This window comes from Cottoperca gobio, chromosome 19, assembly GCF_900634415.1.
Source record: "Cottoperca gobio chromosome 19, fCotGob3.1, whole genome shotgun sequence".
NCBI classification, from domain to species: Eukaryota; Metazoa; Chordata; class Actinopteri; order Perciformes; family Bovichtidae; genus Cottoperca; species Cottoperca gobio.
In genome coordinates, this window is record NC_041373.1 from 14,856,354 (window position 1) to 15,106,129 (window position 249,776).

General features: G+C 41.0%; 21 protein-coding genes and 1 long non-coding RNA gene across 47 annotated transcripts in view; 9 read left to right on the top strand and 13 right to left on the bottom strand.

The window, feature by feature from the left end:
* Positions 1-2,499, top strand: part of LOC115024518 (carnitine O-palmitoyltransferase 1, liver isoform) — an 11,925-nt gene extending 9,426 nt beyond the window's left edge. For both annotated transcript variants that reach the window (XM_029456174.1, XM_029456175.1), the window contains exons 14-19: positions 92-256; positions 367-495; positions 665-820; positions 943-1,053; positions 1,304-1,396; positions 1,706-2,499. In XM_029456174.1, coding sequence (XP_029312034.1) covers positions 92-256; positions 367-495; positions 665-820; positions 943-1,053; positions 1,304-1,396; positions 1,706-1,831 — 780 coding nt within the window. In that variant the 3' untranslated portion in view covers positions 1,832-2,499. The remainder of the gene's footprint in view (positions 1-91; positions 257-366; positions 496-664; positions 821-942; positions 1,054-1,303; positions 1,397-1,705) is intronic.
* A 1,732-nt stretch (positions 2,500-4,231) lies between these two features.
* On the top strand, positions 4,232-10,477 carry LOC115024520 (troponin T, slow skeletal muscle-like). 6 transcript variants are annotated; one of them, XM_029456178.1, is made up of 13 exons: positions 4,232-4,291; positions 7,792-7,821; positions 7,916-7,929; positions 8,017-8,043; positions 8,420-8,438; positions 8,567-8,639; positions 8,732-8,848; positions 8,963-9,040; positions 9,139-9,252; positions 9,337-9,446; positions 9,643-9,733; positions 9,826-9,866; positions 10,120-10,477. In XM_029456178.1, exons 1-13 carry the CDS (start codon positions 4,284-4,286, stop codon positions 10,163-10,165), a joined length of 768 nt encoding a protein of 255 aa, XP_029312038.1. In that variant the 5' UTR covers positions 4,232-4,283; the 3' UTR covers positions 10,166-10,477. The 6 variants fall into 6 exon arrangements, with proteins under 6 accessions (XP_029312038.1, XP_029312039.1, XP_029312040.1 ...); XM_029456179.1 differs by having other exon boundaries at positions 8,423-8,438; XM_029456180.1 differs by having other exon boundaries at positions 4,233-4,291; positions 8,567-8,624.
* A 3-nt stretch (positions 10,478-10,480) lies between these two features.
* Positions 10,481-14,255, bottom strand: dnaaf3l (dynein axonemal assembly factor 3 like). Its single transcript, XM_029456185.1, is given in 11 exon segments — positions 10,481-10,655; positions 10,907-10,981; positions 11,174-11,288; positions 11,610-11,748; positions 11,872-11,994; positions 12,119-12,241; positions 12,384-12,602; positions 12,734-12,888; positions 12,994-13,087; positions 13,187-13,293; positions 14,174-14,255. Coding segments are annotated over 11 exon segments (1,374 nt in total). The 3' UTR covers positions 10,481-10,513.
* A 1,090-nt stretch (positions 14,256-15,345) lies between these two features.
* On the bottom strand, positions 15,346-20,197 carry syt5b (synaptotagmin Vb). 2 transcript variants are annotated; one of them, XM_029456176.1, is made up of 9 exons: positions 19,994-20,197; positions 18,814-19,150; positions 17,600-17,775; positions 17,408-17,506; positions 17,120-17,287; positions 16,595-16,762; positions 16,329-16,446; positions 16,065-16,198; positions 15,346-15,972 (listed from the first exon to the last, which is right to left on the bottom strand). In XM_029456176.1, exons 2-9 carry the CDS (start codon positions 19,082-19,084, stop codon positions 15,763-15,765), a joined length of 1,344 nt encoding a protein of 447 aa, XP_029312036.1. In that variant the 5' UTR covers positions 19,085-19,150; positions 19,994-20,197; the 3' UTR covers positions 15,346-15,762. The 2 variants fall into 2 exon arrangements, with proteins under 2 accessions (XP_029312036.1, XP_029312037.1); XM_029456177.1 differs by lacking the exon at positions 19,994-20,197 and having other exon boundaries at positions 16,595-16,693; positions 18,814-19,209.
* A 1,251-nt stretch (positions 20,198-21,448) lies between these two features.
* LOC115024427 (ferritin, middle subunit) lies at positions 21,449-25,355 on the bottom strand. Of its 3 annotated transcripts, none has more exons than XM_029455953.1 (5): positions 25,327-25,355; positions 22,800-22,903; positions 22,486-22,632; positions 22,273-22,398; positions 21,449-22,044 (listed from the first exon to the last, which is right to left on the bottom strand). In XM_029455953.1, exons 2-5 carry the CDS (start codon positions 22,899-22,901, stop codon positions 21,895-21,897), a joined length of 525 nt encoding a protein of 174 aa, XP_029311813.1. In that variant the 5' UTR covers positions 22,902-22,903; positions 25,327-25,355; the 3' UTR covers positions 21,449-21,894. The 3 variants fall into 3 exon arrangements, with proteins under 3 accessions (XP_029311813.1, XP_029311811.1, XP_029311812.1); XM_029455951.1 differs by lacking the exon at positions 25,327-25,355 and adding an exon at positions 23,544-23,698; XM_029455952.1 differs by lacking the exon at positions 25,327-25,355 and adding an exon at positions 23,038-23,510.
* Positions 25,356-25,415: 60 nt separating this feature from the next.
* On the top strand, positions 25,416-37,449 carry LOC115024425 (receptor-type tyrosine-protein phosphatase H-like). Of its 4 annotated transcripts, none has more exons than XM_029455947.1 (23): positions 25,416-25,757; positions 27,413-27,503; positions 27,625-27,882; positions 28,550-28,807; positions 29,275-29,532; positions 29,995-30,252; positions 30,508-30,765; positions 31,022-31,279; positions 31,527-31,784; positions 32,041-32,298; positions 32,546-32,803; positions 33,045-33,302; positions 33,632-33,892; positions 34,105-34,198; positions 34,285-34,332; positions 34,528-34,609; positions 34,756-34,846; positions 34,958-35,034; positions 35,264-35,398; positions 35,626-35,748; positions 35,918-36,078; positions 36,403-36,538; positions 37,007-37,449. In XM_029455947.1, exons 1-23 carry the CDS (start codon positions 25,689-25,691, stop codon positions 37,145-37,147), a joined length of 4,089 nt encoding a protein of 1,362 aa, XP_029311807.1. In that variant the 5' UTR covers positions 25,416-25,688; the 3' UTR covers positions 37,148-37,449. The 4 variants fall into 4 exon arrangements, with proteins under 4 accessions (XP_029311807.1, XP_029311806.1, XP_029311808.1 ...); XM_029455946.1 differs by having other exon boundaries at positions 25,417-25,757; positions 34,282-34,332; XM_029455948.1 differs by lacking the exon at positions 30,508-30,765 and having other exon boundaries at positions 25,417-25,757; positions 34,282-34,332.
* Positions 37,397-39,777, bottom strand: LOC115024426 (putative nuclease HARBI1). The gene is made up of 2 exons (XM_029455950.1): positions 38,963-39,777; positions 37,397-37,942 (listed from the first exon to the last, which is right to left on the bottom strand). The coding sequence occupies exons 1-2, from the start codon at positions 39,645-39,647 to the stop codon at positions 37,509-37,511; spliced, it is 1,119 nt and encodes a 372-aa protein (XP_029311810.1). The 5' UTR covers positions 39,648-39,777; the 3' UTR covers positions 37,397-37,508.
* Positions 39,778-40,067: 290 nt separating this feature from the next.
* pigp (phosphatidylinositol glycan anchor biosynthesis, class P) lies at positions 40,068-44,073 on the bottom strand. Of its 3 annotated transcripts, none has more exons than XM_029456529.1 (5): positions 43,950-44,073; positions 43,364-43,448; positions 42,756-42,828; positions 41,077-41,195; positions 40,068-40,808 (listed from the first exon to the last, which is right to left on the bottom strand). In XM_029456529.1, exons 2-5 carry the CDS (start codon positions 43,443-43,445, stop codon positions 40,693-40,695), a joined length of 390 nt encoding a protein of 129 aa, XP_029312389.1. In that variant the 5' UTR covers positions 43,446-43,448; positions 43,950-44,073; the 3' UTR covers positions 40,068-40,692. The 3 variants fall into 3 exon arrangements, with proteins under 3 accessions (XP_029312389.1, XP_029312388.1, XP_029312387.1); XM_029456528.1 differs by lacking the exon at positions 43,950-44,073 and adding an exon at positions 43,547-43,874; XM_029456527.1 differs by lacking the exon at positions 43,950-44,073 and adding an exon at positions 43,638-43,869.
* Positions 44,074-44,242: 169 nt separating this feature from the next.
* rexo4 (REX4 homolog, 3'-5' exonuclease) lies at positions 44,243-50,214 on the top strand. 2 transcript variants are annotated; one of them, XM_029456526.1, is made up of 9 exons: positions 44,243-44,532; positions 44,654-45,015; positions 45,103-45,249; positions 45,402-45,595; positions 45,722-45,810; positions 45,897-45,971; positions 46,090-46,164; positions 46,292-46,425; positions 49,531-50,214. In XM_029456526.1, the coding sequence occupies exons 1-9, from the start codon at positions 44,278-44,280 to the stop codon at positions 49,553-49,555; spliced, it is 1,356 nt and encodes a 451-aa protein (XP_029312386.1). In that variant the 5' UTR covers positions 44,243-44,277; the 3' UTR covers positions 49,556-50,214. The 2 variants fall into 2 exon arrangements, with proteins under 2 accessions (XP_029312386.1, XP_029312385.1); XM_029456525.1 differs by lacking the exon at positions 49,531-50,214 and having other exon boundaries at positions 46,292-46,962.
* A 5,140-nt stretch (positions 50,215-55,354) lies between these two features.
* Positions 55,355-108,559, top strand: LOC115024650 (potassium voltage-gated channel subfamily C member 1-like). Of its 2 annotated transcripts, none has more exons than XM_029456419.1 (5): positions 55,355-55,958; positions 63,415-64,103; positions 87,958-88,939; positions 90,027-90,221; positions 98,269-108,559. In XM_029456419.1, the coding sequence occupies exons 2-5, from the start codon at positions 63,483-63,485 to the stop codon at positions 98,421-98,423; spliced, it is 1,953 nt and encodes a 650-aa protein (XP_029312279.1). In that variant the 5' UTR covers positions 55,355-55,958; positions 63,415-63,482; the 3' UTR covers positions 98,424-108,559. The 2 variants fall into 2 exon arrangements, with proteins under 2 accessions (XP_029312279.1, XP_029312278.1); XM_029456418.1 differs by having other exon boundaries at positions 55,357-55,958; positions 103,620-108,559.
* A 3,154-nt stretch (positions 108,560-111,713) lies between these two features.
* On the top strand, positions 111,714-116,562 carry kcna7 (potassium voltage-gated channel, shaker-related subfamily, member 7). Its single transcript, XM_029457098.1, has 3 exons — positions 111,714-112,031; positions 112,311-113,073; positions 114,955-116,562. The coding sequence occupies exons 2-3, from the start codon at positions 112,387-112,389 to the stop codon at positions 115,858-115,860; spliced, it is 1,593 nt and encodes a 530-aa protein (XP_029312958.1). The 5' UTR covers positions 111,714-112,031; positions 112,311-112,386; the 3' UTR covers positions 115,861-116,562.
* Positions 116,563-117,455: 893 nt separating this feature from the next.
* fgf21 (fibroblast growth factor 21) lies at positions 117,456-119,177 on the bottom strand. 2 transcript variants are annotated; one of them, XM_029457099.1, is made up of 4 exons: positions 118,461-119,177; positions 118,264-118,341; positions 118,058-118,161; positions 117,456-117,962 (listed from the first exon to the last, which is right to left on the bottom strand). In XM_029457099.1, exons 1-4 carry the CDS (start codon positions 118,606-118,608, stop codon positions 117,672-117,674), a joined length of 621 nt encoding a protein of 206 aa, XP_029312959.1. In that variant the 5' UTR covers positions 118,609-119,177; the 3' UTR covers positions 117,456-117,671. The 2 variants fall into 2 exon arrangements, with proteins under 2 accessions (XP_029312959.1, XP_029312960.1); XM_029457100.1 differs by having other exon boundaries at positions 118,264-118,603.
* Positions 119,178-120,995: 1,818 nt separating this feature from the next.
* LOC115025059 (liprin-alpha-3-like) lies at positions 120,996-131,402 on the bottom strand. 2 transcript variants are annotated; one of them, XM_029457096.1, is made up of 24 exons: positions 131,354-131,402; positions 130,420-130,513; positions 130,155-130,289; positions 129,961-130,044; positions 129,745-129,876; positions 129,580-129,642; positions 129,289-129,365; positions 128,722-128,899; positions 128,445-128,635; positions 128,088-128,331; positions 127,853-127,992; positions 127,607-127,755; positions 127,383-127,479; positions 126,780-126,861; positions 126,408-126,608; positions 126,228-126,290; positions 125,655-125,681; positions 124,727-124,902; positions 123,645-123,742; positions 123,382-123,557; positions 123,177-123,245; positions 122,642-122,804; positions 122,188-122,247; positions 120,996-122,061 (listed from the first exon to the last, which is right to left on the bottom strand). In XM_029457096.1, the coding sequence occupies exons 1-23, from the start codon at positions 131,383-131,385 to the stop codon at positions 122,204-122,206; spliced, it is 2,715 nt and encodes a 904-aa protein (XP_029312956.1). In that variant the 5' UTR covers positions 131,386-131,402; the 3' UTR covers positions 120,996-122,061; positions 122,188-122,203. The 2 variants fall into 2 exon arrangements, with proteins under 2 accessions (XP_029312956.1, XP_029312955.1); XM_029457095.1 differs by having other exon boundaries at positions 122,188-122,250.
* Positions 131,403-140,189: 8,787 nt separating this feature from the next.
* plekha4 (pleckstrin homology domain containing A4) lies at positions 140,190-153,180 on the bottom strand. Of its 4 annotated transcripts, none has more exons than XM_029457093.1 (24): positions 152,954-153,180; positions 149,292-149,358; positions 149,103-149,201; positions 148,947-149,019; positions 148,736-148,836; positions 147,882-148,000; positions 146,458-146,670; positions 146,069-146,369; positions 145,565-145,624; positions 145,289-145,441; positions 144,777-144,836; positions 144,583-144,663; positions 144,328-144,480; positions 144,113-144,211; positions 143,623-143,728; positions 143,306-143,379; positions 143,021-143,125; positions 142,860-142,941; positions 142,585-142,634; positions 141,981-142,100; positions 141,507-141,893; positions 140,642-140,763; positions 140,439-140,539; positions 140,190-140,330 (listed from the first exon to the last, which is right to left on the bottom strand). In XM_029457093.1, exons 2-24 carry the CDS (start codon positions 149,355-149,357, stop codon positions 140,296-140,298), a joined length of 2,760 nt encoding a protein of 919 aa, XP_029312953.1. In that variant the 5' UTR covers position 149,358; positions 152,954-153,180; the 3' UTR covers positions 140,190-140,295. The 4 variants fall into 4 exon arrangements, with proteins under 4 accessions (XP_029312953.1, XP_029312954.1, XP_029312951.1 ...); XM_029457094.1 differs by lacking the exon at positions 152,954-153,180 and adding an exon at positions 151,579-151,755 and having other exon boundaries at positions 140,439-140,534; XM_029457091.1 differs by lacking the exon at positions 152,954-153,180 and adding an exon at positions 151,579-151,755.
* Positions 153,181-156,959: 3,779 nt separating this feature from the next.
* Positions 156,960-159,016, bottom strand: LOC115024774 (tripartite motif-containing protein 16-like protein). Of its 2 annotated transcripts, none has more exons than XM_029456610.1 (5): positions 158,863-159,016; positions 158,143-158,250; positions 157,999-158,061; positions 157,769-157,908; positions 156,960-157,677 (listed from the first exon to the last, which is right to left on the bottom strand). In XM_029456610.1, the coding sequence occupies exons 2-5, from the start codon at positions 158,174-158,176 to the stop codon at positions 157,267-157,269; spliced, it is 648 nt and encodes a 215-aa protein (XP_029312470.1). In that variant the 5' UTR covers positions 158,177-158,250; positions 158,863-159,016; the 3' UTR covers positions 156,960-157,266. The 2 variants fall into 2 exon arrangements, with proteins under 2 accessions (XP_029312470.1, XP_029312471.1); XM_029456611.1 differs by having other exon boundaries at positions 158,143-158,184; positions 158,863-158,958.
* Positions 159,017-159,533: 517 nt separating this feature from the next.
* LOC115024667 (stonustoxin subunit beta-like) lies at positions 159,534-164,032 on the bottom strand. Its single transcript, XM_029456449.1, has 5 exons — positions 163,796-164,032; positions 161,091-161,117; positions 160,911-160,973; positions 160,696-160,838; positions 159,534-160,388 (listed from the first exon to the last, which is right to left on the bottom strand). Exons 1-5 carry the CDS (start codon positions 163,842-163,844, stop codon positions 159,960-159,962), a joined length of 711 nt encoding a protein of 236 aa, XP_029312309.1. The 5' UTR covers positions 163,845-164,032; the 3' UTR covers positions 159,534-159,959.
* Positions 164,033-166,610: 2,578 nt separating this feature from the next.
* On the top strand, positions 166,611-168,628 carry LOC115024825 (stonustoxin subunit beta-like). The gene is made up of 4 exons (XM_029456683.1): positions 166,611-167,086; positions 167,519-167,584; positions 167,681-167,823; positions 167,915-168,628. The coding sequence occupies exons 1-4, from the start codon at positions 167,035-167,037 to the stop codon at positions 168,329-168,331; spliced, it is 678 nt and encodes a 225-aa protein (XP_029312543.1). The 5' UTR covers positions 166,611-167,034; the 3' UTR covers positions 168,332-168,628.
* Positions 168,629-178,447: 9,819 nt separating this feature from the next.
* LOC115024491 (myosin-binding protein C, fast-type-like) lies at positions 178,448-199,759 on the top strand. 3 transcript variants are annotated; one of them, XM_029456101.1, is made up of 29 exons: positions 178,468-178,585; positions 182,521-182,538; positions 184,003-184,023; positions 189,518-189,586; positions 189,688-189,836; positions 189,928-190,045; positions 190,157-190,205; positions 190,440-190,496; positions 190,601-190,770; positions 190,974-191,106; positions 191,699-191,823; positions 191,919-192,024; positions 192,519-192,688; positions 193,023-193,188; positions 193,309-193,415; positions 193,514-193,543; positions 193,658-193,800; positions 194,801-194,960; positions 195,095-195,199; positions 195,331-195,519; positions 195,632-195,766; positions 196,003-196,170; positions 196,347-196,435; positions 197,046-197,241; positions 197,375-197,514; positions 198,540-198,699; positions 198,837-198,973; positions 199,153-199,339; positions 199,592-199,759. In XM_029456101.1, exons 1-29 carry the CDS (start codon positions 178,564-178,566, stop codon positions 199,621-199,623), a joined length of 3,351 nt encoding a protein of 1,116 aa, XP_029311961.1. In that variant the 5' UTR covers positions 178,468-178,563; the 3' UTR covers positions 199,624-199,759. The 3 variants fall into 3 exon arrangements, with proteins under 3 accessions (XP_029311962.1, XP_029311961.1, XP_029311960.1); XM_029456102.1 differs by lacking the exon at positions 184,003-184,023 and having other exon boundaries at positions 178,448-178,585; XM_029456100.1 differs by lacking the exons at positions 178,468-178,585; positions 182,521-182,538 and adding an exon at positions 183,822-183,879.
* A 167-nt stretch (positions 199,760-199,926) lies between these two features.
* LOC115024492 (testicular acid phosphatase homolog) lies at positions 199,927-208,083 on the bottom strand. 2 transcript variants are annotated; one of them, XM_029456103.1, is made up of 11 exons: positions 207,667-208,083; positions 206,530-206,625; positions 205,730-205,816; positions 204,539-204,694; positions 204,169-204,267; positions 202,561-202,656; positions 201,984-202,116; positions 201,609-201,691; positions 201,383-201,489; positions 200,281-200,462; positions 199,927-200,059 (listed from the first exon to the last, which is right to left on the bottom strand). In XM_029456103.1, exons 1-11 carry the CDS (start codon positions 207,754-207,756, stop codon positions 199,950-199,952), a joined length of 1,239 nt encoding a protein of 412 aa, XP_029311963.1. In that variant the 5' UTR covers positions 207,757-208,083; the 3' UTR covers positions 199,927-199,949. The 2 variants fall into 2 exon arrangements, with proteins under 2 accessions (XP_029311963.1, XP_029311964.1); XM_029456104.1 differs by lacking the exons at positions 205,730-205,816; positions 206,530-206,625; positions 207,667-208,083 and adding an exon at positions 204,981-205,097.
* Positions 208,084-217,580: 9,497 nt separating this feature from the next.
* lrrc4bb (leucine rich repeat containing 4Bb) lies at positions 217,581-227,776 on the bottom strand. The gene is made up of 3 exons (XM_029456383.1): positions 227,558-227,776; positions 222,932-223,543; positions 217,581-222,816 (listed from the first exon to the last, which is right to left on the bottom strand). Exons 2-3 carry the CDS (start codon positions 223,172-223,174, stop codon positions 220,825-220,827), a joined length of 2,235 nt encoding a protein of 744 aa, XP_029312243.1. The 5' UTR covers positions 223,175-223,543; positions 227,558-227,776; the 3' UTR covers positions 217,581-220,824.
* Positions 227,777-232,886: 5,110 nt separating this feature from the next.
* Positions 232,887-235,006, bottom strand: LOC115024760 (uncharacterized). Its single transcript, XR_003834153.1, has 4 exons — positions 234,887-235,006; positions 233,991-234,182; positions 233,711-233,899; positions 232,887-233,466 (listed from the first exon to the last, which is right to left on the bottom strand). It is a non-coding gene; the product is annotated as an uncharacterized LOC115024760 (long non-coding RNA).
* Positions 235,007-238,195: 3,189 nt separating this feature from the next.
* Positions 238,196-241,717, top strand: LOC115024689 (heparan sulfate glucosamine 3-O-sulfotransferase 2-like). The gene is made up of 2 exons (XM_029456475.1): positions 238,196-238,689; positions 241,099-241,717. Exons 1-2 carry the CDS (start codon positions 238,196-238,198, stop codon positions 241,715-241,717), a joined length of 1,113 nt encoding a protein of 370 aa, XP_029312335.1.
* Positions 241,718-249,776: the final 8,059 nt, after the last annotated feature.

Genomic DNA, 249,776 nt, shown 5'->3' on the forward strand with positions numbered 1-249,776 from the left:
ATTTAATGTTTTGTTATTAACTTATATTGTTAGGCCTGCTGATATATGTTATGTGTTGATGATGCTAACTGTTGGGATGTGTCTGTCTCAGTGTGAGGAGCAGATCTCCCAGTCTCTGGCAGTGGCCCAGGCCCTGGCTGACGATGTGGACTTGCACGTTTTTTCCTTCCAAGACTTCGGCAAAGGAAAGGTCAAGAAGTGTCGAGTCAGTCCAGATGCTTTCATCCAGATAGCTCTTCAGTTGGCCTACTACAGGGTAAGCCTGCCTCTGAAGCAGCGTGGGGGTCAGACTACATTGAAGTTGGACATTCAATTTGGCACCGTCAATATTATCCGTTGCATGTGAATTTTGTTATGGCTTTCCAGGACCACGGGAGATTCTGTTTGACGTACGAAGCCTCCATGACCCGTCTGTTCAAGGAGGGCAGGACCGAGACGGTTCGCTCCTGCACAAACGAGAGCAGTGCCTTTGTCCGAGCTCTTGAGGGAGGAGAGGTGAGTCTCTCTAGTGTCATCGTCTTTATGCAGTGGGGTCTCTGCTGAAAATAAATCTGCATTGCAAATTATTAGGTCATTTGCTATTTTCCACACGCCAATCATACAGCGTCTATTTTTAATGTGTGCGATACCAAGCAGTCATGCTGCTCATGCCTTTCTCCACCAGGTTGCACATGTGTGCAGGCGTTTGTTCCACGATGCGTCAGAAAAGCACCAGCATCTATACCGCATGGCTATGACTGGAGCTGGCGTCGACAGACATCTCTTTTGCCTCTACGTGATGTCCAAATACCTCGGAGTGGAGTCTCCTTTCTTGAAAGAGGTTTATTTCTTCCCTTTGTCATTTTTATTTTTTGCTTCATTATGAGTATTAATCTCTTCAATAGAGCCAATTCAGCCGAGACTTCAGCAAACTGATGCGATGGCTTCTTGTGGGTATTTCAGGTGCTGTCTGAGCCCTGGCGACTGTCCACCAGTCAGTCTCCAATGCACGTGGAGATGTTTGACATCGTCAACCACCCAGAGTACGTCTCCTGTGGAGGGGGCTTTGGACCGGTCAGTGCTTCATTCACAAAGTCCTTAAACTGTTTATGTCATGGTTACACTGGAAAGCAGAAGTAAATTAGGCTGTACCAAATAGTTTGAGGCTTCATTCATAACGTTTGAATACTGCACAGCCTATAGTCCATTGTCCATGTGTACCATTTAATGTTTAGCTTTTTTGAAAGTGGCTTTGTATTCTGATATTCATTAAGCAGCCACGAGTATAAACCTCTGGTACGAATATTGTCTCTATCTCTCTCAGGTGGCTGATGACGGTTATGGGGTGTCCTACTCCTTCATGGGGGAGAACATTTTAAACCTCCACATCACGTGCAAGCACTCATGTCCTGACACCGTGAGTTCAATGAAAGTAGTTATATTATCAGAAAAAAGTGCAAAAGAAATAAACTCCTCAACTTGGGATCGAAACTGCTGTGCCAGGATGGAATTGTTATTGTTATGCTGAGCGTTACATCTGTTTATTTAGAAACATTAGACAAGATATGTGGAGGTAGAACAGGATTTCAGTTCTTCAGGGTTCCCTTTGTTTCCCCTGAGGTTGGGAAGTTATTCCAATGTAAAGTTTATCTAAAGTGTTGCGATGTACATTGAAGCAGATGATTTTTGTTTTCATCTCCTCATTTGTTCCATGTCTCCCCTCCAGAATGCCCGTAAGTTCGGCGCTCAGATCAAAAAAGCCCTGCACGACCTGCTACACCTGCTGAGCCCCAACCAAACAGAGTTTAACAGGATGGAGGAGAAGCGGCCAGAGGTCAAGAAAAACCTGTAGGTGGATACTCAGGGGAAAGGAATGCTGAAGGAAAGGTGTGCAAGCATAACATTGTGAAGGGAGCAAAGACAGGGTTTGTTTTTCCTCGTGCATTGGGGGGGGGGAATTGTATAGACAGCCAGATGATATTAAAGGGACACTTCCACTGGGAAACTAATAAAATGGAAGTGATGTTTTTACTGATATGTGTGTATATGTGTGTATATTAGGTGGTTTGTGAGAAGCAAAAGGGTCCATAGAATAACCAGTGAAGAAGTGTGAGTCAAGTACAGTACGGTTTACTTTTAACAGTCAAACCGTTGGAAAACGTTATTAATGTGACATGTTTGGATTATTAGAAAAAAAGGCCATTATGAAAAGTTAGGGTAGAAATTCCTTAACACTTCACCTTATTGCAGGGAGTAATTGAATATCAATTGAAGTGCAGTATGTTTCGTGCCATACTTCTTGTGCCACAAGTTTCTCTGTCGTTCATTTGTTTGTGAGATGCATCTCGAGTCTCGGCGCATTGGCACAGAGAGAAAACATGCAGGACTGTTGAGGTGATTTCAGTTTTTTGCCATATGAATGCAACATCGCTGTAACAGTGACCCCCCCCCACACGTTTTGAAATCTTGGAAGTCCGTGACTTCTCAGTGTTTACTCGTTATGTATAAATCTGCTTTCTACAAAAAACACATGATTGTAATGCTGTGCTGAGAATGCCACGCTGTTTATTCATGTAGTGAAATGACATGGCTCTCGTAAATTCATAGGTTGGCATTACTGACTGGTATTATATTCACTACCAGCTCACCCAGGAAGTAACTCTCATTTTATGTTTTCAAACATATTCAAACTGTACATACAGATAATATAGCTCAGTTTTTCTTTCAGTAGTCAGTAGGTTAAAGACTGTACTCTAATGAACTCCAGTTATTTCACTGCCATCCATAGATTAGTTTTGTATTTATTTTTAACACTGTATTATTAAAGGAGCACCGTAACGATACAAGCTATATTTATGAACATCATATGCAGGTATTTAGTCTTAAGCAGTGCTGCAGGTCAGATGTGGATTACATGTGGAGGGAAGCGTCTGATTCCTCATTCTTCATTGATTACTGCCTTCTTTTTCTGTTTCAGTTGAGAACATAAAGTCATTCTTAAAGAGAAAAAAGCCACAAGTGTTTCTTTTTGTTGCCTTTTTAAAGAGCATTGCACTACTATGACATTGTGGGACTCATGACGGAGTTTATTTCATTCTTCTTCCCCGTCAAAATCTGGTGCCTGCATTACCCAGAATGCACCTCTTCAGTGGACACTCACTTTGAATTGATCCGAATCTGCGCAGCTCCCTCTAGAGCCACTAAAAGATGCTCACAGGCTTGGATTTATCAGAAAGGAAACAGTTTATTCATCTATTTTATGTAATTCTTCTGCAAAAGAACACGGCACACCTACCGTTGATTAATAACTAGAAATAAGAATGAACACTGAACACAGCATGAACAAAAATGACTAATATCTGTGTCAGATGAATACATATACTGACTGCAGGGTATAAAAACTGTCAGAGTAATTGTCTTTATTATAATTCTTATTTGCCAAATGCATCAGAAAGCACTTTCAAACAGGGATGTTCATTTTTCATATTCACTCGCCCAGCTGATGATATTACTGGCTGTACATGTTTATGTTCACAGCTAAGGTGTTCAGGAGTAATTGTAATTTCTCGTTCGGCACTGGATGATTTCATAGTGGCAACTTCACTTTGTTCTAAAAGGCTTAATTGCTTTTCTTTCTTTTTTAATGGAAAATCTTCCCATCAGGCTGGACTATCCACTGGAGCTGGACCCCCCCAAACTTTAGTTGAAGCTATGGAAGCAAGAAAAAAAACACACACTTTTATTCAAATAAGCTCGTTCTTATGTGACTACGATATAACCGCCTGCCATCAGCAGTGCCTACAATAATACATACAATATACGTTAAATCAATCATGTTGAGGATGTTAAAAGCAGACACTGCACTTGATCGAGTCAGACTGTCACAGATATTAAATGCTCACCAGTAGAGCAGTAGAAAGGAAGAGAGGCAGTACAACGTCTGTCGAACTACTTCTTAGCAGAGACCCGATACAATGCACAGTGCTGAGCTTCTTCCCAGTATCTGAAGAAACTATCACTCTGGTCCGACCATTTCCACTCATCTCTGAACAAAGCGATCCAGACCAAAGACGACGATGGCACAATTTCATTAATTATTTGCTGTATTGCATGAGTTTCAGTCTGGCTTCCCACGCTGGCCAGGTCCTTATAGCTCAGTCGACAGTACTCTTGGGCGTCCCTCCATGTCTTCCCTTGAAGAACGACATGCACCCCATCGGACCTCTCACCTGTGAATATTGCAAAGACACTTACTTGAAGCAAGGAGCAAAATCACCAGCTGGAGCATTTTCTGTCCCTAGGATATGAAAAGGTAAACGTTATGCAAGTTGTTATACAATTCAAACGAAGGTTTGTTCTTGTTAGCCAATTATGTAGAAAGTGTGTCTCTACCAGAGAGTGGATACTCATCTCAGGGGAGGCTTCTTTAGAGAACCATGTTAAGAAAGATCATTTAGTTCAATAAATACTTAACTATTAAAAATACATTTTTATTTTTGCAATTAACACATACAATGACATGGTAGTGCAACGTTTAAACCATACTTTGGTGTTTAAATGTTACCTCTTTACTTAAGATTTCATTAAACTTTTTTCTTGACATTTTATAGATTAATAGATTAACTGATGGTCTGATAATGAGTTGCAGCCCTAATGTATAAACCCATGCTATCCACAATAATAAAACAAAGACACTGATAATGTTATCCAATTTAAATATATGGTCGAATGATTCAGATACAGATATCTGTTTTTCTTTTTTAATTGCCCCAAAACACTCACATTTTAAGATATTTAGTCTAAAAAAGATCCAAATATCCAAATAATTCTTCTCACCTGATGCACAGATGTTTCCTCGTGAGAGAGAGTTGTTGCTCTCTCTCTCTCTCTCTCTCTCTCTCTCTCTCTCTCTCTCTCTCTCTCTCTCTCTCTCTATATATATATATATAAGAAGCAAGTGTAGTTAACGACGGACATGTGTGTGTATGTCCTTGTAATCTATTATGTCTATTTATAGTTTATTGAAAGATAAATATCTATTACTCGGGCGAGAGTGTAAAGTGTTCCTGTTAAAAACCACACGGTCCGTCATTGTTGAAAAAGAGGAACTACTTCCATCGCATCACCTTTCACAGGATGTCTTTGTGGCAGAGTTGGTTTTGTCTCTTTCTTCTTTCTCTTGCGTCTCTATTTCTCTTCTGCCACCTGTCTCTGTCTCTTGTTTCAGCTGTGAGCTCAGCAACAAGCCCTCCGCTCATCATCCTGCCTGCCAGACTTTAGCTTATGCTCCCAAAAGCCACCATCAATCCGCATACAGTCCCCATGTCCTTCTTTTCTAAGTCTTGCCTCACACACACACACACACACACATTGTATGCCAAGTCAGCCCAGAGGACCCCGTATATAAAGCTCTGTCCCCCCTCGAGGTGTTACTCTCCTGGTTTTCATCATCAGTGAAACATCCCTCTCTTTTGCTGTTCAGGTTTGTGCTTTGACTTTTCCTGTATACTGTTCATTTTAAACCAAAGGGGTTTCTTCTTCTATGGTGCTGTGGTATTTAAGATGTGTGACCATCTAGAAGCATTGAATATCTGCAGTCAATCAGAAAGTTAAATCCATCAAAGCACCTTTTCTTTTCTTCTCATTCATATCTTGCAAAGATCTTTAATTGACACAGACGTACTGTGTGGACGTGCTTTGATGACATTGTATTGCTCATGGACTGTGAACATTTGAAATGACATTGTTGCTGGCTGTACAACACAAATGAGTTTGTTTAAAGCTGCTATAAACAATATCTTTTTTTCACTGCTCTCACGCTAAAACCTGCCCAGTACTAATTAATAGACAGACATAAAGTTAGCAACTAATGTTATCTGGTGAATGTAGTAAAGCACTGAGCAGCTAAAGAGACAGATATTCCCCGTAGATAGAGACCAAAATCAGAGCGAAAAGAAGAGTGAATATTGGATTTACATTCCCCAGGTGGCCGGAAACACACGACCGAATGACTGCTAATGTTGCTCCGTGTCTGCTGGACGTGTAAATAGCGGCTGTTTGCTCACAAGTTCTCCACATTAACTTAAAAAGTGCTATTATGTCAGTGTTTACAGCCTACAAGTGTAAAAAAGACAAAACAATAGCGAATAACTAATGATTAAATCAAAGATGCTTTAAAAAGTTTGAAACTGACTTGATGAATGTCTGATTATAAACATTGTCATCCTCAGATTTGTTTGTACAATGTCACATCTTTAGGATTTCCACTAAATAACATTCAGGCGTTGATAACGACGTATTACACCTCTAAGATGAGGTAATGCTCCCTCGTGTTATTCTTTGGCCTCTCTGTCCGTCTGTGTCGGTCAGTTTGATCAGAAACATTCGACAGTGAAGCGATGTGATGAATTCCTGTCCCGATCCCTCATCTGCCCGTGTTTATTCAGATTCACATGCTCTTGGCTAAAAACGAACTATGAAGGGATCTGTGAGACTTGTGCGGCCTCAGTGTTTGATCTACTGTGTTAATACACTCAAAGACCGACAGGCAGGGAGCGCGCTCAGTTTGCATTCAAAATAATGTTTTGAATACTGTGTCCAGACAGTTTCGACTTTGTACTCCTGCAAGAAGTTCCACTGAAATACATTTATAAGCTGCTGAAGTAATGGCTATGAAATGCTAAAATATCTTTGCGGCGCCACGCACGTCTAAATGTCCCTTCAGTTCAGCTGGACTGCGAGGAGATGAAATGATAATAGAGGACTTGGCTGGTGTTAATAGCAGCCAGCCGACCAGCTTAATCTCTCCATCCCACATTGTCTCTTGTAAATCAAATTAAAGTAGAAGGATTGGCCAGCTGATAGCTCATTCTTATCCTGGGTAACAGGACACTGCTCCGGCGTGTGGTCACTCCGACCTCTTCTATTCCTAGATCACCAGCTACAAAAGGCCTTCCCTTTTATCTTATACTCTGAACAAAAGCCCCGACCTGTGTGGAGCGTGGAACGCATCTCCAGCGGCCGAAATGTGTTCGCTATGTTATTGTTTGACATCAGGAGACTGGAGCTTTTATGACTGTGAAAGCTCCGGCCATCTGGAGCAAACATACTGATTATCTTCTGTGTTTAATTGAAATACTGTTTCGACGATGTAACTTTTGCTGAACAGTGAGTGTGGCCACAAGTGGAAATGACAGAAGAATAGCACAATGAGTAAGTTTCATCATTAGGCGACATGACTGGGATACAATGCTGTGTCACAAATAGAGATTCCTCCGCTCTGTCTCTGACTGTAGGTGTGTGTGTGTGTGTACCTGCACCTGTGTGTAGGTGTGCCCTTCGCGAAACACAGTGGAGGAGGGAATGTGAATGTGAATGCGCAAAGCAACATTTAAAGATTAAAGATTTTTGCGCGGGCCCTTGTTGATCTACAGCTTCTAAAGTTAGCTAACGTTAGCCACAATAAGCTTCTGGTCACACCAGATAAGGCTGGAGCAGCAGTACTCCTCAGTTTGTTGCTTATGAATTGATTATGTGTTGTTTGTCTTTTAAACGTCACAGAGTTCAGCTTTAACGTTTCTTAAAAACGACTTTTTCAGAGAGTTGAGGGTTCACTTGGTCTGTTTTTGGCAAATTAGGAGCCAATTTGTTGATCATTTAAGACGCATTGTACAAATGTAGGCAGTTGTTACCCTTTAAGCACAACTACATTTTGGAGAACCATGAAAAAACTCATATGACATCTTATATTGGACTAATGCTGTTGCATATTTAAAATAGTATTGCTTTTTATATGTTGTTTTTCCTCTCCAGTGTCACCATGTCTGATTTTGAAGATCACGGGTGAGTCAATCGAGTCCTAACTTGTTATTTCTCATATATAAGCTTCTGTTTTACGACAAGTCTGATGTATTCTTTCAATTCTTCTTTCATTTAGAGCCCATCAGGAGGGTAAGGACACGCACTCGTTCGTTTAACAAAGCTGCAGTTTGATCGTTTCTCTGAACTCAAACGTTGTGTCGCTCTTCCTTTCTCCAGAAGAAGATGAGGAGCAGGGAGACGGAGGTGAGGCTGTGATGTCAGACTGTGTTGATTTAATAGACTATTTCCTCAGAAATGACACGTTCACATAAAGGCTATAACATCAAGCTGTCAGCGGAAGCACAGGAGAACCTTCAAAATGTAAATATTGATTTACATACTGGCATCCATCCATGGTTTACATATTTCTCCAGGAACTTCATCCCCCTGCAAAGTGTCGTTTGTAGGGCAGTACACAAGTCATGAACTGTGGGTTGTTTTAAGCATTAAAACATTTGTTTCTTTGCCTATGAGTTAAATTTAGATTCATTTCCTCTGTTGTGTTTTGACATCTAACTTGTGTTTGTTAAAAAATGAACTGATTCACTTTTCGGTTGCTGTTGTGGCTGTCATGTTGAAGAAGAACGCCCCAAATACAAGTAAGACTAAACACTTACTAAACTAAACATCGTAAAGAAATATCGTCAGATTTGACCCCTAAATGCATCGCAAAGAAGTAAAAGTAATGTTGTCGTGCATGTTGATATTCCTTCGTGTTATTTTACAGGCCAGTCACGCAGCTCGCTGCCCCTAAAATCCCTGAGGGGGAGAGGGTTGACTTTGATGTATGTTCCTTCAAGGTTGTTGTTAATGGAACATTTACACGATTACAGCACCAAAAACCAGTCCTTAAATCGTCTTGATCTGTGACGTATCCACTGGTCCCTTTTAGGATATCCATCGGAAAAGGATGGAGAAAGATCTTCTGGAGCTGCAGACTCTGATTGACGTTCACTTTGAGCAGAGGAAGAAAGAGGAACAGGAGCTGATTGGACTCAAAGACAGGATTGTAATGAGTTTCTCAGGCCGTTTGTCCATTAACTTCCTGTGTATTTGTCTGACAGAGAGATACACTGAAGAGCCATGTGTAAAGGTCCAGCTGACATGATGTTTTCTGTTATAGGAGAGCCGCCGGGCAGAAAGAGCTGAGCAGCAGCGCGTGAGGGCTGAAAAAGAGCGGGACAGACAGACGCGGATTGCGGTAATTAACGTTGTATTACATATGATGTTTATAATCCGCTCAGATTACAGTATTTTGACTTCACGCACTATAAAATAAACTGGACATGACTTCCTCAGGAGGAGAGGCAGAGGAAAGAGGATGAAGAGGCGAAGAAGAGAGCAGAGGATGAGGCAAAGAAGAAGAAAGTGCTCTCCAACATGGGGGCTCACTTTGGAGGGTTCCTGGCCAAGGTCAGAATAATACATTTAGAGGCAGGTGTGTCACTGTACACGGTCTGATCCTCCTAGAAAGTGAGCTGTGTTTGTTTCCTACAGGCCGAGCAGAGAAGAGGCAAAAGGCAAACTGCGCGGGAAATCAAGAAGAAGACTCTGGCAGAGAGACGCAAGCCACTGGCTGTTGAGACCCTGAGAGAGGACGGCCTGAGGCATTTAGATTTTTCTTTCTTGGTTGCTAGTAGATTTGGGTTCATTTTAAACACAGCTCCATGTTGTAGGAATGCCGTCTGGCACATCATATTTAAAGCTGCTGCTGCAAAAAAAAAGTAAAAATTGAGCTTTTATTAAGACTTTAAAAGGTGCATATTTCTGCCATCTCAAGTTGTTAATGCTCCTGTGTTTTAGAGAGAGAGCCAAGGAGATGTGGGAATGTATTTACCAGCTGGAGTCAGAGAAGTTTGACCTGACTGAGAAGACGAAGAGGCAGAAGTATGAGGTGAGCCATGTAGCTGAAAATATACAAAACTGCTATTTTAAAAATAACCGATTTTGGACTGTCAGAATCTGTGTTTTTTCGTTCTCCTTCAGATCAACGTTCTCCTCAACAGAATCCAACATGCTCAGAAATTGTGAGTCATTCTGCTCGTCACAACATTCACGCACCAAAGTAGAGCTTGTAAAGAGCTACTTTGCAACGATGCAAACAAACCACAGATGAGAGAGTCGCAAAAACAAAGACATTTGCCACTTTATGCAAAGAACGCACACATTTAAGACGACAACATAAATTGTTCCCCAATCAGTTACACTAGCCGGTCTTTTTCTTTGCGGAATACGACTGTTCATAATCTACTTTATATTGTTTTTCTTTCTTCAATGCAGCAAAAAGGTCCATGGTAAGGGGATGGTCGGAGGACGCTGGAAGTGAACTCACACAGGAGGCACAGAGAAACAAAAAGACGGTTCACTAGTTTCAGGACAAGATTACAGAAATGTTGCAGAGATTGTTGTGTGGCATTTATTGAAAAACATCCACTTGCAATTGCATCTGTAATAATTAAAATGCACGTATACTTAAAATGGACATTTTCTAGCAGTGTCGTTCAAATTGGAAATGAAATTCTCTCATTGGCTGGTCAACTCCCTTATGAAGGAAAAATAAATGATGTCTGTATGAGATCTTGAAAATGGCCAATGATGGTGCAATATCACCGTGACTGTTGCGTATTGTGAAGATAAAGCTGCTGAAAATGGGAGCAGAGTAAACGAACCACCTTTACTTCTTCTGTGGTATGAAAACAGCAAGGACGTCATCACTCCTCCCCTCAGGCCACGGCTCAAATTCAGCCTCCAGAGCGACGCTCACCACTTTTTTTGCAAAGCCTGCTTCTTGCTCTTTGTTCACATCCAAAATGTACCTGTGACACACACACACACACACACACACACACACACACGCACACACACACACACACACACACACACACACACAATTTCACTTAAATGCAACAGCCACATTACAGTTAATATTCACTTTTTATCAGGGATTTTGCAGATGCATATGTAGCACACACGTAGAAATCAGACACACAACGTAGCATAGTGACTGTACTCTTGGTGACTGTAGTGTCACCATGGTAACAAGCCCTGTTACTATAAAAACCCTCACTTGGCCAACTCCACGACAAGGACAGCGTCTGGTGCTGCAATCTGTCTCACTGTCGGGCCCAACTGGTGTACGCAGCTTTACAGCAATGACAGTGAGGGAAACAGAAACACAGAAATGAAACGTGGTCAGCATGGTCATCTCAGGAGTCTGCAGTCGAGTGGCCTGCATCGCACTGTAGGTCACGTTACTATATTTGTATTTAAGAGAATATGGAATATTTATTCAGTGAAATTATATGTGTAGTAATTAGAGAATAAAAGCTCTCACCTGGCAGAGAAGTAGATGGTGTCAAAGAAGTGGGAGTATTTCTGTTTTTCTGGCAGTTTGTTAAGTGAGTCCATCGGCAGGAAGGTCACAGAGATCCCACTCAGACGCATCAAGTCTGAAGAGGAATTGAGAACATTTCATACACAGTTACTGTTTTCTGTGTGCTAAACATCTAAACAGGCTTCAGAAGGATGGGAAGTGATCTACCGTACACTGACAAGCTTAAATACTCCGTTCCTGTTTACACTTCTTTAATGCATTCAAACACATGCACACTGAAACAAGACAGTGTGCAACATAATCATATTCAATCTTTCACCTCAGTCTGAACACTTCCACTGTGAGTTGAACAGCTTGTTTAAACAGCAGTTCTTACCTGCACTGCACTGACAATCATCTAAAGCCACGACCGCTGCTAGTGTTAACAGCCATTTACCGTTAATGGTGACAGATTTTCTCTCAGCCTCTGGGAACGACTCGTCTGCGTCTGAATGAGAAGTGGTGGGGCAGCCCCGTCTACTGGACAGCAACTGGAATAATTCCTGTACATTCGCAAAGGAGATATCTTGGGCTGTCTGTGGATGTGAGGAAAGCAAAGGTGCCTCAGTATATGCACAATTTACTCAAACTGTACGATAAAAGGACGTAGAGACAATAACTATAATCTAACATGTAATCCGTGCCATTGCATATTTTACCTTGATGTGTTGCCCATTCTGTGTCTTCAGCAGGCTGGTGTCATTAGTTTCAATGCCAAAGGAGAGGTAAGGACTGGAAACAATGTCTCCCCAGTAGCCCCTGACAGCCACTTTGTTCCCTTTCTGTCCACACACACACACACACACACACACACACACACACACACACACACACACACAAAGTTCCTTCGTGTCATCTTATTGCTTGCATTGTGGAGAAATATTGTGCAGAAAAGCAGAAACTTACCTGACTGAACACTCTGGAAGAGAGCAGACTTGGATTGGTTATTTGGTAGACACCTTCCCTCATTTCAAACGCCAAACCCCGCTCCCTCCATTGCGCATATTGTTGTTTGTTGATGACACCACACTGCAGATACAGAAAGAGTGTCCATCCTTTAGTGCAACATATAAGCCTCCACATTTCTGTCCTTCTAAGAAACATTGCAACCAGTGCATTAAAAAGATGTTTTTGCCTCTAGTGTCTCACCTCAATAAACAAAGGAAAGCACATAAAATATTCAAATACCCCTTTCTCAGTGCAGTTTCATTGTAAGGTCCCAGTCAAAGCAGCTCTTCTTGGAGTCGTAGCGTGTTCCAAGGTGCTGCCTGACCCGATAATCCCAGGCTTTGGACATTAAGATAGGGGCAGCACGCTCAGATGAGGATGATGAAGGCCGAGGCTGGATCCACAACTTGAAGATCCTGGCCAGCTCATCTCGCTCCTTGAACTGTAGAAATATTCAAAGAGTATGAAAGTCTAGTTTCTGAGCAAGCATCAAAGTCTGATTTCAAACAAAGAGCAATCATAAGGTCTTGAAGAAACACAAGAGGATAGGCTTGTTTTTACAAATGATTGTACCTTGAGAAGAGTTGTGTTCAGACAGGAGTGTGTGGCTGTCTCCAGTGTTTCAGTCACACACAGAGAGAGCTGCGATGCTGCACGTCTCAGTGTCTCTTCTGTCTGACTGCGGATCTCACCGTTCCCAAACACCTCCAGGAAAACCTCTGTCTTCTCTAAAAACAAAAATCAATACAAAATAACTTAAATGTTAAGGACACATTTGTCTTTATTAATATTTCTCATCATTTATAAAGTTTATCATTTAAAATCCCACCCACCGTTATTTCCCATGCTTTCCTTTGGCATCAGTGCCACGTAGAGGAGCAGCAGCTGTCTAGCCACCACCTCCATGCTGTTTTCTATCACCCACACCTGCAGCAGAGCAGAGACATGAAGTTTGCAGCTCACAGATAAGTATATCAATTTGTTCTCAGCGGGTCACATGACAGTTTAAGAGACCGTGAGGCTCACATGAAGGCTCTTATCCTTCGGCAAACCAGCAATGGTCTTCAAAATATGTCGTGGATCTCCGCTGCCAACTAGTAAAACATTGACGTCCCCTTCGAGTCTCACAGGGCCTGGGAACAGAGGGAGAGACAGCATTCAGTAGTTCCAATACACCATACTAGGGCTGGGTACTGAACCTGAACACAAACTGTTTTAGTACCAAACGAAACGTGTCTGTAGCACTGAGTATCTAAAGTTGGCATTTGTAGTATTGTTAAGTTATTATTTATTATATTATGAATTAAATAATGAAAAGATTTTGTATCATTACTAAATATAATTAATTATAATTTTGCCAATTTTAGACTGTATTATTTAGCTTTTTCTGTTTTGTTTTTTTTAAATAAGCCATTTTTTTTGTTTTACCTTATATGCATTGAAAGAAATAAGGTAAATGGAAAGGACAAAATAATAGAAACACAGACTTAAGTGTTGTTATTTTAAGTATGAGGCTGTAGTCGTATTTTAGGTCATAATTTGGTTAATAAATATGTAATTATAGCCAAAATAAATCTTCTTTATTCAAGCCTGTTAATGCAGTCGTATATCTTACATACTGTATAAAGTTTGTTTCAGTGTCCATGGCTGATTCTTTCTGGTTTTGTATACAACGCTGAATTTATTAAAACTAACATTGTTTTCTGATTCTGTTGTAATGGATTATCTACCAGTATGACATAAAATCAGTAGCAATACCACACTTTAAATACAATACGTCATTAAAAGTAAAGGTCCTGCATTCAAAATGTACTTATGTAAGCTACAAATACAATACAAAAGTATATAATGCTCATTATGACATACTGTTAGTGTTTAATTACTATATTATTGGATTATTATTATCAACATTTTTAACATGTAAGCAGTACATGAATGTTGTAGGCCTAATTAATTTTGATCTGATGCATGTGTGTAGAGGACCACGCATCCACGCGCACATGAGGCTCTCACCTGTACTAAGCAGGTCACGCGCAGGACTGAAGCCCCACCAAGTGATGCAGCCCGCTCCCTCAGATGCCCGTCCAGCACTCATTCTGTAATGTGACCGAAAAAGAAGCAGAAACCTGACTGTAAGTTGTTCACATCAAGACTCAACCGGTAGGATAATGTTAATGATAATGTTGAAACAATGTTTACGTGGTAGCTTAGCTTAGCTTAGCTTAGCTTAGCACAAACGTTAACGAAGGCTACCTAACGGTACTTGGTCAGAAGAATATAAAGCTGTTAGCTAATCAGTGAAGCTGCTCAAAGGGCGCTAACCCGTCTATTAGGTAAATATTGTGATAAATGGTCATAAACTGCTACTATTTACTATAAACTGAAACAAAAGTAAATAGAAAAACTCACCTCAAAAACGGACAACTGAGTAAAGTTGGCAGCTAACCGCCTGAGCAGAAAGTTTGGGTTCTGTTGCTAGGCAACAGTTTCTAACTCGGTAGGACAGACGCCATCTCCCGGTGATATGGCTGAATCATTTTAATCATTTTAGGACCATTAGATAACTATAGTGAAATATTGTTGGATAATTGTATTGACCATAAGGCTCTGCTATATCTAATAGTGTTTTGGAGTAACTCCTATAGCTTTTATTTCATTACTTTTCACAGTAATTAGTGTAACTGCTCAGTCTGACCCCAATTATTTCAGGCAGTTTACAGAAAACATGGTGACCTTTAGGCATTTTTAAAGAGTAGCAGTCAGGTTCTGTAACTGAGAGCATTAAATTATACTAATTTAGAATATTTAACAAATACAAATCTATGTGTAGAAAGACTAAAATAGTTCCCTATTTGTCTTATCAGTGTAACATCTAGTATCCAGCATCCTCCTGATACCAATTGTGAAAGCTAAACGTACTGAAACGTAGTATGTAGCCTACGTAGTGATAAATAAGGCGCCATGGAACTGCACATCAACTAATACTTCATTTAGTTAAAGGTAAGAGAAACATTGATGTGAAACTGTCCATTGTGGGTTTATTTTCAGTTAAAGGTAAGAGAGTAAGAGAAACATTGATGTGAAACTGTCCATTGTGGGTTTATTTTCAGTTAAAGGTAAGAGAGTAAGAGAAACATTGATGTGAAACTGTCCATTGTGGGTTTATTTTCATTTGAAAAGATCCAGAGCATTACAACAAGCTTTTTTCAAGACTCGCACCACATCACTACAAAAAGAGCACGAATGCCCATTGTACGTGCCATACGATGTAGAAGCTCGACCATGTCGCCAGAGTCACTTTTCAGAACACAGAGTAACTCTGAAATCCTACCTGTTATGCATCCTAATTTTACTAGACCAATACATAAGCGTACAGTGTTTTCCAAGTCATATTGGTTTACAGTATAAGGTAAATAGGGGATGCCGAGTAACAACCAAATATCAAAAATTGTCTGTTCAACGCACGTACGCACGCTTGTACGCACACATTAAAGTATCTTAAAAGAAACAAAATGGAAAAAGGAACATTCAAATTGAGAAAACATCAGGATTAACAATAAGTAACATATCGGCAGTATTTCAGACTAAAACAAGGTGAAACTCTAACGAGGCTTTGCTTTGACTGCCGCATCGACTTCTTCTTCTGGCAGGAGAGTGTGCCACTGGGCTACTGGACGTCTGGGATTGGCAATCATTTCTGACCAGTGGCGCAGGCCAACTCCTGTAGCTCCATAACCCATGAAGGTCTTTCCAATGGGGTCATTGCTCCCAAGTTTATCATAGTCAAACACTGTAATGACGACCTGCACTTTCTGTAAGACAAAAAGAAAGATGTGTTATCAAATCATTCCCCATATCAACACTTAGTGTCTATACATTTCAAATTGATAAATTGATAGCCTACCTGTATTTGCTCAAATGGGACATCAAAACTGAAACTCTCATTAAAGTAAGGATTGAGAGTGTTTTTCTTGACTGTCGTCTTTTTCTTCTTAATCCGTTTCCCATTTTGCTGCAGAACAATCTTCACATACGGATCTTATGGAAGAAGAAAAGAGGGTGATATAATTGTGTTTCTCATGAGACTGAGGTTCGTTGAAGTAGCCCAGTTTTACGAAGAGTTAAGCAAATATCTGACATAATAATAAGTGGCAGGAGGCTTAATTACCTGATAAACCACCAACATCCATTTTCTTCAGATTCTTTGCCTCCATGATGTTCACGGTCAGTTTTCCAGCAGTGGGTACATAGCGTAAAGATATGCAAATATCGCCCAGTCTTTCTTGCTGAAAGGAAAATATTATGGATTACCAGCATGTCCCACAAATAATGAATACATCTTTTATAAAAGAGCTGCTGATAATCATAATTTCTTTGTTTTCTTTTAGTATATTATTTATTAAATATATACAATATAACAACAATATATCATACCTCCTCCTTCTCACCACTCTCCACGTCTCTCCACTGTTGCATCGGCTGGCCCAAATCAACGCTGTTCATGGGAATCTTTATCTCGCCGATTATATCATGCTTAGAAAAACGGTCAAAGTCAAAGACTTGCAGTATCAAAGTCTTTCCGCCCAACTCTGCATACGGGATCTACAAAGAGGTTATTACAGCATTAGGATGTACAATAGGTGAAGGTAGACAAAATATACAAATCCAGACAATAACAAAGAACATATTGTGACAGGGGACAATTAAAGACATACTGCTTTGATATCTTTTCGGGAGGGATACCTTGACAGACACCATTCAGGGAATGAAAGACTAAGACAAGGGGAAATAGAGATATAGGCCAAACTTCTGCCTCACAAGTGGTGTAAAAAGTGACATGTCATCAACAACCTGGAACACCAACACAAGCTGCTACATAGACATAAAGATAAGAGAAAGAACAAACAAAAGGCAGACAAACATCAAGTCGACAAAGGCACAATGTCAGTCACGTGATACCTTAAAGATGAAAGTCTCGTTGAAAACTGGGCATAGGTTCTTGCGTTGAACTTTGGTCTCGTACTTCTTCTTTTTGTCTGGCAACAAAAAGACTTTGACATAGGGGTCTGAGGTCCCCCCCATGTCCATAGCAGCAAGGTCTTGAGCCTGAATGATACCCACTATAAGCTTCAGAGGAAAGACAACAAGTGTCAGAATGATCACGAATACAGCGTATACATTCTTTCATGATAATATGTTGAGTATGAATGTATTCTGATAATGATTTTGTTTTCACACAGGTCCTACCTGGGTATCTGTGAAGTTGTAGTCCAGCGAGAACTCCAGCCTACCCAACTTTTCCTGTTCTTTCTCCTCTTCCTCTCCTTCCTTCTTCACCTCCCCCTCCTTCCGGATAAAAACACAAGTGCATTGGATATTCGTCATGAAGATCTAGATCAGGTAAGATTATACAATAATGCGTTGCTGGAAATGACATACCTTCTCTCCAGCCTCTCCTTCGCCTTCCTTTTCCTTTTTGCGGCGACCTGTCTTCCTCTCCCTCACTTTCTTTGGCTTTTTCTTTTTCGCAAAGCATTTCTTGAAAAGACAGAAGATGAAGCATGCCACCAAAACCAGGACCACCACAACAATGGCTGCTACTGCCCACACGGGAACTGTAAAATAAAAATAGAATAAATTCACTCATCAGTATTCACTACATGTGAAATGGGAGTATGCTTATTATGGCAGAAAGGAATGGATGTCTGATTCCCTGGTGTCCGTAACCTTCCCAATAGTAACAACAACAACAACAAAAATAACATATATTTGAATCTGATCTTAAGTAGACTTCTTAACCTTTAAGCACTACCCTCTCTATCAAAGGCTTTGTAAAAAGTCTTACACGTCAGGATTTCAAGAGATCTTTCACATTTAGAGATTTCATCAAAGACGAATGCATTGTGAAGTCTGTTTACTCCTATAATCTAAATCAGTCAAACTATACTGTTGAACAGCAACTGCTTTCCCAAAGCTTGGAAACAGAACAGAGGGCGTAATGCGCTATATCATTGAAATCCACTATGGTGCTTCTTACAACTGTGTTTCGGAGGGTTCTTTTGAGAATTTCTTGACCTTACATTTTTTAAGCACTTGTTTATCTAGGAACTGTTTGCTGAGCATGCATGTGTGTTGTCAGCAACACCCTTCTCCACAACCAGATAATAACACACTCCCAAGCTGGGAGTGGTACAACCACAGTCCCCAGTAGAGCAGCTCATCATTAAGTGCCTTACTCAAAGCACTTCAGCACTGGTTGTTAATTGAAGGGAAAAACAATTCACGTGCTCTTCTTCCACTTCGATTTTCAGTGGTATGAATGTCAAAAATAGTTGGTATAATGACCAACAAAACAACAACATTTCTATAAAATCTTTCTTTATACTTTGTCAAATATATCAAAACTCTTTGGATTAGTGTAGGAATTTACAATACGACAAAAATAACCTTGAACCTTTTAAGAAAGACTGTTCTCGAAAAAAGCTATACAAAACCGGTCATTTCAAATATGTTATATTTATATATCATAATGTCAATTCTATATAAAGGCGTAGTTTTCCTCTTCAAAATAATAACCAAAGATGTACAGTTTATTTCAACAAGTAAATGAACTTCTATTGATGATTTTCTTGCATACTCTAGAAGTAACTTACTCGGCAGATGACCAAGTTCGGTCATGAACTTATCCTTCATGTGGTTGTAGTCGTGGCCGGGGTGATGTTCTGTATGTGAGTGCTCTTGGTGTTCTGTATGTGAGTGCTCTTGGTGTTCTGTATGCGAGTGCTCTTGGTGTTCTGTATGCGAGTGCTCTTGGTGTTCTGTATGGGGGTGCTCATGATGAACTGGTTCTGTTGCTTCCTCTGACTCTGGTTCAGACGGCTCTGCAGCCCTCCGGGCCCGGACATCGACACTGGCCAACCTCATGTCAGCTGTCAAAACAGCAGAATCAGTGCAGTTATTGTTGGTTCATGTTCTCTGTGGTGTTGGCTCCTACAGTGAGAGATAACACAACTTCATATGTGCGCAGTGTAATCCCTATGTCCATGCGCTGCAGTACAGTTCGAGAGCATAGGACATCGCTAAGCCAGATGCTCAACATGGCTGACCCTAATCCCTCTGTTACTCTCATCTCTCTATCAACTCCCCCGCCCCTTAACCCATGCTTTCACTCCCCCCTTTTTCCCATCCCCATTTTTCTCTTGTCATCGTCTCTGCACGTAACTAGATTAAACTGGCGCTACAATATTAATCCCAAACCCCAGATTCCCAAAGCTTAAATAAATAGGAGTTGGTCTCCTCCCTCAATTTTCTACCTTTGGAGACTTTTCTGGAATGACGACGATGTTTATTAAGGCATTTCAAACACAACACAGTGGACTAGGGGAAAAAGAAACCCTAATCTTTTTATTTCTAGTTTTCATTAATATTTATCTCCGTACTTTTTCTTAAATAAGAAAAAAATACACATAACATTTAGAATATGTTGTACCCGAAAAGTAACTTTTTGTTGGAATCATAGAACTTTATCAAAAGCAATTTCACATTTGTCTAGTTGGAGCTCCATTTGAATAGATGCTGACTGAAATTAAATTAAACATTGGGGTGATGATTTTGTTCAGATTCATAGAAACTTTAGGCAAATCATTTATATCAAAAGAACCTGTCAAGAGGTTAGCCAGTCCTTTAAGTGGGTATGTTCAAAAGCAAATACATCATTTTAAAAAAGCAACTAAAAACTTCATTAAAGATTCTAGCTTTTACGCACAGGTTAACATTTGCAATGCAGTGCTCTTAATCATAACACGTTTAAAATATTACGTATATTTATCTTACCTGTTGATATATCCCTTTAATTCCCTCTATGCCAACAGAGCTTTTGGAGCAACTTTTAGTTCAAAGTGTATTTCTTGTTGATTCCCTTTTGGCTCGTTGTAGCCGTCACACACCCATCGTTCTTTCGCTATGATGCTGACTCTTACTGGCAGGCTCCCTGCAAGCCTTTCCATCAAAGCTAAAGCGCTGGCAAATCACTAGAGCAGCGTTGTGATTTAATCCCCCCCACCCCTCCTCCCGATATTAGAATGCTGACAACACATCTGTTGCTGTATATCTGAACGAAGATGCATAAAGAGAGCAACTATCACCTTTTCTTATATTAAGACTCCACTGTTAATGTCACACATGTAGAACAATTTAAGGCTTCTCCTTGTTGAGTAGGAAAAGTGACTGTTCCATTAAACTGATGAAACATGGTGGTTGTGTTTATCCATTAGATTGAAGAGATTGTAGTGCATTAGGCCTTACACTAATCCCCTCAGCATAGCTGTCCTCGCAGTCAATCGTCAACCTACCAACAACTTTCACTAAGAGTGGATATTCCATCCTGGCCATCCATTGGTTTACCGTTTTACTGTACAAAACACATACCCGTATTTAGAGCACTGTGAACAGTAATCCTAGGCATGCTGCCACATGTTTGCACTGCTACATCTGGAGATCTCAGTGGCTCCAATCCAACATGCAACAGCTTCCTCTAATAGATAACTAACTAAACTGCATAGGGAAACAAAATGGAAAAATAACACTTACACAGGAAGAAACATTTAATATCTTTATTGCAGGGATGTGGTTGCATTATATTCACCCTGTAGTGTGTAAGAAGAGTCTTGTCAACGCCTGGCTTTTGTTTTCAGAGAGTTCAGCTAATTAACATGACTTTTTTTTTCCCTATGAGGGCACTCCCTTAGATTTAAAGTATACACAATAGCACAGACCATTTAAATTATTCCCTAATGACGTTTTGTAAACACGGTTGCTCTGTCATATTTTCTCTTGGTCAAATAACTGATTTGTTCTAAATCAACGAAGTAATTGAGAATTAATCCAAAACATTTTTTCACAACTATACAACGATCGTATAATTTATCTTGGTTCTCTCTAGAAAAAAAGATAACTAACTGAAACACTAACAGAGAAGTACGCCTGGCTGTGATCAACTCTGCTGACATACTTCTTTATCTGAATCTTATCTTTGCTGAAACATGTCATTTACTAAGAAGCAGCATAGTCATTTTTAACCACATGCTGTCTGGTAGCCTAATGTTAAACATTAAGCTCCCACCCAACAGTGACTCAGCAAAGTCGCACTGTTATCTTTACTGTGTTCTATAGCGGCAGACATGACATTAGGAAAAGTAGAGTGCGTTTAGACTGCATGACGGATCAGATGATCTGTGAACAATTGGATTTACAGTTGTTAAAGAAATTGCAAAAAAGACTGAACAGAAATTATATGTCATCATAATCTGGCTTTATTCAATGGTTCAATGATATTCCAAACTCTTTAAAATTATTAAATTAATTAAAAATGGTATGCATTTTACAAAATATTTGTGAACGTAAAAACCTCTGACACACTGGAATACATGACGCCTCATACAAATGAATCGAAATGAACAAATCACTCATTGTAACAGCTGGAAAGTGTAGTTTTTAAGCACCATAATAATGAGAACATTATTTTTCAAGTGTGGTTTTTAAGAAAAAACGAGGTATTTTTTGTTATTTTGCTTTGAACTCCTTGTGCAAGAATGAAGTTTGTGGTAATCTGTAAAAATATTGTATACCGGTAGTTTTCTTAACGGAGAAGAATGCACAGAGTTAGGGATTTTTGCCCTCTTGACTCTATGCATCTTTTAATATGTGGAGCTTATTTCACTGTACCATTGTGACCTTTACAGAGTGTGTTTATCAAAGAGGTATTCTCCCATAGGACCATGTGTCTCGGACGCCGTGATGCGGGTCAGACTGCCAATGTAATCGCCCAGCTTCTTGATGGTGTCATGGCTGTCTGTGAAGAAGTGCTGCTCGAGGAAGTCACACAGCTACAAAAGAAGTAGGACAGAAAATAGTGAGTAAGATGTACAACAATGCTCGAAAAAGGCAGTCAAATAGCTGATAATTAGGAGAAAGTTAATATTTAATAGAATAAACACCCCTCAAATCCTACCGACTGTCATTTGGCCCAATATTGAACTTTTTTCATATCTCTAAGCCTAATAATAGCCAGAGAACAAGTAGCAGCTATATCTTTATAACAGTGCCAGACTTACATGAGGGTCAGTATGGTTGCCAGCTCTGCGGTGCACCTCAAGGATACATGTGTTTAAGGACTTCTGGTAGTCCAAGGAAAAGGTAATTGCATCCAGACCACAGCTCCAATCATCTCTACTTGGTTTCTAGAACAGAAAGTTGCATTTGATAGGTACATGTAACAACGTTAACAATAATGGCTTGAAAATGCCACCCAAAAAACAATAATTTACAGCAATAGTCTGAAGCAAAATTCGACCGCCTCTCATGTTCTGATATTCCAGGAGCTTCTCAGCCTGTGCCCTCTCTTTCACCGAGCGCTCCAGGAAAAAAGTGGAGAAGTTTGGCAGGGCAACGTCATCCCTGTCAAAATACATCCCCTAGAAGAGATGAGAGAAACAAAGTATTTAGGGATTACAGGGCACACAATAATTCTAGCAAAAAGGGAAATATCTATTGTTTTGTTTCTGTTCAAAAAAGAGGATTTAAATACATTGCATAACAAATTCCACTAGTCATACTAACGTTACTGCTACAGAAATCATACCAGAGAAAGGTAGGTGTAGGATGCAGTGAGCTTCAGGTTGAGGAGTTTGTTGACGTCTCCTTCGGTCTCCGAATGGAGGTTTTGTTTCACCACAGACTGCATTTCTAAAAGACAAAACAAATAATGCAATATACGACCGGTATATAGGTGAACAAACCCCAGTTCAGATAAAGCCCTATCTTAAATTCTGACATTACTGTTAAAACTACTGTCCAGAGGACAAAGAAATACGTCTTACCTTTCCTTTCTCAGCCAACTAACTTCGCTACCAAATGCTTTTCACTCGCCCTGTGAAGTGAGCTAATCAAAGTGTTGCACGTCTTTGCTGACCAGCTTTTATGCAACCGGTGTTTAACGGACTCAGTAAAACATCAACCAGACTGTCGTCATGTGTTATGACCTGAATTGAGTTCAGACGGGCTGTGTCTCTGGTCAGGTGTTGAGAAGGTTAAGCTAACGTTAGCACATGTTGTTAGCTGTTGGAGTGAAATGAAGATCAACTCTGTTTGACACCGTTAGATCAAGTACAGACGTTTACCTCAAAGGATCCTAATTTAATAAACAAGAAATGGCTCACAATTAGCGCTAACAGCTAGCTGAAGTTGCAAGCTGTTAGCATTAACTAGCATAAACATTAACCTAAGAGACAGCTATGATAGCTAGCTAAACCTGACTGCGGCTAAAGTTAAGTTTGCAAAGTCTGTTCGGTACATTGCGATGTCACATTTGCTTTTTATCACTCACCAGTCAGTGAAAGTAACGCCACTCCACTTCGCTAGTACTGTAGCTGGCTTTATCTTGTTTACATAAAAACGAAACAGCGACCCTCCCCCAGCTAACGTTAGCTCGCTTGTGTGCATCTCTACTGCCCCCTCTTGTGTTTGGGATGAATGACACATTTCATTGAGAGAGTGCAGATCTATAGTTTGGATGTTTTATCAAACCTAAACAAACAACCCAATGTTGTAACGGCTACTTGTTCTACACATTTTTAATAAAAGGGACTGCTGAGCCATAATACTGACACATTTCTTTGATCACTATCCTTGTTCAGGTAACGTTAGTCAAGACAACAATGAAGATATGAGAGTGGAGATGGTAACACACCAACATCCACACATTATGACTCTTATCAGATCCAGTGTACGTATGTAGGCAGGCAGGGTTTAAAGTAAGTGCTGCGTTCGGTAATGTGGTTGCAGGAGTGAGTTGATACGCGGAGACAAACGGTAGTAGAACTAAAACAGTAATCAAAGTCATGGATGAGCTTCTCAAAATCAATCCAAGAGAAAGCACTGATTTTAAAGGGCAATAGATTTAGTGTTGTGCTCATATAAATGATAAGCAGAATGAATGTTCAAGACTTTATCTAGTCTTATCGACACATGGTACACTAGGACCTCATATAATGTCAGCCTGAGTCGGAGCAAATTTTTAACAGACTCTAGAACCAATGTTTACTTCAAATGACCATTGAATTGTATTATTTTGTATTTTGTATAGCATTAATGTTTTAGGCCTTTCTCCCTTCAATAATGGCCAGAACCACAACATCATTTTATATAGAAAGGTTTCAGTGACACCAAAGTAATTATACAACTTAAGCAATTCACCAATGTTTTATGCAATTGCAGAATTGACATAGTCAGGTTGGAGTTACAGGTTTTAAACAACACAATTGTAATTCTGCATTTAGCCAACAAACATTTGTAACAGACATTTGTGAGAACTTGATGAATTCTAATGTTTGTATGGATTGAGACTCAAAAAACAGTCACCACATGTTAAATATAAGTTAAGCCTAATAATAACTTTATGATAACAAATGGTCTTGCAGATAAAATACAGTAAGTTTGCATAATTGTTCAATAAAAATGCTTTTTAATACAAGCACTAGTTATGCTCAATATATAGTACGGGAAGCTCATGACAGTTATTGCGCATGAGTGAGATTATATAATACCAAATTATGAGGACAGTTATGATCATTTCTAAAGGTTACTTCCTCCTCATGTTTCCTCAATGGACAACTTTAGTCAATGCTTTCGTTTATATACTAGCACTTTTATTGAGCTCTGCACCATAATGTGAGCGCATAAACACTAGCATGACTTCATGTTCCGTTAAATGTGTGTTGGTGAGGCTTTCTGTTCAGTTCCTTATAGATCTTAACCACAAGGAAGTTATAAATATGCCTTCAGAGACAGAAACCAAAAGAAAATCTGTTGTACTGTGAAATCAGACCAACTGAAAAGACTACACAGTTTAACTATTTTAATAGAAATCATTAAAATAATCATTTAAAAATAGTTAGAAAACAAAACAAATATAATTTATCTTGTGCAGCCCTTGAAAGCTTTGCCTGGGTTCATAAAAAACATGTCATATTTTATTTACACATCATAAAGAAGTCACAAACATGAAACTGGTAACGACAAACAGCAGATGCTATTACCACTGATAAAAATGTACTGTAAAACAGACACAATTACTTATTACTTATTTACTTATAATTACATTGACTTACCTTTGACAAGTAACACACTATGACCGTTAATAAGGAAGTAACAGGCGGGGCAAAGGTCTCTGTGGTTGAAAAAGGCCAAAAAGGAGAAGCAGCTATTTACTTAGTCACTTGCCAATATGAGAAGGGACCAGAGGTTACAGAAGGAGGACATGGTTAAGAATTAAAAGTCAACACCACTGGAATAAAGTTAATATTGGACCGCGTCAGCCGAGGAGCGAAGAAATTCTTTGCTAACCTCAAGTGTTGTTTTTTTCAACACACCCGTGGCAGCACTGAAAATAGAAACGTGAAGTTCATCCTGGGACAACAAAGGAATTTTACAGGTTCATAGTATGTGTGTAGCCTAATAAACCGTGATAACGATGAAGCTTTTATCCTTCAAAATCACCTCAGACCACTTTCTGCTGTGTGTCTTCCTGAGTCTACTTTGGGTAAGTGTTTTATTTCCTTTCCGTTCTGATAGTGATCGGGTCCACCTAGTCAAAAGAATAGTTACCCTCAACAAAAGAAAAGTGTCAAAACCACAGCGACAGTTCAATGTATGATGTAGAAAGTCAAATGACATTGTCTGAAACATCAGTGTGTACAGAAAACAAAAAGACTTGCACAACATAAGAATGATGGACTTTTTCAGATGGTGAAATATGAATTATATCTTGGCCGCAGTAATCTCTTCTTACTGACTTCCTTAGTGAAACAAAAGCGTGAATGAGGAAATAACAATAATTTAAAACTTAAAGGTGCTGTACCTTTTTAAACATTTGGTATCATATTTAATATACTGTATATATTAGACATGGTGATATAGCTGGATAATGTATTGTATTATTGTCTGTATTTATTAGAATATATGAATGTTATATCATGGAGAATATGGAAGATATTTTCAGTACTGTGCACAAATATATATATTTAATGAAGAGGATTTGCTTTTTAAAATGATTTTTTTAACAAGCAGTGGTTATATAGTTGATCAACTCTTTTAGTAGCATATCTTTGGTGTTGTTGCACATGTTGAGATTTAGGGGTAGAAGTTCAAAATGCAACAACAATTTCTGGGAAATAGTTTGCATTTGAAAATCTCAGATGTTTCCTCAAACAACATATATCTGTCTCATGTTGTATGTAAGTGATTTGTAACCTATAGGGAGAGATTGTTGACAAAAAAAGAAGACTAGAATGCCTGTAAACAGTAATGTTGTCTCTTTTTTTTTACCTTGTCACACTGCTGTTCACAGTTCATGATGGAAACAATATAATATATATTATAATAGCAGAAATATCGTCGCTCAGGATACTCCGAGTTTGCATCAGAGTTCAGCTTTGAGTTCACCGTCAATTAAACACTTGGGGCAATTTTGTACAGTTTTAATTTTTTGGGGTTAGAGCAGTGTTTCTCAAACTTTTTCAGACCAAGGACCACTTAACCAATAAAAAAACACTCACGAACCACCTAACTCTCCAAATATCCAAAAACAATAGGCCTGCTTACCACTTACCAATTCTGACAGCTTTATGTGAACTTCTCTATATACAATATATATATATATCTATATATATATATATATATATATATATATATATATACAAATACAACTACGGATTCTACAAGCATTATGCGATTTAAACGGTAAATGCTGATAGATTTTACACATCATATGAAATGTAGACTACATTTATTGCTGGGTTTATGTCCGAGCGAACAGAGCCACAACTTATCCACAGCAAGATCGTTACTGAGAGATAAGTAAAATGCAAAGAAATCTTTAGTACGTCACAAAATTCTACAGTGGATTTTCTCACGCTCAAATTGACCACGCAGATCATTTATGACGTAAGATCGTAAAACAAACCTACGTAGCTACACTACATATATGCTACACTCTATACTAGTAATTTTTAAACCGTTTGAGAATCACTTTAAACTTATAATATATTAATTTCAAATGTGACATTTTATCAATATACTCACAGACCACTAGGGGTTGCTCACGGACCACCAGTGGTCCGTGGAGCACTCTTTGAGAAAGACTGGATTAGATTATTCTCACTGTATTCTCTCCAACAATTCCTATTTTGTTTTTAGGGTGTCACATACTCCACCACAACAGCACCAACAGCATCAACATCATCAACAGGATCAACAGGATCAACAGCATCAACAGCATCAACAGCAGGTTGGTGACATGTGTGTATTTGCTTGTATTATAGTGCAGACTTGTATGAAGACCAATTATGATTTATAATGTGTCTCACACTCAACTCTTATATGGAACTATCAACTCTTTGTGTTTTTAGCTCCTGAAAATGTTGAGAATGTGACTGTGTTGGGACAAAATGAGACCAGCATAACTGTTCAGTGGAAGACAGTAGACGGCATCCTCAACTACACACTTGTGTACAATGACAAGGACACAAACATCACGGCATCAGAGGGACAACATAATGTGACACTTACAATCTCAGGACTCACAAGTGCAAATAAATACGACTTCATTCTCTACAGTCTGTCTGAAAATGTCAGAAGCAGTGGAGTAAACTTCTCTGCAGTCACAGGTAAGATGTTTTTCTCCTGATATAGGCCAAACACTAGAGCCAGCACCTTGCTCTGTAGTAATACATTATATTACATTTAGCTGACGCTTCTGTCCAAAGCGTCTTACAAGAAGTGCAAACAATCACGAGTATACAACTCTGAACAGCAAGAATCCTGCAAGTACATTAGCTTCAAATAGATGAAATCATTTTAAGTGCAGAAAAATGTCTTAAAATAAGCCGAACTATTGTAAGTGCAACATACAGAAAAAAGAAGAATTACAAATAAAAAAATAAAGAAAGTTTATTATTGGCCAAGGTGCTGTCAGTGGGATTTCAGTCTGCGACGGAAGGTGTGAAGACTTTCTGCTGACCTGACATCAATGTGGAGCTCAGTCCAACATTTAGGAGCCAGGATAGCAAACAAGCACGTTTTATTTGAGGAGTATCTGGATCTCACTCTGTGAGGGAATGGCGAGCCGATTGGTGATGAATATCTCATTTAAAGTTTCTTATTAGTAGAAGGGATGTTGCTCACTTAACCTTTTTAGAGTGTTGCTGATAAAATAATGGAGTTGAATCAATCTATGTGTTTGCTAAAAAGACTACACAGAACCCTTTATTGTGGGGAAAGTCTTGCACTCAACTCTTTTTATCTAATAACATTTTCAACTCTTTGTGTTTTTAGCTCCTCCAGATGTTGAGAATGTGACTGTGTTGGGACAAAATGAGACCAGCATAACTGTTCAGTGGAAGACAGTAGTCAAAATCCTCGACTACACACTTGTGTACAATGACAAGGACACAAACATCACGGCATCAAAGGCACAAGACAATGTGATACTTACAATCTCAGGACTCACAAGTGCGACTAAATACGACTTCATTCTCTACAGTCTGTTTGAAAATGTCAGAAGCAGTGGAGTAAACTTCTCTGCAGTCACAGGTAAGATGTTTTTCTCCTGATATACGCCAACAACAAGAGCCAGCACCTTGCTCTGTAGTAATACATTATATTACATTTAGCTGACGCTTCTGTCCAAAGCGTCTTACAAGAAGTGCAAACAATCACGAGGATACAACTTTGAACAGCAAGAATCCTGCAAGTACATTAGCTTCAAATAGATGAAATCATTTGAAGTGCAGAAAAATGTCTTAAAATAAGCAAAACTAATGTAAGTGCAACATACAGAAAAAAGAAGATACCTTTTTTATGTTTTATTAAATGTATCAAGTTTCTTATTAGTAGAAGGGATGTTCCTCACTTAACATGTTTGACTGTTGCTGATAAAATAATGGAGTTGAATCAATCTATGTGTTTGCTAAAAAGACTACACAGAACCCTTTATTGTGGGGAAAGTCTTGCACTCGACTCTTTTTATCTAATAACATTTTCAACTCTTGTGTTTTTAGCTCCTCCAGATGTTGAGAATGTGACTGTGTTGGGACAAAATGAGACCAGCATAACTGTTCAGTGGAAGACAGTAGGCAAAATCCTCGACTACACACTTGTGTACAATGACAAGGACATAAACATCACGGCATCAAAGGCACAAGACAATGTGACACTTACAATCTCAGGACTCACAAGTGCGACTAAATACGACTTCATTCTCTACAGTCTGTTTGAAAATGTCAGAAGCAGTGGAGTAAACTTCTCTGCAGTCACAGGTAAGATGTTTATCTCCTGATATACGCCAACAACAAGAGCCAGCACCTTGCTCTGTAGTAATACATTATATTACATTTAGCTGACGCTTCTGTCCAAAGCGTCTTACAAGAAGTGCAAACAATCACGAGGATACAACTCTGAACAGCAAGAATCCTGCAAGTACATTAGCTTCAAATAAATGAAATCATTTGAAGTGCAGAAAAATGTCTTAAAATAAGCAAAACTAATGTAAGTGCAACATACAGAAAAAAGAAGATACCTTTTGTATGTTTTATTAAATGTATCAAGTTTCTTATTAGTAGAAGGGATGTTCCTCACTTAACATGTTTGACTGTTGCTGATAAAATAATGGAGTTGAATCAATCTATGTGTTTGCTAAAAAGACTACACAGAACCCTTTATTGTGGGGAAAGTCTTGCACTCAACTCTTATATGGAACTATCAACTCTTTGTGTTTTTAGCTCCTGAAGATGTTGAGAATGTGACTGTGTTGACACAAAATGAGACCAGCATAACTGTTCAGTGGAAGACAGTAGGCAACATCCTCAACTACACACTTGTGTACAATGACAAGGACATAAACATCACGGCATCAGAGGGACAACATAATGTGACACTTACAATCTCAGGACTCACAAGTGCAAATAAATACGACTTCATTCTCTACAGTCTGTTTGAAAATGTCAGAAGCAGTGGAGTAAACTTCTCTGCAGTCACAGGTAAGATGTTTATCTCCTTATATAGGCCAAACACTAGAGCCAGCACAGAGCTCTGTAACAATATCTCATTTAAAGTTTCTTATTACTAGAAGGGATGTTGCTCACTTAAAAATGTTTAATGTTTCTGATAAAATAATGGAGTTGAATCAATCTACGTGTTTGCTAAAAAGACTACACAGAACCCTTTATTGTGGGGAAAGTCTTGCACTCAACTCTTTTTTATCTAATAACATTTTCAACTCTTTGTGTTTTTAGCTCCTGAAGATGTTGAGAATGTGACTGTGTTGGGACAAAATGAGACCAGCATAACTGTTCAGTGGAAGACAGTAGGCAACATCCTCGACTACACACTTGTGTACAATGACAAGGACATAAACATCACGGCATCAGAGGGACAACATAATGTGACACTTACAATCTCAGGACTCACAAGTGCGACTAAATACGACTTCATTCTCTTCAGTCTGTTTGTAAAGGTCAGAAGCAGTGGAGTAAACTTCTCTGCAGTCACAGGTAAGATGTTTATCTCCTGATATACGCCAACAACAAGAGCCAGCACCTTGCTCTGTAACAATATCTCATTTAAAGTTTCTTATTAGTAGAAGGGATGTTGCTCACTTAAAAATGTTTAATGTTGCCGATAAAATAATGGAGTTGAATCAATCTATGTGTTTGCTAAAAAAGACTACACAGAACCCTTTATTGTGGGGAAAGTCTTGCACTCAACTCTTTTTTATCTAATAACATTTTCAACTCTTTGTGTTTTTAGCTCCTGAAAATGTTGAGAATGTGACTGTGTTGGGACAAAATGAGACCAGCATAACTGTTCAGTGGAAGACAGTAGACGGCATCCTCGACTACACACTTGTGTACAATGACAAGGACATAAACATCACGGCATCAGAGGGACAACATAATGTGACACTTACAATCTCAGGACTCACAAGTGCGACTAAATACGACTTCATTCTCTTCAGTCTGTTTGTAAAGGTCAGAAGCAGTGGAGTAAACTTCTCTGCAGTCACAGGTAAGATGTTTATCTCCTGATATACGCCAACAACAAGAGCCAGCACCTTGCTCTGTAGTAATACATTATATTACATTTAGCTGACGCTTCTGTCCAAAACGACTTACAAGAAGTGCAAACAATCACGAGGATACAACTCCGAACAGCAATACTTGCTAAAAAGACTACACAGAACCCTTTATTGTGGGGAAAGTCTTGCACTCGACTCTTTTTATCTAATAACATTTTCAACTCTTTGTGTTTTTAGCCCCTGAAGATGTTGAGAATGTGACTGTGTTGGGACAAAATGAGACCAGCATAACTGTTCAGTGGAAGACAGTAGGCAACATCCTCGACTACACACTTGTGTACAATGACAAGGACATAAACATCACGGCATCAAAGGGACAACATAATGTGACACTTACAATCTCAGGACTCACAAGTGCGAATAAATACGACTTCATTCTCTTCAGTCTGTTTGTAAAGGTCAGAAGCAGTGGAGTAAACTTCTCTGCAGTCACAGGTAAGATGTTTATCTCCTGATATAGGCCAAACACTAGAGCCAGCACAGAGTTCTGTAACAATATCTCATTTAAAGTTTCTTATTAGTAGAAGGGATGTTGCTCACTTAAAAATGTTTAATGTTGCCGATAAAATAATGGAGTTGAATCAATCTATGTGTTTGCTAAAAAAGACTACACAGAACCCTTTATTGTGGGGAAAGTCTTGCACTCAACTCTTTTTTATCTAATAACATTTTCAACTCTTTGTGTTTTTAGCTCCTGAAGATGTTGAGAATGTGACTGTGTTGGGACAAAATGAGACCAGCATAACTGTTCAGTGGAAGACAGTAGGCAAGATCCTCGACTACACACTTGTGTACAATGACAAGGACATAAACATCACGGTATCAGAGGGACAAGACAATGTGATACTTACAATCTCAGGACTCACAAGTGCGACTAAATACGACTTCATTCTCTTCAGTCTGTTTGTAAAGGTCAGAAGCAGTGGAGTAAACTTCTCTGCAGTCACAGGTAAGATGTTTATCTCCTGATATACGCCAACAACAAGAGCCAGCACCTTGCTCTGTAACAATATCTCATTTAAAGTTTCTTATTAGTAGAAGGGATGTTGCTCACTTAAAAATGTTTAATGTTGCCGATGGAGTTGAATCAATCTATGTGTTTGCTAAAAAAGATTACACAGAACCCTTTATTGTGGGGAAAGTCTTGCATTTGTTTCTTTTTCTCTAATAAAACAGTCAACTCTTTGTGTTTTTAGCTCCTGAAGATGTTGAGAATGTGACTGTGTTGGGACAAAATGAGACCAGCATAACTGTTCAGTGGAAGACAGTAGTCAACATCCTCGACTACACACTTGTGTACAATGACAAGGACATAAACTTCACGGCATCAAAGGGACAAGACAATGTGATACTTACAATCTCAGGACTCACAAGTGCGAATATACACGACTTCATTCTCTACAGTCTGTTTGAAAAGGTCAGAAGCAGTGGAGTAAACGTCCGTGCAGTCACAGGTAAGATGTTTATCTCCTGATATAGGCAAAGCTCTCTAATAATGTCATTTAAAGTTTCTCAGTATTTGGTCGTTGTTCCTTGTTTCATATAATTGACTGTTGCTTATAAAATACAGGAATAGAATATAATATAAAAAATATAAAAAATACACAAAATCTAACATTTTATCAGTGAAATTCTTAAATTTTTTCAATATTGTTTTTTTTGACAAATCCTTCATCGTGTTTCTTTAAATCCTAGCTCCTCGTAACACAGAAGAGTTTGAATTAGTTAGACGAAATGAGACCAGCATAACTGTTCAGTGGAAGAAAGTAGTCAACATCCTCAACTACACACTTGTGTACAATGAAATTAATTTATACATCACGGCATCAGAGGGACGAGACAAAGTGACATACACAATCTCAGGACTCACAAGTGGGACTAAATACGACTTCATTCTCTACAGTCTGTTTGAAAATGTCAGAAGCAGTGGAGTAAACTTCTCTGCAGTCACAGGTAAGATGTTTTTCTCCTGATACAGGCCAAACACTAGAGCCAGCACAGAGCTCTGTAGTAATATCTCACTAATATGACTCACTCTGGTAAAGCTGGAATGATTGTCATTTTTTGTGATTTAAGCGACTATTGAATTATCGTTATAATTATTAAAGATCATTTTCTGTGGATTGACTAATCGTGTGTTATGTTGGACTATTATATTTCTATGGGAATAAAATCCGAATGCACGAATGAAAAGCATGAATTTGTGTATTTTGGCAATAGTTGAACTGATTGCATTTTAAATGATTGTATTTTAAATGCATATTTTCACTTGTTCTACTCAGTTCCTCCGTATTTAAGTGCTCACTGTGAGTACTCGGCAGCTGGCTATTCCGTCTTTATTGTCTGGAATAAACCGGATGGTGTGTGGACTTCAGTGGAGGTAAACGTGACTGGGAAAACTACCCCAGTGCCTGGAAATGAACAACACTCTATCAAAATATCCGGATTCCAACCTGCCAAAACATATGAGGTGTCTTTATCTTCAGTGTCTGGAACCGTAAGGAGTAGACCGTTTGTTTTTTCATGTCACACTGATCCAAGGGGTGAGTCAAAGTGACTGTATTACTTTATACAAATACAAGTTCAGTGTGTTTCCTGTAACAGTTTATCAATATATTATCACTTTTTCCTTTTTTTGTTGTTGTGCTGTTTGCCATCAGTTGTATGACTTGCTGGTGGTTTGGTTGTGGTGTCTGCTGTGCTGAGTATCTACTGTATGTTATACAGCATTTAATCCAGATTCTACTTCCCGCAGGAGTAATTGCAGGGTCAGTACTTGCCATTCTGCTTCTTGGTGTCCTAGTCGGTGTGGCTGTCTTAATTTATTTTAAAAGACCAGACATTATCAGGTTTGTGCCGCGTCAGCGACCACAGTTAGATTATTTCCCTGAAATGTACTCAATCAGTGACCCTCTGTACTTATTTATCACAGCAGAAATAAGCAATTCATTGGTGGTTCCAGACGATCCAATAAAAAGTTCAAGTAAGTATACGTTTTATCATCTCTTCATAATGTTAACGTTATGTTAATGTTAGATCTTGTATAATTAGAGAGAATTAGTAGGTTAACCACATATGAAAATGTACTATATTTACTTTTATTTTGAACAATGTATGTACGTCCATTGTCTTACATATTATTACGTGAATTCAAATGTTGTTATGTTTTATTTTTCAGAGCTATTTCTGTGGCAAATTTTCCAGACCATTTCTCCCAATTAGATGTGGATGAGAAGAGAGGTTTCAGCCAGGAATATGAGGTGCAATCGTATTTTGTTCTTCCCGTTCTGTCTTCCTATTTTTGTATATGAGATTATATATGAAACTGTACATGTATAGTTGTGGTACTGTTTTATTTGCTTTCCGTTGACCTTCGTTCTAATCTCACGCCGTATCTTCCATGCAGAGCCTCATGCCTGTTGGCACGGACCAAACACGAATGGACGCTATTCTACCTGAGAACAAAGCAAAGAATCGTTTCAACAATGTCCTGCCATGTAAGCCTGTCCTTTGACTGCTGGACCAGATACACTGACCCATTCTAAGCAATGTCTACTTTGTTGTGGTGCATTGTTGCGGTTAAACCATTTTCTGTTTGCTCATCCTAGATGACTGGTGTCGGGTGAAGCTAACTACATCCAACCCCAATGGAACCTCCGACTACATTAATGCCAGTTACATGCCGGTAGGTATTACTTTATAACGGTCAAAGGGCAGATTTGATAAGCTCTGACCATTCATTAACTGGAGCGATCTGTGCATGATCATTCATTTTAAGTTTAGCTATTAATGCTGACTTTGTGTGAGTTCATGAGCACAAATGGTGTTTTATTTCAAACAGTTTACAGTGTGTACAGTTTACTGTAGGACGTATACACTAGTGTTCATGTTGACTTTTGACAATTGCTTTTCAGGGTTACAACAGCAACAGAGAGTACATTGCCACTCAGGGTCCTCTGCCGACCACAGCCAATGATTTCTGGAGGATGATCTGGGAAGAAAGAGTGAAAGGCATCGTCATGGTAACAAACTGCACCGAGGGAGGACGAGTAAGTCACCAGGAAGATATAAAATGTTTTATTGGCAGATTTTAAGGGAAATAGAAACTTTAATAAGTGAGTCATTGCTCTTAAAGCTAATGTGTTGTCAAAGGATTCATTTTACAGTCCTCATAAAGAACTGATACAGATCTAGGAATGATGTTCATTGATACTTATTGCTACAACTACATTATAACAACTTCATTAACCTATTTATTCACGTTTCTTTTTCCTAGACTAAGTGCGATCGATACTGGCCTGCAGACAGCAGACCTGTCCGTTACGGAGATCTGTCGGTCACCATCAGGTCTGAGCAGCAGGAGCCCGACTGGACATTGAGGGAATTTAGTGTGAAACATGTAAGAGACATCTCTAAAATGTTAATTGTGTAACTAAATAGGTTGGGTTATAATATATTTCCAAGTCATAAAGTCATGTGTCATAAGAGCAGCTTGTTTGAACGTGTGCACGATTGCTTTTAATGCTCGACAACTTCAATGTCAACTATATTGCGGATCATCTTCACAGACGAACAACTCAGCGGAGCGCAAAGTGAAACATTTTCACTTCACTGCCTGGCCCGACCATGGAGTCCCACAGGGCACAGAACTCCTGATCCAGTTCAGAGGACTGGTGAGACAGCACATAGAGAGAGAAGGGGCTGGAGCACCAACTGTGGTTCACTGCAGGTACATATGAGTGCTTGAGTCTGGAGAGTATCCCATGCCATTCGTTAGGCAAAGGTCAAAGACGGTTCAGTAGTTAACTGACTTACTGCTTTTATATCTGATAGTATGTATGTGCACATGACTTTAAAATGAAATATCAGCTTTTATAACTTTTACTGGCTTAGTTTTTTTTTAAAGTTACTTGTAAGTAAGAAGGTGTTCAGGAGGGAGAAAATGTCTCCCTCTACATAAAGTTAAAAATCTACTTTGAAACCATCAGGACTAGCTGATGATGAGCATCATACCTGGACACTGCTTACCTTTACCTGTATGTCTCTCTCTTAGTGCTGGAGTGGGGAGGACAGGCACTATCATGGCCCTGGATGTGCTGCTTCAGCAGCTGGAGAAGGAAAGAGCAGTGGGCATCAATGGCTTTGTGCACAAGATGAGACTGAGTCGGCCACACATGGTGCAAACAGAGGTACAACAGCTATCACATCTTTAGTTAGATATCTGTTTAGGTCTTTAGATTGTTAGACACAGGTGGTGACACAGTACAAGCACTGATACTGTAGCATATGGAAGCTTAGATTTACATGTATTTTCATCCTCTATAAAGGATCTGAAATTGCCTTTTCTACTGCCCCATTTAACCTTTTCATGTCACTCTTTTACAAAATATTAATTAACATTAATGTAGGCCTCACTGCAGTGAGTGTATGTTTATATGCATTTACATTCTGTGTGATGCTGAATTATAATTACAAATGTAAAAACGTACAAAAGTGAAAACACACAAAGCTTGCCCACTTCCCTACATCAATAGGAAGCTTGAGGCTTGTCAGCAACTACAAGGAAGTGTCAGCCACAAAACAGTGTGTCCATAAACACTTAACATCCAAAGTTCTGCTTTTCACATGACTGGCACGTTTGGTTTTTCTATTTTCAGTCCCAGTATGTCTTCCTGCACCAATGCATCATGGACTGTCTGCAGGCAAATGAGAAGACTGAAGAGAACATATATGAGAATGTAGACATGATATACGCCAATGCAACTGCACTCAAACAGTTTAGTAACACAAATACCTAATCTAAGCAAGTCGTCAGCACTTATATGCACTTAAAGAAGAACTAATTCTACAAACTATATTTTGATAAACTGTAAATATGTAAAACATTTCAAACTTATATATTAATTTAAATGCATAGCACTGTTTGGATTCTATTTAACTTGTAAATGTGTGTTCCTCTCATCAGCTAAATGTGTATTATTCTTTTCTTTAAATTATATTTCTTCAATTTTATTTGTATCATGTGAGGAAACAACAGGATGACCGAAGAATGTTTAAAAATGACATTTATTAAGAATAATAAACGTTGGTAGAAAAGAAAGACTTTCTATTTGTACACGGGAAAAATCTTTTTAATAACAAAAATACCTGAATGTGTTTTTACAAAGTCTGAAAACAAGATGAAAAAGCCAACACGTGGTCCTGGCTCATGGAGACCGTAGAGAAGTTACCATCGATGATTTCCTGTCTGCACTTTAGGGCCTCGGGGTTGATCTCGCTTGGCACCGAATGCTTCTTGCCTGGATGCAGGGGCTCAATTTTACCAGCTACAGGCGGGGGAGGGACGGAGAACTTCTTAGCAATGTTGTGCAGGACACTGCACGCTTTGATAATGTTGGACTTTTTGTCCAAAGAGCCTTCTTGTGCAAAACCAAGTTGCATCAGACACCTGAAACGCCTCTTCATGGAGCCGAGCGTCGTCCGCATGACGTTGTGGATCTTCGTGTGGGCCTCGTTGAAGCGGGTCTCTCTGTCATTTGCAGGTTCTGACACAGGAGTCAACACATGTTTGCTTAAGGTGTAGCCTTTCCCACCTTTAAAAGACAGGAGAGAATGCAATTAATACAAAAGTAAACATGGATTGCTGGCCTTGCTGTGTACAGGCTGCCCAGAATTCATTACAGAAAGAAGCTGTACACCTACAAATGACCATATAGAGAACATATAGTATCGACTAGGTCCTCTTTCTAGCCTTTGTACTCTAGAGATTTGGTCTCTGCTGAGGAAGACTGTGACATACAGTTGAAAGCTCTTGAAGAAACTAGTACATGGACCTTGAGTCTTTATAAAGAGGCGGAGGCATACAACCGTGAGGCTGTAATCTAGTTTTTTATTTGTCAAAATTGAGTATTATTCTTTGAAACAAATACACTGTTGTTGGTGGCATATAGTATGTAGTGGATTTATCTAATGTGTTCACTGAGAAGCAGGTATTGGAGTATGTGCGAGTGGGTTAAATGTACACTTTGCCCAGAGTGAGGAACATGAATTAGGTTATAACATCCAAGCAGAGGGTCTGTATGATGTTATATTCTTATACTTTTGATCAGAATGATATGCATGTCCATGATTGAAAAGAGTACTCACACAGGGTGCAGGGAGCTAGCTTTGTTTAGACTATAACCAGATAAAGTGTGCGTAAGAAAAGATGCCCATCCCGCTATCATAGCAGGTGTTGTGATGAAGATGAGGAGACCTTGAAGATGTTATGGTAAAACTTTAGCACCCTGTGTCAGGCTCAGGTACGAATCAGAGATTTGTAGTGAGATTTAATGTAGTGTAAGTTCCCAATAAATGTAAACAGGTACCAAATCAGGACACCAAAGATGAAACTGTGGCATGATCACACCTACCGCACCAACAGGCCTACAACAACCAATACAAAGAAGGGATACTCATATTTTGCTAGTGTGTATTTACTGTATGTGAATGCTCACAGCTAACTGCATGTCTGTGGTCTGTGGAGCAGTGAAGCCGATCGGCCCTCATGAGTATAATTTGATGTTGTGTAACCCAAAGATTCACCAGTCTTATTTTTTTATTTGATATCTTACCAATAACCCAAAATGGTCCGTGCAGTTCCTCCTCCATCTCCTTTCCTTTGAACGATGAGTCCCACATTTCCTGCTCAAACGTGCTGCCCACACAACACTTTTCAACACTCAGTATGTTGCCGTCGCAGTCACATATGAGCTGGCTCACCACCGATGTGTACCCCAAGGTGTTGACAAAAGACCTGAAAGTCTCCTTCTCATACGGAGAAGCTCTGATCTTGAAGTGAGCTGGAGCCAGGACGCCCAGCACGTTGGGGATCCGGCATAATTTTTCAGTTCTGGAGGCGACATTTACTCTGGCATTGCGGAGAAGTGGGAACGAGATGAAGAGGTCGGACATCCCGGCGAAGACTCTGGAGACTGTGCAGATGATCGCGAGGCAGTCCGACTGGCTCTGTGCGACTCTCTGCAGGACATCAACGGAGGACACTCCGTGTGCGTAGTAGTTCAGCGCCACCATGACCGTGGCGTCCACGGACATTGCCGGTTTCTTCATAGGGACGTTTTTCATCCGGATGCGGACAGCGTCTGTGATGAACGCGATGCAGGGTCTGGTGAGGTGGAACACCTGGAACAAAGCTTCGTCGTCGAACTCGTCGAAACAGCTGGGGGTCGCACAGTCCGCATCGCCTTGCGCGAGGAGCTCTTCCTGGACCGCGAGCCACACCGGCAGAGCGAAGGCCATTTGTTTACTCCTGTAGTGTAGCAGATACACGGGTTACTCCGGCACAAAGAATATATGACAGATAATAAACAGTAGCAAGTGTCATGGAAGCATGATCTTCTTCTGTAACGTTTAGGCAGACCCCAAAGCGGCCCTTTATCGCCCCCCTGTGGACAGGCATGCTGAAGTTATTTCAGTGGAAAGTATTTAGGGAAACTATTCTATGACTTTCCAGTAAAGGAAGTGTTGGAAATATGTAAACTAAATATTGACTATACATGTGCTTTTTGTACTTCAGATAGAGGAACAGTATTTAATTAGTTCTTTCACTGTGAACGTTCAAGTTTATGTTTGGACAGATATTCTGGGTAAATTCAACATCCATAAATCGAAATGGTCCGACTCCAAACTCGTACAAAACAAAAAAGCTGACTCAAAATATTAAAGTAAATACATTTTATTTGAACTCACAAAGGGCTTAAAATGCAAATACAGGTAACAGACTATAATACAAATAATACACGGTCACTGAATGGTAGATCTGTGTTGCAGATGGGTGTATCTTGTCCAGTTGCGCTTTAAAGTCAAAATCAGGGCATTTCAAACACAAACCCTAAACAGCTCCAGCACCTGTAATGCAACCTCACCCCTACATGTCTAGCAGTGGACACTAATATTATATTATGTATATAAGATATCATCGCTTCTTAGTCATATAATGATGTACTCAAAAGCATAGTATTGCACAAAACAAATGTGTATAAAATGTGATTTATTAAATATAATCATATGCTACCTTTTTCATACAATGTACGAGTTGCTCTGACAAGCAGGTTAATTGTTACATCACATTCAGCATATCACTGTTTTAACACCACACAATCATTTTGTCCAATATAGATCCATAAACAATCAGAAAATTCTTTCATAACACATTTTCCCCATGTCGCGTTGTTCCCGAATAAATAATTAAATCCTTATTATTACTTATCCTTATTTTACAAACAAAGAGTAAACAGTGACAGCCTCATTTCTACTCTGCCTCCAGCTTAAATCAGTTTGTTTGTTATAGCTTGGGTGATAAATAGAACATTTTGTTGACTTCACTAATGTCAACATCTTTTAGTCTTGGTATTCCCCCCTTGTGGTAGTCTGTAGTCCTCTGGCCTTGAGCGTACACATCTGTGACAAAAAGGAAACATAGAAGGGCGTTAGGGTCAGGAAGTTCAGACTGTTAGATTAACTATTAAATATATATTTATATAAGATTATAATATACAGGTCATGGTATCTTTTTAAAATGATTTTCCTAGAGTCATTTAGAAATCATACGCATAGCAGAAGACATACTGTAGAACTAAGACTGTACATGTGGGGGCTGGTAATGTTGCCACACAGGTGCATTGTCACCTAACCAGTAGGTCGCAGTTAGCCTATGGCTAGTCCTCACCTGTGAAGTTGTCCACAGAGTCGAGTGGAGCCGTGTTGTTCATGTTCACCCCGAACAACAACACCACGGAGATCATTAATGCAACCAGCAGATAGATGGGTGCAGCAAGGGCCCAATATCTGCACGAGAAAGAGAAATGTTCACGTTAACGGATCATAAAACTTCTAATGTGGCGTGTGTATTGTTGTGGAAGTTTTCCTGCTTTACTCTGGAGAGATGTATATAAAATCAAATAAATGGTGATAGAGACAGAGTAGTCTTTGTGCATTTATTTGAGATCGCAAAGGCACCAGTCCTACAGAGCACTGGCGTAGTCTGTAGGAGGGCGCAGGTTGGCGGAGAACACACAGGCATTTTATACAATTTGGTTTGGAGACGAGGTGATGAAAAACCACAGGGGACCGGGCCAAACTGCCCTTTGATGCTTGTAAGGTAATAGTTATGTCTCAGTGAGTTAATCAGTTTGATCAGGATGCGTCTGTCTTGAATTAACATGAAATGGTAGTTGGCCCTGGTTTGATCCAACCGACACTCCTATGTTAGCATCACATGGCAGTTGGCTTGTTTAACATAGGAAACTTGTACATAATTAAACAGTAGACATTTAAATTGCTATTACAGTATTTCCAGAGGCACACCGTTTCATTAAAACTCAAGAGAGGGGACTTGTTATAGATCGTGTGCATGTGACGTCACGCTTACGTCCCAACCCGTAAGTCAGCCATGTTGGATGATATACACAACCAAGATGGCGCCCGTTCACGTGTGAGTTGCTGCAACGCTTCGTAATTTTCTTTGTATTTAAACGTCTAAGATTGAAAGAAAATGCCGATCGTGTGCGCAGTGTATAATTGTGGTCATAACGCTACACGTGACCCAGAGAAACGGTTCTTTAGATTTCCTAAAATCATCACAAACAACGATCCACAAAAGAGGGATGAATTGCTGTCTACCGAACGCCGTCAGCTGGTTTAGCAAAACATAACTCGTGAGGATTTAACAGAAGAACCCGTGTGTGTGGCGTCCACTTTATATCTGGTAAGAGCTCATGCTAAAGCTGTTTTCAATGTTTACGTTAAACATTTGTGCTTATGATATACCCGAACACTGTAAGACCTTACTTCTCCACATCGCTGACTGGTAAATAAGGCACTTTCTTTACATGTGATGGCAGCCATTTGCTCTTTTCTTCTGTGCATGTTTTTGTTTGTCATATTCTTGAGACTACTTGGACATGACTTGGCATGGACGAGCACCCTGTCATCTTTCAGTGGATTGGTAAGAAGACTACCAACCCAGCCAGAAACAAAGACATTATAAGCATCATTTGTGTGTTGGTTGCCCACGACGTTTGTAGCACAAGGTAGTTCACAATATCCGGATATTCAATCGGCGGTAATGAATCTAAATCCTCAATATAATCCAACGGCTTTAGCGTGTACGGGTCACGGCCGCAAATTTGGACTTTTTCCTCTGAATCTTGCCTTTGCAGAGGACTCCAGAGAGTCACAATACTTTGAAGAAGTCGGAGTTGTATTGCTGTTCTTGTTCGCTTTAGACGCCATTTTTGATTTGTATATCATCCAACATGGCGTCGCACGCATACGTCACACAGTTTTGTCACGTGTTTGCACACTATCTATTGGATAACTGCTATCCGATCAGGATTTTCGACTTACTTTTGAGGCCAGTAAGTGAGCCCTATTGAATGAAGCCACTCCTCTGGTATAAATGCCCACAGGCAATACATAACTGTGGAGAGAAGAAAGGAAAGTTAATGTTTTATTGCAGACATGGTTGACAGGTTTTTATTTTGTTTGGATACGTATTCAACCGTTTGACATTGGGGAATAAATGATAAGGCTTTCCTTGAAGGTATTACACACACACACACACACACACACACACACACACACACACACACACACACACACAGTACATGTGTTGAATGACTACATCTGACTCATTTTCTTTTTTATATTTAAGGTACATTGTTCTGTACAATATTTAATCAATACATTAAATTGATATACACTGTATTTTATAGTATGTTACAGAAATACAGTAGATTCATTTTGTTTCAACAGCAAAACATTTGACACAAAATATATAAACGTTTTTTAAAGTCAGATCTGATTGCAATTGTTTTAACCCCACTGGAATGAACTGTATATTAAACATACCTGTGTATTAAAGATGCTATTGAATTTACTGCAGTGTCTCTATTTGAATGATAAATGTTTATCATTTTAATATTGGAAGAGTGAAATTGAAATATATGACTTACAGAAGCCAAACTTTGAGCCAAGGAACAGGACAAACCCATAAATGGCTCTCTCGGGCATAGGAGAGGGAGAGTTTACCACCATGATCTGAAACCATATCAAAACCACAGAAAGGTACGATGAAGAAGTGTCAATTCAAGGAATGTATGAAGCTCCAGACTGCAATATAAGCTCCACTCACATACCTATAAGTATATTTTTGGATCATATAAGTGCTAGTACAAACACTCAGATGTGTGCCTCTCGAAGAACGCTACCAGATATGTTCCTACTAACCTGAACTCGGCTTTTGCTATTGATTAAGATGTCCTTGGTATATGCGACACGACGTATTTATACAAAATGTAAATAAAAAACGTTAAAAACTAAACTTCTGCTTCTTTTCAAAGCTGTCAACAGCTTCCCTACGTTTGGTCCCATGCGATTATCGGTCCGATATGAAACGTTTGCAACAAAACGAGTTTCTACATTTGGAATAAGAAATCTAAATAAGCAGCAAGAAAAATATATTTTTAACGTATTAACATATAATATAATTCGGAGTGAATATTAGTTGAAAAACGGCACAGTAGTCGTTAGATTGTTTACCTTAATAACTAACTACACACATGCATCTTACGAGTTCGTGTTTTAGACGGACACATTTGGCTGGTGCACCTCTCGGAAATATACATTTCAGCATGGCTTTGGTGCAGCTGAAGTTTACTGAGCAATTTTGTCAGCAGATAAGTAAAACATCCGAACAATTCCTCTGCGTCGGTGCGGCTACACGGTAAACTTCCTCCGGGGAAACATTAGTTGGTGAGACGGTGTTGACCGTTAGTCGTTTAACGTTAAACCGTAACCGAGTGACGCAGCTCTGACGGTGCAGCGTGGCTGAGGACGGGTAACAGACTTCACATACTTTAACCAAAGAATGCAAAATATTTTACCGAAAGTGGCCATAATGCCAGATGTGAAGGAAAAGACAAAAGTGTCGCCTGCTAAAAAACAAGGACCCACATCTACAGAGAAAACCTACACAGTGAAAAAGAAAAGGAAACAGTGGATGAAAGAGAAGTTTAAGAACATAAAGCCACAACCCAAGAAACAAGAGAAAGCTAAAGTTCAGCAGGCAGTACCTCCAAAAGACGGCCTGCAGTTCTCTGCTAACTGGAAGACATTACAAGAGGTTAGTCATTTAGAGAGTTTGTCTCTTGTTAACATGTTGACGTGTCCTATCTGTTCATTAGATTGTGTCCCTTCCAGTAGTTTCCTTAAGATTGTTCACAACTTTGCCAAACTTTCCACAGATGTTAAAGGCAAGTCAACCAGAGAAGAAGCAGCCTATTGCACCAAAACCTCTGAATGGTGCTCTGCAAGAAAAGGAGGCTAAAGAAAAAAAATCTAAAAATATGTCCAAGAACAATGTCTGTCCAGGGCAGACGGACACCGGGAAAAAGGTGAAGCACAAAACTTCTCCTAAAAGTGTTGTCCCCAAGGACGCTCCGGTGAACTCAAAGGTTCCCGCTGTCTCGGAGACAAAACCGTCTGCGGCTCTAAAAAGGAAAAAGGACAGTGGAAAATCAAACGACGAGCAGGCAGCCAAGAAGAAGAAGAAGAAGGAGGAGAAGAAGAAGGAGAAGCCTGTGGATGAAGAGAAGAAACCTACAGAGTAAGTGTTCTGCACTAACTTCTGCTAATATTCAGGTGTTTAGAGCAAGTGTGGCTGCTAACTTCATCTTGTTCTTTGTGTTTGCAGAAAGGACCTCTGGTTTGACGATGTAGACCCTGATGACATTGAGGCTACAGTGGGAGCTGAGGCTGCAGAGATCATGAGGAAGAAGCAGGGCATTCACAAGAACAAGGACACGGAGAGCTCACTGGTCAAGGAGAAAGCTTTTGAGGGGTGAGTGACGACAAAGTCTGTGTCCTTGTATGTGTACATACTTGGCCAATAAAGCTGAATGTGATTAACAATATATGCAACAACAGATCTTACTCAGGCAGGTTGATGTAGTAGTGAAGACTGTCCTCTTATCACCCTGTACCAACCGTTAGCCTCACCAGAGCCGTGGCCATTGATTGCGAGATGGTGGGAGTCGGTCCTGATGGAGAGGACAGCATCTTGGCTCGTGTGTCCCTCGTGAACCAGTTTGGGAAATGCATATATGACAAATATGTGAAACCCACAGAGAAGGTGACCGACTACAGGACAGCTGTCAGTGGCATCCGACCAGAGGACATCATAGAGGGTGAATCACGAAAGTAGTTGTAGTGAACAATAAACAAGTTATAGTTTATTGCTTTTAAAATAGTCTGCATGCACCATAAACTGTCAGGCTATAATTCTATCTGTTGATCTGTTTGCCTCGCTGCAGGAGAGGATGTGCAGACTGTGCAGAGGGAGGTTGCTGAGATCCTGCAAGGCAGAATAGTGGTTGGACACGCCATACACAACGACTTAAAGGTAGCACGGATATAATATCTGAGAAGCAACAACAATCATTTTCAAAATAAATGAAAGCACATGTAAATCTTAAACTCCGGTTTCAGATTTTACTCCTGGATCATCCAAAAAAGAAAATCCGGGACACGCAGAAGTACAAACCTTTTAAGAAGTCTGTAAAGGTACTTACACTTGTTGACTGTGTGCACATGGACCCCACTTCACCAAAGGATCAGAATAAGTGTGTTTTAAAAAAATATATATTATGCGACTGATCTTTTTATTATCTTTTTTTTAAAGAGCGGTCGACCCTCGCTGAAACTCCTCTGCAGAGAAATACTCAACGTTAAGGTCCAACAGGGTGAACATTCATCCGTAAGTCATCGAACACAAAGCACACTTAAAAAAATAAACATAAATGACAGTTTATTTAGAAAACCCAAAATTACAAATAACATCATCTTGAACGGATTTCCTCTTCTCCTCTTCCACCGTCTCCCAGGTCCAAGACGCACAGGCCACCATGAGGCTCTACACAATGGTGAAGAAGCAGTGGGAAGCAGAGATTAAAGCCAGTCATAACAACAGAGACTCAGCGCAGAAGAGGGAGAGAAAGCCAAAGTCTTCCAAGAACAGGGGCAAGAACCTCAGGGGATTATGAATTCATAATCAATCTGCAAGAGGACACCTCTGCACCAGAGCAGACTTGACTAAAAAGAACAGAGATTTCGAAACATGACCATAAAAATCTGATTTTTAACAGGTGGCCCCTCAGACAGGACATTTCAGGGTGTGAAGGACTTGATTGTTTTTGCCAAGACTTGCACTAAAGCGGGAGTGTTCTGCCCGAGCTTCCCAGGCTGTAACTCACACAGGGATTTAAACAGCTGAGAGTTCATGGTGCGTTTAGTTACACTGATCTTTTCAGACCATCATTTCCCAACATGTTTCCCCCCCCCCCAGCCTTCGGAGACAGATATTGATATCATCCTCTTCCTTCTCCGGAGTGCTCATGAGAACTGAAAAGCACACGATCTGTTATTTTTGCATAATGGTTCCAGTGTTGTATGAATTGTGTGTTTTTAGATCTGTGTCTCATGACTTGTTTTGTAGTTTATGTGGTTCCTGGCTGCCTTAAATGTTTAAAAAGTATGAATAAAACATTACAATTTCTATGTAGCTATACTGACATTTGTAAAATGCCGTGAAATAAGTGTTTTTGTCAATGACAGAATTGAAAACATCCAAGTTCAGTCTTACCTTAAACGGATCTCTAAGAAGCAGAAGGTTAAATATCCAACATCTGCTTGTTTTTAGATTTGTAAACTCGCGTTTTCTTTTATCTGCTGCTCTCTTAATAACCTTATGACCCCCCCACAAGATGTCTGGTAGCGTGGTGACTGCTGTGTCTTGTAGTAGGGCTGCCCAACTTAACATCTCAGCAACATCCCAATGTGCGCATGCGCAATAGTCACATCGCAGTACGTGGATCAAGTAAGGTAAATTCACATGTCACGCTACAACTGCTGCTCGATTCAAAAGGTAAACTTGCACTGTTCTCTTTTCCATGCCTAATCGACAGACTGATAGAATATTATTTACTCTGATTTAAGTGTTGTTGGATACACAGAAGTGTTGCATGCACAGCAAACCACCCCTCGCAATCATTCCTGATCAATCTATCAAACAACCAAAGCAGGGCCTACTTGTTGACCACAACCTACAAATGGCTTACAAACCGTAATGTCAGAGGTCTCGCCTGCTGAAACACAAGGACCCCCGTCTACAGAGAAAAGGAAACAGTGGGTGAAAGAGAAGTTTAAGAACATAAAGCCACAACCTAAGAAACAAGAGAAAGCTAAAGTTCAGCAAGCAGTACCTCCAAAAGACGGCCTGCAGTTCTCTGCGAGCTGGAAGACATTACAAGAGGTTAGTCATTTAGAGAGTTTGTCTCTTGTTGACGTGTTTACGTGTCCTATCTGTTCATTAGATTGTGTCCCATCCAGTAGTTTCAGTTGACTGTATGAAAGCTACAAAATGATCATTATGTTTTTCATAATGTTTTACTTTGCAGTTGTTTGTCTTTCCCTTTCTGGAAAGTATTCAGACCCCTTCACGTTTTCCACATGTTGTTATGTTACAGCCTTATTCCAACATGGATGAAATGAATTGTTTTCTCTCAACACTCTACACACAACATCGCGTAATGACAAAGTGAAAAAGGTTTTTTAGAATGTTTTGCAAATGTATTAAAAATTAAAAAATGAAATATCACATGTACTTAAGTATTCACACACTTTGCTGTGACACTTGAAATGAAGCTCAGGAGCATCCCATCTCTATTGATCATGGTTGAGATGTTCCTACACCTTGTTTGGAGTCCACCTGTGGTACATTAAATTGATTGGACATGATTTGTAAAGACACACACCTTTCTTTGTAAGCTCCACAGTTCACAATGTAGTTCTGTGCAAAAACCAAACCAGGAGGTCAAAGGAAGCCTGTGGAGCTCAGACAGGGTTGTGTCGAGGCACAGAGCTGGGGAGGGGTATAAAACAATTTCTGCTGCATTAAAGGTTCCCAAGAACACCGTGGTCTCCATCCTTCTGACATGGAAGAAGGTTGGAACAACTAAGACTCTTCCTAGAACTGACTTCCCGTCCAAACTGAGCAATCGGGGAGAAGGGCCTCGGTAAGCGAGGTGACCAAGAACCCGATGGTCACTCTGACCGAGCTCCAGAGATCCTCTGTGGAGATGGGAGAACCTTCCAGAAGGACAACCATCACTACAGCACTCCATGGATCTGAGCTGTATGTGACTCAGACTGTGAGAAACAAGATTCTCTGGTCTGATGAAACTAAGATTCAACTGTTTGGCCTCAATTCTAAACGTCACGTCTGGAGGAAACCATGCACTGTTCATCACCTGTGCAATACCAAAGATGAAGCATGGTGGTGCTGTCATCATGCTGTGTTTTGTTTTTTTCAGTGGCAGGGACTGGGAGACTAGTCGGGGTCGACGGAAAGCTGAATGGAGCAAAGTACAGAGAGATCCTGAATGAAAACCTGCTCCAGAGCGCTCTGGACCTCAGACTGGGCCGACGTTTCACCTTCCAACAGGACAACGATCCAAAGCACACGGCCAAAATAACGCAGGAGTGGCTTAGGGAGAACTTTGTGAATGTCCTTGAGCGGCCCAGCCAGAGCCCGGACTTGAACTCAACTGAACATCTCTGGAGAGACCTGAAAATGGTCGTCCATCGGCGGTGCCCATCCAACCTGACAGAGTTTGAGACGATCTGCAAAGAAGAAAGGGAGAAACTGCCCCAAAATAGGCGCCGAGCTTGTAGCATCACACTCAAGAAGACTTGAGGCTGTAATTGCTGCCAAAGGTGCTTCGACACAGTATTGAGTAAAGGCTGTGATTACTTATGTACATGGGATATTTTAGTGTTTTATTTTTAATACATTTGCAAACAATTCTAAAACTCTTTTCACTTTGTCATAATGTGGTATTGTGTGTGTTGAGAACAGTGGTCGACCCTCGCTGAAACCCCAATATTACAAATAACACTTATGACAACTCATCTTGAACTGATTTCCTCTTCTCCTCTTCCACCGTCTCCCAGGTCCAAGACGCACAGGCCACCATGAGGCTCTACACAATGGTGAAGAAGCAGTGGGAAGCAGAGATTAAAGCCAGTCATAACAACAGAGAAAACCAAAGTCTTCCAAGAACAGGGGCAAGAACCTCAGGGGATTATGAATTCATAATCAATCTGCAAGAGGACACCTCTGCACCAGAGCAGACTTGACTAAAAAGAACAGAGATTTCGAAACATGACCATAAAAATCTGATTTTTAACAGGTGGCCCCTCAGACAGGACATTTCAGGGTGTGAAGGACTTGATTGTTTTTGCCAAGACTTGCACTAAAGCGGGAGTGTTCTGCCCGAGCTTCCCAGGCTGTAACTCACACAGGGATTTAAACAGCTGAGAGTTCACGGTGCGTTTAGTTACACTGATCTTTTCACATTCAAATATTCCCATCATTTCCCGGCATTCGGAGAAAGATGTTGAAATCATCCACTTTCATCTCCGGAGTTCTCATGAGAATCAACATCATTTAGCCCACCAGCAGACCACCTGTTGTTTTTGTAAATGGCCAAAAGGAACATTTTGTTTCAAAACGAAGCGCATCACTTGTATGGAAATGACAGGTTTTTCCAATATGGCGCAACACTAGCTTGTTGACATGATGGAGATGCTGGTTTACAGCAGTAATGTTTGCTGTACTTATTGACTCCCTCATTGAAAGTCCAAAGTTGAGACCCGTATCGTCATCTTTTCTGTTTTTCCTCCAGATGAGTTCTCAGATACATTTGTATTTTGGTTTTGATCTCCAGATAAACATGTTTATCGCTTCGCAATGCGTAAAACTTGAGTTTCATGACACTGTACTTACCTTTTTGGACTGATGCTTCTCACAGCTGCGCAGTTTTCTGTAAATGTGAGTTATGCTTCGCTCTGTGAAAGTGGGATTTAAGCTCCTCGTGTGCCCACAGTACGTCAGTGTGATTTGCTGTGGATGTTTGATGAAGAACTTGCCCTTAATAGTGCAAATGAAACTTTGGCGCAGGTTCCAGGCTTTATGGAGCCCAATAAATCTGGGATTATTGTATCTTCCTCTAACAAACACTTAAGGAAATGGAGCGGTAGCCTTCAGCTTCAGTGCAGTACATGGTTGCCTTTGGTCTCAGAAGCAAATTAACCCGCCCTGGTTATACATATGTTTCATATAATATTTAAGCATCTTAACAAAGACTCTTATCAAACAATCAATATTGAGTTTTAACTTACACAACATTATCTTTTAAGATTGTGCAGCAGAGTTGTGATTGTGGCTCCACAGAGAAGCACAGATGACTCCTCACTGGATTTCCCCTCCGTGCTGCCAAGAACTTTAAAGCTTGTCATGTCTCCCCCTAGTGGTTAAACGTTTAAAGACAAGAGGAAAAGTCAAGAGATACAGAGAAGATTTATTGAATGACATATTGCTGAAGTTGATAAAAGTTTTAAAACATGTTTTATTGAAGGTATCTGAGCGTTACACTGGAAATAGGAATCTAATGATGGAAATACAAGTTTCCGGCTACTGTCACGGTTACAAAGGCGCATATGTTTTGCTATTTTTCAATTTGTAAGTTCACCAACGTCCACACCGCAAACTACAGCCTCCAAAAACATTCTTAAAGTTGAATTTAAAATCTCTCCAAAAGACTTTCAAGAGAAACAAAATATATCTTTCATGAGGTTAAGATTTATTGCAGGACGTTTGTATTAGACTGCATTAGTTTCTGCTCGATACATAATAAACTGGATAACCGAGTGTATTATGAGACGCTGTTCTCTAGAGATTAATCACATTTATGTTTGTTCACAATGTGGTGACAGAGACTAATGAGGGATTATGAACCGGATGCTGTTATTCAAAGTTTTGACACAGCACACTTGTACTGAAAGAGAAGCGAAGACTTGATTTCTAAGACAGTGTTGCATCCTTCACGCTCCATCCTCCCTCTTTCTGCCTGTGTGGCTCCACATGCTGACGGCTCACAGGCGAGCAGAACAGAACACGTCTATTAAATTAGATATTGATGACAAATTTTATTTTATCTTAAATGCGCTCAAAGCATAATTCCATCTCATCTGGCAATACCCTTCCTTTAGTGCCTTTCAGAATGATTTTCAGATCTGTGTGTTGTAATTATGTGAGATAGCAGCCGCAGTTTGGACGCACATTATGTACGTTTGTCCAGTAAATAATCACAGTGGGATGTACTGTCCTTCTAGAACTATGATGTCAGTAAGGTATGGTTACATTTCCATAATAATACAGTATTTATGTCTTTTAATTTGTATATTAATTTGGTAATTAGTTCTGCTCAATAGTGCATAACACGATGAAGCTGTAACACACAGCTCTGGAGGACTGAAGAGTCTCTTTGAATTGTCCTAATAACTGCAGTGCTGGAAATAACTTGGTAATAGGAATGCATTTAACAAATCTCGTGATGGGCTTGGAGGCATTACTGCTGTTGCTAACATGGCACTTTGTTCATAATTAAATAAGACGAAGCTCACGGTCTTCCATTCTACTGCACATTGTCTCAAAAGGGATTAGAATCAATATTAACATTTGTTGTGCGGTGGGTTTTATTCACGCAGCGTATAATCTGCAGCTCTGCAAAGTTTGATTTGTGCGTATTGTTTAGTTCTCGTACCAAAAATGTATTTTAATTCCCCTGTCCATCGAGCTACAGACCAGAAGACCATGTGACGTGGATAGTGGACACTGTTTAGTGATGCACAATATCAATGGAGATCATTGGACAAGTAGTCTTTGCATCCTCGAGGCCGGCAATCGTTTCTGTTTTCTCTACAGTAAAGTGAGAATACACACGGTAGACATATTTCAAATACATTACATAGTAGAAGCTGCTTCTATCGTTTGTATTATATACACATTGTCTTACCCGTACAATATCGATAACATTTACTGGAAGTATTGGTGAACCGACGAGGCCGAGGACACCATCACAGATCTGCTTTTCTTCTCCGTCAGTGCTTGAGAATCTTCTCTTGACCACACAATGTCTCCTCGCGTCTGCCGCTCACTACTTCCTTATGCATGAGCGGCACCATGCAGCCGCCGAGAGACCGGCTGTTGATGTGTCTGTGTTGGCTAATGCTCACTCTCAGGACGACCAAACTTGTGCATTACACTATTTATGCAGGTTGATGAAGAAACACTGTCAGCTACTTTCGGTGGATTACTTCCTGCCGCATCTGTTCTGGTCTGGTGGGCGCTGAGGGGGAACTCACTTTGGTTTTAACAAGCAAATATTTTAATCTCATTCTTGCTAGATGGAATCGCTAGCGTGTATCATTCTTAGCTGATACATGCGGGCGGTGCAGGCTCTGTGGTCGGCAGGTCGGCAATGCTGCTCTGTTGGTCGGCCGTCCCACCACTTAGCTCCAGGCTAAAATATCTCCACAACAATGGGACTAATTGCCGGGACATTTTGTCCCAGACATTGATGTTCCCCAGAGGATGAACCCAAATGACATTAGTGATCTCCTGACCTTTTGGTTCAGAGTTATAATTCTTTGGTTCTAATGACTTTGGTGCTGTCTCATCTGGCACCATTATTAAGTGGACATTTCAAGTTTATGACCAATACCTGCAAAACTCACATTCCCATCAGCCTCGGCTTTACTTTAGTGATAACTTGCAAATATCAGCATGCTAACATGCTAAACTGAGCTGGTTAACCTGGTAAATATTACCTGCTAAACACAGCATTGTCACAGTGAGCATGTTAGCATGCTGATATTAACATTTACAGTAGCCCTTAGCAAGGATGTGCGTAAGTTCAGCCTTATAGAGCCGCTACAAGGCTGTTGACTTAGTCTTGTTATTGCATTACCTTTTAACAAACTTTATACTAAATACTGTATAACAACTCCTACAGCCCTGGGCTCTGGCTGCTGGTTTAACATCTTGAAGTATGTTAAGAAACAACACCTGTATAAATCATAAATCATGTGTTTGACCAATCCTAGGAGACGCTGCAGGGGTTTGAAGTTTGAGTGACACAGTGCAGAATAGAGTTATGCATTGTCTCCTGAGGGTGCAAAACAAAGCTCTAAACCTCACACTTAGTTGAAGAAGAAGACATACTTTATTGATGAAATACACCCCCCCCCCCCCCTCCACTTATTTTACACATTACACACAGGCCTGAAATACACACACATGCACAGACAGGAGCTTTACACCTGCATTGATGGAGAGATGTCAGAGCGAGGAGGCTGCCAACGGATGAATGGAGCTCATGTACAGAGTGAACAACAATAAACAGAAGTCAGAAGGAGGGGAGCCATCACATGCAGAACAGTCAGATTTAATGAAGAGCATAAAAAAGGTGTAGATCTATAATCCATAAAAGCTGTTGACTTGTTTTGTGTCCTCTATGCTATGAAGAGCCTGAGTTTGTGCACAAACAGCTTCTTTTTTTTTACTTTGTATGATCTACCAACACTCTCTCCCAGCTGACACAATTTCCAACTTTTATGTGTCGGAGTTATTGAAAGATATGGCTCACTAAAGAAATGTAGTGTTTTGTGAGTTATAAAGGCAGTGGCTCTGCGTTCAGCCGTGAGAAGCCTGAACTTTCTCCTGGTGGAGTTTTGCATACGTTTCATTTTGGAAAAGGATAAGACCTGTTTTTCCTTTTTTCCTTTTCAAATGATTAATTCAACAGTAACTCTATGTACTAATTCTAAATGCACTTTAAAAACGTGCATTTCTCCTTTACTCATCCTTTTTCTTTCCGCACTTTCCTCCTACAAGAACATTTTGTGGTCAAAGGAAACTGCTACAGGCACCTAACCCATAGCCCTTTGCCCTTTTACTACTCGTGTAATTTTTATGAGGCGGCGTTGCACTCGACCTTGAGTTCCTTGTCGATAAGTGCATCAGCAGCAATGCTCACCACTGTACTTCCACTGGAGTACAGCTCAGACCTAATAGGTCTCCTGCTAAAACAATGTGTTTTTACATTTCTTGAAGAGGAACACCACCTACATTAAGAATTCAAACATCGGCCTCGGACAGCTTAGTCATTATTTTATCCAACCTGTGAGTAATATAGATTCTGGAGATGCTCCATAGACAATGAATGGAAGACTTTTGTGGACACACAGAATGTGTTTTTTGCTATTTTCATACCCAAATGTTCTTTATTGTTGTAGAGTTATCACCTCTGAAACAGAAAATACATACATACATGTATTCAGAACATTCCCATGGGTGCTGTTAGTATCATCTCTAACATCTTTCCTCATTCATTGTCTCTGAGCCAGACTTTATACTTGATGACATCACATATTTGAGAGAGTTGCTCATGTGTACTAATATTATTACACCATATGAATAAAATGTATGAATTTTGAAATAATCTTGCAGTTGAAATAGTGACATTTAAAAAGGAATAAATCCCTTAAGTGTTGTTGAGAACAGAGAGCCTTCATCAGAACAGTGTCAGTTCCTCTTCTTCTTCTTCTTCTTCTTCTTCTTCTTCTTCTTCTTCTTCTTCTTCTTCTTCTTCTTCTTCTTGTTATTATTATTATTGAACATATTACTCCACACTCACTGTCATATAACCCACCTGCTCCTTTGCTACCACATGACTGCTGATGTCAGACAGAGTCAATGCTGGGAACCTGTAGACAAAATGGTGCGTCCGTCCAGCAGAGCGAGCATGTGTGGGCTATGTAGCCTAAGTGGGGAAGGAAGAAGGGGGGGACGACAACAACAACCAATTAAACAAATGATAAAACAAAAAACAGTATTTCCTCTTATAGCCCGGGTGTTTATTTTTACAGCATATGTATTTATGAAGTTCAGCAGCCATATGATAAATTAGCCTCTGTATTCACTGGGGTCCTCCCACCCCTCTGTCTTGTTCTCTAATCCGCCCACATGGATCGTCTGAGGGAAAATAAATAGTGCAGAAGGTGACGCTCCTCCAAAGGAACAGAGACAAGCACAGAGAGGGAAAGGCAAAGAGAGAGGTGTCTACAGGCTGCATCTCCATTGAAACATTTGCAAGGGGGAGACAGAGGAAGAGCTGAATGGTAGCTTCACCCGGCGCCTGGAAGCGTAGAGACACTGTAACAAAGGCTGGCAATTATTTTTTTTTGCAATAACAAAGAGGTGGGGAGAGAGGGGGCTCTGAAATCGAGGGAAATAGCAAAAAAAAAAAAAAGAAAGAATAAGAAGCCAGTTTTTAGGGGGGACCTCTGCTTCATTTCACCCGAGAGACTCATCCCTTCTGCCATCATCAGCATGACCATAAGCTATAAGTAACATTCGGCAATAACGTTGTCAAAACGAGATTTTCAGCAACAGACGCGCGCAATCCTATTTTTATTTACTCTAATCGTAGGAGAAACCCCCCCCCCCCCCCCCAGATCAACGAAAGACTGGATATTCTGTGAAATAAGAAAAGAGCGATCTAACAAAGAAAACTACATTTTGATTGATCTTTAAGCTTGATGTGCGCGTTTCTGCACGCACTCGAAACGAACCTGAACCAAAAGCAAGTGAGTATTAACCGTGTCTGTGTATATGTCTGTATTTTGGTGGCTTTATTATGCGTTCATCCGTATAATACCAGAGCATTTATTGGCCAGCTCCAAAAGAAGAAGAAAAAAAAAGCGTCTAGCCTTCATTCAACAAGTATCGTTATATCCACAATAACAGCGTTTGTGTTTGGATCTGGAGGAATCAGAATTAAAAATGTTCAAATCATATTGATAAAGCTCTTCACTGTTTGTATTATTATTTCTAGCGGCTTTAATACAAAGAGTACTGCACTTTTACACTGTCAGATTTGATTTATCCACTGATTTGACGCCTAAAAATGTCATTTTAAAACATTCCTCATTGCACAAATTGTGGGTGTTTCCCCATCTACACCACTAGATCAGAGCAGTTTCATGCCTCTGAGGGTTATGTGTGTGTGTGTGTGTGTGTGTGTGTGTGTGTGTGTGTGTGCGCGTGCATTCCTCCTGGCATAATTGTCTGCGTGAAACACTATTTCCATGTGTGTATTGCTTTGTGTGCATGCATTTGTTTTACTTGCATGTGCCTTCAGTGTGTGTGTGTGTTTGTCTGTGTTTGTGTTTGTTCGGCGTGGCAGCACTGTGGTAAGTGTCAAGGCCTGAAATGGAGGGTGAGAGGGACTGACACACACACACACACACACACACACACACACACACACACACACTCTTACACATGCACGAGAGAGGAGCATTAGAGCAGAACCACAGGAAGGACACAGCATCACTGAGATCCAGGAAGGCTATGGGGGCAGCTAAATGTCTAGACGGGGTCTTCTTCCTCTTACGACCCCTCGCCACCCCATCACCATTCCCCTGCATCACACACAAAGTCTGTAGTTTCATAACGTCTCTTCTTCCTTCACTTTTCCAGCACATGCCTCGCTTTATTTCTGCCAACTGGCTCCAGCACGCTCTTCCCCTAATGGGAACTCTCTTCCTCCATTTGCTCTCTCCCTGCTTTCCATCTCCTCAATCCTGCATTGTGAATCTACAGCTGGAGCTATTTTTAGATCGAGGGTAACCCAGAAAACACCCCTTCGATTTTAGCAACAAAAAAAAGCCCTACCCACCAGAGACGGTGGCAGGCTGTCAGAGGATGTCATTGGTAGAGTAGTGATGGGGCTCGAAAGGAGGGCGCTGCTGTTTAAGCAACGGGGGGAATAAATCTATTTTGAGGCTGTGATTGAATTACGCATCCGTCGTGTCCTGGGTTTGTGTGTGTTCCTGCCTCTGACCCTTCCTCTCTCCTTGGCCATGCTGGTTTCTGTCTCATCTCACGTCTTGGTGCCAGCTACAGAGAACTTTTCTGTCCTTCAACTAATTCATTACCTGAACGAGCTGATTCTGTGCGTTTTAAAATCTTTGACCTTGAGACTCACCTCAAGCTCACCTTTCATCATCTCTCGTCTTTGTTCTCCTGTCCTCTCGTTTTTATTTCTTCACGTTCAAACCCTGCTTCTCTCCCTCTCTCCTAATCTGTGACTTCCCATACCCGTCCTCTATGTCTAATCGCTGGCTAGTTCACAGGTCAGGAGTCAGTGCAGTAATACTTCATCCCATTTGTCTGTCCGTGAACCAAATAATTGCACTGCGGGATCATAACGGTCCTAATTATGCAGCGAGGGCGGCGTCATTAATTAGGAGCAGACAGGTTTAAATGACATAAGAGAGTCGGGAGGTGCGCAGGTTAAAGCTATTTGCCAGATTTTAAATACTGAGGGATATTAGCTGGGATTTATCCAGATCCAAAAATAGCATTCCTTCCCGACATGACACAATATCCCCATTGTGCTTTTTCTTTTTTGCCTGCACTCAATGCTGTTTCAGGATTTCTCTGACCTCTCCTAAACCAATCACTGGTCCCAGAAGGGAGTTTTAGTACCTCTTGTTCCCTCCACCCTGCCTCCTTCTGTCACGAGAAAAGTCTCACCCAGTGAGCATGTCTATCCAAACAACCTCAACATTTATCCTCTTGTTGGCAGGAAGGATTTTAGTCATGGACACTGGCTGAGCTTTCAGCTCCATCACAGGCTTCTGCTGGCCTATTCCTGAAAATGGCCTTATGTATTAATCATCCCCAGACAGCTAAAAGAGGCAACCAGGAGCACATCTTTCTTTCCTCTGATAAAAAAAAGAAAAGAAAGGTGGCTGGAGGGGATCATAGCAAGAGCTTCTGTAAAGGTGTTGGTGATTGACCAATATGCAAAAGACCCCAAGGGGGGGGGGTTGGTGCTGAAGTATGTGTGGATTGGTCAGCCCCTGGAGATCTCCACGCTGGTGTTGCTGAGTAGAGGAGCTGCCATTTCCTTTCTGCTTGCTTAATTGATTAGCTACTTAATTCATGTTCTGGGAATTGGTCACTTGTGAGCTGTATTGTGATGAGAAATGTTTTTCTCCTGTGTGTGCATCAGCTCTTACAGCTACTGGGTCATTGTGTGCTCTCACTCTCTGGTTTCCTCTGCATACGCACCCTGTTTTTTCTTAGCTCCATCCATTCATGATATTCCTCTCAATTTCATTGTTAATCATTCAGTTCATACGCCGCCTACCTCTCACCACTATTTCACATGTGCACACACCTGATCTGGCTTCTTCTCTCCTGCACCGTGAGGTGCAATGACAATTTGAGGGGGGAGAGGACACTGTGTGGTGTGACGCCGCACTAAAAGGGGAGGTGACCGCAGTGCTTTCACCGCGCTGCAGTGCCTCGCTTTCTCCTGTTGGGGTCTCCTCGACACTGGGGAGTGCGAGAGAGAGGAGAGGAGAGGGAAGATCAGGTAGAGATGAGGGGGAGAGGAATGAGGAAAGGAGGGAGGGAGGTGATATGGGTGGAACAGCGTGAAGCCTTGTGGTTACATCCTTTGATGTGGTAGCGGGTGGGAAAAAAATGGCTGCGTACCAGAAACACAGACGTAATTCTTGCTATCTCTCTCTCTCTTTCACACACACACACACACACACACACACACACACACACACACACACACACACACACACACACACACACACACACACACACACACACACACATTAAACACTTGCCTGCAAAGCCCTCCTTTTCCCCAGTGATTGCCACTAAGCTCGGCTGTATGTCCGTTGTACATCCTTACACTTGTTTTCCTTCCTCTCTCTTTATCAATCCACTGTTTCCTTTCCTCTTATTAGTATTGCAGACCATCCCCAACCCCTCCTCCTCCTCCTCCTCCTCCTCCTCCTCTGACACCTTGACAGCCATTCAGGTGCTTTCCAGAGCCACTGCAAGGTCTTTTTTTGTCTTCTCTGTCTCCTCCCCCCCACCTTTTTTTTCTCCCCTCTTTCATTTTCCCCCAGATTGCTCATGCACCTCTCTCCTCTACCTTTCCCCCACCTACTCTCTCCATCCTTGTCTCTCCCTCTCTTTCTATCACCCCTCCTTCTCAATCTCATCTCCCTCTCCCTATCTCCCCCTCCCTATCTCCCCCTCCCTATCTCCCCCTCCCTATCTCCCCCTCTGTGATTGGTAAAGGTTTTTTTCTTTTTCCGCCAACTGCTGGGTCTGTTCCGCATAGTCAGCACTCCTCCAAATTCCTCCCTTGCCTTCTCTATCTGTCTCTCCCTCTAGTGTGCGCACTCCTCCCCTCCCCCCGGTTACTGCTGCTGGTACCTCACAGTCAATGCATCCCATAATCCCGTGCTCCCTCCCCCTCTTGCTGCAGTGTTTCTGCTAATATATATTAGCGTCAGTGCAGCCTTCGTGCACGAGCCGCACGCACGCACGCACACTCTTTCTTTCTCTCTCTACCCCATTCTCTCCATCTATCTGTCCACTGCAGAAATGATCTCGAGGTTCGTCATGAATAAGCCTAATTTAGCCTGTTTGTGTGCAGCCAGGTGAGTGTGTGTATGTATCCTTCCCCTCCTTCGCACCCTCTTTCCCCTTGTGTGTGTGTGTGTGTGTGTGTGTGTGTGTGTGTGTGTGTGTGTGTGCAGCGGTGAGGCAGTTGCAAGGTGGCGCAGGACATGGTGGCCACGGCAGGAAATGCTGCAGGAGAGAGAGACAGGTGGAGGTGGAGATTGTCCCTCCTCTCTGCACCCCCCTCTTCCCGCTTCTCCCTCAGTTTTTAGCCTCGTCCTCATGCTTCCTATTTTCCTTTTTTTTCTCACCTCTGTGCTTTTTTCATCTGCACTGGATCTTTACTTCCTTCCTCCATTCTCCCCCCCCCCCCCCCCTGCACTCTGGTGTCTCTCTTGTTTCAACCAACTGCACTCCTGACAGTGATTCAAGTGCTGAGGCTGGCTCTTAAAGAGATGTGCTTACTTCCACAGTTTTAAGCTGAAACCCTCAAACTGTGGACATTCTCCTGAAACGCTCCCATCAAGATCAGTAATCTGGTCTTGTTCTACTCAAACTCAAAAATCAGTGTGAGTAGTTCTGAGGAAAGGTGAGAGCAACCTAACGGCACCATTTCCAAATGACCCTCCAAATGAGTTTTTAAAGATATTACTTAAATACATTTAAAAATCAATAAGATCACCACACGAGACTCAGAGGGAACACAAAGACATTTAACCGCAGTTACAGACTTGTGGTTGTCCGTGTATAAAATATTCAGCAGTTCACCAATAAGCTACAGCTGCGTATGAAGTAGAAGTAAGGGGCATGAGGGAGTTATGAAGTGAAGCCTAAAAATAGTCATCCAAGGTATAAAAGTTCCACAGTTGAGATCGTAGAAGCAGTTTGTGGAAAGTTTAGTATCCCGTTAGAGGGGAGCTCGTCCCAGAGAGAGAGAGAGAGTGCCGCTGTCCATGGTGCTGAAATAAAATCTATCCCACAACACAAGCGGTCCCGGCTGGAAACCCCCACAGGACAGAGATGCTTTACACTCTGCCTGCCTGACCTCACTTCCAAATAGTTTTAGATCTTATTGCAAGTGATTACTCCCTAAATCAAACTAAATGACTCCTGTTTTCACACGTTTCACACGTTTTTAGTTGAAAAGAACGAGACCAAACCTCTTCAGCAGAATGATGCAGTACGACTGAAACTCATGAGTGCAGTATTTTTTTTTGTGTCAAGCAAGCAGATTTGATGCTCCTGCAGAAATCACTGCAACTACTTGGACAAAAATGTAGAAATGTAAGGTTTCATTTTCTGATCCGTGCACATACAATACATCCATTTTCGTTTTTGCACACTGTACCAAATATTTGCGCTTTAATGTTTCCAAACTCTGACGGCATACCCATACAATAGCCTTGTTCTTAGTAGATCTTACCTGAGTGTTGTTAAGTCCGGGATCTTCAAAAGAGGACGAAAATAGATAATCTTCAGCCAAAAAAAAAGAAATACAGAAACAACAAAAAAGATCAATCTGGAAAAAAAAAAACCCCAAAAGAAAAGAGACAGAAAACTTTTCCATGAACCAAAAGTTGTTTCTTAGGATAGAAAGTGCAGAGAAATGACAAAAATAACAGAATAAACACTAATAAGAAGAAAGAAAGAAATACTGCAGTGTCCTACATGCCAGGAAGCAAAGGTCTGAGGGGGTAGCGCAGGAGAGAGTTGACCCAAAGTGAAGGAAGCTTACTTTGGGATGAGGAAAGAATGGGACAGGAAAATGAGTAAAGCAAAAGAGGGGAGAAATAGAAGAAAGATGTATAAGAGTAAAATGCAGTGAAGGGAAAGAGAAAATGGGGGAGAGAAAGAGCAGAAGAATGAGAGAGGGGCACTGGATGGAAATAAGACCGTGTTGTGAGATGAGGAAGAAATGAAGCCTTGATTCTGCTCCTTCAAAGAAATGTGATTCCTTTATGCGGAATATGAGAGCAAGTGAGGGAGAGAGAGAGAGAGAGAGAGAGAGAGAGAGAGAGAGAGAGAGAGAGAGAGAGAGAGAGAGAGTAGTGGGAGGGAGAGGGGGAGGGCCAGTGAGAGCTCACAGGATAGGAGGGGGGAGGAGGAGAGTGGTGCATTTCTTTGAATAGAGAAAAAGGTTAACAATACACATGTATGGGATTTTTGCTGTAAACGCGTGCCTGTTCTGAAGCACCGTGAGCCCCCCCGGATAGCAACGCAGCTCGCGGGCGGATAATTTGACCTCGCCGGGAGAAAGAGAGAGAGAGAGAGAGAGAGAGAGAGAGAGAGAGAGAGAGAGAGAGAGAGAGAGAGAGCAAATAACTCTGGCTTTTTACTGCAGCAGAATTCATTCACTTTTATAGTGCACTCTCCTTTTCGATGCTCTTCCTCCCCCCCCCCCCCCCCCCCCCCTCTACACTCTCTCTTCAACCCCCTTCCTCCATTAATAGGGGAGAGACACTAGCTGCTCACTGTATAGTGAGTGTGCTGCATTCACTTTCTTTCCCTCCACATCGCTTTCTCTTCCTCCCCATCTTCAGGTCTTTGTCTGAGCCTGCCTTGTTTTCCTGATTGTCCTGTCCTTTTCGATCCTTCCATTAAAAATCCGATTTATGGCCTCCCCCCCCTCCCCTCCAACCTCCTTCTCTCGTTCTCACCCTCTACCTCCCTCTCTTCCTCTTCTCTATCTCCACCTGTCTTTACACACACACGCACAGGCAGTGCATAGGAGAAGTGGCAGAGAGAGCATTGCCATAATTGTGCATCGCATGAATCTCAGTGCGGTCGGAGGGGGCTGCAGCAGTGTGTGTAGCACGCACATAGGCTGATTGAGGAGATCTAACATTAGTACGGACACCACACTCTCGGGAGGCAATTAACACACACACACACACACACACACACACACACACACATGTTCAAACACACATATACACACATGGTGCTGCGCCACCTTACGTCAGAGAGGCATTCTTGAAGAAGGGGGGACAACAAGTAGGGAGAGGGACCCCCCGGTTTTCTCGCATCTCCCATCTTCCATCTGTCACTTCCCTCCCTCAAACACTCTTGGATGCCCAGGCAAAGTAGGGATTGTTGCAGGTGGGGAGGGGTTGGGGGATTTGGAGGCAGGGGGGCTCAAGTCTCAAAGTGGCCTAATTAGGGGGAGGATTTGAATGAACATTGACATGAGCATCGACCAGATCAATTTAGACATAGTTTAAGGAGAACACGCAGTGAAGGAATAAAGGAGTCACATCACAACACATCTTCTCATTACTGTGCTGTAGCTGTGAGGGTGCAGACTCACGAAGGTGCTCCCCTGCTTCCATATGTTGCACTAATAAGTTGAAGGCATCTTTCTGCTCCAGGATATTGTGTTATAAACAACTTTGCCATCCCTAATTTTACCAGACCCCCCCCCCCCCTCTCACTGCACCTGCACAAGGTCGTGTAGTGCCCTTCCATCAGCTGATTATCAAGTTACTAATTGCACATACAGCTGATATTGGTGCGTGATTGTTCATTTGTATTGCAATGTTGATAATCCACTATCTATTTCTCCCTTCTGCTAAAATTTCTGCCCTTTTTCTCTCCCCGCAGACTCCTCAGACTCCTCCCTCCTCCTCCCTTCGGTTTCTCTCATCCTCTCCCTCCCCCCCCGGTCCTCTATGCTCAGTTCGGTGTGTGTATCCTCTTTCAAAGGGCGCAAGGGTGGGAACAAGTCGTCCAACAAAGCATGTTACAGCGCAGACATGACTTGTCCGTCGGAAAGCGAGAAAATCGTGATAAACTGCGGGGGGGTGCGGCATGAGACTTACCGGAGCACCCTAAAAACGTTGCCTGGCACCCGCTTATCGTGGCTCACCGAGCCGGACGCGTTCAGCAACTTCGACTACGACCCCAAATTAGACGAGTTCTTCTTCGACCGCCACCCGTCAGTGTTTTCCTTCATCCTCAACTATTACCGCACTGGGAAGTTGCACTGTCCCAACGATGTGTGCGGTCCCCTATTCGAAGAGGAGCTGGCTTTCTGGGGCATCGATGAGACGGATGTGGAGGCGTGTTGCTGGATGAATTACCGACAGCACCGAGATGCGGAGGAGGCGCTGGACAGCTTCGAGAATCCAGAACCTGACGCGCCGGACGACGAACCCGCGCTCTGCGGTCCGGATGGGGACTTGAAAAGACTGTGCATGCAGGAGGACGCGAGGAAAGCGGGCTGGTGGAAAACCTGGCAGCCCCGAATATGGGCTCTGTTTGAAGACCCGTATTCCTCCAAATATGCCAGGGTGAGTTCCCCATGTCTCTCCTGGAGGGACCAACTTGTTTCTATACTGTTGCATATTCTGCCTCATGATGCTTGAGCCACAAGTTTCTAAAACTTTGTTGTTTTAATGTTCACATCCACATTATCATTGAAACCAGAGCTTCATAAGTAAGTGCAGGCTGACTGTTGGCACGTGTGTAACCCCAGACAGGATAGCTTGCATTAAATGTCAGGATATAGACTTACTAATATTGAATAATTAATGCTGATAGCATAGGGAAATTGGAAATTGACATGGCAGCTATATATATTGGTAGATGGGTAATGGTTGATATAACAACTAAGGTTTTTGTTAAACACATCACCTCCATGTCTTATACTTGATATATAACATGTTTCAGACGAGCTGGATTCACAGTTAGTATTGCTATCATAATTCCTATCCTGCTACTTGAGCAGGTTTAATACATTTCTGCCTCTAAAACGCGGCTTCCGCTGCGCCTCCTGCATCCAAACGCCTTCATTAGGTCATATTTGTCCGTTTACGATGCACATCAATGCGCCGTATTTCATGGTAGTCTTATTTATTGTAGCACCGCACTGAGGACGCTCATACGATGCCGATTCGTCAGTGTTGAAGTGCGTGTCTTCCCCACATATGCCCTTGGTACTGCTACAGTCTGCTGGGTTGTTTTTTGTGCCTTTCTCCCTGTCCCAGTTTAATGCTAAATGGCTTTTACGCACGGGCTTTATTGCTGTTAAGCGCAACTTCCTCTTTTTTTTGGAACCCTTTGTGGTTTTCATGCAAATAGTTAATAATTCAGCTCTTAAAAGCAAACGTCTCATGGCATTTCATCATACAGGTGTACGAGTAACAAGTACTCCTCACTGTGTTTTTGATCCGTGGCACATGAAAACAGTTACAGTGGGCTTCTGGTTCTTTTTTGTCAGACCCTCCAGTTACAGACTAATCCAGCTGCTTGATCACAGCTGCTTTGATTTGTGTTTTAGTCATATAATTTGATCATCCCTGTCTTGCCCCCTGTTGTACTTTTGTCGGTACTGTTTTGCTGTTATAGGAGGGTGTGTGAGGACCCATAGATTCTGTGAATGCAAAACCAGACAGCCAGCAGACACCTGCAGTGGCCAATTTATGTCATCATGCTGAAAATAGCTGTGAAAAAAAAAAGAAATTTAAAACATAAACCACTCAGCAATCCATACTGTAACTACAATCACACACACACACACACACACACACACACACACACACACACACACACACACACACACACACACACACACACACACACACCTCTTCTGGCACCAGGTATAGATCTGCATAGGTGGATTCAGTTCCCTCCAAAGGAAAGGGAAAGTGTTGTGCTGTGACAGACAGACAGACTGGTTCAGGGCACCTGATCCGCCTCTCTGGACTTGGAATCAGGCAGGTAGTGTTCTCCGAGTGTCCCTCTCCTCCCAATCAAATTGATTTCTCCCCATCCCACCCCTCTCTACACCTACTCCATGCAACAAAGCAGTGTGCAGAATGTCCAAATTTTGCATGAGAGGGAGACGCCTTCAGGGCTTTGGATTTTCAAATCCCGTCGTAGATATGACAAGCAAAGCGAAGAAACATACTTGATATGTAAACAGGAGTGGATTTGGTGCTGAATTCTAAATTACCATACAGCAGGAGGAGGCGTTGCCGTACCTCAGATTCAAGCTACTGCACCTGCTGCCGAGCTGCTACAATGCTGTGCATTATGTAATGATCGTTTTTTGATCGTGGCCAACATCTCATGAATCATACAAAAACATTCATTAGGTGTAATGGTTGCAGATAGTGGTGTTTGTGACGGCACGTTGGGTTATGCAGAGTACAGAGCAGGTAGTATGTGGGATTCATTTCAATGGCTGCACAACACCAGCTCTATTTGTGGGTGCACACAGCCCCGTTTCTCTCTGTAGGTCTAATATGCCAGTGCTATACGTCAAACAGCGTTGTGACCCAGATCACTCATTTCTTTCCTCCACCCTCGCTCTTTCTAAAAGTATCTTGTCTAACGTGGCAGAACCTTTTGGTCTTTTCGGTCCTGAGAGATGCAAATTATATGTGGAGAAAAAAAGAGACGGAGAGAGGCGAGGACAGGGGAAAAAAAACCGAGATGCTGATGTGGAAATGCAATGAGACAGATGAGAGAGAGACAGAGGGAGGAATCAGGAGACGAGAGGAAATAAAGGGAGACGGGAGGAGAGACGTTACTCTAATGATTTTAGGTTTTTTTTGTTTGCATCGCTGTGATGTAACACATCAGCAATCAATGTTTTGATCACTGCGTTCGACACGCGAGCAGGAGCTTTTCTTTCCTTCCCCACCTCCTTCTCCGCTCATGATCGTGTGAAGCTCCGTCGTGGATCTACCGTAGCAGCACACACATGTGCAAACACACACACATGCTGGTGTCTGTGCTGGCTTTTCTGCTGCAGTAGACACGGGAGAGAGGAGGGGGAGCGCTGGAGGAAGAGAAAAGAGGTGGAGTGGGGTGGGAGTGTTGAGAGGGATAGACGGAGCCAGGGATATGGAGAAGGGGTGAGATAGTGGAGGGAAATAGAGGGAAACGGAACTGGAGGGGAGCATGAGAGAGACACGGAGGGAGAAGGAGGAAGACGAAGAGGAGGAAGAGGGGTATTGAGATAAACAGGGAGGAGGTGACAACCACAGGGAGAAAGACGTTGCGTGATGGGGGTGGGGACCCTTTTCTTAGCATCTTCGATTATTTGTGAAGGCTTGAGGCGTCCAATCTCCTCCTTCTCCCCCGGACCCCCTGCCTGCCTGCCTGCCTGCCTATTGATTGATAATCAATTAATTATCTTCTATTTTGTCTGTTTTTAAAGACGCTCTCTCTAAATCACCTCTTAAAGTCTGACAACGCTCACAAGGGAAAATGCTTATTCTACTCAGTTGGATGGTAACACCACCGTCCACCCTTTGATACTCGTATGGATGTATATGTTTCTGTTTGATGAAGTGTTATACAATACCATTTCTTTATCGACCCGTGCCCGGTTGATCCTGCAGTGCAGCTCAGACGGCGTGGAGCTGTTCTATCATGTTTGACTTATTATTCACTTATTATTTTAAAGTCTAATTTGCCTGAATGACAATTATCCTAATTGGATATCCAAGGATCAAGTATCGATGAACAATTGTTGTTTTGTATGTTGTTCTTATCGGACCTGAGGTAATCGAATTTGATTTAATTACTTGACACTCAGCAGCTTGAATATATATAGTGGTGCCAGATGGGATGAAGGATCGCACCACATAGTCCAACATATATATGAGATGGTTTTTCTTTACATTGATCGATGTCGATAATTATCATGATATATATATTTCATAATATCAAAATAATAATGCTCAATATACAGTTTTAAGACGATTATTTGATAATCGATTAATCGTCATTTCTCATTCTAAAATGTCAGAAAATGCTGTTCTTACCCTCTCAAATATGTCTTATATCATATTAAACTGAATATGTTTGAGTTTTGTACTGAGCATCATTAAAGACATCACCTTGGACTTTGAGTCCTTTGAGACTTTGGACATTTTTCACAATGTTCTGTCATTTTATAGACCGAACGATAAAGAGAGAGAAAGTAGTTGCAGCCCTAAAAGGAATATTGAAATGTGGTTGAAATATGTTGCGCTTACATAAAAAAAAAAACAGCTTTAAGTGAGTGTTAAGCAATAATATTTGGACATCAGAGTTCTGGATAAAGGAGGTTAAGTTGAGTGAATGTGTTAAACCCACTGCGGACTTGTCTGTATGGTGTCCTGTAATGTTTCCCACGGTCCCACAGGTTCAGCTGTGTTTTGGTCACTTCCAGTTTCGCACCAAAGCTCCATTTGTAGCTCAGCATGTAAAATCCGTCCAAATCGGACTTTATGCTCCTTTATTTGGTTTGTTTTTTGGGGGAGCACCACCGTGTCCAGAGTCCCCCCTCTCCCTGAAGGTCATGTCTTGTGGTCCATTGTTTGCTGTCCTCTATCACAGTATTCTGCGCTGGAGCGCACGATGTTGTCACAAACACAGATGTGACCTGCCGACCTGTCTGGCACGGGGAGAAAGTCACTGTGGTGGACAGAAAGTAGAAAAGCGGATGTATTGACAGGCGTCAGTGTATATATCGATATTGCGTTACATCCTTTAGGGGAGAAGACCTTGTGACGGAGAAGATGAGTTCTGTGTGGGTTTGGAAAGACAAAAGTAAAGTTTTTACTTCACCAACTCGCCACTTTATTTATTTATTTCATCTTTCGTTGAGATTAAAACCCCATCAGATAATAAAGCTTTAAAATCTCCCAGTAGAATGCAGGATTCCAGTTTGAGGGCACTAAATACACCTGCGTCGTTTTCAAAAAAGCATGCTGTCCTCTGGAAGTTAACCAGCATCAGACTCTCATTCTTAATATATACTAGGTCAGATTGTTTTGCACTAGTTTTGTTTGCCCCAGGGCCACGTAGTTCCCGTACCTCCCGATTCTGGTCGGAGCTTAATGGGAACTGTGTTGAAGGTGACCCCAGCAATCCCTGGACTCTACCTTGCCTTCTTCTGTTACTGTGTTTACCCATGATGCTCCATCACAGCTGCAACTACCATTACCTGTATCTTGGAAAAGCTCCACCTGACTCTAAAACTGCATCAATGACGCCCTTAGTGTCCTGCTACTAGTGGGGCTATACCTAATGTCCTTTTATCTTTTTACATTCAAAGCTTCTATTGACGTTTTTGATGAAACTTTGTACATTTATCTAGAAAATTATGACTTTTGGACTTTACAACGACTTATTGGAAGTGTTCTGGTCACACGGGTGGAAAACAATCCTACGCACACACAATTTCTTCAATTAGCATAAATTAGATATAAAATAATAATACAAATATTAAAAAATGATATATATATATATATATATATATATATATATATATATATATATAAAGAGAAATACCTGGTGTAAACGGAATGAATAGATGTTTGAGCTAATGTGAAATCGAGATGAAAATGCTCTTTTGTGATCTTAAAGGTCTTAAGTGCATTGCATTAAACGTTTACTTTCAGCAGTGGGGTTTGGTATTCATGCTTCCAAGTTGTTTCCATTCAAACCCGGAGTCCGCTGAAAGGCCTATTTCCCACTTCCATTCTTGTGCCTCTCCCTGCGGGCTGCATCTGAAAACAGCAAAGAGAGGGAAAGGAGGCCTTAATTTCATTCGCTGGTGGCAAATCTATTCCTCCATTACTGGTGAGAGGATGAGACTGTGTGCTTGTGTGACCATTCAGCGCACAAGCAATACTTTAGAGAACACAAGTCTGAAAATAGCTGAAGCACCAAACCCCTCTTGGCAGAGAACAAAAGGATGGAGGGAGATATTCTTAAGTGCTCACCAAGTTTATTAAGGTAAACGGTTTTCCTCGAGCGGTAGCTGCTGGCAGGGGCGTGATAATTAGTCGCCCTGCCTCTCCTGCACCTGCAATTGGTAAATGTACCGTGTTCTGTTTCAATTTTCCCTGACAATGTTTTGTCCCGCAGGCCTTCTCATGTTGTGTTTGCATCCTCTGAAGTGACTTCAGAGGATGCAAACACAACTGTTTGCTGCCTTGTAACTTGAGCACTGTCTGTTGGCGAAACTTTCCTGGGTAGATGCCAGAGCCGAGACGTGATCTCTGCGTTAATGAACGAGAAGCACTTAAAGGGGTCTTACTACAATACTACATTATTAGTTGAAGTCTGCTGGGTGGTATGGCTTGGTGTCGTGGTTCAGAGTGTACAACTTTAGAGTCACAAAAGTGAAGATGTATCCAGATCCAGCTGTTTCTACAGATGAGGTAAACAAGATTTAAAGTGTTAATTAGTGAGCTTTAAAGCTCCTGGTAGACGGATTTTGTTTCCTTTGAACAGCTAAGCAGCTGACGGCTCCAGCTACGTATTAACCGTACAGACACCAGAGTGGTATTGATCGTCTTCATCCAACTCTTGGCAAGAAAGCATATTTTCCAAAATGCCAACCTTTAAGTATCACATTAGATTTCAGACAGAAGCATTTAACATGTTTTGTGATTATGTTGCAAAAAAAATCCCATCACTCCAAATACCTTTCTTCTTCTCTCCTTCTCAGACTTCTTCCTCGTCTGCGTCGGTCCATTTGTCCATGCTGGTTAAGTGCTGAATCAGCACTTAACCAGCATGTACTGACAGTCAATTAGTAGGACATGGTGGTAAACTCTGGACGTTTTGCTCTGATGCTCTAGACTCGGCACGGTGGAGCGTTCACACGGTGGCCGATTGCAGCGGTGTGAGTCTGAATCTTCTCTAAATGGGGAAAATCTTGTCACTCTTGACAGTTCAGTGTATTGTAGTATTATAGTCGCACAGACCGCCACACGCACAATATGTAAACAAACAAGTCCACAGTGTGCTCATACTCGCGGAGAGGAAATTGTCTAAATTGCGTGCTGAATCCAAATTCCTTCTGCTGCATCAAGAGTCAATAATTCATAAGCAATATTCAGCACATACTGTAACTAAAGAGAGACTTAACGTGCTATAGAAACACATTTACTCACTTCCATTACAACGTGCATCTTACATTTGACCCCCTCAAACACCTGGCTGAACATAAATCACTTTCAGTACGCTCACTTTTACCCACTGGCCCGTACTCTGTAAGTGTAGCTGCCCATAAACCATTCAGCTGAGCGTTCACACTTACAGCACACAGATAAATCACTTCATGTGACACGCCTCCGCATGTAACCCCGCAGACCACTCTCTCACACGCCACTGTCCCAAACACACGCCTTTTAACGAAGACGTACACCAACAAACTGAACGTTCATTTAGATATTAAAAACAACATTTATCAATCATCCTATCGATATTACATTTGATATTTAGAACCAATAAATGATTTGTGCTTTTGAGAAGGGCTGCTACTAAGTTATTTTCATTATTGATTAATCTGCTGATTATTTTCTTGATTAATCGTTAATATGATTTCAAACAGAGAAAAGCAGAAAGTCTTCAATAAATAGCATTTTTTGCCATTTTTGCATTTAAAACTACATTATAATTAATCAATTATTAAAATAGCTATTATTTATTTTTCCAATTGGCACAGGCTATACCTTTGTGTTAAATTATTAATTATCTATCAAATTATTATTTTTATTTCCTATTGATCGATCAATCAAACGATTATTTCTCATAACAATTAGTCGGATTATTTTCTCAATTAACACATAAATACTAGAAAAATGTGAAAAAGGTCAAAGGTGATGCCGTCAAATTGCTCATTTTTTCCAACAAACAGAAATATGTTTAAAAAAGCACTACTTTATCTTGAGATGACATTTATCTTGTTTAAGCGTTTAGTGTATAGTCGGCCACGTGCCGTTACCCTGTGGCACTTAAACAGTCAAACTGCATCCCTGCTCATTCCCTTGGAAAATGACATTGGAGGGCGTCACTGGGACAATTCCTGTGTGACCATCTGCTTCCTCGTGATTATCCCTCCTGTCCAAGTGGCAGTGGAGTGGAGGCAGAGCGAATGACTACTTTAAATAGAAACGTGATCGAGAGAAGTGTGCAACGGTCGGAGAGGGTTTGGATGGAAATGTATCAGAATGCCATGTGCTGGTTTGGAGAGATGATTCTCTAAAATGCCTTTCGCAACTTTCTATTTCATAGTTTAACTAAATGAGCAGCTCGACACAGAGAGACAGTTTAATACGTGTAGTGCTCTTGTTTACCAAAAAACAAAAAATCCTTTGTGATTGTCACATTTAATTTTCCGTTTTACGGGGGAGCTATGAGCTAGATTACGAATCACAGAGGGACAAAGAGAGGAAGAAAGAGAGGAGGGGGTTTAGAAAAAGAGGGTGCATGAAGGCAGTCAGTCAAAATAGCTATTAGAACAGGGACAGCTTTGACAAACTTGCTTTATGTGTCTCGAACAATACAAGGACTGTGAAAGGGGTGAGGAAGGGAGGAGAAAGGGAGGATCGGCTAAGAAAGGAGTAAGGGGAGTGGGGGCTGCGTCGCAAGGACAAATGCACATAGCATGCTGCAGTAATCCGCACCGAATACAAAGCAGATGAGAGGGAACGGACACGTGTACAGTTCACTCACCTCCACACAGTATTTGTTTGTCTTCAGGAAGGTTTGACAGGACTGCAGTGGGAATTAAATGGAGGGAACCTGAACGCCGCAGAGCAGATATGACACTGTGACAACGAGAGAGCAGTGTGTGTGTGTGTGTGTGTGTGTGTGTGTGTGTGTGTGTGTGTGTGGGAGAGCAACTGTAGCATGTCAAGGAGTTGAGTCATTCAGGGAATGTCTGAAACAGAAGTATGTGTGATGATTGAAATTTTACCAGGATCACTTGCAAGAGCACCGACCTCAGAGTCGGTGTTTCCAACATTTAGAAAATAAAGTATTACCCTGCGCGGAGGCTAATTATATATCTGAGTTCAGCGCCATCAACCTCTGTTGCTCCTCCTCCTCCTCCATCTCCTGCATTCAGGTGTTTGATGAGCCTGACGCACATGTGCAATCACGCAATACATGCAACCATCCCGATATGTCCCTCCTTCTACCAGTCCAACCCTTTTCCACGCTTCACCTCTCTTGCCCTTCATTATCCCGCAGTGTCCCGTGTTGGGTGCTGTGTGACCCCTAGCAGGGGCTCACATTCTTCTGCTTTAACTGCCTGTCCCGGCTCAGACACCGTCGTCCTCCTCCACCAATGTCGATTGCTTTTCCCTTGAGGCGAGACACGGCTGCACTTCCTCCAGGACAGGAAGAGGGGAGGAGGCTCACAAGAATTCGATATCTCCTCTGATATTGCTTTCTGTCTATTGTCGGTCTGTTTTTATCAGCGGCCATAGATCCCCTCTGAAAGCGGCACTGCATTAGTGCACCTTGAAATCTTGACTATTGTGCAATGGTAGAACCACCAGGTGTTTGTGTCCACCTGATGAATGTAAGTCCAATATTAAGTCTCCTATAAGCTCTATTGTTGGTATCCACCAATTACAATCTTTGCTGCTTATGTTAATCAGAGCTACTGCAGAAAAATGATGCCGTTAATACCGCAGTGCTATTTATTCCAATTAAAGATTCTGTTCAAGGTTTTATTTATTTCTAGGGTAAATAAAATAAATTCCAAGCTTCATTCGAAAACCTCATAATGTAAATGTATTTAGTCGACTTGACGTCTGAATACTGTAACTGTGGTTATCATTCGTGGACACAGCTCATGGACCCTGCCAGGATAACTTAAACTCACATGAGGAAGCCTTGAGGTCGGGGGGGGGGGGGGGGGGTCATAAACGGCTAAAAGCCACTAAAGTAATTCATAATTCAACACGTAGCAAAAAATGTAACACTGAAAAAAAAATGAAAGACATCTTTTCTGTCTCTCTCGCTCTCTGCCTTTCCACTCAGCTTGTCCGTTTCACACGCCATGTCCCTGAAGCAAACTCTCTTTTGACATTTTAGTTATTCTCTTTGTCTTATTCAAGAGTGTTTGACTGTTAGGCGTAGTTTTTCTTTCGTAATCTAAAGTAGCAAAACCTTCAATTCCTCTGCCGTGTGTCTCAGAACATATCGGCGATGATGACAACAGTGATGATGATGGTGAAAGTGAAGGCTATTCCTGTAACCCACCCAAGGTTATACCCACACTGCACGCTAAGTGGCTACTTTGGTAGTCTCTGAGTGATGGCCGCAGCCATTCACCTAAGATAATAGATTAATCACACGATCCAAGTCCAACCCAGTGCACCGGGTCGCCCTTCAGGAGAGCGTTCTCGATTTCACATCGTTTAGACGTTCATCTTTCATGCCTCATTCATGTGCAGATTTCACACCATCCTTCAATGTCTTCTTATCATTGCTGAGTCTGCAGTAGTGGTCGCCCATTTGCTTTGCCCTCAGGGAAAGACTCCACATGGCGCTGTTATACCAATGCTGATCAGACATCACCATCAGTGACCGCGGAACAAGAGCCCCTTTATTTGTCTTTATATCTCTGTCAAGGTCACTCACCCCTGACCTCACACATCTTCCATCGGACAATCAGCAGCCGCACTGAATGATCGCAGCTCGGCTCCTTCTCCTCTCCATTCAGCCCTCTACACCAGCTGTAGGAGCAGTATTTGGCTTAGTCCTGTCCTTGGTGCCCGAAAGCAGAGGCTAACGCAGTGGTTGTCATGGTGACAGAGAGCCAGGCAGGGCTGTGGTAATACTGTAATGATAAAGCTCTTCTAGATGGTGCCGCAGTAAACACAGCGCCACTAGGGTCCCGTTAAGGAAGAGCGCAGCGCACCGCCGTGCATGCAAAAACGCCTGTAGGGCTAATATCAGCTACGGCAATCTCTCTGTGGTTATAACACTTACATTCATGCTCTCCCAACACCTCCTCCTTTCTTCTTCTCTATCTCTTTATTGCACTCTCACTCTCTCCGATGCCCCTGCTCTCCCCCCTTGATTGGTGAGATCCACGTCATTGTCTTCTCTCGTCCGCGCGTCTTTTCATCTCCTCTCCCTTCATTCCTTCACTCTCTCTTCTTCATTCATCCATCGAAACACAATCAAAACGCTCTCTCTCTCTCTCTCTCTCTCTCTCTCTCTCTCTCTCTCTCTCTCTCTCTCTCTCTGTCTCTGTCTCTCTCTCTGTCTCTCTCTCTCTCTCTCTCTCTCTCTCTCTCTGTCTCTGTCTGTCTCTCTGTCTCCCTCCCTCTCTCTCTTTCAAAGGCTCTTCTCATTTGCTTCTCTCTCTCTCTCTCTCCTCTCTCTCTCTCTCTCTCTCTCTCTCTCTCTCTCTTTCAAAGGCTCTTTCTCATTTGCTTCTCTCTCTCTCTCTCTCTCTCTCTCTCTCCTCTCTCTCTCTCTCTCTCTCTCTCTCTCTGTCTCTGTCTGTCTCTCTGTCTCCCTCCCTCTCTCTCTCTCTCTCTCTGTCTCTGTCTCTGCTCTCTCTCCTCTCTCTCTCTCTCTCTCTCTCTCTCTCTCTCTCTGTCTCTGTCTGTCTCTCTGTCTCCCTCCCTCTCTCTCTTTCAAGGCTCTGTCTCATGTCTGTCTCTCTGTCTCCTCCTCTCTCTCTTCAAAGGCTCTTCTCATTGCTTCTCTCTCTCTCTCTCTCTCTCTCTCTCTCTCTCTCTCTCTCTCTCTCTCTCTCTCTCTCTCTCTCTCTCTCTCTCTTTCAAAGGCTCTTTCTCATTTGGGTTTTGAAGGTCATTGGAGGTCACGTTTCCTGTAGGAGATTCAACGCATTAAGCGCCACACAAATATTACATTGTGCCTCTGAATCATATATTCATACGGCCGTCCGCATGCAAACCTTCATGTTGCAGCGAGGAGACGGATGGAGGGAGAGAACAGACACAAAGTGCCCGAGGAGATAAATAAGTGTGAAGTGACATATTGCTACTCCTCCTTTTATCGTCTTCCTCCACCTCTTTCTTTCACTGTGTCTCTCCGCTCATCCCTCTCCATCACCTAAATGCAGTGCTCATGTAGTTACCACTCACTCTCTGCGAGCCGAAAGCGTGCGCACACACCTCCTGTGCCCATAGGCTGTTTGTCTCTCTCACATTGTGAGTCACGTCCACACACACACACACACACACACACACACACACACACACACACACACACACACACACGCACACACACACACACCTGATGTGTAGCTTTAAGTACATTTTAAGCAGTGGGGGGTGCTTCTCTATCACACAGCAGATCTCTGCTTGACATGCTGCTGCATATTTAAAACGGACTGGCTGCTGTGATGGATTGATCAATATTGATTTGATGTGTAATCCACTGTGCACGGCCATCTTGAACTACTGTATAATTTAATTACTGAAACCATGAAAGACCATTGTTTCATTACCAGTAATATTGCATTGTGGCTTTTAACTACAGCACGGTGAATGTAATTACAGTACAGTGCTGTAGGTTAAAACTGGTAATGTTAAGTGTTAATTTGTGCACTTCTCACACCTGCATGTTCTTTGGATTTTCATTCATATGTTCAGCTATGATTTTTGAGTCAAGTTTACTATTTCAGTGTGAGGTTGTGAGATTGAAACACAGTTGTGCTATTCCCCGTGTGTAAAGGATTTCCCTCCAGAGTTCCCACCCAGGACTAAAGTTTAATTTAGAGAAAGAGGGTGAAGCTGCAAATCAGGAGAGGCTTTGCAGTTGCGTCACAAATCTCCGGTGTCCTCGCTATATTCACACTTTACCAGCTAGACAAGGAAAGACAGAATGCTGAGGAAACATTGCTTCAGTGTGGGAGTATGTTAATGTGTGTCTGAGTAAAAAATAATAGTTCAGAGATAGTTGTTTGGAAATGTATCCGTGTCTACATGAAATCTGATCAACCCAATAGTGGAAGCTTATATTTTGGATATGTTTGTGTTTTCTCTTCAGCTGTCTCTGTAACCCCACACAGGAAACAAAACACCTTTTGGATACGTGCATGGCATATAGTTTAAACGGACCTGCTGCGTATTTTTAAAGCCTTGTGAATACTATGCTGATTTATCTCATTTAAAGTGACACATTTAGCAGGTTATGTATATCAGGTTATGTTGACCATTTTAAAAGGTCGCCTTCCACTGTGGCGGCTGTAGCGTTCATTACATCACCTGCAACCTCTTCTGTGTTGGAACCTGACCTCACAAAGAGTTGATGGTGGTGAATATCCTCACATGAGTGACGTGCAGAAGCTGTCAACTCGCTAACATCGTATAGCATTTTATAAAAGAACATACTAACACAATGTTTGCTATTATTAGTTTTTTATTTATCCTTTATTTATGCACGGGACCTCATGATTTATTAACTTCTTTTTAAGATTGATTGTTTGCTTTTCCACTAAACTAAAGTAATTCTGGTATGTTTTAGTGCCATTTCAGGAGTTGTATATTATGATGATTATCGGGATAATATTATTAATTATATTAATATTCTTTTGGCAAAGATAATCCTGACAGGAAATGTTCTTATCATCCCATGCCCGCTGTAATTAGATGGGTGTGTTTGACGTAATGTCTTGCTTTATGCAGCTGTGTTTAGTGTGATGTACTGTCCTCTTTGCATGGCAGTCACATCACTGTAAGACCATCACTGTGAGCCACCTCAGTAAAACTTAGCTCAGGATTCTTCCCTCTGTCAGTGTTTGCTCAATATTTTGGCATTCGGTCCTCACCTTCTCCCACTTTTATCACGCTCAGTCCACTCTGGTGGATTGCTTCAACTGTTTCCTTTGTGCTTCTCTACGCATGGATCCGTCTGGTCTCCCTCCCACCTGTCCACCCCCTCCTGTGTCTCCACCTGTGTAGCCTACATAGAAGAAATGTCTTCTGTCTTGCCACGTGTGTGTGTGTGTGTGTGTTTATGTGTAATGACAGCATTTCTCAGGTTTAAAAGGCACTGTAGCACGAAGATCTCACACTTCCAATCATCCTAAACATTTCCTTACTTCCTACGAGTGCTGCTCATCTTCTCAGTTTAACCGTTATTATATATCGTTAATGTCATCGTGAGGAATAATGGCAACAGTAACAACAAAAACAAACAGTGCGTAACACTTCAGGGCAAAACTCTCGTCGTTGACCTGATTTGTACACATGAAGGTTGTCTATGTTTAGCCAGTGAGGGGGCATCCTGTGCAGGTCCCACTGGTACTGGTGCTAGCCTGCTTCCCCAGGACAGGGGGGGGGGGGGGGCTGGTACAGGGGGAGAGGTAGGAGGGTGATTGAGAACCTTAGCGTGTGTGTTTTCATGATACAGAGGGGAAGAGCACTGCAGCAATCTGAGAAAGTAGGTCAGACACCGACTGGTGAGAAGCATAGCGGAGGAGAAACGAGGTAGGGAGAAGAGATGAAGAGGAGAAAAGGCGGGAGAGATCGGGAGTGTGGGGGTAGAGAGTTGTGAGGATATAGATAACCAGACAACCCTGGAACAAACCTGATAATCTAAGGTTTTAAACCATTTGGGACGTAATGATAATCCTTAAAAACATATCATTGCATTGTCTTGATTTAACCAAGCTACAGATCGGACTTTGACTTCCTCTACATTGCCGACTTTCCTGAAAGGTCACTTCTTTGGCTAAATGCTCGTCAGCTAATCTCCTCGATAAATACAGCGGTGCAGAGTCTTAAGTCTTCTGCTCGGTTCTGTTTCAATCATGACGGCACTTAGAGAGAATATGTGTAGGCTCTCATCCAATTTCCAAATCAAAGGAAAGCTGGGAGAGAGAGAAACGAGAACCTTTTTCAAGAAAAATATCCGAAACTGGTTCCAACCATTTGCTTAGTTTTAAGGTTTCCTCTCATAAGTGTGTTGCTCTTGATATTACATAAGTGTCGAAAATACACAGTGACACGCGCGAATACACTGAAGGCACTCAGGCTTCTAATATATGGGCTCTTCAGGCCATGTCTGTTGTATTATTTATTTGATAAAGCACAAAGTATACTGCCTCTATAAATACACTGTAGGGCTTGTAGGAATAGACCGCGATGGGGAAAGAGTGTGCAGTACTGCTGGTATCATGCTCCTGTCATTGATTCAGGCACAATTGAATGAGCTACGGTAGAATGATACGCTTTGTTGTGGAAGTTTTCCTGCTTTACTCTGGAGAGATGTATATAAAGTCAAATAAATGGTGATAGAGACAGAGGTGTCTTTGTGCATTTATTTGAGATCTCAAAGACACCAGTTCTACAGAATACAACATAGTCTGTAGGAGGGCACAGTTTGAATGAGGATACATAGACAATTTATACACTCTTGTTCCTTGACTTTTTAGTGACTGAGTCATAAACACAGCAGGGGACACACTGCTGACGACCTATAGAACAATAAAACATCAGTCAATAGGTGATTGATCAGCACATCTGTTATTTACTGTAAACAAGCAATAAACCAAAGATGATCTCTGTTAGATTAGTTCCTTCTGATGTTTGTAAGGTCATCTCCTCCAATCTGATGAACTCAGTCCTGGGAAACTCAAACCTTTTAGCTTTGGGTATATAAACATAAACATTTGTTTCTTGGAGCAACATAGTATCCTGACCGTCTCCTTGATAACAGTTATGTAAACACTAAAACAAATGTCACACCCAAGATTCTTTCTCAGAGAGTTAATCAGTATGTAAATCTAAAGAGATGATCGTCTGTGTCCTGTTTTACAATGCCTCCCCCATTAAGACAAGAAAAGGCAGTTGACCCTGGCTTGCTAAGGGAATTTGTAAAGTTGTGCAAATGCATAGAAAGAGAAATAGGGAAATAGAAAGAGAAGGGAAAGAGAAATAGGCGGATCATCACTTGTAACATTATTAGAACATTATTTAAACAGTAGACATTTAAATTGCTATTACATTCCTCTCTTTTGATCATACTTGATCATCAACAATATTAATAATAATAATAAAATGATAGATAGGCAAACATAGGTCATCAATACATACTGGCACCTTGCAGTCTTTAAGTAAGTACATCATAACAATGTCATGGAAATCTAGCTGGGTTTTATGTTTACAGAAAATTATAAACAGTAGAAGTAACATTATTTTTACGCAGCATAGGCCCAATAGTTGTATCCCTAACACTTAGGTGTATGTGGTGTGTGTGTGTGGTAGTTTGGCACACTACTTGTCGTCGTCTGTTTCTTTGTTCTCCTCCCGATGAGTTGTTACGGCTTTGCAGTGGCTTGCGTGGACCCAAGTAGCTCTTTCTGCAACCTTTATTGCTGTCTGGGTGACGAGGAGGATGAGGTATGGACCCTGCCAACGATTGGTTTTCCAGCTCTTTCTGCGGAAATCCTTGATCAGCACCGTGTCTCCGGGCTGAAGGTTGTGCAGGGGTCCGTCTGCAGGTGTTGGTAGGGCTGCTACAACCTGGCGGCGGATATCTGCTAAACTGGATGAGAGGTTAATACAATAGCTCAACATAGCATCCTGCCCACAGAGTCGTGGAGGGGAGAGGCATCCCTGGCGCCGTCAATCCAATCTGAGGAGGAGCACCAAACAATATCTCAAATGGGCTCAGCTGACTTCTGGTTCTTTTCCTCATTCTCATGTACATCAGTACTATTGGCAGAGCTCGTGTCCAGGACATCTTTCTGTCAGCGCAACATTTGGCTAGTTTATTTTTGATTGTGCCATTTTCTCTTTCAACAGCACCTCCACTTTGAGGGTGATATGAGCAATGTTTCCTAATGTCCCCTAATGTCCATGCCAAGGTATTCACCGATTTGGGCTATTGCTTCGTTTGCAAAGTGTAAGCCGTTATCGCTTGATACTTTCTTTGGCAGACCCCATCTTGGGATAATCTCTTTACAGGAAATGCTTCAACCCATTTTGACCACATATCTACTACAACTAGGCAGTGTTTCTTTCCTTCTGATGGAGAGCGTTCTATAAAATCAAGCATGATATGCTCAAATGGCCCACCGGGGAGTGGGTGTGCACCTGTCCCTTGAACTTTTACAGGTTTACCAGAATTTTGGGTTATGCAAATTAAATATGCTTCACAATGTTTTTGAGCCACAACCGTGAAACCCCTTGTGTACCAGTGTGTATTAATAGCACTTACCATCACCCCTTTTGACACATGGTCTAACCCATGTGTCAATTTAGCAAAGTGGGGAAAGAAATGGCGAGGTAAACAGGGATTGGAGTTAGGACCAATCCATATTTTAACAGAGGGGTCAAAATGAGCTCCAGTCGAGATCCAGGAGGAGCGTTCAGTTTGTGGGGCCAGCGTTTGCATAGCCGTGAGGGAGGACATGTTATCAATGTAGGAGGGGACTGGAATGGAGGGACATGTGTAAGTGGTCTTAGCAGGGGAGCGTGCTGCAGTCTTTGCTACAGAGTCAGCAAATGCATTCCCCCGAGACACCAAGTCAAACCTTCATCGGTGGAGATGAGGTTGAGACCAAACTGTAATATCAAATCTCTTCCCATCAAATTTATGGGACAGACTGATGATAATAGAAACTGTGTTTAACAGATGAGGGAAAGGGGTGGCTGTTATCACCTATATCTGTGCATTTTACTGGCATGGAGAATCTTTCTTTAACAGTAACACCCGCAGCTCCAATAGAATGGATGTATCTACCACTCAACTTGGCAGATCACTAATTTTAACAACAGAGTGAGTGGCTCCTGAATCAACCAAAAATACAATCTTTTTACCTAGGATGTCCAAAGAGTGGGGAACGTTTCATACGTATTCTTAGCATTGTATTTTACATATGTGCCCACTGGTTTCATAACGTCTCCCTGCAGCTGTTCAATAACGTTGAGAATTTGTGTGTATGTGTGTGTTTCACTTCCCTGTTCTGTAGCTTTGGGCGGCGCGTGTTCTTCTCCTGTCAGGCTGTGTTCACCGACCTCTCCAATGTCTGTTTGACGTCAGTTTCCAGCTGTGTAGTCACGACTGAATTCCTGTTGTGTTTTAAATGGGTTATGTGTATTGGGACTAAGAGGGACATATGGTGGTGGAAGCGCAGGGGTAAACATCCGACCAGGTCAGTGTTGCTGGTGTGAGCTGTGCATTTACAAACAGAGATCTGAGAGGGGAGTAGAAAGGCTTCTAACAGATTAGAAACTAACACGTGGTTGAGGACATGTTTACCGTCAGATTTGAGAAAAGATCTACACTTCCAAATAGCTCCAAAATCATGGACAACCCCAAAAGCATACCTAGAATCTGTGTAAATATTTACGGATTTCCCTTTGGCTAGAGAGCATGCTTCAGTTAGGGCCACAAGCTCAGCTGCCTGTGCTGAGAGGTGACATGGGAGAGGGCCAGAACAGAGTACAGCCCAGTCTGAAACAACAGAGAAACCAACACGATTAGAACCATCTGGGTCACAAGATGCGGACCCATCAACATACAGAACAAAATCAGGATTAGTCAAAGGTATGTCTTTAAGGTCAGGTCGTGGTGTGCACACAATGAGCAATTCGGCAACACAGTCGTGTTCGTCACCGTCATCAGGTAGGGGCATAAGAGATGCAGGATTGAGAGTAGTACAACATTTGACTACAACATTTGGCATGTCCAAAAGACATGTGTGATATCTTAAATAGCGAGCAGCAGGTGTGAAGTTCTCTGTTCACACAGGATGAGAGACACAGCATGAGGCATCAAAAGAGTCAATGGAGCATAGCCGTCAATGGAGCATAGCCAACAATGTCACTTGAGGAAGTGAGTGCTTTCTCAGCAGCAGCTACAGCACGAAGACATTTAGGGAGACCTGCAGCCACAGCGTCTAATTTGGAGGAGAAATAGGCAACAGGCCTCTGTTTTCCCCCATGATCCTGCAACAACACAGAAGTCATACAGCCATCACGTTCATCAACCGCTTGGGTGCAAGGTTTAGTAGGATCAGGCAGCTCCAGCGTAGGAGGGGATTGAAGGGCTAGCTTCATGTTTAAAAATGCAGCATCAGCCTCAGGTGTCCATTGTAACCGATCGGCAGGTTTTAACCCAGACACGTGAGTGATCTGTCTGAGTGGTTGTTCAGGGGGAGAATAGTTAGGGATGAATGATCTGCAGTATGAACACATACCCAAAAATGACATCATCTGTCTCTTAGTGACAGGTTTTGGTAATGCAGCTAATGATGCAATACGCTTGTCAGAGAGAGCTTTACCATCCCCTGAAATGATGCGTCCCAGAAAGGTGACGGACTTCTGTACATACTGAAGTTTAGACAGGCTAGCTTTAGGACCCTCAGCAGCCAAATGTTTTAGCAGGGCAATAGTATCAGTATGACATTGGGCTTCGGTTGGTGAGCAGATCATAATGTCATCAACATATTGAATAAGGGCCGTTCCCTTAGACATCTGTAAAGAAGACAAACTGGAACATAATGCCATATTATAGACTGTGGGGGATTCACAATACCCTTGACACAGACGTGTGAATGTGTAGGGCTTTCCATCAAACTCAAATGCAAACCAAAATTGGCTGTCCTTATGAACAGGGACACTGAAAAAAGCATTAGAGAGGTCAACAACAGTGAAGTAGATTGCGGAAGCGGGAACCTGAGAAAGAATGATGTACGGGTTGGGCACGAGCGGAGCGCGTGCATGTACGGCCTCATTTACAGCACGTAAATCCTGTACAAATCTACATTCATCAGGTGGCTTGTCTCGAATCTTTTTCACAAGAAGCACAGGTGTTCGCACTGGAGAGTCTTTGCATGGAATAAAAATGCCTTGCTGTAACAGAGAAGTGAATACAGGTCTAATGCCGTCAATAGCTTCGCATTTAAGTGGATACTGAGGTCGATTTGGGCGATACGATGATTTGGGAGTAATAATCACAGGATCAGCGGAGCGAATTAAACCTACATCATATTTGTGAGCTGCCCATAATGTTCTTGGAACATCTGACAAATCCAGTGAGAGATCAGAAATATGTGCAAAGTATGTACCTTGTGTAGGTACCTGGAGTGTCTTCAGAGTCGATGCATATTACAGAGCGGAGTGTGCGTGCTGTACAGTTGATGTCATTTTTATAGACGTCTTTAGAGGGAGAGTACATAATAAATTATGTGTGTGTGTGTTGCCAGTCATCAGCTGACTCCCAATCTTTAACGAGAGGGCCCAAATCTTGCCATTTGTCTGCCGGAGCTTTTGCTAGAGAGACATGTGGCACCTTGATACAGTGCTGATTGTATTGCTCGGTGTAAGAGTAACAGAAATAGCGCTGCGCAGCGAGCTCCAATATATAGTCTTCAACATTATCTCATCATTAATGTCATCATAAGAAAATCCTGCTGAAAATATTGAGATGCACCTCCTTCAGCCACATGAACAGTACAATGCAAATGATCATTAGGCATGAATACAGCATGGGAAAGAACCCGCTGATGGGTCAAATGTATCAGTTTTTCTGATACAGGAAAATTTAGGAGCCAAAGATACACACATAATGTATCCGGTTGCCATAATGCAGTGTTGAGCATTATGGGAGATGAACGTCTGACTTCTAAACCTTCATCGGTGGAGATGAGGTTGAGACCAAACTGTAATATCAAATCTCTTCCCATCAAATTTATGAGACAGACTGATGATAATAGAAAACTGTGTTTAACAGATGAGGGAAAGGGGTGGCTGTTATCACCTATATCTGTGCATTTTACTGGCATGGAGAATCTTTCTTTAACAGTAACACCCGCAGCTCCAATAGAATGGATGTATCTGCCACTCAACTTGCAGTCAGGCAGATCACTAATTTTAACAACAGAGTGAGTGGCACCTGAATCAACCAAAAATACAATCTTTTTACCTAGGATGTCCAAAGAGTGGGGAACTTTTCATATTTGTGTGTATGTGTGTGTTTCACTTCCCTGTTCTGTAGCTTTGGGCGGCTTCTGTCAGGCTGTGTTCACCGACCTCTCCAATGTCTGTTTCAGTTTCCAGCTGTGTAGTCACGACTGAATTCCTGTTGTTCGCGTCCCTGTTGTCGGTTGTTTCTTTCTGGACAGTCTCTGACCCAGTGACCTTGCTTGTTGCAGATGAAACAGGCACCGTTATTCTGTAAGGGCCCTTTTCTTCATTACTGTTCTCTGGCGGCGGCGGGATACGATGTCCTCCTTCCGCTTCTTGTGGTGTAGCCTTGCTGTAGCGGCAGCCTGTGGTCCTGGTAGAGGATCTGTTTGTGCAGGAGGTGCAGCAGGCAGAGGTTGTGCAGGAGGTGCAGCAGGCAGAGGTGGGAACGGACAGCCATCCAAGAGGGAATCACGCCGGCCTTTGACAGAGGGATACAAAGAAACAGTGACAATGTGTGTGTTAAATGGGTTATGTGGATTGGGACTAAGAGGGACATATGGTGGTGGAAGCGCAGGGGTAAACATCCGACTTTTTACGTCTTTCTTATCTTTCTCAATACCAAAAAACAATTTTTCACAATCATTCACATCCAAACATCCTTCTAATTTATACGTTTTTGCAGTGAAGCTCTTTTGGCTGCAATTCGTAAATCTCTTCACACCTCTTCTAGGGAGGGGGAGAAATGCATGCAGCAGCTGCAGCATTTCCAGCTGTGCCCTGTGGCCTCTGCACTTTTGTGAAACTTAAACGTAAACATTAAACTCTTTCTCTTATAAGTCCTTTATTTTTAATTTGCTTAAAGAACCACCTTTCGGAAAACCGAACATTTCTGTCCAAATTGATAAATTTGACAAACTGTCTTCACCATATTTCTTCCTCATGACATTTACGATCGGACCCTCAGGAGCTTCTAACTCCCTACACTGTTTAGCACCAATACTAAACTCTCAGGAGACTCTAACTCCCTACTTCTCAGGAGACTCTAACTCCCTACTTCTCAGGAGATTCTAACTCCCTACTATTCGTCCGTCGACGATTATGATATTTGTTTTCCCTTAGTACAAATCACACAAAAACTTTCCCGTGTCCAACACGTCGAATAATGCTATTATTCTCTTTATAGTCTTTCACAACATGTCATGAGGTTTGCTTACTTTAGTTTTAAAAATAGAATATATTAAAAATGGAAATATAACATCTCACCGAGTTTTATGGAGGAGTTTGAGTTTGTTGGATCATGCGTAGTTAGGTCAGTTCCAGTCAGGTGCTGATCCTCTCTTCCCTTAATTTTGATGTTGACGTAGAGGAGAATTTCAAGAATTCCGGCGGCCAACCACCAGCGTCCTGCTGTTCCAGACGAAACTTGCGATGATCCCACTTCTGACACCAAGTTGTTGTGGAAGTTTTCCTGCTTTACTCTGGAGAGATGTATATAAAGTCAAATAAATGGTGATAGAGACAGAGTTGTCTTTGTACATTTATTTGAGATCTCAAAGGCACCAGTTCTACAGAATACAACGTAGTCTGTAGGAGGGCACAGTTTGAATGAGGATACATAGACAATTTATACACTCTTGTTCCTTGACTTTTTAGTGACTGAGTCATAAACACAGCAGGGGACACACTGCTGACGACCTATAGAACAATAAAACATCAGTCAATAGGTGATTGATCAGCACATCTGTTATTTACTGTAAACAAGCAATAAACCAAAGATGATCTCTGTTAGATTAGTTCCTTCTGATGTTTGTAAGGTCATCTCCTCCAACCTGATGAACTCAGTCCTGGGAAACTCAAACCTTTTAGCTTTGGGTATATAAACATAAACATTTGTTTCTTGGAGCAACATAGTATCCTGACCGTCTCCTTGATAACAGTTATGTAAACACTAAAACAAATGTCACACCCAAGATTCTTTCTCAGAGAGTTAAACAGTATGTAAATCTAAAGAGATGATCGTCTGTGTCCTGTTTTACAATGCCTCCCCCATTAAGACAAGAAAAGGCAGTTGACCCTGGCTTGCTAAGGGAATTTGTAAAGTTGTGCAAATGCATAGAAAGAGAAATAGGGAAATAGAAAGAGAAGGGAAAGAGAAATAGGCAGATCATCACTTGTAACATTATTAGAACATTATTTAAACAGTAGACATTTAAATTGCTATTACAGCTTTGGTACATATAGAAAGTGGCAGATCACACAGATGGTCAGTGCTAAGAAAATTGCCTTTGAGCGGTGAAAAGGCAAGCAAAGCTGAAAGATACACTCGTTGAGAATACAACAGCTTAGTTTTTGCTTTCTTGTCCAGGAGATTTACCCCCGAGGACAACGCTTTGGAAGTAAACATGCACACATGGAGCTGTAAGACATTGTAGTGTTGAGAGGATGCCACATGTAGAGAGGACACTAATACAATACTCCCAAGATGAGGAGGCAGATTGCAATTATAATGTATTAATTTAAAACACGTTTCCAGCGCTGTGCACATTGTAGATTTGAGAAGAATACTTCTTGTTTGCAGGGTCTGTGAACACATGTATGTCGTATGTATGTCTGTGACTAAACTCTGTGGGACTTATTTCTTCACTTTGACACATTATTGGTCATTTATTGATCTTATTCTAACAGCTGTTTTCCCCTCCTTGTCATCCCTCCATCTTCTCCTGTGTTCTCTCTAGCAGAGTACCAGGATTACATTAATGCATTGTGATGTTCTCTCCTTTTCTTACGCACTTTTCTTCCTATGTCGTGTTTTAAGAGGTCTTACCAGAACTCAAAAATCTGATTTGAATGAAACCAAAAGTTTGTGACCTGTTTATACATTTTTGTTTAAATGAATGTGTTTTAAATCACATCATAAGTTATCATAAATGTAAAACTGATATTTTGTTTAGAACTAATATATAGGGTAAATAAGCTGAGCTTTTATATAGTAAACTCATAGTACTGATAATCATTTGATTAACTTATACTCATTGTAAATCATCATTTCCTGATGCCACATGATATGACATGATACTGACAGCACATCTATTTTTATAGCTTCATCCTTCATCGCAATCATTTATGACTGTCAGATGTAATTTGATCAGGCTTAATGAGTCTGATTATCTTTGGACTTTGATCACAATGGGTCAAATTGTGCCAAGGTCCTTTTCAGGGAAAGTCTGCTTACGTTACAAAACAGGTCTTTGTTTATGTAATGAACTTTTATACATCAGATTTGGGTGAAGTGAGTAGTTTCTGTACATAGCATAGCATTTACCACGAGTGTATGTAGGCGGGTCGCACATACACCAGTTGTTTTCCTCTGCTGTCACCTTTAGGTAGTTTTTCGTTATGCTTCTCTGTGTTCTCTTTGCCTTGCTGAATTCTATTGATTTGCAACTGACTTTCTCTTTCCCTTGGTTTCCTTGGTTGCTGGTTTCTTTCTTTCTTCCAGTATGTGGCATTTGGCTCCCTGTTCTTCATCCTCATCTCCATCTCCACTTTCTGCATGGAGACACACGAGGCCTTCAACACCATCCTCAACAAGACAGAGAACGTCACGGTGGGCAACACGACCCGTGAGGAGATTGTATACGAGGTGGTGACTGACAGCTGGTTGACATACGTGGAGGGCGTGTGTGTCATTTGGTTCACCATTGAGGTCCTGCTGCGAGTCACCTTCTGCCCAGACAAGCTTGAGTTCTTCAAAAGCAGCCTCAACATCATCGACTTCGTCGCCATCCTGCCCTTCTATCTGGAGGTGGGCCTGAGTGGTCTGTCCTCCAAAGCTGCCAAGGATGTCCTGGGGTTCCTCCGTGTTGTCCGGTTCGTCCGTATCCTCCGAATCTTCAAGCTGACCCGCCACTTTGTGGGTCTCCGTGTCCTGGGCCACACCCTGCGTGCCAGCACCAATGAATTCCTCCTGCTGATCATCTTCTTAGCCCTTGGTGTCCTCATCTTTGCCACGATGATCTACTATGCTGAACGAATTGGCGCAGACCCAGATGACCCAACTGCCAGTGCCCACACCAACTTCAAGAACATTCCCATTGGATTTTGGTGGGCTGTTGTGACCATGACCACACTGGGTTATGGAGATATGTACCCCGAGACGTGGTCAGGGATGCTGGTGGGCGCTCTGTGTGCCTTGGCTGGTGTGCTGACCATCGCCATGCCTGTACCTGTAATTGTCAACAACTTCGGCATGTACTACTCCCTGGCGATGGCCAAACAAAAGCTGCCCAAAAAGAAGAACAAACATATCCCCCGAGCACCACAACCAGGGTCCCCCAACTACTGCAAGCCAGATGCCCTGGCTATGGCTACCGCATCACCGCAAAGGCTCTTGGGAAATGTCCTAGGTGGAGTGGCGGGATCTGGAGGCATGGGGGGCGACTGTCCTCTCGCCCAAGAAGAAATTATAGAGATCAACAGAGGTGAGAGATTTCTTTTTCCATGTCCTTTTTATTTTGGGAACACATATTAGCTTTTACAATCTAAACTGACTAGCCTCCGGGGAAATAGGACACTTTACTAATGACAGTTTTAGGCGTGCACCGCTATGATTTCAGAGGTTCTGTGGAGGATGAGAGTACCAGAGAAAGAAGTGGGAGTACTATCCACAAGTGATGCATAGTAGATTCTAGATCCACTCCGGAGAAATCACCGGCCCATCAGAACTCATGTGTAATTCATGGTCAACTTGTAGATCCACAGTTGCCTTAAGACACCCATCTGTCAGTGAAAAACAAACACTATGGTAGGAAAATGAACTCGTTCACCCATTAAAAAGCTTAATGCATCTCAATTTGGGCTGACTGCACACTCTTTGTTTGCTCTTTACATGCTGCAGCATCAGGCGTCAGTCGCGTGCAACAATAATGCACCTTTAATGCATTACTTTACTGCCTTAGTCATCAGTGAGCCAGAAGATATTGGTTTCATCAGTGCTTTTACTACAGCTCGTCTGCTTGGCTTCCCTCCAGACTAAAAAGGTTTCCTGTAGGTTGTGTCAGTAGATTTTCTTTTTAGCAGGAAGTTATATTAGTCAAAAATTTGACAACTGGCTCCGAGACTGCTCGGCAGTATCATCACCACATGATGGTAACATATTGTTCATAATGCCTCAGTGAACATGTGGGTGACACTACAGCTGTCATTCCCATCATTAATGAACGTTATTAACCACATGTTTGACTTCTTACCGATGTGCAGGCCGACTGTTTATATATTCATGCAGTAATTACTTTATTGTTTTGTCTCTAAAATGTTAACATTAACAGCAAAATACATTTAAATATTCAATTTGCAGTGATGTGAAATAAAAACAAGCACGCAAACGTTGCTTTTAGGATGCGGTAATCAACAAATATTTGGTAGTTGGTGGTTGTCCTTGATGCCAATTATTTCTTTGCTCTTGAACAACAATATTAGCATATTTGATAAATAGGACACACAAGATGCTCTTCTCTATGGGTTTCTCATAATACTCCTTTATTTGGTTTTCTTCCACGCTGCCTCTAGATTCCAAGCAGAACGGCGACGCAGCCTCGGCCGCCCTGGCTAACGAAGACTGTCCCACCATCGACCAGGTGCTGAGCCCAGACGAGAGGAGCCCTATGGGGCGAGGGCCTACCCGGGAACGCTACCAGCAGGACCGCGCCTGCTTCCTGCTCAACACCAGGGAATTCCGTGCCACAGATGGGAATGTGCGGAAAGGTACGTTTCACACCAGGACACGGGATACAAAAACATGCACATCTTACGTAAACAGATCCACACAGCAAGACGCCAGGCGCAACATACTGTAAACATGTTTGTTATATACGTCCAGTGTGCAGCCGATGCAGATGAGTACACAGGATACTGTATGTAAGATGGAAACATTTAGGAAAGATGGGTTTGATGAAAGAGCACACAGCCTCAACTACAGATAAAGGATCCAATCACAGCTAGCAGCATACTCACGCATACACAGTCATGCATTTACAACACATTGACATACACTCCTGCTCTGCTGTTTCCACCTCTTCTCATTCATGTTGTCTTTCCATCACCGCTTGGTCTCATGTTTTGTTTCTTCTGTCAAACAAGGTTTTCTGTCCTTCTACTTCTCTCCTTTGTCTTTCTCTTCTCCTCAGTCATGTCTTCCATCTTTCTGTGGTGAATTTTGTCCGATAATGTCACATACATTCATGCTCATGAACGATCTCAGTCTTTCTCTGTCTTCTGGACTCAGTAAGTTAACCATGCATTAATTTTCTTCTCGTCAATTCTGTTTCTCCCCCTCTGTTTTTCTCTCTCTCTCCTGCCTCGCATTGATCCTTTTCATTTTTTCCTGCCCTCCCCACCTTCCCTCCTGTGATGACTTTCCCTCCCTAACCTGCAACACATTTTCCCTCCTCACTCCTTTTCTCCTCTGCCCCTTCTTTAATCCCGTGCCCTCACCTTCCCTTTTTTCCCTTTGTGCTACACCGTAACCCCCCCCCCCCCCCCCCCCTTTTTTTTAAATCCCATGTGCATTACTTCGTGCTCATAAAAACCTGACACCTTTATTCATTTACTACTGCAATCCAACCACCACCACTGCCGCCAACCTGCACTAAAACACTCCCTCACACTCCCTCCAAACTTTCAACACCCCCTGTTGACAACAAACTAGAGGCAGCAGCCCTGGCACCCAGCCCAGACTCCCCTCTGACTGAGGATTGGTATAAGATGGAAGGGTCTCTGTTACAGCAGGACCTCAATGCAAACTCCACCTCCTCCTGGATCAATCCATAAGCCAGAGGTAACGCTGAAAAAAAGTAAAAAAGTAAATAAAAGGAGCCCGTAGCCTAGTCACCTTTTGACTGAAAACATACAGACATTTTGATCTGGCTCTCCATCACATAGCATGTTTTACAGTTGCACAAACTCCACCAGTACCGCACACCTACTTTAACACAGACGTAGCTTCACACACGAAGCATGACTTTAGATCACAGGTACACCACCATATCCACAGTGTTGTGTCCACATGTTCAGTGGAGTTTGAAGTGTCACCCGTGAAAAGTCTGAAAAGTGATTGAAAGTGTGCCGTCAGCACTACATTAGGAGATTGATGCAAAACAGTTGAGCTAAGGTTAGGAAGTGCTTAAATCTGAATGTTGAGGTTTGGGTGGCATTTTAGGGCTCGTCGTCTGACTTGTGAGGTATTTTATCCTCATCTCAATATACTACCTGCATACTACTCAGGGACAATCTTAATAAACGATGTCCAAGATGTTAAAAAAGAAAAGAAAATGGGATTGCTCTGTGATATACACGCACAATGAGTAGTGTGCACAAACAAGTGCATACTTATATGTGTCTGTGTGAGAGCTTACAACTTGCACACAGCCATGAGTGCGAGAGCGGTGTCCATGTGGGACGAGCACATGTGCAAATACATCCAGCAGCTCCAAGTGAAAATAACCCAGTTGTCGTGTCCTGTGTCAATAAGTAATAATAAAACATAACACTGTAGAAGATTGAACGGGAACAGCGGGTCACATTGTTGTCTGATGTGCCTCTGTGTTGTTGTTGTCGTCTCTCTCTTCAGGTTGTGTCATATCACGCGTGTGTATGTGGGCTTTTTCATTCTTACGTGTTATACACTGTGTCTCTGTCCTCTCAATGCCGTCTGAGTTTTGTGTTTGTGTTGTCGTGTGTGGCTTAATTTTGTTCCCCCCCCCCCCTCTACTGTGTTTACTTGTGTTACTCCCTAACCCCACGGACCTCCACCTTGGCAAACAAAAGCACTCACTGCAATTCAATTTTGCCTTAGAAAATACACTTTGTTTTTACAGTTTTATATCTACATATGTACACGTACTCGTGCACAGATTACTCTTCAGGTAATGGCACTTATTCCTTCTATGCTAGAATACAATTTAGGCTCAAAGATGCACATATGCCGTATTTTATGTAAAAAAAGAGTGCCGTGTTGTACGACAATCATCTTTCCAAGGCCAAAGGTCGCTGGGGTCAACGGAGTCATATAGGTCGAGGGATAGTACCTCTTGAAACATGCCACGCTAAAAAAACAGCAAACATTTAAAATTGTTATCACCAGAGCCAGTTATCATATTACTTTGTTACAAAAAGACAGTTTTGAGCGTGTCATGGATCTGACATACTATCCCCTCGACCATGTATCTGTGCTTTCAGTGCCTAGTGTAGTCCAAAGTTCAGGACCTTCTTGTATTTGTACTGTGGAGACCTGGATAAAAATCAAAAGGATTACGAGCTGCACTCGGTGACTGAAACACTTACTGACCAGACAAACAGACAAAATGCTATGATTTGATTGAAAAGTGGCTACATGCTGTCTAAGGTAAGCAAGCCTCGAGCTGTCCAAGCCCTGCACTTACAGCTCCCTGACATCGCTTCAGTTTAAATGGTTCTTATGTATAAACTGCAATTTAAGTGCTACAGAAATCCCTCTTTAAAGCAAATCAGGAGTCCATTGAAGAAAATAAGCGCTGAAATCATTAGGACGAAGCTTCGGGGTTTGGGCTTCTTCCAGGAAAGTTGTACACTGTGATCCATACAGCGATCTATAGTGGATCTGTAATATATACTGTTTAGTATGTTGAGCCTTGTGCACTGGAGAAATACATAGTTCTTGGTGCTTACAGTAAATACCAAAGACACTTGATCTGTTTTCCATCTCTGAAACCTGATTCTCTAGTATTTAATATCAAAGCCATGTGTACAGAGCCCTGTATGTCATATATATATATATATATATATATATATATATATATATATATATATATATATATATATATATATATATACACATATATATATATATATATGACATATAACCCACCTTTCGCCCAGTGCATGTGCAAGTAAATCTTTGGCTACATTTAGAAAGTTGTATATGTGGCTGTTCAAACTCACATGATGAACAATCAGATTTAAGGGAACAGTACTAAATATATATTTCTTTATATGAACGTTCTCCTGCGTGTTTTTAAAGAGGGATTCTCACGCTGTGTAAAAGTCATTCTCGTGTGCTTCAGTTGTGATTTATTTTGTAGATACACGCTATAAGATGTCTTTGCCAACTTATTTTTTATTAGCTTTTCAGTTTCTTCTCTTTGATCGTTGGCCATTTAATTTCCTTCGCTAAGACAATATGCATGTGTCACTGAGGTCAAGCGGTCAATCGCCCCTTTGATTGCCCCTCAGAATCAGACCTCAAGACCTTCAAGGATCTCGTTTGTTTCCGTCTCTTCCTCTCCTCTCCGCTCTCCTTTTAGCTCTTCTATGTGTTCGAGTTGTTGTTTTTCTTTTATTTCTTGGGCTTTTGTGCTTATCCTGTGTTTCTAACATGTGTCTTTCATTTAGTATTTTTGTGGAGTAATATGTGGTGCTTTGTGTTGCAGTGGTGTCGTGTGTGTATATTTTTAACGTGAGTAGGATTAAGTTGTACTTCTTTTTGAATTAATATATTTTGCTGTTATGGGTTTTTTTTCTCCTCTTAATGTCTTTGAGTTTTGTACAACTGTGTTTAGATGTTTTGACTTCCCCTCTGTTCTTCCTGTATTGTCCGTTGAGTTTTACCTTCACCTACTATCTGTCTTCTAGGACGTGGACTGACAAAACAGTGAAATTAATGAACAAATCTCACTGATTCAGGACATTTCCGAGGATTTTTAAGATAAAAAAAGCTCATTAGTCAATAACAAAGTCAACCGAACCCATAATACGATTAAAACGAATTATTATGGACCCAAGAATATATATTTTATCCTCCCACCACTCGTAAATCGACAGACATTCTGCAAAGTTTAACAAAAACTAAATCTAAATAATAGATCTAGTTATAAAAACGCTGTTATATTTAGTTTAGCTAAGTGGCTCTGTACTAAAGGCTACAACTAAATAAATAATGCTAACTCTAAATTTAACTCCCTAATTCCTTTTGTGTGAAAACGAGCCAGTGTCCCGCTCCACGTCGCTGTGCTCGGTGTGTGTGTGTGTGTAACAGCACCACTGTGTGTCTTATCATTCCTTTCCTCATCACAACAATCTGCAAATATTATTTTGTCTGAGCCGGATTTTTCCTTTACCAAAGTAAAACATGCATGATATGTATATATGTAGAGTGTATACATAAATATTTATGCATATGCATGATGAGTATATATATATATATGTGTATAAAATATTAAATGGATTTGAGCTTTAATAATAACACAGATAGGTATGTGTGACCTACATAGAGCTAACAGGATCATGCAGGATTCAGCAGCATGTCGTAGTATTCCTAAAAGACACCACAGGTGTGGACACATTGTGGCTCCATGAAGAGACCAGCACATATAATAATGGATAACAGGAAATCACACCATAACAGGCAATTAATCCCAATAATGATACAGTATGGGGCCATGCCCAAAAATAGCATCTGAACAGTCGGCAAATCCTGTTTCCTCCACAGCAAGCACACACATGGAGTCATAGGACATATGTTAATAACATAACAGAGGAGGCCGACGATCTCTCTGCCTTAAACATGCATACGAGAATGATTACGATTATTATTTTGGTCCAATAAGTTTAATTTTGCACGATCGTTTCCTTGGTCTGCTCAGAATATTTGCAGTTGTTTCCTTCTCTCTGTTCCTCTGTGTCTCCATTTACCTTCTCCTTCTGTGATTAACACTCATTCTCCATCCCATCCCCAGGCCGCCACTGCACTGCAAGTGTAACTAAAGTGTGACTGTAGGTACGTACTGACTCCGTAGTGTAAATGAAGTGTGACTTTGGGCAGGAATTATGTCATCACTGAAAACAGTGACAGCCACACTCACTATTTCCCCTGGTAGACGATCCCAGAGCACAAAACCCCTGTTGATGTTGTAAATACAGTACTTAGCACAGGGAGGAGGACGCCAGCAGACCGTGACAGACTGCAGTGGCTGAGACATGATTAACTTTATCAGCATTTTTATTGTCCTTTTAAATGAAAAGTATCCTCGTCTTGAATTTTACCAAGCAACAACAAACTAACGTATCAATTAGCGAGCCAAACCGGTCACTTGCATATATCTGAACGTCATCAGAACCACGTTATTCATTGTTCTTCATCGGTTTTCACCTTCATCTAATCAAAAGATCGCAACTCTTCTATTATTCATATTTTACTCATATCACACTTGACAAGTCTTTTAATTCCTCGGATTTCAGACTAAGAAGAGCCGGATAAAGGACATGAAAGATAGAATGAAATACTGCAAACAATAAATGTTTAGTATTTTAGTCTTCGTTTGGCTGAAGATCTTAAAACATAGTGTTTTTTTTATCGCAGGAGCAGTGTGCGTGCTTCCCGTCATTCTTTCTCTTTACGCTCTGCGGGATGATTTTAGCACCAAGAATAGATCCAAAGGAATTTCTCAGTAGAATCAAAACCTTTTAACTTTTGTAAATTCCCATAATGCACATTTTAAATCTGTATGGCACTCGTCATCAAAGGAAGCATCCAAGCAGAGCATTAAATGTATTTATTATTAATATTTAATATCAGCTGAATAAAGAAAAATTAGTAAATACTACAAATGTCTATTTTTTAAATATATATATATATATCCTATATTTCTCTTTGAAAAACAACTTTTTAACGGCAGAAACGTGCAACAAGACTTAGCAGCAGTCGCTTTGCATTAGCCGAAACCTAAAGCAGCTCTGACACGGTGTCAGAGAGCGAGCTGTAAACGCCGAGGCTGATATAAATAAAATACAATTAAGATGGATTACATGCAGACATCGTTTTGTGTGCGTGTGAAGGGAATGTGAATCCAGCGAAGGAATGGCGGAGTACACCACTGACAATTAAAACTACTGTGTAGAAAGCTATTTACTGAATTCATGCAATACATTGAATGACTATTGAAGAAAAAAAAATGCAGCCCATAAATCATGTTATCTTAAGGATTATAATGCAGTTAGGTCATGTTAAGGTTCATCAGATAATGTTAATTTAAGATTTACAACAGCCTGTCTGCATTCACTGCAAGCATTGTTGCAGCTCTGCTATAAAAGCAGGTTTCTGTCCCTCCTGTTGTTGCCTCTCAACTCAAAAAATGGCTGCCATTTGATGCAACCTGACAATTTGTCTCAATACATTTGTGTGTTTTGAGCAAAAAACACTTTTGGAATGAAACTTGAGGTTGAAGCCGCACCGCAGATTGACCAGACAGCGTCTCAGACATCTCTGTGGGACATGCAGCCTAAGAAACCCAGTGAAACAGCATCATCAATATTTCACTGAGTTGCCATCCGACTAATGTGCCTGAGCTAGTCAGAATAAAAAAAGGACTTTTATTAATGTTTGACTCAAATGATGCATAATCTAGAGTGGTGGAGCGGTAACCACGGTGCGCAATGTATTATATAAGTACAGCAGGAAGGCACAAAGGGCGTCACACTGTACCAATGGGTGTTCTTTGTTGTCTGTGGCCTTGTGATGGTTGGAGTTTGACAGAAATATACATTAACTTGGTCATTCTGTCACAACCTCTGGTAGAATTACAGTTTTATTGCATTACATTAAAGGAGGAGTCGGCGATTCTAATCCAATACCTTTGTCAAATTCAAGGAAGATCCGCTAGCTGTCTGTGTGTTCATACACACGTAGGATGTATAACGAGAAAGGCAGAGAGGGAGTGAGAGGGAAGGACAATCGCTGACTCCACCTTTTAAAGTTAAAATTCATCTTATGTAACACATTCCTAATAAAACTGTAAAACTCCATCCATCACGGGTCAGTCAGCCATTGTTAGGGTGGAGTGGCTGCTACCTACCAATGGTGTTGTTTCACTTCACCTGATGCAGCACAGCACTACCTTCTCTGTGGCTGCCTCCTTCAGAGGGGATCTAATGTCTGCATGCCGTGTAACACACCAGAAATACAGCGGGAAAGGACACAAAGGCCGATGTGTTATTTCTTAGATGAGTTGAATTTGTAGACGCACGTTCGGCCGTGCAAGTTCCATGAATTACACGTGAACACGTGGACCGTGTGTCGTTTCCCACTGTAGACAAAAAGTCGACTGAACTCCGCTACAGGAGGTTTTTTACCGGGGGACAGGAAGTGATGTCACATGTTGCAGAGAGGACATTTTTGTGTTGGCCATTTGAAGTTTACACTAACCCAAAGCACATACTAATCCGGCTGCTTATGCTGCTAAAGCAAGCTAATTATTTATTTTACATAACTTCATTAGCGCTATATCTCCTAAAACTTCATGTGGTCAACTCCTCCGATCAGGGATCTCTGAGCATTCTTAGTGTTATACTTGTGTTTGTGTTAAACTGTTTAACTGTGGCCACATCGTTGTCTAAATCACCTGAACGTTGCACATTACGCTTCACATGGTGCTTTATTCAACGGGCCTATTGTTGGTGTTGAATCTCTTAATATCAAGTAATCTTTTACCTTTCTGTTTTGAAAAAAAATGACATATCATAACTCGCATTTTCTTGTTTTGTCTTGTCTTGTCTGTGTGTGTGTGTCCTCGTCTGTCCTTTATATGTTTTTATGCTTTCATAACATTTCTTATCCTTAATTATTTTCTCTCCACTTATCTGCTTCTTTTCAATTAATATAACATCTTGAACCTCATGTTCATGTAAACTTCCTTATGTTTTATGTGCACATGATATCAAAACAATAACGCCTCATTTAAAATAATGATTTGATCCATTGGTTAAAATTATTTTCTTAAAGCAACGGGCTACGAGAAATCTTGCAGTCTCAATAACATATCAGGAGTGGCCGGGTCATCCCTGCGGCTCGCTCCTATCACTAGCCCTCCCTTCGAAACCTACGAGGCTCCAGGACCACTGCGCCGCTGTCGCTCCCCCATCCCGTCCATTTTGTAGCAGCAAAAAAAAAAAAGGACGATAAGATATGCATTGGATTAGCTGTTGACTGATCGCATCGAAGCCTCCATTTGGATCGGACACCGTGCAAAAAACAATAGCAATAACGTAAAATGAAGTTGAATGTAGAAAGAATGACCCCTTGTCTTGTGAACGGTTTATGACGCATGCATCAGGTTAGCTGATGGGGTCAAATACAAATTCTATCTTTAAAAGGTACATTTTGAATTATTAGAAGAAATGTTCAAATAAATATTTGGATCGGTTACTAAATAAAATAGTATAAGAGATAAAAAAAAAAGACATTGTGGAAATGTGCACAGTAAATTAAGTGTGTATTTTTAAATGTTCTGTACCAAACAACAAGCTCACAACACTGTCCAGAGAAACACTTTTCTTTTAGCCAAAGACAACGACACATTTATAGATTAGATTGATGTTGAAACAGGTTTCTACTTTCTGTCTCTTGTGAATATTGATGTGTGTACAGCGTAGACATCATTTTGGTCATTCTCTCTAAAAGACAGACTCGACTTCCACAAGTCTCAGTTTTAAAAGTGTTCTATCATCATTGTGACATCACGTTACCATAGGAACTGTGTAAAATGTGCAGCTTAACATGATGGAAATTATAGTTTATTTTATTACATTGCTGTTAAGATCCCATGTATGCAATTGCTACCTTCCAGTGTACACTTTCTTTAGCAGTTGCAACTAATACATTTCTATATATTCATCATCATCTTAAGCATCATATGCAATTATAACAATCATATTCCAAAACAAAAATATACATTTCATGATATGCCCCAAAAGAATATATAAGAAGTAATTTAATTCAACATTTTATTTATTTTTCTCGATACCATTTAAGCTGCCTGTGGACCACGAGTTTAGGGTTAGGGTAGCAGAGTTAGGGTTAGGGTTAGGGTTAGCATTTAAAGTAAAGAACCAGGGTTTAGCACGTTTCTAGCATTTGAAACTGAGCGATATGATATATTGTGTTGCAGCTGAGAACCTCACGAGCAGAGCTGATAGTAAGTGAACCTTTGAAGAAATGCTGATCAGGACAGTCATGTAAATGAAATATGTACTTATATGTAGGCCTAAAGAGCTAAGTGCAATGTATTTAAAAAGCTATTTAGAAATTGCAATAAATGAAGTACAACAAATATACTTATGAAGATATGGATGACGACATAGTTAATATATACTTAAAAAGAATTCAAGCACTTTACTAACCTTTAAATCTTGCATGTTGAATAAGGAACGGACTATATTACTACAAATGAATAGATTGAACGTGTGACAACGTCTGTAGCTAAGGATGTTCAGATTTTCAAAATATCTGTTTTGCTTCTTATTCACTTTTTATATATTTTTTATATTTATTTTTTCCATTATTATTTTTTAGTTTAAATATTTGTCTAAAACTTTTTTACAATTTAATTGTATTAGAAAAAAATACAAATTAAAATGACCAAATGCATTCCAATGATCACAGTGGGTACCATATACCTTCCCCCTCAATCATTTAAAATAATGTCTTTTAGGAAATATACAGCTTTTATTTTTATAGCTGAGATCCTCCTTCAGATTGACATCCTCACATGAAAAAAGAAAAAGAAACATTCACATATGCAATAAACATGCAATATTGTTTTAATGCTGGAAACCATGCTGTGCACCTACATATGTAAATATGCAGATCTATTTTTAATCTAAAAATGCACAGACTTTGTAGGCAGTCTTTGGGTTAGCTGTTCCAAGAAGTAATACAATGACATCATGAGCCATCATGAGTCAAGTGGTCTTACTGGTCTTTTCAACGTGTTTGATGTTGTGGCTGCCATTTTTAATTGTTTTAGTTTTGTGATAGTTTTATATTTTTTTCACGCGTATTGTGCATTTCATTGTAAGGAATGACTTTTCTGTACCACTGATTGTCTAAAAAAAACACAAAAAAAAGATGTCAGAAAAAGATGCAATGTTGTATTTAAACTGTTTTAAGTTCTTTACCGAACCGAAACGTAGTAAGAGGAGAAAAAAAGAGTCCGGTCCTGATCTTCTTATTGTCATAATCTATGGTTACCGATTGCCATTTTGTCTAAAAATCGATGTGCTTCCAGACCCTTCTGAGAACTTAGATATGCAGTATTATGATTCACGGTGATAGTTATGACATCACTTGAATCTGTTGTCGAGAGGTTTGTTAATGTTGTAGTGTCTCATCCTACCTGCGTCTGATACGGGCTTTAATGAAGGCCATCGCACACATGTTCAGACCGACGTTGCTAATAGTCGTGCTTATACTCGATATTGTTCCATTTCACCGTTACGATGTCAAAAAGAGACAATAATTTAGTGTCGTCTGAAGAATATCTGAAACAGCATGCAGAGCTTTGTTTCTCCAGTGAATCTGAGCATTTGTAATGTGTATCGTCAACCTGAACTTCGGTAAGGCAGGGAAACTCTGGGATAGTACGTTTTTAATGCAGGAAATTGTTTTGTGAACATGTAACGAGTACAATGACACACGTGGGATCGATCCTCAAAGCTAATCTTAGTCAGCAAACCTGAACATTAGTCATTTTGCATCACTTCTCTCAGTGCATGAAACCTTATAAGTGCACATGCACACAGTATAATCTTAAACTGACACCACAGTGTGGACGTTACGATCTGCGATACTTTGAATTATACTTTCATGCCACTTTATTTGGAATGTACATTTTCTGTTACAGTCGAGGAAAATGTCCGTCCATCTCGTATATCTGCGGTGAAATGTGTTTTTTTTATTTAAATGCCTCAATTGACTGAAGTAATCTCACACAGCAACACTTTAATTTGAACATTTATGACTACAGAAGGTACTGTATGTGTTCATATTTGCTTTGTATTGTATCCCAATTGATCTGAAGAATGTCATAATTGTGGTTCTGTTGATCGTAAAGAGTCATATCACATAATCGTGGCCAATGCAAATCACATGGGACACTCTGACACATTGTTTGAGGAACCGGAACAGGCAGATGTTGTAAGTGCCTCTATGAGGCCCTCGTAGGCTCTGATGTCAATTTAGGAGTTCATGCAAAACCAGCTAGATTTAACTAGCTAAACCTTCCAAGCAATGCTTATTAATAGATCAGTGGTTATTATTGAATATGTACATATCTGTATCTACACATGTGAATACATTAAAGTCATACAGAATGAATATATCTATGTATGCTTTGTGAGCTTTGCTCAGGAAACTGATTCGGATTGATTTAATATGTATTTCATCAGAACCAGAAGTGCCACACTGACCTGCACCTCAGTCTTGCTTTCTGGTTATATATAAATACATATTTGGTCTATATTGCAAGCAAAAAAAAAGATGTTTGTTTATTATTTTACTGTACATGATATTTTTAAACCATTGTTATTATTAGTGCATTGTTTGTTCTGTGTTGGTTTCTTGCACTCGCTGGTCCTGCAGAGGGTAAATGCTCTGCATGCTATTGAATATACATTTACAGTTCATGTAAATATTTCTATGGTTGTTGCTAATGTGTCCTGGAAGTCATGTATGTTTGGTACATGTGCAGTCTTGAGAGAAACATGCAAACACTTTCACTTTAGATTGAGGAAGCGTGGGATTACTAAACAATCGTATCATCTGTGAGAGGCAGAGGAGAACAATGCTGTGTGACCATGGTACATCATGTAGTGTTGCATTAAGAACATAAGTAATATCCTCTTAATGATACAGTTTATATAATTATCATGGAGTGTAACAAACTGCTGCACACTGAGGCGTCAATCCTCGAAATGCATTGAGCGAAGAAGTTCACCAAGAAGCTGGACTATTCCTTTGACTTTAACCTGCTAGCATCACAAATCAATAAGCTGCTATGATTTACAACTCCAGTGCATAATGTCTGAGCGTAACAACAAAAAGTCTGCTTTGGCACTGTGTCAGGATGCTACTGGTGCCAGAACAAAGGCAGAAAAGAAAAGTCTGGTTTGTGTCCACACAAACTGGTGTGCTAGTATCCAATAATGGATTCTGTGACACAGAAGAACTACAGGAATGTTTACATTTGGCATTAAGATTTTTATTAGCTTCTGATTTTGTGCAGACATATTTAGGAAATGATGCAGATGTATGCATCAGACACCAGGAGAAGGTAAATCCCAAACCATACCATACACCATACTTACCATACAGCTGGTCTTTAGAAAATATGAACTGTCTTGCTAACAGCTTTTCTCTGGAGAAAACTGCAACTATACTGTGGAAGAGGGTGAGGCGAAGAGCAGACGAAGAGCTAATGCGTCTTCAATAAAGGACGATGTTTGCTGGCGAGACCGCAACAGAAGTTGTTTAATCTCCCGGGAAATAATGCATGATGCCGGCACGTGCCATACAAGAGTTGTTTGCCGTAAATATGCTCAACCTGATGTTGTCGACTAACACTTTCTTGTATCTGCGCCTGTGTTTGCGTGATGAGGTCGGGCGGTTACGCCTCCTGACATTGTGGCGACTTCTTCGAAATGTTTGCAGTGTATGTGTCCATCTGTCAAAAATATGTTTCCCCATGAAGTGTGTACATATCATTCAAATGAAATTGTTTGCACACACACACACACACACACACACACACACACACACACACACACACACACACACACACACACACACACACTCCTCCCTAATCTTGTTGGAAATGCTCTGTGTATAACTCGCTCCTGTAAAGATGATGTGTGTGGAGCGCGGTGCTGGGCAGTTGGCTGGCAGCTTGTTTCATTCAGTTTGTTTTTCTAATACTGTCACCAGTTTTACTGTCACCCTTTCTCGATTGTGTAATCCAAGAATATGTCTGTATGTTGGAGAGACTGTCTGTGTCGCTGTGTTAGAGGCGTCATTGCAGTTTAAATGTGTGCACTTCATTCTGACATGCACAGTTAACCAGCAGTTAACAGGTAATGGTAATCCCTGATTGCTTCCCTATTGTACACAATGTTAGTGAAAACCATGTAATTGGCACATTCCAAATATGAGATTGGTTTATATTAGTTGACTTCTATAAACCAATACAAGTGCTTACTCGTAATGCAACACGTTTTCAGTAAAGTACATGATTTTATTACACATTCTGTTTATTCTGTGTGAAACTTAATATTAATGGCTTTCTGTTCTTGTCTTTACAGTGTTAAGTTTCTAGCATTCGCCTTCTCTCTAATGAGGAGTCAGTAACCGGTAAACACAAATTTGCGGCTGGAGCCACGTAAGCGACAGGTGTGAGACGGATGGACAGTTTAAAGGAGATCTTTGGGGTGACAAGAGAGAGGCCAGAGGTTAATCATGAATTTAAAAAACCCCTGTGGTCTGCTCCTCACGTCGTTACCAAAGCAGCCTCTTGGAACTCCGACCACATTTTTGACAACCGTCTGACTGACTTTTTCTCTTTCTCGGCAAACTGACACACTTTTTGGGAGAGAAGCGGACTCCCGATTACACATTCCAGATGACTTCTATCTAACAACATTATACTCGCCATCTTGAATGACGACCAACTCTAGTACCGTCTACAGTGCTGAGCAACAACTGAGCAACTTCACACGTTTCTGAAAAAAAAAAAACATTTGTCTTCACAAAGGACTGAATGAACAATGTAGCATCTCTGCTAACATATTGTAGCATTTGTTGGCTGGGGAATAACTTGACGGTTGGAAGGAGAGAGGAATTTATGCATTCAAGGGATCTTTTAGATGTCATTTTCCTCTTAGGTTCCTTTACGGTGAAGAAAAAAAAAAAAAAGAGTACATGAGAGAAAAAGGGGGGATTGGTCTTACTCGTTAAAAACATTCCAAAAAAAAAAAAAAGATGCACTAAATAGTGTGTATGAAATCAGTATTTACCAACACCCATACTATAGCCCCTCATTCAAGTTTAGCACTGGTACAGCGTGTTTGCCACTGAACCTATGTCTTCCATTCTATCACACCGAAACACTGCCCTCTTCACACGTACTGAGATAATCAAACACAGCACTGACTATGAAGTTGATCAAATGAAGCACATGTAGCATCAGCTCAAACAGGCCGTGTACGTTCACTGAAGACACCTGAAACATTCACCATAAGAGAAATGGTGGACAAAGACTTCTCTTTATCTCTCATGTACTGACATGGGCTTGCCCGGAAGTCTATATATGGGACACCAAAGGTCCTGTAGCAAGCACTTGCCGAATGACCTTCTGTAATGTATAGTAGATGAGGAGGAATATTCCATTGAGGATGAAACTTGTACTCGCCCTCACACTGCCCTTTTCCTCTTGTTTGCTACAAACACATTCCTCTAAAAAGTACTTTAACTGCCACTAGCATCTCATTCCTATATGCACATTTCAATATTACAAGTATTTCCCATGTCTGACTGACACAGTGAGACATGAGGAGGTAAAAAAAAGACTCAAGGAGACAAAACAAAAGTCTAAGAGACGATTGTCTTCGATATCGAGGGGTATTGGCCCTGCCTAAATTACAACGTAAAGGACACCCTTGCCACAAGGACACTTTTTACGTCACATAAAACTGTACATTAGCTGGAAACTCTGTATTTTGATTTTTTGAAAGGGACCAATCAGATACATGCTCCTCCTAACACAAAGGCAGACACTGCCAATTAGGCACAAGAATCTCCAGTTGAATCCTGCCCCATCTCTCTCTTGTCCCTCTTGCTGCCAACGACTGCTTCTCAGGCAAGTCAATGTCAAGATAAGGATGGCCCATCAGGGGAGCCCTTAGGCAAAGGGGAGAACGAGACGAAATGGACCAAGAGTAGAGCACGTGTGGAAGTGTACAAAGAGAACAAATCTATATTTTGATAAACAAATCAACTATCCATGGCTTGGGGAGGAAGTCTCTGAGCAGAAAAAGGTCCAGAATGGAAGTAAGAGAAAAAAAAAAGAGATGCAAATGTTAATAGAGAATTTGGCATCATGAAATGGAGTCAAAGTCCTGGAAAAAAAGATGGGAAGTGAATATTTTGTTATGGGGTTAAAGTTATTTTCCCCACAAGCACCAGGAAAGTTTTTTTTTTTTAAAAGACGATGAGCAATGACAGACTCTTGCCTATAAAGACACGGGGATGACAAAGGATGGACGCTGAGATAAACAAATGAAAAAAAAAAATATAATGCATTTTTGTAACTTTGTTTACCAGCATGACTAGTTTGCATGACTGTCTTTTCTGCAAGCCCTTAGTTGAAGACAAGGGTGCTAGAGATACAAAAAAAAGTATATATAAAATGAATTAAAAAAATGTTATATGCAATTAATGTTTTAAAAAAGATTATAATGAAAGAGAAGAGCTATATTTTGTTTTGAAAAGTTAAAAAAATGTGAATATTGAAACATGTATGTTTGCAACGTACACCCTGAACTATGTTTTGTTTGATGAAATCTCTCTGCTACTACTGCCCTACATTCCACAGTCCAGTGTTTGCAACGGCTGTCATAGTTTTACTTTGTTACGCATCGAGCACTATATTTTATAATCATTCAGAGATCATCAAGACTTTGCCAAACTATAGCATTTGTGCAAAGGTTGTTTGTTGTTAGTCACAAAGTCCATGTGTTCCTCCTTGAATCATTTGCACAACTACCGTAGCAGCAGCAGCAGCAGCAGCAGCAGCGGCGGCAGCGGCAGCGGCGGCAGCAGCAGCAGCAGCAGCAGCAGCAGCAGCAGCAGCAGCAGCAGTTCTAAAACAACAGCTCCTCCATTACACAACTTTTGGCTGCTTTATTAGTACTCATAGTTTGCTTTTTTTTCTTTGGCAATAATACAAGAGTTGTCACATGATTGTAGCAGGGCAAATGGAGAACCTCGAGAGTATCTTCAACGCCTCAGTGGTAAAGAGATTCGTAAAGGCCTGGGATGTCCCATGGCAGGATTTTGCTGGGATAGGCAGTTCTGTTCCACTCGTCCTAAGTAGAAAAACGGGAGCGCAAGTGCAGGTTATCCAACAACAGACTATGAAAGATAATATTCTGGCGAACAATCAAGAGAGATTTCAGGTTTGCATGGGACCGACTGCCATTCCAAAGTGTGTGTGTGGTTTAAAGGACTCAGGTGTGTTGATGGTGTGTGTGGATGTCGGTGTTTTCTTTCTAACATAGTAAATTCTAGTATATAGATAACGATAATGTGAACACCTCACCGTGATGTGTACGAAACGCATGCATTGTGACTTGATAATCTCTCGAGGGGGGAACAGTCTTGACATATCCCCTTAGCCTCCTGTCATTGTTCGTCCTGAATCCAGATAACTATGAACACTGTGCCGTGTCGTAGAGCAGAAACGTCTTCCTTCGAGAGGCAACTGAAAACTACTCGCACTCGCAGTGCCGCAGCATGAGTGTGTAGAGGTAGCTCGTCGTTGTTTTTTTTAGATGGTCAGGTCTTCGCATTCGTCATTACCCACGGAGTTACCGTCATCCAGCTGGCTAGTTGGCAGCTCATGACAGCACACGACACAGTCCTGTGAGCACCAATCAAAGAGACCCAGAGCTTCCAAAATGATGTCAGTGAAGTACTTTAAGTGTGAACGAGAGGATGAGAGATACCAGTGTCCACCGAGGGGAGATGGATGTAAAAAAAAAAAAAGAAATCTCGTTGAGTGCTCTCCAAGCACCTCGTCCTTGGTTTGGTATTCCAAGTGAGTTTCAGGCCCTGCTGGTCCAGGGCTCAGCTCAGGCAGCTGAATGGTCCTCGATCCATTCCCAGAACATTAGAGTTGGAGGCTCACCAGAACGTCGTGTGATGTAGACTACACAGACTATTCAAGGTTTTACAGGTTTCCAGAGCTTCTGTCTATTCGCAAATATGGTCCGTGGGATTTTATTTCGGTCCCTTATCTTTTTAAAGCTCCCCGATTTCCAGTTCCCATCTCTGAAGGCATTAAGCGACGATGGCTTCGATGGTCATGGAGATGTTTCAGAGGTAAACTTCTAGCAATGGTGTGCACACTTCACCCGGCTGTTTGTGTTTTCATGGCCGAGTACCGTCTTTTTCTCCTTATTTCTCCACTGTTACGTTTGCCATTTCTCCGTTTCTCCACATTGTGACTGCTCTGCCAATGCCAGGCTGAAAAAAAAAGATGTCTTTCCTTTTCTATTGCTTAATACTGCCATTTGATTTAGTCATGTTGAACAGAATGAGTTACAATGTTGAGAGTGCTAAGTCTGTTTTAAAGTTTGCAATCTGTAATACAATGTTAAAGATATTTCCTGTGTGACACTCACATAACCAAAAGAACAACAATGCTTTACATGGTAAGTAGGTGCCACTGTTAACTTAACGGCTAATCTGTGTTGTGACAATATTATGACATGTCCTCTCCAGGTGTTTGGAAGCTGTTATGTGGTCCTTGGTTGACACATCCTCTACAATATTCTAACAATTTCATTTATGTGCCTGTTTCTGTTCAATATGTATTTTGTTTTTTCTTAAATTGAGGACACTGTATGCAATCTGCACCACGAATGCCGCTGATCGACACTTACTGTACGCTCCCTGAGACGCAGACGTTCTGTCATCAGTTCAGATGATTGCATCCACACGTGTAGTGGCTTTATGGCTTTCCATAAAGCCTTAGCAATCACATTAATCTAAAAAATATTTTATTTTACAAAGTGATAAAAGTCCAGAGTTGTTTTAGAGGAAATGTTATCATACTGAATAGATTTTTGTATTATATTTAATATTTTAGTTTAATTAGAAATAACGTGACAAACACCACAAACCGACACACATACATCTAATATTACAGGCTAACATCATGCGTTCACATAAGCATTCCAAAGATAAAAGATGTATGTTCATTTTACATGCCATCAAATTGTGTAAAACAGACTTAGGTACTAGTCCATTGTACTGCGGTCTTAGTAGGAGCGTGAATGGGGAGGTGGTCACTGGAGTATCTGGTTGTGACTTATGCCGGATTTTATTTTTGAAATGTTGGGACACAAAGAACAACTCATCAAGAACTGTATAAAGTATATTTCAATGGAATGTTCATGATCTATCTTTTTATATTTTGAAGAAAAAATAGAAACATATCAATAAAGTGTCATAATTGAATTTATTTCTACGATTGAGACTTACAATGTATGAATGTCAATGCGATCTAATGTGAACCAATCTCCATAGCAGCTTGAATGAACAACTGATTAACAGTCATGAGATGCTTTTTCAGAGACATTAAAAAAAAAAAAATTGCTTAAAAATCATTTAACTGATCTTAAAATAAATGAAAAAGTGACATCAATGCTGCGTCAGACTTCTAACTGATGAAACGTGTGCTCCTGAGCATACGGGACTTCTGCACTGACTGTCACAGTTCTCGCTTTTCATCAGCCTGTCGGTGACGGGACACCACGATACAGTGATTGATATAATCTGGCTTGAAGTGTGGACACAATGAAAATACAAAAGTCTTCCAAGAAACTGAAAGGATGACACCAGACGGACGTGTCAGGGTACGGTGTATTTTGATGCCAACATTTCCAAGTAATCTGTCATTTGGAGGTCGACTGTAAGACGTGACATGATATTAGAGAATGATTAGTTAATGTGACTGCTGGTTTCCTGGCTCCGAATCAAATAACTTAAACGTGTAGTATCTGTGAAAGCGGACAGCAGCGTGTTAGAATCATAAAGATCTGTAATATTTCCTCCATGCAGAATAAATTATGTTCATAGACCAATGACAGAGATTATGATTTAGACCAGGGGTGTCAAACTCATTTGAGTTCAGGGCCCACATGCAGCACGATTTGATCTTAAGTGGGCCGGACCAGTAACATCACAGCATAATAACCTTTAAATAACAACAACTCCAAATGTTCCCCTTCGTTTTAGTGCAAAAAAGTACATTCTGATTACAAAACATTACGAACAACCTGACATTTCTTAAGAAAGAAAAGGTGCCATTTCAACAATATTATGCCTCATTTATTATTTACACATGTGCATTACAACGTACAGATCACAGTGTATCCACAAAGGCACAACACATTGTGTCACAAGGTATCTGGAACAGTATTTTACTTTATGATCAAAACAACTAATCTTTACACTTTGCAAAGTCATCCCGCGGGTCGGATTGGACCCTCTGGCGGGGCCGGCTTTGGCCCCCGGGCCGCATGTTTGACACCCCTGATTTAGAGACAAGTAGCATATTAGGAGGTGTACACAGAGTAGACAAAATAACATCTTATTCTGTTGCTGTAATGTTTGTAATGTCACTAAACACATACATGTAGGTGAGTTATCAACTAAATTAAAAAATTTAAAACTTGCTGATTTAAAAATCAGCAAGAAAAGTGCACAGATCTCTTAACAGGTCACAGTGGAACAAGATTACTAAATAATCTCAGCACTTTCTGTTTGGAGCACGCTTCTCTTAATGATGAAGGCACAAGCACCATAAGCTGGTGTGAGGACCACATGGTAAGAAATAGCATTGTGGTCTGATGAGTCATCTATTTTCTACTCATGGATACCCACGGTCTGTTTGTAACTGTTCGATAAGCCTGTGCTGGTATGTGCAGCATGGGAGTCACAAGGTCTCGTGGTCGCTCTGCATAGCTGCGTGAAAGCTAAAGAATTAAAAAGCCATTTCACAGAAGCACCTTCTTCTTCTGTCACCGTGTTCCCTTACCCAAGATCATGATGCACTGCGCTAAAAATAACATTTCTATGGGGCGTCATTTTGTGGTTGATTCCAACATCCTCTAAACCCCTTAAAAAGAATAAACTGCATTTAATCAATATTTAATATTCATGTGTTGTTGATTTAGTATGTTCATATCCTCATGTTATTGCTTCATGGACACATTTACACAAAGGGTTGTCAGATTAAAGCCATCTGAGATATATCATTTGATGACATGCCATCCAATGGGGATGTTATGTAGCGGCGCACACAGCAGTGTGTGTCGCACACAGCAGTGTGTGTCTCTTGAAACTGAAGGCAGCTGTGAGGAAATGTCGGCAGAAGCTTCCTTCAGTTTGTTCTCCTTTGTGCCAAAACTTCACCCCCCTCTGGTGGTGACACACAGTAGTGTCTGCCCCGGCGGATCCAGGTGGATGAGTAATGAGTAAACAGTGCATCTGATTGGTTGGATCTTTAGTTGTTTTTGTCATATATTTTCTTGTCTTATTGTTTTAACTAAAAGTCAAAATGCCTTCAATTAAAAATATATAAATATTAAACTAAACGCAGTATTATTCTTTGCTATGCAATGTGACACAAGCGCACGATTCCATTTCATATTTGAAACCTTTAAAGACACTTGTATCATTACATGTAGCATCTTGAATCTTATTATTTTCACACAGTCTTTGTAGAATATTAAAACATAATCTCTCTCGGATGATGACAAACATGTATGAATTTAAACACACATAATATTCCTGTCATATTCTCCATTTGTAGCGTACAACTTTGTCCCTGTACGCTTAGCTTACACGATTATCTACATGATCGTAAGTACAATTCAGGCCTCCAAGGTTCGGCTGGTGGCTGTTTCACCTGCTGAAGCACGTGACGCGCAGCAGTCCTGTCGGCATTACTCGGAGACAACCGTCCAATTATATTCAAAAAGTGTCAAAAACAAAGCTAACAACAAACTCGTAGTTATTGGCTTCATGAGGATTGTTGTGCTGCTCTACACATAATAAAATCTGACCCCATTTACCCAATAATACAAACATGTCATTGCTCCTATTGTGATTTATTTTGAACTTGAACTTTGTAGTTTTCACAACTGGAACAACTTTTGCTACATGAGCTTCTATTCGGCTCCTCGTCGTTAGTTTAAGGTTATAATCTAGTAATAACTAACATACTGACTCGACCATGTCAGTATAAATCTCCATATTAATGCAAAGATAATTTCCACTCATCCATATAAAAGTCATTTAGTAAAATTTGCAATTAAATGCAATAATCAAACATTAAATTTTTGCTGCTTATCAGGAAAAGAATAGGCTATATATCTGTTTCTTCCTACGACTATATAACTATACGCTGTTCTTTCATTCTGAAATAATTCACATTCAAATGAAATACTTGTGAGTTAATGAGGAACAGTGAGGGACCTCTGTCAGACAGGGTGCCATGCTTGTTAGAGGCGGTAACACCATGTAGCGCCAGGCAGAGGTGACATTTGATATGGAGGTTGAAGGTTGTATTGCCTCATAGCTAAAATGGAGGGAAAGGACGGGGAGGGGTTGGGGGGCTCGAGCAGAGATTGAATTTCAACAGGACAGCATTCCCAAAAATGTCAAGACAGACAACGTTAGGCAGCAAGGGACAGGATAAGATCGTGGATGTTCCCTGAGCAAACAACTGGAAGCACAGTTTGAGTGTAACCTGGTGGAGAGTTTAGCTGCCAGTGGACCGAAAGTAGACGGCCAAACAAGGACTTTGTGTATATGACAGACGGACATGATGACAGAGAGAAAGACATACCACCTGATGAGCCACAGGAGGCGAACAATGTGATTTTTCATCCTGCCATTAGTCTCTGTCAGCAGCTGTTTTACAATTAGTGAGTAAATGCTTTCATCTCGCTATGTGGGTACTAACACTGCTTGTTGTTTGTCTTTTTTATAAATAAAATGTAATTATTAAGTAACATTTTAAAGGAAGTTTTGCAACTTTTTGTGTGAAAGTGTACGATTAACTGTGATGAAATCTGCGAGAATGTTTACTATGCAAACATATCTCGCTACAATATCTCCCCTGCAGCCATTTGCTTCTAATGCCATCTGTAATGCTAATCAATTGAAAACCAAATCCACTGATGGAACTATCACTCTGGTTTCAGACAGGGTTTGCTTTTAAATCCAGTTGTTCTCAGGAGAGAGGTTAGTAGCGTTCCCTGGCCTGGGACACACACAGGAATGGACAGCATTGACCCACAGGACGACGAAAGAGGAAGCAGCGGGAAAGAGAGCGATGGAGAGAACGACAAACAGCTGAAGAACCAGCTCAACTGCGAGGAAAAAGGAGAGCAGGAGATCAAAGGGAACGAGAAGGAGAAGAAGACAGAGAGCAGGCGTTCTGTGTCTCTGTGGAGGAACGGATGGGCGCTGAGTGAAAGACTGGCTATCAATGTCTCAGGGATGCGTTATGAAACTCAGCTTCGCACCTTAGCCCAATTCCCTGATTCCCTGCTTGGTGACGCCGGTCGCAGGTCAAGGTACTTTGACCCGCTTCGAAATGAGCTCTTCCTGGACCGAAACCGCGCCTGCTTTGATGCCATTCTGTACTTTTACCAGTCAGGTGGGAGGCTTCGGAGGCCCACAAACATACCCCTGGACATCTTCATGGATGAGCTCATGTTCTACGAGCTGGGAGAGGACGTCATGAACCGCTTCAAGGAGGACGAAGGTTTTCCAAAAGAGGAGGAGACCCCGTTGCCGTCTAACGAAATCCAGAAAAGACTGTGGATGCTGTTTGAGCACCCCGAGTCCTCATCGGGCGCACGTATCATAGCCATCATCAGTGTCATGGTCATTGTGGTGTCCATCCTCATCTTCTGCCTGGAGACACTGCCCGACTTCAGGAATGAGAAGGAGTCCCGGGAGGTAGGAAATGTGATGAATGTGGATGTTTGGTAGGCGGAATAGTATAAAAGGGTGTCCAAACTATCTGAAAGTTAGGGGGATAGAACTATGAGTACAAATGGTGATAAGTATCCTCCAGTCATTTACGTGGGTAACATTTTGCGTATCGGTAGGGTCAAAGGTAAAGAGTTGGACATGAGAAGACATATTGTTGGTAGTCATTTTAAAAAGGCTATCGCTCTCTTGTGAAATAACCCTACCACTCAATCTTGTTTTACATTTTCATATCATGGTTTAATATTCAATAACACCCCAATTAATTCATTGCCGTTTGCTAAAAGAGCGACAGTGAAAGCCCAAACCAAACCACCTGGGTGTAAGGTCTTGAATGGGATGTGTGTGACAGCCCGGGTCAAACTGAAACGTGATATCACGCGAAGCAGGTGTTTAGGTAAACACACACTTGGTGAGTACTACAGTGTGTTAAGAGGAAAAATACTGACATGGGGAGAAGTATTTGCCAATATGTCTGGAAGCAGACCAGAGAGAGAGAGAGAGAGAGAGAGAGAGAGAGAGAGAGAGAGAGAGAGAGAGAGAGAGAGAGAGAGAGAGAGAGAGAGAGAGAGAGAGAGAGAGAGAGAGAGAGAGAGAGAGAGAGAAGCTTATGGTGTGATTATTTTAGTCGGCTGTTAAATTTGATACACTCGGATTCAGGAAGCTCTAAAGGGTACAGGGAGTAACCGGTGGGGCATGGAGTACAACTAAAAGGAGAGAAGTGAAAGACAGGGGGAAGAGACGGTTAGGTGTGTTAATAAAAGGTCACACAAGTGACCGAACACACAGGCAAAAGGTGAGCCGAAGCCTGCCGGCGGCTCAGAGCCGGAGACTAAAAGGTCTAACAGGGGGAGAAGCATACGTTGGGTCATGTTAACACATTCTTTCAGGATTGCGGTGCTAGGCCAGGTTGCCTTTGCACAAGGGAGCTGCCAGGAAGCGACTGTAACTCACTCCAGTTCAAGTCAGCTGCAGACCCACTGAACTGCAATGGCAATATTACATGGCTGTAGAGGCCAGGGAGACAGGATAGCAACCAAGGTGGAGATGGGCGAGGAGACGTTCTCATGTTTCTCTTCGGAGATCTCACGGGGTTATATTTAGTCTTAGGAGAGCCCTTGGACAAGATCAACACATAGATGTCCACCTTTAGTAATAAACACTGTCACTGACCTGCTACTGAAAGTCATTGGGAATACTCTAGGTTTATTTAAACTACGCTGAAACTTTATTTACAGCCCATTACAGCATACTGAACTGATCCCTTTATATCCGTATCTTCCGCTTTCACTCTTTTAACTCGAGGTCAAAAGTTAAACAGCCCGCAGCCCAATATTTGAATGTAATGCTAATAACAGACACGGATGACGGAAAGACAGGTGGACCGAGAAAGAGATAAGTGGAGCAATGGTTGAAATGTAAAGCCACAGATGTCAAACGCTTTTATGATGGTGTCAAGAGTGACGACCAACGAGAAGGTTGACAACATACTGAAGTGTCTACTTAGTTTATTGGAATATTGAATTCAGTAGGACAGTTTGTAAAATGAGATCAAATAATATTCATACGATACATTAATGTAAGAAGATAGGTATCAACCTCATGTCTTTATGGTAAAGACATGACGTTGCTCAGTTTTCTCATCTAACTCTTGGCAAGATGATGAATATACACTTTCCCCAAAATGTCCAACTATTCCTTTAAGTGGGGTTAAATTATTCATAGTTTGAATAACAATAAGCAGAATGACGGATACATTTGTGTATTTCTATTCTTGTGCAAATGATCCTCATGATTCGGTTAACGAGTTTTATATCTGTCCTGTCTGTCCTGTCTCCTTTACTTCAGGAATATTTTTACAAGTACCACTCCCTGCCAAAGAACGTCTCTGAGAACATGCCTCTTCCACAAAGTGCCTTCCACGACCCCTTCTTCCTGGTGGAGACCATATGTATATGCTGGTTCTCCTTCGAGCTCGTCATGCGCTTCACTTGCTCTCCCAGTAAGACGCACTTCTTCAAGGATGTCATGAACATCATCGACTTCAGTGCCATCCTGCCCTATTTTGTCACTCTGGGAACGGAGCTGGCGAAGGACAACGACGCCTCTCCAGCCACATCCTTGGCCATCATCAGAGTCATCCGATTAGTGAGGGTGTTCAGGATCTTCAAGTTGTCCCGTCACTCTAAGGGCCTCCAGATCCTCGGTCAGACACTGAAGGCCAGCATGCGCGAGCTGGGCCTGCTTATTTTCTTCCTGTTTATCGGCGTCATCCTTTTCTCCAGCGCCATCTACTTTGCTGAGTCCGACCACACCAACACGGACTTTATTAGTATACCACATGCCTTCTGGTGGGCAGTTGTCACTATGACCACAGTGGGCTACGGTGACATGTACCCAGAGACAGTGTGGGGTAAGCTGGTCGGCTCGATGTGCGCCATTGCCGGTGTTCTCACCATCTCGCTGCCAGTGCCCGTCATAGTTTCCAACTTTAGCTACTTCTACCATCGAGAGACCGAATGTGTGGATCATACCGAGTACACCCACGTCCAGACGGCTCCGCGGGAGGACGAGGGGCCAGCGGGGGAGGAAATAGAGGAAGGCAATGGAGATCCAGAGGGAGAATATTATGCCATTGAAGGAACGTGCAACCCTCTGAATGGGACTCTGCTGGGTGGACTGTGCACGGAGCAGAGCACAGAGTTCAGTGGAGGAAACACGTATCTGAGGGAACCATGGGTTACTCAAGTTTAGCGAGGGTGAGTGGTAGTTCGTACCATCGGACAAGGACACAGTAGGAAAAAATGACGAAGTGAATGGAAAAGCAGAATGAAACACAATGAATGAAAATAGAAAAAACAGAAACAGGAAAGTAAAACCATTACAGGTATTTAATACAGCATTAACCAGCCAAATGTTGTATAATATAGCTTTAAGAAAGCAAGACAGTGAGTTTTACATTCTCAGGGTACATACAAATATAATATGAGTTGTTATTTATTAATGCTATCAGCTTGTGCTTTACAATGACTTTTTTGAATGTCTATTATGTGCCTTGAAACTATGATGTCTTAGTACTGTCACTTTTTGGCTTAACGTTTGAAGTGGAAGCAGGTAGATTATTGACTCATGTCTCATTACAATTAAACCAAACGCCAGCAGAACTGTCGCTGCGGACAGATTGAGTTCTCTCATAAACCAACCCCACATTCTCAACATTCTTCTGTAAGTAATGAACTAAGTTCACATTTGAGTATTTCTGGCTTAAGTGACCCGAAGAGACCGACATGACCTTCATCATGCTGCGATACGACACTGTTGCATTACTTATAATGACACAGTGGAACCCATTTGTGTTAAAGAGGAACGTTTTGATTGCTATAACAACATTTCTGTATTGCTTAATTATGCACTCGGTGTTTTTAATAAAGATTATATTTTATTAATTTTCTTAAAAGAAGCATTGTTATTCATGGTTGTCTGTTGTATTGAGTCTCTGGTTCCACTGACAATAAATAAATGTGCCTATTAGATAAAGCAGTGTTATTTTAGGGTAGAAAACACATTTATAATCCTTCACTGCAACTCTGAGCACAACATTTAGTCACAGAGGTCTGCCAGATCCACTTTGTAAGGACGACCTTTTCCACAACCGCTAAGCTGTTATACTGTTACACAGGAACACATAAGACTTTCCACGAAATCACAGCGATGACTCGAGGAAGGTATGTGCACGAATGTAACATTTCTAGTGCAAACAGCTTGAAAGATGTGTTTTACTTTGTGCTATTAGTGTTAGTTTGACACATTAAATTAAGATAAAGATGGTGGACAAAAAAGCTAAAAACCTTCTGACAGCTTCAATTCTCTACAACTTTCTTACAGCACTTCAGTGAGGGTTAAACATCTTTTACTAAAGCATAAGTCCCAAATGTCTACCAATGTAAGATGTTCACAGTACTTTACATTGTAGGGAAATACACAATACATAATATGTCCGCTGAGCATTTTACACTGCTCAAACACGTGACTCAAATGATCACCACAGCCTAGAAACCAAAGTGGTTCAGATACTTAGCCTACTTTCCATCATTGCTCATGTGTCCACCAGAGAGCGCTCCCGCTCTCACAATACTCAGCCCACTTCCTCTCGTCCACCATAAGAGCTGCGATCGTTGGAGCACGCTCTTCGTCGTTCTGTAAAGTCTTGGTTTGTTTTAATGGCTTCATTGAACTCCCGTATCGTTGCATGACGGAATCAGACAAACACAAGTGAAATGTATGTCATGTTTATTTTCATTCAAACACTGGTCATGTCTCACTTAGACACACACACACACACATGAAAGTACAAACCATAACATCTGAGATTTAATATTCGGTCTTTAAATACAGAAGAAATACACACACACACACATAATAAATAAATAAGTTACAATAATGCTGCCCTTGGAGAAACATGTTGAGAACCAAAAGCTTCTTATTTTATAAATATAATCAAGTCACTTGTCAATAAAAAAATGTTTTTTTTAAAGGTACATATAAATCTGTTCAATTCATTAACTTCACTGGTCCGCTGAGAACTGAGGACTGCCCATAGTATTCAGACCCATTCCAAGAAGATCTTCAGAGTCCACGTTGAAGTGTCTCTGATTGTTTGGTGGCGGTTCGGACACGCTCTCCCGTGCCAAAGTATTCCTGAGTGGTAGGAATCGAGTGAAGGGGACCGAGTGACGATCTGGAGAATGTCTTGATGCCAGAGACACAGGAAGTCCGTGGTGCGAGGAAAGAAAACGTGTGTATCCATCCGCCAGCAGCAGTTCCCTGAAGGTGCAGTCGGCCTCTAAGTAGCGCTCCTGAAACGGACAACAGATGTCAACCGTCAGTGAGCGACACATAGGATGGAGAAGGATGGAGAAGGATGGAGAAGGATGGAGTTTTCTTTGCTTACCTGCCCCCTCAAACGGCCTCCGCTGTCCACACAGAGAAACAGAGACGACGACTGTCCCTTGATGACAATTTGGCCTGGTTGAACTGATTTCAGCTGCAGCACACCTGGAAACACAGACAAATAAATAGATCTTCTTTATAAGTCTTCTGCTTTATTTTCTTTATTTCCACACACGCTGCCTGCTTCTGATTTGTCCAAATACTCACTGTAAGCGGTCTGAGCATCACTTCCTGACACTCTCCCATCCAGGGTCATCTGCAGATACATCCCTCTTCTGTGATTATCTTCAACATGAGGAAAGAAGGACGAAAGAAATCAACATAATGAACAATTTAAGAGCAGCATTACCTCCTCTATATTCCCATTAAACATATGAGTAAATGACTGAAAGTGTTATAAATACCTGTGTAGAGGTGCACCTCTCTGACTTGATTATCAAAGGATAAAAGTGGGTTGGAGTCAGTGAGATAAAATGACAGAGAGAAAGGAAGTGGGATGATTAGGAGAAAAGAAGACAGGCAAGAGAAAGAGGTGTGTGGAAACAAAAACATTTGGAAAGTCAAAGATAAATAAGGAATAAAAAATAAATAGCTTAACAAAAATAAGAAAAAGCTTATAAAATAAATATATGGCTCTCGACAAGCGAGTTATTTTCTATCAAATTCTAAACAGGAGCAAGTTTGGAGACCTTATAAAGGAGTTTGGAGAAGGAGGTCCTACGCCCTGAACGCATGAGTCAGACATTTCTACATAATGAAAGCGTGATTTAATGCTGAGAGGAAGACCTGTGTTTAAACACTATGTATGGGCTTCTTCCTGTCATTTACAGTAAGAGTGGCCTGTAAAGTGTTTGGACTCGCGGAAGTCAGGTGGGATAAAATTCCTCCGGTCCAACCAGCACTTAAAACAAAAGCAGTATGAATTAATATAATCTTTAAAACTGATTCCATTATTTACCTTTTTTTATTTATTATTCAACACTATTAGTGTTTGTGTATTGTATTTTATATTGTACTGTAGGAATGCTAAATGAATTTTGACTTTGTCCATAACTTTTAAAATTAAATACACTTTTTTGTTTGATTTGAATAATTTAAATATTGATTAATTTGAGTTTTTGTCAAAAGAAAAAGCCTTATTTCAAATGTTGTCTGTAAATGCTTTTAACTGTAATTGTATTTTGAATTATTAATTTATAGTCTTCTATTTTAATATGTACTCCATAGCATGTTTATTATTATTTAATTACTTTTAGCTATCATTCATTATTTTAATTGTATTATTATAATATTTTATTGTTACCTATTTTGTTTGCAAGACTTTGTTTTACATCTCGACACCTCGAGGTTAAATAAATCAAATATTTCAAATGTTTTAGTACATAAAGACGCTTAATTTTGACTTATAATTTGCTCCCATGGACAAATATCAGTTATAATGCTTAGTCATGGTGTCACAGCTCACATTAACTCAGGATGCATTTTCCACTTACAAAATATACAAATTTCAGAACTGCAAGAAGTAAAACAAAAACATCCCTTTGCGTCATCTGCTTAATAAATTATAATAAACAATTATGAGAGGAAGCGACCGGGTTTCACTGTGTTTATCTTACGTGTGTGTTGGAGCGAGAGAATGTGGGGAATCAGTGGGTGAAACTTATTTACAAGCAGAAGACAAGTGTTTACGTGAGCGCAGCTGTGCCGTCACCAGAGAGGCTGCACGTCACCTTGTAAAGTCACAGGTTAAGAAATACAGAGAATCACCAGGAAATGTGTCTTTCTCTCCAAAAAGTGCATTATCACTGAATCTGAGTCTGAAAGCTACACTAAGATATCACAAAGTGTTATTAGACTAAGGCTACTTTATTTAAAATATCTTAATTAAGCTTCCAAAATGATAACAGTCTCACATCAGAGAATGTATTGTGGCACTATTATCACACATGGATCATCTGTGACACACAAATAATTTTTTATTGATATGAATCTTGTCTCCGGATGTTGAAAGTGAAATATAAAACATGTCATAAACACTGAAAAACATCCTTTCATATTTATTATTATTATTATTATTATTATTATTATTATTATTATTATGAATGATTAATGATTAATTATTATTATTATTATTATTATTTTTTATTGTTAATAATAATAATTATCATTATTATCATTATTATTAATTATTATTATTATTATTATTATAATTATTTATTTATTTATTATTATTATTATTACTAATAATAATAGTAATTATTATCATTATTATCGTAATTAATTTATTATTATTATTATTAATTATTGTTATTATTATTATTATTATTATTATTATTATTATTATTATTATTATTATTATTATTATTATTAGTGTCATGTGTGCCACATGCTCTCCAAAAAACTGAACAAAACATATTTGATTTAGCTTGTAAAAGAAATAGATTCCATGTGATGAGTACAAAGAGGACGCAGCTTTACATGACCAGCAGGTGGCGCTACTCTGTTTACTCTTCAAGCCTCCATGTATGAGCGCCTTCTCTCGTGTGTCGGCCTACATGTGTAAATATACATGTCTTGTCCAGACACAATATTTGGAGTTGAAAGGACTGTTGGGCCTCGTGAATTTCACACATGCAGTTTGACTCCATACTTTAAGGATATGTATGAGAATATAGATACGTATAAATATATATAAAAAAAAATATATAAAGAGGAATTAAGGACACATTTTCAAAACGATAAATATAATTAATTCATAATTAATCTGTTTAACATACAACATACCTGAGATCTTCCGTCGGTGTGAGAAATAACTCCTTCAGCAGCGTTTTACAGGTATGTTTTTTTTAATTACAGCTTTTACAATCATTATTATCATATTATATTCAATTATCATCACTACTCTTCAATAATATGAATGTAAATCATAACACAATTTCTTTTTTTTTCTTCAAAATGTACACATACAAGTAGCATATCTTAAATGTCCATAATTTAAAAACATATTTCCTTTTTCAATCTAAAATTAAATTACAGTCAGTCTTAAAACTAAGTATGAAATGAACGTACAGTTTAATACACACACATACATACATACTCTACATACATACGTACATACATACAATAGCAGTTATCATAAAAAATGATAAAAATAAAACACACACATTTTACAAAGTCCTGACCCAAGCGTTCACATCATTAGATGATTGATATCATGACGTTCACTCTAAAATGGTTGATTTTGGCATGCATATTAACACAAATGCTTACTCTTTTATCCCACTTTGAACAGGAGTTTGTCATAAAGCACTTTGCTAATTGTCTCATTGTCTGTCTTATTCACATTTGTGCATCTCATGTCTGTTATGGCTTAAGAACATACATCTCGCTTCCCCTGTGTACACTCGCACGCTGCCTTTGAGCCTCCCTCTCCCCAAACACTACGATGTTTTCTAGTCAGAGTATGTTCCATTGTCTAAATCAAAGTGAGATCACCTGAAAGGATGTGTGACGGGGGTTTCTTTCGCTGGATCTGAACTGGAATGCGGTTTCCAATTTTAAAAACTATAAATTCATTGTGTCAATATTGCCATCTCACACTCAAAAACAGGATATGCATTCACAATAGGCGATGGTCACTTTCTACAGGCCACTTTCTACAGAATCAAACAGCGTCATGCCACAACTATGGATCAAGATGGGGTGAGAGAGAGAGAGGGAGAGAGAGAGAGAGAGAGAGAGAGAGAGAGAGAGAGAGAGAGAGAGAGAGAGGGAGAGAGAGGGAGAGAGAGAGAGAGGGAGAGAGAGGGATGGATAAACAGACATTCACTCATTATTTTATCATCTTTTCAGAAATCATTCGCTCAGTGTCTTTGATTCTTCGAGACATCTCGTGTAAATGTTGTTGGTCATCTTCTAGTGTCCATTTTTGATTTTGATCCTTAGGTTTTTTTTCTTCAAAAATGTGTATTTTCCCCCCTCGGGTTAGTAGATAGAGGCGGGGCTCTACAAAATGGAATAAACACATGAGAACGGTGAAAGCTCCTGCTGAGATGAGATGTTTGATCTGGTGTTCACACAAGCTATTTTTAGCTACAGATACAATCCTCAGCGAGGGTGCTTTTTTCTCACCTGGTGTGCTTATCTTTTAGCAGGAATATGTTCTCACGGACCCCGACTCTCCTCTCGGACCTACTGACAGAGAAAGGAAGGAAGTTAGTAAATAAATCTCACCGTGACACGAGGAGAACTGTAGTTGTGACTGTTGATATTTTGCGATTCATATAATTGAACTATCGTGGATAGCAGTGTTGGTATTTGCTTCTGAAGGGCCTTTGTATGAATGAAACAACATGTTTTTAGGAAAACAAATAATGCTAACTTCTGTAGAGTCACTGATTTGCACACTGGAGACCAATGACATCACCACATCACCACCTGCGATTACCGCTTATCGCCATTTGTGCCGCCAAGAAGAATGAAACAAAGATCTTGGAGATAACTAAGTATATTTGACTCAGTTCTCTCACAAATGTTTAAAGAAACCACTTTAATTCTAGCGCCGCTGCGAGCTGTGTCTCCTCACCTTCACTCTGCACTTTCCTCAGGGTGACGGAGGGGGTCGAGATGGCGGAGGCACGGAAGTTGGCAGGTAATGTTTCTGAGGAGTCAGACGTCACGCCGCGGAGGTCCTTCTCTCGGAACATCTTCCTCCATGACGGTGACCGCGTAAATGTTTTTGTGCCGTCCTGTAGAGACAACGGAACAACAACAGTAGTTTTGGATGAAGCAGGTTTTGGTGTGACATTAAAGCACAGTAGTTTGTCCTACAAGCTGCAGCTAAGAACTGAGCAGTGGTGTAAACACAGCTGATCCACTTTGGCGTGCCAACAATAAGCCAGCAGTGGTACATGAAGGCTCTCTTTATACGGACGAGAGATATTCTTCTACTTTACCACTGAGAGGAAATTATCCTGTCGTGACACATTTAACAAAGAATTAAAAAGTTTAGTCAAGTGAAATAGTCTTAGGCAGGGTGGTTTCAATCGACACACACTCCCGCCTCTTGGCAGTAGTGATTATCTTGATTGATTTTCTGCTGACAAGCTGCTTCGCCGTACCTCATCTGGCCTCCTCTCCGTTCCCATCGTGATGAGAGCGTTGTACTCCTTCTCTAGGAGCTGCCTCGCCTGCAGAGGAGAGACAAACAGAGTTTTAAGATCATAATTAAGATCGTTAGGCAAACAGAAGGTGTGGTAGTGAGAATGTTAGTGTTGAGATAAGCGCTCTTTGTCGACAAGTAACAGCAAAGGTGTTGTGGAGTACCTGTGTGTTCTGATTGGGTATCTGGAGGAGGAGGGCCAAGTCAGTGTAGTCGAAAGTGTCATCTAGCGCCAGGAGGGCCCCGTGCACCCCGCTCTCCAATAAGTTGTCAGCAAACTCTTTCAGACCGATAGACTGCACCCAACACATCACTCGCTCATTGGACCACACCATAACATCTGTGGAGGACACAGAGAAGCAGTTATCACCCGTTCACTGCAGCATGTGTAGATGTGAGCTCTGATATCTGAAGACACGGGCCTCACCTTGGTTGTGGTGTTGACTCTCATCCCTCCTCCTCTCCAGCTCCTTCCTGTCATAGTTCAAGCGCTTCAAGCACATGATACCGTAGTGAAGACTCACCCTGTAAGTGAGAAAGACACATTGCTTTAGTTTTCATCAAAGCTGGCAGGTATATACATGTACACAATACAATCACACACATTCTGAAACAATGAGTTATAGTTGTTTTGTGTCTCTTTGTGGTTGTTTTGTGTCTCTTAGTGAGTGTTTTGTGTCTCTTTGTGGTTGTTTTGTGTCTCTTAGTGATTGTTTTGTGTCTCTTTGTCGTCATCTTTTGTCTCTTTATAGTTATCTTGTGTCTCTTTGTGGTTGTTTTGTGTGTCTTTGTGAGTGTTTTGTGTCTCTTTGTGGTTGTCTAGTGTCTCTTTGTGGTTGTTTTGTGTCTCTTAGTATTCAATTTGTGTCTCTTTGTGATTGTTTTGTGTTTCTTTGTGGTTGTTTTGTGTCTCTTTGTATTCAATTTGTGTCTCTTTGTAGTTGTCTTGTGTCTCTTTGTGGTCATCTTTTGTCTCTTTGTAGTTGTCTTGTGTCTCTTTGTGGTCATCTTTTGTCTCTTTGTAGTTGTCTTGTGTCTCTTTATGGTCATCTTTTGTCTCTTTGTAGATGTCTTGTGTCTCTTTGTGGTCATCTTTTGTCTCTTTGTAGTTGTATTGTGTCTCTTTGTGGTCATCTTTTGTCTCTTTGTAGTTGTATTGTGTCTCTTTGTGGTCATCTTTTGTCTCTTTGTAGATGTCTTGTGTCTCTTTGTGGTCATCTTTTGTGTCTTTGTAGATGTCTTGTGTCTCTTTGTGGTCATCTTTTGTCTCTTTGTAGATGTCTTGTGTCTCTTTGTAGTTGTTTGGTGTCTCATTAAGGTCATCTTTTGTCTCTTTGTGGTCATGTTGTGTGTCTTACTGTTAGGTGTGTGTCTCTTTGAGTGACATTCTGCAGGTGAAGCCTGTTCAGTCTGTTACTGTTCAGTAATCCATCCATGGATACACACGCCCAAGAAGACGGTGCAAAGAAGAAGTAGAGAGATAATGTGTATACACTTCTGACTACAGACCTGTGGAAACTGTCCACCATCTTCAGCTGGCCCCTCAATTCTTTCTTGGTGAGGTGATCAAGCATACGGGCATCCACCAGTGACTCCATGAAGTAGGAGCGGTACTGGGGCAGACCCAGACTGGGCAGCCATTCGTTTCCCACCCACTCATGGTTCATGTCTCCATAAGCCAGGATCTGGAGAATGGAGGGAATGTGGGTGTGAGTAGATTAAAAATATATATAAAGTCCCGCTGTCTGCAACTGTCTCTCCTTGCTGTGTCTTCTATAAACACTGCAGTGCTGTATATATACATCAGTTGAGCCAGTTGATGCATCACAGGTGACAGGAAACATGGGAATTGTAGGCTAAGATTATTATCTGTCTATGATTTCTATACTATATTCTAGAGTTCTGATAGACCACTTTTGGGTTGCCAGGTTGTGGAAAAACCTCCTTAATCCTGACACTGTTTTTTCAGCAAGGAACTTTTTGGTTCGCATTTCCAATGCAATACTGTATCGTCTCTAATGGAGACTCTGCAGGGACACTATGGCAAATTTAGGTAATTATCTTTCTCTGCGCTGGTCCGAGAGCCCTTCTGGTTTTTATTGAATCCATTTGATGATGGAGATTTACAACAGTTTTACCTTTAAGTGGCAGGAAACAGGCTCAGATAAAGTGTGCAACCCTGAGCTTTTCATAAAGTAACAGTTTACACCAGGAACCATGGAGTTCATGGAGTTCACGAGTTGCCAGTTTGTGTCAGTGTAAGGGAATAATAGATGTAAGCATACCAGCTAACAGAACTCATTTGGAGGGTTTATTGGCACAACTAGTGTTGTTAAAAACGTAATATTTCTTATCCTGGGTAATAAATATGTTCCTCTTGACTTAACAACCAATCTGTCCTGTCTTTGTCAAATTATTACAGCTGCCAGAAACGTACCTGATCCCAGCTGAACTCCTTCTGCTCCTTTTGTTTCAGGCACAGAAGAAATGGAAGAGAAAAGGGACAGAGAGTTGCAAAGAGAGGGAAAGATCACCAGGGGGAAGTGTGTGTGTGTGTGTGTGTGTGTGTGTGTGTGTGTGTGTGTGTGTGTGTGTGTGTGTGTGTGTGTGTGTGTGTGAATGTGTGTGTGAATCAGGACAGAATGGAGAAATAGGGAAGGCAGAGAGAGGAAAAGTTTTGTTAGTGAGTGAGAATTAGTTGGAAAAACACTACTTCAAAACAGATTTTGAGGGAATAGTAAGGGAAAGGTGTAGCCAAACATGCCTAATCAGAGAAAAAGAAAAAGAAAAAGATAAATGTGAAACCGTGGTCATATAGCTTAGAATAATGAGGCCAAAACATCATAAACAATTACTAATATTACATACCTAAATACAGAAAATACTATAAAAGTGTTTGTATCAGGACTGTCTGAGTTATTAAGTGCAACATCCATAAACATAACGTAAATCAATATCCTGAAATATTGAATTCTCTTTTGAGATTTGATATGAAATGTAATATTCTTACTGGCTTGGTGACAGCAGCGAGAGACTCCATCTCAGCGTGCGTCATCCAAATATTACTGGTCGACTGTAATGACAGTAAGCAATTGCAACATCAGTCTTGTTCCTCGGACACAGGCGTGCATTTGTTATTGTTTGTTTGCTGATATTTAGAGTCACATCATGCTGTTTTACTGAGCCTTACTGAGCGAGTGCTCGCAGGTGCAGACGGACTAGTGAGGGAGACCATTTCCTGAATGGCCAGGCGGAGTTTGAGCCGGTGTAGAGGGTTGCTTATGCCGATCTCCCTCTGGATCTCGGTGTCCGACAGGTTAGCCATAATGGCGCCGCTCTTCACGTTGGCACGACACGCTGCCACATACCATGCTGGCATCCCTACCCAGAGCTGGAGTGAGACAAAAAACAATGTTTAAGTGTCACTTCTGTGTTTGTTACATACATATTGTGTAGCCCTAACTTGACTAAAATGTACCCCAATGCTTTAGATTTATCCTTTGGAAGACGCTGTATATTAATATATGTATAAACCCATTTGTGACAGGGTTTCATGACGTACCTCAAGCCACGTAACAACAGTCGGGCCATCCCATGAGGCGAAGGGCAGACCCTGACGACAGGCTTCCTCCAACAGGTCGTGTCTGACAAGGAGAGGAGAAAAAACAGACGTTTGGCAAAGACACATTTCTTCATATCTCACGGTCTCCTTTGTGTCGCAAAAAGGTCATAAAAAAGTCTAGTTTAGTAAATCAGAAAGAAAATAGTATTGTACGTCATAAAAAATCATAAAAAAGTCATATACAACATAAAAAGGGTCAAAGAAAGTCATACAAAATGAATAGAAGTATGCCATAACAATGTTGTATTTAAAAGTAATAGTATATATGCCATAAAAAAGTCATAACAATAGTTATACAGCAGTATGTCACAAAAAGTCATAGAGAAGTATGTCATAGTATAGATAGTATAGAATATAAATTGAGGACGTTAACCCTGTTTATAAATAGGAAATCACATTGAACTTGAGATGTTAAATACCATATGTGTTTCTTGCAGCGCCACACACAAATGATGGTTAGTGTCGTGCTCTACCGATGGCACCTGAAGGAGGTTACAAAGATCTCATAACATGAGAAACGTGTGGAAAGATGTCTGATCTCACTTCTTTTTGCTGCGGCGGTCTTTCTCCACTGTTCCAGTCCCAAGTTTAGTCAGGCCTAACGGGTCCGCTGAACCCAGGTCATCAGAGGGTGTAGAGGCTGGAAAAGTGAACCAATATTTGTTTTTATTACTGTGTGAATCACCATCGACGTTAATGGTTGTCTTACTGTAAACAGATATATTTCTCAGTTGGACAACAAAAGGGTTTATAATCTGTACACAAACCCAGTGAGGAAGATTCGCGCCCAGGTGCACCGATCCTCCCTTTTTCCTTTTTGCCAAAGAGACGACCAATAGACGACTTAATGCTTTTCTTTTTGCTGGCCTTGTGGAGGGAATCCTGACTCGCAGTGGTGGAACCGTCAGCAGAGAGACTAAGGGCAGAGAAAGGAAAAACAGGAAGTGAAATCAACACTGAGCGTATCTGAGGGCCAAATAAACTATTTATGGGTAAACCTTTTTCGAGAGTACCTGCGAAATTCACGGAATTCATCGAGGCCTGCCCCCGGGTGAGTGTGTGTCATTCTGTCCAATCGAAGGGCTCGTGGAACCGAGGGAGGGTTGGAGTCAATCAGGGCAAGTGCTCTGCATTCTTCACCATCTTTGCTATTCTGCAGGGTGGAAAGAGTTGGGTGAATTTAAACAGGGTCTTCTTGAATGATCCTCATTTAAGGCTGTCGCTTGTATCACAAACGCCACACAGTACCTGTCTGTCGTTCTCCCTGGCAGGGGAATGTGGCAGGCGGGGGGTGGAATGCCCAGAACTGGGGGGTGAGGGAGACGCCAACGTGGAGGAGGTGATGGAGGGAGTCATGTAACCCCTCCCGACGCTGTCACGTCCTCCCAGCGAGGAGGGTGGAAGAGGTGGGGCATCGAGGGCCACGCTGCTGACCCGGCTCTCAATCTCTTCTGCCCTCAGCTCTGTGCTCTCCTTCTCCTCCTGAATCAGCCTGACATTAGTGGAGAGGAGAGAAGATTTTTAAAAATCTGACTTTGCAGGCTTTAATAGCCTTAGCGTCTCAAATTAGTGAAAAGGCGAAACTGTAATAGATGTAAAACTCACTTAATCTCCTTGTTGATGGCCTCCAGCTGCTCCTGTAGCATGATGGCCAAAGTCTGTACATCTGTCTGTCCGCTAGGAGAGAGCAGCTCCGATCCGAACAGAGTCTCCCTGTCGTCCTCGTCGTCAGAGCAGCCTCCGTCCCCAACATCATAGCCGGGACCAAGCATATTGCTGCTATTCCACTCTACATACTGGGAAGAGTTAAAAAAGCATTATTATCCAAATAACAAATTATATCGACATGGTCATCATCAATACGTCAGTGTGAGATCAGCACCTTGTTACTGTCGTCTCGAGGCCCCCACCGGCGTGTCCGCCTGACCACCATCCCAGTGGTGGAGTTGGTGTAGCCGGACGGGAGCGAGCCTCCACCCTGAGGGTATCGCAGCTCTGAGGCGCTCCCTGGAAGTGATCTTCGGAAAAGAGTGGAGGGAAGAGAGCTCACGCTGCCCGCCCTGTGGGGAGATCCACATTTCATTTGTTATGTTAGTACTTGAGAATCACACTGTGTCTATTTCCTGGGAGTAAAATACTGACATTATCACACACACTGGTTTTCCTAGAAATAATAAAATGCATGAAAAGAGTTGTCTCCATATGAATAAAGCATATATCTGTTATTTGCCTACTTGTTAGCCAGTATAACACCCTCCAGGTTGTATGAATAATTACTTTTTAAAGTAGATTTTAGTGGAAGTACATTACGACTAAACAGCAGAGTAAACACAATAGGTGCTCAAAGGGGCAGTGTACATATAGTATCCCTTGGGAGAATGTTTTTTTTTCCTTTTGGGTATTTACAAAATGTATGATATATTGTATTTAACATTTAATTGCGGCTAACCTGGAATAAGAGCCGGGCCTGCCTCTCAGCTGATCCAGCTCCAGTTGGATTCGCTCCAGCTCAGCAAGGAGTTGTTCCTGAAGTACAGAGGAAACAAGACAATAACTTAATACAATACAGATTATGAATATATGTTAAACACACCTCTTGTTTGTAAGGAGAAGTGGAATTCTTCTTTTTACATTTAAGAATAAAAGCTATATATATATATAATAAGACAGCTCATGCTTAAGATGAAGACGGCCTCTCACAAACAGAATAAATTGATAACAGATCTGAAAAGGTGAATACCTTATTAGCTATAAGTTCATCTTGGAGTTTCTTCATATTGGACAGTTCCTCTGAAAGAGCATTCTAACAGAGCGGGAGAAAGCAGATACATTTTTTAACGCACTTTTCCCTGTTTTCCATTATATCTCAAAACTACTCTGCTCCACTAATTCGTTTTCTCGTTACCTTCTCCTCCAGTGCTGCCATCCTCTCTTTGAGGTGGAGCTGCAGTCTCTCGTTGGACTCGGACAGAAGCTTGTCCACTGTATCTGAGAGGCGTTTGTTGTGTTCGTCATTCATCTTCTCCCTCTGCCTCGCCTGAAATGAAACGAGAGAAGTGCTCAACAAGGGAATAAAAGTAGACGGAAAGCTTTAATATAGCATAAAATGGGACATTTGTACCCTCTGCAGCTCTTGGTTCTTCTCCTCGAGTTGAGCTTCCATTTGCCGTAGTCGCTCCTCAAAGTTTCCATGGCGCTCTTCTGCCTAAATTAGAAGAAACATCATTTGCAGATTATTTTACAAACCTGTTTCTGATGCATTCATTGACTAAAAACAAATCTAGAAGGTCAGGAAGGTATAGTGCCTCAAAGTACCTTGTTGAGAGCAGCGACCCTTTGGGCGAGCTGGGCCTCGATCTCAGGCAGCGTCTCTGCCCTCTGCAGGGTCTGCTGGAGCTTCTGCTTGGCTTCATCCAGACGTTCCTGTAGCTGTCTGTTCTTCTCTTCACTCTGGACACACAGAGCAAAACACATATGTACAGTATATGAGACTAGTTCAAATACCTTGCAACTAATATAATAGTGTTTTCAATACTGCCAAGTGTTGATTGTATGATGTAATATGTGAGCCCTTCCTCACCTGTCTGTGCAGTGATTCCTTGCTGGCCAGCTCATTTTCCAGCTTGTCTTTGATATCATGGAGAGAAGTCGCCTCCCTCTGGGCGCTGAGGTACCTGCAATCAACACCAAGCCACCATTGAATCATTAGAGCTGCAGTTCTCAGACAACATAACATGATAGATGTGATTATACGCCAGGCTGTCATTTCCACTGGGAGTTGATTCACTAAAATACCACCAAACTGTGTCCTCTTACTGTCAAACTGCCAAAATCCAGATGGGAGAATATATGAGGTGATCAAAATGTTAAAATGCTCGAGTTGCCTTCAGTTACGACTGTGTGCTCACAGCATTTAAGCTTTACAAACAGCAGCGAGTGAAATACTTGTTTCCCTCTTCTTGGTGGAGGTTGTTGAGGCTGCTTGTGAAGAAGCCTGCAGACACTACTCAGGGCTAACTACTCTGCATTTCTTTTAATTTAACTGTTTTTATTTACAGATAACTCTCCTAAAACGACACTAGAACAGATCATAATCAAATATAATGCAGTAAAAGACGTTGCTCTTTGTGGTAATGATGGAGATTAAACATAATTTATTGATTTTAAAGGCTCATCGTTGATCATTAAGTTTATTTAAGGACAAGTACCTTCGGGCCATTCAATTTTCATCAATAAACAGAAGCTAAAATGAATTGTCTCTACTGTACATTTGATTAAAAGAGTAGGACATCCATAAGAATAATAAGAATGTAATGCAAATGCTATTATGTAAAACAACTTCAGACTGTATAAAGAGGTGTCAGGACACCTTTGCAACACATTTCCAGCCAACAGGTGAAACATATGGTCCTTCTGCTATGTTAATTACCGCTGATGTATGAAACTGGTTCTAAAAGAAGAAGAAAAGTCCTCACTAAAATAATAATAAATAGCTCAAACACAGCGAACTTTACCTGCGTTCTAGTGTTGTAATCCTTTCCTCCATGTCCTCCCTTTGGCAAAGGGCCTAGAGGAAGCAAAAATGTATCAGGATTTCATGATATACAGTACATGACTTCTTTTTACACATGTATGTGATACCTAATGGGAAGGTAAGATACATAACAGGAGAAGAACATTGTATTGTGAGTAGTTTATTTTAATACTGTAGGAGTCTATTTGAAATGTAACATTTCTACAGCATTGATTTTAGACTTCTTGCACCAATATGCAAAAATCCACCTCATAACTGTTTCATTAATCTTAATTTCACTCTAATTACCCTCCAAAACAATGCATATTAATACGTCTCCAACATGAGCCAACTGTGTTCAAATATACATTGGAGCCCCGGGTATCGAGGGGGAGCTGAAGAAGAGAAGGAGAAGAAGGAGAAGAAGAAGGAGAAGGAGGAGGAGAAGGAGGAGGAGAAGAAAAAGAGGAAGAAGCACACGCTGACTAGTGAGCCGAAGATATTGTCGCTGGTTTTTTTTCCCACAGTTTTAGAGGTAGATAACACAATTGTAATTTGCAAATAAGTTTTGTTTTACTTTTTTTTTACGATGATGTACTTTACTAGAACAAATAAATGAACATTAGAAGAACAAACACTGCTCTTTATTTGTTTTGTACAAACAACAGTAATGTTAGATTTGGTTTGGTGAGAGCTATGAAGCCTTTCTTACCCTCAGACGTGCACAAACTCTTTTTTAATGGGAAGTTATATATGAGAAGCAGGTAATTATCGTTTATCAGTACCAGCAAACAAAATCATATCGCGCATTCCTATATTAAATTGTATTCTTCTTGATTGCATAGCTTTTTATGGTAGTGTATCCACTTCTTCTAACAAGCAAAGCATGTGGAAATGTTATGACAATGAGAAAGTTTAAAATATTCTATTCATTCTTTTTGTCTCCTTTCTTATTTAAAACATCAAAATTAGATCTAAAATCTTTGTGAAAATACATTTCTGATTTAAAATAATGAAAATGACACTATCTCTTAACACAGAATCATCGTTTAAACACAATACACAATCACAGTTTGGGATTGTTCCCAACGAAGGAAGAGAAAGCTGCTCATGTGATGAATGTAGGAAAGCATCTTTAAATTCCAGTTATTGTTAATGAGCATTTTCACCAAGTTAACTAAAGAGAATTCCTAGAAAATCAAGTCTTCATTTAGTTAAGCTGAAGCCATTAACATATTAGCTTCCAGCGTCATTAATCATCCACTAACAACATGGTCAACAAACACAATGAAACCTGATTAAACAATGAGAGGAAAACTGCGGATGAAACTTAGACTAAATAGCCAGAAGATGATAGAAACATAAACCCCGTGCATTAGTAAGAACAACATTAGTGAGGGGAAACTCTGAAGATGCAGAGGGGGAAGTATTTAACGTCCACTTTCTAGTGTCTCTCTGCATGAACTGTCACTGCAAAGGCTTACTGTCTCATGAGCTCGCTTCACGATGACACACACTCTGGAAAAGCGCACATAACTAGACACTGATAGCAGCGAGGATAAGCAATGTTACCTCACAAAGAGGAGTGCTCAACTTAACACAGTTCTATCAGCCAAAACACACACTTCACTTTCAAACTAAACTGATTCCTCCACACACTGTTGTACCTGTGGAAGTGCGATAGTGAGCTGCCTCTGAAGTGACTCCTTTTCGTGTCCGAGCTCGCGGAGGCGGAGCTGAGCCGTGCCCAGGCAGTCCTGTGTCTCCCTCAGGTTATCCAGCAGCCTCTCCCTCTCTGTCAGCATGTTGACCATTAAAGACTCCAGGTTCCCCGTGCTGCCTCCTTCATCTCCTCCGCTTCTGGCCTCTCTCCCACTGAAGCTTCCTCCTACAATCGCACCTCCAGAGCCTCCGACTCCTGTCCCGGCAGGTGAGGAAGGACCTCCACCAGTCCCACTTCGCCCATCCTCAGAAATGGTGGGCATCACCTCGCACATCATCATGAGACCGTGGCGCGTGTGTCAATTTAATAAAGAAAACTAAATGGGGGATTGTGCGTGCAAAATGTCTGTCGTCGTGCCTTGGGGTTTTTATGAACCTCGTGTTTAAAAGTTTGATGTACAAAATACGAATCTTTGCATCTTCAGTTTTCCAAAAATATCATTCCTTTGAACTTCATATCTGTCTCTGTGTGTTGCATGTATGTGTTATATTCAGTTGAAGTCCCAACCTGCATGGTATATGATTAGAATACTTATGTGTTCCTGCGTTATGCAAGAGGAAGGAGTATCTACGGGTAAGCCGTTCTGTGGGTGGCTGGGATTGGCGGAGGGTGAGGAAGGGAAGGGGTTACGGGGAAGGAAGGGATAAAAGAGGGCCGATGCTCCTAAATTGTGTCCACGAGGCAGAGCTCCTCACAGCACCGGGGGTGAGAGCTGAAAAAGAGAGCAGGCATTGCATTAGATCCCCCTCAATAAACCTCACTGTGCATATAACAAATGAGAAAGGACATCACAAGAGTGAGCTGCAAGTTTAAAGTCTATGGAAATGTGACAGTAATGCCAACTGATGGTTAGCATTAGCATTTATGATCAAATAAAGAACATGTTTGCTTGGTACATAATAATGTGATGACAACTCCAATACATATGTCTGCTTATATGTCCAATGTGAGTCTTTTAGACTCTCAGGTTACAGTGAATGAAATGAAAGATGCATTTGAGTAGCATGCACAACTGAGTCAGGCAACTTGACAAATGTGTCGAGTGGAGACAAAAATGAAATGTGGATTTTCATACATTTGCTAATAAATGTGAATATTACCAGCAGCATTGATGTGTTCATCACAGTGCAGTCATGTCATTTAGTTCACTGCTCAAAAACATGTTTAAGTGTGCAAGTACCGCTTGATGACAACATATTAAACGGGTTCTCATTTTCAGTTTTTCTAACAGAATAAGTATGTAACTGCGATTAAGATGTGCTTTCACTCCACCAATCTTCCTTTAATCAGTGTTGTTGTAAATCGTCTGCATCTTTTAACGGAGCGTTTTAACTGGATAATGCTTCTGTGTCATGCTGCACACAGAGGGTATGGATTCAGGCAATCAGCATTATTATAGCGCTTCATGTCCCTCTCTTTCCTAACATATTCTTCACTGTCTAGTCTACAATACTCATGGGCTTGCACTGGCCTTTATACTTTTAAGTGGTTTGGACTGATTTAGTGCCTCATGCAGGCTTCTGTACGTCAGTAGGACTGGGCAGTGCAATAAAGAATGTCTTTGTCCAACCAAAATCATCCATTTTGTGAATCAAACATACAGTATTTAGCACACAGGCCTCAGCAACAGTGAAAACATGTCAGTGGTCGTGTCGCTGTATTATCATATGGACGTGCGGAACCATAGATGGGGACTGCTTGCTGGTAATAGGAGGCCTGATACAGCTCTAAATGAGCTCCTCACGCTGGTGAGCTGGCTACAGTACTTGGCAACCTCACCTTATGTCCCACTAAAAAACTACTTCCTTCCTTCCCCGCTCCACTGACGGTCATCACTGATGCAAGACTGAATATCTTATATGTTGATTAAACTATACCAAGTTGCTACTTTGTGAAGCAAACTACCCAAAATATCTACTTATATTATATTTACTCGGCTCAGGACCTTTAAACACCTAACATGCTTCTGCTGAAGTACAGGGTGGCCTGTAAGAAAAACTCTTTGTCATTACCGGCAGCTCTTCATAAGCTCAGCAGGGGAAACAGAAAACAGGGTAATGTAATTACTGCAGACTACAGTATATTGTACTCTAATAGTTCACTGTATTCAGTGTCACATGATGAGTCTGTGCTGCAAAAACAACATTCATCGCTGGAGTCCTGATTCAGTACAGGCAAAACATAACTGTGCAGCCTGCAGTTTTGACTGAAGAGTCAGCTGTGAGGTCACTGGCCTTCAGGATGTGTGTGTGTGTGTGTGTGTGTGTGTGTGTGTGTGTGTGTGTGTGTGTGGACGACAGAGAGAGAGAGAGATGACTAGAAAAAAAGAGAGCACACTACACGTCCAGTGTATCAAAATGACACTGTACACTAGTAATCATGCCGTCAACATTACGGCTTCTTGAGCATTATTGAGACCTTCTCTTTGATTAGTTGTCGTTCTTGCTGCAGAGAGGCAGCTTGAAAACAATGATAACATGTTTCTATAAAAGAGCTACAGTACAGCTACATTATCAAGCAGCTGCATTAGATTCATTGGTGTAATGGGTGAGCTAATGTCACAGTGTCACCACATTGAAATCGATTGAGTATGTGTGTGCACATGTGGGGGTTTTCATATTATGATTACCCACATAACCATCATCACCATCATCATCATCATCATACACAGCCACACTGAATCCTGCTTTACAGTATCTGGTTGCTATATGACCAATTAGGACAAGGCCCCCAATTAGGCTGTGTATCATGTTACTAAATATTCTGTGCCTCCAAAAAATGGGCAAAGAGAAAATGCCATGGCCTTGTGTGTGTTTGTGTGTGTGTGTGAGAGAGAGAGAGAGAGAGAGAGAGAGAGAGAGAGAGAGAGAGAGAGAGAGAGAGAGAGAGAGAGAGAGAGCAGTAAAAACAGCTCTCCTCCACCAGACACTGGGGCGGGGAGAAGGTTTTGCAGGCTTCCACAGCCGCCGACATTTAGAACTAAAGAAAGGAAAGGGTCTCTGCGCTCGGTTTTTACATCCTGTTACATGTTAAATCGCCTTGCCAGCGAAAGATTGCACGCATGGCGGATGCATACTCTACATTTCAATAAAAGCAGAGCATATAGCGACTAATAATGAACGCCACCCCCCCCCACCCCCCTCCTCCTCCTTCTCCCTCCTAATACCATGAAACAGTACCCCCTGGCCAAGAAACGGATCATTGGAATCGATAAGTGATTGTCGGCAGCTGGGCAAAGGGAATGAAAGCACCGGGATCCGCGCTTCTCTTTAACTGCGCTGGCATCCACACTGCATAGTGGGCTAATGGGGAAATGACGAGGCTGACAGGTCTGTGGCTACCTCCATTTCTGGATGTATGGAGGAAAGACCATTTGATGATAGGCGCACGAGCGCGCACGAGCACGCAAACGCGAATCTACATTCTTATAGTAAAAAAAAAAATAATAAATAAAAAAAAAAGAAGCAGTGTAGGGATCTCTAAATTGGCTCTTCGTGTGCTAAAAATGCATTTGAAGCAAACAAGCGGAAGATGGATCTCTTCTTCAGAGATCGACTGTGAAAAGCATCACGTCAGGAGAATGGCCCAGAAATGCACTTCACACATTTTCAGTAATGGGCCTGGCTTCCTCAGACATTATAGAAATATAAGCATCTCCATATAGGACCAGTGACAGCAGTGAGACGAGCTGGGAGGTTTGACTACAAAGCTCCCAACGGCAAAGGGCTTAGTTACAGCCATGATTAATTACAAGCAACACATAGTAGGCCAATATACAGTGGCATCTTATCATCTCTCTCTCTCTCTCGCTCTCTCGCTCTCACCTCACCTAACTGTATGCAAACGGGAGCGAGCAAGCGCGCCCTAAATAAATCGTGCTGTGTGCTGCCAACACACCTGTCAATTCCTGACACTGACATAGGCACCGAGCGTTGCATAGTCTTTCTGATATAAACCTATTTGCCCCTATTCAAATAGTACCCCCCTCCCTTCCTTTCCACAAACACACGCACACACACACACACGCACACATGCACCCGTATATACCACTACCCCCCTCAATCCTTCACAACACAATACTTGTTATCACACATGCACGCACATGCATGCATTTATCGTTACATTAGTGCATGTATATTTCTCCTCCGCGTAGTCCGATGGATATTATTTTCCGTCTCAATGGAAACTGGGTTGCGATGGGGCGGTGTGAAGTTGCATCCTTACCACAGTCATCGCGGGGATCCTGTAGTGTCCATGTTTGAGGTTAAATATCCCTTAGGTCCATCACCGCGGATCGTGCCTCGGTGCCAGTGCCCCCGAAACCGGAGTAAAGCTTACTGTATGTGTTATTTTTTCTTTTCTTTCTGTCTCTCCCTTTTCCACATGTAAACGGCGAGGAGGGGGGACGCGGAGAGAGACGATACGCCACCTTACCACAGACTCCCCCTCTGTCGGATTGGAAGGTAATGGGTCTTAAAGAAACATTCTCTCAGCATTCTCCGCATCTCTGTGATTTACGCGCGCGCCACAGCACTCACGCGCACTCGAAGGCCAATCAAACACCTGATTAATTATACAGTGTGTATGTATATCAGAGACAAACGAATGACATGTTATTGCAACTAGCCCATATTTCCTTTTCAGGTGCAGCTTGAGTCAAAATGCACCCATTCAATAGAAATACAATATGATAAACAACATGCATACATATTGTGCACATCATACTATAGCTGCAGTGTGCTCCTGCAAAAATACATCTATACGTGTGTGGAGATGTCCTGTAGGCCCAACTTCAGATCATGAGGAAAGACCTCATGTGGGTCTTAGTAGCATAATGGCATCCAATATTCTGATCCATAGTATGCCAATAATCTCTCAAACTTTATAAGCAATACTTTAATGGAAGTCGTTTCCATAAATATCCTATTTTCCCAATTCTGTTGCATGCCGTTTGAGATATGATTATAGTAATAAAAAAAAGACAAGCTTTTATTTAATAATAATAATCAGGGATGCCCTAACTGTGGCATGCCAGTAATAATAAATCATGGCAGGAATATGTTTAAACTGAATGTCATTACATCTAAATGCCAACTTGTAGCTTTAACACGTGTGGAATTGGCCACATCTATGGATGCTGTCCTGAAATAATATGCATGTTGATATTGATATCGTATTTGTAAACAGATAAGCGAGTCTCTCTCTCTCTCTCCCTCTGTATGAGTGCATGTGTGTGCAGCCCAGTAAACATAAGGTGGTGCTGTCTTTAAGAGAGAGAGAGAGAGAGAGAGAGAGAGAGAGAGAGAGAGAGAGAGAGAGAGAGAGAGAGAGAGAGAGAGAGAGAGAGAGAGAGAGAGAGAGAGAGAGAGAGAGAGAGAGAGAGAGCCTGGGAAGGGGTGATGTAATGTGTTCTCAGACAATGATGTCATCGACTGAGACACGGCAAGGATTTAAAGTGACAAAGGCATTTTCACTGGCTCTGTGCACCTCTGCATCAGGGCTTGTCTGAGAGCAGCACCTAAGCACCACAGGGAGTTGGGAAGGGGGGGGGTTTCATTGAGCAAAAAAAAATAAAAGCTGTATGAGATGAGAGAACATAAATGTGTTTCTTTCACATGTAAAGCGGGAGTCGGTGTCTCGATGTAGCACACAACATGTTTATTAAGCAGGATATGTGAGATACAAAACACATTTTGTTACAGTAACAACAACGGGGTTATTTTGCCATCCACAAGCAGCAATCATGTATAAGTTCAGTGTTATGTTAAAAGCATGTTTTGAGAGGAATGAAAGAGTTAACCTCAAATACTTGGCATGTATTCCACGATACATTTGGTGACTGTATTTGCATACATAGTTTTTGTATTCATGAACTACTTGTAAGACTGTCTATAATATCCGCATCCATTTCAAACCACTTATTATGAATAATGGAAATGTTATGACTATTCCTGAAATTGTATGTTCCCATTTTACCATCTCTCATCAAAAGTTAGGTCACTTCAAGTCCTCCTCTTCAGGCATTTTTCCTTTTCCATTAATCACTTAACTTTGTTCTTGTCCTTCATTTAAGCTCTTTAAGCCGTTGCTGTTCTTGCCTCTACAAACTTGTCCTCAATACTGTAACTCGTGCCTTCGCTAAAGAGGCACTCTGAATCAAACTTCGGCCCTCACACGCGGAGCTGGCTGCAGTGATGGAGTGGGTGTTGTCTCCTTCGTTTTCCTCACTTAGACTACGATGCTTCTTCGGCTCTCCGGCTCTGGCTTTCGCCCCGCTTTGTTCTTGTCTTGTCTTTGCATATTTAATCAAGGCCTGATCAGAATCAGCGTCCTGAACAGGAGCTCCACGGACAGTATCTTTAACTTCCACCTGGCTGTCTTTCTTTGAGGTGTCGTCACATTCTTTCTGAGGGATGTCTTCATAAACACAAGCCTCTTTCGCTGCACTGACTGAGGTATTTAATGCTGCTTTGTCCTGGGTTACATCGTGGAGTTCATTGTTAATTGAGAGACTATTTTCATTAAGGTCTGATGACATACGATGGCTCTCTTTATTAGAAGATGTTCCAACATTTTGCGTCGCTTCATCCGGCAGAGATTCAGTGATCACCAGTTCTTCTTCTTCCGGCCTCGACGGCGTTTGTGCGTATCCATCATTCTTTGCTATATCTGTGTCTGAAATACTAATGTCGCATGCAATCTTATAGAATAGTGAATGGTTCTCTTTCATTTTCTCCAAGCTTTCACTGAATGAGGATGACATTTCATTTGAATCGGTCACATCATCAGTGCACGCCGGTTGGTTCTCGATGTCGGATATCTCCTCATTGCACGAGTCCAAGCCAGAGATGTGCACAGGCATGAACCCTTGCCACTGGTTGCTGGAGAGGAACCACTTGGATCTCAGATCGGAGGATAAAAAATCTATTTCGTCATCATCAGTGGCAGGTTTTTCAAACTTTTGCTCGTCTCCATTCTTGCAACTTGTAAATCCCCTGCCTCCATCTTTCTGGTAGACAGTCATAGATGAGATGTGATACGGTGAAGCTGGACGTTTGATTTTAGTTTTGGCCACCACTGCTCTTCCACTGTGATCTTTGAGTTGTGTTTTGTTCCCAACTTTCACTTGACTTTTAGATTTGTTCACATGTCTTTCTCTTTCATCTTCATCCTGAGATGTTCCGCTGGACAGCTGACGGTCTGCAGGACCTCTGATGTGATCACAGCTTCCATAGCCATCGTAGGATCGATTGGCCTGAAAACAGGAAAAGAGCAGAGTTCGCCAGTAAGTAAGTATATAGCTAGTTTGCTTTTAACTATTGCTATTTGGCTAAATAGCGATTTTGTGTTGGGAAATACGTACCTGATTTTATCCTTTGTTTTCTAGCTGTGTCAGGGGGAACTTCCTGCCTCTCCCCCCTGATTGGCAGTTGATCGTGTGTAGTAGCACTCTGTCTGACTGCACTAATAGATAGATAGATAGATCAACACATTTATGGACCCTGTCATATACTTACAGTGTATGTACATACATTTAATTTATAAAAATGACAAAGAAAACGCCACCTTCTTATGACTCTCTCCCTGATTCGTTCCACACGACGAAGTTTGGCCTCTCGTTGCTCCGGGGTCAGACAGAGGTCAGGGTTCATGTCAGAGGTCAGGAAGGCGGAGGGCCTTTCATCCGTCTGTTCAAGCATTGTCACATTAGCATGCCCTCTTTAACAGCTCAAAAAACAGACCTGACAATAGGCGTGTTTCCGTTTGATTTGCAAACTTTTGAAATGTTGGAAAAAAGAAATACGATTAAGACGCGTTTCCATCAACTGGTTTGGAGCGAATGAACTAGTTTCTGTCTGAAGCTGGCAAATAAATGGAGAGAATTTGTTTCAATTGGGAAAGTTTTAATTATTCTTTCATGTCAGCCGGTATTGGCCCCATCGATCCACACGTTCTGGTCGTTGCTACTACCAGCCATGTTTTTGCGCGTTATGGAAATATCTGGGAAGATGCTGAAGAGGGGAAACAGCTGATCATGTGGGTTAAATGTTCGCTATGTCAGAACTTATTCGAACAAAGGAGTTTCCATATCCCATTTAGTGCATCAACATCATATATATATATCTTATTTTCTTGTGCAAGTTCTCTTTGTGTTAGAGAAGGGTTACCACTTCAATACATTTCTGCATATTGGGTTTTAATGAAGTAAAACATTTATTTTTAGAAGCATAATTATCTCTTATTTGTCTACATACAACAGTGGTGCCTGTGGGATCCCAAACAATGAGGAAATAAAGCCAATGACAACTAAACCTATAGTTGTATGGACTATAATGGGCAGGAAAATGTATGGTGTGGTATAATATTTCTGAATATGCTGTGCGTTAATCACTTGTGTCTTTGATTTCTTTTTTATTTCATTATTTCTTACCTTGACATCCAAGCTCTCACTTAGATTTCTTAAACCTGCTTGGTCTTGAACCAGATTCCTTGAGCTCTCTTCTGCCCGTGACTCCTTCTTGCTGGACCTCAGTACTCCCTGATGCTGCTGCCTGTTTGTCTTTTTAACAGCCTGATTTTGGTGCATCTCTGCCGAGGAATGCTTTTGATCGGGACCCTCCAGCAACAGACGCCTTTGTGGCTTATTCGACATTTTTTTACTCTGCTCGGCCAGTCTTTGCTGCATCTCAGGCGGGATCTGCTCGGGCAGTGGGGTGTCGAGCTCAGGCGGGGGATCCTCAACAGAAACCCTTCTGGCCACAAGAGAGGACGGCAGAACAGCTGTAACAACTCGTGTCACCCTTAGAGGAAAGGGGGCCTGAGAAAAGACAGAGATACATTAGTAAATGTAAAGGTTTATAATGTAGTGATTCAGTCAGTTATACTGATAAATGACTTGGCAAACCTCCTCTCTTGTCTCTGAACTTTGACCTGGAGGGGGTATGGGGGGTTTCTTCCTATTAGTCAACCTCTCCTGATTCCTCTTTATCCGCTCAATCTGCTCTTCTTCAGTCATCTTCATCTTCTAGAAAAAAATGTAGCCTGTTTAGATTATGAGTAATTTACGAACCCTGCACCTCAGCAGTATGCATGTAGAAAAGGTAAAGCAAGAACCAGAATCCATGTATTTGCATATACAAAAAAAACAGCTGTGTGATTATGCAGAGGTGTATGTTTGCATACGGCGGCTTGCATCTGTGTATTCACATATACTGTATGCATGCGTGTGTGTTTGAGCATGTGTGAAAGGGGGGTTGGGTGGCAAATGTGAGAAGACTGAGCTACTGCACTGAGACACGTGCCTCTGCCTCCCCCTCTCGCCTACAACAGGCACTGCAACATGCCCTAATTGCAGGAAAGATGAGAGAATCAAAGAATTGGAATTTGGCTGTGATTGCAATGTGGAAAAATGTGCTTTGACTGCTTCTATATTTGGAGCATTTTGGAACACATTTCATACATCCAGATACAGTTATAACCAGCAACCAGGAAATGAGCAAGAATCAAACCTTGGTTGATTGGTTCGTTGCATCTGGTGGGATCCACTTTGAACCAGATTCTGGAGATGAAATGAAATAGAGGAAGGAGGAGGAGAAGGATAGAGGGGATGAAAGAGGATGGGTGGGAGGAAAGAAGACAAAACAAAGAAAAACCTTTGCATAAAGCACCTATTAAAGCTCTTTAATATTAGATATGTCTGACCATTTTCGTCTACAGGCCTTAACATTGTATTAATACCACTCTTTCCTGGTATTCTATTTGCATTGAGTGTATCTTCACCAACCGAATGCGTCTTTCTGTGCTTTCACACTAAGGAGGTCGGGCTGTGTTCTGTGTACAGGATCAACAGTGTGGCTGTAGATTCCCTGAAACATAAGCAGAGGAAATGTTAAAGAAAGAAATGTCAAACATGCTAATAACATTGATAATGTCTATACTTCACACCTCATATGGCGACTCTGTCCAGGCCTGGCCCTGATCCCTGCCATGGTGGCTTTCCTCTAGCTCCTGAGGTAACGGTGGGCGGAGTGGAGGCTCTTGTTCCACGTCCTGTATGTCGATTGATATACAGGATATATATTGATTAGGGGGGGGTCACGATATACCGGTATTGGCGATAACCAGAACAGACAATTCTGGCTTGCAAATCCTGCTGTTCTGTTGATTGTTCCTGAGCAGAGAGCAGACGTCAGGGGTCGCTAACAAAGGAACAATGCGCAGGAGTCGTACCATTGGCAGTCCACTCTGCAGCCTCTCTGTGGGAGAGCCAGGGGATCCAGGATGTGGAGACGTCGGCTGGAACACTGAGGGGGGAGACAGTAAAGGTCGCAGTATTGACACTGTTCATGTATTGTCAGGTCTCATGTACATAATCAAAATGAACAAGGTCACTTTGCGCATTGGCGGCCCCAAATGGAGGCAAGAAGTAATTGTTTGAACTTTCAAGACTTCAAAATCCAACCCACCACCGGCACCGCCACCACAAAACGTTGAAAGAACACCTTTTTTGTGTTACCTGTTACACAAGGTAGAGAGCGGATGCTTACTGTGCCTCTGTAGTCCCAGCAGGAAGCGGAAGTGATCCCTGTTAATCTTCAGTCCAGCCAGGATGTCCTCCATCATCCACAGCTCTCTCTGGGCCTGAGACTGGTCCTTCAAACAAGAAACAAAAGGATTTTACTCATAAGCCCCCCCCCCCCCCCCCCCGCCTCTGTCGAAAAAGCCCAGTCTGTTCTGCTTGGCTTGCAAGAAAAATTGCCAAGGTAGTTCTCAAGCCGTATAAGCCTGTATGTGACATAGGAAGGGGGAGGCTTGTTGAACCTCATGTTTTCTGACCAAGGCAGCCCACAGTTGTCTAATTTCACAGTTGGTAGATACACACACGTATGTGCACAACCACTGAGAGGTGAATCTTTCATGATATGTCCCCTTTAAAGATTTGTAGAAAGACATTTGGGACTTTAAGGTCAGAGGCTAAAAGCTTTACATACATACACATACACATACACACACTCCAGTTCATAGTTTTCCAATTACCTGTGGCACTCCAAAGTTACATATGTGTTGAAGGTGTGAACGGATAACAGACAGTTCACTCTCCATCCTCTCATATTGACTCCACACTCTCTCCATTTCCTGAATAAAAAGACAGTAAATCATCAGGAGAATCTGCAGTGTATACGTCCCTGCTGAATGATTAATGGTATAAGATTAAACTACTCATTGCTTGTCTCATTCTGGTTATTACACACCAATGATACATCACACATTCTGGCCCGGATTGTGACCAGCTCTTCCTGGAGCAATGCTTTCTGGGTCAGTGGTTCTTCCTGGACCCTGGGCCCCTGGCTTTTCCATTCGTCCAGCTGCAGTCTGGACACCTCTAAGGCACACTGGACGCTGTCCTGCAACAGGGAAAAAAGTCTTTGTCACAATATGCTGCTTGATATTTGCTATTTATTACTTTAAGATGCATTCAATTTGTAGTCTGTGGAGTAATTACTCACCTTATCCATTTGCAGCTGGGCCAGTTCTACAGACAGAGACTGGAGCAGCTTGTCACACCCACACAACCTCGTCAACACAACCTGAAGAGTGAAAGTCAAAGTGAAATCTCAGGGAGAAACATCTAATAAGATAAATAAAGGCAACATACTCTGGTGACGAATCAAGAGCCATATGAAACATTGTGAACACTCACGTCTGCATCACTTTCAAGAGGCCTGATTGCTGGGATTTCCCTCGGGTCGGGCATCGCGGCCTGAAATGCATCAAGGTTATCATTTTGTTAAACAGTACAGTGCTTTTCTGATATTGCTTCTTCCTGTTGACCAGCTTTAAACAATGTGTGATTGTAAATACAGCCACAGCCACTGATCATGAATTTGAAAGAAAAGGAAGCTACATTTGTAATTTGGCAACCAGCTGCTTCATGTAACATTCATTTCATGTAGCGTAATCATGGCAGAAGTCATAAAAATGAGACGAAACACACATATAATATATAATATAAACATTGAAAACAATGAGCACAATATGTGATTTATTAGTCACAAATAAAAACTGACACAATAAGCATTAGTGGCAATATAGTAGAGTGACATGGACATAAAACAAGTCACAAAACCAACTCAAGAAGTCTATAAAACACGGCTGCTCATATCGATAGAAAGATGAGTCCACACGAGACATCAGAGGAACACAGAGCTGTACCATAGCTGGCGGTAGCACACAAACAGATAAATTGCTGCGGTGATGGTGGTGATGGTGGTGGTGGTGGTGGTGTGGGTGGTGGGGAGCATGTGTGGCTCTCGATGAGGGGGGCAAAGGGGGCAGTAAGTCTGCATGTGCCCCTGTGGAGAAGCTCTGAAGGAAGAGACGATATGTAGACGGTACAGTAAGAACAAGAGCGCTCAATGGCATTTTACAAAACATGCTGCACACTAGTCTGGATGTTTGCCTGAAATGTGTTGTTGGTATTGTAATCACCTTTGCTAAAGGTCGTCTCCCACTCGAGATGTGATGCACAGACCCGTAGGTGGGTATAGGCTGTAATCAATGGAAAAGATAAAGTGTGAGCAACATGAGATGTTTTGTGATTCAAAATGACGTTTAGAGGCTCCTCCAGCAGAAGTGGAAGAAGACTTCAGGTCCTTTACTTAAGTACAAATACCAATACAACAGTTTTAAAATACTATATTACAAGTATTGCATTTACTATTAAGTAAAAGCACATATGTATCAAATAATCGTTGTTTTGTTTGCTCATCTTTGAGCCTCGAGCAATTATTTAAAAGACGATGTTTGAACGGTTTTAAGGAGAAATGTCTCAAAGACATCTAAAACATAACAAGGTACAACTAACTACTTTTATTTAAGAGGTCACCAACCAAAAAGATTGACAACCACTGATTTAATCTTTAACGTGTGGAGTTTTATAAGCTTATTAAATGTTTTTGTTCAACTGAAAAGCAACTTATAACTGAAGCTGACCTTGGTTATGTTTTGCCACCTTTCAGTGACTGGAGTGTTGGGAGTGGATTTGAACTCCAGCTGAGGAGAGGCTGGTGCGTAGTACAGGCTTTGTGGCCCCATGAGCGTCTCATCATTAGGTCGAATGTCAACCCTTCCCACCGGTGTGTGAGGTCGTGACCCCAGCTGACCTCTTGAGGTCAAAGAACCTGATCCAATCATTTCTGACTGCAGGGGTGGTGTGCTTTGGCCGGGAAGAGAATCTTCTTCTTGGTGTGGACCACAAGCTCTTCTTCTGCTAAAATCAGGCGGGCTGGGTGTTCTGTTTGAAGAGAACACAGAACAGAAATGACAAAGGTGGAATGTTTCTCTGATGATTTTACCTTTAAGTATATGTGCCATTTGACAACCTGCTGTTTCTCTGACGCACACTCCGCCTCCCCCTCTGCTCTGAGCGCGATGACCCCGTCCTCCCACTGGTGAGGTGGCTCGGTTCGCTCAGAGTCCTGCTGACGTGCCTGTGTCTTTGCGAGAGACCCTCTCCATCAGAGGGGGATTTAGGGAAGTCCACTGATTCACTGCTGTCACCGATCTGTGTGAAATCTTGATAACTTGAGCAACGCCTGAGAGGATCAGAGATGCAGAAAAAAAAGCCTCAATCATTATTATGTTTGATATTCACTGTGTAACACAGGGGTCGGGAACCTTTTTGGCTGGCAGAGCCATAAAAGCTAAATATTTTTTTATGTATTTCCTTGAGAGCCATATATAAAAATATATAAATTTGAATGCAACTTTATGCGTGCATTTTTTAAGAATAACACGTCTCTGAGTACTAATAGCAGTATCAGCGTTGCATTGAACATGTGCTCTTTTATTAAATAAACTAAACGCTTACGTTATTTATCTCATTTATGTGCACGTTTCAGTGTTTACTGCACGGGTGTCAAACTCAAGGCAATTATATCCGTCTCGCGAGAAAATGTCATATGTCTGTCATAACTGGCCCGCCGGTTTTGGTAATTAAATCAATGCATGGCACAACCACGGGGAAAGACATTTGAGGAAGTATCTAAATGTTTGAATGAAATGAAAGTTTTTGGAAAGCAAAGGGAAAGACACCACAGATCTCTGGGACGATGTGAGCGGGACTGTGTGTGCGACATAACGAAGCATCTCACTGTTAAACCTGCAGCTTCAGGGCCGTGTGATCACGGACATGTGTGATGCAGTGAGAGCTTTCCAAGCCGAGCTGCCTGTGGGAGACTCTGATGCAGAAGGAAACTTTGGTCACTGCGTGTTTCCAAACACTGACAAACCATCTCCACCGCGCATTCTGCTGATGAAATGAGCGCATTTGCAGCTCAGAAATTTAAATTGAACTGCTCAGCAATCCGTTTGCAGTTGACTTAAATATGTTCCATATCTTTTTGCACTTTATCCAATATGTGTATCCTGTTCAATAAATGTGGACCGTGTTTGGCCCTCCCTGTGATTGAGTTTGACACCCCCTGTCTACTGCTTGCTTTGTGCAGTTTCTCCTCTGCTCGGTTTCGCTTAGGGCGGGGCTCGGCCCCCTACGCACACACGTGTGAACGCACCTTCACCTACAGCCAGAGACAGAGCGGAGGAAAGGAGAGGGGAGAACTAAAAACAAATCCGCTGCTAAATGTTTTTACTTATGACACAATATAATTATTTATTACTTGTTAATCATGTTAAAAAATGTTAAACGAGCCATATTGCATTATCGAAAGAGCCATATATGACTCGCGAGCCATAGGTTCCCGACCCCTGGTGTAACACGTCATGTCCGTTGTGAATAGCGCTGTACCTGTTCAGAGAGCTGTTTGGCTCCATAGCAGCAGACTGACTGAGGGCTCGGACCCAACCCAACATGTCCTCCTGAGTGTCAGCGCTGAAGAAGTAAGAGCGCATTCCCTGGTGCACCACCTAGTTTTACAGAAATCATTCACAATGTTACTATTTTATTATTTATTATTTTATTATTTTATTATTTTATTATTTCATTATTTCATTATTTTATTATTTTATCATTTTATCATTTTATTATTTATTATTTTATTATTATTATTATTATTATTACTTTTTTGTATTATTAATTTATTATTTTATTATTATTATTATTAATAATAATTAATTAACTATTATTATTATTACTTTTTTTTTTAAATATTATTATTTTATTATTTCATTATTTCATTATTTTATAATTTTATAATTTTATAATTTTATTATTATTATTATTATTATTATTATTACTTTTTTGTATTATTACTTATATTATTATTATTATTATTATTAATAATAATTAATTAACTATTATTATTATTATTATTATTATTATTACTTTAAAAAAAAATATTATTATTTTATTATTATTCCCCTCAAATGGATCAAAGGTCCTTGGTTGAGCGGAAGTTAATGAATTGAATATTGTATATTATAATTGACCACAATACTGAACCCTAATTAAAAATGTTGCTTTAAGTGCTCTGACTCATCCTGATTGGATGGGTGTCAAATAAGGAAAGAGGTCCAGTGTTCAGTGGAGTAAGAAGAGTCCCGTATAAAAGTTTAACTTGGTGATCAACAACCGCTTTAAAGACTTAAAATCAAATGTTAACAATGTATTCATCGATCGGACGAGTAACCACATGATGCTACCTTGAAGGTGAACTTTCTGTTCTTGCATTCTCGTGGTGTGCAGAACAGGATTTTGTAGCTTGGGAGTGGGATGCTGCCCATCACAGATTCTTCTCTACTGTCTGGTGGGGGACAAAGAAGAAGTGGAGAAAAGAGGAGATGCATTGTTGTACAGTCAGAGCACATGAAAGGGTTTCATTGCAGACAAAGTGCTGCGCTACACGCTGCGTACCTTTGTAGTAAAAGAGACAGTAGTTGGAGAGGACAAACCACCTTCTCTTCCACAGCTTCAAACCAGAGCTGTCCTGCATAAGGGACATTCATTAGTGGCTGCTCTTAGATCATGAAGTTATGAATTGTTAAGCAGATGCCATATTTGGAAAATTACTTTTTTGTTGAGCCATCCTCTGATAACCACAGAGCAGTTCGGGTCTCTCTTGGCAGCCTGACATCTTTTGCCAAATGTTTGCACCTTCCCATCGCTTTCCTGTCACCCGAAGAGGAAGATAATAATATAACAGTGTCATAGTAAGATGTCCACATGTGCACGTAATGACTAGATAGACTTAAAACAAACCTGTATGACAGGAAAGTAGGAAATGGTGGCCAGGCTGGATGTTTGGCTGACTCTGTCCTGGTCCATTCTGTAGTGGAAAAGACAAACGTTCACACATAGACTGCGGTTTAAAAACAGACGCATACATTCCCGTAAAAAGGAAAGGAAGATGAGTTAATTAGAAGGAGTTTCACAGTCACAAACTTTTGTATTTACATAGTGGTACACACAGAAATACACACAACATCTAAATTGTAATGGATTCTTGACACACATGTACAGTTATAGTTTACCACAACCTCTGAACAAATACTTTCCACAATACCATTTCACAACTATAAATACACGTGTTACGTGACGAGCACGAGCAACTCTTCTCTGTATCGAAGCTCTGCACACACACAGATGAATGAACTCTGAGTGAGGCTAAGACGTGAGGCCTTACCAACACAATCTGACCCCGAGCGTCCCTCTGTAGAAGCAATCAGTCGCTCCCATGAACAGCGCTCTGACACATTTGCCACATTCCCATATAGTTGAGATTGTTTCCCAGTCAACTGTTTATCCTCTCAGATACTTGGTGTTGTGCTCTCTCTCCCACTTCCAGCAAAATAACTCTCCCACATTTCTATTCTGAGCGACAACAGGCCAGTGCGCATCCCCACCAAGAAACTGACAGGTGACAGCTGCATCGCCGTGGTAGCAGGGAGGGGCCCCGGGACTGTGTGAAAACCAATCTGGCAGCAGGCTGGTATGAGAGAAGAGATTTGGAATGCGTCCCAAACTGCAGATCTGCAGCGTGGACTGCTGAGGACAGAAAACCAAAATAAAAGAGTGTGGAGCCGGGAAAGTAAAGCGGCCGGGTGAAGACAAATGTGGCGCTTCAGACACGTGACCATCAGCAGATCTGCTTCTGTGCTTCAGGTCACATTGTACCTGCACTGTTCAACACAGTACTCATTTTGTATATAGTTATTGTTACATATGTGCTCTGTTATTCAAGTATAGTACAGTTTAAACTGATCAGATGTTCTTTGCCAGGCCCTTATAATGAAATATATGCATACAAAATCTAATTTCTTATTTTATATCTTTAATTTCTACTTATAGTAATATATAAAGTAACATTTTCTTCATGAATTACAGGAAATATCTATTTCTCTACTAATTTCTCAATGTATTTAGGTATAAATGCTTTATTTTTAATCTTCAATTTGAATTTAGATTTCTTTGCAATTTCCATTTATGCCAAAATGCTTTAATATTTATTTAAATTTAAATGTGTATGCTTTTGAATACTACTACTGTATTTGCAGATTTTTTATGTATATGTAAATATGAATTATGTAATTTCATTTACTGACACACTTGTCTACTGAAATCTATTTTTATTAAGACGTTTAAGTTGATTATCAGCTCATTCAAACACCTGCTGCCTTAGCAAAGCTTTATTTTACAGCTTATCTAAACTGTGCAGTTATTGTTGACCCTCAGATGATTTTGAAACACCTGACATGCAGCCTCCACAAGCACTCGTGGGTGACCGAGAGGTTTGACATGTTTCATCCGCCGCAATCAACCACAATCCTCTACAAGTCAGACACGGAGTACACGACAGAAGACAATCCAGTCTTTGTCAGAGATGAGAGTGGAGACGACCAACCTCATAGCCACTGGGGGTTACGTGGGTGTTGTGAAATATTTGGAAAATCTCCTTCTTAATCAGCGGGGGTCACTTGATCGCGGAGGAGAAGACTTAAAATGCTAAAGAGGGCTGCAAGGGAGGACAAATGGTGGGTCTGTGCACCACACAGAGTGCGCTTTGTGGAGCCAAAGGACTCTGGAGCATCATGTGAAGTTGGACACAGAGCATGTTGAATAAAATATCCTCCCTCTCCATCAACAAAAACATTTGCATGTCTCCTACATTCTCATCTCTTTTAATATCAGGGAAATCATCACTGCACGTTTGACCCTGATAAGTAAAGTAGTGACGTAAGGCGTTAAGTATGAGAATACTGACTTATGACGTACGCAGCTTATTTCATGTGGCTATAGGAGATGTAAACGTCCCTTTGTAAGTACAGCTGGGTTATCACAGCTTGGCAAAACTGAGAAGAAGTCAGATAAAACATTACAGTGCTGCGTCACAATACTGTTAACCATGAGTCCTTTACTAGAAAATGACTGAAAGATTTATCAAATTAACGTAAAAATACACCATTAATTAAGCAAGACTTTAATAGTTTTCTCTAGCTACTCAATTACACAAGACATAAATGATAATTAAGATGCCATGTTGCTGTACCTGAGTAAGTGCGCCCGCCTGCTGGCTGCTTCGAGCTCCATCACTTGGCACTCTTCCTCACAGCATCTCCTCAGGCTTGACTGCCCTCTTCCTGGCTACCGAAAGCTCCTGTTGCCCAAAGAGCCTCAACACTCTGCTGCTACCCTTCGCTTCTCTCCTCGCACGTGTGAACCTCCCTGTCCCTTTCTCACTCCTTGCCTCCGTTCGGACTTGTAGCTGCAGTGTTTGTCCGGTGATCTACCTACGCTGGCTGTTGACACTCTTCTGTCCTCTAACAGTGCGCTCTCTGTGAGCCCCTTCTCCCTCTTCACTGTCCCTCCCTCTCACCCTGCTCTTGACAGCCTCTCTGTCTTTCGCTGAGTGTGGGTTTGTGACTTAGGAATTTACAAAAAAAACCCAGCTGTTCTCCCATTCTTCTTCTCTGCCCCTTTGCGTTAGTTGAATTTCATTTCTCGGCTATTTGGATGCAGCTTCATGATGATGAAAGATGTGGACGCCGGCCTTGATGAAAGCCTGACCATTCACAGTAAGAAGTGCTGCACTGAGGCGAAATACTAGCAGCTGTGTTGACATGGCAAACTTTATGAAAGAAAACAAGTTGCAAACAAATGACTGAAATATTACAAATAAATCAGGTATAAAGAAAATGAAAATACATATTTTACACAATACGTGTTGGTAGTTACACTCTTCATCGTGATCGTTTGTGTAACCCACACCCTACAGTACTTGCTTCCAGACACCAAGCACAGTCTGAAGATCCAGTGAGTACAGTGAAGACTAGCATCCCCCCCCCCCCCTGCCTCTCCCCACCGACCAATAGATGAGGACCAGCCCGAGCAGCATTAGAGGACGTTTTTAACATTTGCTTCTTCTTTTTGAAGTTTTCTGCTGCACTGACTCAGCATCTTGTCGAGTTCCTCTTCAAATATTCTCAAGACAGAAACTGAAGTGCAACAACTTGCGTGCAGTACACGAGGAAGATGGTGCTTCACTAAGCTGTGAGAAAACAGGTGTACAGTGCTTTAAGATGAGAAGAGGGCGAGCATCTCTCTCTCTATATATATATATATATATATATATATATATATATATATATATATATATATATATATATATATATATATATATATATATATATATATATATATATATATATATATATATATATATATATATATATATATATCAAGAACCCAGACAGAGAGAAAAGCTCTCAAAGGAAAAGTGGAGGCTGATGCTCAGTCAGCAGCGGGCCACTACAGATGCCTCAGGAGAGCTGACATTATTGTACCAGAGAAGGATATGAAAGGCATGTTAAGAGTTATGATAAGAACAAGCAGATAGGACGAAAGTCAAGTCTAAATATACTCACAGGACGCCTGAAGGCCCGGCTGGTTGATAGGAACATGTTTATGCTATTGTTCACCCTTGGCACATACTAACTACAGTAATCATGCCATCTTATAATTAGTGTCTCACGTGACCAGGCCATTTGGTTTTGAGCAGGAAGGTCGTGACCTCAGATGCCCAGCATGTCCATTTCTCTCAGTCTGCCTCCAGATATTTACAACCTGTCCCTTTTAGCATACGACACAATCATCCCTGTTGACTGGCAGCTGCGTGGCTCCTCTCCTGTTACACAGTCGACAAGCTGCGGGGCGCTCTCATTCAGGAAGCAGGGACAGTGGTTTCAAAGCTCATGGGAAATGTGGTTCTTAACAAAAGGCAGTCTTAACCCGCAATTTAACCGTTCAATATTAAATAAATAAATAAATAAAAGGATCGTATGAATAGATAAAGTGAACTCTTTAAATCTCAAACAAATATTAATGATGATACGAGCAGCATTGATGATATTATTCTATAAAATCACATTACAGCCCCCACCTTGGTCACATACTCTATGGAAGATAACAAAATGTGAAGGAAAGAATATTACATACAGAGTTAGTCAAATACATTTCCACATGCGTTCAGTCCGTACTGAGAATAAAATGTTTTGGACGTTGTTGTGTACAAAGGACAACAGTCCAGCAGGTGGAGCTGTTTAATCATTTTTACTCATCACTAAAAGATATTCAAATCAAAAAGTCACGTAGATCTACAATGCAGCTAAAACACACAGAACTTATTTATGATTTTGATTATGACTTTGTCTGAGCAGAATTTAAATACAAAAGCCAGAGCCAAGACATCTTGTGGCGACTTTTAATAGAAGATGATGCTGCTGTCTGATCACAGGTGGACTAACAACTCAGAAAGACACTTTTCCAGATGCAAAGTAAAGCTTCCATTTCAAGCCCAGAAGATACATATATATATATATATTTTTTTTTTTTTTTGTTATACATTTTTGTATATATTTATATATATATATATTTATATTTATATATATATAAATAAATATATATATATATATTTATTGTAAGAAAATGCACCTAAAGTATCAAAAGTACAAATAATATTGCTATAATATGGCTCCTACGGTTTGGTCAGTAATATATAATTGGAATAATGTTGATTGATGTGCAAGGACAAATGTTATGTTTTGCGTGAGATCATTTTAATCACTTTAAACTATGCAGTTTAATCTATAATAATCATATTGTATACAAAAACTCATCAATCACATGATTTGTGTATTTTGCTAAGTAAATGTAAAAGACAAACAAGTATTATAATCTCCTCCAAATGTGTATATAAACATACAAACAATAAACCAGTGAAGTATTACCAGTATTGTTATATTGTCTTGGATTAAAGAACCCACTGCCTGCATATGAACGTGCTGATAATATTAAACATGTTGACATCAGTAATGTTTGTTGGGGTTTGATGATTTGTTGGGCTTAACACATTATATTTTGAACCATGATAAAAAAGATTATATCATAAATAATTCATAATGTGTATAAACCAACCTGACATTCATATTTCGGGGGGGTTGCACATGAAGGCCCAACTACCAAACATTAGCCTGCAGACAGTTTGAACGCGGGCCAGTAGCAACATCACAGTAAATCTGCTGGGACCAATAGTGTCAGATTAAATGAGTGCTGCATATTAAAGATGGAGTGGTGTTGGACCAGGTGGGAATAATACCAAGCGAGCACATTAAGTGACACTAATTTAGAACCAGCTACTGAACGCAGCTCATCAAAAGAGAAAAGCTGAGTTTTATCTTTTAATGCTGTTAATAAATGACACATTATTTCTTTCACAGGCAGATGTGGACGCATCATAAAGACCAGAAATGACTTTGTTTCACTGTAACACAGTTTTAGTTTATTAGTCATATGTAGGTGAACACTGGGACGATGAAATGGACGAGAGGACGGGTCAGCACAGCAATAAAAAGCACAAAGCCACATAAAGATAAAATAATATGAAGTAAGATAAGATGAGATAAATACAAAATATAGAACTGTATACGTATATGAAAAAGAGGATTGTGTGTGAAAGTAAGGGACAAGTTTATCCGACAGTGTTGCACACATGCAATGCAAGAAATGAGAAATTAGATATGAGAGGATGAAATTAGATAAGTGTATTTATTGCAGCGTGTTATGCAACAGTATTGCACATAGGAAAGCTGCGCAGGTTCAACAGCAGCAGTTATGTTGATAGTGCATTCTTAAAGTCCAGAAATGACTTTGTTCTGCTGTCAAGAAATTAAACTTCTAAATATGTAACTGTATCTAAGTCTGTGTTGTGTGCAAAGCAGTGCAGCATGAAACGAGAGTCACTCTCCTGTCGCCCCCGAACCTGTATGGCACAATATATGTATGTGTCACTTATACTATTTTGCTCATGACACAAGCTTAGAGTTACAACTCTCTCACATGCCTTTCACAGGCTAATCCAGATACAAACATGTGCACTGGCGCTCTGGTGTGATTATTCCTGGATCCATGGTCTTAGTTGGGTTTTCTTTTGGTCCACGATGGATGTTTGTCTCTGTATTATAGGTTTAACTCTCGGCGTCCATAAATTCTACTTTATACTCATCACAGGATCCAGCGCGTAAATCAAACTTAGACGTCTATCATCATAGGTGTGCGTATAGCAGTTATATATACACACACAGTTATGTAACTCTATCTGTGTTTACTCTACAGATCATTAGTGAAAACTAATATTTAATTTTTAAATTCATGAAGTGTATTTAAAATTATTTATGAGGTGTGACAACCTCCATCTACTGTGTTAACATATTAATTAACTACCCAACGGAATTACAAGATAGGGTCTCAGATGTCATCCCATACATGGTTAAAATTAACTTCAAAGCTTGAAGAAAGTCCATTTTACAGGTTACATGTACAGTAAATTATATTTATATCCTCAGAAGAAACCATACAACCTTATTGATTACACTTTGTATGTGAAAATGTATCTATTGTAATCACATTACACACCTTTATACAGTATCTAGTAATTAATCTGGCTCATATGTTACGCCCCACATTGGTGATGGTACCCCTAGAAGTCAAAGTGTAGTACCTGTGCTGTTGTTTTGTGCATTTTACAGTTTACAACTACTTTAATCTATGTTTTAATTAAGGTAAAAGTTGTATGCTTTTAAAAAGAAATGTACCGCAAGGGATCGTTATCCCTCAAAGTGTACCCGTTTCTAATGATCCATTAAAAGCCTTAATAATGCAGGTTTACTATATCATATGTAATATGCAGGTGAAGGTCACATGATCACCCGTAGAGCCGGCCTGCAGACTACAACACACACTCATAGCAGAAGCATCAAACATATTTAAAAGTTTCCTTTCAAGCTGCTGTCGAGGAGTTTTGACAGGAGGAAAACATCAAAGAGAGTATTTGAACTCATAACCTTCCATCTGTCACGCATTCACTCCACCAGTGGAGCTATTTAGGGAGTGTGAATGTGCCTATGTTTTTAAATGTACCATCAAGCTAGCTAACTTTGTGCGTTAGCTAGCTTGACAAGCATTTGCAAAAATATGTTTTATGCTTTTGTTTTGTCATTTTATATATATGTGTTTATTTTGCAGGCGGACTCTGCAGGTGATGTCCACCTGTATATTACATTTAAAGAGTAAACCTGCCTTATTAAGGCTTTTAATGGATCATATGCAGGCTGTCCGTTAAAAGTGATACACTGTAGGGGATAACAAACCCTTAAAATGTAAAGTTATTGAACTTTCATCTTATTTAAAAATTAATTAAAGTATTTTTTAAGTGTATAATCCCTTAACATATACAGAATAAAATCACATGTAACTTCACTTTCTTTAATTAAGATGCAGATTTGAGTTAGATTAATGGATTGATATATGTATATACTGTATACAAAATAATAAAAAGTTGAATTCAAGCAATGACACACACCCTTGCTCAGAAAGCATTCATTTATAGTAATACATTGTTTATTTCAGTCCTTATAAAGTCCCAAGGCACTCCACATTTATGAATATCATAATCAATACATACATATCCATTCTGAGGCAACATTTAAAAAAACAAAAAACAAACAAGTTAATTGTTTTCCTTTAAATCGAATCGAACTGAAGCATGCTTGATTAACTTTAATTAAAACATATTGTAGGTATTAAATAAGAATTACAGGAATATGTGCAACAGTTAGCACTTAAGTGTCAAAACCTAATTGTAGCGCAATCAACAGATTTGATCAGTTTTAGCTTCAGCATTTCATTCTGGTCTCTTCACTATCGTGCACGAGGACTCGATTCCCATCCAAAAACCTGGAAGGATCTTTTCCTTAAGAGTAGTGTTAACTTTCTGCAACAGTTGAACCTCCCTCTCTGCCCCCTCACCGTTCACCACGTAGAAGTTGATAATGCCTGCAGGCTGGTCGATGTACACTCCCATTCTGGAGCTGTATGGGACATCATGTATGTTTTTGTTCGTAGAGTTGTACCAGATCTCGTAAGATGTTCCTGACCAACACAGACCCCACGACTCATCGTTTTCTCCCAGGCCGCTTGGCCCAGAGCTCGCCCTCCTTCCTGCTCCTTCATAGGCGGCTCCAGTTACCGCCCAGCCCGTGTAGTCCACCTCCCAGTAAGCCCTCGTGTTCCAAATAGACTCTTTGCACACCACCTTTGGAAAAAAAAGAAAAAGGAAGGAACAATGAAAAGAAAACATTTGTGTCTTTAGCCTGTCACTGTGTTTAAATGATGTTCTGACTCACTTGTGGAGAGTACTCATATCTGTCTGTTCCATCCAGGACCGGACAAACTTCTGCAGTTCTACGAAACACTTTAGACCCACCGTCAGAAATCCACAGCATCTTGTTGGCCGTCTTATTGTCTAAAGTGAAATCCTTCCAGTCTGCAGGAGAAAAATATTAAATATTCTTTTCATTATATAATCCTGGAAAATATCGCTAGACATTAAATGATTTGATAAATCTGTTCGTACGCTTGATGAGCTCAGCTCTGCATGTTGGCTCCGGGATGTCCGGAACGTAAACGGACACAGGTTCTGTGAGGAGAGGGAACGGGTTAAAATACAAACTTTATCGTCACAACATGAAGCATATGAATGCACGAGTGAGTCCATTACCTGCAGCTGCCTTCTGCTTTTTGTTGGATTTCATTTTCTTTGCTAAAAAGGTCGAAGGTTAAGATGTCACCGTGGAACATATGATGAGGAATTTAACAGTAGGGTGGCCTTTATCAAAGAAATATAGAATATAAGTTATTCATAAACCTTTGAGACCAATTGTCACACAAATGACACACACATTTACATCTACTACTGTGATTATTGTACTGTAAATGCTCTTATTCTGTCTAATCTTGTACTAATTGTTATGTTTTTGCTGTGAAGCACTTCTTGTATGAAAGGTGCTATTATTATTATTATTATTATTATTATTATTATTATTATTATTATATTATTATTATTATTATTATTACGGTTGGTGTCTTATTCTGAAAAGATTTCACCGTCAACTTCCACTCATTAATATCCCAGCAATAGGTGAAGGTATAATCATCCCTAAAATTCCACTTCTGTGAAAATTCATACAAGACAAGAACAAGATAAAAGCACATTCTATTAAAAGGTGCAGCAGGTACTACAGTGATGTACAACTCAAATGTATATGTGTGTGTTTTTGACATATTATGTTGGTATGACACGCATCTCTCGCTCAGTCCACGTAATGAAGGATTTATGGCATCCATGTAAACACACTCACGCTAAGTTAACAGAATCTAAAATCTAAATCCAAGTAAAGAGCAATGCAAATATCATTTACATTGTAAAATCTTGTTGTACCTGGTTTGTTGTTCTCTGAGATGATTGGGTTTAAGCGGGCATCTTGTGTGTTAATAATCCATGTTCAGATGCTTCAATATCATTTGAGTCATCCGAATAAAAAAGAGTAAGTGTGCAAAGTCTTCGTCTGCCACTTGACTTTTATACCCTCAGTAAACATGAGACCGGGGGGCTCGAGGAGCATCTGAAAGAGTAGTTAAGGTCAGTCGAACGGGGACTCAGCGGGGGTCAATTGAGAGTACACACTTGGCTTTCACATATGGATTTAAGCGAACTCAAAAACAGACATTCGACACCGCTGAAACTTTAGTAGTCTGTTCGTAAAAGTATGAAGATGATTACGAACACGAGTGAAGGTCCAGATCCAGAAAATGGTCTTGTCAGAGTTGTCAACAGGAGCAGAAGCAGAAACGCAAAAATAAAGTCAAAGTAGAAAGGCTAAGTAAAACTATCTGACAGATTGATGGTCTACCTAATCCATCTGTGTTGTAAGACTCAATTACAATATTACATCGACTGCGTAGGTAGTCTATGCTGAAAGCCCACCTTAAGGGAAGGAAATGTGAATTTACACACCATAATAAGTCTATTATCATAAGTAATCTAATGAAGGAAATTCTTTTACTTTTTGCTGTTTTAATATTCAAATGAACAAACCAGGACAAAATGTGTCTCACTCAGTGTTTTATTATTTATTTAAACTTTACATTCTGCATACATTCATATCAATCGAGGTCACTCTATACATTATTAGCAAACGATAACAAAGGAGGAATAACAATGTTTATAAATATAATCAGTATAAACCTTGACTGGTCCGGTGGTTTCAGGAAAGTGAATCCTACATGATGCACTTTGTTTCCTTTATTGAAATGTACAAACCTAGAGATGGTGTATATGAGGAATACATGCTAATGCTTTAATTCTAATATAATGTGCGTAGGATATATGCAAGCTAATGGAAGATAAATGTTAACGTAACCATGTTGGTGTCCAGTCATTGTGCGTTAGAAGCTGCCGTAATTGTAGCTTTATTATTACTCGGCCAGAGTTCAGCTCATATCACTGATTTTTAGATATTATAACGTAATGTGGATTCAGTCCTCCTTCTTCGTGATCAAACAGTGTGACTGCGGCCCCAGCCAGAAGCCTGGTATCATTTTCTGCTCAAAGGAGCTCTTAACCTGATGCAAAACGTTAACCTCCATTCTCCCTGTGCTCTCCTCTCCCTCCTTCACCTCCTCCACACCATAGAAATTTAGGACACCAGCAGGCTGGTCAAGGTAGACACCGACTCTGGAGTACTTAGGAATCTCCATGATCTCTACATTGTTGCCGTTGTGCCAGGCGTGATAACTGGAACCGCTCCAGCCTAGACCCCAGGACTCCTCGTTCTCTCCCAGGCCGCAGGATCCGTCAACGTTCCTCCTTCCTGCTCGTTCGTAAGCGACCCCGACCACGATCCACCCTGAGTACTCCACCTCCCAGTAGCCTCGGAGACCCAGGATGCCCTCTTTGCAAAGAACCTTTTGGAACGTGGATGGGAAAGTCTTTAGAAGCAATCCAACATAACCTGTGATTTATTACAGCTGCCACAGAAGAGAATTTAGAGCAGCATCGCTTTCTCCCACGTGCAATGCCAAACCAGTTGCCCTGGGATTTAAATAAACACATGGGACAGCCCTTTAGTTCAGAGTATGTTGGCTGGCTTTTATAATCACATCAAACTCCACTAGCGATCTAGTTTCACACCATATTGAACATCCCGAGAAAATACTTTATAAATAGCATCATTTCAGGCTAAATTAATGTAACTGCATCTTCCCCCTGTACCTGTGGAGAATACTCATATCGCTCCGGTCTATCCAAGACGGGACAAGTGACATCATCAGTTATACGAGCCACCTTACCACCATCCTCTCCGATCCACAGCATCTTATTGGCTGTCTTGTCATCCAGGGAAAGGTTGAACCAGTCTGGAAGAAAAAAGATGATTTAATAAAAGAAAATCCATTTGGACCAAATTGTGAAATGTGGAGTAAATGTACGTTTGATGAGATCAGCTCTGCATTTCGGTTCAGGGATGTTTGGCTCGTAGTCTGGGATCTTCTCTGAGGAGTTAGTGACAGAAAAACAAGGTCAGACGAGGTGAGAGAAAGTGGAGATGGATGAGATTTCTAATCTGAATTAAAAAAAGGGAAAGCTTGTAATAAGGTGACTGTCTTTACCTGTGGCTCCATCTTTGGCTTTTTTCGCTGCAAAGGAAAAAACATAAAAACAAAATTTGTTTTCAACAGAGCAATCTATATCAAGATTCATACGGGCTCTGTTATAAATACTATAGGAAGGGGTGTGTGTCAGGTGTGTCCCAACAGGTGATGAAGTGCAAAACGGTGTATACTTAGAAAACCATCTGCCTCTGTCAGATCATCACATCAGCAACTGCGTGTTTCCTAGAGCCAGTCGTTGAGTCATGCCAGGACGCTGGGATTAACAAGACACCTCTAGTGCTCTGTGTGTGTGTGTGTGTGTGTGTGTGTGTGTGTGTGTGTGTGTGTGTGTGTGTGTGTGTGTGTGTGTGTGTGTGCTTGCACAAATCAGAATCTAACATTTGTCTATTTAGGGCAGGGGTGGGGAACCTTTTTCATGTCAAGGGCCATTTTTTTTTTTACAACATCCTTCGAGGGCCATACTAATTATTGAACTCATAACCTCTGCACATTTTTTTAAGACACAGCCCATTCATTTCACCTTTCTTATATGCTAAATGCAAAAAAGCAACTTTTTTTATCCCTGTATCTTTCTGTTTTATCAGAAAACAATCCTTTATTAGTCCCACAACGGGGAAATGTATCTTGTTACAGCAAAAGAACATATGAAGTAAGAGTATGAGTGTGGAGCAGTGGAGGAACAGTCTGTTCTTGGTGTGGTGGTCTACCTCTCTATCTGTCCATGTTTTCATGTTCCGCTCTGCAGAGAGCTGCTTGTTGTTGAAGAGTGTTAACTTTATCCAAACGCACTCGTCCTTTCAGCTCGTGCAGTTTGACATGTTTCGTGTTTCACCGCAAGCTCGTCCGCACAAACTAGACACACTGGCCTTTTACTTCCTCAAATAAATAATCGTTCGTCCATTTCTCCTGGAAAGTGCGGCATTCCGCATCCAGCTTTCTCTGTTTTACACTCGCCACGCTGCGTTCACTGATGTCAACAGTCTCGTTTAATATTGAAGTTTTTTGACATGACGTGACCATGTGATGGCACGTTCTGCTTGTGTTGTGTTCAAGGACCCTGACCTTGGCCAGGAAAAACAGTCAATCGCCCGTTTATTGCTGTCTAGATTTTATTTATTTTTTTGCGTGTGTTTATGAATTACCTCGAGGGCCGGATCAAATGGTCTCGCGGGCCGTATACGACCCGGAGGCCGGAGGTTCCCCCCCCCCTCTGATTTAGGTAGAACGAGGAAAGTTGAGGAAAAGTATAAACGAAAAAAGACAAATTCCATTCTTGTTTTGAAATAGACTTAATGTGAAGATAATGAATTGTAACACTTATCCTTAAACTTAATAACGTAGGGGACTATCCTTTCAATCAATTAAAAGAAGCTTATAATACAGACGGAACATAATTAAGTCTGCCAGCATTTAGATTTCAAATTAAAGTTGGTGGCATAATGTGTCACAACTTTCCTTGAATTAATAATTGATGAATTACAGTTGCTCGGCCCTGATGCCAATTCTGTAACTAATACTCGTATAAGCACGCAGTGTCCAGTTTGTTGTTAAGGACGGAGATCAAAATGAGGAGACACCTAATCCCCTCGGCATTAAGATGTCAGCGTTAACCAACATAAGTAATGTGTTTTATTTATACCAACACACAACATCACCTCGGAAATATACTCTCCTGTTCATTCACACATCGACATCCGATCAGATAATAAATTTGTCTTGGCGAGCAGGAAGAAAAAGGTTTTGCACTGGTGCTGTATAAGTTCAGACAAAGAGTTCAAGGGGAAGTTGCGCGTGTATCTTCCTGTCATCGTTAACTAAGTTATTTTTACGTGTGTCACCTCGAAATGAGCTGATATATGTTTCTGTTGACTGAAGGCTGAGAGACCGTGGGAGAATGTCGGGCCACCTGTCTGGATATAACACAAGGTGATGAAAATAACTGCTTTGTCTGGCCTCATTACAACATGACACCGTACTAAACATTTAAGCTCTAAAGCAGCCTCGAACTCCCGCTGAGGCCATCTGGGCTTGTTAGTCAAGTGACAGGACTTTGAAGGAATCTTAAATTATTAACTCATCGCCGATTTCAACGGTGATATTGTCAAATTTAAGTGTGTGAGGAAGTACATTTTTTATCAGGACTTCAATGTTCTGTTTCAGGCAAGATGTTGGATTCCTATAATTAAAAAACTAACAATTATACCATATCAAACAACAGCAACTGCAAACTTGTTCGACTACGGATGAGCTACAATCCTGCTGAACGTCGCCCATTTTCAAGACTGGTATTATACTACACATGCAGTATTTTAATACATTTGAAATCTGTTTTAATGCAGATGGTGTTGACACTTACAGACCCTTGCTCGCAGGCAGTAAAACCATTATACAGCCCTCATAACGACAAGCTTCAAATCGTCCAGTGAGATATTGTGCTTTCCACACAGACATTAACTCTGGTGACCCGTTCACTCAGGATCTGCCTCGGAGGATAATACAAACAGCTGCGGACACAGACAGGCTGGGGTACTTGAAGAAGTACATCTAAAGCATTGCTGATAATGATGCCTGCATTTGATGCGCCGACTAATACATGCTGCAATATTTAAAGGCTTCATTTGTCAGAAAAGAAGATTGAAATATTCTCAAAGTTTAAATTTCCCAATGATGATTCCAGAATGATAAAATTAAATTAAATTCACCTTTATCCGACATCCGAGAGTTAGAGATGATACTGTTGGTGGCGGGCATTGTTGATAACGGCTGTTTAAGCTGCTGCAGTGGGCCGGTCTCAGGCCTGATGTCACCGGTCTCTCTGAGGTTGATGACTCTCTTTTGGCTCCAGTGTGTGACAGTTTAATGCCACTCTTATATACCTTTAATGCAGCACAGATGTGAAGGAATGAGAGCCGGTGGCGTGGACATGAGCGTGAGATAACACTTTCCAATAGAAAGGAGGGGGAGGCAGGAAGCTTGTAACTGGAGCTGTGTTTGTGTGTTTTTCCTTAAAAAGGTTAGATGGATGCTTGAAGGTCTATAGGACACCCCCTAGTACCAAGTAAACCCCACCCACCTCCCTCTGCATCACCGCCACTGATCTTTCCACATTGCACAGTGACAGCATTGATGCATTGATGGTGGATGTGTTGATTGGTGTATGCAAACACAGACACACAGACACAGACACAGACACAGACACACACACACACACACACACACACACACACACACACACACACACACACACACTCATACATAAATTCTGAGTATGCAGCTGCAAAGATATAAATCTGTATGGGTAGAGCCATTGAGCCATTGAGCCATGAGCCATTGAGCCAAAATGTTCTGGTTTCCAGCAGGGGGTTTGCTGCTGTCTTATGTGTGTGAAGCAATGCATCAACATCAATGTTGTTGCTAATCATTGACATATGAAATTATGAAATTGATGTTTGGTCAAAAGTTTGGTTAAAAGTGGCCATTTTATGGCAGTTTTTTGACGCAGACATTTTGTCCTCTAAGCACATCAGAGCAGCTTCTTTAAAGCGAGGCACAAGGCTTAATATTTGTCTTGCAGCGACATAAAGCCTACATTTACCTATTTCTAATATACTTACATTGGACATTTAAAATGTAAAAAACAATTAGAAATCTAAATGTACTGTCGTTATCCCTTACACATGTGATGTAATGTATTCAGTTATACATATATATATATATATATATATATATATATATATATATATATATATATATATATATATTGATGCTGCTCTATATATATCTTAAAATTAAGTCTACTACAGAAGTTTAGAAGTTTCATTATAGGTTTAACTTTATTATGTAGAAATATTGTATCAAGAAAAAATATGTTGGTCATTAAAATAAACAACACAAATAAATGCAAATCCTTATTTTATTTCTTAAGTGATCACATTCAAGTACAATCTTTGTGCACATATTAACTTTTCAACAGAATATATTACTTTAACGTTTAAGTTAAAACATACATCGATAGAACTGTACATATTTTCATACACAGAAAATACAATACATTTATTTGAATTTAGTGAAATATTGTACAAAAACAACATTGGCATCTGGATATTATAACCATATAACATTTAATAAACATACATTAGAATATACATTTAGGGAATACAATAAACAAAGTCCAAATGCATAGTTTATATACAAATATAACAACCTAAATGATACTGTACAACCTATTAACCTAAAACAACTGTGAGTCACTTGCCTGGAGGCACCTGAATTCATCATACCAGGTTTTAGCTACGCACTTGACCTGCATTATCACTTCAACCATTTACCATCCCCAGTGCCTTGATGCCTGTTTCCCGGGTCAAAAGAAAAAGCATGTCGCTGCTCATAAACCCCTTTCCTGTGATATGTTCCCCACTGTGAGCTGCAAGCTCAGGTTTTTACTGCCTTGGCACCCCGCCAAACCCCTCGTCAAGGCTGCCCCGACCTTCTTGTGTTCCTGCCTGCCCAAGCAGATGACTGACTGGGGCAGCGATTGCGGTGCAACCAACATACTAAACAGTAAATAGAAGGAGCTATAGTGACGGAGCTGTCCAAGACTGCCAAATGGGACATGGAGTGTTGGTGACGGGTTTGCGTGAGGCTATCTGAGTTCCTCCAATCTCTCCTCATAGATCAGAAACCACGGGAGACAGACTCTAAACACCGCTGACAGACGAGTGGTCACGGACATAAAGGCCAGAGCTGAGCTGTGACCCCGTTCAGTGGCCGCTCGGCGAGGTCAAGGTCATGACGTCCGTGTTGTTTCAGAGAGTGTATAGGTGGAACTATCTTGCTATGTAAAGAACTTTTTCTGAATGGTCATAACATAAGAGTTAAATGTGAGTTAAAAATAAAGAACTTATGATTTCACTGTTTAAACAAAATGGTTGTTTTTATGGTATGAATTTAACTGTAATAAATACAGTAGAACTTTTTTTACCCTTATAGTAAAAAGATATTATTCCTGCTGATTTAATGGTTAAGGTTGGAGTTTTAGTCCATATTCATCCATTTTTATATTTATATTGTATCATATAATTAAATCAAACCACTTTTTGCGACAATGTCTGCTTATAAATGACTGATTAACTCTTCCAAGCACATGCAATGCCTACAGAACAGTATGTTGCAGTATATATATATATATATAAATATATATATATATATATATATATATATATATATATATATATATATATATATATATATATATATATATATATATATATATGTATACTGATATGAAAAGGGAACACAGGAGCATTTCATTCTGATAGTGTCTAAACCCAGACATTAAGAAATCAAAATCTACCACAAAAACATCATTAAATGACATTTATATGAGAAAATCAGGTACTTTATAAAATCTTTACCTTAAAGTTCTCTTCTTAAAACAAATGCACCAAATGAACAGAGCTGAGCTCTCCAAAAGAAACTGCCAACGAACCAGCTTTCCCGTCTCTCCACCAAAGGTCCCAAAGTGCCGTCAAGCTGTTCTTCCCGTCTTGCTTGACCCCCCCGTCCTGTACAGGATGATCACATTCCTGTACAGGTATCAACTTCCTGGATGTGTGTATGATGACAAAGCGATGACAGAGTAATTGTAACAGCAAATTAAGAACTACTCAGATAAACATTGGGCAGCGGGTCATGTGTTGGCGCTGATCAGGCGCTGATCGGAAGATCCCAGTTTGGCAGGTGCCATAGCATGTCCATTAGTAAGCTCATTATCTCCACATACCTTACCAAAATGTTTCTAAGAGAGCCCCAGGGGCCCCCCAAAATCGTTAATACCCCCTATCCTGTGGGTATATAAAGAAGCTGTTTGCCTCACTGCAGTAGTACGCTGCTGACAGATGCCAACATTCAGGAAACGTCAACATGGGAAGAAGCGATAAAGATGCCCACCAGTGCTCCCACTAAGAGAACCATGCCTGCAACCGGTGGACCTGGTGAGTGACCTCTCCACACATCATGCATGATGATGCTCAATGCTGTTGTTTCATCTGCAAAGAGTATACATTTAGTGTTGGAAAATGTAATCTGAAACATTTTTTTAAAAATCCAGAACGCATATTACTGGATGAGAACGTGTCTCTTTAGATTTGAGCTTCTTTTTTTTTAGAGATTGGAGCAGAGTGGTTCACTTTGACACTTTGAACAAGTTTTTCTGAGTAGATTTTGTGTTTGTTAGTATGAAGTTGAGCACGTGTATCTGGCAGTTATACTTGTTTTATACTTTCAGGGACACAATCTAAAGATTCTGCTTCTCCAACAGCTACCATTTCAAAGTAAAACCATGGGAAATATATAAACTAACTGAGGGCTTACATTTCAAAATGTTTATTGGAATTTATTTCTATCACAATTCCTCTGCTTCTCAGAAAATATCCTGAGGGACTACAAGCCCAACATCCCTGAGCCCACATGCAGAGCTGACCTTCTGACACGTAAGAATGAATGAAACAAAACGCATTTTCTCGCGCTCGTAATATGTATTTTTTCTTTTCCGACTGTCATGGCTGCACATTTTCCACATCCCACAGACTGGATCGACCTTTCCCTGGATGAAAAGACAGCCAATAAGATGCTGTGGATCACAGAGGGTGGATCCAAGGTGTCACGCAAGACTGATGATGTCACTTGTCCCGTCCTGGACAGACCAGAGAGATATGAGCATTCCCCACAGGTGGGTTTGTATTTAGTTTGTGGCTCACAAATCCAGATGTGAAACACTTTCCTACACTCGACTAATTTCATCATCTCCGTGTCTCTTCAAGGTGCTTTGCAAAGAAGGAATCTTTGGCTTCCGAGCTTATTGGGAGGTGAAATATTCAGGATGGGTGGTCGTCTCAGTCGCCTATGAAGGGGCGGGGAGGAGGGGAAGCGACGGACAATGCGGGTTTGGAGAGAATGAGCAGTCCTGGGGTCTTGGGTGGGGTGGATCCCACTACCAGGTGTGGTTCAACGGCAATAACACGAAACTCTGGGACATTCCCCAGTGCACCACCATCGGGGTTTACCTTGACCAGCCAGCTGGTGTCATCAACTTTTACGCAGTAGAAGAAGCGAAGGAGGGAGAAGGGAGCGAAGTCAGACTGCTGCAGCAGATTAAGAGCTCCTTCAAGGAGAAGATGTTTCCAGGTTTCTGGGTGGGACAAAATTCATCAGGTTTCTTAGTGAAACCAGAGGAGTAGAATAACCATTACCATTTTCTTACATTTTCAGTTAATCGTCATTTTCAAATACACATCTGAAGCTTTAAATATGTTTATCTGCAATGCATATTTTGGGATAATGCCAGACAGCCTATTCTAAAAACCAAATCTTTGTATATAGAAACACATATTTATCAAGAAGCTGCTATTTGTTGTGTATCAATAATGTGTTCATTTGAGTGGTGTCACATATACAAACATGTTGTATACATGATGCAGCGTTGTGTACTGTATATTCTCGTGTCATGTTCTGCACTTTCCAAATCAAAAATATTATTTTGTGTGACTTTGAGTAAAATAAACACATTGAAAATCATTGCTTATTGTCATAATATGTTTCCTCAGTGCAGCACTTTCTACATCTATATTAAATATAATAATGTTTTAATTCAAACTGATTTCATTAACAAATATCAGAATAAACGTTGTCCATTGAATCTCATAGTTTTTTTTACTATATCAACTTTTGTATACAGATAAATATGCATACAAATCAGCACATGCACCTAAGAAGCCTCCACATCTGCAAACTCTTTAGTGCTGAGAGGGTCGGGAACTGCAATTTTACCATCCCAAATATATAAATAAAAAAACATTACAAGAGAGAGTATTTCGTACAACATCTGTCATATATTTTACATTAGAAAACAGAATGATATTGATCAACAGCCCGTCAAGTTTTCAGGCCATAAGGTTTAAGAGAGGACAAACAAAGCAAATTTCTTTGACATCGCTATTATCGTCATGCAATAAATCATGATTTATAAATATAAGCTTACAGCACGGGGAAATTAATCCATCAATGTCATGCGAAGCACTTAAACTCCACCATAACTTCAGCTGCTCTGGATCTTTCATTCTTCACCTTTCCCTGTTAGCGCTGAGCAGGGGGTCCAGAGATTAGACTGGTGACATGAAAGCTGATCCTGTGAAGCAATAAACAAGATAAAATGTGAGCGCACATAAGGCCAATGAGGATCCATGGCAGCAGGAGAGATGTGGCAGATGCAAGACTAAACTCAATGCTGAGCTCGTTTTTCCATCATATTACAGTGAAGACGTCAGCAAGGAACAGAAGAAAAAGAGGGAATGATAATCACAAAATGCAAATATTAAGCACATTTTATGTATGATAGTCCTCTCAGTGAGCGGCTAAACTATCATGATGGCCGCCTGAAAGCAATGAAGTTTGTTTGCATACAGCAACATGCATGTTGAATATAATTAACAACAACCAACACGTCTTTCTTCCAATCCCATGATTCATATTCTGTATTTTTTTTATAGTTACAAATTGCTTATAAGAAGCCAAACATGTAGGCTACAAGATAGAAAACAGAATAAAAAAGTTACAACAATTACAATAAATACCAAACGTTAAGAAAAAAGAAAAAATCTAATAGAAAATTAAGTTTTAATAAGAGATTTAAAAAAGGCCTGTAGCTGTAACTGCAGTTTGAGACAGTTTGTAGTCCTCTGGTTGAAATATGAACCACATTCATCCTTATTCTCTGGCTCCCCCTAGCGACTGGCAGCAGTACAGCAACAAGCTGTGGCAACAATAGTTTTGATTTGTGTTCGTTTTTCTTGTGTATTAAATAAATAATAATAAATAAATAAATGGACTACAACTGCATTTCGTTGTGGAGCCCTGTGTTGCAGAATGACAATAAATGACCCTTGAACCAGGAAGTCTGGATCCTGCTGTGGCTCCCTGTAGCGAGTTCTCAAAGGAACCAAGGAAAGCCATGATTTATTTATCATTCAAAATACATATTCCAGTCATTTTTTATAAAAAGAGAAGAATTTTCTTTGTCACATTAAAGACATTTCTTACTTCTCTTCCCCAGTGAGTCTAGGGAAGGGAAACAGCGCCCCCTGGGTTGTAAGGGCTGTTGAATATCAGTCAGCTCTTGTGGTTGAAGGTGGCATTGCACCCTTACTTAAGTAAAGAGGGAGAAGGGAAAGAAACGTGAAGTAAATATGTGGTCACTGCCCGATGTTCTTCTGCAAAACTGTGACGATATTCTGAGACAAAATGGGAAAACTGAAGAGATTTGTGAAGCTTGTTGCACTCTGGCCTCAGCATAAACAATAGGAAGTGAACAACACAATTAACATGAACCAAAAGAGAGTTTTGACTGTTAGCTCAGTGGCAGCTGGAGTTGCAGTGGTATTATAGAGAGCAGTTAGCAAGCAGCATGGAGAGAGGAGTTCTGTGAACAAACAAACAAAATGGCCGCCACAGCATCGAGTGCAGTGGGACATTATGTGACATGGATTCTTCAACTCCTGGAGAGCAAAGAAGTGAGTGGACATCAAATGAGTCTGAGTTCGATGCACTCTGTGTCTGTCCGTCTTTGTGCTTTCTTCTTTGTGTCTTTCACTGATGGTTAAAAGTGTGCATTTGACACCTTGCTGTATATTTGTAGATGTTATAGATGTACTGCCTTGTTTGTGTGACTCTTAGCACTGAAGCTGTGGTAGTAGCATGCCCATGTAGGCGCCTTGTTAGTTAAGAGTGGGGGGTGCCAGATTAGTGACAGAGAAGAGGAAGGTTTTCTTCATTGAATTATCACATAAAATCCCCATTTCCTGCAGTAGAGAGCCTTCAATCGTGTCAAATAAAGCTGCTTTATTATATATTGCATTATATATTACAGTGTTTCCTACAGGATTTGTGAGACTGTGGTAAGTGGATCTGGACCCTTAAAGGGGGGCATGTTCCCCTAGAACAGGGGTGGGAACCTTTTTTGGGGTCATACTAATTATTGAACTCATAACCTCTGCAAATGTTTTTAACACACAGCCCATTTATTTCACCCATGTATCTTTCTGTCTTAGCAGAAATCCTTTATTAGTCCCACAACGGGGAAATGTATCTTGTCACAGCAAAAGAACATATGAAGTAAAAAGGCAGCACACAATAATTAAATAGAATAAAAAGTGGTGGAACAGTCTGTTCTTGGTGTGGTGGTCTACCTCTCTATCTTTCCATGTGTCTATGTTACGCTCTGGAGAGAGCTGCTTGTTGGGCCAAACTCCGCCAAAGAGCGCTAACTTTATCCAAAAGCACTTTTCCTTTCAGCTCGTGCAGTTCGGCATGTTTCGTGCTGTAATGATGCTCGAGATTATATTTCATCACCGCAAAGGCGTCGGCACAAACTAGGCACACTGGCCTTTTACTTTTACAAAGAAATAATCGTTCGTCCATTTCTTCTGGAACATTCCGGAACCACCTTTCTCTTTTTTACACTCGCCACGCTGTGTTCGCTGATGTCAATGACAGTTTAATATTGAAGTTTTTTGACATGACGTGACCACGTGATGACACGTTCCACTCGTGTTGTGTTCAAGGACCCTGACCATGGCCAGGAAAAACAGTCAGTCGCCTGTTTAAAATATTGCCTTCTATTCTTTTTTTTGCGTGCGTTTTATGAATTACCTCGAGGGCCGGATCAAATGGTCACATGATCACATTTAAGAGGCTGGATCCATAAAGAACTTTGTGCTCTTGTAAAATAATTATTTTTTGGAGTAAACTATTTAATTGTAAACACATTGGTTGTATAGAACACTAAGTCTACGGCACTGGGAAGCAGCAAGGTCCGCGCGACGTGTGCCTGGAGTTCATATGAGAAAACCAACTAATGAAGGGAAATGTTTAATTCATATAGCCTGCTATTATGAAACGCCAGATATAACTATTTTTGATTCATACCAGCTCAAATGTTTAACAAAAGCAAAGTCAATGATCAAAAAGTGAAACACAGGTTTGCTCCCCCAAGTGTAGGCCTAATAGTGGGGGGTGCAGCTCCACTTGCTCCATTGCTCAGGCGTCAATGAGCAGGCCATTTCCACAGACATGATTGCTGGTATGGAGCTTGCCAATTGGTTTGTTGCTTATAAAGTCACCTGTTGATTCTGTGTGATTTGAGTCATGTGCAGCATATCTGCCAGTTGCTTGTGAGAATTTCTTCAATGTCAACCGCTACAGAATGTGGCTCGTATTGTTTTCACTTTGTGTGTGTGTGTGTGTGTGTGTGTGTGTGTGTGTGTGTGTGTGTGTGTGTGTGTGTGTGTGTGTGTGTGTGTGTGTGTGTGTGTGTGTGTGTGTGATCATGGCAAAATGTGTGTGGAGACATCTACTGTAGCAAGAATTACTACAGAAGAGGTTTTGAGTCACGACCATGCAATCTGCAGTCACACAACTTTACAAGTGTGTAGTTGCAATCAAAATTAAGGCCGAGTTTGAAGACGGGCGTGGTCCGAGCAAGGAAGTTGGGACCCCCACTTTACCCCCCTGGTCTATTTTGATGTTGTGACCCGCTGATGTGATCCCATCACAAGATGGTCTCTAGTTCTATTTTAGTTTTTAGAGCTGCGTTGTATAACGAGTAATGTGCTGTGCATTAACTACTACCTAGTAGCCACTATACGTTCATATTTTATTCCAAGAAGAGTGTATCTGTCACGATTCGTGTTTCCTGTTTTATTTTGAAATGTTCACTTCCCCTTGTGTCTTGTCTTGTGTTACTTCCTGTCCTTGTTTTTTTCCCTCCTGTGATTGTTAATTTGATCCTCCTGTGTCACCCTGCCCTTGTGTTTTGCCTTTCTCCCTCAGCTGTGTCTCGTTCCCTCGTTTGGTATCTGTGTGTATATCCTGGTCTGTCTCATTGTTCCTTGTCGGTTTGTCATTGATGTTACCTGGTGTCTTCCTCGTGTTCCCCCAGTTTGTGTTTTCAGTTTACTTTTTACCTGTTGTATTTTTATAGCTTGTCCCCTCCGTTGTTTTGTTGTTACCTTTTGTACTTTCGGCTTTGGTTTAATTAAAGCGTGCCTTTTGTTAATACACTTGTCTGCTGAACTGCTTTTGGGTACTCTCCTACACCACCGCATGACAGTATCAGTCATGAGTTAAATACATGCATACATACATACAGGAAACTTTATGATGTGAACATAACATTAGGATCTTTGAATGTTTTATTTATTCAGTTATTTCAGTATTATTATTATTATTATTATTATTATTATTATTATTATTATCTGTACCTTTTGTAGCGTGAGCTGTGTTTATGCTAAAAAGATGATTAAAAAACTGCATGTCAATCGTATTATTTAGTTTTAATGAGAACACAAATCTGTTATCTAAAAGTTAACGACTTGAATCGATGTACACAGTACACCACAGCTAAACTCTGAACTTTATAAACTTTATTTCTTTGGATGACCTGTGTGGACCTCTACACTGCTAACATCAGCGCTTAGTTTTAGAGTTAATATTATAGCTGGTCCCAGTCTGACCCCTGTGCTAATGGACCAGAACCACCACTGTGTTTCCCGTATACAGTTTATTATAACTTTGGAGTTTTGTACAGCCATGTATATGAATTATTTTTAGAGGCAACATGTCTTAATATCGTTTCTGTACAGACAAGAAATGACGAGTCACTTTTCTTTTCATTGTTTCAACATATTTAAAAGAAATAAGAACAAAAAATACTTTAAATGTTGTTAGCTGCTATAATATTTACAGCACACTACCATGATAACATACTTTACATTTTTATTCAGGATTTCTAGTGGATATCTAACCCCTGCTGTGATACTGTTGAGAGGTCAATCATAATATAATTATATATGATATAATCTGTGATATTTAGTGCATTTTCATATATATATATATATATATATATATATATATATATATATATATATATATATATATATATATATATATATATATATATATATATATATATATATATATATATAGTTATATATATATATATAGTTAAATGTCAAAAGTCAAAATATTCACTAAAAAGTGGTATGAAATATTGTTTTGGCCACTGTCATTATCAAGCGAAGTAAAATTCATCCTCACAAAATGTAACTTCCTGATATTCCCACAAGATGGGGCCATTGTGTCATACATTGATTTAGTGCAACTGTAGCCAGTAAATGAAAATGAAAAAAAACCCTTTGATCGTTATATTAATTTGCTCATCAAAACCGAATAGAGTGTTATTTTAATTCATCAATTATTAATGCATTTAAAAAAGGAAATCCATTTCAAAAATAATAAAAGGCACAGTATTCTTTGTTTGTAAATCCACAGTAACACTATTATAGCTGAATTGTTCTGGCTAAACTATAGTGTCGTAAGGAAAATACGGTTTGCATAGAGCAGTGACGAGTCAAACCATCCAATAAACTATTAAAACACACAATAAAAGACTTACAGCACAGACACATTTTTATATACAAGCACTATAATACACAAATCAACCTGATGTACCTATATTGCCCAGCAGACTGTGCAATAATTGGTCAGTCTGTGATGTAAATTACCAAGCTGTGGCAGTAAATAGGAAACACTGCTGCTGAATTAAGTAAGTCAGAAAGATGTTTGTCTTCCAGTACATGACTTTCACATATTTGTGTGCATTTCAGAGCAGCAACCAGACTGGGGTTTCTCACAAAGCCACCGTCAACAACCGCAATACGCACAGCTAAGGCAATGAAATGTGGTAATACAAGGTCATAGTTTTAGCAGATGTTAAAAGATTCCGTTTTCTGTTGGGAAAACGGCTGTGCGTCCCCGCAAATTATCTCTGTGACTGTCTCTGAAGTTTGCTATCAGTAAAAGTCCCCAGATATTTATAGTTGCCCTCCAATTCAATTCCCTTATCAGATGGTAGAGTGTGTTTGGGAGCAGCCTGTAAACTTCTAAAATGTATTGCACCATGACACAAAGTCACCAACAACAGTCTCCTTCTGGAGGATGCTACAAAATGCCAGAATAAAAAAAAAGTCTGTCTAAATATTTTCTGTGGCAGTCATGAATATGAATGGGAATATCGCAGGAGTGAAGGAATATATACAACCCAACGGAGAGACAGTAGATAAAAAGAGGAAGTTTGGGGACCAAAATCTGTCACTTAAAATGTCAGCGATACAGCCTACAGTGTCTCGATCAACCCTGAGAAATATGAAAGGAAAAAATATGATAAGAAGTGAAGAAAAGTTAACATGACTAATGAGAAACAATGCAAGGAGCATCCCCAGGCTCCTCATGCAGTGTATGCGTACTGTACCTCTACCAACATCTCTGGGGTTGTCAGTTTTTCAGCTGTTTGGGCCCGAAATGGACATTTTGGTGTTTACTTTGAAAATACTATCGGCTACAATCCTTCCTCTGCAAATCTTCATTTAAATTCAATTTAAATTTGTACTTGCAGACACTCCACTAAAGCGTATCTTCACAGATTCTGGACTAATCACTGACTAATCACATTAGATACACATGATGCTGACTGGGGAAGAGTTATTTTTGTGTTGCCAATGAATCTTTATCTCATCACAATCTCAAATATTATTTGAAAAGCTAAACTGCTCAATATATTCTCTGAGAAAATTAATATACATTACCATCTGTCTCTATATCTTTGCCCACACACACACACACACACACACACACACTCTCTCATTACCATGCTCTACACTTTTTTTGTGATTCCATTTTCTGCATCAGGGCTATTTTAAATTACTCTCCCTACTTGTCATTTATGTGGTTTACTGCTCAACACTTCACTGCTCCGTCGCTATCGCTGTGAAAATAAATGCACTCAGCTGTACTAGCTTGAGATTTACTGCAGTAATGTGTCAGAAATACTTTACTCTTGAACTTTATTGTGGATAGTAACAGGTTACAAAGGAAGGATTCAACCTTTTGGGGAAGCTGAGTCGCTTTCTTTCCGAGAGTCATATGAAAAGGTCTATACCACTCTCATGTGTGTACACTAAAAATTAAGCTAACACAAGCATGCAATTAGCTTAGCTTAGCATAAAGACCAGAAGTAGTGGGAAACAGCTTGCCTGTCTCTGTTCAAAGTTTAAGAGTAAACCTAACAACACCTCTAAAGCACCAACGTGTTGGTAAGCATGTTTTTTTTTATGTTAGCCAGGCTAGCTTTCCCCCCCCTGTTTATAGTTTTTATGCTAAGCTAATCCCCTCCTCGCTCAACCTCCATACCTAATACACATAGCGTGTGTGGTATCAATCTTCACGTCTAAATCTCGACAACAAAGCGATTAAGTGTATTCCCCAAAATAATTATACTACTCTTACCACACTTCACAATACATTCTTGTGAAGTAGCAATAGCAGACATAGAAAAATCTTACTTCTGTAAACGTATACTAGTAATATAGTTATATTCCACTACTGCATTCTTTAGTGTCTTTATAACCAGTGGACTCTTTCATGATCATGATAATAATGTTACCTTATGATTAGTGGCATCAAAGCCCCACACACTATCTCCTGTACCGTCAATTGGATCACTGTTCTTCTACCTAGAGACATTTCAACCACTGCAGCTATAGATACAGCGCTTTGACGTTCCCTGTAGACTGACATGACGAACTTTGAGAGATTCACACTTCAACCCCGACAGCGGGGAACTTGTCTCCACAGTTGCTCCGTCTGCTGACGCATGCACATTTCTGATAAATAACAGAGGAGATGACGAACGGTAATGAAGACGTGTCGAAGACTCAAACTTTTCACTGAGAGATGACAGGGAAAAGGAGGCAGACACAGCAGAATTAGAAAAGTAGACTGTGGCTGTGACGAGCTGATTGTAGTAAATCTGGCTCTCAACAGTGTCTGTGCTACAAGTAGGACCTTATATATCAGGCTGCATTTACAGAAACCAACCAGAGGTGGTCGGATGTTATACAGTAGGCCTAATTTACTCAACTACTGTACCAAAGTACAATTTTGAGCTACTTGTACTTTACACTTAAATAAAGTACAACTAGGACAGTTACTCTACACTTAAATAATGTATAAATGTTTTACTCCATAACATCAATTTGATAGCTAAGATTACTCGCTACTTACTAACATTATGCAGAATAAATATTTCATCAGCTTCTCAAATGTGATGCATTCTTACAGATTAAACTACTAAACACTGTGTGATACTGTAACAATATGACAAGTGGCCCGGTGTAATCTACATTTATGTGCAATACTTTAATTACATCATGCTGATTACACTTGTGTACTTTGATTTTGAGTGCAAGACTTTTAATTGTAATGGAGTATTTTTACGCTATTTCTAATTTTACTTCAATTAATAGTTTTTCTTAAATACGCTTATTCAGAGAGTTAGATGAGAAGATTGATACTATTGTCATCTTTACGCTAAATAAAAAGCCGCAGCCGCTTAGCTTAGCATTAGGACTGAAAACAGCTAGCATGGTTCTATCAACAAAACTAATTACCAGGCATATACATACATATATACATGATCCCCCATGAAATGGATTTGTCTTTTGTATGGATTGTACAAACTAAATTGAACATGGTGGTTAGTTTTCTTTAGTGGTGCCTGTAGGTAAGGTTTGGAGAGGGCAAGGCTAACTGTTTCCCGCTTGTTTCCAGTCTGCTATGCTAAGCTAAGCTAAGCAGTTGTTGGCTCCAGCTTCATATTTACCGTACAGATAAAAAAGCGATATCTGTCTTCTCCGCTAACTCGGCAAGAAAGCGAATAAGCTCCAAACTATTCCTTTAAATAAAAGATCAAGATGTTTTTTTCGCACCGTGTAATAATATGCAACGTTTGATAACAGACCGTATTAAAAATTGCCTTTCAAATTGTTATTTGTCTGTGTCTACCTTTACTTGGATTCGTTTCTACAGCCAATGCAGTCCATCTCGAGCAGTCTCAAGTGTACTAGTGTACTAAAAGAAACCACAAAAAATACTTGCAAATCCTGCTCTTGATGTCGGTTATAAGAGCCGATAATCCAAAGATTAGCGTAACATCAGAAGGTGCTAGATAAAGTGTAAAACATTGAGTCACTTGTTGGTCATCTCGGTTTATTCTGTAGTTCTACAGCTCAACAGGTTTAGTCAGTCCATTAATCTCATCATTAATGTGTAAGCACCCTTTTGCCACCACCAGCTCACCCTGTTGTCTCTGCACCTTATCACGCTCGCACTCTGAGTGCTGCTCTTCTTGATTTCCTTAAGGGTGTCGTCAGACACTCCTGCGCTCCTCGCTCACTGGAGGGTGTGTGTGACTTGAGTGCCAGGAGAGCTTTGAATAACAGAGAGCGAGGGAAGAAATAAAAGGAATAAGCACCACAAGCTCTCAGAGTTACAGCAGCAAAGAGGAGACACAAGGATAACCATGCCTGAACCAGTCTCTAAAGGTATGCAGATATTTTTTGTCAAAAGCATAATTCATTGTAATTAGTTTGGAGCCTGGTGGTTTCAGTGGCAATGCTGATGCTTGGATTTGGGTTGCCTGGTTTGGGTGGAGATATATTTGCTTGTAATAGTTATAAATTATTTTTACCTGAAGATGTGGCAGAAAAGAGTAAAATGTCATATTTTTTAATTAATGAAATATAGAATTATTGTATTTTGTCATATGCCTTACATCTCTTATTTATATATGTACTTTATTATTTATAATGTGTAATAAAAAAAAGATGATCTGATGAAAAAAAAATATTTTTGGTTTTAGATTTGATGTATCTGTAGAAGAAACAGATGATACAAACTGGTTGAGATGAAAGTGGATTAGTTTCAGACCAACAAGTCAAACCCTGTGATCCACAGGTAGCACAGCACAGCTGAGGAAAACACTCTCAGATGACCTCATTGCTGACTGTGTTGAAGCAGAAGTGATATTCTTTTTAAAGGAGACAAATAATATAAACTAGAATAGATGGAACAACATGTTAAAAAATTATTTCTGTAAAATTAGATTATGTTTTTTAATCCACTCCTCAAAATAGTCAAACTTTAGATATCAAAATGACAATGAAACAAAACCAAATACTTATCTCAAAATATGCAAAAGTGTTATTTTATGATTCTTTTAAGATTCTTTGTTCCTCGTGGAGTGGCGAAACAGATAAAGACAAACATTTTGCCTCTTTGGCTACATATTATCATGACCATAGAAAATATTTGAAAGTCCATAAATTATCACGCAGCCAGCTGCTATGACATCATTAGTATGCTACTGACATAGGCCCAGAAAGAGCCCCATCTTGCTGACTAAACTGGAAAACTTCCAAATGAACTACAGCAGGTAGAGCAGGCTCATATGTTAACGCTGCTGCTGCAGCTATATCTGTACTACGTCTGTGCTGTATGGAGGTTATGTTTCATGCCAGCGGCTGTAACTCATTTTGCTTCATGTAGTTCACAATAGTCCACATTATTCATACTTCATCAGCATGTGTGTGTGTGAACAGTTACATTAACGCTGACGAAAACATTTCATATTAATGATTAAACAAGCAAACGCTGGCAGAAAATACAAAGAGAGTCTGATTTCATATAATATTTTACTAATTTAAAGTTGTTTATTGCTGCTGTGATAGTCTGGAAAACACATTTTCTTAAATTAAACTGGCTTTTGGCTTCCTTGGCTGAATGCTACTTTCTCATAAATAGTTGTCGGGACTTTCTGGAGCCGTCCTCACTTTGACCCCGTGCGGCTCTAAATCTAAAGTGACAGAAACTTAAGATAAGTGACAGTCGTAGCGGATGAGTCTGTTAGAGGAGTCGAGTTTTACAGGCCAAGAAGAAGAAGCGTGTTGAGCCTTTCAAGCTCATTTCTAACCCGACCGTGCTGTTAGTTAAATGAAGGGGCTTTGCTGGACTTGTTAGCACATTGCTCCTAATTATACTTTTCCTATTTGGTTCTTCTTCTCAGCACCTGTCTCTGGGCTAATCTCTTCAAAGATCTAAGCCAGGCCCTTTTTATTTCTATCTCAGAAACATAACTAGGCACTACTTTTATTCACCTTATACAGCCAGAGAGTTTATCCGTGTTGGACACGATCCCACTTTCCTTACTGTATGTCTGCACCTCCCGCCGCTCTGTCATTCCCAGCCAACTGCAGAGCTTTGAGTATGAAGGTCAGTTTAATTTACAGTCTAAAACCACTTACTTCCCCATGCTGTGATTTATTTTCGTATTTACACGCAGTTGAAACGTTTTCTGTGCTGCTTCACTTAGCAGCTGGATCTCGCCCTCAGCTAACGGCTAAAAATACTCGCCAATAACCCCTGACCTTCTCCACTCAGTTTTGTGTTTCTTCCTCAGAAGTTTCATGAGTCTCACACACCCGAGCGTATGAAATTTTGGCTGTAACTCCCATCTTAGATAAATCATTATGTAATTTATCACTTCCATCCAGAAAGTTCCCTAATGCAGTCAATCAAGCACACGACAGTTTTCTAGTCAGTGGTCTGGCGGTAATGTGATTCATGGGCGTAATTCCTCTCATCGTTATGACCCGGTGAAACACTATGAAGCCAAAGTTGAACCAAAACTGCTCCGTGAAGTTTCCCTGAATGCTGTTAATCTTTCTGAGGATACAAAAACCCTGGCATGACAAGCGTATCTATAATATTTAAACCTTGCATAAAGGCACAATCTGAAATCCTAAATCTATACAGGAAAGCCCTTCCACAAAAATATATTTTTTAATAATGGAGACACACAAAATAAAAGTTTTCCAGCTGTAACTCACACCTAATATTCCTTAATTAATGTGTCTTATAATACCTTAATTTTACAAGGTAAAGAGCATTTTTATTGATTCTTAAAATGATATAAAATGTGCAGACACACTTATCATTTGTGTTGTTTCTTCTTCTGACATGTAGCTACACGCTACAAACTGTTTCTTGTAGCAGATCAAAACTAACAGATGAATGATGTGTTGCTGAGATATCGTCATAATGTCTTTGTTGCACGTTGGCACCGAGCGATGGTCAATGTTGTTATGAGGTCAGGCTTCTTCGTAGCTTAGTTTACGTCAGGCTCATTACACACACTGTAAATCGAACTGTCAGCGGTAAACACGCAAAGTACACAGGCATTGAGGTGAAGACCTGCAGTACCTTAACTGACCTTGGAAACAAAGCCAGAGGAACTACACATATTAAAATACATATTCAGGACTCATTATGCTTCCAGAAATAAACTAAAGGTAGACACTTACAGTATGTAATACTACAGAGAGCGTGTTCACAAAAGAAGGAACACAATAAAAGAAAGAAATCTCCCCGAAGGAAACAAAAAACAACAAGAAGCATATCTACTAATTATACATCTACAACAACTTTGACAACTTTGCCAATATATGAAACCACAGAGCGTCTCTGAGGGGGACATTTAAACTGTGAGGAACAGCTGTTCAGAAAGTTGATTACCCCGCTTTATCACAAACTTGTTGAAGATAATCAAGATTCTCACCCCAAGTGGATTGACTTAGCAGATGCTGATATAGAATTACACTCGATGCAGGTGTTAAAGCCTCTCACGGGAAGTGTTAAGTATTTACACCAAAGTCTTAGAGTTTGCACATTTTCTCTTTCTGCACAGACAAAGTAACAGAACACGTCTCTGAGCTCTAAGTAACAAAGACTAACTGTTACGTAAGAAGCCGTATGGGCTGCACGTAGCAGTGTGTTTACACTGCTGTATGAGAGAAGAAAAAGAACATATACTCTTTACTTTACAACACCAACTACAGCAATACCTTTAAGGGAAACCCTAAGTGACGAGAAAAGCTCACAAGGTCAAGTGGGTCTGACTATTCAAGGAACGTGATATGACCTCAGGGAGAACATAAGACACCGTCCCTGGCCTTTAGCAGCTCCTGCAGTGGCCTCCAGGGAGACACTTGAGGAGTTTGGTATATTATACGTCTCTATTTCAGTTGAGAATTTCTTTTACCAGATTTAGGTCTCAACAATTACACCCACCACGCTCCACCCTCAAACCAAATTGACTATTTGTCATCCTCTATGGCTCCGATGTGGCCGTAGAAACATTTCTTGCCAATCGGTGAAGAACTTTCTGTAGAATAAAATCAGTGGGCGTTGAAGTAATTACAAAATGTATTCCTGTTACCCAGTAGGTGTAGGTGTATGGTGCAACATTACTAGCTTTGCCATTAAATCAGATATACTATAAACATTCCTGAAATAACAATTTTATATAAACCCATCTGTCAAAAAACAAACAAATGACTTTAAACAGATATGTTGTTAATTTGTCTAATTGTGTACAAAATGCAGTTTCTAATCGTTGTCTTATTCTGTTTCTAACCCTCAGATAAACCGGAGGGGCAGGGTAAGTCAGCTGATCCACACAATTTGCCTACTGACCTTTTGGTGATCCTTAAATGACCACATAGTGATTTGATTATCGCTTCCACATTTTCCCTTTGGCTCACATATCAACCGCCGCTGTCATTCAAACGCAGGCTCTATGTTTTTATAATTTTACCTTCAGGAAATTTCACCGAGGATCTGTTACACCGTACATTATCAGATTACTGAAGCTGTTTACTCAACTGTCTTCAAATGATGTAACAACACAGATGGCACAATAAAAATGCTTTGGTTTTCACAAGCCATATTTGAGTATGGTCATGTGATACCCGTCTGGATTTTATGTGTTACCCATCAATAGAAACTATTTGCTCAGCTGTCGGAGTGTATTAAATATACGTTTTCCAAAGGGGTTACCATAGTATTACTTTTTATTTGCGATGTCTAACAAAAATCCACACATTTTAGAGCCGGAGGAGCCGACGGCAGAGGGTGAGGGACAATGATTTTCTTTTTATTCCTCCCCCTTTTGTTGTGACTGAGTTATTCAGTGCACTCACACAGTGTTAACATGTGACATGGAGTGGATTTGAGTTGAGTGTTGAGAAATGCATTTGGACTAATCAGTCAGGGTAATTATCTGAATAATACAGAACAAGTGGTTTTGCTATAGATAATAAGTCAAGCAATTACTGAGTCAAGACGATAGGCCTATAAGTCAATCACATCGTACGAGACAACATGAAGCCGCTAAAGGGGGATAATGCAATTATTATGCCACTTTGATTCAGCGTGTTTGCATTTCTTAGCTAGCATGCGTCACATGTGAAATTGAGTGTGTGGTAACAGATTTTATTTCCTCAGTTTATTTAACAATCCAGTGTCAGAAATCAACAAAGGGATGTTATGCACTCTGCACATGTATGAACCGTGTATCGCAGCATCATGTGAATCCATGTGTGTTGATGACCAGTCTAATGGGTATTAATGTTGTTTATGTTGTTGAAAACAAAATCTGATTTTGATGTTGTTTAGCATCTTGGACTTGTTTCTTTTGGATTGCACAGAAATGATCTATATGTGTGAAGACAAGCCATCTGTGTGGATTCTAATATGTACACCGACTGACTGCAACCGGATGCATTTTCCACATCTGTGAACTCTCGTAATGACCTTTGGGTTACATTTTAGTGCAGGCATGTGAAGCGTGAGCAATTATCTGCAAGTGTTCTATGTTTATGTGTTCTGGTTGAGTTCATCCGGAGAAATGAAATGTAAAGTTCTCATCATCCATTCCCTGTTTCCAATCACTCAACCATGATTTTTATTTGCGCAGCTGAACCGCAGCCAGAGAACGATGGTAGGCACCTCTTAGTGTTAGGAAATAAACCTTCTATCTCCTCAGCTTCCTTAAATATGACGAGATATGGTTAATAATTACAGATATATATACTGGGAACTAATTTTCATTCATTTCCCATAGATGCACCCCCCACAGACGGAGGTAAGGCAGAATCCTGTACATTGAATGTTCGAGTTTAATATATTATCCATATAATGTATTCACATAAAGTGCATACATTTGCCTCTCAGTGTGGAAATGACAGTATCTGCATGACTCTTGTATGTCTTATTTTTAAAGATCCTTCATTATTTGGTCTCAGATGACCTGCATAACGTTGCGAAATGTATATTTGAACACCTCAAAAATACACAAATTCATATGCAAACCAAATTTTATTCAAAAGCTATATAATCCTTAATCTGTGTGGTCCCATGTGGTTTGAGACTGTACTCAATTACCTGGAGGACAATAGGCTAGGGGAGGGGATTAACAAATCAACTCCAAAACACACCAGAATCCAGAAATGGTGGAAGGTTGAGCTTTGAGTTAGCAAATCAATCCCATAAAAAACATTCATGCTACAGAGAAATCAAATAAAAAAAATGTTGAATGCCGTATGTTGTTTGTCATCACTGTACTGATATATACATATACTGTGTAGTATATGCTGTTTGTGAATTTAAGCTTGGTTTGGTTTTACAGTATGTGCAACATGGTCAGTTCTATAATGTATGTGTTCCATTTTTTGTGTTTCAAGTATTTATTTATTATAAAACATCTTTATTTGAAATGTGATGGTGCATGGGGCTTCTGTTTTCTGTTTGTTTATTGGTCTTCATTGCAACTGTACAACATCTCATGTGCAACAACAAGCATTTGCTTCCTAGCTGCTTTCTTTCGTTAAGTTAAGTGTGCTTCCTTGTTTGTCTGCAACAGATTCAGACGCTGATGGGGATGGTAAGGAAAGATTATAGTGATGTGTCCGTTGATAAATTACTTTTGCCCTTTCAAAAGTATGTTTTGAGTGTTTATAACATTGTGTATAACGTTGGTATTATGTGACTCCACATAATATTTAAAGTGTTAAGTGGACCGAGGTCTATGTTATTATTTGAAATCTTTTGGCCTACTTCAATTTGGACTGAAATTACGGCAGGAAATCGTTCAAATGGCTTTTTATCATTTTAGAAAGTGAGCTGATTTCCAAAGTCGTATGTAAGCCTTCTTAAAACATACTTCTTAGTTTCCTCTGTAGGAAAGTTGTTGACTCACTATCACCAAAGACAAAGACAAGTTGTATTGTTTCTAAAAAATCTTAGATGCAAGGCCCGAAATGTAAAATGTAGTAAAAGTATGCAGGGTGGCTCCGCTTGCTTTAGTACTTACAGATCCCATGATAAAAAACTTCTAAAAATCCCCCTCGGAGCTTGCAGCTTCTTGCCGCTCTGCAGTAGTTACCTTCAGGATAAGCTGCACCTCACGTCTACAGCTCACCAGATCCTTGGCTACGTCAAAGAGATGAAACGAGTGGTCTAATTTGCAGTTTAGTGTGTGGTGCTATCCCTGTCTCGTTCACCTGTGTCCTCACTGACAAATAATGGTGTTTATGTTATTTCAGCAATTCAGAATTTGTTTCCCCATATGAAGAGTGCTGCCCTTGCCATCCCATCTGTATGCTATGATACCCACTCCCCTTTGCCTCTGCCCCTCTGGCAATTTAAACAACGAGAGTGGAAACACAGCTGTGCTATATGTGTCACAGTTATCGTGGAACAACGGCAGCTGTTGCAGCTAACAACAGTGTCATCTGATTATATGACACTTTTATTAACATTACGCTGCACTAGGAATTGGCAATGAGAGCTCAAGCAGTGAGTTCATCCAATATATCATAGTCAGCACATCAAAGTCAATGCCTCCAAACAGGAAAAGACATACTGGGTCATGTCATATCCTTTATCTGAAGGCCAAAGGCCTGTAGAGGGTCTACTAACTAAACCATGGTTGTGTATCACAGCCATGCAGTTTGGCAGCAGTCTAAAAATGTTGGGGTTGCACCACAACAGGATTTACAAGTGAAATTCAAGAGCTTTTATTCAAGATACAAATCTGTCCCTGTCCGCCATGGTCTTTCAGGGGCACAGCTCCCCGAGCGATGCGTTGAACGTCTGCTCTGTTTCCACTGATCAGAGGAGATTCAATGGAGAAAGGTTATGGACGGCCAGGGAGCTTAAGGCTGCTCATTCCTTGTGGTGCCCTTCGAAATGTGTGTAAAATATCCTGTAGCTGCGGAGCCTGAGGGGAAACTCTGATATTAACAATCTTTTCTCCACTTGGACACCACCACTTGGGTAAGACTTAACCAGTGGCAGTAGTAAGTCTCTTGGCAACTTTACCACATTTAACCTGGTAGGCCAGGAGGCTTGACAAATTGTCCTTCATGGCTGCTTCCTTTTTTGGCTAGTTGACCAGTGTGGCAAGACTTGGGGAATGGACTTTGGGGTATGTAGAGGAGAGGATGTAGCCAGGCTGCAGGAGGGGGGGGGGGGGGGGGGGGGTTGTTGGCTGGTGATCTAAAACTTACCCTGAAGTATGGCCTGCTGAGAAAGAAGGAGGTCAAGATGTGGTCATTAAATGTTAAGTTTGGCTACTGCTCTGGATGTCACAACCATAACTTGCCTGTGGAATGGGTCATTCGATGCTTCTGGAAGCTTCCCTCCGTCGATTTATCTCTTTTTTAAGCCTTTATAAGTTTCCATCTCATCATTATTCTTGCCTGGCCTGAATACCCATCACTTAATGTTGTACTCTGCAAGCTCCTCCTACAGTACAGTAGCATCGGTTGCCCAGAGGGAAGAAAGGTATACTGTTCAGCAGCTGTTCCAGACGAAGCTCAGCATAAGCTGTGACACATATAGTGGAAAGAAAAGACAAGAAATGGTGGCAGCACATGATTAGGGGGAAACTGGAGCGTGAAACAAAGAAGTGAAATGGCTCAGCAAGTGGAAACTCCGCACAATAGAAACACCTTGTGGTTCTCACTATCAGCCTTTCGCTTACCACAGTGGGAGCACTGTTTCTCTTGGGCAAGCTAGGTTTCGCAAAATGGTAATTTTACATGGTGAGGAGATTTAATTCAACATTGTAGCGGGTTGGTAACATGTCTAGCACGCTAGGCCTAATCCAGAGACAGCAGCTGAGGAACGTTCAAAGGGAAATCGGAGGAGACGGTTCTTTGGTCAGAACTCAAGTTCCGATGCCATGCCTTCCATATCCAATTTTAGCCATGGGAACAGGCTTATACAAAACCCAATCTTCCATTTACCTTAGTGCTATGAAATGTTTTGAGTTATTCTTGGGATGTGATCTTAATTACAAAGTATCAAAGATACACCTTGTGGGAGGACGGTTTTTACTTTGTACATGGGAGACATTGGTGTTGATTAGATTTTTCATGTCTACCATTTGTTTGATCCCCGGTCCTTTCCCTTTGTGTTTATTAGAGTGGAATATCTGTGTGGGAAGTGCTTATAATACCAAGGCTGTTTCAAGCCATACCCATGGGGGTTTAATGTGTGTAGGAGGGGATTATCATCATTTGGCCAATTGCGACTGTTTTGGGGCACTTGCACCAGTATTGGAAACATTTTGAATGTTATAAGAGCACAAGTGTACAGTTTGCCCAGAGATGTGTTTCTATCTTAGGGTATCTTGAGATTGCAGTGCGTCATACTTTATTACAACTTATTATATTCATAACACATAAACTAAACTAAACTAGAAAGTAAACTACATGTATTTTAAGTCATTCTACAGTGGTTGATTTAAGCCGTGCACACATGCTTTGTATGGGGTAAAGTAATTGCCTCCTTTGTGACATGTAGCCTTGCAATATCAGTCCAAAAGAAGTAATCATCGTGATTTCAATATATACGTTTGGTGAATAAAATTGCAGTAATCAACATATATGATTACTTTCTGTTAACAATCACGATTTTGATTCTGTTTTGATTGCATTTCACTGTGTGGCATATTAATGTAATAATTCTACAGAATAATCATTCTGTAATTGCTGCTCACTTGCCTTGTTTTACCTGAAGAGTTTACATCAACCTATGGTACAGTATAACCGCAAATTGTTATACTTCCATATGTTTTTTTCCCAGCTGGGGCAAACCCTGCAGAGGAGGGTAAGGGTGACCTAAATGCACAGCGTGGGACTGTGACTATCTATTGCATGCAAATGTGAAATATTATGAAATACAGATGTATGCATCCTATGTGTTATTATGTGTATATAAATATAATGCAACATGATGACGTCAACTCATTGGATTTGTTAGGGCCAAGTATATGAAACTAAGCAGGGATTTGCACTTTATAGCATGACTTTATTTATATGCTAATGTTAATGGCAAGTATTCATTGTTTACTGATTTGCACCTTAATGGCTAAATCGTTGTTCTGGGTAATACATGCTGATGTATGGAGGTCAGGTGCACTTGTTTGAAGAGTTATACTATTATACTATTGGTTATGATACTTTGCTGAAGCAGTTATGTGTCTCTGGAACTTTTGTTTGCCTGAATTCATGAAACCCATCCACTTTGCTCTCTTGTCCTTGTACGTGTTCGGGGTCGTGTCGCGATGTTAACCTTCGATTTGAGAAACTCTCGTGAAATGGTTAGAGTTAGGCATTGAGCTTGAATGGTTATTCTTAGGACTTGAGCTTGAATGGTTATTCTTAGGATAGGTCGTTTGGTATCAAGTCATGCAAAAATATTCTTAAATCAAGGGTTAGCATCTAGACACGACCATATGTTTGGAGCTGTGTACATTGAGGTTTTTAGTGTGTTCTGAAGCATTATATATATGTTCAATGTCTCATTTACTGTAATTATATTTGCAACTGTTCAGGATAACATGGGGGGGAAAACTTAGAATATGACTATTCTTTCATATAAACAACTATTTATACTATACTACAAATAAAATAAAGCATATTTTGTATCTGTTATGACAAAGTAACTTATTATAAAGTCAAAACAATGCCACAGAAGATTTACTTTACATAATTCTAATGTTATTTGTCAAGAAAAGCCAGAACATGGCTAATTGTGCTTAAAAGCTAGTGTAAAACTAGAGGAAATAATAACATTTGTGACAAGCATGGTATATACAACAAATGCATTTCTTAGGAAGAGAAGCCTATCCCTAACTCTGCAACAGTACAACTGGTTTTGATATATAATTGTGATGTAGCTTTGACAAAATGCTAATTTGTGATTTGATTAAACATTGATAATGATAACTTACAGCTAGAGTTAAACATAAAAGCAACATATATGTTGTACATGTTTGTAGAAACTGTTACATCCTCTGCTGTCTTTTAGTCCTTTTAGCCAAATTCTTTTGGTTTGTTATTAAGTGTTTGCTGTCATATATTATATATATGTTTCATATATATACCGTATGTAAGTCTGTGTATGCAGGTGTGATTAAAAATTGTTCCTGGTTCATAAAAATGTCCGAGCATTTTGCTGTCCTTTGCTCTTTAGTTTGTTGCACACTGTGGACTTTGTCAATGCCATTCAAGGGATTATTTGTGTTGTTTTTAGAGCAAGTGAACTCATTTCTTTCTCCTTCTCTTTAGAGTCGGGGTCGCATGAGCTCACTGGGCTCTTTGTCGAGAAGCCACCAGAGAATATAGCCGGTGTTGCAGGTTAGAAACGCTAAAAGATGGATGACAGAAAACAGTAGCAATCCATAATGTGTAAACCTGATTATGTAATGTTATATGAGTTAATTGTTTTTGAATGGCAGGAGCGGATGTCACTATCATAGCGAAGGTGGACTCGACCACCCTGACAAGAAAACCCACCATGAAATGGTTAAAGGGCAAATGGCTGGATCTTGGCAGCAAGGCTGGAAAACATATGCAGTTCAAAGAAACTTATGACAGGAATACTAAGGTTGGTGTTAGACAGAGAATATGATCCTCTTCCTTCAGAAATAACTAAGTAACTAAGAAGTAATTAAGCAACATTCCTTCCCTCCCCTCAGATCTATACTTATGAAATGAAGATCATCAAAGTGGTCGCTGGAGATGCTGGCGGCTACAGGTGCGAGGTGACGGCAAAAGACAAGTGTGACAGCTCCACCTTTGAGGTCTCTGTTGAGGGTGAGTGAAAGCGGACTCTGGCCTGCTGAGGCTGCCACAGTATCCATACATGCTGATGTTTTGATCTGATCCAGTACTAATGTGCGTCCTCTGCAACTTCTCTCATTACAGCTGCACAGCAGGAGCAGCAGGCAGATATTTTTTCTGCCTTCAAGAGAGCGTAAGCGCACTGGGGTTTGCATTTCAGCCTGTCTAGTATTGTATGTGTGTGTGTGTGTGTGTGTGTGTGTGTGTTTATGTGAATAAACAAGAGGGGAAAAGCATACATAGACTATTTATAAAGTGTGTGTGAATGTGTCTTTCACCATATGTTGTATATGCCATGTTTTTATCATGTTATTACGCCTACACTATATGCTTTATGTACCGTATGTCTGTTTCCACACACACACAGGGATGGTGGAGAGGATGACGGAGATCTGGATTTTAGTGCTCTGCTGAAAGCCACAAAGTGAGAAGCTGAGCATTATTTGGTTTGCAATATTATCAAACACAAAGTAAGATTGTTTCTTTTTCTTTTATTTCTCACACATATCTCTTTCCCTTGATTGACAGGAAGAAGAGACCTCAAAAAGAGGTACCAGAGATTGACGTGTGGGAATTGCTTAAGAGTGCCCACCCGAGCGAGTATGAGAAAATCGCCTTTGAGTATGGCATCACTGACCTGAGGGGCATGCTGAAACGTCTGAAAAAGATGAAGGTCGTCGAGCCCAAGCATAGCGAGGGTATGTGGGGACAAGCAGGAAATGAAGAGGGAGGGGGAGAGATAGAGGAGTGATGAAGGAAAATAATTAGGAGGTGAGAGTTAACCTCAGGGGAGGGGAAGAGGGAAGTAGGCAAGAGAAAGGGCAGCATGAAACTGGACACAGAAAATAAGAGATGTGAGGTTTTTTTAACTGATTTTTTCCCTTTCTACCCGCCACCCCAGCTTTTCTGAAGAGACTCGATTCTTGCTACTCAGTGGAAAAAGGCAAGAAGATTGTCCTGAGATGTGAGGTGGTTGATCCTGACGTCCCTGTCAAATGGTTGAAGAATGGCCAGGAGATCAAGCCCTCAGCCAAGTACATGCCTAAAAGCATAACCACACGCAAACACACACACACACACACACACACACACACACACCATTGTATCGTTAGTTCACCTAGATTTGTTTTAAGTGTCTTTTTTCCCCTTGCTAAGCTCCATGCAAGCTCGTGCTGTATCACATTAATCATCAAGGTTAGACGGACTTGATAGACAGTGTTTTAAAAATACCAAGCTAAAATGATCTGCGCCACAAAGTCATGCTCAGAAATGACGGAGCCATCAACACGTTTTATTTTTAAACGGTCATAAGGAGCCTCCCAGAGGAATAAGCAAGTCTCACTGCCAAGACATCTTATGCCCCATGTAAACCATTGAAGATACACCCCCCAGGAAAAAAGGACCTCTAATTTCTAAATTTGAAGGTCTGAATGTGAGACAAGTCTAGGGCTCAGGTGAAAATACATGAACTGGGTCTGTTAGACAAAAAACTAAATAATTAGAAACATCTCCTTAAGTTATATTTTAAATTTAACCAAACTTTATATTTTTCATGAAGACATTTGTACTAAAACATGTCTTTGGCTTTATAAAGAAATACATTTAATCTATTTTTCACTTTCCAAGGTACATCATGGAGGCAAGCGGGAATGCCAGGACACTCACCATCAATAGGACAAGCCTGGCTGATGACGCTGCGTATGAGTGTGTGGTTGGCGATGACAAGTGTTTCACAGAGGTGTTCGTCAAAGGTGCAACATTTTTGACAGTTCATTAGCAATAAAAATCTGACATGATTAATTTTAATTTGTAAACATTATGACGTTAACCTCTCTGCCCTGCCCAGAGCCCCCTGTGACCATCACCAAGCTGATGGATGACTATCACGTGGTTGTTGGAGAGAGAGTGGAGTTTGAGATTGAGGTGTCGGAGGAGGGTGCCCACGTCATGTGGTCAGTATATATGTATTTTAGCAATATAGCCTTTGCTTCCATATAGAAGAACATTAAAAATGTCCACAACTCAACTAGTTCTTGTGCTGTAGAATCTGTCGAGGTCATAGTTTGATGTCAGTTTTAGTTTGAACACAATTTCTGTTCAGAATGTGGAAGCACAACTAACTTTGAAAGTATAAATGAGTGTATTGATCAGTTAGCATGTGTTAGCAATAATCATTACTATGCAATATGATAGATGACAATTCACGAGGGTGATGTAAGATTTCAGGGTGTGTGTGTGTGTGTGTATCCTGGTATTTGTCACATTGTGGGGACAACACTCTGTTAAGACTGTCACGTCCTGGGGACCTTTGAAAGTATGTGTATGTGTGTTTGTTTATTTAAACAAAGTACATCACAATCATGCATGCTCACTGTTACTATTTAGTATTAAACATTTAGCAGTGGCATGTTTGAAAGAGATGTGCTAATTTTCTAATATTTTCCAGGTTCTATGAGGATATAGAGCTTCACAAAGACGCAGAATCCCCAAAGTATCGCTTCAAGAAAGATGGAAGGAAGCATACCCTTATCATCCTGGAGTCCACGCTGGATGACATTGGAATGTACCATGCTTGGACAAATGGGGGGCATACCAAAGGAGAACTGGAAGTGGAAGGTACCATTGGAAAATGTATTATTTACTTATAGATCACTTAGCTTATAAAGTGTATAATTATTAAGTGTTTGATTTTGGATTAGTTTGTTAAAAATAATCAGTGCACAGACTTTATTTCATATATATTAACTCTATTTAGTTTTAATGCAGTGCTGAGGATGCAACTGAATTTAACTGCTGGCCCGAGGGCTTAACGCCTCTCTTTACAAATAAACTAACAACTCATGGCAGTGGGTGTCAAGATGTTGCCATCATGAACCTTACCCTCCCTCTCCCCCCTACCTTCACACGCTCTTCTCTCCCGCCTGAACTGTTTTTCCAATGTCTTAATCAGAAAAACAACTGGAGGTGTTGCAGGACATTGCTGATCTCACTGTCAGGGCAACAGACCAGGCTTTGTTCAAGTGTGAGGTGTCTGATGACAAGGTCACAGGAAAGTGGTTCAAAGACGGAGTGGAAGTCTTGCCAACCGAACGCATCAAGATGACTCACATTGGAAGGTAAAAGATTATTTTTTAATTTTTCATTTCCTCTCGTCACATCCAACGCATCCTGTGTTTATCTAAATATTGTCTTTATTTCATGTTCTTTACGGATATCTTCTCCGTTGCTTGTTTCAGGTTTCATAGGCTGCTTATTGATAATGTGAAGCCAGAGGATGCTGGAGACTACTCATTTATTCCTGATGGATACGCTCTGTCAATTTCTGCCAAACTCAACTTCTTGGGTGAGAAAGGAAGAATGATTACAAAGGTGCTATCGTGGATGCATTAATCATTAGCAGCCTACATAATGTTGTCAACTCTTTTTTGTCTCTCAAAACAGAAATTAAGGTCGACTATGTGCCTAGACAAGGTAGGTAGCCCTAATTTACCTCAATTCACAAAAACTTACACAACACTTTTTAATCCTAATATCTCAAACCCAATTCCACATGCACTCTCCCTTTGTATGTTGTACATTAACCAGATCCCCCAAAGATCCACCTGGACACCACCGGAAACATGGTCTCCCAAAACACCATCATTGTAGTGGCAGGCAACAAGCTCCGTCTGGATGTGGAGATCACAGGAGAGCCAGCACCCACCGTTGTTTGGTCGAAAGGAGATAAAGTAAGGATGTGACAAGTAAAGGGTCACTTTCCAGTATATCACTAAATGAATATATTCATTTTGGATAGCATAACTTGTCATGAGTGTGCGCATGTATCAGAGACAAGTCGTCCAGAAGACATAAGCTAACAGCCAACTTTAATATGTAACTAGAAAATCATGTTTAAAAAAATTATCAATTCATAACCATGGCGTCCATTATGTTGGAAGGTCAGCCTAACATGTTTGTGCAGTATGGCCTGTTTTTTTTTATTGTTTTGTGCACACTATCCCATCTCCCTCTTTGTCCCTTACACTGGGCTTCAGTTAAATGCTACCTCACCAGAAAACAAAACTGCTGTTCTGTTGAGATGTGACCCAACCAATGGGAATTATTGTTCCCTCAGGCAGTTAGAGGCCCAGCTGAGCAAAGGAAAGAGACTGTCCATGATGTTTCTGGTTGGAGTGCCAAAGTGCCCTTTTTTGGAAACAGGATATGCCTGTGCCCTATTTAGACAACTTCATGCTTCTTGTTTTGACTCTGTCACATCAGCGTAACACTTTGGTGACCACTAGTGAGCCCAAGTGCTGCCAAAGTCTCCCTCTTTTCAACTCATATTGACCATAAATTCCCTTCAGATTGGCCCAAAAGCCCTTGTGATTTCCCCCAAACCCTCTCTGGTTAGCCAGTGAGCCGCTTTTAGAGGCATTTAGGGTGAACCCTGCTTCTAACCTTGATAGAGATGCCCCATTGTGGTTTTCACCCTTCCACCTCAGAGAGTCTTAGCCCTGACTAAAGAAAACTGGAAAACGTGGATTTTGGTTTCACATTTAACACCACCCAAAAGTCTTTGCCACCCACTGAGCTATTTAGTTAGGTCTGCTTGACCCAGATGTGGTTTCGTCAAGATGAAATTGCTCATTGCATCTTTAGCACATCAGATGTACTATGCGGATTTGATTTATTAATGAAAGAGTTACCCTTCATGGCGCTTAGATGCTGCAATTTCTTGTTTGTTAGGTAATTACAGACACTGAAGGGCGCATGAGGGTGGAGGCCAGGAAAGACCTGAGCTGCTTCGTTATAGAGGGGGCAGAGAGGGAAGATGAGGGCAACTACACCATCTGTGTTACCAACCCTGCTGGAGAGGACAAGGCCATGCTGTTTGTGAAAATTGTGGGTAAGTAAAGATCTTAGTATGATGTCAACCAGTAGCAACTGATTTGGAGTGATGTGGTTTACAATTCACGTTTTGCATTACATTACATACATTCAAGTTTTCAAATATTAAAACTAACTCTAATCTTATTTTAGATGTCCCTGACCCCCCTGAGAATGTCAGATGCACATCAGTGGGAGAAGACTGCGCCAGCATCGTTTGGGATCCTCCCAAATTTGATGGCGGTGCACCACTCAAAGGTAAAGGATGTATTTTGTCTTAACCTTTACATAATTAACGAGCTGGGGTATATGTACATTTCTAGGGTTTTTGTGTGTCTTTAATTATTGTTCTGCACATGTTTATACTTTCTCTGTTCTTCTTCCAATAGGTTATCTCATGGAGAGGAAGAAGAAAGGCTCCTCCAGATGGACAAAGCTCAACTTTGATGTATATGAAGCGTCTACATATGAGGCTAAGAGGATGATTGAAGGTGTTCAGTATGAGATGAGGGTGTTTGCTATCAACAGCATTGGCTTATCTCAGCCAAGTCTCAACTCCAAAGCCTTCATGCCTATCTGTACGTATCGCAGCCATCTTAACTCCATCTTCCTCAGCTTCTTCCCTTTGTGAATCCCCCATCTACAGTCCACCCAGTGACCATCTTGAGTCTCTCTTTCTGTCACTCTCAGCTGCAACTAGTGAGCCAATACGTCTGAATGTGCATGATGTGACAGACAGCACATGTACCCTGAAGTGGCTCGCCCCGGAGAAGATTGGAGCTGGGGGCCTGGATGGCTATGTCATTGAATACTGCAAGGAAGGAGGTGATGAAACCAGAAATACTGTTTACAAATGTTGAGCATTCATGGAAAATTTAACAACATTCTCAAATCCAATTATAACTCAAGGACATGTATTTGATAGCCTGACGTCAGTCTTCTTAAATGGCACAGGTCATAGACCAAATAAGAGAATTAATGTATAATAATGTCTATAAAACATAACAAGATTCAAATCCCACTCACTGTGATTTAATGCATGTATTTGTCTTTTATTTCAGACACTGAGTGGGTGGTGGCAAACCAGGAACTTTGTGAGAGGCAAGGATTCGTGGTGCGTGGCCTCCCCGTGGGAGAGAAGATCAACTTTAGGGTAGTGGCAGTAAACATCGCTGGACGCAGTCCTCCAGCTACACTGGGACAGCCCGTCACCATCCGTGAGATCATGGGTGAGTCAGTCCAGATTAGACGCAAGTCAAAGAATATTTGTAAACATATTTTATGGATTATATCTCATCTTCAGCTAAAGCATTTTTAGTGCTTGTTAAGGTTTATACAGACACATTCTTAATCCTATCATAGTATCATACATTGAATTTTAATAAGATGTCTTTTCCTGCTTTAGAGTATCCTAAGATCCGGCTCCCTCGTGATCTGAGAACAAAGTACATCAGGAAAGTAGGAGAAAAGATCAACCTGACCATCCCCTTCCAGGTTAGGAACAAACCTCTCTAGATCTGTTCAATACATTGTATATGTGTTAACATGTACTAAAAAATACACAATATGAAAATGAATACCAGAGGAAAAATGGTTTGTATTTAAACTATAACAAATATAGGCATTTTGTCTTTAGAGGGAGTCTGTTTGCAGGTGTTGTGCAGTACGACTGCATATTTGAAAAAGTATGATAAAGCCTTTTGTGGCTCCAGAGGGAGCTGCATGGAAAAACAAAATGATATCTCCGGTTATGCTTTTTTTTTTACTGTCTATCATTAGTCAGTGTTATAGTGTGTGTAATGCTAAATTGGGGACCTACTTTTTCAATGAAAAAGCCACATTAGATTTTTTCAAGCATTACTAATAATTGTAAGTGTGTCCCTTTCATGACCTTCGCTTATTTAAGTGAGAAATACTCTTAACTTATATAGCTTATAACATAAGTTATGTTTCTGTTTAGGATCTTTCCTGCCTGTACTGTAAGACATTAGAAGTTATCATCTACCACTTCAAAACAAAATAGTTTTTTTGATGTTGTGCCGATAAGAGTTTATGTCACATCTCTCCATCATCCTCAGCAATGGGTAACTTTTGTGTCTTATAGGGTAAGCCACGCCCTGTCGCAACCTGGTTCAAGGATGGTCAACCCATTGATCCCGCAATGATCAGCGTCCGTAACTCAAACGTGGACAGCATCGTCTTCATCCGCTCGGCGGAGAGAGAGCACTCTGGAAAATATGAGCTGGTGCTAAAAATCGAGAACATGGAGGACAGAGCCAGCATTGTAATTCAGATTATTGGTAAGGTGTCTTCTTCTGTTTCTACTTCTACTGCTGAAATGTTGTAACTTTAACTGTCAGTGTCTGCAAAATACACCTTGGACTATCTCAAATGTGTTGTAACTGAAATGCTCTGAAAATGTAATCCATTCAGATAAACCTGGACCTCCTCAGAAACTGAGTGTGACAGAAGTCTGGGGATTCAATGCAGCAACGGAGTGGCAGCCCCCCAAAGACGATGGCAACTGTGAGATTACTGGATACACCATCCAAAAGGCAGACTTGAAGACTAAGGTGAGAGAGGAAAAGGGGGGGGGGGGGGGGGGGTAGTGTTTCAAACCTACAGTAGATCATTTCTACAGTCACCTGCACTTAAAGCCTTCATCACAACAATAATGCTGAGTTATTCTATATGCTCAATTTAAGGAGACACTTGTAATGCAAAATTGTTTTAGTGTAAGTATTTAAATTTTCAATGGAGGATTCGAATCGAATCAACTATTTATTGTCACACATTTACAAAGCACAGCACACAGTTAAAATTCAGACTCTGCATTTAACCCGTCCTAGTATTAGGAGCAGTGGACAGCTGTAATATAGCGCCCGGGGAGTTTCATGGTGATATCTATTTAAATACACTTTTTACTCTATTCACCTGTTGTGTCTTGCGAAATGTTTTAACAAAATAAGAGAGCTTTATTTTTATAAAAGCTAGTAAAAATACAAAGTAACAAATAAAACTACCAGACACTACCAACACTGGGACAGACAGGGATATATACACACAAACACTAAACTAGGGAACGAGACACAGCTGGGAGAGAAGGCAAAAACACAAGGGCAGGAAGTAATACAAGGCATGACACAAGGGGAAGGGAACATTTCAAAATAAAACAGGATATAGAAAGTTTTCTCTCATTCTCTGAGCCATAATTCTGCACTTCAGTAGTACTTACATACACCAAACTTTCCAGTATCATTCCCCTCGTTTTTACAGAGGGGTTTGTTCATATATCATTCATAGCCTGATTTAAAAAACATGTCTTTCCAAAGAAGTGGCTGTTGACAGTATTTTCAGTTTTATCGAATGTTCAGGTTTCTGTTCGGGGAATGTTTGCAAATTAGACCATATTTAATAAGATAACGCCCCGTTTCCATATGTAAACATAACATTTAAAAAAAAAACTTGCAATAATAAATAAATTGTATTAATGTAAGTAATCAAGTGGGGATTTCTTGTGGTGATATCGCTTAGTTCAAATTCCTACCCAATTCACCTGTAGTGTCTTACCTTAACTTTCACCTTTTTCTTTCCCCAGGAATGGTTCACTGTTTATGAGCACAACAGACGGCCAAACTCCACAGCTTCAGATCTGATCATAGGCAATGAATACATGTTCCGCGTCTACAGTGAAAACCTCTGCGGCCTGAGCGATGACCCGTGCTACAGCAAGAACACGGCTGTCATTGGCAAGACAGGTGTGTCCACATGTATATGTACAGTACTTTGTGCGTGTGTTTAGTGTAGATACACTATCCTGTCAAATGTGCCACATTTCTCTCACTGATTTATGGGGGTTGACTAAGTTTTCCTGTCTTTCCATCCTTCTCCATAGGCCTGGAGATCAAACAAATCCCCTTCAAGAAGAGAGACAAGACCTGTGTGCCCAAGTTTACTCAGCCCCTCGTCGACAGATCTGTAGTGGCCGGTTACAGCACCGCCATCAGCTGCAGTGTCAAAGGGTTCCCTAAGGTAAATATGCATGTTAAAATAGCATGTGGAGCGTGATACAGGAGGAGGCTGACGGTGAGGCAAATTATGGCCTGAAGTTTCATATCAAATGACATCGCATTGAAAGAAAATCTTCCTTCTATAATCAAAGAATTGGATTTATTGCAATCTGACTATATATCAAATTGACTTTTCCTCAGCCTAAGATTGTCTGGATGAAGAACAAGATGATCATCGGTGAGGATCCCAAGTACTTGATGCGGAACAACCAGGGAGTGTTGACCCTCAACATTCGCAAGCCAGGCACCTTTGACGCAGGAAAATACTCCTGCATGGCCGTCAATGAGCTGGGCAAGGACGAAGTGGAGTGCAAGCTGAACGTCCGACGTAAGAACAGAGGGTGGTCAGAGGCTGATTGGAGGGGAGGGATGATGGAGGAGGGGGAGCTTTGGTGGTTTGAGTGCCGTTTGTCTTTAGTTTTTTTGGAATACAGACGATTAGTAGTTGTAGTTCAAGCTAAAAGTTGAATGTGTTAACAGTTCCAACACAATCAAATAGTTTGAATGTTGATATGAAACACAATACTTGGGCTTATTTCAACACAGTCTAACTCTCATTATCTGTGCTGTCATCCCACAGTTGCCTCAGAAGCGGAAAAGGACAAGAAGTGAGAAACCGAACAGCAAAGAATGTGAAATGATATGAACCAAACGTGGATGTTAGTACGTAGAGCACACACTGTCATGGAGTGAATCTAATAAAATTTAGTGATAAAGTGCTATAAATAATTGTTTATTTTGAAAAGTTGTTTTCTTTCTTCTTTCTTTCTTTCATGTATATTCTTTTAGTCACACAAACATAACTTAAAAGAAGAAGTAAAGAGGTAAACAAGCTCCTCCGCAAACACCCAATCAGGATCTAACATATTAAAATACACGGCAGATTATTATTAGACTTTCTTTCTGTATTTTTGGCACATGTGTTACAGTCGTCTGCACTACACCCCCCTGGAGTAGTTTGCTCTCCTCCTGCGGATTGCCACTCCTATGCTGAACAACAGCGCCACTGCCAGGAGACCCACAGCCACTGCAAGGGCTGTTATGACACCTGTGGGAAACAACAATCTTGTTTAGGTACATGTGCATGTGGAAAATTTGGAAGATTTCCAAAAGCCTTGATATTTTTAAAGCAGAGTCTGTGCTCACAATCCCCCACACCAGTCCCTGCAGTGAATACAGGAATAAACAAATGCAGCAAAGTATTAGCCAGAAATATGTGTTAAAGTCACTGCAAGCACGAGAATATCAAACAAAAATCTACTTCTTCACCTGTGCTTGACAATCTTGTGCGAAAGCCACACTCAGCCTCCCAGTTCTCTGCCACCACGTCCCGCGCCAGCTCAGTGAACGTGGACAAAGGACAGAGGTTCAACCCGTTGCATCCTGGCACCGGGTTGGGGTACGGGTCGCGCCTGGAGTCATTGCGGTAATACAGCTCCAGAGAATAAGAGCTGGGGAATTATGAGGATAAACAAAATGTGATGACGCAAACTTGTGATAATAGTTAAGTTGAACTTCATCATTATTGATTTGTAAACCGTTTATAAACATTATTTTTGATGGCTATTATAAATGTGCAGCTGATGATTATAATACCTTGCTTAATAGTTAACACATACTTTATAAAGCATCTATAAACATCATTATCATTAACAAATACATATATAACAATAAAATGGCATAAATTATAGCATTACTAATAATTAGTAAACATTATTAATTGTCATTTTATTGTTCGTTAACAGTAAAATAATCACTAACTCAAGTTAACTAATTAACTATCAATTTACCATTTATTAAAGGTTCTTAATGGGGAATTCAGAGCTTAGTGATTGAGTCCACACAGCTCTCAACATGGCGACAGCTCAGCGGGCGGATAGCAGCTAACAGTGCTAACAGAGGAAACAGTGCAAACACCAGCAACGGTGCTGACAGGGCTAACAGTGTCAACCTGGGGTAGGGGGGGGGGGGCCTCTATGTTTCTGCCACAACACCGTGGGTTTGAGCGCTGTGCAGAGCGGCCATCACAGGTTACAAAGCACAGAGAAGCTCGGATTACAGAACACGCAGTTGTTTGCTGTTATATTAATGCTCCGAATGCCATTTGAACATGTAATGGTGGTTTTTATAGTAAGTGTTACCAAGTGTTAGGTCTTTTTTTTTCTTTTTGCCATGTCCCAATTTGGCCCCTGCAGTCCTGGATGGCTGGCAGGTTCACATCAAATCGAAAAGTTAAAAAAAAAACAGAAAAATGTACTCGGAAGGGTTTGGTGTTGCAAAACAGTGGGATTCAAAAATGTGGTGTGTTTTGGCCATCTGACCTAGAAAAATGGGTAATTAAATATGCAAAGACCAGGCAGGACGTCATTACCCATCATACTCCTGGTAGAACTCGAAGAGTTGACAGGCAGCGTAAGGAGGAAGAAGGCTGTTGTACACGTCCAGAGCCGCCTGGAGGGTGATGAGGGTAGAGTCATGCTGGAATGACAAACATCAAGGCGGTGAGGAAATGTGAAACAGCAGTTTTCATGAGAGATTCTAAATGTGTGTGTGTGTGTGTGTGTGTGTGTGTGTGTGTGCCCAGTCGTTGAACTTACAGCTGAGTACATAATGAATTTGAGAGTGCTCCCTTGCTCTACAGCCCTGGAGAAATTCCTCAGGATGGCATTCAGCAGCACCCCTGGTAAATTAACACATCAGTGTCAACAGTGCAAATGAAATTTTCCCAGACACCAGCACAATCGTTTTGACCTTACTGAGCATCTTGTCTTAGCGCTGTAATCATCTCCTTCCCATTAGCTCATATGTGCTAATATGCTTTTGGGAAGCCCGGCCCAGCACTTTACACTGTCTGAGGCGTAAACAAAGCCTCTGCCAGCAGTCACAACGTTACACACACTGAGTTTTATTTACTGTAATATATTTCTTTCTCACAGTGCTTTCAATTAATTCTCTCTAATGTGAATCCTCACCTCCCGAGAGCCTGGCCTTCTCCTTTCGCTTGTGACTGAGGATGCTGTACATGACCTCAAATGATGCAATTCTCTTCAGGGTGTCCAGAACGTCTTGGGTGGCCCAGCGTGGGAGAGTCAAGTTATGGATTCTCTGCACAAGAAAATAACATTCATTACCCTGCATCACGCTAATAATCACATTGCACAACACATGAATCGCAACAAAGGGCTTTTTAAATGGCTGTATTTCATCGTTTCTATTATCCCGGCTATTCTTAGCGCCGGTCTGAAGATAACAGATGATCATTTTGCAAGTGTGAATGAGCGTATTCAACCTGGCCTAGAATCCACCCATCTCATAAAGCTTTAATTATCATTTCAATATGTTGCTCTATTCATGTCTTACTGTATGTATATAAATGATTTCCCCCACGCTCCAGCCCCCTCTTCATCTCTCTGCAGGCGAATTAAACAGATCCCTTTTCTTTCCCCTCTTTCTGGTGCAGCTGGTGTTTGTATCAGTAATTGAAGCATATGTATTCTGCAGAATACAGGTAGTATAATTGTGTTTATGAATGTGAAACATCAAGTATACCTGACAGGTGAGAGTGTCGTACACCCTCCATATCTTTTTGCCAACCAGTTTGGAGACGGGGTAGCCAGTGTGGTTGGAAAGTCCCTCCACAAAGTACTGCAATGTGCAGAAAAGAGTTACAACATTAGAAATACTCGGATCCTTTACTCATGTAAAAGTGTCAACATAATGTGATTCAGTTCATTCAAAATTGCATTTAGTTTTTTACTGTTGAAGACGTGGAGCCAGTTTGACCTGCTGTTGTCTCAATGATGAACTGATTAGAATATGGTGGTCAAAGGTCAAAGGTCAATGTGACCTCACACACCATAGCTCAAGAATTCATATTCTAATTGTGACCATTTAAAAATAATGACATTTTGGACGGACATGCATGTAAACTTGCAACTTGACTGGTTGGCAGAGGCATACAGATTTTGCTTTTCTGTAAAATATTTGACACATTTGCCTCTTTAGCTCATTTAAATGAGCTGTGACACTTGACAAGGGGTCCACACTAGACAAGGCTTCTTTGTAAGGCGTCATAAAGCCAGAAATGCTGGTTTAATCTAAAACAATAAATCATATTCTATACATTTATCAAGGGACATTTTATCATGTTAAATCCTAATCTGCTGTAAAATAAATACAGTGGAGTACAAAGTACAATATTTCCCACTGAAAGGTAATACGTAGGTGTATATTACCATACAATTAAAATACTTAAGTTAAGAATAAAAGTGTCTCAAGGTGCAGCACGTATTACTCTCCATCACAGCAACTCATCTTTCTCAGTGATAAAAACAAACAAACATTGAAATGACCATTGTTATGGATAATAAAGTTTTTTTGGATTGTTTTTTGCAGATGCATTGAAGATTGTAAACATTAGTTGATTCACTGTACGGATTAGTATTGTTCATTTATTCAGTGATGGTTGTATATTCAGCCTTTGCTCAGACAACACAGTGAAAAATGGCACCATCTTGGTTCTTGCATCCACCTTGCAGGTACTGTGTCTCCAGCAGAGGGTGTAAAGATTCAACGCAGGAGGCCTTGTCCTGATCTCAAACACCACCTTAATAGGCAGCACATGGGAATCAGTTTAATTAAAACCTTTTCATTGTAATTCTTAATCTAATTCAATCCAACCGTTAATTAGTGTCTCTGAGAATGTGAGAGAAATTGCACTGTGCAGCTTTTTCGAGGCACTGGAGTCACCGTGCCTGAGAAAATCACTGAGAGGACATGATGTCTACAGCAGAACTAACACGTCCACTGGAGGTGCTGATAACGTTGGCACCAGCAACTGTGAAGCACATATTTCACTTTTTTTTACACGAATGTGCATTTCACGGTGTTTGTTAATTTACAGATCAAGGCACAGATAAGCAGAAAAGAAGCAGCTGAGGTGAAGGGGACGTATTATTCACAGCACTTCTGATTATATAATTCCAACGATTAAAAAACAACAACAGAGTAACAAACACGTTTTTAGTGGTTAACGGGCGCATGACTCATGGAAAAGAGATGTTTAACACAAAGTGAGCTGTGAGCAGAGCGTCATTGAACAGATGAGTTACGGTCCAGTGTTCTTCCATGACTGTCTTCTTCTGTGGTTTGTCTCACCTGATGAGCCCTGAGGAACCTCTGGTAGTGATCGCTCTCAAAGGTCTCCGTCATCAGCGCTCTGAACCTTGGACAGTCTTTGCCCGGAGACTTCAGCAGCTTGAGAAATCGAAAACAACAGCACAACATCAGTGGAAATAATGCACATTTACTGCAGGTACTGCAAGTCTTCTGGGCACAATTATATGTTCATTTCACACCATAAAACAGGAGGGAATTACAGCACGGCAGGCTCACAGCGGAGGTGAACACAGACTGCAACAAGGAGCTACAGAAGGAGACTCGAATTAACTTGTACAAGTTTCTATTCGGCTGTGTTGCCGGCCGGTTGCCTTGTCAAAGGAAATAATTATGTGGCTCAGCAGCCCACCTTGTCCTGGGCCCTGGGGGTGGTGTGCACTGGAATAGGCCGCCACAGTAACTGTGGCATGATGGGAGGCGGGCGTCTGGTTGGGGGGAACATCCCAGCAAGGCAGGCCTGGGCGCTCATCAGAGTGCGGTCGTAGTCAGTGCTCCTCACGTATACCTGTTGGAAACATGGAGGGAAGATAAGATCAAAAAGCATCCATATGTTGGCGCTGATGTAGAAAGTGGACATGCACTTGCAACTCAAAAAGGATTGCATTTGGAAAGTGAATTTTGTTTTAGCTTATTAAAGATGCACAAATGATGCACCCAGCAAAGCAGCAGTGTATCATGAGTGAGCTGTATTCCTCTAAGTCAACTAAGGTATTCCCTTAACATAAAGAGGAGGGGAGTCAGAAAAAGATCCAAATGGATGAGAGAGGGAGGCGGGGAAAGATCTGTCTTACTGTGATCTCTTCTGACATCAGCCTTCGCTCGTCTATATCTCTCTGTCACACCGTGTCAGGTTTTTGCACACAGTAAATCACGCTGATAAGGTTGGATGTTCCTGTGATGCCGAGAATGTTTCCCCCCCCCCCCCGCCCCCCCCGTCTTTTTGTCAAATTTAAACAGACATGGCAGCGCAGGGAAAGGTACGCTAGAAGTTGACAGAGAATCGGGCGACAAATCGCCAATGACAGGTACTGAGAAGAGCTGTTATTTTGGTGGTAATTACGTGTTATTTAGGAGAGGGAGAAGAGAACCGAACGCAAGGATGCAGAGAGAGTAAGAGAGAGGGGAGGGGTGAGGCAGAGCGAGAGATAAAAGGAAGACAGTGAGTGTGAAGAAAACAGAGACAGGAGAAGAAAGCGGAAATCAGATCTTCATAATGATGGTATGCTGAGCGTGCAGCCCAACACACATGCTGCCAACTGTACCGTGCATGGAGCCCAGGAGCAAAATGACCCCACATGTTACAACATATTAAAAGGCCGTGGTTGTGACATAACCAATATGAGGCATGCTAATTAACTTCGTGTACGTTGTTGCAGCTAATAAAGACGGCGGCTTAACACATGATTTCACATGTTGGGCCGAGGGCACGCATGACAACGGCATTAGGTGATACCGAAGCACGCAGGCTCACAGGGGACGCCAGAAAGAAACTGAAATTCAACACACACACATACACACACACGTGCCCAAATACACCTACCTCTTTGTTGTTGTAGTCCTCACTGAGGAAGTTGCGATAACGCCTCCTTAGAAACCTGCCCAGCTCAAACTGTTGTTGCATGCCGAGCTGAAAGGGAAATTGAGGGCACCGTTAATCTTTGTTGAATCTGACCTTTCGCTGTATAGATTTGTCAGATTTAAGGTCAAATTTGACTTATTTACATATATTAACACATTTCAGTCATTCTACAAGGCCTCCCAGAGCCTAAAGCATGATGCATGTATTCACTGTAAACCGGCTTATTGGTCGAGAGCAGACGTCTGTCACAGCAGGAAGGAGTCTAATTAAAAGTCTACAACAAAACACAGACAACTCAGGGCTCAACGGAGTTAGACCTTTTGCTGCATGTCATCCCCTCTCTCACCATTTCTACTCTATTGTCTAATAATAATAATAATAATAATAATAATAATAATAAACTGTGTTTGTATAGCACCTTTCATACAAGAATTTCAGCCCAAAGTGCTTCACAGCAAAAACTTAGTTTGAAAAAATTAGACAGAATAAGAGCATATTATTATTATTATTATTATTATTACAATTAATTATTTTAACAATGAAAAAATGCCTTTATTGATAGTGCTATCAATGAAGGAAAAAGCCCAAAAATGATCGTAAAAAACATAAAACAAAACACAAAACCGTTTTGAAATATTTGTGTATATATACTATATACTATATACACCTAACAGGTCTTCCTATTTGGTTATGTGGTTGCCAAATCCTGCTTGAAAGAATGATAATGATGACACACACACACACACACACACAGCCAGTACCTCAGTCAGCTGTCCGAGGCCCTGAGCCCACACTCCCTCCCCATGAGGATCCTTGGGATACGATTCAATAGGCGATCGATCTCCGTGTCGGAACACCTTAAAAGTCATAACATATTATGTCACATGGATTCAGACGACCACGCTGCCGTGCCAGACATTACACTCCGCACTTAAGGAAGAAACACACACCGAAACACGAGTCACAAATAGAAACCTGTGTTCTTGGACGGTTCAGTCTGGATTTGATACACAGAAGAGTCATTCTGTTGACACCAACGCCGGCGCTGCTGCGTTAGTATTATTAACGCGAGGACTCACTTTCTGAGCGGTGACGTGACACACAGGTTGATTAAACTGGATCATCTGAGTCACTCCTCGCGAGCGCCACAGTGAGTTGAACTTTACAAACAATTTGGATGTAAAACCTCAAGAAGAAGAAAACCACAAAGTCAAGTCGTGCTTTTGCTTTCAGAGATTATTCTCGACAAAACACCTTCCTATTGAAAGTAAAACTTGACTCTACTAAAAAAGAATGAAACAGTTGAATTAAAACACATTCAAGAAATTAATTACCAGCAAATAATTACAAATATAAAAATAAAAACAGATAATGAGACAGTTAACAGTACTAGAATTAAATAGATAAAATTAAGATTAAATTGTAAACTGCCAATGTAACAGAAAACAGACATATTATATATATATATATATATACTGTAAGCCAATTGTAAGTGTAATATATGAGGTCACATCAGGAAGAACATTTGTGATTTTCACTTAAATCTTTGAATTGTCTTTTTCTACCATTGAATTATGGTGTGAAAGAAAGATACGTAAAGAGGTTTATAGCGGAGCAGTAGTGTCTGCGAGAGATACGCCTGACACTGTTGGAGTTTAGGCTCAAAGTAATCCTTTGTCACATGAATGTGTAAATACAGTAATGCTCCCTGAGCAGAAAAATACAGTGTAATCAGCAACAATGCACGATGTCATATCAGTCTTATGTGATCTAAAGTGGCTTCCAGATTGTATTAAAATGCTATAATAAACTGCTTACCGTGAAATTTCAATACTATGTTGAAATGTTATCATTGTTAAACATGCACACAGGAAGAAGAAGCAGCTGGGTTAACTTACAGCTACGACAAACTTCAGCACCCGGCACTCAGTCGAGCAGATGCAGCAGAGGAGGAACAAACAGCGCAAACTTTTCTGGAACTTCCACATGTTTGTGACTTGGAAGTCTCTCTTCACAGATATCCCCTGCTTACAGGAAGGGAAACATGTCAAGAAATGTTCATTTTAAATTGCCATTAGGAGCAGATTTTCATTTTAGTCAAAGGTTGTGCAAAGTGTGTCATATAACACGCATGCTTGGTCATCTGTTTCTAACATTTGACAGCTCTGTAGTAGTATTTATGTCAACTTGAATCAAACATCCAGGATGTACAGTAGAGCACGAGTACAACACAATGTCAAAAGAGATTTAGCAGATCATGTAAATGGACACATGCACTTACCTCAGCACACTTGTTAACACATGTTGCTGTTTTAGTCAAACAAGTTAGAGACAGAGGAGGACTGCTGTGCGTCCCAAATCTCCAGTTATACCCGGATTGACATTAAGTGCATGTTCCAGTAAAGGAAGGAGTGCTTTTATAGCCCTCCTACCTGACCTCGTCTCTCTCTCTCTCTCTCTCTCTCTCTCTCTCTCTCTCTCTCTCTCTCCTCTCTCTCTCTCTCTCTCTCTCTCCTCTCTCTCTCTCTCTCTCTCTCTCTCTCTCTCTCTCTCCACATGGATTTCTGATCCCAATCTACTTCATCGTCGCCTCAAGTCCAAATCACTGTCTCTGCCAATCCCCCGCTGTGCAATGGCACGACAGCCACCCCTCGGCAGACATATCTGAGTCATCTTTTGAACATAAGGATACGTATTTAGCCCCTCAACGTGGTAATTCCACTTCTTAAGGACCGAGAAACAATATGAAAAAGAAATGGGTTAAGTTAAGACAGGCTTCTCAAATTGTACTCCTACCAGCATAAACACACACACACACACACACACACACACACACACACACACACACACACACACACATACACACTGGCTCGGGGCCACAAACACTCATTATAACTTGCTGTGTCATCCGCCGTGGGTTTGGCCCCAAAATGACAGGGCCTGGAGTGTTTTCCCTGACTCGACACACATGTAAGTATCTGTTAGTATCAAAGCAGCTTTATGGGATACAATGGGATTAGTGAGTGTGAAGATTTAGAGCTATACAGCGTTGACATCATAGTTGATAAGTGTAAGATAGGATCTATTGTGCTAAGTGAGACACAGTACAGTATTCACAGGCGTGTCAGTGTAACATTCATGTACCCAACATGAAATTCAGACTTAATTGACATTGATTGGAAGTAAAAGAGCATTTTACCTAAAGGATAAGTCTGGAAATCCTGTTTCATCACCTTATTCCTCTGTGCCATAGACATCCAAAAACTATTTAAAAACATGTGACTAAACCACACCACTGCACTGGGTGACATGTTCCTTTGTTACAACAAACAGTGGCATTGTAAAGGCTGTAAATACTCACTAATGCATCACATTTGTGGCTGAAAATAGTCCCCAACAAATAGACAATGTTCTCCTTTTGGAGTAATGTTTGGTAAAAACTACAATGCCCACTGTTTTAGACAATAAAACTATATATGTATGGTCAGTTTAAAGATTTACATCTTCATTAGGAATTCATGGACATGGGACTGGGAGCCACAGCCTTGAGCTTTGAATACAGAACGGACTTGACAGTATTTATAATGCAAACTGTCTGCTTTTAATACATACTCATTAATTTTACATTGGGCACATGTTATTAGAACTCATTTCAAATACTCTATATGGTGATCAGTATTAAATGTAGCGGAATAAGTAGCACACATTGGAAAGAATGTAAAGTGTAAGTACGTCAAAGCACAATACTTAGTGAACTTTCCACCGCTGTGCAGATCTCTCTCTGCCCATCTGTTTTACTCTTTCCCTCTCACTGTCTATAGCACACACACACACACACACACACACACACACACACACACACACACACACACACACACACACACACACGCACACACACACATGTTTGGAGCAGGTTGGCTTTGAGAAACCATACACGTGTGTAAATGGGTCAGTGAATCCACCTGCACTGATCTCCAGAACAACATACTCAAGGGCCCGGGTGGCGGGAAGAAAGGAGTTTCACACCGTATAAGGCCAAGAGACACACATACAGTACACACACATACACACACACACACACACACACACACACACACACACACACACACACACGCACACATACACACACACATTCATGTATACATCATCATACTGTATGCACATTTGTGCTACAGTTGATACAGTTCATTGAAGGGTCACTAAACACGCATGCACACAGACACACACACACACACACACACAAAGACACACACACACACAAAGACACACACACACACACACACACACGCACGCACGCACGCACACGCACACACACACACACACATGCCATCCTTTTTGTTCCCTCCCTCTCCCCCAAGTGGCCGTAGTGTTTTTGTCTTTGTTGAAATAATTGCAGTGATTTTCAAGACCGTTGTCATGGCAACACAGAGGTTGATGCATGTTGACAGAATCTGTTGCAGGGCGACCGAGAGACTGAAAATGGGAGATAAGAGGTGGGAGGAGAAGTGATGCGTGCGTGTGTGTGTGTGTGCACGTGCACGCACACATGTGTGTGTGTGTGTGTGTGTGTGTGTGAAGGTGATGATGGTGACAGTTGGGGAGGTTAGGGTTGGGGGTGCTTTCATGTGCTTCAATCCATATGATGAATGGAGATGAGCAGTATGGGACATCTCAGCCTGGTAGAATGAACAGTTATGAGTGTGTTGTGAGCGGAGGAGAGCGAGAGGGAGGAAACCGGGGTGCTATTTCAGTCTGGGCGTTGTCATGGAAACTGCAGCTTCACTACAAATGGAGACATCCAGAACACATGGATTGTCAAACAAATGGCGTGCATTGGGCCCAGCGTGAAGCTACGCCATGGCTGTGCGACACGGTGCCATCTCAGTCAAAATCCACCCCTACCCCCCACCCACCCACGCCGGCAACCGCCCCCCCCCCCCTCCAGTCAGATAACAGTGGCGTCTTCTTCATCACAGAGACTGAATATCAATGGGAGGGTAGCTTTTAGGGAGTGAGCGAGTGGTGGAGGAGGGGGACAAACGCTCGGAGTCAGGGGGCTAAGTGACAGGCAATGGTGTCCATTCAGGCAGTGAGTCACTGCCACTCGCTCTCCGTCTTTTAATTAACAGTCCTTTTCCACACTTCCTTCCCTCGTCTCCTCTCCTCTTGTCTCTTCTTCTGTCTACCCAAAGACTCGAGGGTCGAGCATCGGCGAGCGCGCGCGAGAGAGCGAGAAAACACAAAGCCGCGCGAGCGCGGCGCGACAAAGAGCGGAGCGGCGAGCGCAGCGAGCGAGCGCGAGGCGCCACAACAAACCCTCGCGGCGCGCGAGAGCAGGGCAGAGACCCGCGCGGCGCGAGCGAGCGAGGGAGCGCGCGCGCAAACAAACCGAGAGCGGCGCGCGCGGGAGCGAGCAAAAACGGAGCGGAGCGAGAGAGCGAGAGCGAGGCAAAGCAAGGGAGAGAGAGAGCGAGAGAGGAGAGAGCGAGAGAGAGAGCGACAAGAAGCGAGCGCGAGCGAGAGGGAGAGAGAGAGAGAGAGAAGAGAGGAGAAGAGCGAGCAAGAGAGAGAGAGCGAGAGGAACGCGAGAGCGAGCGGAATCGCGAGCCTGATAATAGTGAGCCGGTCTCGATAGCGTCTGCACCCCTCTTCACGAACGCCAACGACACTCTCTCTCTCACTCTCTCCTCTAGCCTCAAGCTCACTCTCGCTCTCTCTCTCTCTCTTTCTCTCTCTCTCTCTCTATCACCTCTCTCTCACACCTCTCTCTCTCTCACCCCTCTCTCTCTCTCTCCCGCGCTCTGAAGGACGGAGGTATTCCCACATTTCTCCGTTGCTATAGCAACACCGCAGCGAGAACAGGAAAGAGAGGACGCAGGCAGAGAGGAGGAGGAGGAGGAGGAGGAGGAGGAGGAGGAGGAGGTGGAGGAGGAGGGGAGGATGGAGACGTGGTGGTGGGGCGATGGGGGTAAGGAGGGAGGGGGAGGGGTGTGGAAGCGGCCTAAGATGAGAGGATGTGTGAACAATGCTAATGCTAATGCTAATGGTAGCAGCAGCAGCGACAGAGCAGCCAAGTGTTGGTGAATTCCCCTCTCGTCGCATCACGCTGGGCGCACACTCTCATGTCACATCCGCATTTGCATAATTTTCCGTGTGACTCTATTGGCTCTGTATGTTGTCATTCACATCTCCCACAAAATGATACATGAGAACTATCTACGCTCAGCTCTTTGGCTCTTTTTGTTTTTCTCGGTGACATTGACTAACTCTGCAGAGCTTGCATCCAGTTGAATTGAAGGAAACAGAAACAGTTCAGTGCGTCTCTACATGGAAGGGCTGAGCTCCTGTGTGCTTATCTTCCAATGATTCCATCAGTGCAAACCAATGCAGGTCAAATGACCCACAAGACAAGAATATGCATCTGTGTGGAATATGCACAGAGGCCATGGGAAGAGCAATTTCATATCGATGTCATCATCCCATTCAATCAGGGCAGAACGCAATCTCATTATCTCCACACATGTATCACAAAGCGTTAGTACAAAGCAGTGTTGCATCAATTTCCCAACATGTTAAGATATGTAGCGAGCGAGCAGCAAAGCTCATGTGGCCTGCAGAGCAGACAAACGCCCACATCCTCCTCTTCCTCAATACACGTGTTTGTCTGGTTTGACATGTTGTACAAAACGGAACAGATGCATATCAGCCCGGACTGAAATTAATATTCTTTATTACATGCCACACATACACACGTATGAATGCTTAAGCTTCCCGATACCTGGAGTACAATCTGCTGCATGTCAACTGTCTCGCTGTCCTCTCCTCTCAATCAATAACTCATCTCTTGACGTCAATATTGTTATCCCCCATGGGACAAAAATGTCCTTCTTTAGGACAAAAGGAGAATAAGCAAGATGGGAGAAATAGAAAGATGAGTTTGTTCAGCCTTCATATGTCATTGTGTTTTTCATGCCAGGAGTGTCCATGACTTTCCTTTTTCTTGGTCAATGCCCATTAAAATGCCCAACGTGCTGATGTCCTGCGTAGAGCCACAACAATGTTGACAGACAGAGTGACAGGGCAGTTTCTGAGACAATTTGTCATATCTGATAGCCATATTCTCCTGCACCTGTAAAGGAAGATATGAGTAAAGGTGATAAAAAATCAATGTATAAAGAATAGTTTTTAAAGCGGGGGGTAATGTATCGAACCAGAGTCTTGCACGGGTCCAGTTCAAATCCACGGACCCTACCAGACCCATTAATATGTCCCGTTACCCAACCCGTGATTAAACACACAGGCTACACGGTCACTTACTTTAAAGTGCTTTATTTCTACTCTGGTATAAGCTGGGTTCTGCATTCTCACAAATCCAGCCGAGGAAAACTTCTCTTTCGTTGGCTGCTCTCAATGCTGGGATGGCAAGCACATTTCGCACAATCAGTGCCAGGCTTTCACACACACACACACACACACACACACAAAGAATCCTGATTATGCTTAACAATAAAAGAGCTGATTTAGTTGCATTTTAATTTCTACTTTCTCTGGATAAAAAACAACAACATATTTTATTTCCGCATGCATTTAGTTAATTTTTACCCATGACCCTGAATGTATGTATGCGTGCAGTCCAGTTGTCTCATCGTCAGCGTGACCAGCAGAGATGTGACGTTACACTTTGGGACAGAGCCAGGCTAGCTGTTTCCAGTCTTTAGCTGAGCTAACATGCTGCTGGCTGCAGCTCCACATTTTTAATTGTGTTCAATCATCTCATCTAAATCTCAGCGATAAACAAATAACCATATTTCCCAGAATGACTATTCATTTAACAATTACTGCCAGAGCTGACTATGTGGATGTTACTGAAGCATCAACAGGGTAAGTAAAAGTCACTATATAATTGAGTGCAATAAAAAGCAAAACCCCATTACCACACACACAACATTAACCAAGCGCCGTATAAACATTACCCCTATCTGCAGTTATGGTAAATCAATACTCAAGTAAGTGTAATAATCTAATAACAACATCAGCACAGTGCCTGAAAAGTGTGTTTGTGTGTGGGAGTGCATGCACTGGGGAGCAATTTGCTGCATACAGTACCATCCTCCAGTAATTACACAGGAAGTTTCTGTTCGTAATGTATAATGGAAACAAAATATGCATATGAAAATATTAATTTAAATCTCGTCTAGGCCTACAGTGAAACGAGCAAGGTGAGATATTCATGTGCCTTTTCTGGTAACATGTCATTTGATTTGAGCGCATTATAAAGTAGCTTTTTATTTTTTAACTGTATTTCAGTATCAAGAGAGATATTTTAGTTTCTGACCCATTCTAGCAAATTAAAGTCTCTGAAATAATCTGAATAATTGTTCTAAATTTGCTGCTTTTTAACATTTTAAATTATGAAATGTAATTCCCTGTGTCATATTAACATGTACATAGTACAAGTACACACACTAATACATAAAACTAATAGCTCTTCCAGTAATTGCCCATTAGAAAAAATCTATCTGAGCCCATACACACATATACAACGACAGCTCTTTTCCACATCGACTTCAGCAGCGTTTAGTGGGACGACAAACAAACATAGATTTTTTTTTCCGGGTGACATGTCTTGTTGGTCAGGTTGAGTGTTTTATCCCCAGAAGAGGTGAAGACCTGTCTGGAGTTTACAAGTGCTCCTGAGTGCTTGCGAAGTAAATGCCTACCAATATAACCTCCCGTTTGTGCATCTTCTCTCTCTCTGGATTATTAATTGAGATTTTTTGGGTGAGGAAGGAAACAATATTCCCAAATCCAAAGGATCTGCTGCATGGCTCTTGATGATACTGGGAGAAGAGAGGGAATCTAAATATAGACTGAAACAAAAGCAAAATATGTTCAGTACAGTATGAGAAAGCCCTCTGAGAACATCAGTAGTAAGCTCATAATTCACCAACATAGTTTCATGTAATAACAGTCAAAGACTGAATCTTTAAACAAAGAGCAGACTTTAAATCAAAAGGCTTCTGCTTTCCCTTTTATCCATCGACACAAAGTAGGTCCAACTGGGTCACTGTCGTCTTTTCCTCACACTTTCCGTAATACTTTGGATTCTCAGTCCGAGCTAAGCTTGCTAATGGTTCTGTGTAGTCCGTCCTCACATAAACAATGCCTAAATAGGCCACCGAATTTCTTTGTTTTGCTATGACTGCAGCCCACAACGGACGCATCCAACACACTACGCTCGTGTTAAACACATGTGTTTTTTTTTTGCTGCAGCCTTCAAAGTGTGAAAAAATAAAAGGCTGTCACATTTTCATGGCTCCTCGATCAGCGGAGAAGCAGCCCACAGACTCTGACACCTCTGCTTCACAGTGGAGTTTATGTTGTGTCAGGTTCCCCACAGACTCTGCAGTCTGTCTGTGGGCCAAGGGGAGCTGGGGAATCCCTGGAGGAATACACAGCTGGGAGGTTATTGAATTTGAAGGGAAAAGACAGCGTAGGGAAAAGGAGAGGATAGTGCGGGCGCAGTGGATTTCTAGAAAATAACTGCACCATAGGCGTGCAAAGGGAGACGACGATGCGTTGTTACATTTTCCAAACAGAACTCCGGTTTTGCTCCTTTTCTTTTTAGTACACTCGGAATCACAAGGGGGAGTTTGTGTTGATCAACGCACCTCGCGTGGAATACGGTTGCTTTATGCTGCAGGGGCATGTTTTAATTCCACCTTTTTGTAATTTCAAAATGACCGTTCTCCATCACATAACAGTCATGCCTCGATCACAGAATGCTCTAAATGCATTTGATGCATTCCTCTTTCATCTTTTGTGAATACTCATTTCTGCTGCACACACACACTCTCTGCTCACTTCACTCCCTTCACTTCAGTTTACCTCTTTCAAACATACAGTACAAAACACTGTATGTTTGCTCACTATTACCACAAGCTGAGAAACACAGATATTAATAATTTGCTTGAGCATTAGTCACCCCAAGGTGTTACAGAACATTCGGTTTTATATCAATTATGTTTTGCTTTGTGTTACAGTCCTCAGAAAACACTACAATGTAACCTTAATATACTGCAGCTGTCTTTTCTATTGCAATTTCATCATACAGGCCTTTAACATTATATTCCCAGAAGTCTCATGGGGACTGAGCTCTCTGGAGACCAGAGTACAAGCCAAGTGCAATTACATTCAAGAAAATGACTTTACATAGTGCCCCCTAAGACATTTCAAATTCAATCTCTCTGCTTTAAGGCCCAAACATTTTATACAAACATATCATTCAAATTCACTGTCATGCTTCATGGCTGATGCATTTGTTGTTACATGAATCCCTCGAGGCTGCTGTTTCGTAACGTGGGTTGGACTTGCACTGCGCAGTGGACATCTGTGATAGTCGATACAGTTCCACCTCACCGCGGGGTCCAAAATTAGTTTAAAAATATCAAATGTGGAACATGCAGCTGAACTGAAAACAAAAAAGAGTGCAGAACACAGTGAAGCAAAGCTTGATTTAGTCGACCCTTTCAAGATAAGAACTAGTTATAATGATGTGTTAATGAAGCCCTGCACATTCATAACCGGCACAGAAATGAGTTAGTGCACTGCATCTTCAGATGTCAGCAACATAACCCAAATCCACTTTCTTTTACACTTTTATACTATTCACTGAAAGTATCTGATTTGTTTGCTTTTACCTATTTGTTAGATTTGCAGTAAAAACATTGCAGTGAAGGGTTTATATACAGTCACGCTAATGTAACATGATGGACCACTTGATTTATTAAGGCGGTTGCCATGCTGCAGTGATTACAGGATGTAATAGTGTTGCGTTGAGTGACTGTACTTCAACAGCCGCCCTTCTTCATCAATTAGTCGACTAATTTGTTATTCAATCAACAAGATCAGATGTTTTTTTATTGCTGGAAGATTAGGAGCCCAGCTCTAGCGATGTAATGCAATTTTAGACGTTTGCGTTTGTTAATTTTTCATGATTTCAGATATTTACAGATCAAGAAATCAGTTTTTTGTATTATTATCTGCAAATTGTCCAATAGTTTGTTCACTGCTGGCACTAACATGTGCATGGATCTTTATGTAACAAGCTATTACGATATAATTGTGCACATAGCAGGGGTACAAGCGGCCATTGTTTCCAACATAACCTTTGAAATTGTTTCCTTTTTTCCTGGTTGAATAAATAAGTGTGACAATGCAAGAAATGAAGTAACAAAATACAGTGTAAACACAGTAATTGTTAGGACTTTTTGCCATTTTGTTTATAAAATTTCACGCAATAACTTATTTGAAACATCATCGTGTTAAACTTGTTAACTCATTTCTCATTAAGTTAGTTGTGGTGCTCTGTAGGATGAAATCACAACAAAGAATGAAAGTGGCACATGTTTCTAATAGCAGAATAACTCCATACAGTGGGCGTAAAATTGAAGTCACAGAAATATCAAACAGTGAAATAATATACCTCTCAGTCATTGTATGACAGTCATTGAAGTGCAAGTAAAGCACATGTTGATGTTGCTATAATTGAAGAAATACACTCTTCTGCCACACTGTGTACCTGGATGAATGCGTGAAAGAAATTACATTTAATGACAATACATAAAGACCCAAATTGATAATATCACATACCGAGATACAACCAACAACTGGAAAATAACAAAGGAAAAAACAAACAAACACAAAATGCCTTTTTTTTTATCATTATTTTGTAATAAAGAAATCTATTTTTTTTCTAGAGCTTAACACTGTTCTCTCTCTCTCTCTCTCTCTCTCTCTCTCTCTCTCTCTCTCTCTCTCTCTCTCTCTTTTAAAAAATCTTTTAAAAGGGACCCAGGTTTTTTTTTTTTTTTTACATTGTTTTATCAAACAGCACAGCTTACCTTTAAAGGACCAAAAGGTCAGTCCATTTTCTTGTCTTGCAATTTGGTGTCTCAGATATGATAATCCTTTTCATTAAGTAGCTTTGCTTCCAAAAAAACACGAAATGTCATCTGGGCTAAAGCAATCCATTATAAGCAACGGACGGCGCAGAGGATACACATATGCCAGTACTCCATCTGTAGCCAAACTGCATCAATCCAGCACCATCTAGGCCTATATAATACAGTGAGGTACAGTTGCCCAATATGCACATATTCATATTCCAGTCTCAAGCTTCTTTAAAAGGGGTCATACATTTGTTAACATTACGGTTGTAGAGTGAGCCTCCTTTTAAAACGCATCAATATGTACAATTGCAGCCACTATACTAAGATGAAACAAAGCCATTCTGCATTTCCTCCGAATGTTAATAATAATGATGATAATTGTGCATGTTGCGTTTAACGGATGTCCAGAGGTATGAAAGGAACATTTCTGTGCTGATTAGGTGAGTCTTAATAAAACACTGCTACAGTAGCGTTCAGGGAAGAAGATCTGTTCCACGGTTAACATGCAGGATAGCACCCTCACACACGGCACACAAGGAGGTATCTAGTATGCTCTTTGAAATCTGACGGCAGAGCCACCAAATGTAGCACATCAAGGGAGAGGCCCATATGTTGTGTCTTTAGCCTTCATTTATATTCCATTTGTGTCTCTGTGGGGCTACGGTTGAACCCTGCCCACTAGATCTGTCTGTGGGGTCGCAACACAGTTACGTTTACTATGCTTTGGAATGAGATTCACCACCAAAAAGTTGAGAAAATACATGACTGCATTTTGGACAACCTGAGTTATTTGATCAATCCATTTGCTTGTGGTATTGTAGGTATAAGATGGCTTAGATGTTTGGCATTAAACAGGATGAACGTGATGTGCATTGATGCAGAAGATGTTCCTTTCATCGATTAACCTCCGTGACAGGACAGAGCAATCTGCGTAGGTTTCCTCTGATACCGTCATATCATCATCACTATTATTACTATTCCTCAGTGTTCCTTTTCTTCCAATAAGTGTGGGCTTGTTGCTGATAAGAAAAAACATCATCTTCACTCCTAGTGTATATATACATATATGTATATGTATATATATGTATATATATATTCAGGTCTGGGAGGGGTGCAACAGAAAAAAACAGCAAAATCACATACAGAGCTGCATTACAGTCGAAAACCTTGTTCATATGATTTTGTTGATAATACTGTCTCAGGTACATTTATCTGGAATAACTGGTCCAGTTTGTGCTCAATTGCAACAAACATTTTAGATTCCTGCTTGATAAAAAAACAAAAACAAAAAGATAATTTATTCAATATCCTTCTTTCCTCAAATGTTCCTCCCATTTCCAAACTAACATGAAAGAATCACCATGGGAGAAGCATACTGAGGTCTAATCTCAGACAAAAGTGCCTTCATTAAGAATAAGTCATCATGTAGTTCTGTTAAAAACACTCATTTTGCAAAACCAGTTGAGTCCGTAGAACGTCTATAGGTCAGCGCCTAAAAGCCTGTCTGAACATGTTAATAGTGCACATGGCACCTATCATTACCAGGATGACTAATGGCTAAACCACAAACCATACATTCAATCCAGGTTTAGCACAGAGGCCTGCATAATGTCTCACTCTTTGCTTGTGTGGTTGCCATATTGACCCGCCACAACCCAATATATGATTGATTTATTTCACACGTAATGATACATGGCTAGACAACTGTACACATTATATCAAACTAACAAAAATAAAGAAATACATAGTTGAAACGCAAGAAGCGTAAATGGCATTTAACATATGAAAGTTACACTGTAAAAATGTGGATCTTACAATTGTCATACAACCAGACATTATTATTATTAATATACTGTACATTTCCATTCATTCCAATCATCCTAAGATGGATGTTTAATCCCTTCTTGAATGCTGCTGCAGATAGCTGTCTAATCATCCTTATGACAGCATTTTATGGCATGATTATGGTAACCATGAGCAAGGAGGTCATATCAAATTCCTGTCTAAAAGCAAATATCTGGCTACTGATCTGATTCAAATAACACATTGTCAACACTTTATTTTACCAAACAGGTCTTTGCAATGATTACCTTTCTGTGTTTGTGGAACATCGTTTTAACCATTATTTGATGCTGGCATTTAAGTATCAGAATCGTCAATTCAAATACCAAGTAGCTGGCTTTTACAAAATACATAATACACTCTCAGAACACAAAAGTTTGTAATGATTATTACTGAAGCAACAGAAAAAAGTTTGTCAAACAGAGATCTGCATTTACTGTTCTACAACCTAAATGGATTTCATGTCACAAAGCCAATTCAAAGATTCACAATGAGTGTTGCAATTGAGCCCTTATGTTTCTGAGAAGTAGCCAAACTTAAAACATGTATCATAATCAACCTCCACTATCGACCACCCCTGATTATCCACAAAGAAACAAACTATACCAGCTTATACATCCACCCCAAAATATCTCTGCATCGGAGTCTGCAATGATACATATTTAAATGAAAATATATTTATATAATTTGTGGATTTTTCACAGTAGTTTGTACTGCACTGTACCTTTTTGTCCATCTATGCCTACATAATTGTCACCTTGAGGGAGTCTATTGAGTCACTTGAGAGAGAGTGTGGCTTGTGTTTTGTGTGGAAGAAAAATGTCTCTTGGATTTTGTTCTGTAATATCTCCGATCTTCAGTGTGGCAAGTGCTGTGCATGTCTTTCATCTCTGCTGGCCATCAACGATTTGGGGACTGATTACTCTGAAAGGCTAGTTTTTCCCTATATGAGAACACAGCTTGTAGAAACTGCAAAAAAACATTTGCTTTGGCACAGATTTACATTGTAGCAATGTCCATTTCTTGATCTCCATGGCCATGATCGTTACTACAAACACAAGTGGCCCATTGTGGTAATCCTTGGCTCAGTACACTGTCACGGATAAGTCTATGTGTTTGTGTATTGCCGTGTCAGTCTATCCTCTCTCCTGGTGTAATGTCAATGCACTCTAGTGTCTAATCATTCCGCGCATAAACCCAACATCAATCCCCTCTCTGTCTCCGACTCTTGCTCACTCTCTCTCTATACTCTCGCTTTTGTTTTTAGATCTGAGTCTCTTGGACGTTTTCCTTCGAGTTCCCCTTGAAGAGAAGAGGCTCCATTTGGGGATTCTGGTTTTGGCCCATGAAACCCTTGATCGATCCATGTAAGCCCATGGTAGGCATGGGGAGAGACATCGGCAGCGGTGGGGACATAGAACAGGGGTTGATGTTGTTGCCATTGCCTGAAGAGCTGAGCATATTAGATGTAGAGATTGGGACTGAGGTACAGGAAATGGGGATATCGTGGAGTTGCTGGTTCTTGCTATTGATCATCATTCCTGGTCCCATCCCTTCAGAGCCAATACTAAGACCCATCACGTTGTTGTTGAAATGATGGGTCTTGTAGTAATGGTTAAGAGTATCCGAACGGCCAATGTTGGGAAGGTTGACTATCTCTGGATGATGTATCCTTAGGGTTCCTTCTCCACCTCCAGAATTCATCGTTGAACCACCTGAGATGCCACTCCCAGCCCCGGCTCCGATCTCATCTTCTACATTGACAATCTCGATGGCTCTGGCGGGGCCGTGGTGCTTGTGTAGCTGGTGCTGCTTACGAAGTTTATAGAAGACCACCAACATTACAGCTGCCATAAAGGTAATGGCCACGAAACAACCAATGATGATCTTAGTTGTTTTCATTACATCATCCAAGCCCGGAATGTTAGTTACATCCATAATTGACACAGTCACTGCATTTACATCAGTAGCTCTGTTGGCTCGTGGGGACAGTGAGGAAAGAGAGGAGAGAGAAGGCGATATAGTGATGCCAGGTCGGCCATCTACTCTTTGAAAAGTAGGATTAGGGAAATCTATCAATGTCTCGTTAACATACTGTCTTGCTGAGTTCTCCTCATCTCCTCTCACCGTATCTACTGTTTCCACAGTGACAGTGGTGAAATAGCTGTAGCTGTTGCTGGGGTCTGAAGCAGATACATTGAGCACGGCGGTTGCAGTGGTGTTTCCAGCAGAGTTGGTTACCATGCAAGTGTACTGCCCGGTGTCTTGCACGGTCACGTTTGTGAAGTTCAGCGTTCCGTCATGAAGCACTGAGATCCGAACTCGGTAAGATCCATGGGTCATCAGAGTGCCATTTGGAGTGAACCAATTCACAGAGGTCATCGAAGTTCCAGTACGACATTTCAGCTCAGCGGCCATGCCCTCTGTGACATTAAGGTCAGTGGGTGGCTCAACAATCACTGGGGCATAGCAGGTGAAGTGGCTCTGGTCTAGTTCCCCAATGTATTTGCCTTTTATACCTGGGGGCGCATGGCATCGAGCACAACATGTGGTGTTGCTGGGAACTGTTTCTTTCAACCACCAGCTGAGCCACAGAACATCACAGTTGCACACCCAAGGGTTGTGGTTGAGATGTACCCTCTCCAACTGGTGCAAAGGGGTAAAGAGGTCATGGGGCAGGGAATGCAGGGAATTGTGGGAGAGATTGAGCTCCTCCAAGTTTTTGAGGTCATCAAAAGCATTGCGTTCAATGACTGACACTCTGGAGTGCATCAGCCACAGCTTGCGAAGTGACACTAGGCCCTGGAAGGATCCAGGCCTGACTATCCCCAGCTGGTTCCCTGACAGCTCCAACTCCTCTAGTCGTACTAGTGGGGTGAGGTTAGGGATGTCCTTCAAGCCGCACATGCCAAGATTCAAGAAGCGCAAGTTGACCAGACCTTCGAAGGCAGCCTCTGAGATGAAATCCAGCTTCCTGAGTTCCCCTAGATCGAGACGGCGTAAAGAGGGAACACGGTGAAAGGCAAATGCCGGCAGTGTCTCGATGGGGTTGTTTCGTAGCCATAGTTCCCTTAGCTTGCTGAGGTACTCAAAGGCTTGTGACGGTACCACTGTGAGACGGTTGTCAAAAAGCTCCAGCGTGTTGAGGTTGGGAAGGCCATTGAAAGCTCCCACCTCAATTTGCCGAATGTGGTTCTTCGAGAGCTGGAGGATTTCCAAATGCCGCAGGTGCTTAAATGTGTCTGACTTGATCACCTGGTGTGGAAACAAAAACATGGAGGCATGTTGTAGCAACATTAGAACAACTGCTGTCAACATATATTAATTCAGTCTGAATGTATGATCTCGTTGTAGATGGAGCCATATTTACCTGAATTGTGTTCTCTTGTAGATTGAGGTATCTTGTGTTCTCTGAAATACTGTCTGGGACTTGATCTAAACTCTTCCTTGTACAGATGACACGACTCGCCTGATTGGAGCAGGTACAAAGGCTGGGGCAGGCGGGTGCTGCCTCTGTCAGCTGTGGTCCATGGTTGTGAAACCACAACAAAATCTGGACCAACCAGAGGAGGGGGGAAGGGGTACAGGGGCTGGTCACCATGACAACACGCATGGCAACTGAGTCATGACCCGCCCCTATTGCTATGATGTTGATAAATCACCTCCAAACAGGGGGATTTAAGTGCTTATCTTGATGTTCATATTTTATGCTCTTATTCAGTTTTTTTTCTCTCCTTCAAGCAGTCACTTTAAAAATGGAGAGGAAAAAGTGTAATGTTATATTAAAGACTCTATTTATCATTAATAGTTTCTTATTTTACTTTGCTCATGCTTCTTTGACTATCAAACACCTTGTTCTTTTTCAACAAGTCATTGTAGGGAACTCTGTATCTGTTCCCATGACAATTATTATAATAGAAATCAAATTTGGGGGAGGGTTTGCTCTTGAAAGTGTTGTCTCTGTGGAGGCTGTTGCTTCTCACTGTAGGGGGAAGAGAAAAAAGGAGAGAGAGAGGAAAGAGGTCAAGTAAGAGCACAGTGCAGTAGCTTCAAGACATCCGCCTAGCACATACATGCATGTATTCTCAGAAGTGAATTTCAATCTTAAAATATTTAAATGCCTTGTTGCCAGACTGTATGACAAGCTGGGTCAGGCTTTTTTTTTTTTTTCTAAAGAGGTGGCACTCAAATAATGGCCCGAAGTCTAACTGGTGAGTCAGCTGCCATTTTCTTCATAGGTTGAACTTAACATCTGGGTCATGGTCTGAAATGGCCACAAAATTCTAAAACCACAAGCTGGGTCACAAGTGCTGCAGCAGACCCATTACGACGGCAGTCTCATCGTCCACTTTATGACACGAGTATGCATAGATATATACTGACAAGTAGAATTTCACATTTATAAGAAGGCTAAATTGTGGAATGCAATTACAACTGCTTTTGGTATTCATCTAGTCCTAAGGTTAATGCAGACATTTGTGCAATCCATCATGAGGAAGCAGCAGTAATTTAGCAATTAAGATGAATGAATGATTATTGACTCCTGAAATGTTACCGCAATGCACATGCTGTGTACAATAAGCAACGCACAATCAGACAAGATCCCCAGCCACCAAAGGTAATGAACCAGACATGAAAACTAGATGAACAAAGAAAAAAAAAGATTCTTAGGGCTTTTGTAATACAGAAATGTGTATCAGTGTGTCTTTCGTTAAGAGGGTGTCACACGGAAATGGCCGCAAGCAACAGCAGACTCACTAAATTCAGGAAAGGTTGGGCTGTTTCCCTTTAAATGATTAGACCAGAAAGAAAGTGTTCATTGTTTTCTCGGGCACGTTATGTTCAACACTATGACACTCGCAGTCACAAGCCCGTGTTGTCTGTTGAAAACACATAAGAAGATCTTTGTTACTGTCACTCATATGACCGCGATGTTACCACTATTGATATTCTACATCAGATAAGGCTCGGGTGCATTTTCTAAATATGTTTACTGTCTAATAAGCAGATTTTTTTTTAAGCCTCCATGGCCGTCCTTAGCATCTCCTCTCCGATGCAGCGACGATGCATGCGCTCCTAGAAACACGGTTGCTGTGGCAACCTGCTCACTCACCATCTTGTGTTTTTACTGTCCAGTGCCCTATTCCACATTACTGTGTTTAGAGCCTGATGAACATGAACACTGATCAGCAGCACCTTTTGTTGTCGACATCAACTTATATTTGACTTAAATCTTAAGGTTTATTCACGTCACAGCATGTTCTGGTGGACCACGTATAAAAGCAACAGTCTTTTACTCAGTAGGTACCTTTATCTTGAGGAATAAAAACTGAATATATATAAACATATGCATTCAGGGAGACCTGAGAAAGGACCGTTTAACCTTGGCCTTCAATATCACAACAAGGGGAACAGATGAATCTTAATATCTACAAGGTCTAAGGATTAGGTCAACATCAGTCTTTATTGAAAACATATCTCTGAGAACTCTTAAAGCAGCTATTAAGAAAGCTCATAAGGGAGTGCATGCTAAAAATAGATATTTTAGATACTCTGCACACCCCACAGAGTCTCTCTTTCTCTCCAACACACAAACATTATTCACACATCCATATCTACAACCCTCCTAACTGTAACGGGCACAGAGAAAAAAATAAGAAAATGAAGATTTCTGAATATAAATGCTAAAACCTAAATGTTACTGTATGCAGCCCCTTTGCAGCACTCCTCATTATGGTGTTCTGTACACTGCTGTCCTTCCTTGAAGAGTATTTTTCTCATCCCCATCCACCAGGTAATTATGCATTTCAATAATTTGACTGAGTTGGAAATAAAATGTCTCTCCCAGACGTCAGAATTGTATGTGATTCAGAATGGTGGTTTGATAGCTACTGTGTTTAGCTCAACAGAAAATGATTAATTGAAGCATCAAAACACAACATCATTAGCTAGTCACAGAACTGATCATACCAGTGCTCTCAAAACAATGTTCTAAATACACTGAAACGTCATAACAAGCACTGGTGCTTTCATTTATTTATTTTTATTTTGTGATTTCAATACAGCCATTCCTTAATTTATACAGCCACTTGAAATGTACAAATATAAAGGTGTGTTTTACATTTAAATGTACAATATGAGCAGTTGTATTGAGCAAAAATACATTAAAATATCATACTGACTCCATCTGTTTGATCACACTGAGGGACTTTTATGTATTGTGCAGTTTCATGTAGTGTGTTTGTTGTTCTGTGGTTGTTTTTTGTCTACCTGCCCAGTGACAGCAGATGTAAATGAGCTACTAGCTAACTCTGCTGCAATTACTTTTAATTGTGCACTGTCCCTGCGAAAATAAACAATAAAATAAGAATAATTCAATTAAAATGCAAACTGGTTTCCTCCATTGCATTAATAGGCCTACACTACAGGAAAGATTAATTTCCCATTAGACAAAAGCTTTTGGTAGTTTGTTACACATTGAAGAAGTACAAAAACTACACTTTTTCTTTGTATTACGTGGCCAAAGTCACTGGGGAGAGACGGTAAACAATCTATGTAAAACACCACACAGGGGCAAAATCTTATAGACCGTGAATCTGCCAGCCTGTTGCATGACCTCCCATCTTCAAGTTCTCAACAAGAACAACAGCACACACCCATTATGCTTTTTATTTTTAGATTATTGCACCTTGACTCATCTGAGGGCCAATTCCTTCGCCAGCGGCCTTCATCTTCATCCCTGTGCAAAATGTGTTTCCTTTGGGTTTATGACATGGTTGAGACGTCAGCCGCATTGTATTTGTTTTCCAACCAATTTCACTCCACCGTATTTCTCTTTCTTGATCTTAGCTGTTTTTCCATGTCAAGAGCAGATTGCAACCATGTAGATATTGATTATTCGATCAGGCCTGAGAAAGCGCTCAGTCGTGAAAAGACAAATTAGCTGCAAGCTGCTGACCAATTGCTACAAACCAATCACATCATCGAAAGCACCTGATTGTATCAATGCTTTGCTCTCTCCAACCGAGTCATTAAGGTTTATGAAGAGGCAAAAGTCTTGGTGTTGTTTTCAATAAACACCGAGGCTCCGGGCTGTGGGATGATTCCTGTATGCCTACACAAGGCCAAATTAGACCTCATGTATTTACAGATGGTCGAGATGAACACAAAGCGACACAGGTGCAGCAGGGCCAACATCATCTGCTGTAACTATGACAACACTAGATTGATTCAGGACGTGGGGATCAGGGTAGGATTGGACGCATTTCACCAGTATAGTAAAAAAAAAACACAAAAAAACCCCAGTGCTTTTAAAGAGAGGAAAACTGCAGGTGCATGACAAATATTTTCTCAACTTTCAAATGCTGATGACGGTTATATTTCCCCATGTATCTGATATCAACTCGTGAAAAAAAAAGAAAAAGCCATAGTCTGACCATTTCTCCTGCAGTCGCAACCTCTAATCTGCAATCTCTCCTCATCATAAAGCCTCCAGCATAATTTCTCCTACAATTCAACAGAATGGCCTTATTCATCTATGCAGCTGCGCTCACTACGGCGCACCTTCTCGGGAACGCAATTGAAATTCTGAATAGGCCTAATTCTGCACATGCTGCATTACAAAATGGCTTGCATCCATTCTCTCTTCAGGGTAATGACAACATGACTGCACCCAAAAACAATCCATAGGCTCAGTATGTCTTTCTTGTTTTAAATATGTGTAGACATGCGAAACACACAGGCTTACATAAGGAACCACGTTATTTCAATACATTTGCAACCACAGCTTTATTCCTCTGACATCGACTGTATCTTTTGCCGATATTAATTATTTACTTAAATTAGTATCAATCTGTGCAACCTTTGCACATGTCATTATCCAATCCTTTGTCGTCTCGTGCCTGATTTGAGCATCCGTGCAGATTAGGTAACATATGCAATAATAACGCCGGCCATTTCAGTCCTTTCTACCTGTACAAGCAATATACACACGTACCTTAATGTGTCGGCGGCTGCGGCGTAAGGTCGATGTTTTCTCTCCCCTCGTCCCTTCTCCCGATCGCCAGTTTTCCAACCTCGCTGACTATCTCTCCTTTTCTCTTCCCTAAATTGATCCGCTTGTTTCCACGGCTGTGAGCTGGATCTTGTTCTTGTAGGCTATTCCGCAGCGCCAACGCAACGCGGGGGGCTACAGTGATGGCAGGTTAAAGATGAACACAATCCACACACACACACACACACACGGGGGGGGGGGGGGGGGGGGGGGGGGGGGGAGGAGGAGGTACGAGGGGGGGAGAAGAAAAAAAAAAAAAGCAGACAGAGATCAGATTAAGGGTCGTTGGTGAAAATGATGTTAGTATTATCACATTTCGGGAACGAGGTCTGGGACGAATGCATCCATGCGCCTTATCATCCTTGGAGAGGAACGCAGGCTGCAAACGCGACGGCGCCCGGTGGGCAGAGCATTTTGCGTCCAGCATAAGCGGCTCTTTACGCATATTCCGTATGTTTCAGTCTGAATCCCACTAAAACAGCATTAGAATAGATGGAGGACCCACGATTTATGGATGTATCTGTTTTTTCTTTAGATCATTTAAACGTTTTAATATAAAACGTTATAACACTAGTATCTAGTTTTATAGTCTGGTTTGTTTTAGTCTGCACATTTTGTTTCAGATCCCTGCTGCAACATGAGCTCTATGCATGTAATGAATATAGCCACTTATTCATTAATATGACTCAGCAGCACTAAATGATCAGCTGGGTGAATTGAGTCAGTGTGTGTCTGCTTGTGCTGTGAAATGTCATGCATTGTTGGTCAGTTTATAGTGTTTATTACGAGTATTAGATGCCTGTTTACTGTTGAACCAACAGGACAAAACATCTGCAGTAAGAAACATTTCTGCTCCATTGAGTCTTAAAGAGTTGTGTAGGTCTACTAATGTCCATATTCATTAAGAATGTGCAGTGCTAGCACATGCATGTTAGTAAAGGCCAGCTAAGATTACATCTAGCAAACTAATGAGGACTGTATTCTGCAGTCTTATAAGTATTTGTTTTTGTCCTCAGTGGTGGGTTTAAAGCTTTACATAAGGAATCCACCGCTACCTGCTGTCAGTGTCCAGACATGGCTAGCAAACACTCTGCAGCCCTGTCACTTCTGCACATTATAAAACCCAAACCTTTAGAAAATACCTAAATGTGCGTATGAAGTATTTTGTGAGCAGTCTCCAGAGTTTAGTAGGCTACGAGTGGGCTGCTGCATGTTTTAATTAGTGAATTGAAAAGAAATGCCAGCAAGTTATTAGCCAATAAAGAAAGCTTTAGTCCGTCTGTCTCTCTAAGTGGCTGCCTCATATTGATCTTTGTCATGTGTATGTCCACATGTGTCATGTATAGCTCCCATGTATTTATTATCCCCTTCACAAGCATTTGAATGTGTGCAGAAGAAGAAGAAACATCCCTTGTAGCTTTGTATCCACTACCAAAGACTTTTGTATGGGAAAATAAAGCCCAGTACATCTTTGCTCTGTCTCAGCTCACACTAAAGGTCAAAGGACACAGAAGGCCGGTTAAACTTCAGAAAGACCCCCGAGATATATACTCTCTCTCTCCCTCACCCTCGCCCCCCTCCGTCCCTGTGAATGCCGTAGTGAGCATTGTTCACGACCACTAGCTTTTGCTGAAAGCTGCACAGCAATGAGGTCTCTGTGCCTTTTGCCTCTCTCTTCCTCTCCCCTCCCCCTCCTCTGCCTCTCTCTCTCCCACCCATCCACCTCTCTCTCCTTCTCTCTCTTTCTCCCTCTAGCTCGCTCCCTCTATTAAATTTCCAGTCACACAGTGGTGCAGAGGATATTCCTCCTTTCCCCTCTTTCTCCCTCTTCCCTTATTCCCTATCACTCATGCTGAAATCTTAGCCCACATCCAGTCTCACGCAGACCCTGGCTGCCTTTCAGTGCTTTTTCCTGCCACTCTCGCCGTCTCCTCTCTGTACATCTTTTTGCCTTCCAACCCCCGCGCCATTTAAAATGATTCCACACCGCCCATGCCAAACCCACCGTGTGCTGCTGCTCTCCTTCCTTCCCCCCCCCCCCCCTTCTTTTCACTCTATGTCCTCGCAGTGTCATTGCACATTGAATCTGATATTCCCCTTATGCATGTATAGTATGCGTGTGAGTGTCCAGGCACCCTTGAGCGTGTGTGTGTGTGTCTGTCTGTGTGTGTGTGTGTGTGTGTGAGAGAGAGTGATGGAGTGGAGGGAGGGAGAGGGACATGCATTTGTGCACAGTAAATGAACAAACACTCATCGCTGTATTGCTTGTGTCATCAGTACAGGAAGGCTCTTGGAGTAGAAGTTCAGCGGGGAAAGCTAATCCCACTATCCAGAGGAAGAGTGCATGGCATTTCCAATACAACCCAAACCCCATAAACTCTTAATGCTGTGTTCGGAGCCGCGGGGGGAGAGAAAGGGGAGGGCGATGAGGATTTGGCAGCAACATGCTAGTGCCAAGACATATGTGGCATGCTGATAGCGCCGGAGAGGTGCAGCTCACACTGTGAAGAAGCTTTAGAAGGGTGCTGATACACATCCATCACTTCCATCGTTTCGGGATACTAGCTACAGGCCTCGCCACTCTGGAAGTGGGTGGTTGAGTAATTGCACACAGTTCAAAGCAAAGATTAAGAATATGGATAATTTTTTTGTAGCAGTAGCGCTGATGTCAGATTCGGTTGAAGAGCATTAGTGATCTGTTTAATGGCCCCAAGCGGCCAATTGGGATCGTGAACAAGGTGATATTTTTGGTGGTTATTTTTAGAAATGTGACAGAAAAAGTTGGATTGGTGCTCATTGCCATCTGTGCAAGAGAATAAAGGAGATGCAAGAGAGAGTTTCGAGTTATTCATGGTGACATTCGCGCGTGTCTGTGTGTGTGTGTGTGTGTGTGTGTGTGTCTGTGTGTGTGCGCGTGTTGGAGAGACAGAGAGGGAGAGAAAATAGAGAGAAAAATCCTAGTGTCACAGTATCTTAGCAACTGCCTCCATCTCCTTGGAGACAAGAGCTGACATCATTTCCTGTCTGTGAAAACTCACTTTTGGTTTGTACACAGTGTGTTTGTGAGTTTAAGCGTGAGCGCATGTGTGTGTGTGTGTGTGTGTGCGTGTGTGTGTGTGTGTGTGTGTGTGTGCGTGTGTGTGTGTGTGTGTGTGTGTGTTGGCGTGTGTCCACGTTCATATGCAGATGTGAGCCCGCAGTGTGTGCACCGATGCATTAAGGATGCATTCGTGTTTCAGAGGTGCGTTCAAGAATGAACATCTATTTAAAATCAATAAAAAACAGTACTTTTCTGTCATCAGACTTATACTGATATGGATTTCTACTCTAAAAAGACTTCTGTTTGTTCTTGAACTATTCATTTAGAAAATAAGACGTTAAATGGAGCTGTGAACATGTAAGATCAACACCTACACTAATAGAATTTCCACTTGTAAATGGTTATTGTTTTCCTTTAAACAATCTGAAAGCCATTTTCTTCTGGCTTACAGTCCGTAAACAAAGCTTGTACGTTGCGTTACAACAGGTTTTTCTGTAGACGTAATGTCACTAATGTGGAATGTTAGTAATATTTTATTTTCCGTCCATTTGTACTTTTACAGCCAAGTTTGTGGACGTGTTTGTCAGTAACGGAGCAGCGTCTGCTGTTCATGTCGGCCTGTGAGACTGAAACGTCATCTTCAGCTGCCATCTTGTGAGCAGTGGAGTGAAGTGCAGTCAGAAATACATTCTGTCACAGTTACATGTTTAGATTATATAACCATCTGTCATTTCTTTCTATCATATTCCACACATTTGATGTTCAAATGTGCAAATGAGACTTTATCTAAAGCTAACTTGTATTGACTTTAGGAGAAATCTACCGACGCAAATACACAAAGTTTAGTCAAACAAACCCCTGAATGTGTATTTTGTGTGTTTTCTTACAGTCTGAAAGAAGATGTTATGAAAGCAAAATATCCCAAATGCAAAATAATTCACCAGTGCAAGAAAAAACAATGTTGTTTTCCTGCAGAGTATCGCCTGAATGAAAAAGGGAGACTTGTAGATGCAACTTGAAGGCATCGTAGCATTTACCTCTAAAGTATTCATTTCACTGACATTCAAAAACTGCTCCCACGTAGCAACAGAGCTGCTGTTTGGAGGTAATGATTTTGTTTTGCAGATGCATTGAGCAGGAACTACCAAAAACCCAGAGAGATTGATGACACTATTAAAGTGTGGCCAATCTTGTGTTTACCTACTACAGATACAGAACAGACTCTATAACCTCAACCCTGCACCCTGAAGAAAAGGGAAATAAAGCCTCATTATCAAAGACCGGCAACAATATGTTCTGCAGGAAGAACGGCTCTGCTGGGATTACTGTGAGTTTACAGCGAACTCAAAGAAAAAGTGACTCCGAACAGTCAGAGGCTCGATGTTACAGGAAGCATATTCCAGTGAACGCAGCATATAAAAGCCAAGAGGTGCACAAGGCATCATGATCTCACAGTGTATGTCAGGACAATTTAATATCATGATTGTAAGAGGCTAAACATGCGCAGAATAAAATGGCCAAGAAAGGTTGTGACTTGCCAGAAATCTGGGTCAATACATGAACGCTATACCGAGCTTTTGTGTCAGAAGATTACTATTCCAGTCTCGTATGAATCAACAAAGTCAGCAACACAAAGAGTGAGACCATCATACGATTTACAAGATATCCCGGGAGAATCGGCGTCCAATATTGTGCCGAGCTGATGCTTCGGCAGAATCTGCACACTTCAGCAAAGCAGCCCTGTTCAACCACACAAGTTCATCGTTAAAGTACCCCTCGATCAAACGGGGGGGGAGCAAGCAGAGGGGGGGAGTTGAGGGAGCAAAGTCGCCGCTGCAAAACCCAAAAGGCCGACTACCACGACGTGTGGTGTTACAGCTAAACGAGCAGAACTGCCTGCAACGTGGAACAGGCAGAGGACTTGATGTAATGCCTCTACGTGTTGCTTTGAGGAGGTCTGCGGGTCGTGCACTTTGGGTTGGAGATGGATTGACTTTTGGTGATCCAAAATGACCTTCATTATCCGGTTAAATGTAAATGTGTCCAGTACGTTCCTATGAGCCTCAGCTGTAGTCTTAGTCTTGTGAGCACTTTTCTCTTTTATAAGTATTTTATATGTGTGGGAGTCACAACATGTGCAGACCTTTTGCATCTGGGCTAATAACCTACACACAGCTCCAAGCATACGATGCTTCACAGTGACCAGCAGAGAAAGAGTGTTACGAAAGATGATTCAGAATCAGGAATGCTTTATTGGTCCCACAACGGGGGAAATGTACGTCGTTACCGCAAAAGAACAAGACAGTAAAGTGGAGAGTACACAATTAAATAGAATAAAATACAGTGAAAGTAGTGTTAGTACAGAGTTGATTTAAAATGTTATAAAGAAGTGAATATTTAACGGGATCGATGTCACTGCAGGAGCCTCCACCCATAACCTACATTCTTAATAAGTTTATACTTTGGCAGAAAGAATGTCCCATAAGCACACTGCATATCATATATGTCATATAGTGTAACAACAGGCAGCACATTTAAACTACAGAATTCATTAGCAAACACGTTAATGTACACGCATCAGAACCAGGAGTGAAGTTAAAGAGCGGCTAGCTGAGGCTAATGTGAGTTGTTTTTTAATTGTATTTATTAGGTAATAATCACCTTAAGAACAGACGACGATCAGCAAAGCAGGTACAACATTTGTTTTCTCTCTCAATTAATTCTTTTATTTTTCTCATCCTTACTTTCACGCCATACATCCACAGATTACCGCCATACATCCCTTATCTTCAGAATACTTCCCGAGAAGCAGCTGCAAAAAGAGAAGTAAGAAAAAGTGTCAAACTCTGTATTTGTGTATCATACATACAATAGTTATTACACATGGAGGTGTGGGGGAGTCTAAGGTTGTGATAGTGCTCCATCATTCAAGCTGTTCTTCTTAATAGCTCCAAGTACAAACACATCCAGGTGCCGTCACTGAAATGAAACAGAATGACATATACTACACTAATATATCACTACAGCATATAAAAAGGAAGTTTAACTAGTGTTACCTTTTTGCAGACCATCTCGATTGCTTTGTTATTGCATTGGCATTTTAAAAGTCCTTTCGGTCTCAAAGAACAGGCAGTCCACATGGAGTGCGACCGCACGGCCGCCCTGATCTCGGTAGTTTGGGAGGGTGTAGTTCTTGTCAAACGTGTGATGCATCGTCACCAGAATCACTTCCTCGGGTGCTGATTCTTTGGTACAGACAGAAAACACAGCTGCAGCTAAAAAGAATAAACATAATATAACATTTCCATGTGTGTTTGTGTTCTTCTGCATGATTACCCGGGATGCTGGATAACGCTGCGTTAATGTCAGTTTCATAACGACTGACAATGGGGCAGAAGACTATGATCACATGACTCTCGCCGGGCGAGTTCACTACCGTTGCACCTTTTTTGGTGAGCTCTTGAAGAAAGGCCTCATGACATCCCCGAGTTTCTCCGGCTTTGTGCGAGTAGATGTTTGTCATTTTTCCTGAAAGACAGAAAATGACTCACATTGTAAGTTTAACTTAAACCTAATGATCTGTTTGGGGTCCTGGAGACCCGGCGCCCTCTTTACCAACTCAAAATACACACTTTACACCATTTTATCAGCGTGATACTTTTGGTTACTATTCCTTATTTCATGACAACATCTTACAAACACAATGGATGAACTGAGAAAAGAACAAAGCTCTCACATGCTCCATATCTGGGATTGGTGTTGACAGGATTTCTACTCTATGAGAGGTTTAACAGAATGTTTAGACCTCTTCAGGGTCTGATTGCCCCAAACATACTGTGCAGGATAACTTTGCATTTCTTTGTCCGTGAATGATTATGATATATGTAGTTGTTGATGCATATAGTTCATATACAAAACATGAAATATGGCCTTATTTGGTTAAGCTTTATGTCTAATAGTGACGTTGGTGAGACCCCAAACAATGAGGAGGTAAAGCTACTGTTACCACACGAGGGTCCACGTCATCATCAACTTTTCCAATAACCCTGAAGGTTTTTAAATGGTTTTACAAAAGTAAATGTAATACGAAGATGCAACACAATCACCACAGGGAGAAATATATTCAGGCTTTTTTCAGTCATATTGTTTGAAACTATTCAGCTAACACGTCGATTGCAGCTTCAGAATATCTTCAATTATTTAAAAGCATTTCGTAATTTAAGTCAACTTACTGTTTATAATCGAATAGATGCTGTTCCGAGATGCACTAGCGTCTGACACTGACAGGAAATACAATGTTTAGGCCTTGAAAGCTTTCACTTTCGCTTTAAATGTAGAATAACACACTGAGGGTGCAATGCTGTGATCTGACCAGCAGGTGTCAGTGTTGGGACATTATTGGGATGTAGTTTCTGTAACTCTATGCATTTATATATTTAACAGATGAAATATAAAACCAAATGAAACTAAAAGTAGATTTTTAAAACAATATGTTAATCAGAAATTAAACATTTACAACATACCAGATTTTTAGAGGTGTCTTCTTAATTCAAACATAATGTGTACTATACTACATACTATATTGTACTTAAAGCAGCTCTTTACATCTTTACAGAATCTCCTGTTCTCACCACAGATACTGAATGCACTGGTTTTAATTTCCCACTTTAGCATCGTATATGTTCATGCTGTCAGCATCTGGAGTACTGGACCACCTGACTGCCTGAGGTCAGGAATAAATCATTTATTTGAGTAAGCTACATTCATATCATAACAGTGACACACAACCGTCACTGTGACCGCCACTAAACAGAACAGTGTGTGTGCTGTTTCTGCGAGGGGGCGTAAACTGTATCTGTGGGAGTGATGATTCTTCACCCGTCTGTAATGTAAAGTTGACTGGATCATCTGTATGTGCACTGTCAGGACGAGCTGACTCTTCCTCCTCAGGCTTCACTTACCTCTGACAAATGAGCAGAGCTGCTGATGGAGTGGTCAGTGGGAAAACTATGGACTTTATTCCGTGATCTCCAAAAGACATCCGGCAATATCACACAGACACACGGTCCGCTGTTCAAATGTATTACATGAAACTTACGTTATCATGTCCTGTCATAGCCGGCACGATTACAAGACTCACTGGTTGTAAACGTATGCTAAAACCAACCTAATTGCTGTTTAATCTCAGCAGTTTAACATGTGTCTTATTTTTAATTGTCTATAGGGGTCGTGTGTCCTTCCCCATGTGAGATGGCATTGACATAAATTGTTACACATTTCTCTTCTGTCACATCAGTCTAAAAACGGATGACACCCTACTCTATAATAACCTAAAACAAGACATATGTTCTGTAAATTGAACTAAGGTTAAGCTGATTTAAGGTGCCAGCATCCCCGATAAATAAATAAAAAACAAGCGGCAGAAACAAGCCGCACACTCAGCAGAGGTGATTATTACATTTAATCACTGAGCCCTATCGCCGAGCTTTGCAGGCTTTTCGCCTCAAGGTTTGATTTACCCGCCCTCTTCCTGAGGAAAAATCTCATTCACCTGACGGATTGCTGAACGGGCCTCTCCGACCGGCCCCTATAAATCATTCTTTAATCAGAGGCCTCTGAGATTGGGGCGCAGACACCCGCGGGAGCAACGCTGTGACACCTCGTCTCCTCCCCGTGCGGCGTCTCCGCAGTCCGGGGAGTTTTGATCCTCTTCTGTTTTCTCCTCAAGCTTGTCTGCATTTGTATTAGTCATGAGGAAACTAAGAGGGATGACCCGCCCTGCACTCTGTGCCCAAACACTTCCTCTGTTTAGAAGAGAGCGATGCCGAAGAGGAGCAGGGAGTCGGTTGGAGGCTGCAGGAGAAGGCAGGCTCTGGTTCAGGGCTGTATTACTAACCGAAACACAGAGTGGGAGGATCAGCGGGTTAATGGGAGCCCAGCAGCTCCTTTTCGCCCCGAGGTCCCACAAGAAGGTTAATCCGGCCATGCTCAGGTTTCCAAAATGGCAAAATGGCAATGCTGTTGATAATAATTCCTAAATAACTAATAAAGAAAGAGGGCTGACATCTCTGGTAAGGGTTTTCATCTTGTTATCTGCAAACAACTCAGACAATAAAAAATATCACATAACAGGATATTTGGATGCTTCATCAAAGGAAGTTAATGTATTTGTGGGTTTCTGACATTTTGTCTTATTGTTGCTTATTGATATTTTTTTGAGAATTGAGAGCAGTTCTGTCAAGTCATGTGGGAATCAAGTAGTTAGTTATGCAATTATGAAATACTAAAAACCTTAATAATCATCATTATTGGTAATGCTACATAATAGTGCTGCAACAAACAATTATTTGCAGTATTGATTATATATTAATTAATTAGATTTGGATGATAAAATGTTAGAAAATAGGGATGAAATGTCTTTTGTTTGTCTAATTATTGTGTGTGTTAAAAACCCAAATATATTCTCCCCACAAGGTTTATTAATGGGGCTTTTGATCCTTTTTCATGATCTTCATCTGCAGATGGACTTCTCTCAGTTGTCATTGAATTATAAATGCTGAACTGATGTTCAAACTTCTATAAATGTTTTTTTTTCGGGACAGATTTTAAGCACTGACTCAAGTAAAACCTGATTGACAGCTAGTTGATACAAAGTTAATTGTGGACAAATCATAAAATAAGACATTTTAAGTTCAATATCCACAAATGTAACCACAAAGAACAGAACTAGAGGAACCTACACGGGATGAAGCAGCTCCCTGCAGGTGAGGATCATGGACATGTCAAAGTAAGAATGTTTCCATCCTGAAGTTTTAAATGTATCCTGTGCTGGTTGGCGTAAATGTTTCTGAACCTCTCTTTAGATTAAATTACAGAGTTACAACTCATAGGTGTCGCTTCATCCTTGCCACCTACATCAGCCACATTTGAACTTGAATGTTCAATGTCCATGTTTACTGAACAGCAGCTATATCCGATATGTGTGCCAAAAAAAAAAGAACCTGTATGATGAGAAGTGAGTAAAGTCAGATGAATGAGGGGAGAGGTGTGTGTGTGTGTGTGTGTGTGTGTGTGTGTGTGTGTGTGTGTGTGTGTGTGTGTGTGTGTGTGTGTGTGTGTGTGTGTGTGTTTTCTCCAAATGCAAATACGCTGTGACGTCACCGAGTTGAAATATCTTTCTGTCGCTCAGCCGGTTTGGAGCTGTCAGTGCGCGCACTCCCACTGATTCTCACTCGTGCGCGGTGACCATGGAGACGTCCTGGAGTTTTTTTTAGGAGGATGTCGTTTCCAAACTCAGTATGCAGCGAAGGATACCTTTTCAATTAACGCACTGAAGAGATGGGACGCGGATGGATTGTATTAACATGCCCCGTGATGAAGTGGTGGAAGTGTTGACTACCAACTGACAAGACGCAGAAGTTGTCTTCTTTATTTTCTATCCGCTTTGAAGACAGTTGAGCCACTTCAGCGACTAAAACAATCAGAAAGGACGGAACGCAAAATCAATTATAAAACCATGCACTGTTCATATCCATGGAGAGATGGCATGCGTGCTCCTCTTCAGTCGACTTCTTCCCTTCTCACACCGGCTCACAAGAACATCCATTTGCTTATTATCCCTTTTCCTTTCTTATGTGTGCTACTGTGCACTGTTCCCTGCCGATACCATCATGCAAAAGTCAGGTGATCCGACGCCCAGCTGTCAGCGCGTCCTGGCCGATGGAGCCAAAAGGCGCATTCAGAAATCCGCGTCCTGCGTTTTGCCTTTGGATGCGAGACCGATGAGCGTCGAGGCATCTCGGCTGAAAACCGACCAAAGACCTTCCTTGACTCTCCACATCGACACGCCCAGTCCTCCCATGGGTAACTTAAAGTTTGGGAATAAAAAGTTACCGAACGCCATTATAGTTGGTGTGAAAAAAGGAGGCACCAGAGCTGTTCTGGAGTTCATAAGGATTCATCCGGACGTGCGAGCGGCTGGCACCGAGACACACTTCTTTGACAGGAACTATGATAGAGGCTTGGAGTGGTACAGGTAAGAGCGTGACTCACCTGCACGCCTGTATGTAAACCTGGGCTTTAATCTTCAAATAGAAAACCTGCTAATGGCACCACTATTACGTAAAACTGAATTACAGCAGCGACTGTGTTGCAGTTCTGTAAGAGGGATGAGTAATGATTAGCTTGAACAAATACAAGTGCAGCTGGTGCCTTCAAAGACTCCTGGACATTTAAGGCTGATGCGTCTGTATTCTAAAATGCATGAATCTGCTCATGCTCTCCAGCCTAACTAAATGATGAAGATATAAAAGCATGTCAAATGAGGATGATGATTTGGCCAAAACTAAAGGAGTTTAATTTAATTCTGAATCTCTACAATTGGGATGTAAAGGGAATTCAGGCTAGATGTTCATATGTAGCTATGATATTCGTTCTTCTTTCATAATAAACGTGTATTTTTTAAGCCCCGTCTATTCTTCAGGGTGTTTTACTTCAAATCAAGGCAAACGCTTAGAGAAATGGTGGCCTCTGTCTCCAGTTATTGTAGAGCAAGTGCCTCTGAAAATGAAATCCACATTAAATTGGCTGCTTACTTTAAAAAGTGATTTGCCCCCCCTACCTGCCCTCAGTGCCTCCACATTATGTTTTGAGGTGGGTAAACACGCTGGATGTGTTTTCGACTCATTTCACCTCTTATTGCAGGAAACATTCGGAGGCCCGGGCTCTTGTTTACAGCGGCAGACTTGTTTTGATATACTGTAGAGCAATTCATCAGATTTCTCATAAAAAGCAGAGCTCTCGAGGCAAACAGTGTAAACTGCGGCGTGCCGGCCTGCTGTCGCTGGGAGGCCTCGGAGCTATTGTCTTGTTTGTATATGGCAATTAAACTAATCTCAAAACGAAAGTAAAATTAAATGATTTATTTTCTAAAATGCCACATGAATCATCTTAAACTAACTGCTTAAACTAATTAAGAGAGTTTCTATATAATGTATACAACCCATACAGGAAACATCCACATCAACTCCTTAATTACAGATTTAGAGCAGAAATGTTCTGATGTAGTCGTGAAACATCCTGCACACACGCTGACAACCAATCATGCACAAACACACTCACACTCATCGTAATGATTAGCTGTCGTGCAGCCTGCAGGAGGGATGTGCATCAGTAGTGTCAATAAATTATTATAAACTGAAATTACTGCCACAAATTGGCACTCTTCAGGACGGTTAGTGGCTGAAGAAGCTTCTTACATGTGTCTTGGAGATGCACACTCTCGCCTGCAAACCGTCGTTTTAACGTCAGCTGTCAAAGTCGGAGAGAGAAAAGGTCAAATGCCAACTCTACGCCAAACAAACAAACAGTTGCTTCTCACTCATCAATAAAGGAAGCAATTCAGCAATTCAGTTACTTCACAGGTTGTTAGTGGTTCCTGACAGCTGCGTCCATTTTGTTCATTTTCCAGCTGTTTCAATGGTCTTCATACCGTAGTACAGTGTCACTTAGCTGGTGTACCATGATGCATCGCTCGCTGCTTTGTGTCCGTCGAGCAGCCATCCAATGCATCATCCAAATGCACAAGTTAGTACAGGTAGAGCTGAAAAGATTAGCAGATTAAGCCTTTAGTGGATTCACAGAATAATCAGCAGCTATTAGGATATATGATTCATCGATTTAAAGCACAACATCCTCTTTAATCCCCTTTAAGGTTCTGAAACGTGAAAATGTCTCAACTTTACAGTTCATTGAAAATGTTTTCCTTTTGGACTAACCAAGACGTTTCCCCTCTACGAACTATAATGAACATTTCTATCATTTTTCTGATAAATTGCAAGCAAAGGTCCAAAATGTACTTGTTATTTTGAAGCTCTATTTACAGACTCTTTTTAAAACTGTGTCCTTGGTCTTTCATGGGTTCCAATCAAACCTTAAACTTTTACTCTGTGAAGGTATACCTATTCAATTCATCACTTTCAAAGACACCAATGGCCTAGTTTGAAGACCCAGAAGTAACCTAACAGACTCGCTCGGCTATATGTGCTCTGTTTGCATTCATGGTGATTTATTGCTCTTGAGAGCTGTCTGCGAGACAAGTCTCCTGTGACGACAGACTACTATGACTTTGCCTCCTATTATCATTTACATCAAGAAACTAGGTTCATGTCCAAAGTGGAGCTTCTCAGTTAGGGTGGCTTTGTGCCTCTGCAACTCACTTGTGTACTCCTTGCCCTAAATATACATCTAATACACACTTTCTCCTTCCGACTGAGTGAATGCCAGGACGGGTCCTCTCTGTCTGATTCTGTAGCCTTTGCGGTAATGTGAGCACTTCAAAACAGCAAGAAAATGTCATCACAATACACATAAAGTCATGTGAATGTACACGAGAAACCTTTCTCTTACTGGAAAATGTATTTTGTGTTTCTCATCTTTCACTCAGAGGCTTAATGCCGAGGACTCTGGAAAGCCAGATCACAATGGAGAAGACGCCGAGCTACTTTGTGACAAAAGAGACGCCGCACCGGATCTCCTCCATGTCCCGGGATACCAAGCTCATTGTGGTGGTGCGTGACCCCGTCACCCGTGCCATATCCGACTACACCCAGACTTTATCGAAAACTCCCGACCTGCCGAGCTTCCAGGATCTGGCCTTCAGAAACCAGAGCCTGGGCATCGTGGACACGTCCTGGAACGCCATTCGGATCGGCCTGTACGCTCTGCACCTTGAAAACTGGCTCCGCTACTTCCCTCTGGCTCAGATCCACTTTGTGAGCGGAGAGCGTCTTATCACGGACCCGGCAGGAGAGTTGGCGCGAGTGCAAGACTTCCTCGGGTTAAAGCGCATTGTCACAGACAAACACTTCTATTTCAACCGCACCAAGGGCTTCCCTTGCCTTAAGAAGCCGGAGAGCAGCGGCTCGCCTCGCTGCCTGGGCAAGTCCAAGGGCAGGACTCACGTGCAGATAGACAGAGACGCCATAGAGCAACTGCGAGACTTCTACAGACCTTACAACGTCAAGTTCTACGAGATGGTGGGTCACGATTTCAAGTGGGAGTAGAGGTTTGAGAGATGTTTTTGAAATGGGACACGAAAGATTTCCGTATTTCCACAAATTCAAAAATAGTCCGCCTGCATTGATACGACACGGCTAAGTCAGAAGGAGAACTATCAGCACCCTTCAACTTTCGAGTGAAACGGTAGAAGCAGTATTTATTTGGAAGTGACACTAATGAAGAGAGCAGACTCTAAGATGACATTGCTTTTGCACTTGTAATGAGCAGTCACCAGCCAGCGTCAACATCCTGTTTGTTGCCAGATATAGGCATCACCTCAGCTACAGGATCACACGACTGTTGTTCCTGCGACTGTGTATTATTGGCGACTAGATCCCCAGTTTGCTGACTGCTTTATAAAAATAAGGGACATTCCAGGGAATGGGATTAGTTCATCTTAAAAGCTGCTTCACTAATCAAGGCAGGGCTCAAACGCAAGACCTTGGAAAATGTCAGCGAAGTCTTCAGGGAGAGCAGAATTAAGCTGCAGCGCTGTGGTGGTAAATCTGAAATGTAAAGCCATAGTGGGAATCACCTAATATCACTTACTGTTGGTCTCATCAGTTTCTATACAGGGCGGATGGGTTTTTCCTGTCTCTTTATTTGCAGCATGAATCGGGTAAGTTATATATACGCTGTGAAACGCAGCACTTCACTTTGTGTCTCTGTGCTTTAGTTGCTAAATCCATGTTTATATTTTTGTTACTAAAGTATTTAATCACATGCCTTATTAGCCACAATGTCCATGAACTTCATTAAAAAATGAAACAGAATTTTTATTTTGTCTCATCTGAAACCTTAACCTTGATGTTGAATCTTTCAAAATCCCCCCCAATGTGAAAAAACATTTGATTCCGTACGACGCTTCCCTTTTGTTGGCAGTGAAATGTGTGGTTTTCAACAGATAAGACCACTTACAACACGTCCCTCGTGTTGCTGCTGAAAACTTACCCTTTGAGGTTTTGTGTGTGTGTGTGTGTGTGTGTGTGTGTGTGTGTGTGTGTGTGTGTGTGTGTGTGTGTGTGTGTGTGTGTGTGGTAGGTGGATGAGTGGGCGTAGGTGTAAGGAATTTCAATCACTTTTGAAAGACAAAGCAGGGAACACCTCGTCGTGGCAGGTTATCAAATGCATTGTGGGACTGCATGTCACATGATTGCGGTGAAAAGTTTGGATTTGGCTGCATGGTGTTGAATACTAAAGCCAGACTGTGTGAACTGGAGCCAGACTCAAAAGGCTTGTCCTATTATATCAAACACATCACATTTAACGCTTTAAATGACACTTTTAGAATACATATGTGTAAGTACAAGGGCAGCAGGAGACAATTAGGAATACTTGTGTTTAAGAGGAACTTGATGATTTTGATGCTGAAATATAATTACTATGGGAATAAAAGTTTTTTAAATCCTATGATAAAATCCTAGGGAAGCATAATTCAGTTTTTTTGGAGTTTAATGCATATGACAATCTGTACAGTGACAACATACAGAGGGAATATCGTAGCGAGCTATACATAAACACACGTGTGTTACACTGTATATGAAAGAGGTCCTGCTGTAATGCGCCGTCTGTATACTTCATATTTATTTGGTATTTGCTTACAGTGTAATTAGGTTTCGAGCTAAACCTCTGTCTTCCCTATACTTCTTCTCTTGTACGTATACCAGTAGTATTTCATTGGAAAGCTAAGCAATGATTATTACATCAATATCATAACATTTAGATCCCACACAAGAGCGAGCAGACGCATTGGCAGTGCGTATGGATTGCTAGAGTTCACCGAGGTACAGAATACAGAGCAGCGGAGACTTACTCAGCATTTGAATGTGTATCTTCCAATATCACAAGTATTCGACGTGGGAACATTGAACTCTGAGAATCTGTTTCCTCGACTAATAACGCTCATTAATAATGATTTAGCTCCCAGTGAAATGTAGGACATGTCGGTCCTCTCGGTTATCTTCGCACCTCAGAAGTCTCGTACTTTTCATCTGTTTGAATACTTCTTCATCCTTAGCCCTATTGAAATTTGCATGTAACAGAGTATGCTTTGAAGATTTCCCGGTGTTTGACATAGAAATACTGAAAGTGGAGCTCGGGAAGCTTTAGAACCTGCTCTTGTTTTTACTCTATATGTTAAGACTCTCTCTCCTCATTCTTTGCAAATGCTCACACACAAGAGAAACATCATGAAAGACGCTCCACTCTCTGTAACCCTCTCTCAGCACAGACGTCTGCCTCTTCTCTCTCTGTCTCTCTCTGTCTCTCTGTCTCTCTCTCTCCTCACAGCTTCTCTTCCACTCTCCGTCTCGCTCCTTTTCTTAACATTCATTAAACTCGTATGACCGCCGGCTGGGGGCGTATAGGCAGTGTGGCTGCACCACCTCTGATGCCCTTCTTGTCATCATCATGTTCTCCAGCAGCTCATTTCTGTGGCTTTTTGAGCACGCACAGGTGAGCGTCTATCGGTCATAACCGAGAGCTCCAACTCTCTATATGGTACACATGGGTCCTAATTAGGCCTGACGGCTGGAGAGGAGCAATCCCCCAGAACAAGCACCAGCCAGAGTCTGATTAGATTCTGCTCGTGAACGGCTCTCCAGAGATTGTGCAGGTCAAAACTCTCCCTCTCTCTTTCTCCCTCTCTCTCTCTCTCTCTCTCTCTCTCTCTCTCTCTCTCTCTCTCTCTCTCTCTCTCTCTCTCTCTCGCACATACACACACACACTCAGCTTCCTTCTCGAATATGAATTCCCTCAGGAAGCCGCCCATGCAAATCATGAAATCCTTTGCATTTCGGAGCACTGCGACGTGACCTATTTGCTCTGCAGCTAATGAGGTGCTTGTTAAGCTTAATGAGTATTTGTAAAAACTGATGTGTGAATATAGTGTTGATTAAAGCTGTTATGAAACATTTTGACTAAATGAGCCATTTCCCTATAGGTGTTGAATATTTGGATTTTGGGATATAGTACAGTTCACATGTTTCCGTCCCTGTGGAGCAGCCTGGTCGTTATTTAATGCTCAAAATACATGAAGGAGCTGATGGATCAATACCACGGTGAACTGTTGATGAGCGCTGGTTTATGCTGAGACTAATAATAAGACTTCAAGGACAAGAGCAGACACATTTTGTTCTTTTTTTAGAGAGATTAAGAAAAGAGCTCGGAGCTTTCTTGATAACGATTTTTGAACAATTGTGATCTGATATCGATTAATACCTAAAGCAACAATATCGTTTTTTACTGGAGGGGGGGGGGGGGGAATCTAAATAGTAAAGCACCAAACAAATCAGTAAAAATCTGGCGCAGTGGCTGAAGACAAACTTTAAATGTCACACTGATGTACATCATGCACATAATGTAGTTCATCCACACAATCCCTGTTGGTTAATGTAGCTTCAAACATCCACTCTTTTGGATTTTTAATGAGCTTAGAAGTGAGATAGAAGCAGTGGCACAGGATTATTTCAAAAGGATTCCTTTTCCTGAAACGTTAATATTGCAAGTCATTTTTAGATACGATTGTTAACAATTGCAATAACACTTGTAATGCATGCCTACAGGACAATGCACGTTTACATGCATGCTCTATTTAAGCTGCACCGAATTAAAATGGTGCACATTCGCACAATATTCCTCGTCTTTTGCCCGGGATGTTCACATAAGATAGAATGAGGTTCCCTGGTATTCGAGTGAGACAGCAGCTGACACCGCAGAGGCAGAGATTCAGCAGTGCACCTCGTTCAGTCCTAATGCTTCAGAATAGTTTAACTTCTGCAGCCGACAGGATGTCCCAGTGGTCGAAATCACCAGTGGCTTAGGAGCCAAATTAAAACGAAGTGCTGACAACTGTGGCACAGTCTCAAGTACGTAATGATACTTGTTCTACAACTATTTGCAGACCACTGTTGGAACTGCAGTCTGTGGGGATGACACTTAATAAGCGTGCAGCTTATGGAGGAAAGGGAAGTGAAGAAGTGAAGTGTAATGAAAGTAAAGTTTTATGTGAAATGTAATTCCAAATGTAGGCCATGCGACCGTGTAATGTTTTGACAAAACAATGTCATTGGCCAGTCTAAACACTGTATTAGTTTTACATTTTTCATCGTTTGCCTTCAGATCCTTGCATCTACAGTATGCTCACCCATTTTTTACTCGTCTCCAGAAGAGAGCGAGCGGACAGCGACAAAGGTGTGGGATTTTGTTGGGCCCTTTCAAGATTTAAATCCTTCAAATTAGAAACAGTTGTCCCGTGCCGTCTCCCTGTTGTTGGACCCGTTTGTCAGACGAGCGGGAGTCTGTTTTTCCGTGGAGCTAAAGTGAGGTAGAAAGCTGATTAGATTGGAGGAGTAGTCAGACCTCAGCGTCTCTCTCACCAGGAGATGTGTTCTAATTAGAGTGTGTGCCTCATGTCTCACTGAGGAGAATAACAAGCCCCTTCCCAAGGCTGCCTCCAGATGAACCTCACATCCACAGCGAACCAAAACACATCTGATGCATCAGCAACCCCTGGACTCCACGCCACACCTGAGTCGACATGCGGTGCATTAGGATTGTTTTGATGGGGGGTTTACATCGTGGGGCAACGCTCTCCAAGCAGGAGGCCTCACAAAGCTGGAGCAGAAGCCAGGGAGAGATGCTCTGCCTCTTGTTTTTGTATGCTCTTTCTGGCTTTCAACCCCCCCCCCAATCCATTAGTCATTAGCAGACTAATGGAAATGATATCAGCAGGGCAGCCATACCTACAGTATGCTGCATGTTCTACCACGAAGAAGGGTGTGTTTATTCCAACATATGGAGCAGTGTAAAAGTAGGGACAAACTCAGCCTGGGTGGCATTCTGCAGGCTGCGATTATGGGATGATCCTGCGTAAGCCTGCTTCCAATGTGTGAAGCTATTTTAAAAAACATGTTAGTCTTGGTTTGTTGTGCAAATGCGTTAACACATATTTTAAATACAAAAGTAGAGTAAGACAAATCGTTGTACTGCAGGCGAGTAATTTATGTTTAAATTGCTTCTGTGGCGAGAAAGACATTTTCACCTTTTTTGGATCTTAAAACAAACTTATGATCAGTAAATAATAATTGTGTAATTGAACAGCGAGCTAATATTACTTTCTAGTCCCTCGAGGCTGCTGAACACACCACCGTTGTCCACTCCCCCCCCCCGCAGACTTTCACCGAAATCATTTTAGTGCCGTAAAGCTTTTCGCTCTTCCAGCGAGGGGATGACGGATGCTCCATTCTCCCTACAACAAGTCAGTGTAGCATCAAAATGATTTTAAAGCTGTTATTTTAAGATTAAATAGTTACATGATGTTGCTTTAAACTGATATTATGCGCAGGACTTGAATGCTCCTGCGCACCAATATGTTAAATAAACAACATATATTAAAGCAACGTTTGATATTTAGAAGTCTACATGAATTAATCTACTAACATCTTAATTGACTGGCCAATCACAGCGATCATAATCAGCCCTGATGAGAGTTCAGTCAAATATTGAGCTTCATTAACTATTGATGTGCCTTTTAGTCAATCTTAGTTATCGAGGCGATGTATGATCATCTTTAGTACTTTTAGAAAAAGAATCCTGCAGTGCTTTCCTTCACAGAAATCTAAATTCTATTCTATCAGACAATAAATTATTTGTTGTGCCCGTAAACATCAATGCACACACGCACACACACACTCACAGTGGAGGATGGTCCTACCTCCCCAGGCGGCTTGTCTCAGATTGGATGTCAGATGCTGGAGACAGCTGCACTCATCACAGCTTTTATGAATACATTACCTTTTATGTTCATCCAAACACTGATTTATCTTCCTCAGAAAATCAAACAGGACAGATATTCACTCACCAGTTTCAGGAACTGTTCTGTGTGTAAGACAAATATCTGCGGCCAAAATAACTGCAAATCTTTCAGCCGGGCGGTAATTCAAACCTAATCTTTGACAGAGTGTGAGTGCAGATGTTTGTGCCCGTATTTCTCTTTTTTCTAGCAGAGATGGCTTATGAAATATCAAAGTGTGTTATTTGCCTCTATAAAACTCCAAAACATCAAAGACTCCCCCCTCCTCTCCCACAAGATCCCAAGAATCCTCAAGTTTTTTTTTTTTTATCCGTGCAGCTTCGCCTGTCTTCCATCTCGGCATTGCTCAAAAGGCAAGAGCCTCTAATGATACACGATACAAGATGGAGAAACTGCTGCCAACAAAATGGGGAGGGAGAAAAAAAAAAACATTTTGGGTGATGATTGACATCCCTGCATCTTTTTATTATTCCTGTGATGTTCGTCCAGACACTGATGCCAGAAACTGTGGCCTCACACTTTGGCTGATGCAGCAATCTGGTGAGATGCGTCTCTCATGCTTGCCAACCACCTGGCTGAAAAAAAGCATAATCAACCTCGCAGTCAATCACTCCTCGCACAGCCAATGGTGTAGGATGAGTGTCAGAGGAAGCGTGGCAGACATGCGCTGGCTGTATGTCCAACTTTGACACTTCACACCTTGCTCTCTAGCTTCCTGATGAGTCCTCTGTATTGGCAAGGCCTTGGGATTCCAGCTACCCACTATGCTGTGCATTATGTCGCAGGAATGCAGCGAGTGGGAGAAATACAGACATTTTACGGGTTAAGGTTTTAAGTAAATCCTCTGACATCTTAAGCAGAAATAGCACTTAGTTGGCTAAAATGTCAGCGAATTAATTAATCAAAGCACTAAAGTTAAAACTATCTTAAAATGAAAGCTGCAACTTGGGACAATGCTTGTGTCCCGAGTGATGGTTCTATTGCGTAAATTGGCTTTTGTGACGACGAATGCCTCCTGAAAGATACAAGGACCAAACCTAAGCGAGCAAGGGAGTCGCCTCTGGTTTTCAAACAACAGCACAGTCTCCTCGGGTGTTAAAGTAGTTTTTTTCAAGGCTCCACTCGCGGCTCGGGGTTGCGTAATTCAGCCGCGGATGTCCCACATGACACGTCATGTATATTGCATTGCCTAAAAAGCAGCTCTCTCCTGCTGTACTCAAGGCTCACTAGATATTTCATCTCCAATTAAAAGGGAGATAAAGCACTGCATCACTGGACTCAAGAGAAGAGAAATAATTGACACGCTCGCTCCTGAAACAAGTGAATAATTGAATTTGTTTTTAATTCGGCGGAGAGAAAAGTCTCACATCGAGAATACATTTAGATATATGAAGGTTGTTGCTTTAGTGTGATGCAAAGGATTTTCCTTACAAAAAACAAGAGACATTTTGTCATTTGGTAAATGTTCTTTTCAGAATACTTTCGTCCAACTCCGAGAGAGGCCAACCTGAGGGAGAGGGAAAGTAATGAAAGAAATCAGCGGATCCCGAAGGAAGCAATTTCTGCTATATTTCTGCTATTTCTTTCAGTTACATTTTATTGTCTCCATTGCGAAATGTTTGTTGCTGGACGTCTTTAAAACACTTTAGTGGACAGGGACGCTCATACACTCTAAGGTAACTAGAAATAGCAGCTGGACAGCGATCAACTGAACCAGAACTGCTGAGGAAGACGAAGAAACTAACAACCCCCCCCCCCCGCTGATTTTTGGATGCTCAAATGACTTGCTGCTTTCTGACACATCCACTTCAGTAGCCTTTATATTAATACTTCTAGAAGTAGGAGCCTAGAATCACAAAAAAACACGATGAAACAGTTAATATTATCTTGGAATATCGTTGCTACCAATGCAAATACACGCTGTCTGTTGAAATAACAGTGTGAATTGGTGGTAATTTAAAGCTGTGTTTAGCTAACTTCTGCTAAACAGCGGCGCCTTTAGCATAGCCTACAAGTAATCAGGCTTACTGTATGAAGTAATGTAAAATGCTAAAATGTAGCATAACAGTAGCACAAGAGTAGAAGGATTAACAAGTGTACATACATACTCAGTAATGTCTGTTATTCAGAAATATCTATCTGAAGTTAGCAAACGTTGGCTAACGTTAGCCGCCCTAAGCTAGCAGTCCTACCAGACCAAGTAAGGCTTTGAATGCAACACTTTCATTTATAAAGTGGTATTTCTTTCTTTT

What these genes read in the sequence shown, in the direction of transcription:
- LOC115024774 (XM_029456610.1), bottom strand. Translation starts at nt 158,176, where the DNA reads ATGAAATCCAACAAAAAGCAGAAGGCAGCTGCAG. An exon ending in CAGAGCTGAGCTCATCAAGC is followed by an intron (nt 157,909 to 157,998) that starts GTACGAACAGAT and finishes TTTCTCCTGCAG; the next exon opens with ACTGGAAGGATTTCACTTTA. An exon ending in GATATGAGTACTCTCCACAA is followed by an intron (nt 157,678 to 157,768) that starts GTGAGTCAGAAC and finishes TTTTTTCCAAAG; the next exon opens with GTGGTGTGCAAAGAGTCTAT.
- kcna7 (XM_029457098.1), top strand. Translation starts at nt 112,387, where the DNA reads ATGGACAGCATTGACCCACAGGACGACGAAAGAGGAAGCAGCGGGAAA. An exon ending in ATGAGAAGGAGTCCCGGGAG is followed by an intron (nt 113,074 to 114,954) that starts GTAGGAAATGTG and finishes CCTTTACTTCAG; the next exon opens with GAATATTTTTACAAGTACCA.
- syt5b (XM_029456176.1), bottom strand. Translation starts at nt 19,084, where the DNA reads ATGAGGTTGGCCAGTGTCGATGTCCGGGCCCGGAGGGCTGCAGAGCCG. An exon ending in AAGGAGAGGCTGGAGAGAAG is followed by an intron (nt 17,507 to 17,599) that starts GTATGTCATTTC and finishes TTTATCCGGAAG; the next exon opens with GAGGGGGAGGTGAAGAAGGA. An exon ending in ACAACTTCACAGATACCCAG is followed by an intron (nt 17,288 to 17,407) that starts GTAGGACCTGTG and finishes TTTCCTCTGAAG; the next exon opens with CTTATAGTGGGTATCATTCA.
- LOC115024492 (XM_029456103.1), bottom strand. Translation starts at nt 207,756, where the DNA reads ATGTGGAAGTTCCAGAAAAGTTTGCGCTGTTTGTTCCTCCTCTGCTGC. An exon ending in GCCTCGGACAGCTGACTGAG is followed by an intron (nt 205,817 to 206,529) that starts GTACTGGCTGTG and finishes TTTCCCTTTCAG; the next exon opens with CTCGGCATGCAACAACAGTT. An exon ending in CCCCCAGGGCCCAGGACAAG is followed by an intron (nt 204,268 to 204,538) that starts GTGGGCTGCTGA and finishes CGATTTCTCAAG; the next exon opens with CTGCTGAAGTCTCCGGGCAA.
- LOC115024425 (XM_029455946.1), top strand. Translation starts at nt 25,689, where the DNA reads ATGAAGCTTTTATCCTTCAAAATCACCTCAGACCACTTTCTGCTGTGT. An exon ending in AAACTTCTCTGCAGTCACAG is followed by an intron (nt 33,303 to 33,631) that starts GTAAGATGTTTT and finishes TGTTCTACTCAG; the next exon opens with TTCCTCCGTATTTAAGTGCT. An exon ending in CGATCCAATAAAAAGTTCAA is followed by an intron (nt 34,333 to 34,527) that starts GTAAGTATACGT and finishes TTTATTTTTCAG; the next exon opens with AGCTATTTCTGTGGCAAATT.
- LOC115024650 (XM_029456419.1), top strand. Translation starts at nt 63,483, where the DNA reads ATGCTCAGTTCGGTGTGTGTATCCTCTTTCAAAGGGCGCAAGGGTGGG. An exon ending in ATTCCTCCAAATATGCCAGG is followed by an intron (nt 64,104 to 87,957) that starts GTGAGTTCCCCA and finishes TCTTTCTTCCAG; the next exon opens with TATGTGGCATTTGGCTCCCT. An exon ending in AGATGGGAATGTGCGGAAAG is followed by an intron (nt 90,222 to 98,268) that starts GTACGTTTCACA and finishes ATTTTCTTAAAG; the next exon opens with CAACGGGCTACGAGAAATCT.
- rexo4 (XM_029456526.1), top strand. Translation starts at nt 44,278, where the DNA reads ATGCAAAATATTTTACCGAAAGTGGCCATAATGCCAGATGTGAAGGAA. An exon ending in GAAGAGAAGAAACCTACAGA is followed by an intron (nt 45,016 to 45,102) that starts GTAAGTGTTCTG and finishes TTGTGTTTGCAG; the next exon opens with AAAGGACCTCTGGTTTGACG. An exon ending in CCATACACAACGACTTAAAG is followed by an intron (nt 45,811 to 45,896) that starts GTAGCACGGATA and finishes CTCCGGTTTCAG; the next exon opens with ATTTTACTCCTGGATCATCC.
- LOC115024689 (XM_029456475.1), top strand. Translation starts at nt 238,196, where the DNA reads ATGGCATGCGTGCTCCTCTTCAGTCGACTTCTTCCCTTCTCACACCGG. An exon ending in AGAGGCTTGGAGTGGTACAG is followed by an intron (nt 238,690 to 241,098) that starts GTAAGAGCGTGA and finishes TCTTTCACTCAG; the next exon opens with AGGCTTAATGCCGAGGACTC.
- LOC115024427 (XM_029455953.1), bottom strand. Translation starts at nt 22,901, where the DNA reads ATGCAGTCTGTGGTGAAACAAAACCTCCATTCGGAGACCGAAGGAGAC. An exon ending in TTTTGCTTCAGACTATTGCT is followed by an intron (nt 22,399 to 22,485) that starts GTAAATTATTGT and finishes TTTCTGTTCTAG; the next exon opens with AAACCAAGTAGAGATGATTG. An exon ending in GCAACCATACTGACCCTCAT is followed by an intron (nt 22,045 to 22,272) that starts GTAAGTCTGGCA and finishes CTTCTTTTGTAG; the next exon opens with CTGTGTGACTTCCTCGAGCA.
- LOC115024825 (XM_029456683.1), top strand. Translation starts at nt 167,035, where the DNA reads ATGCCCACCAGTGCTCCCACTAAGAGAACCATGCCTGCAACCGGTGGA. An exon ending in GCCTGCAACCGGTGGACCTG is followed by an intron (nt 167,087 to 167,518) that starts GTGAGTGACCTC and finishes TCTGCTTCTCAG; the next exon opens with AAAATATCCTGAGGGACTAC. An exon ending in GATATGAGCATTCCCCACAG is followed by an intron (nt 167,824 to 167,914) that starts GTGGGTTTGTAT and finishes TGTCTCTTCAAG; the next exon opens with GTGCTTTGCAAAGAAGGAAT.
- plekha4 (XM_029457091.1), bottom strand. Translation starts at nt 151,619, where the DNA reads ATGGAGCTCGAAGCAGCCAGCAGGCGGGCGCACTTACTCAG. An exon ending in CTGTCTCTTTTACTACAAAG is followed by an intron (nt 148,837 to 148,946) that starts GTACGCAGCGTG and finishes GTCCCCCACCAG; the next exon opens with ACAGTAGAGAAGAATCTGTG. An exon ending in GGTGGCAAAACATAACCAAG is followed by an intron (nt 145,625 to 146,068) that starts GTCAGCTTCAGT and finishes CATTGATTACAG; the next exon opens with CCTATACCCACCTACGGGTC.
- pigp (XM_029456529.1), bottom strand. Translation starts at nt 43,445, where the DNA reads ATGGTGGTAAACTCTCCCTCTCCTATGCCCGAGAGAGCCATTTATGGG. An exon ending in CTCACTTACTGGCCTCAAAA is followed by an intron (nt 41,196 to 42,755) that starts GTAAGTCGAAAA and finishes TTTCTCGTGCAG; the next exon opens with ATATTGGGCCCTTGCTGCAC. An exon ending in CTCTGTGGACAACTTCACAG is followed by an intron (nt 40,809 to 41,076) that starts GTGAGGACTAGC and finishes TTTTTGTCACAG; the next exon opens with ATGTGTACGCTCAAGGCCAG.
- LOC115024491 (XM_029456100.1), top strand. Translation starts at nt 183,837, where the DNA reads ATGATTTTTATTTGCGCAGCTGAACCGCAGCCAGAGAACGATG. An exon ending in TGAATACTGCAAGGAAGGAG is followed by an intron (nt 195,767 to 196,002) that starts GTGATGAAACCA and finishes CTTTTATTTCAG; the next exon opens with ACACTGAGTGGGTGGTGGCA. An exon ending in ACCTGACCATCCCCTTCCAG is followed by an intron (nt 196,436 to 197,045) that starts GTTAGGAACAAA and finishes TGTGTCTTATAG; the next exon opens with GGTAAGCCACGCCCTGTCGC.
- LOC115024426 (XM_029455950.1), bottom strand. Translation starts at nt 39,647, where the DNA reads ATGGCCTTCGCTCTGCCGGTGTGGCTCGCGGTCCAGGAAGAGCTCCTC. An exon ending in CGGACCATTTTGGGTTATTG is followed by an intron (nt 37,943 to 38,962) that starts GTAAGATATCAA and finishes TGTCTTTTAAAG; the next exon opens with GTGGGAAAGGCTACACCTTA.
- LOC115024520 (XM_029456178.1), top strand. An exon ending in TTGGACTCAAAGACAGGATT is followed by an intron (nt 8,849 to 8,962) that starts GTAATGAGTTTC and finishes TTTCTGTTATAG; the next exon opens with GAGAGCCGCCGGGCAGAAAG. An exon ending in TTGGAGGGTTCCTGGCCAAG is followed by an intron (nt 9,253 to 9,336) that starts GTCAGAATAATA and finishes TGTTTCCTACAG; the next exon opens with GCCGAGCAGAGAAGAGGCAA.
- LOC115024667 (XM_029456449.1), bottom strand. Translation starts at nt 163,844, where the DNA reads ATGCCCGCCACCAACAGTATCATCTCTAACTCTCGGATGTCGGATAAA. An exon ending in AGCCAAAGATGGAGCCACAG is followed by an intron (nt 160,974 to 161,090) that starts GTAAAGACAGTC and finishes CTAACTCCTCAG; the next exon opens with AGAAGATCCCAGACTACGAG. An exon ending in GATATGAGTATTCTCCACAG is followed by an intron (nt 160,389 to 160,695) that starts GTACAGGGGGAA and finishes ACGTTCCAAAAG; the next exon opens with GTTCTTTGCAAAGAGGGCAT.
- fgf21 (XM_029457099.1), bottom strand. Translation starts at nt 118,608, where the DNA reads ATGTTTTTGTTTCCACACACCTCTTTCTCTTGCCTGTCTTCTTTTCTC. An exon ending in AGAGGTGCACCTCTACACAG is followed by an intron (nt 118,342 to 118,460) that starts GTATTTATAACA and finishes CTCATGTTGAAG; the next exon opens with ATAATCACAGAAGAGGGATG. An exon ending in GAGGCCGTTTGAGGGGGCAG is followed by an intron (nt 117,963 to 118,057) that starts GTAAGCAAAGAA and finishes TGTCCGTTTCAG; the next exon opens with GAGCGCTACTTAGAGGCCGA.
- LOC115025059 (XM_029457095.1), bottom strand. Translation starts at nt 131,385, where the DNA reads ATGGAGGAAAGGATTACAACACTAGAACGCAG. An exon ending in CTCGAGACGACAGTAACAAG is followed by an intron (nt 128,636 to 128,721) that starts GTGCTGATCTCA and finishes AACTCTTCCCAG; the next exon opens with TATGTAGAGTGGAATAGCAG. An exon ending in GAGTCAACACCACAACCAAG is followed by an intron (nt 123,558 to 123,644) that starts GTGAGGCCCGTG and finishes TGTCCTCCACAG; the next exon opens with ATGTTATGGTGTGGTCCAAT.
- lrrc4bb (XM_029456383.1), bottom strand. Translation starts at nt 223,174, where the DNA reads ATGCGTGTTGTCATGGTGACCAGCCCCTGTACCCCTTCCCCCCTCCTC. An exon ending in TACAAGAGAACACAATTCAG is followed by an intron (nt 222,817 to 222,931) that starts GTAAATATGGCT and finishes TTTCCACACCAG; the next exon opens with GTGATCAAGTCAGACACATT.